The 274710-nt window shown below is 39.9% G+C and overlaps 4 protein-coding genes and 2 long non-coding RNA genes across 13 annotated transcripts; 2 read left to right on the top strand and 4 right to left on the bottom strand.

Annotated features, from left to right (window-relative positions):
- Window positions 1-4787: 4787 nt before the first annotated feature.
- Window positions 4788-5490, bottom strand: LOC127011533 (uncharacterized). 2 transcript variants are annotated; one of them, XR_007764553.1, is made up of 3 exons: window positions 5347-5490; window positions 5056-5292; window positions 4788-4990 (listed from the first exon to the last, which is right to left on the bottom strand). It is a non-coding gene; the product is annotated as an uncharacterized LOC127011533 (long non-coding RNA). The 2 variants fall into 2 exon arrangements; XR_007764554.1 differs by having other exon boundaries at window positions 5056-5306; window positions 5387-5444.
- Window positions 5491-37365: 31875 nt separating this feature from the next.
- Window positions 37366-266601, top strand: LOC108028903 (chaoptin). Its single transcript, XM_050884708.1, has 11 exons — window positions 37366-37621; window positions 70824-70888; window positions 103386-103464; window positions 132812-132849; window positions 159684-159710; window positions 200032-200065; window positions 241229-242070; window positions 244059-244321; window positions 257592-260514; window positions 261558-262003; window positions 263690-266601. The coding sequence occupies exons 7-11, from the start codon at window positions 241317-241319 to the stop codon at window positions 264728-264730; spliced, it is 5427 nt and encodes a 1808-aa protein (XP_050740665.1). The 5' UTR covers window positions 37366-37621; window positions 70824-70888; window positions 103386-103464; window positions 132812-132849; window positions 159684-159710; window positions 200032-200065; window positions 241229-241316; the 3' UTR covers window positions 264731-266601.
- LOC108028905 (uncharacterized) lies at window positions 179024-181451 on the bottom strand. Its single transcript, XM_017100926.3, has one exon. The coding sequence runs from the start codon at window positions 181323-181325 to the stop codon at window positions 179220-179222; it is 2106 nt and encodes a 701-aa protein (XP_016956415.1). The 5' UTR covers window positions 181326-181451; the 3' UTR covers window positions 179024-179219.
- Window positions 192073-225534, bottom strand: LOC108028904 (protein folded gastrulation). 6 transcript variants are annotated; one of them, XM_044093690.2, is made up of 4 exons: window positions 225469-225534; window positions 224377-224692; window positions 209757-209891; window positions 192073-195111 (listed from the first exon to the last, which is right to left on the bottom strand). In XM_044093690.2, exon 4 carries the CDS (start codon window positions 195071-195073, stop codon window positions 192923-192925), a length of 2151 nt encoding a protein of 716 aa, XP_043949625.1. In that variant the 5' UTR covers window positions 195074-195111; window positions 209757-209891; window positions 224377-224692; window positions 225469-225534; the 3' UTR covers window positions 192073-192922. The 6 variants fall into 6 exon arrangements, with proteins under 6 accessions (XP_043949625.1, XP_043949627.1, XP_043949624.1 ...); XM_044093692.2 differs by having other exon boundaries at window positions 225475-225501; XM_044093689.2 differs by lacking the exon at window positions 225469-225534 and adding an exon at window positions 224977-225458.
- On the bottom strand, window positions 226149-227234 carry LOC122818674 (uncharacterized). 2 transcript variants are annotated; one of them, XR_006368159.2, is made up of 5 exons: window positions 227172-227234; window positions 226956-227068; window positions 226740-226852; window positions 226524-226636; window positions 226163-226222 (listed from the first exon to the last, which is right to left on the bottom strand). It is a non-coding gene; the product is annotated as an uncharacterized LOC122818674 (long non-coding RNA). The 2 variants fall into 2 exon arrangements; XR_007763237.1 differs by lacking the exon at window positions 226524-226636 and having other exon boundaries at window positions 226149-226222.
- Window positions 251675-254173, top strand: LOC122818673 (serine/arginine repetitive matrix protein 2). The gene is made up of 2 exons (XM_044093693.1): window positions 251675-251772; window positions 251847-254173. The coding sequence occupies exon 2, from the start codon at window positions 251870-251872 to the stop codon at window positions 253958-253960; it is 2091 nt and encodes a 696-aa protein (XP_043949628.1). The 5' UTR covers window positions 251675-251772; window positions 251847-251869; the 3' UTR covers window positions 253961-254173.
- Window positions 266602-274710: the final 8109 nt, after the last annotated feature.

Below are 274710 nucleotides of genomic sequence, written 5' to 3'. Positions count from 1 at the left end.
GACTATCAACATCTATGTTCATGTCTAAAATTGTCCAAATCGGGCCATCCATTTAAAAATTGTAGAAATTAAAGTGTGGTTTCTGTAGCAAGTGCAGGCGAATTTGCAGCCCTGGTAAGCGGGTGCCCTTTAACGACGGATCATAGGCTCCATCGGCGCAGTAGGCAATCTCGGTTTCAAACTCAATTCACTTTCGTTTGGAATCGTCGTCGGATGATTCAACTCAACTCGGTCGAGCGGAATCGAGTGAGTTCGAAAACGAAACAAAAGCCGGTTTGGGGAGCAGAGAAGTCTGCGCATGCGTGCGCATTTCAATTAGGCCGTGGGCGAAACAATGTGTTTTTGGATGTGAGGATGTAGCGGTGACGGGGACTGACTTCAAATTATGCATATTGTCCATCCCATTATGCTGACCATCCATATGCATGACAGCCGTTCGAGCAACCTGCCCAACTGAACAACTTCTCGGTTGCCAGCCGCGCTCGCATACTAATCGACCTTAAGTCACAGAGTTCTGTTATAAGACAAGTGTTCGAAGCCCATCCGTTGATCAAAAATTCAAGGCACATCGGCGGGGTCGAAGGAATCTAATGTATACCAACATCGCGTTTCATCAAAGACTTTCAGGAACCATAAAATAAAAATCGTTTAAAATAAAACTGTCGAGTATTTGTGTTTAAACCGGGCATTGTTTTTGAGAAATTATTTGAAAAAGTATAAATTGAACTTATTTTAGAAAAATTAAAAATAAATCGATCACAAAACTCTTAAATTTCAAATTGGAATATAATTATTCTCATTGTTTTTGAGAAATTATTTGAAAAAGTATAAATTTAACTTATTTTAGGAAAATTAAAAATAAATCGATCACAAAACTCTTGGAATATAATTATTCTCATTATGAGATTCATATTACTCACGCCTAAATGAGTACACATACTCTCAATATTAGTAATAATTTCTTAAAAAATGAGTATTAATTTATTAATTATTTTCATTCTTTTTTTGAAAGCCTTTTTTTTTACATCTATGTATATGTTAGAGTAGTCTGATTTTTATTAAACCGAATTCGAAGTTCTTAAAAATATAAAAAATTATATTCCCAATATTATAAGATAATATGTAAAAAAGCCCCAAAGCTATAATTTGTTTCATATTATTTTCATACCTATTTTCCGATCGTTCCTATAACAGCTTTATGATATAGTAGTCTGATTTTTATAAAATTTAATCAAAAATTCAGAACTGATTTAAAAATGCTATTTCCAAGCTAAGAAGGTTATATGTCAAAAAGCACCAAAGCTATAATTTGTTTCAGTTTATTTTCCCACCAATTTTCCGATTGTTTCTATGACAGCTATATGATATAGTCGTCCGATTTTGATCAAATTTAATACAAAATTCAAAACCGTTCAAAAAAAGTTATTTCCAAGCGCAGGAGGTTATATGTTAAAAAACACCGAAGATATAATTTTTTAATATTATTTTACCACTAATTTTCCGATTGTTCCTATGGGAGCTATATGATATAGTCGTCCGATTTTGATGAAATTGAATTCGAAATTCAGAATTAATTTAAAAATGTTATATCCAAGCGTAGGAGTTTATATGCTTAGAAACACCGAAGATATACTTTTTTTTTACATTTTTTCCCCGATACTTTCTATGGGAGCTATAAGATATAGTTGTCCGAACGGCTGGTTCCGTCTTATATATTACCTGTAAAAGAAAGAAGACTTTTCGGAAAGTTTCAGACCGATAACTTTAAAACAACTATATCTTTTAGCTCCCATTGGAACTATCGGGGAAAAAATTAAAAAAAATTATATCTTCGGTGTTTTTTAACATATAACCTTCTATGCTTGGAAATACCCTTTTCTAATTAGTTTTGAACTTCGAAATAAATTTTTTAAAAATCGGATGATTATATCATATGGCTGCCATCGGAACAATCGGAAAATTAGTAGGAAAAAATGAAATAAAAAAAATTATATCTTTGTTGTTTTTTAACATATAACTGAAAGCTTGGAAATAACATTTTTTAATTAGTTCTGAATTTCAAATTAAATTTTATTAAAATTGGACGTCCTTATCATATAGCTGTCATAGGAACGATCGGATAATTGGTTGGAAATAATATGAAACAAATTATAGCTTTTGGGGCTTTTTGTCATAGTATCTTATAATATTGGGAATATAAATTTTTATACTTTTAAGAATTTCGAATTCAATTTAATAAAATTATTGATTATTTTTTACAACTGCAAGGGTATACAAACTTCGGCTTGCCGAAGTTAACTTCCTTTCTTGTTTAATATGTAACCTCCTACGTTGGGAATAAAATTTTTTAAATTGTTCTGAATTTTGAATTTCATTTTATCAAAATCGGACGACTATATCATATAGTTGCCATTCGAACGATCAGAAAATCTTCTGTGTTTTTTAACATATGACCTTCTTAGTTTCGAAATAACTTTTTTAATTAGTTCTAAATTTCGAGTTTAATTTTATTAAAATCGGACGACTATATCATAAAGCTGCTATAGGAACGATCGGAAAATGAATGGGAAAATAATATGAAGCAAGGAAGAACGCTATAGTCGAGTGCCTCGACTATCAGATACCCGTTACCCAGTTTAACATAAGATCTTGTTAGAAAAAATCGGTTTGAAGCCGCAACCACTGGCACTACAGAGAGACGCCTCTGCCAACTCGACTTCGCTCTTTTCTAAAAGAGAGCTAAAACAACAACAGCCAACACTCAGTTTAAAAACCAGAGGTCAAAAAACCAAAGGTCAAATAAACGGAAAACTGCTTATTTTTACAAAATGTTAAATGTTATCATGTTACAGTATTTAAATTATTTTAAAATATTAGCTAAAGGCACATAAACGAGGATATGTTGATGGGTGACTTAATTACTGTTACATATTTTCGACAAATGTCAACTTGGAGCTATTGTTTGGTTTATGAAATTAAAAATGTTTATTCTTTTAACAGTGGGTTCAAGAAATTTATACGTCCAGTTGTTGGAGAAATTGTCATGAAATCAATGACTTTTTTGCAAGAAATAAAACAAAGCAAAAATGCACTCATGATTGATTGGTAAAGCGGTAATACATTACTGATAATGGATTGTCATGTTTCTGTGGGCTCCCCAATATTAGGCGGTTTATGGGCGTTGCAGGAGCGCTTGTCCTGAACGAAGCTATCTAAATTCTAAATCTAAAATGAACTGTACAGTTTTACAGACGTTAAAATTGCCACTAAATTATTCTATACAGTGTTAAATATGTTTTTTAATGAATGCGTACCTGATAGGTTTCTTTCAAACCTAAACAGGCCTCCTTGGTTTACCAATGCGCTTCCAAGACATAAAAACCTTAAATCTAACACTTATAAAAAGTATAAAAAATGGGGTAGACCAGCAGATTTTTCGAAATATGTAGTGGCTTGAACGGATTTTAATGTTCTGTATTTAAATCGATGTAAATTTGAAATTTTGTTAATGCCAAGCGTAAGACACCGGCATTGCCTTCATCGGTAAGTCTAAACTCAATGGAGGTATCGACGGATTCTGAAATTGCTGATTTATTTGTAATATATATTGTATGCGGTTGGAGTCCACAATATCAAGTGCACATCGACCGTATTGAGTCGGTACAAAAATGATTTCTCTTATTTTCCCTGCGTAGTTTGAACTGGGATCAAAACGTAAGGCTACCTTCCTACCAGAGTAGACTACAATTGCTTAATTTTACTGCACTTGTAAATCGTAGAAGAATGCTTGGTACTATTTTTATACAAAATCTTATAAGAGGTGACATAATTCTGCAGATCTTTTAAACCGCCTAACATTTAATGTTCCTGTTAGACTAACACGAAATTATTATCTAAATTTTCCACTATGCCCTTTCGCGTTCTAAGTAATAACTATAACAACCTTTATCATTTAATTTGCATTTCAACTTCTATCCCGGTATTAAAAACTAATATTTTCACTCATTCGCTTCATTCTTAGTTGTGCCTTTTATTTTCATTTGTGTCCCGTCTCTATTGGTTTAATGTATCTTCCTCGCGAACTCGCATTTATTGGCCAAATTGATAAAAGGGCCCCGCGCGTAACAAGGACGTGCTGGGTGTCGTTGTGCCACTTGTTTGTACTGTTCGAAGTGCATCAACATCCATCAAATATGAAATTACCTACGATTATGTGAATTTTGTTGGCTTTGGAGTGGGCGGGGCAACCTTTTTTGAGCTCAAGCTGTAGGGTCCACAGTTCTTGGCGATTTGTGGCGTCAGAGTGGGGATGATCACAGCGATCACATCCTGGTCCAGAAATACTTTATTAGGTCAGAGACGCTCGCTTCCACTTGTTACATACTGTTTACCGAAAACAATATACCCCCTACTCCACGAGTAACAGGTACAACAAGGAGGGACGAAATAGTTGATGACCTCGAATATCACATACCCGTTATTCAGCTAAGCGGTGTGCGAGGGACACGTTCCCAAGACTGTACTCACCGCAACCACCGCACGTAGCATCAATTCCTTTATTTGGATATAACTTTTTAACGGTCAGTATATAAGGAATATATTTCAAATTGAGGGTTAGAAGTAGTTAGGAAAAAAAGGTAATAAAAATGATTACCCAACAGACATTTTTTTCGACAAAGTACAGTTCCGGGAATTTGAAGAACATAAAGTAAGAATTAAGTAAGATCTAACAAAAATATTTAATTTTCAATTAGCAAAAATAAATGCACATCTTATATTTGGCTTTACAGATCTTATATTTGGTTTTCTTTTTAAGTTCATATTTAAGATGAAACTTCAAGCTTTCTGGAGGATGGAAGCTCGGTAAGTTTCATAAATAAATGACAAAATTGGCAGGACGAACGGAACAAGTGTCACATTCTAGAGACCTCTTTCCTATACCAGACTCTTCTAGTGGTTTCTCAATCGGCTAAACAATAGGCCAAAATCACTGGAAAATTGAGAAAGTATTAATGTAAAATGTTTTGACCTCGGTCCCCGTGACTTTCACTCAACTTGTATTCCTGCGCAGCCAAGTGATTGCCATTTTAGTTAATTTTAATTTCCATGTCCACCCATCGCCTTTTGTTTGCAGCGATTGTTGGCATAAACAAAACTATGGAAGTTTATCCGCTTCTTCGTCGACTTCTTTGTCAGTCAAAATCGTTGAGTTCTCCGACAGTTCTCATTTATCATCGGCATCGTAAGGCCCCGAAAAAACTTTCGTAAATTTGCCGCAGACTCCGAGGTACACTGAAAGAAGTATACTGAAGAAATACACTGTTATTGGCGATGTTCTTGCTATACACTTTAGCTTATGATCCGATTTTAACATCTTTCGGCGTACCGGTAGATACATCTGCGCTGCTCAAAAATCTGCAGAATACACATGTTCGATTTCAATGCCAACTTTAATAATACCTATTATATCAGCGTTTATACGGACGTAAGAGGCGGGGCAACCTTGTTTTTGGTCAACTGATAGGTATTGTCCAAAACAAAGCATTTTAGCTAACATTTTTTTTTTCATTTTAAGAAAATTCCAGTTTTTGGCGGTTCGTGGGCTTGACACATTTGGATAACAAGCTGGCGCTACTTAGGAAGCTAATGGACCGTGATTGGAAATTGCAAATCTCTATCTCTTATAGTTTGGACAGACGGACATGGCCAGACCTAGAAGAATACTTAATAATGGGGTCGGAAAAGCTTCCTTCTACCAGTTAAATACTTTTCCCGAAATACATTACACCCCTTTACTTTCGAGTACCGGCATAACAGTATACTACTCTCTTATGTTGCTATTTCATGTTGAGCTTATTTTAATTTACCTGCTGTACAAATCTGTTTATAAAAAATTGTAAACCAGACTCATCTTATACAAAAACAGTTCTTCAGACAAAGGCTGCTTTTGGCTGAATAATTTCGTTGACTTTAGAGAGTGATAGTTTTACAGGCTAACGAGGAAATGACAGCGGATAATAGTTAATTGTATGATAATATTTGAAAATGCCATAAATAACACGCTTCTATAAATTTATGTTATGACATACCGGGGGCTACGTTTTTGTTTTTTGTATAACGTTCCTTGTGGCCTTATTTTTGCCAGTGCTGGGCAACATTCCAAAACTCATGCTCCGTCCTTCGGTTTATCCGACCGTCAAGCATCTGGCACCTGCAGACTCGGAACTCAAAATGCGAGATCCGCTCGACTCAACGACTGCGATAGATATTTGCATATATTTGCCAACTTTTGTTCTCTCGCATTCACCGAAACTACTCAGCCATGGATCTCCGCAAAAAACACTTTTCCATTTCTTTTCCTTTTCACTGATACTTTTTCCCTCCGCACGAGAAAGAGGTGGCGGCCACAACTTTCGCTGCAGTTAGCGGCGACTCAGCTCTTTGTGAGTGAATTAATTAAATTTATGAAAAATTTACATATTTATTGGTTTAAATGGCCAAAAATTGTTCGTGGCCCACACGCACAGTTTCGGACGAGACTCAATGGCGTAAGTTATGACAAATTATCGTATTTAAAAAAATTGTGGACTTAACTTTTCTGGGTGTTTTGGCACGAACCTAGCAAGAATTATAAAACAAAAATTATATAACATACAATGGGACCAGTCTTATAGTTATGAACCGTAGTGCATGTAAGGGCTGATAAGTGTTTGACTGAATATTCATAAAAAGGGAAATAAAACTTTCTGTCACAGTAGTGTGTGAATGCTGGAATGAAACCCCATTTATTCCCACTCTCAGGAAAGCTGTTGTTGGGAGCCAACGAAAAATGCACATAATTTGACCGAAAACGAAATGGAAATTCAATGATACCAAAAACATCCATGGGTGTATTTATTTAATATTCAGCGAAATTAAAGCTTGGTCGCATATTTAGATGTAATCTTGATTGCTTGTTCAGGGTCGCATCAAAAGTGGCACGCAGTTTGGGGACCCTCGGGAAAAATAGAAGAGTTAGTTAAAAACCCGTATGAGTTTTCTATTTTGCACCCGTTAAATTGAACATTTTAGTAACTGGAGATCTGTTTAAAACTATGGAAATTTAATACTAACAAAACTATCCATGGGTGTTTTTATTTATATTCAGAGTAACGAAAGCCTGTTCGCATTTTTAGATGTAATCTTTATTGATTGCATGTGGATTGAGGGTCATTCCGCACTAAACGTGATACGCAATTTAGGGTCACACCTGGGAAAAAAGGAAGTCAATGAATAAAGCCCGTATGAGTCTTTTTTCTACGTTTTTATGATAAAACAAGGAAGAACGCTATAGTCGAGTGCCGCGACTATCAGATACCCGTTACTCAGTTTAGGGGAGCAAAAGGATAATGAAGCAAAGCGATATTTTAGGGAGCCATCTACCGACTTTATCAGTAGATGGTTTGCGGGCGGCAGACAGATTTAAGCGTTTTGGCCATTTGTGGGCGTAAGAGTAGGCGCGGCACCTTTCTTTGGTGAGTCGATAGGTATTTATGAGACAAAAACATTACAATTAAAATTGTGTTTCTATCATAAAAACTGTAGGCGCTACAGATTTTCCCAGTTTTTGGGTGTTAAAGTGGGGTGGCACGGGCTTAATAACCTGTAGTTGCGTGCCTCGACTATATACAGTATTAGGCAAACTGTTTACAACAGTCGGTCTTTTAGCTATACCACTTGATTTTACTTTACTGTTGTAAAACCATTTAAAAAGAGAACTTTTGACCAAAATCTGGATATAAAAAATGATGAATTCCACCCTTACAAAAAATTCGATAATTTTATGAAAATCGCACAGTTAAACAAGTACAAGTATATTGAATATCAGCGTGGCGAATGTAAGCAAAATTTAGAAAATATAATTATTTAGCAGTTCGTATAATACATTTTCGTCACAAAAGTTAAAATTATATCGGTGAGGTGTCACTCGACGCGTATTTTTAATAAGAATAATACTAGGTTAATTTATCCGCACCGCCCCCAACGGATCTAATTTTCACTTTAACACCTTAACCCCTCTTTCTCCCAATCCAATAGTTCTGCAATACCCTTCGATTGATGGGAAACTGTTAACCAACGGACGATTACTGTAGGTTTTCATTTCTTGGTGTATAAATACAAAGTAGTCGCCTTTGCACACCCCCTGGTGCTCTTCGTCACTACGTGGACTGCCGTCCACAGTGATTTCTAAAAGCGCACAGGTACGTTCTAAATAAATGCCTTTATACATATAATGTATACGCGCATTTAAAATATATACATCGGCAAGCGTTTTTGGTGACCATTTTATTATGAAAGAACGGCTTCTGGAATGCAGTCATCTCCGACAGGGTACCGTCGTTATAAGTGAGAACTATGGAGAGGGATGGCGAAATAGTTAATAGTTAGTTTTTTATGTTTCTGAAAGGAACTAGAATTGTTTGTTTCTAAGAAGTAAATAGCCCACGTTCTGGGTATTAAAAGCAGACAAATACTCGTATATGTGAATTTACTTTGAAGAATTCTGTACCATTCGCATTTTAGGTATCTATGCATTCTAATGCAATTAATATTAGGTATAGTATCATATATATTTAACACAGAAATTGTGTACATGTCTTAGTTTGTATACGTTAAGGTTCTCATTTGAAGAAAATGTAATGCAAAATAGTTTCATTTTGCACTACGAAAAAATTTCCTAAATATATATAATGAAATTTGTTTTTGTTGTAGCCTTGCAAAGAGTGAAGGAGACTTTTCCGACCACACATCGGCACCATCGGCACAGCTCACCGACAAGGAGACTTTGTTGTCAAATAAACTGTAGAACTGGTGCAGCACGATTATATATCAAATAAAAATAGGAATAAAAACTGCATATATTTATATAAGAATAAACTGGTGAATTACTACCAAAACAATTACCTAACGACAGTCTTTCCCAGACTTGTTTGTACTATTTTCCTTAAAGTAATGAACAGACTAAACACATAGGTGTGATGCTGTTTGGCCTGATGATAGGCCGATGCTGTTTTTGTTGCGCTCAAAGGGGATGAAGGACGTCAGTGGTCAGAACTACAACAGACCAGGAGCAGACCAACAAATAATGAGCATGCACACGCATAGGACTGACGAATGACACGGTTCCGGGAATGGTTTCGGTTTCGGTGGCATCGCTGACGGAGCATCCAGGGGCAAACAGGACTGAGTTTTATCCGAAGCCAAAGTTGGAGTCGCATTCACGCTTTGAGCACCCATAGGGCATGCAACCGAGTGGGGAGATGCATGCAACCAAAGAACAAACGCCCATTAAAAAAGTAGGCTGACTCCTACAAAACAATCGCCCAACATTTTCGGCCGCCCGTTATTGAAAATGAAAAGTAGAAAATAAGAAAATATTTTTATCAAAACTTAGACATCCTTGCATCTTAAATGCATAAAGTTAAACAGTAAATGTGAAAATTAATTCCAAAGTTAAGAAAATCGACATGTTTTATCTTTAAGACAAGCTCTCCTTGGAGATAGATATTTTTTACATTTTTCATTCTTGACTTCAATATCTGTCAACTTTATGATTCCCATCTTTTTATTCAAGATGCACTCGATCTATAAATTTACAGTTTTAATACCCATGAGCGGCCACTCATGAGTTAACTTAAAATAATATTGTTATTTAGATATATCTCGTCTACTTAAGTTTCCAATACATATTTCTGTCTTCTAGCATATAATTAAAACCCAATTTAAATTTAAAATAATGTATATTGATTTTAAATCATGCCTGCAACTTGCTTACTTTATTAATATTTATTGTTTTTAGTAAAAATATGAGTATATTTAAGAATTATTTATACTTCATTGTAGACCGAAAAGTTCTGAACTCGCAAATTTTCAGTCTTGAAAACTCGTGCTTGAAAGCTGCACTTTGTTTTGTGCTTGACGAAGTTTTGACGCCGAAAGTACTTGATTCAAGCATGAAATATTTGTTCTTTTTTTGGGTGTAGATTCGCTGAGATCTCGGAAAAATAATGGAGCACATCAACAGGCCAAAAATGATTAAAATCAGACTATGCATTTAAAAGTTATAATAAAAAAATCAATATTAAATTAGCTGTTTATACCCATTACTCGTAGAGTAAAAGGGTATACTATATTAGTCGGAAAGTATGTAACAGGTAGAAGGAAGCATTTCCGTCCCCATAAAGTATATATATTCTTGATCAGGATCACTAGGCGAGTCGATCTAGCCATGTCCGTCTGTCCGTCTGTCTGTCTGTCTGTCTGTCCGTATGAACACTTAGGTCTCGGTAACTATAAAACCTAGAACCGTCAAGCTTGGCGTGCAGATTCCTGGGATTCCTGCGCAGCGCAAGTTTGTGTCAGCGAGGTGCCACGCCCACTTTAAGGCCCACAAACCGCCCAAAACTGTGGTGGCCACAGTTGTCATGTTAGAAAAATTTTTTGCTAAAATGTATTTGTCTCTTTAAAACCTTGCGATTGACCTAAAAAAACTATTGCCACGCCCACTCTAACGCCCACAAACTGCTAAAACGCTGGGAACAAGCTTTGCTGCAAGCATATCTCCGTCCTTCTTACACTCCGTTCAGCTGAGTAACGGGTATCCAATAGTGCGTATTACAATGCCTGGCGCACACAATTTTGAAACTAGAGTAAAAATTTGACATTCATTTTATTCTAGTGTCAATGAAGCGCATTGTATATTAAAAATACAAAAAAATATATATATATTTTAAAACAAATTTTTAAAAAATGATGGGACATCTAACTAGGATAAAACTACATGAACGTGTCGAACTTTTATTTGGGACTTTTTCGAGTACCTCGCCCCATCTATTTTGTCTGCAGTTTCGCTCCAATTTGACATAATTAATGTGTCTGATTTGAAGGCTTACATGGTGGCGTTTGCTGGTCCGCCAGATTCGGCAAGAGCCAGCTCTTCATTGAAATTCGTTATTTTGTTGTGCTGGCGGAAGAGATGAGTACGGGTCAATCAGTATTCCGGGGTAAAAGCTACCAATTGATTTCGATTTGTATGGCCGTGCGGACTTTGCTTTATTCTAATTTGCAATAAACTCGAATTTGTTTGTACAGTTTTCCACATCCCTACTGCCCGGCAATTCGATTCCCCTCTTCAGGCCCATTTACACAAAATTTCGCAACAGGCCCTTGGCTAATCACTATGCATTTCAATCATTTAGTAATGTTTTTGCAACTTCTGCCCCTGTCGTTAATTATATGAAGCTATATAAATGGAACTTTTTATACCTGTCCATCGTAGAGTAAAATTGTATATTGAATTCGGGAAAAGTATCGGACCTGTTCTACACGGAAGTGAGTTCGTCAACATTGTCGACTTCCTAATTTTCTTAAGGCAGTAAGCTTTTTGTGTAAAATAAAGCAGCTGATTGTCGCGACAGCCTGTTAAAAAACGGGTAACTTTGGCTGCATTTTTAGCCAAATGGCCGATTTAATTTTAACCCGCTGTTGCTTTTTATCTATGTGCAATAGTTACAACAATACATAGTTGGCATAACCAAAAATTACAATATATTTTTAATGATTAGTGTTTATGGCAGTGTTAAATAAATGTTACTCTAGTGTAACAATTCTGAAGAAAATAAGTTGCCATAGTCGGAAAAAAAACCTTCGCAAACCTTTTTCACAATTAAAAAATTAAATTAATTAGTATTTTAAACATACACATTCTTTTAGATATCTCGAATTAATAAACTTTCATACCAAGGTACAACGAGCCAAATAAAGAATGTGTAGATCTCATCAACAAAATAATTTTTTTTAATTTGCGTTCCATGACAACCCTTACCCATTATAGTCAAATCCGATCTGATTTCAGAAGAGGGGCAGTTTTTTTTTATAGGTTAGAATATTGTGGGTCTTAAATATATTTATTTAAATTCTGATGATGAAATTATGAACAATGAATATAATAAAAATATTGTTCGCATGTAAAGCAATCCTGAAGTATTGTTACATCCTTTACGCGTAGAGCAAATGGGTATACTATATTCGTCGGAAAATATGTAAAAGGTAAATGCCCACAAACGGCCATAGCACTAGAAACCGTCATCCTCCTAAATTTTTTGGAAGAATTAAAATTTAATTGTGTTTTTATTATCAATACCCATCTACATGCCAAAAACGATTGATTAATTTAAAAATTAGAGTCAAACGTAATCAATACTTTGCAAAGTCGATTGAGATTTCACACCACATGCGCCACTAGTTAATGTTTTATGAATGGTGGCGCTAAAGATTTGCTACTAAAATCCATTTGCTGGAAGCGTATCTCCATCCATCTCGCACTTCTTTTTAGCTAAGTAACGGGTGTATAATATTCGATTAAATCGACTATAGCGGCTTTATTTGTTTTCCATAATAGGGATGTTTATTCTAAAGTGAAATTCAAAGGAAGTGCTTTATTGTTTCGAGGACCAGTGCAACCTTGTGAGAAGAAAACAAGGCGTGGCACCATTTTTTGATGAGTCGACAGGTATTGATCCAAAATAAAAATCCAAAATTAAGGAAAGTCAACCAGGACTAGAACTGCAACCGAGTTAAAATGATTATATACGATTTTAAGGTAAGGGCTTTTATTTTCCCACCAATTTTTCAATCGTTCCTATGGCAACTATATGATATATTCATCCGATTTTGAAAAAATTTAATTCGAAATTCACAACTAATGACATGGCTAGATCGACTCGTCTAGTGACGCTAAACAAGAATATATATCATTTATGGGGTCTGAAACGTCTCCTTCACTGCGTTGCAAACTTCTGACTTCATTATACCCTCTGCAAGGGTATAAAAATGGTAAGATACACAGACACTTATTGAAATTGTATAATGTAAGTCCGGCCAGAGGAGAGCTTGCTAATAGGCAAATTAAATTCAATCTATATTACATTTTAAGGTTTGATCGTGTGATCTAGTGACGGAATCCACTGTGAACAAAAATCACAAGTGGCAGGCTCAAAGGAAGGAAATTGGCCATAAATTGCCAACGGTTTGGTACGTGACTCTACAAATCACTTTAACCAGATCGACCAGCTAATTGCGTATATAAGCGCTGATTGGTTGAATTTGCTTGAATAAGAGGCAAAAAGTTCTTAAAGTTCGCTTTAACGAAAGTAACAATTCAATGGCAAAATGCAAAGATGAAATCAATCAATTTACAAGAGCAAGGAATTTAAACATATACCGCAATAAAGTATAAAACTAGAGAGGCAAGACATTTTAACATCACTTTAAGTAGCTGATAAGCCGGAAGAAGCCAAAATGATTTGGAGTTCTCTACCATAAAGAGTGGGTGCTAAAATGGGCGTAACACCCTGCTAAAACAAACGCAGGCAGCCCAGGAATCTGAATGCCAAGTGCCACTCCTATAGATTTTATATTTTTCGAGATTTCAGCGTTTATACGGACAGACGGACGGACGGACAGACGGACATGTCTAGATCGACTGCGCTAGTGATCCTGATCAATAATATTTTGACGGAAATATATTTGACTCATCACATTACATTATCGCTTTGCTGCTTATACATCTCTATTTCCCTTTTGCTTTCTTAAGCTGAGTAATGGGTTTCAGATAGTCGAGCCACTCGACTATAGCGTTCATCTTTGTTGCATACTTGCGAAGGATAAAGCCACGGGTGTGCTTGGTGTTATAAAAGTGGTCCAGGAATTTAAAGACTCTATGTCACAAAAACGTTGTTCATTTCATTATTGCAACACATTTCTTCTGTACTGCAGCCCCCAATACAGGGTACATGTGAACTGGATTGAGTCAATATAAAAAATGCTCTGATATTTGCCTTACGGGGACTTAACTAAGGTGAGCTCAAACGGCAGGCGAACGTTAATCACCCAACGACTCTCGTGCCCAATCGCAGCAGTCTCATGATCAGCAAAAGCTTAACTTCTTCGCTTAGGAAGTGAAACAAGCAAGTTCCTTGATCTTTTTCACATCTTTTGCTTTCAAACGCGAAACATTGCTCTGCGGCGACCATTAATGGTAAGTACAGATTTCAAGGCCCACTTCAGAAATTTGGATGCCACGATGTGAAGCACCACATAGAAACCACAGGAAGTCTAATATCCCATTGCGCATCTGTTTGGTGAGAAACTAATCACCACAAAAGTAGTAATAAACTTATTTATTAATGAAGGCATTTGTCAGATTTTCCAGAGCCAATAAACTAGCCCCTCTATATGGTCAGCAAAAGGAGGCGTTCTTGTGGGGACTATGGCAAGCTGATTGTTATCCAATTGACCTCCACAACTTCTTGGATCAGCTTAACGAGAAACAATATTTTCTAAACTCGATCTGGTGAAGGCGTACTATTAGATTCCAATGGTGGAGTGTTATACCCCTACAACCGCCGAGTGCACTCCAATTGGCCTTATCCATTGCCCTACATGCCGGTCTAAAGAATGCTATGCAAATCTTCCAAAGATTCATCGACAATATTTTTCGTGGCGCCGATTTCGTTTGTAACGATGTCCTGATCATGTCTACAAAACTTTGCGAGTCCATTTACATTCTGCGAACCCGGACGTTTCCTCGGCATCATCAACCACAATCGAATGTGCTTCTCGTTCGTCACACATCCGGGCACCACTCCTGAGGATCGTCAGGAAAAACGACCAGGCCTGGTCGAATGGACTCCAGAACATATCGCCTCCTATGAGGAATGCAAGCAAAGGCTCATCCGAGTACAACTGGTCCTGGTATGTGCTGCTTATGATGACGCGATTGGTGCCGCCCTTGAACAGCTAATCGACGGCCATTAGCAAGCACTTGTTTTTTCTTAAAGAAACTCACGGACACTGAGAAAAACTAAAACACTTACAATCTGGAATCGCTCTCCATTTATGAAGCCATAACTTTAAGCATTGATTCAAGGGACGTGTATTTTGCATTTAAACGGACCATACGCTTTTATGCCAAGGAAACTCCGTCATCTGGGCTACGTACCGCGGCTTACGACCGAAATCGTTCACGTCAACGGAGCTGACAACACAGCCGCAGATGCTTTCGTTACGTTATGATGACAATGTTTCGCAGTATTGTGACGATTCAACGAACACCGTTCGGCGGTACATACCCAGTGCTTTGCCACAAAATGCTCACCTTCTTCCACAGCCTTTCGCAACCGAGCGGAAGACCGACGCTGCAACAAATAAAGCACAAATGTGTACAGACGACAATGCGAAAAAATATTAAAGAAAGCTTTAAAGATTTCGGATCCCAAAGAAGTATACATATGTAAATCAGGACCACAAGCCGAGTTGATCTAGCCATGTCCGTCTGTCCGTATGTTTGTCCGTCCGTATGTACACGCGGATCTCTGAAACTATTAAAGCTACCAAGTTTGAATTTGGCTCGTATAGTCTTGAGCTTCTTGCTTATTGTACAAGATTCCACGGATTTAAATAATTTTGAAACTTTTAAACCCGTTTTTGTGTTGATTATCAACGACCATCTTCGACAACTTCTTAAGCAAACAAAGTAAGCCTTCTTGGGAAGAGACTCTACTTACCTGACTACTGGATATCTGATAGTTGATGGCATCGACTCTAGCGTTCTCTTTTCACTTTCTTCCAAACGCTGTTTGGAGCGTCTAGAGTTTAATCGGTTGTTAACAGCACAGTAGACCTGTATACCGCAATATACCGGCGATCTATGTATGCTGACAACGGGGTTTTCCGTCGTGAATTTTAGAAAAAAGGATGTTGAAGGCTAAAATAACCATATAACAAAAAAAAAATGTATTTCTTAAGGAATATTATAAAATTAAATAGCAAATTGTTTTGAAATTAAATCGCAAATTTGAAAGTCATAATGAAAATAAAAAGACACCCTAAGAGGATCACTATGGTATTATTTTTTTCAAAAAACATATGAATAACCATTATTTTCTTCCCCTGCTTAAAAAAAAAATTGTGCCCCTATTTTCTTACCGAATCGCCATCGCCCCCGTTTTTGAACAACTTTTCTCGTTTTTAGGGCGATTTTACCCGAGCTTCTATTCGTTTCTCGATTTGTCCGTGCTCAAAATTGCAACAAAATATAATTTTCTTTTTCTAATTTTTTTAGTTTTATAACATGTTGAAGTGTCTCTCTCAACAAAGGATCAGAATTTCCATGCCAAGCGTATAGTTTAATATTTTTTATACTTCAAGCGTTTTACTGTAGACATTTCCTGTCGTGGAATTGCGGGGAAATTAAGCATTTAAATATACTTCTCTAACTTGATTATAATACAGCGCTACAGTTTTCGCGGACTGTGGGCGTTAGAGTGGGTGTGGCACCATGCCTGCGCAGGAAGCCCAGGCATCTGCATGCCAAGTCCGATTCCTGTTGCTTTCATAGTTTCCGAGATCTCAGCGTCCATCCGTCCGGACGGACACGGCTAGATCGACTTGGCTAGCGATCCTGATCAATAATATACATATGGGGACGGAAACGATTCCCTTTACCGTTTTACTCTACGAGTAACGGGTATAAAAAGTGTTGTTTTAAATTTTTTGTCGTTTTTTTTATTCTTTGTATTAATGGAAAACACTTAAAGAATGTTGTGCTGAAACTTCCTGCCAATCTGACGATCCAGACCGGTCTTCTAGCATCCAAAACTTTTAATCTAAAAACCTGCAAAGTGTGTTTTTTAAAGTCGGTGTACACACTGCTCCGAAAACTGATGTACCGATCGTTCTGAAATTTAGAACACTGCTTCTTTAGCTAAGTTCAATTTTTTTTTGGGATTATTTTTAATTTTATACTTTTTTTTAATTCAAAATGTGACCAAAAATTAAAATTTAAAAAAAACACGACGTAGTTAATATGCAATTAAAATAATTTCTCTGAAATTAGCCGTATCGTGTAATAAATTCTTGAAAATGTGCCTTTGTTGGCGAATTAACCATATCGCGAACTAACTGTTACGCCACTTTTCCCTAAACATGAATATCGACTTTAAAATACTACTGTTTTTTGTTTAAACCAATCCCCGTTTGTTTTGGATAACTTTAAATTCAGGCTCCCAATTTCAACATTACTCGTCTTTGTCTGACCCTCTTAAGGACAACAAAAGCGAAACGTTGGCAATCAACGTCACGGCAAAGCTTTCTCGTTTTTTTAACTTGTATAAGACCGCCTCTTAAATTTGCGCGAGATACATAAATTTATGCCCATGCACCTGCTGCGCAGACCAGAGGCCTTATGCCAAAGTATCTACCCTCACTCAGCCAAAGTGAATTATGTAGCCGTGCACAAAAGTTCACAGCAAAACACCAAAATAAATCGAAAAACTTTTTATTTCTATTAAATAATTTATTTTCAATTTCTTTTCATTTTTATGTTCTTATTCTTCGCTGCCATTCATCTAATTTATGCGCAGCGGCTGAGATTTCAGTTAATAAAGCTCATTTGAATTAATTTATGCCTTACAATGGGGATTTAAATAAATGGAGATATCGACATGTCATCAAAAATATATTTTTCAGAAATAGATTAAGAAGCTACATAATAAAATGATCCATTCAATGACTTGGGATTTATTTGGTTGCAAATAGACATTCACAGCTCAGTGAAAAGCTCGTTCAACTATTTGAAATTCCTCGAAGCTCAAATGACTCATTCATTGCGCTTACTGCAGCGTTTGCTTCTGGGTACTCATTAATCTCGGATGCATTCACATAACTCATTCACACATCATCTACTCTGACATTTGATTGACATTCTTGTCTCATTTGAAAGGTCCAGAAACTTGCCGAGGGAACTACTGGCGCCCAGCAGTATATCTGAATCCCAGCGAAGAGTACAAGCAGTACGGCCCACCAGCACATGCGAAATTATGCAAATTTCTTGTAAAGAGTCCGTCTAAATGAGTACCTTCTGAATCGTAAATCTTCCAGGTGTCTTTTCAATCTAATCTTTTATGTCTCTCGAAATCTTTGGATAGCTAAAGTATTAATAGGAATTTAAAAGTACAACTTGGTAGGCGCTTTGCAATCACTATAAAAGAGAAAATAAGCAACCTTCTGCCAGCCGAACTTTCTTTTCCATTACAGGAAGTTCCCATGGGAGCAGTCTATATATGAGGGATTCTTTGTGAAACGTATCGAGTATTTCTTTATGGTCTCCAATAGATTTTTTATTTTTATACCCTTGCAGAGGGTATAATGATTTCAGGCAGAAGTCTGCAACGCAGTGAAGAAAACGTTTCTGACCCCATAAAGTATATATATTCTTGATCAGCGTCAGTAAACGAGTCGATCTAGCTATGTCCGTCTGTCTGTCCGTTTCTACGCATACTAGTCTCTCAGTTTTGAAGCTATCGGGCTGAAACATTCCCAAAAGTCTTCTTCGCAGGTAGTATATAAGTCGGAATCAGCCGGATCGGACAGCTATATCTTATAGCTCCCACAGGAATTATCGGAAAAAAAAAATTTTTAAAAAAGTATATCTTCGGTATTTTTTAACATATAATCTTCTAATCTTGGAAATAACATTTTATAATTGGTTCTGAATTTCGAATTAAGTTTTTTCAAAATCGGTCGACTATATCATATAGCTGGCATAGGAACGATCGGACATTTAGTGGTAAAATAAAATGAAACAAGAAAGGAAGTTAACTTCGGCAAGCTAAAGTTTGTATACCCTTGCAGTTATAAGACATAATCAACTTTAGTAACACCATGTAAAATTTGTAAGGATTGTTGCTGACTTCAGTGATATTAAAAACAATTTTTTTCATTCTTTTTTAAGACCATATTTTTAAATCTATATGTTAGAGTGGTCCGATTTTTAGAAAAATTTAATTCAAAATTCAGAATTCATTTCCAAACTTAGAAGGTTATATGTCATAAAGCACCAAGGCTATAATTTGTTTCTTATTATTTTCGCACAAATTTTCCGTATGGCAGCTTTATGATTTAGTCATCCGATTTTGATAAAATTAAATTTGGAATTTATAACTAATTAAAAAGCCTAGGAGGTTGTATGTTAAAAAACACCAAAGATATACTTATTTCTTAAATTTTTTCCCGATAGTTCTTATGGGAGCTATAAGATATAGTTGTTGGGAGTGCGAACATTCCCAAACAAAAGTGACCACCTTGCTCAATCTTTTTTTTCCGCCCCTTTCTCGTGCTTACTTCAAGAGCACCCTTACTTTGAGTCAAAAAGCAACTTAATTTAATTTTCTTACATGACGAGAACAATACAATTCAGCTTAAATTTTTGTCTACCCTCTTAATATGCAGGAACCACAGTTTTTGGCGGTTTGTGGGCGTCAGAGTGAGCTTGGCATGCTCTTGTAAGAAACTAGAGCAGCATACGAAAATAAGGACTCTGAAATCTCAATCTCTTATAGTTTGCAAGATCACAGCGTACAGGCAGTCGACATGGCGAGATCGACTTCTCCATTTCAAAAGACAAACCGTGATTTGTCTTTGAAATTGGCATTGGACGTATTTTTGGCCATTGATTTTAAACTCGAATGACCACTGTTTGTTGCTTCAACTGGAAGCATTTACACCTGAAAATGATTTAGTTTTGGAAGTCAACGGCTCTTTGCTCACTTTTTGTGCGTCTGGACTAAAAATGTACTATAGGAAAAAGTTACAACAAATATTGTTACGTCTGTGCACTCGGCTCTTGGCCAGTAAAAGACACCCCGCTAATGCGCAGAAAATTGGCAGTAATTTCATTTTGCAGCCCAGACATTTTGCTCACCTTTTTCCCTTTTCGCCACCATTAGTATACCCTTTCGAGGGCTTAATAGGTGTAGTAAAAAGTTTGCAACGCAATACTAGAGACATTTTCAAGACCATCAAGTATGTTTATATATTCATGTTCAATATCAAAGCTTTGTTGTTTTTCATAATACAGTATTTTCCAATGTTTTACATTTTGAAATCTAATTAAAAGAAAAATCTGCCGGCAAATTGATTAAACAGTCTGCGGTCTAACAGTTGTGTAATACTTTAAAAATATAAATTAAGTTTCGTAAAAACTAGACAGCAATATTAAAAATCTGGCCCAAAAAGATTTAATATTTTAATTGCAAAAAAATAAATACCAAAAAAGTTTTACAAAATTTACAGTTTGTTGATAGGGCCTTTATGATTTGAAAGGATATATGAACTTCAGCTTTCCAAAGATGTCTTCATTTCTTGTTCAGCCTCTTTTTGTCCGTAACTAATGGAAGCGAAGCTTACTTTACTTGTAAGCAAATATTTGCAGGTGAAACCAAGCTTCTACCCCTACTCCTACGTCCCTGAAAACCCACCTTTAGCCATCCCAAAGATTCGTGTTCTAAGCTGTGTGCGGATTATCAAAGCAAACAAACAGTTGCGGGGGATTAAGAAGGGAAACCCCAAGGGGGGTGGAGTGCTGGAGTATAGGACCTGACAGTAAGGGGACAGCCTGGCGGAAAAATCGCGAACCGAAAACGGATTGAAAAGGGAAATTCTTTCTATGTGACAGTTGACATTTCGTGATCGAATTCCGCGCTTAACTTCAATTATATGGCAACCAATTCGATTCCAAAACAAAAGCAGAATAAAATGTCTATCCTCGGGGACAAGAACAATTTTAAATGGGAACTGAATTCACTGGTTAATATTTTTAGGGTTGTGTGGTGTACCCGGAATATATCATAACTAGCTGAAAGTATACCCAAAAAAATTATGGACTTTACACTTAAATAACGATAATATGAACTACATTTGTGGGACTAAGGAATCATTGTTATTTTCGATATTATTTCAACAGGAGTGAGTAGTAAATCCTGTCTAGCGCCGACATACTTAAAGAAATTATTTAAAATTTGTTTAAATTGTTTAAAAATTGTGATGTAAAAATAAAAACAAGGAAGAACGCTATAGTCGAGTGCCTCGACTATCAGATACCCGTTACCCAGCTTAAGGGAGCAAAAAGATAATGAAGATATATAAGCAGAAAATCTATATTTTAGGGCGCCACCTATTGGCTATTTCAGTAGATGTTATGTGGGCGGCTGACAGATTTAAGCTTTATGACCATTTGTGTCCACAAGTTAGAGTAGGCGCTGAAAAAAACTTGCGCTGCATAGGAAGCCCAGGAATCTGCATGCCAAGTATGAATATTCTAGCTCTTATAGTTCTCAGAGATCTCAGCATTCACACGGACGGACGGACAGACGGACATGGCTAGATCGACGCGGCTAGTGATTCTGATCAAGAATATTTATACTTTATGGAAACGCTTTATCGGAAACGCTTCCATTTGCCTGTTACATACTGTCCGACGAATTTAGTATACCCTTTTACTCTACGAGTAACGGGTATAATTAGGAAATGGACGCCAGGTGTCGCCGTCTTTTTTACAATTTTTACGATATCAACAGACGCCTTCACTACATTGCACACTGGGGCAGAAATTTCTTTTTTTTGTTCAAAAATCTGTAATTTATTCCCTAGGATGGTTAGAAAGTAGGATAGGTGGTTTTATGATATTAATCTTATTTATAAATTTAAACTACAGTTTTTTGATTTTTATCTAATGAAGATAATTGAGACCAATCGCATTTGGTAAAAGAGGAACACAGCTAAAAAAAATGTTATGTAGTTTAGAATTTATAAACTTTAAAAATCAGCTACTTGCGGAGGCTGCCGCAGTAACGTTTGAATAATAAACAACTTAACAAAGTTTTATATTTTTATCTTGTTATGTCTTCAATGTTGCATAGCCAAATTATTTTAAAATATGTTTGTAAATTAAAATTAAAAATTAATAAAAAATGTTTATAAAATTAAAATTTAGTTTTGCGACGTTTAGTGTGCATTTATCATATGATACATTCGAGAAAGTCCAGGAAATGCAGCAGACTTTTAGGCATACTGAAAGAGAATGACATAAACTCTTATGAACTCTTATTATATGAACTCTTATTCTCTTATTGATATATCGATAATAACTCGATTGCTTGAGATAGGAAATAAAATAAAATATGTAGTTGTTTGATCAAAGAGTAAAAATAACTAACAAATGGTTTCGGAACCGATTTTCTTAAGATACACTGGTTCGGTAAATATTTGATTATATGGCCTTTCTGTCAACTACAGAAAGGCATTTGCAACATTTGAGCCATTAATCTCAAAATCGTAGCTTAGTCCCCACAAGGCATAGAACCATATTCTACATATTTTGCATATTATCGACACATAATCCTTGCACATAAAGATGCATATAAAGGATAGATTATTCGGAAAGTATGTTACAGGTAAAGTGAAGCGTTTTTGCCCACATAAAGTATATATATACTTGATCAGCCTGACTAGCCGATTCGATCAGATCTCAGAAGCTTGAAGAATCGGGCTAGTCATGCACTTTCCTTGGCTTCCTGCGGATCGCAAGTTTTTTTCAGCAGAGTGCCTCTGAAATGTATTGGTCTCGTCGATATCTATCGGTAGATCACGCCCACTTTTACGCCTACAAATACTTAAATCTTTCCCCCGCCCACATAGCCACAAAAGGTGGCGCTTTACAATATTACTTTGCTCCTTATATATGTTCATCTCCCTTTAACTGAGTAACAGGTATCTGCTAGTTGAAACACTCGACTATAGCGTTCTTCCTTGTTTAACGCTAGATACATAAATTTCTTACTTAATTACTTACATAAATGTAAAGGATTGTGGACGGGACTCTCTTAACTTAAAAAAAAAAAAAAAAACACTTTAGTCGATTCCATCGTCTATGAAATATCGCATACCCAGCTAAAGGGAGTGTTTTGGAGATATACAGCGAAGCTACTGTTCAGAATTGCTCAGCCCACAATGGCGCCTTCTAGCGCCGATTTCTTTATTTGCTTTTTGCCATGAAGATTTTTATTGTAATCAAAACAAAAACCTTTACAAAATCGTCAAAAAAAGGTCTGCGCTAGACAGGTTTTAGTGTGGGCGTGGCACCTTGCTGGAATGAACTTGCACTGTCGTAGAACCTCCAAAAAATGCATGCCGAATCCGAACTTTCGGGCTGTTAAAGTTTTCTAGACTACAGGGTATATACGGACAGACATACGGACATGGCTATATCGAATCGGCTAGTGATGCTGATCAAGAATATATATACTTTACGCTTCCTTCTACCTGTTGCACACTTTCCGACGAATATAGTATACCCTTTTACTCTATTAGTAACGGGTATAATACTACCACAAAGAGTGGTCGTTCAGCCTGTTTTTAGTACAGTATGGAAAGTCAATAGTTTTAAAATGGGTTGTTTGCATTACACGTAACAAAATAAATTAATCTTCTGAATTTGTTCTACCTTAGCTGCTGGTTGTAACAACTCAAAACAAAGTTGTATTATAACGATTTTATGAAATGTCAATCAATTTTAATAAAAGAGACTTGGCCTCGATAACTGTATTACCAAAAACTATGGCTTCTGTATTATTTGGCTTACCGCTCGAGGGTATTCGAAATTTAGACAAACAAACTTTGGCCACTTCCCAGTCTTGATTGAAGTTGAGGTGGCGAAAAGCAGCACACTTCAGGGCGCTGTTGAGTCGATATACCTCGAGATCTCTCTAAGCCACCTCTTCCTGTACCCGTCCCTTTCTGCTGGTGGTACCAACAGTCTGTGGCTTTGTTTTGACTTTTATACTTAGTTTGTGTTTACTTCTTTGTTCGTTTTATTTATTTGCTTGTGTTGCCACAAGCGGTACTTAAGTGTGTTTACATTTGTGTGGGAGAGCTTGTGTGTTGGCCACAGTTTAACCTGAATATTAATGCTTGTCTAGATGCCTCAAATTAATCAAGTTGACCATTCATTCATTTGGGCCAACAGCATGGAGCCTTAATTAGACTTTAGTGCTGGCGCACACACTCGAACGCACGCTTTTCCACTTTCATTTTGGCTGGAAAAATGCTTCGTGTTAAGTACGATTACTCAATTCAATTCCGCTTCTCGTCCAACCTGTTAAATGACGTTATGAGCCCTGTTAACCGCCCTGATTGATGAAGGTCGCGCATTAATTCGTTTTGATTTATGTTCCGCCATTAGAAGGCTCTTCGATGACTTGCCATCCCCACACAATAAGCCTTTGTGTCTCGTCTGGAAAAATAAGGAGAGGGTTTTGTTTCTGACATCATCGTTTGACCTATGACAAATGCTTAATTAATGAGAGACATGGGATGTATGTTTATTCAACGCATCCTATTTTTGTAGTACATAGATCTGTTCATTTTGCTTAAACATACCAACAAGTATGGCTTTATGAGGTAGCAGGTAAGGGCACACGCCCTTGGGGTATGCAATTGTGAACAGTCGCTTCGATTTGTATCTCCATCACTTTCTTAGCTGATCAACGGGTATTTGATGGTTAATGGCATCGACTAGCGTGCGCTCTTGTTTGTATACCTTGGGGTAGTATGAAAAAGTGGTGGATTCCTTTTTGAAAAATCTCTAATACTGTATTCATACTGCTTTACGGCTGCTTTCACTTCATTAAATCTTATTAAATCTTCAACTTTCAGATTTATTATATAAATATCCGAAAAAAATTATATCTTTGGCATTAAATCTCAGGAAAGGAGATTTGCTTGGAAATAGCTTTTTTTTATTGAGTTATGAATTTCGAATTCAATTTATTACAAATCGGACTACTCTAACAACATATAGATGTCAAGCAAATGGTCTAAAAAATAGAATGAAGTAGTTTTAATCCTTAAAAGTGGCACATGGTGTTACTAGCGTTGATTATTTCTTATTACTGCAAGGATATACAAAGTTCGGCTTGCCAAAATTAACTATTTTTCTTGTTACATAAAGTTTTAGCAATATATACGCGATCAAAATATGCCTAATGGGGTCGAAGACGCTATATATATTCTGTCCGTATAAAGGCTGAGATCTCGGAAACAATAGGAGATAGAGAAGTCAGACTTGCCAAGCAGATTCCTGGGCTTCTTGCGCAGCGTATATTTTTGAGGAGGACTGAGGCGCCTACAGCTCTTATATTAAAAACAACAATTTTAAATGAAATGTATTAGTCTAGTCAATATCTATTCCTTGAGCCGAAAAACTTTTTACCACGCCCACTCTAACGCCCAAAAGGACTGTAGCGCTTGCATCTTTTATGCTAGAAACAAACTTTTAGGTGAAATGTATAGTTCTTGTCCATACCTACGCTGTTGGTGTGTGCCACTGCACCCATATCCTTCCTAAAGAGAAATATATCCGACTATTTATTGTTTACTCTTTGAGTAAAATCAATATAAACTTTTTAAAATGTATATATTGAAATGTTTTAAATATTTAATTAATTATAACGGACTAAATTTCTATACCTAGCTACATAATTACATTGTTATAGTAATGCAATACATAACAATACAAGAAAATTCAATTACTCTATTTTATGATGACCGAAGGTAGTCTCTCCGAGCTCCAAGTCCAGGCAGAAGGGAAATCTCTGAAGATCTGCCTCTCTTTGTTGCACAACCGCTTTCGTCGACAGTCTTCCACGCTGCGCCGACTTCTTTGCTGACGACGACAGCGGCACAAACAAGGAAGAAGTTACTCAGCTTAAGGGAGCAAAAGGGAAATCAAGATATATAAGCAACAAAGCGATGTTGTATAGCGCCACCTACCCGCTATTTCAATATATGGTATTGTGGGCGACAGAAAGATTTATGCGTTTTGGCTATTTGTGGGCGTTGGAGTGGGCGTGGCATTATTTTTTAAAGTCAATCGATAGGTCCAATATATAAGACCAATACATTTAAGTAAAAAAATTTCCAGCATGAAAACTGTGGGCTCCACGGATCAAGAATAAGTATACTTTTTGGGGTCGGAAACGCTCCTTCTACCTGTCACATACTTTCCGACGAATCTAGTATGCCCCTTTACTCTACGGGGCATAATTATAAATGAATTAAATCCTACATAAAAAATACATTTAAAAACGGGCCATAAATACGCAGTGCGTTAAGTTCATTGAACGTGTCCGCGTGATGTACGAGCGGTTAGCAACCACACAGCCTGCCCGTTGTGCACATCTCAGCCAGCCTACGCCCACCATTGCCTAGGGCTTTTCTATTTTCCTTTCGCTGGGAAAACGTTAGCGCGGCAGTGTGTGAGGTCAGGTTCATAAGTAAGTCAATAAGTCACTCGGTTAATGACAACAACGTGCAGCAACAGAATCTGCGGCACTTGTCAGCGTAGTTTGGGAAATTCTCTCATTTTAGTCTGTTCCGCTTGTCAGCGGATTTTTCCTCTGACCGCAGGCTTAGCAACATTTTGTTAGCAACATTGTTTAAGGAGCCATATACTTGTACCGAGAAGACCTTTTTTTATTAAAAACAAGGAAGAACGCTATAGTCGAGTGCCTCGACTATCAGATACCCGTTACTCAGCTTGAGGGAGCAAAATAAAAATGGAGATATGTAAGCAGCAAAGAAAGATTGGAAAGCTGTTTCGGAATAAGTTTCGTGGGCGTCAGACAGTTTTAAGCGTTGCAAATATTTTTGTAGGTCAATCAAATGGTTTTAATAAAATAAAAAAATTAATTTCTAGCATGACAACTGTGGCCACCACAGTTTTAGGCGGGGCAAATTTTTTTTGGTCAATCGATAGGTATGGATGAGACAAATAAATTTCAGTTAAAATTGTATGATAGAAATATCATAGAAACAGTAGGCGCTACAGATTTCGCGTTAGAGTGGGCGTGGCACCCCGCTGAAACAAACTTGCGCTGCGTAGGAAACCCAGGAATCTGCATGCCAAGTCTGACTGTTCTAGCTCCTATAGTTTCCGAGATCTTAGCGTACATACGGACGGACGGACAGACAGACAGACGGACATGGCTAGATCCACTCGGCTAGTGATCCTGATCAAGAATATTTATACTTTATGGGGTCAGAACGCTTGCTGTTACATACTTCCTGACGAATGTAGTATACTCTTTTCCTTTACGAGTAACGCGCAAAAAAAGTGTTGTTAAAAACATGTTTCCTATCTTAAACATAATCAAAGATAGCATTTTCAAGTGCCTTACGGACATGGAATAGAAAAACTGAAATAAAAAACAAGAAAGAAAGCTAATTTCGCAAGCCGAAGTTTGTATATCCTTGCAGTTATAAGAAATAATCAACTTTAGAAACACCATATGCAATTTTAAAGTATTGTTACTGACTTCAGTGATATAAAATTATTTCATTCTTTTTTTCAGATCATTGTTTTCACATCTATATGTTAGAGTAGTCCAATTTTTATTAAATTAAATTCGAAATTCTTAAAAATATAAAAAATTATTATCCCAATATTATAAGATAATAAGTCAAAACGCCCCAAAGCTATAATTTGTTTCATATTATTTTCCTACAAATTTTCCGATCCTACCTATGACAGCTATATGATATAGTCGTCCGATTCTGATAAAATTAAATTCGAAATTCACAACTAATTAAAAAATGTTATTTCCAAGCATAGGATATGTTAAAAAACACAAAAGTTATACTTTTTTTTAAATTTTTTTCCCGATAGTTTCTATGGGAGCTATAAGATATAGTTGTCCGACCTGTCTAGTTCCGACTTATATACTACCTGCAAAAGAAAGAAGACTTTTCGGAAAGATTCAGACCGATAGCTTTAAAACTGAGGGACTAGTTTACGTAGATATGGACGGACAGACGGACGGAAAGACGGACATTGCTATATTTTACGAAAACCTCTCCTTCACTGCGCTGCAAACTGTTGACTGAAATTATTATTCCCTCTGCAAGGGTATAAAAATGGCGACGGTTTAAAACTAATTTTTTTTTATTTTGAATATATGTTTTTGGCTCTAAGTAACCAACTGTGAAAAAATAGCAAATATATGTTTGAAATGAGTTGTACGGCCGCTGCTCGTAGAACAAAATGGTATACTCGATTCATGTATATTATTGAGCATCCGAGTCGATCTATCCATGTCCGTCCGTATGAACGCTGTGATCTCGGAAATTCTAAGAGCTAGACAGTTGATATTGCAGTAAAAGATTTATTATCATCGTAAGCAGATATAGTTTGATACTCTATTGGGCCGGATCCACACAAACTTCAAAAAATCATCCAATAGAACGCTAACATCTCGGACACTATTAAAGCTAGAGAGTTGGAAATCCAGATTTAGCTAGGTAACGGTTATCTGATAGTCGACGCAACAATAGTTAGAATGTTACCTAAATAATAAATAAATAATAAACACTGCATTTAAGACAAAGTAAACCCAAAAAAAATATTTTAATCCGGAAAAACCAAACCTTTTTGGCTTAACGATTTGCAAATTTGACCAGCTGAAAAAATAAAATGTATTTTTTCCTTAACAGTTCAGTCCTAATTACAAACTTAATGAATAAGTTCAGACAGTACTATATTTATCGAAAAATTATTGTTACTTTTGGTCAAAGTTAATTAATTAATGATTTCAAAATGTCCTTATATAAAGACCAAAGTCAATATGTGAATGAACTCATTTTACTTTTCCAGTCGCTGTCATTTTGTGATTGAGAAAATTTTGATTAAGAACAATAGCTTAAAAAAAGAACATAAGTACTTGCACGGCTTTTTAGGATCGAATGTGTTCAATTGAAGAAGAATTAATTTCGTTCTCTCTGTGTAGTTTTCTAGTTCTCATCGTATGAACGGCCATAGCTAGTTCTACACGGCTAATAAAGACGGAAACGCTTTCTTCAATCTGTTACACACTTTCCAACGTTTGTACACAATAAACCCTACTCTACGATCACCGGGTATTAATACTCTACGAGTAACAAGTACCAAGCATTACTTATTAGCAGTCCCCTAACAGCCCACAATAACATTTTTCCAAAAGAATAGAAAATCGATATCTAAACAAGAGGGGAAGTTGACTTCAGCAAGCCGAAGTTTGTACACCCTTGCAGTTATAAAAAAATCAATAAATTTATTAAATTGAATTCGAAGTTCTTAAAAATATAAAAATGTATATTCCCAATATTATGAGATAATATGTCAAAAAGCCCCAAAGCTATAATTTGTTTCATATTATTTCCCACCAATTATCCGATCGTTCCTACGACAGCTATATGATATAGTCGTCCGATTTTAATAAAATTTAATTCAAAATACAGATTTTAATAAAAATGTTATTTCCAAGCTTAGAAGGTTATATGTTAAAAATACCGAAGATATAATTTTTTCATATTATTTTACAACTAATTTTCCGATCGTTACTATGGCAGCTATATGACATAGTCGTCCGATTTTGATAAAATTTAATTCAAAATTCTGAACTAATTAAAAAATGTTATTTCCAAGCTTAGAAGGTTATATGTTAAAAAACACCGAAAATATATATATTTTTTAAAATTTTTTCCCCGATGGTTCCTATGGGAGCTATAAGATATAGTTGTCCGATCCGGCCGGTTCCGACTTATATACTACCTGCAATAAAAAGAAGACTTTTGGGAAAGTTGCAGCCTGATAGCTTTTAAATTGAGAGAATAGTTTGCGTAGAAACGGACGGACAGACGGACGGACAGACGGGCATCGACGGTAGATCGATTCGTCTTGTGACCCTGATCAAGAATATATATACTTTATGGGATCGGAAACGTCTCCTTCGCTGCGTTGCAAACTTCTGACTGAAATCATTATATCTTCTGCAAGGCTATAAAAACATGGGCGTTCTTTTGTTATTAATAGGGGGCCTTTTACAGTTTAACTTGAACATTAGGGTCAAAGTTAGTAATTACTAATTTGAGTAAGTACTTTGTGCGATGAAAGTTATGTTTCTTTTTACTGTGTAGTTTGGACAAGAGACAAGAAATTCTGTAAAGATAACGAATATTTCCGTTCAGACAACTCGTGTTATCTGATGGTATCAAAAACTTGTTGTACTTGTTTTTTTCAACAAAGATGTTCCCACAACGTATGTAATTAACCTCCTTCTTCAAGTTTTTATTTGCTTAGCCTCAACTTCAAGCCCAAACTCATGCTGCGGGGAATTTCTCTCGCTGAATTCGCCCTGGGTCCCGGCTGAATCTGCTGCCCGGGAAATTATCCCTTGGCTGGCTGTTCTTTTTGGGTGCAGACACTCGCTGGGAGTGTTCTGGGCATTACGCGAAAGTGCCGGCTAACTGGATTATCCGTGGTCACTTAAGGGATGGCGTTGGGTTGTGTGAGCTTGGGTGGCCGTGGTTCCTTGCTGGTCTGTTTTTCGTTTTCAATGAGGAAATGCGATGCAGTCAATTTGATGAATTTTTCACAAATTCCATCTTAACGTCAAATTGGACAAAATTTATTTTTGTTTTCCTTGGTCCTGCCCTTGCGTTCAGCCGTAAAAGAGCAGTGGGTTGGTTTGCCTTATCTTCGCATTATAGTACATACACATATAGATGTCATGTATTTTTTATCCACCTCTTTTGGCATTTTTTGCTATTTTCCCCTCTTCCAAGAGCCATTCCTGTGATTGATGCATTGCGCTTGTAAATTTGATGCTGGCTTGTGAGGGCGGCAGGCGGACGGCAAAAGGGGTGCCCTGCCTCCGTAAGCAGCCAGGGAATTTCCGCGGGTGGAAAATCGAGAGGGTGAGCGCCGGCATGCAAAGTGCGCGAAATTGACTTTGCTTTTGCGGGCGCTGACAGTGGCATTGCGGCTAAAACGGGTGGAAAAAAGGTGGAAAAGCGGGCGGGGGCGCGGCAAATGATGAATGGAAAATGTGTGGAAAATTGTTAAGGCAAAACAGTGGGGCAGCTGCAAAAGAAATTTTGAAATCTTAGTTGAAATTATTATAAATTAATGGCTATCCTTGTGACCTAGTTAAGCGAATGGTTTTCGGCTTGCAGGGGAACGGAGAGGAGTGGTGGGCGAAGGGTTCGGTTTGCCGGGGTAAAATGTGGACAACGGGGCGGATGAGTGACCTAGGAACGGAAGCAGTCTGTGGTCTTCTACTGCGTCGTTCATTGTGCACTGAGAATAAAGAAAGTTGCCCGCCCACACTCACACCCAGGGAAAATCCTTAAGAGCCGAAATGAAGGGATCACAAGGAGGTGGAACACGGGGAATGGGAGCTCGAGAAGGTGAAAAACGGGGTGGAGTTCCACCTCCTAATGTCTCCTCGGTTTGACAGTTGCATTTTTAATGCTCGACATAATTAAGTTTGGTTAGCAGAGCAGGGATTTATCGTTCGTGTGTGTGTATACTTAGGGAGCTTACCGTAGTACAGTGCACCCCCTTCGGTCACTGGCTAACCACTTTTGGGACTTTTTGCTTGAGTTTATGGAACAGAGCCAAACAAAGCGTACAATGTCAGTGGGCAAGTTTTGGCATCGATAAATGAACTAATAAGATTATAATTTCAATACACTGCGCAAACCCAAAACGGTGTTACAATAATCGAACAAAAGAATATGGGATGTCATAAGTTTGTATTCAATGAATGAGTTAAGGAAAACGAGTCTGAAGTTACTCTCTCTAAAGAGAGTACATTCCATACATAACTCATATGATAAAAAAAATAAATTTTAGCAATTTTTTTTTCAAAACTGTTGTATTCAATCGGTACACAGCAATAAACCATTTTAGAAACATATAAAGCAACTTATTTAATTAAAACGAAGAAAAAATTCTTAATTCGAGTGCGTCCACAATCATTCACGCCTTACTCAGCCTAACGCATAGCCTAATGCGATTATTTAATTAATATTCGGCAGCTCGATAGATATAGAAAACTATAAGAAATACAAATAAATAAATAATAATGACAACTAAATAGGAAAAAACGCTATAATCTATGTCATCGACATAGGATACCCTTTACTCACCTTAAATGAGCGCAAGAGGGATGAAAAGATGAAATTCCAGCAAATATGATTTTTGCGCTACCTCACTTATAAAGCGTATTGCATAAACTACACCCAGAAAAATATTTACCATATTTGAGATAAATTAAAATTTTGTAGTTTTTACCGCACTTTTTAGGTCCCCCACAGCCTAATATTTTCGTTATCGTGGGCCTTAAAACTAATAGATTTTACCTCAAAATAATTGGCAGCTAAAAACATTTTAAACTAAATGAGCCTTTTCCATATGGATGTTGGGCCTAACCGAATAATAATTGTATCGCCTTAATCAATTGTTTACGGTACTATTTTGAGGAAAACAAGAGAAAAGGCCATAGCCGTCGCCATCGAGTATCAAATGCCCGTTACTCAGTCAAGAAAGCGACGGGGATGCGCAGCGAGTGTTCACGATTGGACACCCCAAGGGTGCCACGCAGTGCCTTTTTCTTTATTTGCTGATAACATTTTAATAGATGGTCCGATTATATTATTATTATATTTACATAAGCCGTCATAATAATCGGAAAAAAACTTTTTAATTATATTTTTAGTATTTTTATACCCGTTACTCGACGAGTAGAACGGTATACTAGATGCATCGGAAAGTATGTAACAGGTAAAAGAAGCGCTTCCGACCGCATAAAATATATATATTCTTGATCAGGATCACTTGCAGAGTCGATCTAGGCATGTCCGTCTGTCCGACTTTTTTTATACCCTAGCAGAGGGTATAATGATTTCAGTCAGAAGCTTTCAACGCAGTGAAGGAGACGTTTCCGACCCCATAAAGTATATATATTCTTGATCAGCGTCACAAGACGAGTCGATCTAGCCATGTCCGTCTGTCCGTCCGTCTGTCCGTCCGTTTCTACGCAAACTAGTCTCTCAGTTTTAAAGCTATCGGGCTCAAACTTTCCCAAAAGTCTTCTTTCTGTTGCAGGTAGTATATAAGTCGGAACCAGCCGGAAATTATTGATTATTTTTTATAACTGCAAGGGTATACAAACTTCGCCATGCCGAAGTTAACTTTCTTTCTTGTTCTTTTCTTGAAAACTTTTTTTTGCTCGTAATTTTATTTATGCAAATAGTTTCTCCGAACTAAAATAATTGTAACTGCAAAAATAATTTTTCAAAAAGATTTTTTTTTATATTTTATATTTAATTTATTAAAAATTTTAATTTAAAATTTAATTTTTTTTGTATGTACATTTTTTTTGACATTGTCATCTTTCAAAAATCATTAAATAAAAAAAAGGTTTTTCAAAAATTATTTTTGCACTTACTATTATATTTGTTTAAAGAAATTTTTTGCATCAAACAATTTAAGTTTTCATGACTTCTTCGACAAAATTTTTCACAATCTAATGGGCTAAGAAAAGTATTTTAACATTCAAACGGTATTCAAATTAGCTTTCCATTGAAGACTGGTCAATCTAGCCATGTTCGTCCACGACCGCCTTTACGAGAACTTGTCTGTTAGTTTTAAGTCTAATACGTTGAGCTCCTTTCCAAAATCATATTTCTATTCCAGGTCGTATATAAGTGCCTCGAGTGCCTCGACTATCAGATATCCGTTACTAAGCTGAAAAGAGCAAAGGGGAAATGGAGATATATAAGCAGCAAAACTATATTGTAAGGCGCCACCTATCGGTTATTTTAGTATATGTTATGTGGGCGGCAGACAGATTAAAGCGTTGGTAAGCGTTAGAGTGGATCTTTCTATCTCTTATAGTTTTCAAGATCTCAGCGTTCGTACGGACGGACAGAAAGACATGGCTAGATCGACTCGGCTAGGGATCGTGTTCAAGAATATATACTCTATGGGGCTGGAACACTTTCTTTTACCTGATACATACTTTCCGACGAATCTAGTATACCCTTTTCTCTACGAGTAGCGGGTATAAAAAATCAACGTTAGCTATACCATGTTAAATTTTAAAAGATAGCTGCTAGCTATATATTATACATTTATTAAAATATATTTTTTTATTTCAACCGCCTACGCTTGGAAATAACATGTTTTAATTACTTATAAATCGGACGAATATATCATCTAGCTGTCATAGGAAATATACGAAAATGGGTGGGAAAATAATATGAAACAAATTATAGCTTCGGTGTTTTTTGGCATATTATTCTATAATATTGAGATCATATTATTTTATATTTTTGTAAATTTCGAATTAAAATTAATAAACATCGGACGACGGTTAATTAATTAAATTCAATATTCAGTTAACTAAAATCTTATTTCCAAGCGTAGGAGGTTATAAGTTAAAACAAGAAAGGAAGTTTACTTCGGCAAGCCGAAGTTTGTATACCCTTGCTGTTGAAGAAATAATAAACAAGTTTGTATACCCTTGCAGTAATAGAAATAAACAACTTTAGTAAATAATTTTTTTATATTATTTTCCGACTAATTTCCCTATTTTTCCTATGACAGCTATATGATATAGTCGTCCGACTTTGATAAAATTTAATTCAAAATTCAGAACTAATTAAAAAATGTTATTTCCAAGCTGAAAGGGTTATATGTCAAAAGCCACCAAAGCTATAATTTGTTATATATTATTTTCCCACCAATTTTCCGATCGTTCCTATGACAGCTATATGATATAGTCTTCCAATTTTGATAGAATTTAATGCGAAATTCAGAAATAATTTAATAATGTTATTTCCAAGCTTAGAAGATTATATGTTAAAAAACACCGAAGATATAATTTTTCATATTATTTTACAACTAATTTTCCGATCGTTACTATGGCAGCTATATGATGTAGTCACCCGATTTTGATAAAATTTAATTCAAAATTTAAAACTTATTAGAAAATTGTATTTCCAAGCTTAGAAGGTTATATGTAAAAAAACACCGAAGATATAATTTTCTTTTAGTTTTTTCCCCGATTGTTCCTATGGGAGCTGCAAGATATAGTCCGATCCGGCTGTTTCCGACTTATATACTACCTGCCATAGAAAGGAAACTTTTGGGAAAGTTTCAGCCCGATAGCTTTAAAACTGAGAGACTAGTTTGCGTAGAGACGGACGGACAAACGGATGGACAGACGGACATAGCTAGATCGACTCGCCTAGTGACGCTGATCAAGAATATATACTTTATTGCATTGCAAGCTAATGACTTAAATCATTATACCCTCTGCAAGGGTATAAATATAAAGATAACGTCCCATTTTAATTTACTCCGTATGTGTTTGACGAAATTGAATATTAACAGTCTTTGTGTATTTTTTAGTTTCTGAGGAAGCTATAGGATACAGTCGTCCGATGTTTAAGTTATATTTAAAATCCTGAAATATTAAATTAATGATATTTCCAATAGTAGAAGGTAATAAGTCAAAAAACTCCAAATTGATAATACTTTTACCTTTTTAAAAAAATATGTTTTTTATCATTCCTTTGGGAGCTATACGTCATACGTCATCCGATGGGTTCCGACTTATATAAAATAAGACATTTGGAAATGTTTTATCTCTATAGCTTTAAAACTGAGACACTAGTTTACGTTCAAACAGACAGACGGACATGGCTAAAGCGACTCGTCTAGTGCTTCTGATTAAGAATATGTATACTTATAAGGTTGGAAACGTCTCCCTCCCTTCTGACTGAAATCATAATATCCTCTGCAATAGTATAAAAATATACTTCTGACTGAAATCATAATATCCTCTGCAATAGTATAAAAATAAACCGAAAATACAGCGGTGTTTTATGACATATTAAATTCTATTCCTGAGAGTTTAATTTTTTATTTTTTATTTCAAAGTATTAAATAAATGAATAGAAAACAGACGACTAATCATAAATTAAAGAAATGAATTATCTTAAAATTTCTGTAATAAGTTTTTATAGTCGTTACTCTTAGAGTGAAAGGGTGTACTAGATTCGTCGGAAAGTATGTATCGGGGTAACTAGCCGAGTCGATCTAGACATACTCGTATCCGTAAATGGACATACGTCCATCTGTCCGTCCGTATAACCGCTGACATCTCGCAAACTATAAAAGCCAAAAAAGTTTGGATTCGTCATGCAGGTTTTTGAGGTTCTGGGACTGCGCAATTTTATTTTAGCAGGGTGCCAAACAAACAATTCTGGCGCTCAAACAGTGTAAATGCAATTTCAATTTGGTTATCAAAATAGACAGAATGGTCAGAATCGGACAATCCATTAAAGAGTTATAAGCAAATGGGAAAATTCCCGTTTTCTCTTGTTAGGTTTGTAAAAATCTGAAATCTGTGTATAGCACATACCATGCTCCCTTGGGAATGACCTGAAAGGGTGTAGAAACTTCGGCTTCGGCTAGCTTTCTTTCTCGTTCAATATCAGCGACCCTCGCCGCTCCTTGCGTTCATTTATTTTTTCATCGCCGCGGAAAAAGTCCGTGAAATATGGAAAATCCTGCTCAATAGAACCGCAGTGTCATCTGGTAGCAATAAATGCAAACCACAAGCTAAAAACAAAAATGGGAAAAATCAAAGGGAAACTGTTTATCAAACGAAACGGAAAGCACATCATTGGAACACGGTAATTGAATTGCTTTGAATGCCAACTTTTTTGTCGATGGCTCGTTATGTATTTGTTAATAGCGTTCTGATTTTAATGTGATTTGGCTTTAACTGAAAGCGCCCAATTTGTTTGCGGAGACTCGCGTTTTATAATGCCTTTTACTGGCTTTCTTCAATAGTTCAGGATGTACAATAGTACTCGGTAATCTAGCCAAGCTTACTTGTACTTTGAAGCAGCTAGTTGCCCAACTTATCCAGTTAGTACTGTTGTGACAGTAGTAGGCCAGCACCAATGTGAGTTCCAAAATTGTGCATCAGCCCCGAGCCCACCACAGGCTGTGGCCACTGGATTATCTAATGAAGCCATCGAGCCTGTTCAAGGCAAGCCCGTCTTGCCACTTCCGTACTTTCAGCTGTGACGGTGGGCCGAGATTTAATTCATCTAATTAGTTGAGTTGACAACGCTCAGGCCGGGCGGGCGCAGCGTGAAAATAAATTGAACATCCAGACGATGCCCTGCGAAGCGTCACTGACCTAACGCACACGTGAGCCACCGGCATCGGCGGCATTGGCGGCATTGGCGGCGTTAACAGAAATAGCACGCCGTGGAAAAGGAAAAGCGGCTGCCCCCGCGGCGGGAATTTCCTCGCGGCGGCAGCATCAGAAAACAACGCCGAGGAGCGCCGATGTCGACGACAGCGGCGCCGAGCACCGCCGATATGTTGCGGCAACAAGCCACTTCGGGGATGCTGCTGAGATGGTCGGCGAAAGTTCGGGGCCGCTCGTCCGCCTCGCCAGGGAAAGTCGGGGAAAGTCGGGGAAAGCCGAGCGAGGGATACAGTTGCCGGCAGCTGACGGGCTGTGCCGCTAGTCAGTCTTTGCGCGTTTCCCAGCTGCTGCGGTCCAGCGCACAGGCGACGCCCGACCCTCGCACCACAGACACTGTCGAGATTTGCGAGTGCCAGCCAACCATAGGCTTCAAGTTAGAAGAATATCACGAATGCATTGCTTTAAAACCGATTGTTCAGTTCGATCTGAGACCCTTCGCGAGTGTGATTAGTTTTTTGAGTGATTAGTGCGGGAGCAGAGCACCTTGGCGGCTTTGTTTGGCCGGGTTCGCAGTGTGAAAATTCCGAAACAGAAAGTGCAGCCCAAGTGAAAAGCACGTGCCAGTTGCTCGGGTGAGTGTCAAGATATACACCGTAACCCCAAAACTAAGCCGCAAAAGCCGCAGTTCGAGGCTCCCGGGAAAATCGGGCCAACTTTTCTGCTGATGCACAGTTATTATGACAGCGGCAAATTGATTGATTGACGATGACTGGGTGGAAAACGCTGAAACAAACGCCCGAAAAGAAGGCTTTTAACAAATAAAACAGGTTCAATAGAGCGCAAGTTGGGAAATCATATAACACTTACTTCCATTGTTAATGTAAATAGTTTTAAATGCCAGCTTTAATGAAAGAAACTGTTTGGAATTTATTTGAGAACACGGTGAAGCACGGAAAGTGTTACCACTGTTTGAAGACAGCTAACACAAAATTCTATACTCAAAAGTAATCTTTTATGAATCCTTTGTTTTGCATTTAAAATCCATTCGTACATACACACCTTCAAGAATCCTGTTGAAAAAATAGCAACATGCAAATCGGTCAAATCGCAAATGGAGTTTCAATCAGTATCTTCAGATCTTAAAAACCAAAATGCGGTTACAGGCCAATCACTTACTTAATCCAACCTAGGCCTAGAAATGCGATTTGTCTTCAAAGTTGTACATTTTTGAGCTTGTTTTTTTGTACATGCAAGATACGGCGTAGACAAACAGTAAGAAAATATAAAATATGCAAATTATTCATTAAGTAATGTTGTTTTTAAATTTAAAAAATAAGTTTCAAAGCAAGCGCATCAAATAATTGTTGTCAGTGCTCACAGTTTTCCGAAAAAATATGTAATTTTAGGAAAGAAAGGGAAACCCCTATTTAACCGTTAAAAGACTGCTTCTTTTTTGTTCAGATTGCTTGAAATGAAAATATAATTAAGTATAAAACAACAACAGCAGGTTGCATTTAAAATGGCTTTTCAAATGGTCCAGCATATTGTTGGGAATTTTTTGGTTTATCTTCCCGGTGCGTATTATTGTCGGAAGTTTAATTTTAAAAGGAAAAGATTGATCCGATCTTCTGTTTGATCTGTAGTCTAAGGGCTTTTGATCAGATTAGACGACTATATACAATGGACGCGGTAAAAGCATCGTTCAAAGCTTACATACGTAATCATATTTTTGCAAGCGAATGGAGTTCTTCATTAAAATCAATAATTTTAAAACAGATCCTGGCAACTTCTAAGCTAGTTACATTAGAAGAAGATGAGGGTTCAATTCTATCCACGTTTCACCCGAGAGGGCACCCCCAAGTTTGGACCTGACAACGATGCGAGGAGTAAGGAGTTTTCTTTGGAAGTTCTAAAATAATTTGGGTGAGACCTACAGCTTCAAGATTAATAAAGATGCATGTGGTTCGAGTTCCCGTGCCTCCTAAATATCCACACCAAGTTCGAGCTGGCAATCAGCGTGCCCGTGCATCATTTTGCGCTCTGAGGAGCTGCACAGTCGCCTGCCACTTCGATGCACGGCCATAGGTGGGCGGCTGCTGAGCCACGGAATTGATTTGGCCAGATGAGCCGTGGAGGACGCGGGCTGGGGCTGGGGCGGAGGACGGCGTACGGCGGAAGGCGGCACCTCCCGGCGGAATGCAAGTGAAAAACCAGCAAACAAAGCTCAAGCTGAATAAATAAGCACTCGGCACCCTGCCCAAGGAAAAATGACTGCAAATACAAATACAAATGGTAATACAAATGGAAATGTTGCCTAATGCATTTTCCAGCTGTAAGCCGGGCAGCAGAAATACCAGTGGCACATCAAAAGCCAGCGGAAATGGACAGTAAATAAGTGTTTACAATTTTTTGCATCCAGCGCGCCCTTGGTGCGTCTCCCGCCCGGCCTTGCAGATTGTTGCTGCTTTCTGGGGGCAGGCACATAAATTTTAGCGGAAATTGTGCAGACCCCCCTCGACACCCGGCGCCCTAAGCCACTGGAATTGAAATCTTAGTCGGAGGTGGGCGCAGGGGCGGATCACCAAAAGCGAAGGCGAATCACTTTAAAATATTACTGGCCAAAGTGTGAAGAGCAGTGTTGGCCAAACTCGAGAAACTAAATGATCTGGCAATGGCTGGTGCATATGACTTTGGTTTCTCAAGCAGATTTCCTTCTAGAGTGGTTCAATCCCCTGTTTACCCTATTTCGATATCCTCAACCATGCGGCTTAAATATTTTCCTTATTTTCTCTTGAAAGGTTCGTTAGCCTTAGCATAGTTCCTCAGAGGATAGCGGGCCATGCTTTGAGCATCAGCTTAAACCTAGGGACATAACTATACACACTCTTAAGTTGGCTGGGAGCAGGCTTGAAGAACTTTTCGCTGCCTGCGCACTTATTATTAATAATTACCACTGCCTGTTCTGTTCCCTGCAAAATGCACTTTTGTCCGAACTGCACATTCATCCATTGTCTTTGGGCCACTTCTGTGCGGAGGCTAGGGCCTGCCGGCGAGCAGATAACTTTATTTCATTTGCCATGATGAGATATATTTTTATATTTCGACTGCGCTTTTCATTAGCGAAAAAGAATCGCACTCGAGCGCGGCAGCAAAGCAGCGGCGGCAGCCGGGACAAGTACTGCAATTACTGCATAAAGTACTTGTAACGAGGCAACTGCCACTGGAGCTGCCTCTGAATCTGGATCTGAATCTGGATCTGAGTCTGAATCTGAATCTGATGCTGGTGCCGAGCTGATGTGGATGCCAGGCCACGTCCTCCTATCTGTCCGCCCAGCAGCCAGCAGTCCGCCGAATGCAGCGCTAATTCAAGGCAATTATTTGTGCCACCCGCCCCATTGCACAGTGGGGAAAAACGGAGCACAGGGCGCGGCGCAGGTCCTGTGTTCACGTGAGTGCCAGGACATCGACTTAGTGTCGTGGAATTGGTAATTGCATTGCCATGGATATGGCACTGCCTTTGAGAGCATTCCGCTCGACCAACCAGTTGCGCTGCGAAGGTGCCGCAATTAGTATGGTGTTGCCCCTTGGCCAAGCCGGCTCTTATTACCCCACTTTGTGTTTATGAAATAGGGGTGCATTTATTAAAGCTTGCCACTGTTGGGGCCTTCGGGAGGAAGTCCCCGACAAGCGCAATAACTCATTTGAAAATAATAGACAGCTGAGATTGGTCTGCATCTCAAATGGATTTTCACTTTTCGGGCAGCGATGGTACTTCAGGCAATACTGACTGCGATATATACCACGTTTCTTCGAGTAAGGTAGCTAAAGCCAGGGATCCAAACAGCGAGTTGGGTGCTTAAGAAGGTTGAAAAGTTTTAAAGATTTAGCTAAAGGTATAGTTTCTTTTTGTTATATTGATATTATAAATGGAATGTGTTGTGTAGGACACCTAACATCATTTTCAAGCCAAGGCTTTCTATCAAATGTATATTTTTTCCATGATTTTTTAAATTTAGAGGAGGAAATCTTTTATAAACCCAGCCATGGAACATAATCCGAGGCAGTACAACAAATGTATCTTATCGTACTGAGCAGAGCATTTTGTATTTTCGACCCAGTGTAGAACTGCTGGCTTATATGTATACATTTGTATTTTGCGGTTAAAAAGGATAGTTTGTAGGGGCAAAGACCATAGAATAGTTTATATTATCCCTGCTAGGGGTGTGGTGTGTACACAGGAATCACATCAGCGCTGTAAAAGTCTTATTAGCTGTTCACACAAAAAATGGAACTCCCAAAAAATTAGGATTCCTTAGGATTCGAAACTGTATGAAATTGGCCTTTCCTCCGCTTAGTATCTCCATTCACATTTAACTGCCTGCTCGACTCGGGCTATTTGTTATTATTGCACACACCTTTTTAAATATTTGACGACATGGTATAGCATCGTTTGGGACGCTGTGCAGCGGGCCACCCCAGGCTCTGGAGCTCATCGGGAGGCCTCACTTTAGCTCGCACTCATTCGTATTCCCCTGCGAGGTGGGGAGTGGGGCGAGTGTCTAAGGCACGGCAACCATTCAGTCATTCGCCATGCCCGCTTCCGCTCCTCAGGCTCCCCCTTGGCCATTTAATGCACTTATTCATTAAAATAAAGCACAAAAATAAATGAATAAGCGAAGTGGCGGGAGGCAAAAAATAGATGGCGAGAAGGCGCAACAAGAATGAAAATGAATGAAATAAAAAATGTAAACATACACAAGTGCAATGCAAATTAAAGCAGACAGCAAAGTGGTAGCACTGCGGGGCGGTGGGGGCGGTGGGCGGCGGGCGGTCGGCGATGGGTGGTGGGTGTGGTTTTTGTGGACGCAGCCGGGTGGGCTGGGCGGAGGTGGTGTTCGCTGCGAACAGGCAATTCATTAGCTTTAATTTAGGTAAATGTCCTTGGTCCTTGCGGCGCTGCCTCTTGCGGTGAGCGTCGCAAATGCAACTAAAATGTTGCGGTTACCATCATTTCCGCCCGTCGCCACGCCCCCTGAAGCCGGCACACTGCGAAAATATTACACATGAACACGTTTGTGGCACTTAATGTGATTAAAAGATTAGGTGCTAAATATAGGTTATTCCCCGCCAGCGGTGCGACGCAACTGGTTTCCTTTCCCGGAAAAATTGTATTTTCAGTAGAGCAGACAATTAGTGGAGCGCGAAGTGGCTTAAGCCCTTGAGCGAGTAAAAAAATCAACAATAATTATTATTATTATTGAATATGATCGTTGTTAAGCCCGTAACTCGTAGAGTGGGGATACAGTGGATTTGTGGCAAGGTTTGTAGCAGGTGGAAGGAACTGCTTTCGACCCTATAAGGTATCTATAGTGTAATCCAGGCATATCTTGACGTTCTTGGAAAACCCACTCGTTGTTCTTATAACCAGTACCCATTTTCATGCCAAACATACCCACTTTCCACACAAACATCATTGGAGTAGTGTCTTTTGGAATGTTTTCTAAACTGTTGAACTAATGGTTGACCTACGGGTTTCGCTGTCAGGCCCTCAATCCGAGCCCCTGTTTCTCCCAGTGCATGTGAGAGTGGTAACTTGCAACTTGCTTAATACTTAAGGTGGCCCTGCATGCGAGCGAGCAAGTGGGCCAAAAGGCAGCCATAGAGCTAACCACTCCTACACTGTCGCACAATATTGGGCTCTGCGGTGAATTTTGATTAGTAAGTCTGGCTACAACCGGTTTTGGTTTGGTAATTGATTAGTTCGGAGAACAGGACGATTTTGGCGCCTTGCTGCCAGCACATCTCCGTCTGCTCCACCGCCTTGATCCGCTTACAATGGAACGGACCTTGCCTAGTGTTTAGTAAAATGCACGCTTAGGCCCGAAAAATAATAATAACAACGCCTGGTGCTAAGTGTCCGCAGCGATAAGGCCGTTGGCAGGCTCGTACAACCGACGGTTTTTGGTAATTAGAAGCCCACGACAAAATATTTCGCACTACACATGTGTAGTGGTGGTTTAGGGGACGGAGGTCAGGGCCCGGCAGTATGTGCAACTGGCGAGTGCGCCACTCCCCACCAGGGGAGCATCTGCACCCGCTTGGCAGCCATGACATTGGCATTCGATGTCATCGGTCTGGGGCTCGGCGCGCTGGCAGGGGCATTGTGGGAGCCAAAATAAATCATTCCGAGTGCGGGCGATGGGGCGGCGACGGGCGGGGAGCCGCCTTCTGCCTAATTAGATAATGTCAGATGCAGCAGACATCATGGAGGACACGTCTGCAGCTGGCCGCCCTCGCACACTCGCAGGGGCTCTCTTGACCCCAATTAAATTTAAATTATTTGAGTGCTTTTAAGTAAAACTAATTGTATTGACCGACGCAACTTCCTTCGGTTTAAATCACTTGAACGCTCGGATGCCTCGCTCGCACACTGCCATTGTCTCAAGTGCCATTTGTTTAGCTTTATCATTATTTATTTTTGCGTCTGCTCCGGCCTTAATTCAATTTGTCAAAGCTTCTGTAGAAAAAACAGATAAACTTCAGCCGGTTGGCAAATTATTGCGTCTCTGGTCGCTCATTAATGCACTGCATAATGGACGTGGGGGCGTTTTGAGGGTTGGGGACGGCAATACGTGTTCCCGCATGCATTTCAAAAATTAAGCTGGACCCGAACTAATTCCCCGATCCACTTCTGAATGCAATTTATGTATCTGAAAGTGACAAGCCGACGGAAGTGAGCAGAAGGGCCCCACTGGCAGATAAGTCAAAAGAAGGTTGAGCGGAACGCTCTTTAAGGGCCCAAGAACAAAGTGCTTTAGTAATAAATTGTCTGAAAACTATTAATTGCTTTGCATTGTTTATAAAGGGCGATTTTCACCAAATTAGTCTGAGAGCGTAACAGGCGTCATTTGCTGCCACGAAAATCATCCCAGATAAGTTCCGTGGCGCGCTGGCCTGACCTTGGCCCAGCCAGTTAAGTTTTCCGGAAGGAAAATCTAGAAACAAATTTTCCAACTGGAAACAAATTGCGGCAACTGTTAAGGCCGTTCGAGGGCATCAAATTAGTGCTGCTAATTAATTATAAATGCCTCGGAGCAGCATATTTGCCAGTCGTCCTCAACGAATTTATAGTGGGTCTGACAATTAGTTGGTCCTGGAGATTGGTATGCATTCCGGAATGCTCCGAAAACTTTTCCCTTCCTGCCCCGAAACAGGGTATAATCCCGAGACTGGGCACAAAAGAGTGATAGAATGTGTCTCTGAACAAGGCAAACATTTGTTGCCTGATTACTTTTAAATTATTTTGTGGCATTATTTCAAGGGCTTTGGACTTTCCCGGCTTGCATAATAAATAAAAGACGTAAAAGCCCTTGTGGACACACACAGGGGAAAAAACGGGTGGGGAAGGCTGGGCTTGCTGCTGTCCAGTACAAAATCTGTATGTATAGCCACAAAGGTACATATATCTTCTTGCCCACTCGACCAAGATGGCTCTTTGAGGCTCGTCACATTATAATATGCTTCAGCAGCAGAAAACCGTTTCATAATTTATGTCTCCATCGGTTCAGTTTGTGGAGGGTATATGTGTCTAATTCGAACAGCTGCGTCCAGAACTACAGCAGTGGCCTAGAACGTAATTTTATAAATATAGGTACTGAGTATAAAATAAACTATATACAAGGAGTTTCCTAATGTTACTTTGTTATTTTACCTTTAATACGATTTTCAAATGTCCACAACAGCTCAAAGCCAATCGAGGTTTATAAATTTGTCGCAATCTATTTTGAAACAAAATGTGAAGTGTTTATGCTTTCCAATGAATTCTTCATTAGTTACTTAGCTTAGGAGAGGGCGATAGAGATAAAGATATTTTTATTTATTTATTTTTATTTGAAAATATTTTAAAATGTAGGGGCTATACGGATTTTAGCGTTATGGACAACTTGTTCCTAAGAATCTAAATTTAAGTGTTCATACGGACGGACAAACGGACATGCCTAAATCGCCTTTACTCGACGAAAAAAGGGTATTAAAAGAAACAAGCAAACAAATTCGTGTTTGGTTTCAAAAAAAAGCAGAATGAAAATAATTCACTGCTAATATCCCTAGATAAAAGCTTTCTGGGAATATAATACTTTATTGCTCGGCCATATGTGGCATAATAAAAGCCATAATTCTTCCCCCAATCGGTTGGCAAAGACAAAACCCCCTGTTTCTGAGCCAGACATATCTGATTTAGTGTTAACTTAATAAGGGGAAACATGTTAATATAGTTAAATATGCTTAAAGATAGAAAAATAGTTTCCAATCAAACTTAAAAGTATGTAGTTGGGCTGATGTAAAAGGTCCCATTCAAACCTAATGGATAAAAAGCTGCAACAGATCAAAAGATACCGAAAATAACATGAATAAATATGAATTTCCGAGGCTGAGAAACTCAGATATACATAAATAACCTCGCATAAAATAAACAAGGAACATGTTCAGATTAATCCTTTCCTTCCTTAGCAGGGCATATGCTCTTGGATGTCATTTATTTACCCTTCCCTGCTTAAAGATACATTTTTTACTGAATGGGAACGTACTCATGTCCCTCTTTTGGCCTGTTTATGTGTGGATATTAATGAGCTCTTTGTGGGACTTAAAATAATATAATAGCTACGATATAACAAACACCAACAATCTCCGTGTATAAAAATGCAGGAAAAGGGACAAGCGAAACACAAACAGATGCTTTGGACAAAAAATGGGTTTTGAAAGGACAAGACAAAGCAGCACACACTCGCACACATCCGAGGTGGCCGCAAAAAGGGACAGGAACATGTTGTATACGTCATATGCGCTAATCAGCGACCCAACCGAACCCAGCCCGGATGGGGATCCGGATGCGGATCAGGCCTCATCCGTACAGCCATTCTCACATCCTTCATTGGAGCCGACTGCAGAGTCTTTGGGACCCTGGCTAAGCCCACATGCTTTGTTATTAAATTAAGGCACAGTGGGCTTACCCGGTGAAAAGGGGTATCCTCAGTACAAAAGCAAGTTGGGAGAAAGAAGCTATCCGAGTTCAGCTGACTTCCTTTGGCACCTCTCGAGCGGATTGAAGTCCCCTTGCATTTGCAAACTTTCCCTGTAAGGTGGAAATGTAAATTAAAGTGCTTACTTATAGTCAATTCACAATCCAATCAATAAACCAAAAATACCTTTTCTAAGCGTATAAAGTATAAAGTATAATGTGAGCAAAATTAGAGTAAATTTGTTGTCACATTAAAAATCTTTCTTAATTTCATCTTCTTTAAAGTAATCTCCTGGCGAAAAGCACAAATAATCCATGCGATAGATACGATTTTAGTCCCGACAGCCTTAAAACTGAGAAACTAGGCGGAGTAGACGGACAGACGGACGGACATAGGGACTCGTCTAGTATCGATCAAGAATATATGTACTTTATATGGTCAGAAAGAGTATAGAGGTGCACCTCACATTTTCCTCAACCAAACAGACTAACGTGCAGACCCTTAAAAGTGTTTTTTAAATTAAATATATTTGTGGGCTGTGTGTACCTACAAGTAGTAAGCATACTTTATTGGACCAGAAGAAATATTTCAATCCAACAAAGCCCCTGAGAAAACTATAAGCTGTAATGGCATAACTATAAATAGCTTAAATTCACGAACAGTACGACTTCTGTGGGCCCACTGTTCCCGACCTAAAAGGACAATCCCGGATTCGGTCTCAACCCGTTTTCATCTGACGATGCGACTTCCCAGACGTCGCCGCTCAGGCTGCTGTTATTCCTCTTTTTTGCTCCATTTTACGAGAGCTCACATAAGAAGGATGTCAACATAATTTAAACATCAAAAAAGTTTCTTTTTGTTTTCCTCGAATTTTATATTTGATGTTTTGCTGCGTTTACGGCTTTTGGTTACGTTAACCCCTGCCCGGATCCACGCGGGGTTTCGGGGGTTGAATCCGGTAAAAGTGAAAGGAAATGAGGTATTCAGAGGTATGCACTCCAAAGGCCCCTGACGACAAAGTTTAGGACCCATCACAAATTGGGTGATCCCGCAACAAGTAGACCCGAGTGCACCATATTATTAGAGTAGTTGCGGGTGATTCAGTACTTACCATTTAATAATAATTATAGGTGGGCATTTGCCATATCTCGACAAGACAAGACATTGCTCTTCTGGATAAAATGTTAATATATGCGCAATTAAAGATAATTTGCTACTTCGAACTCGGAACGAATAAATATTAATATTCGCCTATTAAGATGATTTAAAATCCCACAGATTCCCCTGCGCTCCGAAGATAGCGACCAGGCACGTAGGCCCGGCAAGTTCTGTAGGACCGGAGGCGGAAGTCCGGGCGTACGGCTGCCTCCCACTTTCACGCCCACTTACGCAATTTCACAGTTGGCGCATCCACATATGTATGTGCGAGTGCGGGTTTATTTACTCTTTCATAATGCCGCCCCGAGGGTCAAACCATATTCGCCCTGGGGGACTGACGCGTCTGGGCCTGATTTCATTTTTTACATTCTGCATTGCCATATAGTTGCATTATGGCACCACTGTAATTATGTGCAACATCCGCCCACACATGCAAAAAGATAGACGCTAACAATTGAATGCCATTTTATCGCCTTTTCGGTTGAGTTGGCATTTGGCCACGAAAAACACTGAGCGCTCACACACTCTCGCTTTAATGGGGGCGTGAACTTGGCCAGGAGGGCAGGCCTCGTCGAACTCAGATAATTAACCGGTAATGTTTTGACCCAGTGAGCTAGCCGAAGGTTAAGTGCCAAAGGGCTTATATGTCTTGGGGCCGCATGACACAAGCTGCACTTAAAAATTAATACTTTCTTCCGTGATTTTTAACTTTCAAGCCTTTAATTAGGTTCTTGCGATTTTATACTTAAACAATTCATAAAGAGTGTCCTTACCTATCACAGTTTAAATTAACTTATTTTATTAACCTTATTTATTTATCGATTTATGTTAACTAAAACTTTGTGTTCAACATGCTATCGGATCAAAATGGTGAGAAGGGAAAAGTTAAGTTATGCCATTTAGACAGGTGTAAATCAATAAAATCAATTTTAACTTACACATTTAAACATTTTAAAAAGGTGGGCTCTACACAGGTTTTAGCGTTCAAAGGGACAAGTTAGCCTGCGGAAATAAACTCTAGAAACTACATCTTCATAAGCCCAACTACCTGAGATTTATAGAACCCGAGATCTGAGGGTTCAGACGGACGGACAGACAGACCTATATATTTTAGCGCTTTGGACCATGGTGGGCACAAAACTAAGCTTGTATTCCTGATCAAAAATATGTGTTGTGTATATTAATGTGAATATTTTATACTTTGGAGGATTGAAAATTGCCCAATTCATTTTATTATTCTATAAATAGTTATTCCAAGCTTCTTATATTTATGATAACGCCCAAATGCCCACTCTAAAACCTATCTAGCGCCCGATATTTTGTACTTCGATTATCGATATCTATTATCATGCCTAAAATTGCAATCTCCGTCGCAATCTTTGCTGAGTAAGGGGTATTGCATAGTCGACTAAGCCCTTTCTCTTGCATTGCGATATACATTTTCCACACAAAGTTAATTTTTGTTTTAATTCGGCTTTACAATTAAATTCGAATTTGGCAATTTGGCCCAAACACAAACCCCGAAACCCCGGAAAGCCACCCACTCAGAAATGGGTGGTGCGGTGGCAAACTGTAAATAATTAGCCGATAACGACGTTTAAGCCAACAATAGCTTGCAACAACAACGAGAAAGTAATACTATTATAAAAAAAACGGCGGCCAAAATATTTATATTATTTGTTATCTGAATGCGACAACTGCCTTTTGGATTATAATGGGCTGCGCCGGAGGGATCGGAACGGTCATCAAAAACTATTACAATTATGAACGCTACTGTAAATGCATTCGAGTACAGATTACAAGACCACTGAAGCTATCAAGTATTTTTAGATACAAGACCAGAAAGAAAAAAAACAGGAAAAAATTTCATGAATACGATGTGGTCTTTTCATCAGTTGAAAACTTGATCAGTAGCAAAAAAGCTTTTGATTTTTAAGTTTTTACTAAAGATTGGAAGCGCTATCGAAACAAACCCAAATATTTTTGATCGAAAAACGTTGTCAGCTGCAAATGTAATCACTAAATTGCAGCAGAAGGTGAAATCATATCACATATATCCACACTGAAAATAACTTTGATTTGTGTGACAGATTATTTTCTAACATTTTCTAAAATATGCATATGGATTTTTTAGTTTGTGACAATCGGTAAGAAAACAAGGAAAGTGAAGTTTAATTCGTGCGGAAAGCATTTTACCACCCTGTATTTTGAGTATTTTCCCTCAGTGAAGACGGCTTGCAAACACTTTGGGTAAAAGCAGGAACTTCCTGGCACTTTCTTAAATTATTTTTCATTCCGTTTCGCAAAGGATTGCAATGGCTAAATTTGATTTGAGGAAATTAACAAAGAGCCTGCCAGCAGAGCTGAGTGATTAAATTATTGAAAGCAGCCGGCGAGCACACTCCCATTGCACTTGTATGCCACGTGAGTGAGTGAATGTATCGATGATGCAAAACATTTCCGTCACAAAACGCTGAAATGACACGTTGAAATGATGCTTAAGTCGATGCTGACTCCTGATGACTGTCATTTCCCCAGACGGTTTTCAGCGCTTCTCAGAGGTGGGTGCCTCGTCCACAGGAAGAATTCTGGCTGCATTACATGTTATTCTGCATGGCACTCTAAAGTCGGATTTTATGGGATATTACTAGCCCTACATCAGATTTGTAGCGGCCCTTGGCTGAAACAAGTTTACTAGAGGGTCATAAAGCATTAAACTAATGATGATGAAACACACTATTCGATCTGTGCAGATTTAGCCACCCGAAAGTCCCTCAGACTAGGCCATCTTTTCGCTCAGTGAACACGGGGGTGTTGGACGATGATAGGTGATTGTGTGGAAGAGTGTTTGCCGTGTCATTGACTCGCATGACGATGTCCCCAAGTCGCTGGCATGGCAAATATGTGTGTCAACTGGCAGTCGATGCCACAAATGCATTTTCCTTTTGCCGTTCCCGGTCCCTTTGAGTCCTGTCTCTGTGCGCCTGCCTGCGCTCACATTTGTTTTTCCCAGCCAGCTCTGTCTGTGTGCTCTGCGAAATTCCTTGCATAATTTCTCCAAAGCATCGCCATTCGCCATCGAAGCTAAATGGGCGGTAAAGTGTGCAGCTTGTTCGGCAGCAAAATGCCAGCAATTTAAGGCAACTTCGACGAAAGTCACTCTGCACGCCAGGAAGCGTCTTTAGTTGCTCTGGCCACTTTCAGCCAGTTCAAGTACTTCTCCACAACAATTTTCCCCAATAAGTGTGAGACCTACACATGTGCCCCCATAAGTATGCTTATGTTCATGCCCTTACGGGGGGCATAACACATTTCGTGGTTTGTGGTAATAGATAATATTTTAGTTTGGGTTTTGCAAGGTGCTGATAATATACAGAAGGAAAAGTTGCTTAAAAACAATTCAGACTTGAGACATACTTCGGATAAATCTCTTATTTTGGCTTCGAACTAGTGTCCCACACTATCCCTACCGCACGGCTGTTTTTGGAATATCAAGTGAGAGTATTGGCTGCTCGGCTTGGCCTGCAGACCGATCTGCACTCCACGTCCTATTATTATATTTTTTAGCTTTTTACATAAAATGCGCCCGGCCGGCGCCCTGGCAAATGACAGTAAGTGGTTCAAATGTGTTGTTGGGCCAAAAATGCCAGCTAGAAAACTGTTATCCGAAGCCAAAGGAAATGAGGAAGTGAATTCTGGAGCCCTGCACGTTTCCTGGGGATTCTCCTTAGATTTTGCGCTTTCCCTCCACTTCCCCGGCCCGCCACTCGTATTGTTCCTCTTCGATTGTTTTATTTGCCCACCACGCTCCTTGCGCAGTTAATGACGTTGCCCGCGCCTTCCCTGCAGCTGTCTTGGCCACTTTTCAATGCATTTTCATTTATTATTCAAATTGACGTTTCCCCTGCTTGCTCCTCCGGACTTTCAGCTGACGGCCGGAGTGCTGATGTGCTAACAAAAATATTAGCCCAAGCAGTTTCCTCGACGCTCCTTTCGATGGTGCTGAGCTTCGTTTTGGCAAACTAATTTGGCATTGAAGTTATGTAAAAACTATAAAGTGGGTATATATTTTTCCACCTGTTTCGCCTTTTAGCACGGAAATTATGATAAAAAGATTCCGATGAAAGGCAATACGAGTATAATGGATCTGGGAAACAGGCCAAAGAAAATCCACAGATGCACTCCGAAAAACATTTCGTCTAGTTGACCAATATTATAGTTTTATTGGCCCCACCCGTCCAATTAGCGATTCGACCCATTAATTTTTTTTTAAATGCAGTAGCAAACTGTTTAACTGTTTAATACAACGTCGCTCTTACCTATGAATTTACAAGTAAAATAAAAATAAATTAGTTCTAAAATTTGTTTTTCATAAAGTGGTTTGAAGAAGAAAACAGAAACTTCATTTTTTAGAGCTGGCCGGGAAGAAGCTATTTATTATAGAATATCAACTCTTTGCTGCGGCAATAACAAAAAACTCACCTGCTAGACTCATAAATAGTAAGCCAAGTAAAAACAAATACATATACAACCGTCGTAAATAGTAAAAAACTATTTTATAGTTACACAGCCATCTGCATTGGTGAATTTGGGCAGGATAATTTTTTTGTGTGTAGGAGGAAAAACAATTCAGCGCAATGCGCGAATCTGTCAATTGCTGGGTGGCGACTAAGATAAATTGCTTGGTCACATTTTTAATCAATACTTTAAGTGTTATTAAACAACTTTGAGAGCGTTACAGCTGCTATTCCGAAAAAATTACAAAATTATTGAACCTTTGAGACTTGAATAAAATGAACTTTTCCTTTCAAATAGGCAAGAAATATTTGGCATGTAGATTAATTTGTTTCTTATTTTATTTCTTAAGCTTTTGGTAGGAGTACAAATAACATATTAACTTTAAATGCCTTTTAATGAAATGCGTTTTTCGAAAGCGGCAACCTTGGACCGCTCCGAATTAAGAAAATGAATGGTAACTTCTTAAAATCGGGCTACTTTAGAACTGTTGGCCAGGAATCCAACTCACTTACACCTTAATTTCATACGAAATTAAGAAAGGAAATAGTCGGCAATCCAAAGCTCATTTTATATTCACTTTTCGACAGCTGCCCCGCGCTGCCAGCTGTGCCCTCTAAAGTCGACATCATGTCAAACAATTTTTTGATTTATGGCCAAGTTGCCATTTGCCACGGCTCATGGCTTCTTTTAGCTTCCTGCGTCGCACTTTTCGTCAGGAAAATCAAATTTACAATGATTGGCCTCCAGGTCACGTGGCTGAGAAATGTTTATGATCTGCTATCAATTTAATGGCTGAAATCAATGAAGGAACAAATCCTAATAAAGGTTCGTGTAACCAGTGCAAGCCCATGGCTTTCCATCAGATCTATTTGTAAAACAAATCAAATTTGGACCCTATTTTCGTATTAAGATGGCTGCTTAAGGACTTATTGCATTTGTCAACTGGAAAATACAAAGACAGCTAACAATAGTTGTCACATTTCGGCAAAATAAAAATTTCAAAACTTTTGCTCCAATTGCTGACTCAGTTGACAAACGTCTGTGCTTATGATTCGTTGAAATATTTAAAGCGAAAAATGTATGTTTATCGTACGCATTTTTCACTTTCACAATTATATATACAATTAATAAAAGATTGAGCATAAAAACGAAATTTAAATAACATTAAAATTTTAAGCCTAGAATCCTGCCTTCCAGAAAGCGTACCAAGCAAATAACTTCAAGTAAACAAGAAAACGCTATAGTCGAGTACCTCGACTATCAGATACACGTTATTCAGTTTAAGGGAGAAAAGGATAAGATTTTATGTGGGCTGCTGACAGATTTAAGCGTTTTGGCCATTTGCGGGCGTTAAAGTGGGCGTGGCACCTTTTTTTGGTGAGCCGATAGGTTTCTATCAGAAAAACTGCAGGCGCTACAGATTTTCGCGGAATGCGGGCGTTAGAGTGGGCGTGGCACCCCGCTAAATCAAACTTGCGTTGCGTAGGAAGCCCAGGAATCTGCATGCCAATTATGAATATTCTATATATAGACTCTCTATTCTCTTATAGTTTCCGAGATCTCAGCGCTCATACGGACGGACGGACGGACAGACGGACATGGCTAGATCGACTAGACCAGTGATTCTGATCAAGAATATACTTTATGGTGTCGGAAACGCTTCAGTTTACCCGTTACATACTTTCTGACGAATCTAGTATACCCTTTTACTCTACGAGTAATGGGTATAAAAAATTAAGTCAATCGGATAACAACAGCTGAAGTTAAAGATATTCAAATAGAGTAACTTTTTGAAAATGTCCGTTTTTTTGTAAATTTCAAAATATACTATATTAATAATATACGTAAATAGAGCTTTAATAAAATCAAAAATGTGAAAAATGATTTCTTGTGATATCTTTCACGGTGACTGGTGGTCACTTGTCCATTCTTAAGTGAAGAGTCCACACCTCGGACATACTTTTTTTTTGGTTTCGGCTTTTTCTTGTTGAACTTCCTGGCCGTCTGTTTGTAAACCATATTTATTTATTTAGTTTTCACAATTGGTGTATATACATACGTGCCTACCTAATAAGTAACACATATTTACTTATATGCCCATAAGCAATTTAATTGATTAATTTAGTAATTAAAGATTATTTTTCATTCTAGCGCAATAAAAATTGTCCACTGAACTACTAATATAATGCATTCCATCAGATACAGTCAATTTTAATCATTTACACTGACCCTTCCTTAGTTTTGTAGAGTTGCAGTGTGTCCTTAAAGTGGAAAACTCTAATGAGCTTGCAAAAATTTAACATAGTACGCTATTTTGCTTTTCACATATACCATAGTTTTTCAGAAAATAAATGTTTTCTTATGGAACGATAATGTCGGTGGTGGGCCCAATGTCATCGATGTTAGCTACATTTTTCGACCATAGATAGTATCGATAGTACCATCGAATGTTTTACCAACCCTGGAAGAGAAGACTTCACTCTACACCGGCGGCTAGGATACTCGGTGAAACCTGGAGGATTGAGTCGTCATTCAGTCTTCGATACTCGCTACTTCTCCCTATTTACCTAAGGATTTTCTAAAACAGAGTTCAACTGTCTTCTGCCGACTGCTTTGGGATTTATATGTGTACAATGCTCGAATTTTAGTTTTTCCTATTCTCATCCGACCCAATTTAGATTGATCCAGCAACGCGCTGAGCAAACGTTTAAATACAATTTGCATAATGTCGTTAGCCCCGGCATATGTCTTGGCATGTCTCAAGGTTTTCACAATCAGTTCATGCAAATAACTATCTATCCACCCCATCCGGAGCTGCTATTTTTCAGCCCGACGCCGGAACATCCCTTCGCCCACTCAGCCATTCAACCATTCAGTCGGTCTAGCATACATTCAGTCAGTCGCTCATCGAATCAAATAAGACAATTCATTCATCTGAGATAATCGAATAAGGGCAATCTGTGTGCGCTGCCAATGCCTCGATGTTGTTTACAGTTGTCTCAGTCGAAACGTTTCTATACCAAACTTTTTAAAATAATGAACTCGTTCCGGGCAAAAAGGGTAAGGCGACGCAAGTGGGGAGCCGGGAGTGGAGAATGCGGACGATAACAGCGGATGGAAAACATTTTCATTAGCTGGATCCAGATCTGTACACTGGCAATAGGCAACAAATGAAACATAAATTATTTAATAAATTGGAATGAGATAGGAACAAATAAAGAAGAGGGCCCTTGTCGAGTGTCTCGACTATCGGCAGCCCAATGGTTTGCCAAGGCAAATTTTATTGACCCGGTAAAGTGATTTTCCATACTTTTGCTAAGGTAGTCGCTGGGCTTTCACGAAATCAATGCATTTGAATGAACACCAAAAGCTGTGCAGAACATAACATTATTTGCCCCTTTCCATGTTTGTCTAATTTGTAGAGCCTCCAAACAGCCTTAGAGTGAAGGCTGAACAAAATGCAAAAACCAAGCCATTGCCTTGGGAAAGAGGACTCGTAGTCAAGAGCCCTAGAAGAGGAGCTGCGTATCCTACCCGCTTCTAGCCCACTGCAATCGCTCACAGTCGAGTTATGAATGTCTTCATTAGCATTTCATTGCTGATTGTTGACTCGACACCACACTTCATATTTAATACCCCGTATTTTGCGCATTCCAAGCCATTTAACCCAGCGGACGGCATTCCCCCGGTTCACATCTGCTCTGCCGCCCATTCCGTACCCTCTGCCACTGCGCCACGTTTGCCATTAAATGCAAATCTCGAAATTACATGTGTATTTATTTGCCACAAAAATGCAGGGACACACAGTATTGGGGAGCCGCGGAGCTAGTCGACACATCGAATCAGAACCAGATGCAGTTGCACTTCTCCGGCTGAGGCGGCGGAAAAACGCATAAACAGAAAACTCAGACAGACGCCGTCGTCGACATTCTGGAATGTAATTTTAGCCAGGGGAATAAACTGCGAAACTTTCATATACGACAAGTGCAAAAATAGAAAATAAGCAGAAGGCTTTTCTTCAACAGCGAAGTTTGGCATACTCTTAAAAGGGCAGTTCACAGCGACCTCATGCAAATTTCCGATTTTTTCGCTTTCACAAAAAGTTTTCTTTTCATAACGAAAATGTTCTCTCCAAATTTGTGTATTTTTCTTTGAACAATTTTATTAAACTTAATATTTGGATAATAACTGAAAAAATCGAGCATCCTTTGCGGGTGATTCAAAGCTGTAAATGGTTTGGAAAGGAGGAAAAACTCCCCATGGCAGACGTTTCTTTTTTAGGTACGAATGCATGTACTCGTCAGGCGGCACATATAGATATATGCACGTATATATAGAATATATCTTGGGGGCGAAAATGCAACAGTTTAAACAGGCAAAAACAAATGCGTAAAGATGCCAAAAAACACCCACATGCAAGCGAATGCGAATGCGAATGTATTCATTCTATATGCATGAAGGCGCATGGAGCGTATCACTGGAATTCTAATTTGCAAGCGAAATTGAACGGAAATGGCAATTTTCAAAGTGAAATGGCAAACGACGACTTCGGCTGAGACGACAAATGCAACTGAAATTGCGACTTGTTGACAGGCTAAAACTTGAAAGGGGCGGATTTTCCCGAAGGGGTTGCTGCATGGGCTTGAATTTTCGCCGGGCGGCGGTGAAATGCGGCAATCTCGGTAAGCCACCTGGGCGTGGTCCCACACTCGTTATGTATCCTTCGCAGGAGCGCCGAAGACAAGTGCACCAAAGGATAACGACATTCCAGGAGTGCGCCCAGCAAACAACAAAATACTTATATTGTATTTTCCAAGTCACAAATCAACCAACGAATTAAAAATGTATTTTGGTTTGCTGAATTAGGCAATGCACTCGTTGTGCAATCCATATTTATGGGTCCCCAAATGCAGTGCTCGTAACAAGGGAATGAAAACAAAAATGTAGAATAGATGACAGAGGATTAGAAAATCTGGTAAAAGCTGATTAAGATGTTCAATGGAGTTTTGGACAAACAACACACATTCAAAACATTTTTGTGATGTTTCAAAGAATATTTTAAACTAGCATAAATATTAGGAGCGTGTTTTCTTAGTGGAAGTTTGCTGAGGCGAAATATTCAATTTTAGAACGATGAAGTCGAAGAGCAGACGGTTAAATCTAGTAGGTAAAAGAAAGCGTTTTCGACCCCATGAAGTACTACTTGTATATATATGTTCTACACCATGTTCTCTTGGGGTTCGATCTACCCCGTTTGTATTTGCGTTAACCCTGAAATTTCAAAAACTATACGAGCTACAGAGTTTTGATTTTTGATTTCGATTCCTTATCCTTGCACGTTTGTTATGCTAATGTGCCACGCCCACTAAACGCCCACCAACCGCATAAAAGTGCACTCAAAAAAACCCGTTTTCTGCGTTCTCGATTTCAGCAGCGAATTCTTCTCGGTTTGCGAACGGATTTAGGGAATAGTCGATCTCGATTTTGAGCCGAATCGTTCTCGGTTAAAATCGAATCGATCTCGCTCCATCCCCAACAATGATGCTACATTTTTATAAATAATACTTAATAATGGTGTGAAAACCGTAGACTAAATAAAACATAAATTTAGCGGCCGGACTTTGACAAGTTCTGAAATTTAATATTTCGGGACGACAGGTGCGATCGCCACGAACCCTTACATCGTAAAGAGGTTTTTTATATAATATCAGAAGTTTTTGTTTTAAGAGTTATGTATACAATTGGAGTTTTTTACTTATCCTGCAATACTACATTACTAATTACTTATATATTTATACAGTTTCGTTGGCAAGGCTAAGTTCATTGGTTACTGTCTCCCATACTTAAGTATAAAACATTTTCTAGACATCGAAAATAAAACCAAAAACATACTTTAGCTTTAAATAAATTATTCATTAAACAACAGGTTTATTCTTTAGTTTTTATAAACAAACCAATAGTTTTAAGCATTAAGTAAGCATGAAAAGTTTTTCATAGTGAACTGAAACGGCAAAAGGTGGTTCAAATTGATAGACATTACTTTAAATTTTTCTTATTTAGACAATAAATTAGCATATTGAATTATATCTTTAACGACATAAAGCATTACTTGTCAAGAAACTATAATCCTTTAAAATCATTTTTTTATACCCTTGCAGAGGGTATAGTGATGTCAGTCAGAAGCTTGCAACGCAGTGAAGGAAACTATTCCGACCCCATAGAGTATATGTAAATATTCTTGGTCAGCGTCACTAGACGAGTCGATCTAGCCATGTCCGTCTGTCCGTCTGTCCGCCTGTCTGTCCGTTTCTACGCAAACTATGCTTAATAAACTATGCTAAGTAAAGATGCAAGACCCCGAAACAACGACGCCATCGACTATCGAATACCCACTACTCAGCTAAGAGGAGTGCAATTGAAATGAGGATAAATGTAGGTTGGTACCCTGCTGAAAATAGTTCCAACTCTCTACCTTTTATAGTTTCTGGGATCTGAGCGGACGAACAGGCAGACAAACAGACTGATCGACTCCTGATTAATAATGTATATATAGTATATAGGGTCGGAAATTCTTCCTTACATACCATCCGACGAATCGAGATTTTAACAAGCATTCTTGACTTAGGAAAATTCCCTTAGCTTAAACTAACATTTCTTGTATTTAGAAGAAAATCTTAAAAGCCAATTTCAAAAATGTTAGGTTTATTTTACCTGACATTTAGAAGAGTCGATCTAGCCATGCCCATCCGTCAGTTTTAAAGCTGTAGTTATGAAACTCTTTCAACTATAGGTAGTAGTTCAAACCTATAGGTTCCATATGAATGGTTGCAAAAATAATGCAATTCCTTCATCAGACTGTCGGTATATAAACTAGTAAACTTCCATTGTTGCTTTTTTTAAGTTCCTTATAAAGTTCCTTGAAAGCTGGCTTTTTTGTCCTGTGCAATTTTGCGGCTAGAACCAAAGATGAAAGAACAGCCAATGGGCCATCAGGCATTTTTACAACTCATTTAACAAGGCGACGTTGGCTACTCCTCAGTGCTCAAAACCCATTAGCCGCAAGGACGACCATGATGACGACAATGAGACGTTTTCCAACCCGGGAAAACTCGCCCTAAAGATTGTATCTGTGCGATGCGACAACCACTTAATTGAAAGGAGGTCTCCAAGCTTTTTTCATTTTGGAAACAAATGTTATTTTGGACATATGCCTTTCCAGCAAATTTGTGTAAAGCAGGCTTTTATCTCTCTGGAAAACAAGTTCTTTATATAGTTTAAAAAAATTATTATGTTACATATGCAATAAACATTTGCACATGAAGATTATTTAGATTATTCTATTGCGATGTTGTTCTAACTACTCGATGCAGGCTTCTACCATTTGGAGTCTTAGGTTATATCGAATTAACATATTGACTGATGAAGTCATCTGGTCGCCTACAATTTGCATATTGAACTTGGCAACAGATTGAAATTTAATACTCATAAATCTGGTCATTCATTGGAACCTGCTCCTGGGTGTCGAGGACGCGTCGCTATGCAAACTATTCCCGCGAGTCGGCAGAGCATCACCTTTCCTCAGGAGGGAAGGGTGGATTGCAGGTGCGTGCCGCTACGCGCAGATGACAATCAAAATAACCGGCAAAATAAGGGAACCAGGGCAAAGGCTGTAGGGCACAGAACGTGCGACAATGCGCGTGGTTTCAGCACCGCCATGATAAAAAGGGTGACGAATATGGGCGGAATATTTTTAGAAGCATTTTTTGAGACCTTTTTAACCTTTTTTACTGTTTGTATTGTAATCCCAAACCATACACTTGCTTGCCTTATGTTGCTATTCTAAAAAACGTTTGTCAGTGGAAACATAAACAAGAAAGGAAGTTACCTTCGGCAAGCCAAAGATTGTATACCCTTGCAGTTATAAAAAATAAACTACTTTAGTAACACTCTGTGAAATTTTTAAGGATTGTTGCTCACCTCAGCGCTATTAAAAAAAATTATTTCATTCTTTTTTTTCAGACAATTTTTTTTACATCTATATGTTAGAGTAGTACGATTTTTATTAAATTGAATTCGAAATTCTTAAAAATATAAAAATTATATTCCCAATATTATAAGATAATAAGTCAAAGGGCCCCAAAGCTATAATTTGTTTCATATTATTTTCCCACCAATTTTCCGATTGTTCCTATGACAGCTATATGATATAGTCGTCCGATTTTGATAAAATTTTTTCCAAATTCAAAACAAATTAAAATATTAAATAAAATAAAATGTTATTTCCAAGCATAGAAGGTTATAAGTTAAGAAACACCAAAGATATAATTTTTTTTCTTTTTTTTCTTGAAAGTTCCTATGGGAGCTATAAGATATAGTTGTCCGCCCGGATGGTTCGGACTTATATACTACCTGCAATAGAAATAAGACTCCTCGGTAAGTTTCAGTCTGATAGCTCAAAAACTGAGAAACTAGTTTGCGTAGAAACGGACGGACAGACGGACATGGCTAGATCAACTCGTTTAGTGACGCTGATCAAGAATATATATACTTAATGCGGTCGGAAACGTCTCCTTTACTGCGCTCCAAACTTCTGAAGGAAATCATTATACCCTCTGCAAGGGTATAAAAATGACTCCGTAATTTTTTAAGTTTTTTGAAACATTATGAGCAGAGTCGTTGTATAAACACAATAATGCCGATAGTAAGGACGGATACAGACACTTATACACAGACACAGATAGAAATCTACAGGCAAAACACATTAAGAAAACGCATTTTATTACAACATAAAATTAAAACGGAAAACAGCACTTAAATTCACATAAACGCTTCGATTGTATGCGAACATTGGAACAGTCTGTGCCACAAGATTATGGTTTCCACCGACTTGAGTGTTAAGATGCGGAGTCAAGAAGGAGAAATGGGAGCCGAGTAAATATAAATTAGGTATAATTTATAGCCAATTATATTTATATTGTTGAAATAGAAAAACAACAGTTAAGTTGGCTTAAAAGCTTAAAATGTGATTAGGCTAATTTTGACCCTTTACTTGTATACTAGTACTATATAACAAGATAGATCAGAAAGAACATAGATATAAATATATAGATAGGTATTTTTAGTAGCAAAAATAATGACGATGACAAAATGCGTATTCCGTAACCTAGGGTTAAATAGTATATAAATGTATTTCAATATTTACTTACTTTGTTTTAAATATTGAATTTTTAAACTTGTTTAGACCAACCTAATTCGATTTTTTCGTCAAACTGTTCTTCTTACGTAATAAAAAAAGGTAAGGTTTACTACGAAAAATAGCTTTGTAACTATAAAAGCAGGGTAAAATGCATTAGTAAGCAATAAAGTAAGATAACTTTGGCAAGCCGATGTTTGTATACCCTTGCAGTTTTAAGAAGTGATCAATGTTAGTAGAACCATGTTAAAATTGTAAGGATTGTTGATAGTTTCAGTGATATTTCTTTTTTATTTAATTAATTTTCCGACTATTTCAGTGACAGCTATATTTTAGAGCCATCTGATTTAAAAAAACTTTTTTTCCGATTATTCCTATGGGGAGCTATCAGAGATAGTTGTCCGATCCGCCAATACCCTCTGCAAGGGTATAAAAATGTGGTTCTGTTTTAAGAACATTTCAAAGAGCTAAAACAAATACATATACAACCATTTTTAATAGCAGAGTACATTTTTTGTATTTAATAAACTAGCAATAACCTTTAGTTAATAACCAACAAAATTTATTTGTGTGTGCAATTATCTACATTCGAAGGTACTTGGAATCCAGTAGAATCCGCAGTTTGTGATTTAAAAAGCTCTTAAGTTCAGCGACCGGCCTGTGAATGTGCTCAAACTATTCAATCTCACTGTGGCCGCCAGTTATCCCGTCGGCTGTTGGCTCAAACAGTCAAATAAGACGGGCAGCGCTCTCAATATTTTTCATGACCCGCTTGTCGACTATTTTTAAGGACTAGTTGCTTCGACCTTATGTTATATTTTGTTCTGCGCTACATTCCTTTTTTAAGTTCTGTTCCAAGTTTTATGATATTTTTTGGCTCTGCCCTGTTTTGTAGTTCTTTATTCCTTGTGCACTCTGTGCGTTGTGTGCTAGCCTGCTAGTTTGCCAGTTTGCTAGTTTGCTCGCTGGTTTGCTTTGACTTTGTGTGCCGTTCGCCTAAAGTTCATGGGAATGTCAGAATGTTGGAAAGGCAAATGGCAAATGACACTAATACCAGGGCAATACCGGCCCGAGAGCTGTCAGTCAATGTACAAACAAAAAGACATGGTGTCTTTAGACGTGTATTTATGTACAGTGTACACATGTGCCTAAGTCCGCTTTGTCAGCCAACTTTAAAGGCCGCAAAAGACGATGCGTAATTTTTCATGCTGTCGCGGATGGGCCCTTAAGTACCATTATTACAAGGATTCTGAAACATTCTTTAAGAACACCCCTTATTTGTTTGCCCTATTTTTTTAGTCAGACGATCGAAACTCAATGATGCAGACGTACCCGACCCTATCTATCATTTACGAGACATCGATTTTTATCCAGAATAAATACTTTTTTGCATAACTTTCTTATTTTAACCTAAATGGTGGGCATGGCAAGATCGCCTTGGATAGTGATCCTGATCAAGAATATATATGTATACCTTATGGGGTCGGAAACGCTTCCTTCCTGTTACTTACTTTCCGGCAGTTAGATGTCATGTGTGTGTACCTGCTTGACTATTTTATTTTGTTGCTGAGAGCTAACACTGGAATAACAGGTAATTTTCGGGGCAGTTCCTTGTCATCCTATAATTCCATGAGCTATGACTTCAAAGCTACAGTCGAGCAATAAGGTGTGGCTCCGAGCTGAATTAATATATAGAGAGTAATAATTATTCATGGGTTGCTATTAGCAATGTGACGTGCCAGTGCCACTTACGCGCTAAGACTATTTAGAGCATACTCTATAGAACACTGGCAAAGAAGACAGAAATGTATTTGTAAACTGCCCATCAACACCAAGGTCACTTTCAAGTGTCGCAAAGCCCACAAAGCAGGCGAGATGGGGTGACAGGCTAGCAACTTAACATGGGTTGAATACGATTTCAGTAATGCAATCGATTTTGCGCCAGCCCCAAGCTTTATAAGTGTGCGGATGCATCCGATGCATATGGATGGTCATGTATGAATAGCGCAGTGCCGTAACATTGGCAGAGATGCGGATAATCCGAGCTGCGGGCGGGCGGCAAGGGCGTGGCTGGTGGGTAGGTTGGGTGTTGGCAGCCCACACAACTCATAAATATACAGATGTGTTTGCGCTCCTGTTTGATCAAACAAGATGGCGGGCGCATAAACAAATACGAGCAGGCATCCATATGCATGAGGGCGCAAGTCAATGTGGCTGTTGTTCCCCCAGGAGCGAGGGGTGCTTTCGCCACCACATGCATTTGCCACCGGTGGCCCGCAAGGCCGCCTTTGATTTGAATAATCTCGGTTTCGGCTTTTTTGTATTATTTCCCTGTCGCAGGACTCCATTTTCGACGCGGAAAAGTGACCGAAAGTGAATCGATTGCGTGAGATACTTGTGCCGACGTATTTCTGTACCTATTTGGGTCGCAATAAGTTTTCGGCTCTAATTGAGGTCTTAACTTGTCCTGTCACACCAGCGGTGGTGGTACCCTCTCTTACGTATGATAGCCCCAACTTGCTGGCTATTATCAGGAAATATGTAAGCACTAAAAATTCCCAACTGGGTCTGGCGTCTCAGCCGAACTCTAAAGGTTCGACTTTACCTAAAACATGCGGTCCCTAAGTCTTCAACATATTTCTTCACTAGCTGGAAGTATATTTTATGGGTTGGGTAACCTCAAAAATAGTTTTATAACTTCAATCCTTACGAGTTCGAATTACTTAGGAGTAACTATTTGGGGTGAAAAAATGGCTGTTCAATAGTTGGGGACCGTTTCACTATTATGCTGTTAAGTTTTACCAATCGATTTCTTCTTTATAACCCAACCATATTCGATTTCTAATATTTGTGTACCAGTATTTATATTTTCACATTGATATTTGGAAAAAAACGAACTTGAAACCTAAAAATGTTGGGCCCAATGACAGGTACTCGAGTTTCAAAAAGTAAAACGTTTTAAACAAATTTAAAGGCCCAATATTTCTGTGTGCAGCTGATATTGAGCACCTAAACCACGCCCAGAAAAAAAGCAGCCAAAGTTAGGAAACTTTTTCACAACTCAGAAGAAAATTCATTCAATAATTTTTCTTTTTTAAAACCGATGCAGGTTTTAGGTATGAACATTTTGCTGTAACGAAAGACCCATGATATATTTATTTACCGGCACCAGTCGGATTGCCATAAAGGCATAATCATATTTTCTCAATATGCACCTGTAGTGCACTCTAAATTTGTCGTCGATCTGTTGTCTTGTACCTGCACCGGTGGTTTTTTTCTGGGTGACACTGCGGTTGGCAATTAAAATGAAAATTCGAAGTGAAAAAGCGAAATGCAGAGAACCCAACCAACCACCCATCCACCCATCCACACATGACAATACAATTGAATTCGGCCTTGTCGAACTGCGATGACGGATCGAAGCGGAGTGGAATGGCAATGGAAATCGGAAATGAAATGAAATGGCTTAAGCCGGGACTTACAGAAGCCCCGGAGACATCTTGGCCGTCATCCCCATCGCGTCACTCCGCCGTCTCCCGCCGTCTCCCGCCGTCTCCTGCCGTCTCCCGCCGTCTCCCGCCGCCCGCGATGCATTTCATCTCCAGGACCCGGGACCCAGGCCTCCATCCCGGCCCCGGCCCCGGCCCCGGCTCAAGACTCCGTGTGCAACCGCTGGTGGCGGTCTGCCGGATTAAGCAAATTTCGCTGTAAAACTATGGAAATTTCCGTCAGCCATGCACAGCTTGCCAAAAAACTTACTCCCGGCAGTTGTGCATAGTGGAGCAGGGGCTCGGCGCCTGCACTCATGCGACGCATGTGCATACTACACTGCGTATAACCGCCCATGGGGCATATGGCAACTGTGCATACTTTAAAGTGGCGAAATTTGGAACTCCGCTGGATCTTTGGCAGTATTAAATCAGGAAAGTTTTCGCCTACGCTTACCTGTTGCTGGAGGCTTTGCTCCTCACCTAGAAGCAATGGAAGTAGCCAACAAACAAATAATTACATATACAACCATACTCTACTTAAGTTGATCTAGTCTAAGTTCTTTACCATTCAAGATCGATGTCAAAATAGGTATATGTTAATATAGTTCCAGGCACCCCAGCGAAAGCATCAAAGTCTGCAAATAATTTATACAGCCCTCAAATAATTCCAACCTACCAGACAGTGAGTGCTTCTTAACATGCATCAATCCGCCAAGAAGAGGTCGATTCGAGCACGGAACTTTCGCAGTGACCACCGCAATTAATAAACATTTGTCGTGCAATTGGTCAAAATACTAACCAAAAGTTATCCCCCATAAATTTGACTTAAGCACGAACATAAGCCAAGCACATTTGCATACAAAGTGGGAAAGCGGGCGCCTTGTAGGGCGTGGGGAAAACGAGGAAAAGCGGGGAAAGGCGAGGAAAAGCGTAGGAGCAGAGAGCCCGTAACAACAAGTTCAAGGGGGAAGCGCCAAAGTCATATTGCCATAATACGCAGCTGTAAACAGCCTAGACAGCCCGTCTGACTTTGGGCCTTCAGAGGTGCTGGCTTAGGTGGGCGGCGTTTGCCAGTAGGCGGGCTCGGTGTCTGTCAAAATATTACACATTAGCATGCATGAAAAATGAAGAAATGCGCGAGACACGGCCAAATTAGGTTGTAGCGGGCGAGCAGCGACACCGAGACACATAAGTATGCAAACAAAGGGTGTGTGTTCTCGCACAGACGCGGCCAGTGCGATAGCAGCTGGTGCGGGGATCCTATGTGTCGTTGATTCGGTACTTAGTACTTGTGTGCTGTTTCCCGTCTGGCGTTCGGCAGCCATCTAAGTATCTGTTATATCTTCTTGTTTACATAAAAGTAAAATTGTACATTTTGTGAAGTCATTGAGACTTCTCCTAGCGATTTTCTCAATAGCTTCCATCGGTTCAAAGCTCCTGCCAAAATAAGACGGTATCCCACCGCTTAATAACGATGCCCTAATTAAACATTTAAGCCCGCCATACTATTACCCTGATCTCCACTGTGCTTGGGTGAGCTGCTCCTACGGGGAATAAGTTCACCGCTGACACACAAACTTGCTTATACTTATTCACACAGCGCGCACAGACATTAGTCAGGGTCCTATATGCGGGCATATGATGGTGCCCTTGTCGAAGGAAATACGCGAAGTTCATATTATAAAGCATATAATGTGGGGCACATAGTGGGGCGTGTGCCACAGACACGCACACTCTTCAGAGCCCGAACACTCGGCATCACTTGCAACTACTGGTGTGTCTTTGAGTTAACTTGGCGCTCTGGAAATGAACTTGCCAAACACGTAACGAAGGTCATGTGGCACAACAGCGCCAAACATGCCACTGGAGCTGGAGAAGAGGGAAAACAAAGGCGTCTGGCAGAGTCCCCAGCAGCAGAGAATTGGAGAAACGACGAGGAGCAGCGCGCTGGAACAAGGTTGAAAAAAGGCTTGGGGATCGGAATTTTTTGTGCCCGTAGTACAACACGATGCCAGAATTCACTCGCTGAATTTTCTAAAACTCAAGCACTGTTTAATTAGACGGTGGGAAACATAACGCACGTTACGTACGTATGTTACGTATATTATTTTAATACATTTTTATGCCCGTTAATGGGTAAGGAATGTGACGAATGTTACGATTTGGGGCAAGGCAATGTGGCACATTCAAGTGCAGTTTCTCAACAGTGTTTTGACAATGGAAGTAAAGATCTAGCCATGTCCGTCTATCCGTTTGAACACTCGGAAACTATAACAACTACGATGTAGACAGAGTAGAGATAGGGCAGAATCTAGAGAATCCTGTGCACTCAGAACACTATTAAACCTGAAGTCGGGCAATCGCCATACATTATTCTTCAAGACGGCGAATAATGTGCTCAGGTATTTTCTAAATTTTTCTCATTATCGAAGTACGTATATCTAAACACAGGCTTACTGATGAGGTGTACTTAATATGAAGGGAGTATAATACATTTTTATCACACAAGTTGATACCAGAACTCTGGTTTGGGACAGTCACTCGACTTCTACCACGTAAAGAGGTTTTTTCTTGGATATTAGAAGATTTGTCACAACATTAACCATTCATTAAATTTATCTCAGACGTCGTAGATTTTAGGTTTCCTATGTGAAATTGCCTATTATAATTTAAATGATTCCGTCAGCCTAAGAAAGAGTATGGTAAACTTCAATGCTTAGGGAGTGTTAGATGTTATGAATAATAAATGCGGTCGTTTTTGTAGATTAATAACTTTAACATGTGAGTGATCAAAAGATAGGGAATTTTAAAGGCTATTTACTTAAAGGCATTACCCGAAATCGTTAGGGCCGTTTTTGAGAAATAAAAGAAAATCTAAGGCACTGAATGAAACTCCTTTATTTTTAAGGATATTCGGCCAGTAATTGAAAGTGTTGAAGCTGTAAGCAAATATAGACCTTCTTTGACTGTGAATTTCTTTCGCTTTGATCCTTCATTTCCGTCCAGTCATCAACTCGATATTGTCTTAGATTACTCGTATGTTGGGCTAACCTTCCACGCGGAGAAGTAATTGCTTCGTGAAATTGAGCGACACTGCGGGATTAAGTCCCGGTGAAATGTGCTCCTCTGCTCACATCCTAATTGCTGCACGAACTGTTTGTCCAGATATTGGTTTTCGCGTTCGCCGCTGGGCACTGCGTACTTGGTTGCACTGTACTACCGCCGGCTGCAGCACCAAACACATCTGCAATTTGCCGCATTCCCACGCGAGTTTTCCACCCGCGAGGACCTCGCCCTCCGGGCTCCCGGCTCGGACGACTCTTATGCAAAGCATATTGTTCCTCATTATCTTCACAAGGATTAACGTGTTATCCATAGCACGCGCGGCCGCTTCCCATTACGCTTAGTTCTGCTTTCCTCTGGCTCCTTTCTCCGCCTCTGCTTCTGCTCCCGTCCCCCTTTCTCCGCCCTTTCTCCGCCCCTTCTCCGCCTTTCTCCTGCACTCTCCCCAGCATTTTTGCGCCGCCCTTCGGCTTGCTTTGTTTTTTCAGCGCTGTTCCTGTTGATTTTTGCATGTCGCTGGCTTTGGTTTCCCTGGGCTTTCCCTCGCCCTCACTGCCCCCACGGCCCTCCTCCAGATTTTCCATTTTTTAGAGTTCTCCGTGTGTTTTTTGAACTCTCTCCGCGTGCTAAGTACAAGCCTCTTCTGGCAGCTTTTGGGCGCCTTGCGAGCGTCAAATGCGTAAGAAGAATTATTACCGCATTTTTCCTTTTTCCTCCTTGCGCTCCGGCAGATTTGCACGTTGCCTTTGGCTTGCCTAACCATCCGGTTATGTCGTGCACCTTCTCCGCCGTGGTCCCGATGCCGCGGATCCGGGTTCCCGCGGCCCTCGAGCCGGCGTATTGCTTACAAATTGTGCGTCTCCTCGCCAGCGGCGGTATTTTCCGATGCAATTTCTGCCTTTGATGTCGCTCATACGCCGTGTTGCACGTGGCCCCCGAGGATGTGGCTTGCTTTATTTTTGGGCGAAATATCATCATCTGGCAGGCAGACCACGGGCTTCCACATTATGTATCATCAACTTTCGCTTCTGTGACTTCGCGTATATTGATAATATAATTAAACCTTGACTAACAGTCGGTTCACGTGCCAAACAACGCGCATTTTAGGTATGGCATTGTGTTCTGAAATAGAGCGAATACAGCTGTCGACCTGTTTCCAGCTCTTTTCTGCGGGCTAGCCAGCCTTTGGCCTTTGGCTTAACGTGATTACCTTGCCATCCGAGACCCGCCTCGCATCCCTCATCGCACGGCTTTGTTTCTGACTTGGGCTCTGCGCTCCTCTTGTTTTGGCAGTGGATTCTTTTCACGATAAAAACACGGCGCTGATACAATTGCGGAGGTAACAACAAAATAATAAAACAGAGCACACAGAGCGCAGAGCAAGTAGGAGGAAAATAACACAAAGCGTTGGGATTGATTGAATTCCGAATTTTTAAGCATTTCGCCGCAGTCCGAAATTTCGTTAGGCAAACTGCGGAGCGAGTGAACGGAACCGTAAACTGCTACAAAAGAAGCAAGGCAGAAAGCCAATGCCAGATGAACACGAAGAAGGCCATAGTCGTGTGTCTCGGCTATCAGATACCCCCTACTCAGCTGAACGCAGCAAAGGGGAGATGGGAGAGACCTACCCGCTATTTCAATATATGGTAATGCGGGCGGCAGACAGATTTGTGGGTGTGGCAAACTTTTTGGGTGTTAATCGATACTCTTTGACGACACGATTATCACCTACCCATGCTAAATCAGATAGCCGTAACTCGGCCAACCGTCTTCAAAATACACTAGTCGACATAAGTGTTTTTTCATGTTTTGTCAAGGAAATAATCAATCAATCAGTGTGGCACTGCGTATGTGTATAAAAATGGTTCAACAGATGTGAACACAATTTTAAAAATATCAACATTTTAGAAAATCGCGGATTGATGGAACATGTGCCTCCGCGCCTCGATCTTTGAGTTATCGAGTGGGGACAAGCTAGAGCCCTTAGTTCTTGTTCGAATCAAAAGCAAATATTCCTTGCTGTTGTTATAGGTTCTTCTATTTGAAGCTCGAACCTCCGAATAAAAAAATGGCATTCAAATTAAACACGGTTTTGAACAACAAGTAGTTCAAAGGAAAGAAAATTTCATTTCCTACCCCATTAAAAGTAATGAAAAGGACTTTAATGCTGAAGGGAATGACTTCTACTCACACAGATATGTTGCATAGGTTTTGTGAATTGCGTCCATAAGAAATAAAAAACACAAAAATGAAAAGAGGAGAAGCAATTTAAAGTTGTTATTGCGAATGTGAGCCAGTTTTAGTTCCTCGCTTACATGCTCAATTATAGGTACTTGGAGTCCTACATTTTCACAGCTATTGTCCATGTGATAAACTATTTTTTAAAACAAAGAACATTTTTGGTCAAGAAATTTCCATCTACATGTAAATTAAATGCGTTAGCACATATGTATTAAGTGTTAAATTTAACCAGACAAAACTTATAGTCACTGCAAAAAGAATTCTTCAACCTTATTCCACTAATATGCATATCACATCTGCCCAAAACCTTGAAAACATTTTAAGTGAAATGTATTTGTCTCATGAATACCTATCCAGTGATTAAAAAAAACCTACTCTACTTTGGGAACTCTGATCTAAAAGTGTTTTTGACCTATAATTATCCAAGCTCAGTCATCTTTTATGTTAGGGAAGTAGGGTTAGATTAAAAAGTAATATTACATACCGAAACGTGATACTTGATCATGATAGATCTAAACGCACAACTTCTTGAATCATGATTAGTAAGGAAAAGTAGTACGCTACCTTTTCTTGACACATGATACATTGCTGCCATCGTGTAAGTTGGGGAATATATCGTTAAAAATTAACAGGAATAGTGTGGAAAAACCATGAAAGCAGTTAAATTCTTTACAACTGTTTGGGCCTTTTTGATTTTTATTTGTCCACGATTGCTGTTGCAGACGATATTTGTTAGAAACGTAATTTTGTTTGTGTGGTAATTGCCAAAAGCTTACTCTGAATAAAACTAAACCTAAAGTCACCGACATCGACCTATTTTTGTCGGCAAGCTTTAACGGCAAGCTTGCCAGTTTGGGACTAGATATTCTTTAATATCATGGCTAATTTTACTTCATTTTACGGTAATGTATATATTTTTTTTTATAAAAACGCTTTTTATAAGGTAGAAATATTTTCTAGAAGGAGGAGGGAAATATAGACAATTTTAATTAGACAATAATTTGCCTTTCTGAAAAAACATACATTTTTTAATTTCGATTCGAATACGATGAAGATATACTTCCACTAACACCAGCACTATGCTTTACTTTTCACAAGTAAAAATGTAAGAATGTGTATTTATTGTGTTTTATATTTTTTCCTCTTTTGTCAGTGTCGAAGTCAGAGAGTCCGAGGTAGAAGAACAAACGCTCTACAAGCACGAGTCATTGCGTTAAGGTAAGTAAACCACTCAAATTACGGCCATTTTACTTCAAGAGTAAAATCATAATAATAATTATATAATAATAAATATAAAATTAGAAAATCTTTTTAAGGGAAAGTATTTTACAAAAAGAGTTTACCACGCCAACTCCTACGCCCACACACGTCCAAAACGATTAAATATAACCACCTAGCCGTATGGTAACTATAAAATCCGTGAAGACAGGTCCAAGCACCTCTAGCAACACCAGGACCTCCACATCTCAACCACCCTAGAAATTCGTTATTTCCGATTGCATCTTTAGTTTCCATAGTTACAAGAACGACTTATTTTGAGAATTGTTGCATACAGTTTTCTGTGTGTAAATAAGAAATATTTCGAAATTTTCATTTGGATACACTACTCAATACTTACCAAGGAATAAGAGTAAGCGACGGGCAGGGCGGTCGAGAAATAGAAGAAAGTTCTGTGAAAATAAACAAAAGGCGGCGGGCCGAGAAAGCAAGAATGAAAAAGAGTGTGAAGAGGACTTGTGCATATTGAATTAAGCGACAAGTGCAAGCAAAGTTTGAGGGTTTTTAAACTGTTTACGTGTGTGTGAAGGGGCCCGAAGAGCGGTGTGGGTGCGTAAGTGAGTGCATGGGTGGCGAGGGCCATTATTTTGTTATAACAATGGCGAAAGTTTCGAGCAATGGCAACAAGCTGAAACTTCGGGGAGTCCCCTCACCCAGCCGCCGCCTCAAGTGCACCGAACACTTAACACAATCAATACACGCACACACACGCACATTGGAAAATGGAAAACGGGAGAGGAAAATGAGTTAATGGAAACTCTTAGCCAGTATTGTGATTTGACAGCTGCGTGTAAGCTTGCGAACAAAAGACGACTACCCCGAATTCTTAAAAACAAGAGGGAACGCCAGAGCACCGACTATCCGATACTCAGCGAGGGAGATGGAGAGATGGAAGCAGCAAAGCGACTGTCACCAAGATTACAACTTAATTGCCTACAACTTTTTAGAGAGTTAAAATGTTAAAACATTCTATCATGGGGTCGGAAACGCTTGCTACCTCTGCATACTTTACATACATCTACCTCCTACATACTTTTCTTCGAATATCGCATACCGACTCTACGAGTAAGCGGTATAAAAACGGAATATTTATACCCTTGCAGAGGGTATAATGATTTCAGTCAGAAGTCAGTCAACGCAGTGAAGGAGACGTTTCCGACCCCATAAAGTGTATATATTCTTGATCAGCGTCACAAGACGAGACGATCTAGCCATTTCCGTCTGTCCGTCTATCCGTCCGTCCGTCTATCCGTCCGTCTGTCCGTCCGTCTGTCCGTCCGTCTGTCCGTCCGTCTGTCCGTCCGTTTCTACGCAAGCTAGCTCCCATAGGAACAATCGAAAAATTAGTGGTAAAATAATATTGAAAAACTATATCTTCGGTGTTTTTTAACTTATAACCTCCTACGCTTGGAAATAACATTTTTTATTTGGCTTTGAATTCCGAATTTAATTTTATCAAAATCGGACGACTATATCATATAGCTGGCAAAGGAACGATCAGAAAATTAATAGGAAAACATGAAATAAAAATGATATCTTTCGTTTTTTTTTAACATATAACCTTATGAGCTTGAAAATAACATTTTATAATTAGTTCTGAATTTCGAATTAAATTTTATTAAAATCGGACGGCTATATCATACAGCTGTCATAGCAATGATCGGATAATTGGTGGGAAATAATGTGAAACAAATTATAGGATTGGGGCTTTTTGACATTTTATCTTATAATATTGGGAATTCAATTTAATAAAATTATTGATTATTTTTTATGGCTGCAAGGGTATACAAACTTCGGCTTGCCGAAGTTAACTTCTTTTCTTGTTTTTTCTAAAACCAAAATAAATCGCCTTTCAAAAGAGAACATTTTTTAGATTGTAAAAAAGAGAAAAAAAGTTCTGCGTTTTAGAATTTTGTGCGTCCTGAATTTGAAAAACCTCCATATCGTTAAAGAATTTCGAGAAAATAATATTTTTTGGAAATGTTTTTCCTTTTTATTTTTAAACATATTAAGTGTTATAATAATTTAATATTAATATTAGTTAAATAATATTTACAAACAATATCAAATGGCAAACAGGGAGAATAAGAAGAAAAGAGAGAAATCATTTTAAAAACATTTGATAAACCTAAAACCCAAGAGAATAAAATGTGAACTTCATGAAATGTGCTTCATGTAATGCTTCCGTGGCGCAGCAGACTCCGGGGGATTGAGATCAGTTTCTATATTCTATATAAAATTCAAGGCTAGCTCTAAAATATAGTATGCTTGTGTTCTGAGTATAGAAAAAACTTTGTAGATTAAAACATTTTTTTTATTAAAAAAAAAGGTAGTCATTCATTTTAAGAATATACTTTCCTTTATACATAAATTATACACATACATATCGCCATAAAACCAAAATATTATATAAATACAGTAGAGATTCCAAAAACAATGGCTATTTTCATGGTGTTTTTCCTTGAGTGTAAAAAAAGTTTGCCGTGCCAACTCTAACGTCCTCAACCGCCCATACCAATTTACCTACATTCAAACTATGCACCACAACTTGAGCTGAATGCTAAGGAATCTTAATATAAAACCTCGTTTACAAGGACAAAATAATAGTAAAAAGAGGAAAATCTTTATATTTATTATAAAAATGAGATTACCATCATCTACACAAAAAGGTTCATATAGATTATTTTTTGGCTAAGCTATGAAGATAATGATACTCATAATGATCAAAATGCAGTCGGTGAAACCAGGTCTAGCCATTCCTAAAGAACCCCCAACTGCACAACGGTCGGCCCAGAACTTACAGCTTGAGGAAAGTAGCCTCTGTTTGCAATTCAATCTCGCGAAGAAAAACCCTCGTCTAGTGCTTTTCCGGCGAAGAGAAAAAACTTCAGCTCAACTTGGAAAAGAGCAAGCTTGAGAGTGTAAGTTCTCCATCTCAACTTGGAAAATTCGGGCCATTCCCATGCGTACGGGGTCTGGTGTTTGTTTATCTAATAAAAGCGCTCCCAATACACAAACGCATCATTATCCATTTTCTATTTGTGCGTGCACAACCCATGGCCCCAGGACCATTCATTCATTGATTCATTCATTCAGCACATAACAATCCATTTAAGCCTGTTTTTTCGAGTTTCCCTTGGCCGATTGTGCTACACATTGATGAGGGCCAAAAACAAGGAAAAAAGTTAATAGGGATAGCCAGTAGAAATCCAAAGCCAACATATCAGGCAAGTATAGATACTCGTTAAAAAGGGGTTTGGCAAAAGCTATATATACACTGCACTCGTTACTTAAAGAGTAAAAGGTATATAGTATTCGGGAAAAGTTTGTAACAGGAAGAAGGAAGCGTCTCCGCTTGTACTTGGTTTTAGCATGGTGTTCTTCCCTGAGTGTAAGAAGTAGGCTTTCAAAACAGAAGGTGTCATATTTCAGAATTAGTTTTAAAAAATACGTAACAATTTTGCTCTGGAAACCCCCAACAACCCAATCCTAGATACACCACAGATGAGTAACGAATACCATTTTTATAGGGTTCCAAGCATTATTAGTACCGAATTGAGTAGATATTTATGAACATACCCGGTCCCAGTCCCCTGTTGAGTAATAAACCCAAAAAATACTCACCAACTTTTCGTGTTAAATTGCCGTGAGGTTTATTTTCCTGCACCGGCTGATTGATGCATTAAGCCATGTCGGTGCCTTTGTGTGACCGTCCATCTCACGAGTCCATCCCCGAGGAAATCCCATTCCGATCCAGTCTACCCCAATATCCACGCAGGTCTCCGTAGGCATTTAGCCTTTGATTAATGATACTACGACGATAGCCAGCGGTGTGCCATAAAAGTCGGCGGATAAACAGAATGAAACCTAGTTATGGCCAAAATGCAATGACACTTAATTAGACGCGTGCCAAATGAATTTATCTACATTATAGAGTTATCTGGCCCATTAAAATCCGACGCTGTTCTGGGCTTTTGCTTTTTAACGAGAAAATATAGCTGCATTGTTGTTCCCTACTTATTCTCATCGTTATTGTTAGTGTTATTGTTATTGGCGCTGTCCTTGTCACCAGAGGAGCGAAACTAAGGAGAGGAGGAAAATGCGCGTCTTTTATGACTTCCGTTTGGCTAAAATGCCGCAACGGTGCCGTGCTTGTGGTGCAAAATTCGAGGGGGTGGTGCGGCTGCAGCTGCAGTTGACTCCACGCTCGAGTGCAGGAGCCACCCCAAAGGCGCGCAGGAAGCCCATCCAAAAACTCCCGCCAAAGGCAGCTGTCATCGCCAAGTTTTGTTTGCAAAATAAAACTAACAAGCAAAATTGTAATGAAAAGCACAATAAACTGTCAGTTAAAATATGAAAGACCCTGCTATCCGTCTGACTCGTGGAGCACCTATCGCCACTCCTGGCTACGATCCCTAGGAACCACGACGCTTCGAAAAGGACCACTGTAATTACCAAATTTTGTAAATAAATTGAAAAGTTATATAAAGAATCACATTACTGGATTTGAGAGCGTTTTGTTCTTGGCTTCGCACAGTATTTGCTGAGCTTCTTTAAGGCACAAACATGCTGCGCGTTCTTGAATCAAGAATAAATCATTTTTAAGCCCCAAATCATCCGAAAATAAATCATCTCCTTAACATGCAGGATAAATCAAGTACGACTGCTACTTAACTTGAGAACAAATAAAATAACAAGAAAGGATGTTATAAGAAATAATCAACTTTAGTAAATAATTTTTTCATATTATTTTCCCACCCGATGACTGAAATCAGTATACCGTCAGTATACCGGCATAAAGATTTTTCTTGACAAGACCAAACATTCTTAATTAAGGTACTTAAATTCAATACAAAAATCTAATATTATAATTTTAAAACAAGTAGATTTTGTACTAACAACATAAATATTTCATGTTGACTTAATAATATTTAATATTTCACTTAAGATAACATATAACATAACATCGTTCTTATATGTCTCAAAAATTTCTTTTCAGTTCAAAACTTTATTTTTACATTTTTTAAAAATATTGTTTGTCCATATAATAATAATTATTGATTTTGCCCAGCTAAGGGGAGCGGAATGGAGATATTTTAAAGCGCCATATAAAGTGGGCATGGGCGGCATTAGTCTTGAGATTTCAAAAAAAAAAAGTAAAGATCCCCTCGAATTTGCCTTTAATTTAGTTCAGCTAAGATCGAAACAAGAAATTGCAAATTTTGTAGCGTAAAAATAGAGCGTAAGCTGTGTTTGTTTGCACACGGGTGTATTTTATTCGAATCCCATGATCATATTTAGCCGCATCCTAACAATCAGTTTTACGTACCGCAATCTTGCCTCTAAGTCTCTTTGATCTCTGCAATCGGAGTAAATAAAGGGGTTAATCCGATCCATGGGTGCCCTGGGTAAACTTCCTGGTAGGCTCGGCCCACTCTTGGGAAGATCATTATAATACCAGGGTAAAAAGTTTTGTATCTTGTAGATTTGAACTTCATAATGACAAGTAGGCCTCGTCATAAAAATACGCCAGGAACTGTGATCTTTCCAATTTTCCCGCTAAACTAGCAGAGCTTTAAAAAATTGTAGAATACATGTTCTTCAGTTATCCCAGCTCTAATTGTCTCCCATGTCAGGCCAGTGTATCGCCAGTGATGTTGATCACGCGCATATATACTGCATAAGGAGGGAAACACCTCGTAGCGTTACGGCTTTACTTACTTTTGCGCTACTTAGAGTAGTAACTCATAGAAAACTTATAAACGTACCTTGCGCCCATCAAATTTACCCTAGTTTTGTGGGAATATTTTGCATATTCATGTATCCTCTCAGCACATCTGCCTACAAGTGCTGTAAGTGACCCCATTAAATCAGTTCAAGCTGAACCCATTGCACTCGCTAACAGCCCTGCAGAGTGATGACAATTTGCGTTTATTCCGGGCCTGGACACGTTAACAATGCAGAGGAATCCTCCCATTTTGCCCGACCAGGACCTCGCCAACGTCTAAGAGCTATCCTAGCTGTGCAGTTTGCAGTCATCAGGGTAGCGGCGCAGCCTGTCGCATCCCTGCCGTAAAAGTAAAATAAAATACAATACACTAACAATAACTATAACAATAGCAGTAATAACAGGGTTCCAGGATGTGGGCGTGGTCCAGCCGACAATGTCTGAGTCGAAATAATTAAATAAAATCAACAAACAACAGGGAACAATGGTCGGCCAAAAGAGTAAATTGCTAAACAACATTCAGAAAATTAAAAGTTATGGAGTTGTCAGCGAACGCAACAACATTGTTGCAGAGTGTTTTGGGAACTGCTAAGGATTAATTATAAATACAAATAAATTCAGAAAATACATTCAAATCACTGCTGATATTATTGAAAGAGCTTTAAAATGCAATTAAAATTCACTCTAAATCGATGCATTGCAGCGCACTGTGAGAGAGAACTGGTGAAGCCTGTTTCTAATAAACAAGACTAGGACTTGTGCCACTTCCTTCACAGCCAAAAATGTCTTGGGATACTATTGAAATGTTGTATTTTTGTGAAGGTACATTCGGTGCGATTATGTATGAAGCTCGATTTATTAACGTTGATTATGTCTTATAACTGCAAGGGTATACAAACTTCGGCTTGCCGAAGCTAAGTTCCTTTCTTGTTTTTTCATATTTTCCGACAAATTTTCCGATTGTTTCTATGGCAGCTTTATAATATTAATAATAATAATAATTTTGATAAAATTTAATTCGAAACTCAGAACATATAAAAAAATGTTAGTTCCAAGCTTAGAAAGTTATATGATACAAACAGCGAAGATATTATTTTTATTAAATTGTTTCCCCGATAGTTCCTATGGGAGCTATAAGATCAGGCTGGTTTCAACTTATATACTACCAACAATAGAAGAAGTCTTTTGGGAAAATTTCAGCCCGATAGCTTTAAAACTGAGGGACTAGTTTGCGTTAAAACGGACGGACATACGGACATGGCTAGATCGACTCGTCTAGTGACGCTGATCAAGAATATATATACTTTATGGGGTCGGAAACGTCTCCTTCACTGCATATAAAAATAATACAAAACTTAACTACTTTGTTTGTTGCAATTTTTATGGATTGTTTAGAACGATAATACCGATTTGAGTAAGTAAATAATAACAAATATATTCGCCTAATAATAAAGTATGAAATACAAAAATAGTTCTTCTAGAGAATTGCATAAATTTATATCGCCCATTCTCGTACATATTAGATTTAACTTATTATAGAATTAATTTATGACTTACATTTTAAAAACACAGTTTTATATGGGTAAAATGAACGAATCATTCTTGTCATATTGATACTAAATTTTCGAAAATATCAAGCTGACACCAGGATAGTGTCAAGTTGATGTTCTTTGTATCATAGATTGTTTGACACTCAATAGGATTACATTGACACTTTGGTAGGGGCACAATAATGAACTTTCTTGTGCAGTGCGAAGACTTTTTCTGAGTTTTCGAGGTACTGGCTAAGTCGATTAGTTACTCGAATGTACGCGGTTTTCTACACTTCTATTGCTAAAGTGGGTTTTCTATGTATAATAGTTATTAAGTACTTAGCTTCTATCCCACTGCCTTTGAATCGGCAGGACATTCAGAGACAGTTCAAAAAGGCGTTCCGCGGCACTCCAAATTGCGCGAGAAGATCCTCCTCCTAACACTCCACCGTTTCCTCTGACTTGACCCTGCAGTTTAAGTGCTAGAAATGTAATGTATTAGTCTGCCAGACTGTGTTTTTGGCGACTTTGTTTGAAAATACATCAATGAAAGCGTAAAGAGTGTGTGTGGGCCATAAATCTCGACGCCTCAGCTCATTTGAAGCACTAAATGTTCGAGGAGCGACAGCAATTAAGAACGGCAAACACCGAAGGAGCATAAAAACTCCGCTGCAGCTTCCTTGCAAGACTACTTAACATCTCCTTCCCTAGGACCTGCCCCTGCACTCGCTCCTATTTTTCCTCGAGCAACTCTGTTGCGTAAATGACAGTCGTAAAATGTAGAAAATTTATGCTGCTTGGTCTAGAAAACGACATAATATCTTGTGGGGTTGGTTTTAAAGTGCTACAGGACACATGGAATACTATCCCCAAATTTATTAACAAGCCAAGGAATCCCTTCAAAATATTGGTCGAAGTGGCGGATAACGTTCTAAAATTAATTTAAAGTTTTGACAAACGGAAATTCCTAAGTAGCACATTTTAGATGAGAGGAAAAACTGCGTTTCCATTCACTTCGTTGTTTAAAGGCCTGCATTAAGCGGTTGACCGCTAGAAATTGTCTATCAAACTGGATACTCGTGGTGAAGGAATTCAAGTCTCTTAAAGCGGGCCTATCCTGCAGATAGAAGCATACCTTTGAGACTCAGTAAAAAGAGTGGGCTATGGTAAACCGAAGGGATTTCCGACGTTATAAAGTGGAGTTAAGCTTTTTAAATGAGGTTTGTGTCAATCGAGCGAAAATCAATCTCCTCTTCGAATCGCTTAACTTGCCCGCCATCATCTTTTCGAATGGCGTAAATAAGTTCACCCACCTTTTGAAGACAACAATAAAATATTCATTGCTTGTTTATTGAATGTAATTTAACAACACTTAACCCGCTCAAGGGCGTTCGGCCAATCACAGTAAAAAGTGGAGGAATCCAGGACCAGTCCAGGCGGCCATCAAAGGGTATTTAATCAGATTTTTTACGACCAACCAACAATAAAAATGTAAATAGACACGAAAGGATTGGCCCGGTCGCTCTGCCCGCCGCTTTCTGCGGAGGAAAAGCGACTGGGAAAGCCCTATCCCAGCCTCTGACCACCACTAAACTTTTCTGCTACGTTTAATATTTGCTGTTCTGTTAAATTCTGTCCGTTTTCCGTTTTCTGCGCCCTTAAGCATCTTCATTCTGGCGATTGGCTGACTTCGCCTTTTATGGCCATATGCCAACGCCGGGCCGTAAAAAAATATTGTTTTACGAGCGGCGGGGGGTTAAGTGAAAATGTCCATCGATAAACCCAATCAGTCGTCAAATTTACCACTGGCCTGTGTTCAATTAAATGTCCAACATTTTATTATGCAGAAGGCCTGGGATGGGCTTTAAAAGGGAACAAAAATGAATATGTACTGTCCAGGCAGGCGATATGTACGTATAATTAATTTCTAGAAGCTGGCAAAAACTTTTATTAGCTTGTTACTTATTTGAAGGCTGTCAGACCAGAGTACTATGGAAATTACCTTGCCAACCTGCCTTCCTAGAAATCTGCCAGCCATCCACTAGCTGTCGTATTACGTAGAATAATTAATTAATTTTGCAAAACAGCCGGGCGCATTTGACTGGCAAAAATTTTGCAATTACTGTAATTGTATTTGCTCAGCAATAGTATTAACGTTCCGAGTTTTGGCCGAAATTTTTATTATGCTCTCAGGCTTGGCTTTATCGGCTTCTCTCAGGTGTTCCGTTTTCAGTATCATGAGAGGTTTCCAAAGAACCTACTTTGGCTAAAAAAAATTGATTCAATAGAACATATTTCATGGCAGGGCACAAAACTCTTAGTTCTATTCAGGTAGTACATGAATAAGTCGGATGGGACAACCGTCTCCGTGGGATCGAATAATTTTTACAACAGTGTTTTCCATGCAATTTTTAAAAGTGAGAAAAGTCGCAAATAACATACGCACTCTCAGCGCTTTAAGTTTTATAATAAGAAAAGTAAATTAATGGGAAAGAACTATGATGGCTTTTGATTTCTTTTTATACCCTTGTAGAGGGTTGAAATAATTTATTTAGTTCTGAATTTCGAAACTAATTTTATCAAAATCGGACGACTATATCATAGTCATGTCATAGGAATAATCGGAAAATTGGTGGGAAAAAATATGAAACAATTTAAGCTTCGGTGTTTTTTGACGTATTATCTAATACTGCGAATATCAAAAATACAAAAAATTTGGAAGAGTTTCGAATTAGCTTTAATAAAATTCGTCAAAGAAACGGTCAGATAAATAATTATTTATTTTTTTAATACCACAGCAGCATACCTTAAAAATTTAACTCGGTGCTACTAACATTAATTATTTCTTATAACTACAAGAGTATACAATCTTCGGCTTGCCGAAGACAAGACATTTTTTTGTCCCATTATCATTTGTTAAAACACATGGAAAATTATCAATCAATTGCTTAAAAAAATTGCGTGATAGTACTATTTTGCGGATTAAGATCCCAAATTTCCGTTTTAAAATTAAATTTAGTATAACGATCTGCAACCATAATATGGTCAAGTTTACCCATAAAATACTTATTATTATGTAATAAGTAAACGTAACTTATTTTATTGAAAAACATACAGACGGCAACGCACCAGCACGCACATTTACCTTGTATAATTTTAATGCGTGTCGCTTTGTGTAATGAAGAACGCTATAGTCGAGTGCCTCGACTATCAGATACCCGTTACTCAGCTTAAGGGAGAAAAAAGGAAATGGAAATATATAAGCGGTAAAGCGATACCCACCTACCTACTATTTCAATATATGGTAATGTGGGCGGCAAACAGATATAAGCGTTTTTTAGGTCAATCGATAGGTACTACTGAAACCAATACATTTCAGTTAACACTTTTTTCTAGCATGAAAACAGTAGGCGCTATTGTTTTTTGGGGAATCTTCTAGCTTTATAGTTTCCGAGATCTCAGTGTTCATACGGACGGACGGAGAGACGGACAGACGTACTTGGCTATATCGACTCGGCCGACTTTAGGGGCCGAATGCTTTTCTGAACCTAGGAATGAGAATGCTCGGGTTTCTAAAGTCAGCACCGTATGTTTTTTTCCAATCTCCAATAGATCTCTCTGCTTTGACTAAATTTACTAATAAAAGGATGTTTTACTGAGGAACGCGCTCACAAAACTGCCACAAATTGTAGATTCGCAAGCCCCGATTGACTTGGCCGCCGGTGTAAGTGGGGTATTTTCCGTTTTCATTTCAGGTTGGCATACAGGTAAAACATTAACAGGGCTATACATAAGGATAATCTGGCTCTTGCTTTTAAAGCCATTGTTTGTCTCCATTGTGTGCTTGTGACTTTGTTTGTGCGAGCAAAAATGTGTGCGGGCGAAGTAAAATCCATAAATATTACTGTAACAGTCCCCGTTACATTTCCATGTCCGTGTTCCCTTGCCTTGTTTTCGCATTGATTGTTACGTGTTGCCGTGCCGTTCAAGTTTTCCTGGCTCCCGCCCGACCCGTCCGCATTTCCGCATTTCCGCATTTCCGCCCCCATTTCACAATACTTCCCCGCAGTATGCAGGCAAATTGGTTTTTTATGCATATTTGGTCACACGCGCCGAAAAGGCATCCTAGAAACGGATGGCGGAGATTGAGATTGAGAGAAGTCGATGGGAACACGGCCTGTCCACTAACATGGACAGCGTCCTGTTCAGAGGTGCCTGCTGTGGATGGGGCTCAGGGCAAAGAGTACCTTCGGTATTCGTACCTAGAATAAATTCGTACCTAAGAATAAAAGCCTTTGTACACTCAATACAATGTGCACTTTGAACAAATGATACTTCCTTCTATTTCCCAGTTTTTCACCAGATCGCACGATATGGTTTCATCCTATGAAGTTGAGCCTTGAATGGTTGGGCTGTGAAAAATGTGATTGCCTTTAAATTGAATGGCATAAGGTCAGTACAAAACATTTAAATATATTGTCACTCAAGAAGTACCCAGGGTCCCAGCTCTGGCACCGACTCCTATAAGGAATTTGAAAACTCCTTTAGCCTTCTGCTAAACGTTGTTAGGGCCCTATTCGCCTCGTCTTCGCCGTCTGTCCCCAGTCGAAGGTCCTCCCTCCGAGCTTGTATTTTATGTTCTCGTTCTGAGCTCGTTTGTGCGTTCGATTCGGTGTTGTTGTCTCCGCTTGCATAAATTTATTACGAAATAATTTGCATAATTCGTTATTACTCAGCATAAACAAAGTGAAATTAAGACGATTTCTTTTTATGCCTTCACAGCGCCTTCCTCCGACCCGCCCCCGCCACTTGACTCCACTTCGACTCCCGTGCCTCGTCCAATCCCCTTTCGCTTTTCTCGTTTCCCAACTGTTGTGCGCCTATTTTGTCAATGTCATTTGTTTAGTCAAAGGCTCAGCTCGACATTCGCCGGAATCATTAGGATGATGCTGCGTCCCAGGAATTTTCCGAGACACCTTTGGTCGCAGCTGCTCGAGTTTTCAAATCCTGGGCATTTGTTTTGCCAGAAAAATTGGGATGTACCCAGCGCAGCCCAAATCCTATGCCCGGATGGCTTAATATGCATGATTATTGTAAAGCTATTTGCATGATTTCCAAAAAGCAACTAAAGAGGCTACACAGCGGGGTTCGAGGGGATTTTGTTAGATTTGAATGTGATAATGGAGCTTTATAAAGGGAATGTTCCATAGAACCAAGCTAAAATCCTGTTATTTCTCGAATGGCTAATTGCGCTATTGTTTTTAGATGGGCGCTGCTGCATAGGCGCGTGGAAACCTATAGATTTGAAATCACTTAGAAAGTGTCCAAGCAGACGCAATAAATTATACTTGGATTCCAATATGTTGCGTACTTTGAGGTCATTTCTCTTGGGACTTACAATTTTCCATAGGTTTTTTTACCCCCTCTCCATATAGATACTCCCTATATATTGGAGCTTTCGGGGCCTGTTCACTTTGCCAAGTTCTCACACAACTGACCACTGCCAGAAATTTGACCCGACCGGCGCCATTTCACATAAATATCCACACGGATTCCCGTAAACACATTTAAATATGGCCACACATATGCAGACACCCGTAGGTGAAATACATTTTGTAGCTTTTGAATGCTAACTGAGTTTGCTTTTCAATTTGATTTGGTTGTCTAAGCAAATAACGTGCGCCAGCTCGCAAGTATAAACAAAGGATGTACTTGCAGAGCGTGTGTGGCTGTTTGTGATAGTGTATGTTTCCGAGAGGAAAAGGAAGACGGAGGGGCGGATCCTTGATACTTTAGACTTTGATGGCCACTCTGCGGAGGAAAGCGTCCTGCGCTCGTCCAATCTCCATACAAAAGCACTACTTATTATGCCAGTAAGTAAATATTATTCACGTTAACTTCTACAAATAGTTCCCACACACAGATACTCGCAGTGGATAGTGGGGCGTCTTACACTTATAAAAACCGAATAAATTATACAGGAAGTAACCACTTTGTATCGCCTTAGTAATTATTATACTTAAACCTGAAGTAAAACTCAAGTTTGTACACTTTTCTAATATACTAAATTCAAATCATTATTTATTTTAATATATTTTTTTGCGCCCAAAAGGATGACTATATATACTATACCTATTATGGTATATATAGGATGAAAAAGGCACAGTTTAATAAAAATGATATGATACACCATTTTTAATAATGGTACAAAAATGTGTTACAAATTGTACAGGTAGCTTTGATACCCACTTACACAGAGGTGAAATCAGATTGGATTACATGAAGGCCGCGAGGCTAATGAAGCTATCAGAATAAAACCTTTAAAAATATCGTAGGTATGTAGGTAGTATATAAGTTGGAACTAGCCGGATCGGACAGCTGTATCCTATTGCGCCCATAGAAGTAATCAACAAAATATTTCTAAAAAGACGTACAAAATATGTATATCTTCAGTGTTTTTGACATATGAATATTATTCATATAATATCTCAGAATTTCGAATAAAGATTTAAAACATATTAATATGAAAATATAACAATGAGTTCTATTCTGTTTTTCGGGAACATTTACGGAAGTAAATTAAAGTGGAACATTATACTAATGTTTCTGTAATCAGTGCGTTTAAACGACCGTTAAAAAACGACCTGTAACCTACCTTTTTTACTTTATTTGTATTTAAACTACGAGGGCCTAACATTACGGGTTAGTTCCTTCTGTCAGTTGGCAGTATAATCAAATTTTATGTCAAAGTCATTATCAAAGAAAAAAGGAAGTTAACTTCGGCAAGCCGAAGTCTTTATACCCTTGCAGTTATAAGAAATAAGCAACTTTAGTAACACCATGTGCAATTTTTAAGGATTGTTGCTGACTTCAGTGATATTAAAAAAAATGATTTCATTCTTATTTCTAGACCATTTTTTTGACATCTATATGTTAGAGCAGTCCGACTTTTATTAAATTGAATTCGAAATTCTTAAAAATATAAAAAATTATATTCTCAATATTATAAGATAATATGTCAAAAAGCCCCAAAGCTATAATATGTTTCATATTATTTTCCCACCAATTTTACGATCGTTCCTATGGCAGCTATATGATGAAAATTCAGAACTAATTAAAAAAAATTATTTCCAAGATTAGAAGATTATAAACTTGTTTTTAAAATTTTTTCCCCGATAGTTCCTTTGGGAGCTATAAGATATAGTTGTCCGATCCGGCTGGTTCCGACTTATATACTACATGCAACGGAGAGAAGACTTTTGGGAAAGTTTCAGCCAGATAGCTTCAGAACTGACAGACTAGTTGGCGTGGAAACGGACGGACGGACGGATATGGCTAGATCTACTCGTCTAGTCACGCTGATCAAGAATATTTATACTTTATGGGGTCTGAAACGTCTCCTTCACTGCGTTGCAAACATGTAGAAGGAAGCGTTTGCAACTCCGTTAAGTATATATATTCTTGATCAAGATCACTAGCCGAGTCGATCTTGCCATTTCTGTCCGTCCATCTGTCGGTCCGTACGTCCGTATGAGCGCTGAGATCTCGGAAGTTATAAGAGCTACTGCAGTCAGACGAGCCATGCAGATTACTGGACTTCCTGTGCAGCGGAAGCGGTTCAAAGCCCGTTCTAACGCCCACAATCCACAAAAATCTGTAGCGCCTACAGTTTTAAAATTTAACTGAAAAGTATTTGTCTCATCAATACCCATCGACTGATCTAAAATGTGCCACGCCCAATAACGCCCACATAACATATAATGAATTAGCCGATAGTTGGCGCTTTACAATATCCAATATATAAGTAGCAATATATATCTCCATTTTCCTCTTGCTCCTTTAGTCGAGGCACTAGACTATAGCGTTCTTTCTTGTCTTATTTTCGATTTCTTGAAGAAAAATCTTCGTTTTTCGTGACCATTTCGCCATAATTTTGAATGGCTATCCCCTAAGCTCAAGAGACAGCTTCGGGGATCGCGCTTCGAGTCGGTTGATTATATTTAAAAAATCAAGGACTGCGCTGATGTTGACATGTTGTCTTAAATAAATAGAATTTTCGGGAAATGATTACTTAAAACTAATTAATTGATTTAGAAGGATACAAAGTATTTTTTATTTGGCAAGCAAATTTAACTGCAGTGTTTTATAAATGAAGATGTCCTAAAACGTGCAAAACATTTTGTTCGAAATGATACGACTATTTTTCAAGTGCTTTATCCCAGGAACGAGCAACTTGGCTCTCGTTGATGCCGGGCAGGACCTTGTTGTCCTTCTTGTTCAGCCCTTCTTCCAGGCACACTTATATACACACTATTTTATTTATTGCCCTCACTGCTTACCTTTTGTTTGATGAAGGAAAAAGGCAAGGGCTCCAAAGAGAGAACTATTTTAAGTTCTTTTCAAGCTGCTTTAATGCAACCTTTTCTTCAAGAAATTACCAAAAACACGCTGTGTGTTCGATCCATCATTAAATTAAATTTATCGCCTTAACGTTCGATAAGCCGATTAGATGAGACTTCACTTCTGTACTCTTGCAATATTTTAAATTCAATTGCGGAGGAGTAGAAAGCCTAAATAACCATTTTAAAATAAGTGATACATTAAAAATAACACTTTAATTATACTTAGATATCATCCGTTATTCCACAATTCGTTACGGACAAAATTAGAATTTTCAATGATTGATTGACCCAAAAAATTTACCACGCGCACAAGACTAAAGTCGGTCTGACGCCCCCATTTAAAAAAAGTGTAAATGCGATTTTCGTTTGATTCAATTGGACCATTCATTAAAAAGTTAAAAGCTATTAAAGTTTTCCCTGCTATGTGGAACAGTTTGCGGAATCGGAAACAGTCCCTCTGGAGGCCACAGTCGCTCTGGCCCCGAACGCAAATGCCTGTGGCGCCCATATTTTAAAACACATTTTATTTTATACTATTTGTCAATATCTATCGCTGTAGCAAACGTTGTTAAATCGGGCCATTATTAAATAAATTAAATCGGTTAGCTGAGTAATGTATGATAGTCGAGGCACTATCGTGCTCTTACTTTTTTCTGTGTTGGTTTCAACGAAAGCGTGACCAAGGTATTAGAGTAAAAATGCTGATGAACAGAGCTTTTGGGGCGGTGGATTATGTATTATTATACAGAATATATGCTCTACTACATGTGACCAAAATTATAGTACTTTCTGAAGTTAGTAGAGTACAGCCGATAATAAATGTAGCGAGCTTAGGTGCCAATTTCCTTAATGGGCAAGTTGATTTTGGAAAGGCCTCTTCGTGGAATTCATGGTTAAAGAAAAATCTGAATTTGCTTTGCATATAAAAAGGCGACTGCAAAAAGCAGATTGTCCTGCGGTAGGTGCACTTTCTTTTTGTCGGCGGTAAGGTCGCGGTAATGGGACCACAGGAACACGTTAAAGCGGCTAATAAAATTGTGCTCATTAAAGCAAAGCCGACTTTTGCCCCGCAGATAAAACGTAAACAGGTTAGAGCAGAAAATGAAACCCAAATCGGGGTCCAACATCTCACCGTCAGCCGACGGCGGGTCAACAGAAGGAATGGAGGAAGGCTCGGAGAAATGGCAAAATGGAGAAAGCGCTGGAAATAAGAAAAGCAGAGGCAAGTGCAAGCCGCAGTTGCGACACAAAAGAAAAATCAGGAATCAAGAGTTTAGAAGTGAATACAGTATTGAGTGTGTTAGTGCACATATGTATGTGGGATTGCCCGTCTCGGAGTGTAGGCAAGTGCACTTAAAAAGGCTCAAATTGTGTTTGACACCTTTAATACTCCCTATTTATTTTGATAAGCTGTAGGTTGCTGATTTAAAGCTTCCATTATTGCATTTGATCCCAATGCAGTGTGCTTTGGTCATAAAATTCATTTTACAGTGTGAGTTTTTGTTGATAAGTTATAATTTGGGCCAACCGAAGGTGTCCTGAATATTTTCAGTGTCTTTGGCTTGCACCATGAGAGGTGGCGGAGCCGGAGTAAAAGTCCTTGCTGGGACTTTTGTGCTACCATGAATACGAATTGCATTTTTCGAGGCGACGATGGGCGAGTTACACTAGCAGAAATTAAAGTTGAAAGCCGAGGCCCAGCCAGTCTGAGGGTCAACTGCTGGTCAGCTCAAGACCACTTTCCCACCGCCGCTTCCTGCGGCGCCACTTGAGTGTGGGCCAGGAACAAGATTATTTAACTAGCGGCAACATGCACATGTGAAAGCCAAAAGAAAAGCCGGAGAGCAACATTCGGAAAACAGGGCCAAGCGAGTGTAGGCAAACAAGTGGGGAAGAAAGAAAATGTTAATGGCCCTCGGTCTCCGGCCATCTCGCTACCCACTTGTTATCCCTGTCTTTCAGTGGGTACGGCATATTTTCGCAGCACACAGAGAAATACATTAGTATTACTCTTAATTTGAAAATATTCACGTCAAAAGACAGCAAGTTGATATTATTTAGATTGATGTATTGGAAATGGAGCTATCAAAAACAAAAAAAAAATAAATAAATAATGTAATAAAAATAAAAACAATAGTTCTTACGTTTATGATAATTTTTATATTTTGCGTAAAATGAGAACTCTGAAGATGGAGTTCAAATTAAGTATGAGATAGGGTACAAGCTGTACTCACTTACAATAAAATCAGGGAGACTGCCTTAGTCGACGGTCTCGACTATCAGATACTCCTCACACAGCAAAGGGAGAAGGAGATTTTTGGAATATGGAAATAGGCAAGCAGCAAGCGACTGTTTACAACTCGCAACAGCGCCACCTAGCTTCGATTCCTCTATTTGCTTATAACTTTTTAATGGATGATCCGATTTTGACCATTTTTGGGTTTAAGATAGATGTTGATAATCGACCCAAAACTGCACTACACTTATACTTGTGCGCCCTTCACAGATTAAAATAAACTCGACAATCGAGTACGCGGCTTGTGCATTGCTGAATACGGATCTTAGATCTTTATCTCAATCGCTAATTGACTGAAATCAAAATACTGGGACCTTGGATTTTTTAAGTACAAAATCACTCGATGTGAGGGCAGTTTACTCGAACCATTTTCTCTGAGTGTATTTATCTATTTGCTTCTGCTCCAGGCAAAGTTTTAATAAAGACAAGGACAAAAGCTTTGAACAATTTTGGCGAAAAACAGAACCAACATTTCGTGCATATAAAAAATGAAAGCAACCGAGACAGAGCACACAAACACAAATACACGTGCTGAAACATTTGAGCTGAATTTTTGAAGTGCAAAGTGTAAGTCAAGTCAAACCCAGACGAAACCATGAAAGTAACAAACAGCTGTCTAATGAGAGCAGTCAAGTGTTTTCGCCTGCGAGGGTGCGAGTTCGTCTACGTGGTCTAATTTACCATGCTCTACCGCTCGTGGACATAAATAAATGTTTATATGTGTGTACGTATGGGCCAGAAATCACTGCTGAGACCACAGAAAAGACCACATTTTGTGAGCGACGAGGTTGGCAGAGGTTGTTAAAGCAGAAGTCATTTGTAATGTTTGAACTGATTAAGCTGACCACCAGGTAATTTCCTCAACCACGTCCTTCCTAGCAACTTGCAACGCCCACTCGCTAGGGGTAATACAAGGGTAATTTAATGAAAAAAACAAGAAGGGACGCCAAGTATAAAAGTCTTATTTCAATAGCAATCGAAGAATGTATCGGGAAGAAGGACCCGTTTCCCATAAACATCACTAGCCTTTTTGCTTTTAACCCTAAAACTGTAGTGTGAACTTTTATTTAAATATATTTAAAATAAATTGTACTTTATTTTTCTTGTGCATTCCAAAACTTGTTCAATTTGGACCGTTAATAAACAGTTTAAAGTATAAATCCTTTTCTTCTCCTCTTCTAGACGTTTATACATTTTTATGTTTGTTAGCTGCGTAACAGCTATCTGATAGTCTGGGCACTTGACCATTACGATCACTTTTCATTTTGAATTTGTTCTTTGTGCATCAATTGCTTATCGTTCTAAGCCTATCTTTTCTGCAAAAACCAAAACACAATAGGTTCGCGTAGATTTCAAAATCAGCCTGAGGCTACAATTTGCTTCGCTTAGTGAAATTTCGCTAACTAAATCCCCATAGTACTTTGGAGAGCTGATACGATGCATTACCTGATGAAAAAGTGACAAAAATAATTTGGATAAGTGCCTTTTAACTAAAGAAGCATAGGCTCCACAAACTGGGGTTGTTTAAAGTAAACTTTCAGCTATACCTCGGTTTTGAGCTACAAATAGCTTAGCTCATACTAAGCCGTAAAAAGTGCCTAGGAATCCCACAACGATTTTCTTTAAACTGTGTAAATTTAGGAACTAATCTACAGCTTATGGCCCTTAAGATTCTTTATCGTTAAGTCTTCGCCTGTTTTTACCGACCTGTGTAGTTGTACTTTGGATTGTAGCGGAATGTTAAGACGATAAATATTGATGTCATATACGTACGTACATAATATTAACATACAACATTTCCGATGCCCTGATAAATTAAATGATTTATCCTCTTATGTGGTATAAGATGGCGTGTCTTATTGCCCAAGATAATCCGCGCACACCACGATAATTATCGGGCTCGCCTCCATACCGCATTGGTTTTCTTTTTGCGGCTTCCAGCCGAAGATTAGAAGTCCTTCAAATATTCAAATCGATTTCTTGTTGTGGTCAGCGAACAATGTGCGGCTGTCAGGACCCCCGCTCCTGCGGTGACAAGCTCGCTGCAACATTTATGAGGGGCTTAATGGGAATGCCGCCCAAGGAGGCCGCAGTGGGATGCGGCAGAAAGGGGCGTAATGCATCAACTCATTTATAAATCATACTCCCACCCGTGCATCGCAAAGGATCAATTTATGACCCAGGATCAAACTCGTTGTTATGGGGTGGGCGGGCGAGGCAGAAAAGGACAAGGACACGCGCGAATGAATTTTCCGCTGGCGTGTGATATTTTTACGCAGGCTCACAGACAGAGTGTGCAGAGAAGAAAAAATGTGTCAACTAAAGTGTAATTCCCAATTTCATAATCAAATTTTTTCAAGCATTAACTTTTTTATTTTACAATAACGAATATTAACATGAGCTTGTAAGTCTTGCTGCCAGCAGTGAGCATGACAGAACATCTTAAAAGGCGGAACAGCAATGGGCAGCAATATTCAAATATGACAAACAAGGGAGAACGCTATAGTGGAGTGCCTAGACTATCAGATACCTGTTACTCAGCTTAAGGGAGCAAAATGAAAAGCAAAGAACAATATTGCTTAAACGCTGAAAACGGCGCCACCTACCGGCCACATCGGTATAATATATATGTGGGCGGCAGACAGTTTTCAGCGTTTAAGCAATATTGTTTAGTACTTATACTGACGGACAGGCCGACGTGGCAAAGCCGTGTGTATACTGTATGCAACGTACTCATAATAACAAACTAATAATTTTTATTGTTTTCATTTGCTATGTTTGTTATTCGTTATTGCTATCACTATTTTTCAAAGTACTGATCTACCGACTCATCAAACAACTTTACCGAGCTGCCAAATTTGACCAAATGTACTATAAGTTCTGCGAAGTTATAAAAAAGAAACACACTACATTCGCTAAAAAATTCATAACTATTATTTGACGTCACTGCCTTGCAAGGAATTATTTTTTGGTTTTACTATCACTCATAAGTGTTCACCCATTGTTCTCGCAAGCCGTATACGTACTCCCGGGTTTCTCGCAGTGCACCCCGATTTCTATATGTTTCTTTTGCGTGCCTACGTCAGCGCCAACCAGCACAACTAAGACGGAGCGAAGAACATAGGCTACAAGGCCCAGTCACTGAAAGTTAAAGTCAAAGGCAAAGTACAAAAAACCAATCCAATGGAAACATGCCGGCCTACGCAGGATAACCACGGTCAAAGCCCTGCCTAATTGTTATGTGCCGAATGTCTTCCTTCATCGGCCGAATTCCAAGCGCGTTTACGGCCAAGAAAAAGAACAGACAAAACTTCAAGGAAGGCGAAAGTAAGGCTGAGAAAATGTTTTGAATAAAACGAGCGAAATTAAAACGGAAATTAAGCGCAAAATGAGCAGAAGCAAGAGGAAAAAGCGAAATATCAAAAAAGCAAAACAAGTTGGAAACCTGAAGCTAAACCAAAAATGAGCCTCCATAAAGTTGTCCAACTCGGCAATGGGCCAATTTCGTGGAAACAAGAAAGCTCAAAAAATCTGTTCTCGTCGAATATGGAAATTCTCTTTCTAGATTTTTTCAAAAATTATAAGAATTTAAAATAAAGCAGATTGGTTTCATTTCACACCATTTTGTTTCAATAACAGAGGGTTTTCTAAGCGTAATTTACCACTTCACCTATAGTCCACCAGCTCTGGTACTTGCGATTTACAGCGCACTTTTATAAACACTTTAAAATAGCTCCGGAGCTTTCAAAAATTCTTTTTTAGAGTATCTTTTAAGAACGATTTTGGTGACCGGTAAGCACAATTTGAAAACCCCTTGTTAAGCGAGAGCAAATTAAAATGGCAAAAGCTTAGGCCTGGCTCTCAGAGGTGAAAGTAGAGGGCCGCAGGTGTCTGCGCTTAGCGAAGAACGAAAGTATCCCCAAGCCATCTTCCCCTGCCAGTGAGTTTTCAGCCCATTTTTGCGGGTTGCTCAGGCCATGGAAAATCACAAAAAGTTGTGCAAGGTAGGAAAAAAGGAAATCGCGCTTGGCAACTAATTCAAGAGCGTGATAAAGACGACGGCCCATTAATGAGCGGTGGGCGTGGTAGTTAACCTGTGACAAAGGAACCGCTAGGTGGAAAACGCGTACAAAATCTAAAGCGAGAATTATACTATAAAAAGTGGAAAATTAAAAACAAATTTCACCAAGGTCCAGCCACAAATGATGCTAATTGGCGACTTTGGGTCTGCGAACTGCACTCATACTGGCTAGAAAAAAATGGCAAGATGGGGTCAAAATCCCCTTTACGGTTTTTTCGTATAATATATACGCTTAATAGTAGTCGCCTATTTACTGAGTTTGTGGGAAGGGCAGCAAGTGAAAGTTAATGTGCTGACAAGGCGAAAATGTTTAATGCGCCTGAAAGTATGCATGAAATACGTGAATGACATGTAAGGCAAATGATACACTGAAAAATGGGTCTGCAAAAATCAATATCTGCATACTTAGTTCAGGGTTTCGTATTACAATCCTGCGATTTCGTATTACAATCCTGCGATTTCGTATTACAATCCTGCGATAATTGGAACAGTTCGACTACATAAATATACATTCTGAAGTGCTCTTTTTCGGCTTAGGATTTTAATTTATTAATATTTTGCTATCATTAAAGTCAACTAAGATGGGATTTCCTAATAAAGAACACAAAAAAAACCCCTGATTTCTACAGCTCAGTTCCGTGCTTGGCAGCACCCAGTAAATGCTTCTGGGTTATGTACATTTAAACAGCCGATAAAACTCAGTCCACTCTGTTCCTTTCAGGTCATTTGTACAGTCCTGAGCCGAGCTCCTGAATAGTTTAAATTCAGTGGGAAGCTAATTAGTGGAGTGCGTCAATGGTGAGGTAAAGCTGATTAGTTATGCGGAGCTCCAAATTGGGATAATTCGCTTTGAGCCCTATTTGCAAGAATGTACAACATTTGCCAGTTCGTGGGTGCGGCATTCGACTCCAAAGTTTTCCACACTTTCGACGGCGCCATCTCTCTCTCGCCACTTGACCCGTGCCGCAGATGTCGTCGCATCTCTCGCCCGTTTATACAGATTTTTGCCGCTTGTCAGCGTTTCTAAGCGACTGGGGACTAATGTGGCCACTGCAAACTAATCAGAAAATGTGTTTGACTTTGTTGTTGTTCCCGGGTTTGTTTCTTATCATTTAGCATAACGACTACACACACGAAGAACCCCACGTACACGGCGAGAAAACGCTACTGCATTTAAGGAAAGCGAGAACGGAAGCTTACTTGACTTGCAGATTTATGAGTTCAAATTGAGTGAATAAGACTAATTAAAAAATAAATGTTTAATAACAAAATAAGGGAAGTACCTTGAAAAACATAACCTTTGTACCAAGTTCACTCTATGGCACCTGTGGAAGGGATATAAGTAAAATGTAGGATTTTCAAAGTTTAATTTGTCTAGCTTTTAAGCTGTTCAAACTCAAACGTCGGAGACCCTTCTTCCACTTGTTGCGTATTTTTCGCCGAATACAATCTTGATTTTTCTTGGTAATGCATTTTTTAGTGACGAGTAGCTTTCTATTTTCTCCACTTAAGTCTTAGCCCAGTTTTCGCTCAGTGATCACAGTGACAAGTTTTGTGTGCATATGTAATTTAGTATGGTTATTGTTGCCCCTCGTGCGGATCTCGTTTTCCTTTTCATTTTGGTTCTCCATTCTTTTTCAATTCAATTCCATTTGCCAGCTGCCCCTTTTCATCCTCTACTCCCTCTTCGGTCCCTTCTCCCCCGAAGAGTCTGGCAAAATATTGACTGACATTGATTATACACTCAGGGGAGTGTTATGAGCCCCGGAAGCCCCGAAAATGTCGTGGACATGAAGCTTATAGCCCCAAGATGCTTTCAGACACAGTTTTTCTATTATGCCATGTTATGGCATTCGCTGTCCCCCTTGCTCCCCACACATGCGTCTCATTGGGGCGTGGGTGTGCTCGGTGCCCGGTGCCCGGTTGAGTTTAACAGTCAAGGACTTTGTTGTCGAATGTTGATTTTTGTTGATTTGGCTTAGTGGCTGCCACTCACATCACTTCACATCACGCCACGCACCCACGAGAGCACACAATCACGGGCACAAGGCGTCGATTACCACGCAGTCGTTGGACCCATGCGCGCATCCACGCGGAGGAAAATATTAAGGGACGAATCCCCCTGCCAGCGTGCTAGTAAGTGTCAAGAGGTATGCAACAACGAATGTTGTAATAAGAGACCTCAAAATGTACTGCAATACAGTTATTGATATAATTCATAATTGGTTTTCCGCACTGCAGTTAATCAGGGTAATGCTGATAAAGGGTATGTGATAGTCGACACTTGTCTTAACAAAAAATAATTTTTTTAGGTAGCTGCTGTAAATAAACGACACAAAGTAAGCAAATACGGAAAAAAAATTAAATATAAATACACTTTAAAGGGTTCGTCAAGATACCCTATAAATAATAGAATTTTGAAGTCGCAACCCTCTACTCCCTATATCACGCTGTAGTCCGAAATTTATTTAAAGTTCAGAACAACTTTTTCTCAATTAAACGAAGTTATTTTTGATTTTATGATAGTTTGAATTAAAAGTTGAGTTCTTGAATTTTCTTCAGTGCAGTTAATTAGTTTGATACTGTCTGAAGGGTATGTGACAGTCGGTACACTTGCCAAAAAAAAACTGTTTTTGTAGTTATTGGCTGTTAAAAAATGTATACTTTTATTTTTTAAAATTTTTATTTCCCGGGAAAATACTTCCTAGGGTAGTGAGAAATTTATTTAAAGTCAGAAAAACGTATTCCTAATTGAGTAAAGTGTTTTTTGATTTTATGAAATTTTCTCGTCCCTTTCAAGAACAGCTTGGAATGACAAAAGGTTGTTGAATTAAGGGTTCAGTTCTTAAAGTAAGTCTTTTCCTCGGGGCAGTTAATTGCTTTCATGCTGATTAAAGGGTATGTGATAGTCGACACACTTGCCTTAATCTTTTCCCCTTATTAATATTTTAAGATAGGCGGAGTTCAGAGTCTCCCAGCGCTTAATAAATAAATATTTCCTACAAACTCGAAGCATCCTATTACATAATTATTTTCCCACACAAAACTTGCCCAGGGCTGGCCAGAAAAAACACAATTATCGGCAGACCCCTCTCCTCCCCTTTTGTAAATCGCTGCGAAGGCAACTAAACTGCTGATGAAATGGATTGTCATGTGCGTTTCAATTTCCGCCAGTGACATTCCACACACACACTGGAGCGCACACGCACGCAGTGTGTTCCAGAAAAGTTTGCTCGAAGTTTAGCCATGTTTTGTGTGCGGCCATTAAGTGCCATTCCAGGGGCGCTAGAGCGTGTGTGTGACCGAAGGGGGCGTGGCTGAAGGCCTTTGTGCTCGCTTTGTGCTTCGCTAATGAAAAGGATAATCAACGGGTGGCCGCAATGATTCCCGAAATGATTGAATACAAATTTGAGTGCGGATCTGTTGGGGAAATGATTGATAAACATGGGAGCCGGGGGCTCCAGCGAGTGCTATGAAATCATAATTTTAAAGAGCCTTGAACAGCCATGACCGTTTGGCAACAAGTTGCAGTTGTGTTTTTAATGTGCCTCGATTTTATGTGACATCAGATTAGCACGAAAGAGATTTTAATTGTGACTTCAAATGTATTATATTATATATATTTTAAAGTACAATAAACAGTATACATAGTGCACAGTTTGTGCTTAGTATTCCCGCGAAAGTCCCCACAGACTTAAATTCTTTCGTAAAGCACGCATTAGCATTCTCTAGTAAACATAAATTGGTTTCTCAATAAGGCCTATATTTTGACAAGTCCAGTCTTTCTGGAGTTCGAGACTACGAAACCTCTGTAATAAACTTCCCAACTGGGAAACAAGGTGGAACGGCAATGCCATCGACTACGAAATACCCTTTACTAAACTAAAGAAAGTGCGAGGGAGGTGGAGATATGCAATCAGCAAAGCGACTGCTTACTAGATTGCATACTATATTTAAGTTAGCTTTTTAGCAAATGGTCCGACAACTTTTGGAATTTAAATCGGTATTGATATTTATCATTTATAATCAGAACATACTTTCTACTTTTTCCAACATTTTTTTTTTAAGTGTAGGCGTTAGATTCTTGTGTTGTAGGCGTGGCACCCTGCTAAAACAAACTTTTGCTGCGCAGAAAGCTCAAGAAACTACACTGAGAAAACAAGGAAGAACGCTGTATCGACTATCTTCTTGTAGTGGAATATTACAATTTTAACTGAAATTTAATTAACATTGCTCTAGTCAATACCTGTGAATTAACCTACTTAAAATAGTCAAGGCAAGCTGACCAAGATTCTTACGTAGTGTATGTGTTGGCAAGTAAAGTGTTAAGAAGTGCAAGGAGTGGCACATATGTCTTTGTCAATAGCCGAATATGAGTAACGTTTGTAATAAGGAGTATCTAATAGTGAAGGCACTGTACTTTATAGTTCTATCTTTCGTTGGAATAATTGTTGCTTATTATTCTAAGACTTCAACTCACGATTTCATCGTAAAAGGGAATTGAGTTTAACGAATCAAACACGAATACTTTAAAACCTATTCATTGTTTATAAAAAATACAGAAAGTACCTATTAAATAAATTGAAACTAAATCCACACATTAGCCATGGCAAGGTATATTTTTGTGTAAAAGTTATAAATTCCTTTGGTATATTAATATATATAATAATAATATAATAATAATGAACCCCCTCTCTAGGCGCTTTCCCCATCTCATTTAGGGAAAAGAAACGATCAAACTTTTGTTGTTTTGGCGTACTTTGCACTTAAAATGACCGAAAGGCAGGCAATGATGCCGCCGATGATGATTATTACTATAATGGGAGGAAGCCCCAAGGACATGCGACCATTAGACCACGACGCTTAACTATTTTGCTTATGAGTATTACACGGGAAAATGTTGGCCATTACCTCAAATTAAAGCAAAACCCTAACTTTAACTTGGGTTTCTACTTGGACTGCAACTTCGGCTTTGGCTTCCCCTTTCGTCGAGGATTGGGAAAATCGGAGTGGGAAATGGGATCTGAAATGAAAATGGAAATGACTCCTCTTGACTAACGGCAGTTTCAGTTTCCACAAAAAAGGAATACGTACTTGGACTTGTATAGAAAAGCGATAGACGCAAAGGCAAGAAAAGCGCCGAAAAATAAACGGCGAAACGAAAGCAAAAGGAGCCCGCAGGATGTAGGAGTACGGAGCTGAAAAGGATCCATTGGCAACTTTGGTCGCACATTCGCCGCCTTCTTCGATTTCTCCCCGTGTATGTGTGTGTTCTCACCGTCGGAAAAGAGCGCAAAAGTAAAGTTTTTGCTTTGCAAACAACAACCAATAAAACTTTAAGCAATCTTCCACAGCTTCAGTGGGTTAAGGGGTGCCCACACTGCCTGCAGCACAACTTTCGGGGCAAATGCCTGGCATAAGCTTTGGCTCTGTGCACTTTGGCTTGGTTCTTGCACTGATAATAATAATAATCATTTTTTCAATTGAATTCTCATAGAAAATATAAGACATTTTTTGTCCACGTAGATAAATGTTTCTTTGGCTTGGTGTGTTCCCAAGCTGTCTTAAAAATAAAAGTTTTGTAAAAATCGGTCTACTTAAAATAAATAAGAAGGAACGCTACAGTCTACGGCCTCGACTACCAGATACCCGTTACACAGCTAAGAAAGATGGAGACGCGAGGAATATGGGAATATCCAAGCTCTAAAGCGACTGTTCACAATATGGCACACTTCGCCCCAGCGCCACCTAGCGTCGATTTATTTATTTGCTTTTTCTTATAAGTTTTAGTGGGTGATCCGATTTGGAAAATTTTGGTTTTATTAAAAATTTAATTTTTTTAAGCTACTTATATTTTACCTTTTAGCATTTAGGTCACACTTTAATTCATAAAATATTTAAGGCTTTTTAATTCAACTGCCAAATGGCCTTGTTGCTTAAGTCTATTTAAGGTCCAATTCCAATAAGCAGGTGTTATAACAATAAAGAAATAGTTTTTGAAGATAATAAATTAAGCATCATCAATAATTTATAAACTGTTTCTAATATAAACATACATTTTAAAGACATTCGTGTAAAGTAACATAATTCAACAATTTTTATGTTTTTTAAGAAAACACTGTAATAGGTTTTTATGTTACTGTTTTAGGAATTTTGGCAAAAAGGTCAAATGTAATGTTTTTTTTAAAGAGGTGCTTATATATTTTAAGCCGTTCTAATGACCGTATTTATATGAAACAAATCTCTTATTTATTGGTTGAAAGGAAAAAATATCTCGCATTTACTCGGATTTGTTTTAAAAGAACTAAAAACATTTATTTATAAATTTTCTTAAATCAAGAAATGTGCTAAAAACGAATTTTCTGAACTGGACTTTTTTAAACGGATGTTTTTTGAACTCCGATATTCTAGTTAAGAATACATGATATTGAATTTAGAAATTGTTGTCCTAAATTTAACTCAATCTCTTTTTGCTAAATCTCTATTATTACACTGCGTAACATCAAAAATGCACCCCGATGGATTCTAGAAAAATGTATTCGATTGAATCGCCATTTTGCCAAAAAGCTCCCCTGCGCAGGATACTATGAAAAATAGCCTCAACAGTTGAAAGATTAAGTTTTCAATTGTTTTACCTCAATTACAGGCGGACGGATTATTGGTTTGATAGTTCGCCAACACATTAAGAAATTGCCACTCCTTATCTTTCACACCCTATACTCAAAATAATTGTAGGGTTTTCTAATAAAGGGCAGTCGCGCAAATATTGTCGTTACATGACTTTGTCTTCTTTCGTTAACAACTCCTTTTAAAAAATCCTAAAATTATTTTGAGTATGCGCGCACTCAGGTGGGCACACACATCTTCGTGTAGTGTGTGGAAAAAGTTTACATAACCATCTTTCTTTTGAAATCTATTTTTATTTTTATTGGCCGAAGAAAAGTTTTCAAGGAGTGTCAACACGCCGACAAAAACGAAAAAACACAATCATTCCCATGTGTTGTTATAATAAAGCAAAGTTGCTCTACATTTATGACGCTTTTGAATATACATACATTCACATATTATAGCACACTTTTTCGCCTGTTTGATTGCTGGCATATTTCTGATCCCCATAGCACGTTCGCTCTTCTATTTAAGTCGCCATTACGTTTTCACAACCCTTTTCGTTTACTTTCGGCCCTGCTTTTCAACGTTTTTCCTGTGGCTTTTCCCGTTTTTCTTTGTTGCCTTTTCTTTTCGTTTTTCGTGTTGACAAAGCGCAAAGGCAAACAACGCGATAAACTTGGTTGGCGCTGGGAAAGTGGGAAAAGCGGGAAAAGCGGGAAGGGTGGCAGTGGGCGGTCATCTTTGAGTAGGCGCAGAGGTGGAACTTACTTCAGTCGGCGACAGTTTGTTCAAAAATGAGCAAATGAGTCAATCATCAGATGAAATCTCGGAGCTTGCACGTAATCACAGCGGATTTTCCCTGAGGGAACGATGGGAAAACTATAGTACAAGTTGGGTATGCGCTCTAGGAATGCGTATAGATACGAGCTTATAAGATATTATCAGGAGTCCACTCGAAGTACGTTAGTTGGTCATGTTCAATATTGTAAAGCAATAAATATAAATGTGTGCGATTTCTTTTTGTCACCTAAAGAAAACCATTATTGTAGCTCTTATTGGGCAGGCGAAGATGTCTAGATCGACTAAATATACTTCATAGGGTTGCAAACGTAACGCAATATAAAATTGATTCTCTCGAAAAATACAAAATTGAAATTTAATTTGAAATTTATCATTAAATTTAAATGAAAAAGGGCAGCAATTTCCACAAATTCTATTTGTGTGTGAAAAGTTGGGAGGAATGATAGTCTGAGTAAGCGGAAATGGCATTTTCCCAGAGCACGACAAGCCAGTGTAGCACACATGTGTATGTATGAAATGGGAAATCGTGGGGTGGGTATATTAGTGATAGGACACTCCTTGGGCTTTGCACATTGACGCCATTTATTTAACTTGATTTGCTGCAATCTGTTTCAAGTGCCGTCGTTTATTTAAACATACGACACACACTGGTGAACCCAAAAAAGCGCTGCTCAACGCGTTCACCTATGCACTGTAAAATAGCTTGTTGAATAACGATTTTAATGTTAGGTCGATTTCTTAAAGAGGGGTTTTGATTTTGTGGTTTTTTGTCCTTATTTCGAAAGAATGATAAGAGTAGTGACGGCCCGGAGCGGACACTGTAGTCGGCAATTGACGTGCGCAGACAAAAACGACTCAGGATTAGTTTGATATGCTCATGGTAAATTTGCGTTTTTAAGCTCATATAGTTATAACATCAATTTGACTTCATTTCGTGGTAAAAATGTGTAGATTTTCCTTCTTTTCGTAAAAATTTAAAAAAATTGTTGGGGATACCAGTTTATTAGTCTAGTATTTTCCGTTAAAAATTACCCCAAAATTCCATAACTTCAATAAAAAGCTAAAAGTGAATTTTTCTTTTCAAGACTGAAGTACATTAACGACAGCGACTTCCTTCTTATTTTTTTAAATAAGAAAAACATGAGAAATTAATTATAAAATGTTGTCATTCGACACGCTTAATAAAATATTCCTTGGTTGCGATAAGCTGAAATATTTGTCTGAAGCGGGCACAATGAGAACATTTTAGAAAGTATAGTTATTCGGTCAAATTTACGAAACGCTTCCTTTACCTATTATATAATTTTCGATTTATCTATACTCATCGAATTATTGCTGTAAAAACTGAGCAAGTACTGGTCTTACATTTTGAAAAGTTTTTTTATAAATCCTTAATTTTTATTTCCTTTGCATTTTTATACCCTTACAGACAGTATAATTTTAGCCAGAAGTTTGCAACGCAGTGAAGGAGACGTTTCCGACCATATAAAGTATATATATTCTTGATCAGCGTGACTAGACGAGTCGGTCTAGCCATGTCCGTCTGTCCGTCTGCCCGTCTGGCCGTTTGTCTGTCCGTTTCTAAGCAAACTAGTCTCCCAGTTTTAAAGCTATCGGATTGAAACTTTCCCAATAGTCTTCTTTCATCGGATCGGACAACTATATCTTATAGCTCCCATGGGAACTATCGGGGAAAAAATTAAAAGAAAACTATATCTTCGGTGTTTTTTAACATAGGAGGTTACGCTTGGAAATAACATTTTTTTTATTAATTTTGAATTTCGAATTAAATTTGATCAAAATCGGACGACCATATCATATACCTGCCATAGAAACGGTCGGAAAATTAGTCGGAATATATGAAAAAATTGTATCTGCGGTGCTTTTTAACATATAATCTTCTTAGTATGAAAATAACATTTTTTAATTGGTTCTGAATTTCGAATTAAATTTTATTAAAATCGGACGACTATATCATATAGCTGTCATAGGAACAATCTAAAAATTGGTGGGAAAATAATATGAAACAAATTATATTATACTCTAATATATAGATGTGAAAAAATGGTCTAAAAATAAGAATGAAATAATTTTTTTTAATATCACTGAAGTCAGCAACAATCTATAAAAATGTCACATGGTGTTACTGAAGTTTATGGTTTCTTATAACTGCAAGGGTATACAAACTTTGCCTTGCCGAAGTAAACTTCCTTTCATGTTTTATAAAAATTTAAAGTTGTTTTAATTTTTTTTTTCATATACACACAAAATTGTTTAAATATCCAGGGCTAAAACCTTGCGCAAAACAAAAATTAGTTGTTGACTCTTCGTGGGCTCAAACTCACGCCATTCAGGTAATTTTGAAAGTTTCAAGGCATTTTTCTAGTTTCAAGGGCGGTTTTACCTGAGGTTTGGCTCTACGAGTATGGCGATTTCACCCAAAAACTGGGAAAGTTAAAGCCTTTCACCCACAAACAGCAGCTTGTTTATGTATCTCCAGATTCCTCTCATTGCCTTCAGCTGCTTATAGGCGAGGCTCTCGAGCGTTCTGCCTTGTTTTTTGATGCTGTCCAGTGTGGGCACGATGTCGGTGTCTGTTCTATGCTCTCCGGCCAAACACTCTCAAGTGTTTATTATTTTCCGTTGCAAATGGCGCTTATTTGCTTTATTGACAGCCATTTCCGCATCGCCCTTCTGAACTTTCCCAGCTTTCCTCCCCTATTAGCCGTCCTTCGGCGGACCTTTGCAAATTAGTTGATTTTGTGCGAGCGCCGTTTGAACTTGATGTGGACGTATTTGTTTTATTTTACTTTCCAGCCGTGTTTAACTCCGGCTGAAGGGAAATACGGGCCTTATTAAAGTAGCCACGCACCGGAATGCAAAAGATATACCATAAAATAAATTTCAGGCAACTGGCACACGGTGTGGCAATGTTGCTTGCTAGGCCATAATTAATTTTGCTTAACTTTTCCCTTCTCGTTTTTCCAGGCAGACTCTTCAGCGACTGTGAAGGAGAGTAATTGATAATATTGAATGCTGGCAGGACATTGCCCAGAGAAATCCATTTGTGAGTATAAATTAATCCTTGTATAAATCATTAACAACAGGCGGGAAAAATCTGGCGTATGCGTCCCCGTATGCACAGAAAAAAGTCAAAGCCGCCTTTACGAAGAAGTTCTTAATAGTGGAGGAGGCACTATTCTGTCTCCGCAAAATTAATACAAGAATCCAAAATATTTTTAAAAGTGTTACATTTTGTGTATAATTTCGTCGATTGAACACTAAAAAATATTGCCTCTTTTCCTCGTTATTTCTTCGCCACTTTTCACCGTAAACTCGTTGCACCTTTGTGTCTTACCCCTTTCACCAATTGCCTTTACTGCTTTACAGTAACACCACTTTATCCCCTTGTCCAATTCGCCATGATCTTCTGATAGTCATTGTTAAACGAGTTAAATAATATTATTGATGAAGAGGTCTAAGAAATTTCTTGAGTTACGTATACATTTTATGTTAATTTCAAAATTTTGAACGTCATTTCTTTTCCGTTATAAGAATAAAAGGTTCTTATTGGTTTAAAATACAACGTGTTTTGTTAAATAAAAGTAAAAGTTGAAATAAAATTAAACCATGTTTAGTTAAAATAAAAATCGCACAAATGCACACTCATAAAATAGGTGGCAACGCCAATCCCAAAAGTAAATAAATCTGCCTTGCCCTTAACAGGATGTTTCATTACTAGGGGTAGTATAAATTAGTCGTTATTTTTATTTATTTATTTATTAAGTTTTCTTATGGAATTTTAAAGGCAATAAAGAAAGATGTCGAAAAAAAATTTTTTTCTGTCCGTCTGGCATCTCTACAGTTGAGATAAATAAATGCATGAATTGGATTTCGCATTCTCATTCAAGATATCATACTATTTTTGTTCAGGTTGTTTCTCCACTTACCGGCAATCCAATTAAGCTGTCGTATTTTATTTTAACGATTGCCATTTATGAAGTGCTCAAAGCAAAAGACCCAGACGCTTATTACGCACTTATGGCCGTCTGATATTCAATAAGCTGAGAAAAATGAATGAATGAATTCGGCTGTCGCATAAACACGGCCAATTTTTACTTCACTCATTCTATGCATTTTTTTTTTTTTGATAAATTTTCGGATTTTTTTAAAGGAATATTTTAATTATTTTCACATATGAAACATACACTAACAACATACAGTTTGTCAAGTAATTCTTTGAAGGAGTGAAAATTATATAGAAATTTTTTTCAAACTGGAAATGTACAGGAGATGCGAATTAAAATACAATATACTGATATTAAAAATGTAGTGACTAAGGGGCTGTTGATATCGCAAAAACTCAAAAAAAATCAGATCCCTGATCCAGACGAATTTCAGTAATGACCAACGAAAGGGGTTGTGTTATTTCCTTAGCCAGTGCTGTGAGCACTTCGTTAGTTATAATTTGACATTTAGACTCTACCAGTGGCTTCTAAGCTTCTAATAAACTAAAAAATCATGCAAGTGAGAACGTCAGAAATTAAAGATACGAAGTAAAGCACCACATTTTCTACTTTCCTTGCTGAGCTCAGGCTGTGGGACTCTTAGGGTGTTACATTATTATAATTTACGGCTTCTTGACAAATTATCGGCACTGCTTCGCCGGATAAGGGGACATAAATAAAAGTTTTGTTAGAACGGCAATAAGCGTAAATTTAAATAAATTAATCATTTCCTGGCATTGTAGGCAGCCACAAAGAGGTAGGAACCAGGGGGCGGGCTTGGGTGTTATTTGTGGGCGCGGCATGCAACAGGCTGAGAAGTGGAATCGATTGCTCTGAAGTTGGCCGAGCACTTCCCATCCCCAGCCCCTAAATTCAAATATTTGCGCACGAAAAGCCGAGCCGGGGAAGCGGGCGTGGAAAAGCTTTGTTGAGCCGTGTAGCAACAGCTGATGTTGGCCATGTCGGGCACTTAATGGCCATCGAATCGGGGAATCGGGGAATCGGGAGTGCGAAATTTCATCAATTCATAATTCATTCCGCTGTGTAATTAAATTTTCCTGTGGCCACACCTAACAGCCCCGCCCCGGGGATCCTTTGGAGGTGGTTGGGCGCTTGCGAGCCGGAGCATCAGCCACCCGACACATGGCTACAAATGATTGTGTCCTTATCCATTTCCGTTCCATTTGATGCTGCAAGAGATTGTCAGAAGCTTCTTCCTCGTCGCCTACTAATTTTTTGCCATTTTATTGCGCTGCTTTCATATGGGCTGCGGCTGTGTGTTCTGTAATCTCAAACTAATCTCCGACCGCATCCACCGATGCCAAAACATTCTTGGGGCCAAAAATAAATATCAGAAAATGTTCGGTTTGCTTTGGTTTGGTTTTTCATTTTCCATTTCCCATTTCTCGGTCGGCCTGCCTTTTTTGTTTTCATTTCTCTCCGTGGTTTTTTGGGGCTTTCGGTGCTCTTGGCAAGTGCAACCAAATTGAAAGCAAAGCCAAGTCATCAAGCCGGGTGCCAGGGCAAGTGTAATTGTTGCGCCATGGAACGGGAGGGGGAAGCGACGAGGACCTGGCCAGGAGTTAGGCAATACTCTGGCCCGGTGGCGAAGCCATAACTTGGTGGAGAGACTCAGAAAAAATGTGGTGCAGCACCTTTTTCATCACAATGTTTTCCATGCACTCAAAAAAATCCTAAGTGCGGCGAAACATGTGCTGCATTGCCTTAGAGCTAAGCTTGTGGATTTGCGAAATCAACAGTCCGAAGTCCACTTACTTGGAAAGTGGCGCCCCAAAGGGCTTCAATATGTTCCCGTTTAGGATCACTTTCCCACTTAGAAAACGAGTTATAACTGTGGCATGGCTCAGAATGGTAGCGCAGCGTATCGTTGTGATGCACAGGCCTGAGGGTCAGCGGTTTTATTTCCGCTCATGACAAATATATTTTTGTGCCTGTTTCTTGCAGAGTAAAAGGGTATACTAGACTCGTCGAAAAGTTTTCAAATGTTTTATTTGAAACCTGAAAACTTTTTATACACATCTTTGTAATTTCAATTTATGAGGAACTTTTAGATACTATTCCTAAAACTGTTTCCCGCGGGTATTAAGTTCAGCTGCCATGAAAGAACATACTTGAGCAAAGTTCAAAACTCTATCAAGTTTTTACTTTTGACACTTATTTACGATCAAGGACAGGGGTTAAAAAATATTTTTTTTTTCGATATATTCCTCCCATCTTCAGGGGGATTACAAATATTTAAAGAACTGAACAAAATAAAGTTAACGATCCCGAGAAAATTACCATCTTAATCGCAAATTCATCAGCTGAGTAACGGGTATCTGATTGCCGATGGCATCGACTATACCGTCCCTTCTTGTTCTTAAACCACCAATTTCTTTATTGGAATAAACAAAATGACAGAAAGAATCTCTTCTTATTTAAGGTCTCTATAAAATAAGACTCTGTACGAAACTTTGAATTTTGGTTATATCACAAACCATATTTATTATGCGTGTGCAGAGGGTGGACCATTCACGCTGATACAATTTTTAATTACCTTCCAAGCTGTCAAAGGAACTTCATATATAAATTTTATATAATTGTGTTTTTTCCCCGGGAGCTTTCCACCTCAATTTTGTTTCGTGTCTGAGACTCAAACTAAAAACTGTAATATATTATGTCAACGGCATCAGATAAGCGACTTGACTTCTTGAAAACACCGCATTTCTCCCATGTTATCCGAAAAAGAGCCAGAGATTGGATCGGTTGCAAAATTGGTTTCCTTCGCAAATTCGATTACAACTTTATGAGCCACCCAACAAAAAACTATGAGAAAAATAACCCAACCAGAAGCAGAGAATAGGGAAACGGAAAATGCCCGCAGGCAGCCTGAGAACGCTCCCACGGATTAAGTACAGACAGCCGAAAATTACACACAACTGACCCGAAAATGAGCTCTTTTTTAATAAAAGGAGAAGAGCATATTATCAAAGGTATAAATGTGATATCCAGGATTTATTTTGAATCCAATAAAATACAATTTTTCAAGTAAAATTAACGCGGAGTAGAAATTGTAACACTGGCGCCCTTCGGCACACATATTTTCTAGTCGCCCAGGACATCAAGGATGCGGCCCGGGAAGTTTGAGTTGAAGTGGCCAGCCCACTGAAGGGTGCCTCACTTAATGCCAGGAATAATTTCTAATTAGAAGAGGACGCACACAGGGAAAAATATCTAGCGAAATTATAAATGTACACAGGACTCATTTCAGCTCCGAAAGTAGGCAACATTTTGCCACTTGCTGCACTTTTCCCATCTCGCCGGCTCTCCAGCTCGGGTCCTCAACGCAGCGCACAAACAATTAAAAACCGTAAATGTCCCCACATGACAAAGTGTGAACTTAATTTCATTTTTGTAATTCACAAATGCTAGAGGGAAGGGGACTTTGATAATGGCCCAGCAAAATCGTCGGGCGAGGAACTAAGTATAAATAAAAATGCTTGCCCGAAAGCCACAAAAACGGAGCGGAGGAGTGGTGGAGTGGGGTGGTGTGCGGATCGGCAGGACCTAAGCCAGTTGCCAGGCTACTCCTTGGACAATAACAAGCCAAACGAAGCACACACAAATGAAAGTAACTTCACAAATACTTATGTGTGCAGCAGTGGCACTGTGTGACCCCGTGCAGTCATTTTTCAAAGCTTAATTTCTACAAACAAGAGAAAACGACTGGAAAATACTTAAAAAGAAATGCAGACAATAAAAACCAACTGGAGGCAGTGGCGGGGCAAAACAAAACCCCAATGTAATGAAGCCGAAAACAAAAGCAAAACACGCTAAAGTTACCTCACAAAGGGAAAGGCGAAAGCAGACGTGGGAAACATGGCAGCATTGAGTAGTTTTCCCTCGGCGAAACAGCCGGAAAAGCTTCCCCGAATGCAATGAATATTTACAGAATGTGCAAACAATGATTGAAGGACTCCAAATTAAATGCAAGTAATGGCAAAAATGCGCCAAAAATTCTGAATTCATAGTTGAATGGAATGCCACTTTGTCGAGCAACCAGCAGCAACAAGGGGAGAATAGACTAATATGGCTATGTGATTTTCAATTCCTGATAAGGAATTAAGGCACGCAATGAGCAATAATATCAAATATAGTCAAGCCAGATTAAACTGATTGAATTTTAACTAGTGGCTATGGATTTCATGATTTCCTAAACGCTTGATTTGCAATTGGCCCCTGTTTATGCGACACGTCCGAATTCATGTTTTTATTATATCTCAGTTGACAGAGATGACGGACCGATGGAAGAAAGTGTGACCCAATATTTTATTCCATTTGCATGTAATAAACTGGCTTTTATTAAAGAAAAAGTGTGTCCAATCCAGTATTACATAATCGACAAATAAAACATGCAAACTAGTTTAAGATTAAGTTCTTAAAAGCGAGACTTTTCCGCGTATTTCTATCGAACTGGCAACTGCGCAAATTTAGAGTTACCAAAGCTTAATTGTCACCAAATCACGCTTTGAAGTTGACACACTTTCGTGTATTGCCGAATTCACGAAATGGCGTTTATGCACAAACGAACCGGCTAAAATCGCGAAATGAAAGCGTGATTTCGGTTTCGCATAAACACAGTATATGAAGAGTAAGAGTTATTGAGGAGCTTGAGGAACGGGTATTAGCTATAGGTGCTTAATTGTTTAGTCCTAGCTTGTTCTTGGATTGTAATGAAATTAATATTTGATATTATGTGAGGCAAAATATATAGACGAATCGAACTATTGTAAAGGTAGAGAAAAAAGTTATTCATACAATCTTTTTAAAAGAAGCACCTCGCACCACCTCGCTGGATTGTAGCAAGAGTGGAAATAAAGTAATATAATAGATCGGCGCTACAATTCCGAGGTCAAATTTCTTTATCAAGGAGATTCCAGGGATGTGGTAAAACCATCAAGTGAACTGCTGAAGTTTAGGGATTAATTTTACCGAGGTCTCGGGAGCCACACTACGCCTAAGCAAATCAGAACAAGTTGTAAAAATCTAGCAATGAGACAAATCAATGTGACATCTGGTGAATTTGGCTGTGCGTTGAGTCCTAGTTGCTTGGGGCTAGCTCTATTTTGGAGGTAGAAGAAAGATGAGTACCACTTGTAGTATGTCAAGGAATTGTAGAACAAAGTTACAGAGAAGTAAAATTAAAATAAGAAGGAGTTTAAGGAAAATGTCAACCAGTACACGTAAGCCCTGCGAGCAGAGGACTGTCTGCATCCTTGTGCTGAGTATCTTTCAAATAATTTCCGAATCGCTATAAGCTTTCCTCAAATGCATAAGCCGATCCAAGCCAATCCAAAGCAAACCAAATACTTGGCGAAGGCAACTCAAGTCCGGGCCCGGGCCCGGGCCCTCGCCTGGAGCACGCCACACACTTAAGCTTATCCGGGATTTAGCTTCCTAATTCATTCATTTACCGCATATCCCTTCAACTCAGACTGAACTGCGCTCGATCCTGCCAAACAAAGGGACTGCAGCTGCATCAAGAGTTTGCTACAAATTGCCGAAGCACTCGACTTCCGCCCAACTAAACGCATCGCAGTCAAAGTCGCATTCAGAGCCCCCCGGCCCGAGCCCAATCCCCACTTCAGCGCATTTCCCTGCTGTTTGTTTAGACGCGGGACTGCGCTTCCTGGGAGCCGGCATTACGCATACGACGCGTTGCCGCGCGCAAATGAAGTTAGCGCAGCACTTAGGCGGGCGTCTGGTGCACGGCGAGAAACCGGACCCTATATGGGTCAGCCTTTAGTCAGGCAAATTAAAAATGAAATAGTGTGTGCTTAGATGTCATGCCTTAGCCCGCACACCAAGGTCAAAAATGTGAAAATGGTTGAATGCTGATTCCTAAGTGCCTTTGCAGTTTCATATCTTTATTATTGCTGGTATTTTTGCGCCGTGCCCGCTCTCCAGGAAGTTCATAAAACATTCGTTAAGAACCTTGGGGATGTGCTTTTTCGATTCCGCCCCTCCCTCAGACGTTTTTTCAAGTCACTAGTGTGCACATCCCCTGCAAAAGTTTCATTTAAATGCCGGTCTGATGACGGGAAGGACCTCTCGCACCACAGGACGTATGAGCAATATTCAAAGTTGGGCCAGAGTTGCAGTTAATGGCGAGCGAAAACTTGCAGCTATCTTGGGCAATAAAAGTGAACTGCAGCTGAACATGCCGCTCTCCGCACTCCGGCAACTTGCTTATCAGCGACGGGAAAACTAGTGCAATGTCAGCCGAAATAATTAGAGACACCGAAAATTTGGTCAGCCCGACATGATGACTACATTTCGGGTGACCAAAGGTGAGGACTTGGTCGGAAACTTTGGAGGCGACGAGCAAAAAGCCAGGCGAGAGTGTACGGGGTAAAACATAAATGAAATTCGAAAATCATCAAGTGGCAAGACACACTCGCCCCGAGGCAAAGTTTGTCCTCGACGTGTGGTCGGGAGGTGGAGAAGGGGGCGAAAAGTTGGCGAACATTTGGCAAAAAGTCTCTCAAACGAGGAACCGGGTAATTTCATTGTTGTTCGGCATTTCTTAGCCACTTTTGTCCTGCACTTATTTATTATTTGGCTAATTCGCGCATTGCCGGAGTGGATTCTTTTGCCTTTGCTTATCTTAAGGAGAAAAGTAATGAAAGTGCAAGGGAAAACTTTTTCGGTGGCCAAGTGGCGCTCGGCTGCTTGTCCAAATCCATTTCACATTTGCACAGAACTTTAAACAAAGCCCACGGAACCGATAAAGAGTGGCGCGAGGGGACTCTGCAAACTTTGCCGCAAGGAGACAGCCCCGCTTGCAACTTGCAACTTGCAACTAATTTGTCTTCCCCCGGCTGGAAAATTCCATCTGAAATCCCCTCCAGAGCTGAAGGCTGGCCTTTGTTTACGGCTGATTGTATTTGGCCTTTGTTCTCGGTCATTGCGAAAGTTGCCCAGCGTCGGGCGGCGGCATAATGAATTGAAAGTTAAGCCAACACCAAAATCTGAAGTCCTGTCCGCCACATCTAATGTAGCTGAAAATTTCCATTGCCCCAAACTCGAAAACTCTGTCAACGAGTATCAATGGGTTTTTCTTATTTTTCAAATTTGGAAGTTGTTCAGAATATGGATTCTTCTGCATGGTTTTGATTAGAATTGTTCAGTTTTTAAGGGGACTTCAAAGAACACTTAATTCTATTGTATTTTTTAAGAAACCCTTCGTTAACATCAAGTTGGTTGTTCATTTTTGTGAAACAGGAAGCGTAAGGGACCCCCATAATCAAGATCACCAGTTGAGTCGATCTAGTATGTCCGTCGTGAGATATAGGAAACTGCAAGAGCTGCATTTTGGGGACGGGAGTCCGGGAGTGTGCATCGTTTTTGAAAAATTCACAATCAGCGATGGTGATAGTAGGGGAAGCGTATAGTAACCATTTTGCAACCTATGGAACTGAATGCTAAGTTTTTCTGACCAACGGGAGTGGTTTGCTGATAACTTGAAAATGAGCTAAGGCATTTTGAAGATACTTTGAAAGTGCAGACAACAGACCTTTCCCGCAAACTGTTGGTTGGGTTACTCTGGGTACTTTACTGCCCCTTTCGAACCAACATTAAGGGGGTCTCTTTCCGGGGAAGTTCTTTAAAGTTATGGCGGCGAAACCACCGAAGCAGTGGATGTGAGCGCATAAAATCAGATATCAAAAATTGTTTACAAATAATTTAATAGCCCGGCGCACGCACGTCACGCAGTCGAATGGCCGGCAAAACAGGGATTCACGCACACACACCCGAGCGCTGGCAGGACAATCCATAAATCGGCTTTGTTGACCGGGCCAGGACAATGCATTGGTATTGGGTACGAGAGATTTGTCGGGCTGCCCTGCCCTTTCGCCATTTACCCCTTACCATTTGGCTTATGCCATTGACTGTGGTCGGAACGACAAAGGACCCTCTCGCATGTCATAAATAAAATGTTAGTCCGAAAACAGCGCAGCCTGGACAGTGGGGGCTTCCTTGCTGGTCGGATGCGACTACACGGCATTAGGCCGAATTAATGCGCGCTAGGACTTAAGTCGCAAATTTATTTCTATTCAACATACGAGACAACACGACGAGCCGCAAAACCAGCCCCAGCCTCCTGGCCCTCAGATGCACTCGGAAAAATGCCAGGCCTAGAAAAATATTGTATCAGACGAAAACATTAGCCCGGAAACCATTACAGTCCTTTCCTGATGTGACCACAGGAGCAAGAGTTCCTCTTCTTCAGAATTCGCAAATTATTTGGGCGTCATCCTCGTTTTTAAAATTCAAAGCCAAACTGATTGATTGACTCACAACTGCGGTCCAAGTGCAGGGAACTATGTCTCTATCTTTTAACAAAACGAAGGACACACTTTTTATACGGAATTATTTAATGTTTAGCCTTAAATGAATTTAAAATGAAATAATTCAGGCTTAATACGGTTGGAAAAACACAATGAAAAACATAATAAATACACCGAAAAATAACAAGCAAATGCAAAATATCCAACCAATACTTTATGTTTACCCACCTCTTTGTTTTATTAATTCATACGACTGCAGAGGAACCCAAGAAGTGCATTTCGAGTTGTTTTGGATAATTTTTATTATAAATATGTGCTGCAGCGCCGATTACAATGCTATTTGCGAAATATAAACTGGTCAAAGACACTCTGAGCATATTAATCATTATTAACATTCTTTTGTCTGCATTCATTGATTTTTGCATTCAAAGTATATTTGCAAAACTTGTTTGGTTATTGCTAGAGCAAATACAATTTTTAACATTATTCTGGACTATTTTTACTAAATGTCGCTCTTTTCGTTGCTTCGTGCTGCTTTGGTTTTGATACAAAAGCCTGTCCGTATAATTTAACAGCCAGCTTTCTGGTCAATAGTGCTCAGGATTGTTCGGCATACCAAACGGTTTTGTTTTTTTTTTTCAATACAATTATACAAATTTTAAAACATTCGTTGGTTGCAACATATACAACCAATAAAAAATAGGCATCGCGGTATTAAAAAGTTGAGCCTAATTTTTTTCAGTGCCGCCTGCACATACGAGTATGTGTGTGCAACTGTGTGTTTTGTTGAACATTTCGGCACGACAGTGGAAATCCGGCGATAAATGTTACCAGCAAATGTGCGAGTGCCTACCAAACCGGGCGGTGGGAGTGCTCCTGGGGAAGGGGTCTAGATGCTAACTGGTACAATTTAGGTGCTCCATGGAACTGTTCATGGCGGTGGGCGGTGGGCGGCGGTAGACGGGCGACGGGAGACGGCAAATGGGCGCTGGGAAATGGAAATCGGACAACGGCTGGGGGTCCTCTCCGCACGCTTTGTGTTAATTTGTGGACAAATTTGTGCGCCACAACGGATGTGAATGTTTCAGGGGCAACCGGCAGGGGCTTTCGAAGAAGGGAGTCCATTGCCTGCCTGTGTCCATCTAATCCCATGGATCAGCAATCGATAATGAAGTTGCCGAAAAACACACGCGCCAGTGTCATAAGTTAGATGGAATGGAGCCGTAAGATCGAAAAGAGGAAAGCAGAAGGCGGAAAATGGGTGGCAAATGGGTAGCATACCGATTTGTTTGCCTCAAATCCAGTTATCGATGGGGCTGTGGGAAAACGGCAAGGGAAAGCCCACCCACTGCTCTAATTTATGTTAAGCACAGAGCAACGAAAGGAACTAGACTGAGGCACAGAGGGAAAAACGCATCTGAAATCTAAAAATTGAGTTCTGAGTGATTTTTGCACCTTGAAAGTAACCTTAACAAGAAAGGAAGTTAGCTTCGGCAAGCCGAAGTTTGTATACCCTTGCAGTTATAAGAAATAATCAACTTTAGTAACACCATGTGGATTTTAAAAGATTGTTGCTGACTTCAGTGATATTAAAAAAAAAATTATTTCATTTTTTTATATATATTCATATATTTTTTTATATATATATTCAGAAGTTTGCAACGCAGTGAAGGAGACGTTTCCGACCCCATAAAGTATATATATTCTTGAGCAGCAACGAGTCGATCTAGCCATGTCCGTCTGTCCGTCCGTCTGTCTGTCCGTTTCTACGGCAACTTGTCTCTCAGTTTTGAAGCTATCGGGCTGAAACTTTCCCAAAAGTCTTCTTTCTATTGCAGGTAGTATAGTATGTATGTCGGAACCAGCCGAATCGGACAACTATATCTAATAGCTCCCATAGGAACTATCGGGGAAAAAATTCGGTCTTCGGTCTTTTTTATCATATAACCTTCTAAGCTTGGAAATAACATTTTTAAATTATTTCTGAATTTTTAATTAAATTTTATCAAAATCGGACAACTATATCATATAGCTGTCGTAGGAGCGATCGTAAAATTGGTGGGAAAATAGTATGAAACAAATTATAGCGTTGAGGCTTTTGACATATTATCTCATAATATTCGGAATATCATTTTTGTTATATTTTTAAGAATTTCAAATTTAATTTAATAAAAATCGGACTACTCTAACATATAAATGTCAAAAAAATGTCTTAAAAACGAGCGAAATAATTTTTTTTAATATCACTTAAGTCAGCAACAATCCTTAAAAATTTCACATGGTGTTACTAAAGTTGATTATTTCTTATAACTGCAAGGGTATACAAACTTCGGCTTGCTGAAGTTATCTTCCTTTCTTGTTTTGACTATTAATTAGGATCTAGGATCTAGGAAGAGGTGTATGGTTGGACAATGTCGATATACAGGTCGCCCGATGTTGGATGCTTCATTTTTACACTTTTTTGCGATTTGTTGTTTTGCATCATCATAAATACTACTTTAGGCTGTCTACTTTCGGGGATAAGATTTTATAGGCATACATCGAAACTTGTTTTGACAAAGGCAGAATATGGATGGCAAGCCAGTTTGCATGGAAACTGCATTTTGGTGTATTCCGGGGATGTGTACAAATCCGCGTAATAAGAAATCGTTAACGGCTGTCGATTTCATCGAAATGTTTGATTCACCATATCTGGAGGGACTAGCACGTTATTAATCCGGTTATAGCGCTTACCAGAACATAATTACCATGTAATAACCGTTCTTACATTCCTTGGCCTTTCCCAATCATAGGTCATTAAATTCATGTTGTTAGACAGACAGACTAACACCTATGTAATCAATCCCATGAAACATCATAAATGTATTGGCAAATGCAACACCAAACACGACGGCTACTATTTGGTTTGAGTTAGCGACTTTGGCCGAGTGCATCGACTATGAGATACCCGTTACTCAGCTCAAAAAAGCAAAATAAAGAATGATATATATAGGCAGCAAAGCAATACTGTACAGCGCCACCTACCCGCTGTTTCAATATGTGGTTGTAAAAAAAAAGACTTGATCGTTTTGGCCGTTTATGGGCCTTCGAGTGGGCGCGGAAAACTTATTTAGATCAATCGATAGGTATCCATGAGATAAAAACATTTCAGTTACATTTTTTTTTTCTTCTTCTTCGTTTTCGTCTTTGTTTTCCGCGGTTTGTGGGTGTTAAAGTGGATGAAGCACTGGGTCACAGGACAGGTATTATAAGCTATACAACTGTACACGCCACAGTTTTCTGGGCTTGCTGAAACAAAAATGCACAGGAACCACAGAACTCTGTATGCGAAATACTTCTGTAGCTCTTAGAGTTTCCAAGATCTCAGCGGACGGATGGACATGGCTAGATCGACTAGGCTTTTGATCCTGATCAATTATACATATACTTTTAGGGATCGGAAACGCTTTCTTCCACCAGTTACTTACTTTCCCACGATGCTAGTATTCCCTATTAATTATTTTATCCTCTGGACCGGAAATTACGTTCCTAGCTACTTTTCCTGGAAATTTGTATTATGTTGTCGGAAATCCCCTAAGAGCACTGTGATGTAATTATAATGTGATCAAAATAATACCAAAAGCGAACAAGAGAGAACGCCGAGTGACTCGACTATCAGATACCCGTTATTCAGCTAGAGGGAGACCATGGAAAATGGAAACATGCCAACAGCTAAGCGCCTTTTTTCGAGATTGCAGGACGCAAGATTGCATTATTCTATCAAAACATGTTAATAAATAGTACGGTTTGAAAAAGCGAAAATATATAAATTATAACAAGTATCTGATAGTCGAAGCAGACCGCTTGCTATAAAAAAAATACTTCATTCTACTCGTTAGATTCCTAGTGACGAACACAATATACCCTTTCACTCTTCAAGTAACGGCTATAAATATCAAAACACTGGAAAAACCGATTGCACCACTTGGTATGGGGATGAGCCAGACTCTCCGAATCACTCTGCCCTATTCCGGGCCGTCACGTGCGCACTAAAACATCGGCGTGATGATATTTTGTCCAACGAAGCGCACAGATAATACATATGTACACACGTGTATCCACAAAAATTTGGGCTCACATGTGGCGATGTGTGAGGGTTCACCGGGCATCCATCACAGTTGGTTCAGAATCAATAAAATATAACTTTGCGTGCTGATTTCAGTAAGAGCCGCAGGCCACAAGAAGGCACAAGCCTCTCAAGGTAACCAGACGCAAGCCCCTCGCTCCCAACCACCGATTCAGCAAAGGGTACTCCCACCGCCCAGGGTCACCCGCCGATTCCACCCATTATTTTGCCAAATGTATTCATAAACATGGCCAGACAACAGCGCAGCCAACAAGCGAGTGACATGAGCACGTGCATCTGTCTGTCACTGTGTCCTGACACACGGGGAAAAATAAGTATGTGTTTTGGAATAATATTTTTTTTCTCGAAATAAATCGGAACTATTGATAATAAGTATTTGCTGCTAGCTTTTGTTAATCTCACTCCCACTCCCACTTAACTGATTAATTTGTAATACTTGAGAAATAAACGGATTTGATAAAAAGGTTTTACGTAGTGTTTTTTGTTTGTTTTTGGGTCTCCAAGATACTAATTGTTCGGACCTATGAATAGATAAAACACGATCTACAGGACCAATAAAAAAACAATTAAAATTCGAAATTGGCTGTCCATCTATATCGTAAATAGATTTTCGATGACTTTTGCAAGATCTTAAAGCAGTTTGCAAGGCTAGACCTCAAACTTACAAATAAATAAAAAATAATAAAATAAACACCACTCGAGTCGAGATTGGCTCCAGTGTACCGTTTCTGCGGTTTGAATGCTCTCTGAGGGGCTTGGAGGCGTTTTGTCCCTGTTTAGGGATTTCCGGTCGAATGCGAATTTGATATGCGCAATAAAATATTAAAAAACCTAAAACACCCAACAACACGCGGAGAATCGACAAAATTGTTTTTAAAGCGCGTAATTCAGCTGACAAGGATTTGGGACTCGGCATCCAGCATCCAGGATCCAGGATTTCAGTCAGTTGGCCACTCGTGCACATATGCAAATGAATGTGTGTTCGAGTGTTGTGGTATAAACCAAATGAAAACCCGAAACCATTTGCCAGGGTTTTCCGCCCATTCAGAACGCGATACGAATGGAAAATGAACTCTTTAAATGGGATTTAATGGCATGGCAGCTTCCGTTCTCCACGCTCCAGCCAACTCAATATATGCCCAGAGATACATATATCCGTATGGGAGCCCACTCGTGTGCTCGTTTGGCGTCTTGAATTGCATACCGATATGTGCTGTCGCTCAAATGACAGCGGGTCTAAACTGATTTTGAGTTGCCAGCACAAAGTTCTGGCTCTGCTATTGGGGCCATCAGAACGAGTCAAGATTGCCATCGACTGCCTGACTTCTGCGAATTCACCAAACGAAAAATAATATATAATTCAATTGCCAGCTAGACATAAAAATTGCCATGGTTGTAATACACAAACATACTAGACCTCTTGGTTTGCTTAAAGGGAAAGGAAGATTGTAGTTTTCAATTCTAATATGACCTTGACTTTCTGGTACCCTTTACTCAGCTAACAAAAAGCGCCACCTATCGATCATTCCGTTCGGCTGTTAACCCATTTGCTTAGTGAATTTATCTCCATTCCTACTATATATACTATATACTATACTATTCGTTGATTATTTATTATTGCTTGAAATATATTTTTTCTATTAAAGGTCCGACATAAACAATGTTTGGCATAATGAGAACAAAATCGCATTCAATTTTTTTTAATATTAAAAAATGTAAGCCCTGCTGAAACAACTTATGCTCAGAAAGCTCAAAAATCTGCATGTTTAGTGCCAACACAACTCTTATGGTTAATGCTAGATCGACTCATCAAGAAATCCTGATAGAAAAGTATATACTTTATAAGCTTGGAAACGCTTCCTTTCACCTGTTACGTACTTTACGGTGAATATAGTATACCCTTTTACTTTAGGAGCAACGGTTGTAAAAAAACCGAAATCTTTGAAAATTTTTCCAATTTTCATTTTTTCAAGAATGTTGTGTTAAATGTTCATGTCAATCGGATGACACCGAGTATTATTTTCTGGTTTTTACAATTTTTAAATAACTAATATATCACATTTTAGGGCTAAAAAATCAAAAAACAAAAACTCGACGTAGTTATCTATGGAAACATTTTAACTAATATATTTTCTTGGAAACGCCTACGGAGCTTCGCGTCTGAAAACTTACTAAAAATAGGTCCTTTTTTTCCCGATGCTTAGCTTAATTTCAAAAATTACTTCAATAAAATCAACAAAAAAGTAAAAACAATAAACTGCAAACTGACTGTGAAATGCGTTCGCAAACTTGGCACAAAAATTGCGGGAAATTGATAGGAAAATGGCGGAAATTGCAGAATGCAAATGCAAATCAGTCCGGTAGGCTTATAGTGGTCGTGACGGTTTATAGCTGACATAATTGTCATTCAAGTTAGTTTTAAATGCGCCACTTGGCGAAACTTTTGACGAGTGCAAATTGATTTTTGTTGATGTAGGCTTCCCCCTCCGTCTTTCATCTCTCACTCACTCTTTTTCTTGATCTTTCCCCCCTATTTTCCACTTATTTTTCCGTCACTTTTCTGCTATTTTCCCTTCATTGATTTGCGCTCCTCCTGCAATGAGCTGCTTCTGATGATGATGTCATTTCAATGCTCAGCTGAAAAGTTTGCACAAATTGCGGTGCAAATTTGCAACTTTCGCACAAAGTTTGATTCAAATTACCTAAGCGACGGGCGTTGGTGGCACAACTTAAGCGGAAGGCCGTGGCCATACCAATAGCTGTTGGAAAATGAAAACTGTCACAGTAATAAAGATTGCCGAAAAAAGCCGGAGCCGCTGTCCATATGAATGCGGAGATCTCCGAAACTATAATAAGATGCAGATGCATGCAGATTCCTAAAATTAAAAATTGAGAGCAATACATTTGGTGTTGTAAGAGTCGCAGAAGTAACTTGTGGAAATCACTCAGACTTTAAAAAAATCAATTGGCTTGGGAGAAAGTGCGTTGAAAAGGCTACAGTGAAAATTCAGAAAATTTGATTAACCTTGTTGTATTCTCACTTAAAATATGCGTCGAATAACACATAACATAACATTTTTTAATTAGTTCTGAATTTTGAATTAAATTTTCATCAAAATCGGACAACTATATCATATAGCTGTCATAGTTCTAAAAATGGATTCACCCTAAATAGAGGCAATGTCATGGTCATGGAAAATATTTCCTAAAATGCCAAGTTTTTCTATTATTTATGGAGAATTTTCTCGAGCTTATGCTTTTAATATTTTCTTATACTTACGTAAAATCGAATTTTTTCATAAAACAAAAAAAAAATCACACTTGAAACCAGAAAATCTGCCTTGAAGTTAGAAATTCGGTGGCCTATCCTCATTCGACAATGCGTTGAACTTTCAAATCATCTAATTGGCGTGAGCTGGAGCCCACGAAGAGTGAAAATATATTTTTCTGCTTTGTGAAAGTTTTTAGAATTGCGATACGAACCGTTTTTGCGCGTCGCCTAATTCGATTCTGTTTAATGACTATTTGTTCTTATGATTCTAATAAGCCGTTAACAACATGCGTTGGCGATCAAATTATGATTACTACCTTTACACGCTCTCAAATTATAGTAAAACAAGAAAGGAAGTTATGCCGAAGTTTGTATACCCTTGCAGTTATAAGAAATAATCAACTTTAATAAATAGTTTGTTTCCCGATCGTGGAATAGTCGTCGGATTTTAATAAAATTTAATTTGAAATTCAGAACTAATTAAAAAATGTTATTTACAAGCTAAGCAGGTTAGGTCAAAAAGCACCAAAGCTATAATTTGTTCGTCCAATGTTGATAACATTTAATTCGAAATTCTAATCCAATTAAAAAATGTTATATTCAAGCGTAGGAGGTTATATGTTAAAAAACAACGAATATATAATTTTTTAATATTATTTTACCACTCATTTTTCGATCCTATGGCAGCCATATGAAACAGTCGTCCGATTTTGATAAAATTTAATTCGAAATTCAGAACTAATTAAAAAATGTTATTTCCAAGCTTAGAAGGTTATATGCTAAAAAAACACCGAACATATCATTTTTTTTTTTTTAAATTTTTCCCCGATAGTTCCTATGGGAGCTATAAGATATAGTTGTCTGATCCGGCTGGTTCCGACTTATATACTACCTGCAATAGAAAAAAGGCTTTTGGGAGAGTGTAAGAGACAAGTTTGCGTAGAAACGGACAGAGAGACGGACGGACTTACAGACGGACGGACAGGGCTAGATCAACCCGTCTAGTTCTGATCAAGAATATATCAAGAATATATATACTTTACTGTAGCACTGTGTTGCAAACTTCTGACTGAAATCATTATACCCTCTGCAAGGGTATAAAAAGGGACAATTTCACGAAATATAGCCATTGATTTCTAACACTTTTTTATATTTTTAGGATAACTTTAAAACAGTAAAAAAGACCAAGAAAAGGTTGCCCATGTTTTGTTAGTGATACTGCGTTTATGCGATAGCCATATTATGCTTTCATTTCAAAACCCGTTTCGTGATTTCGACAAAACACGAAAGTTGACTATGATTTCGACTTTAAAGCATAATATCGTGACAATTAAACTCTGGACTCTTTATATAATTATCGGAGCTACCAGACGGGTAGAAATACATGACAACGTCTTAACTTTGAAAAGTTAATTTTTCATTTTCATGACAATTAAACTCTGGACTCTTTATATAATTATCGGAGCTACCAGACGGGTAGAAATACATGACAACGTCTTAACTTTGAAAAGTTAATTTTTCATTTAATGGAAAGGAATTTAATTGAGGCAGCTATAATAAATAGTTGGCCGATCCGGCTGGATTCGACTTATAGTACATACATGCAAAAGGAAGCCCATTAGAGCCCTGTAGAAATGGACGGACAGACGGACATGGCTAGATCGACTCGTCTAGTGATGCTGATCAAGAATATTTTTACTGCGTTGCAAACTTCTGACTGAAATCATAATACCCTCAGCGGGGGTATAAAAATCACAAGAACTCCATTATGTTTAAGCAACAGGTCGGTCTTCGCTTCAACAAAGAGGAATAGCTGAAGTGTTCCTTCCACATGGCCAAAGTGTTGACAGCTCGTACACATTCGAACTCAAGAGAACCACGAAACATAACCCATCGAAAAGTTTATATTTCTCCTTGACATTTGCCTAAAACAAATGCTGCCTGAAAAGAAGAAGAGCAGACCGAAAGTCAGATCTGAAAGAGCTCCATCATGCTTATGCGGGGAACACGATAGCATACAAAACAATGCTTGACTATGAGGTCCAGATCGAAATGAGGAACAGAAAAGAGCAAGGCCGCAAACCACTCGTTTATTTTTGCAAGCACCACAATAACGCACAAGCTCAAAAAAAGAACAAAAATTAAAAACACAAACTAAAGTTCCACATAAAAAATCAGAACAATTTCGTGGCGGGCTCGCTCTTTATTTATTTTCGCTGGGCGCCCTTAGCCTCCGAGAAGGCTAATGTCGTTGTTGTGGGCAAAATTCAATTTACTGCATGACTCCATACAGCCCTACACACATCCACACGAGGGTAGCACACCCGCACACACAAGGCAAGAACAAAAACAGGGGAAACGCGTTTCAGCCAGTGAAGCGTGTAGGCCTGCGTGTGCTGGCAGCTCTGTGGAGCATATAATCGACAAAACACACACAACACCATGTCCGCCCACCCCGCCGCCACGCACTTTGCGTACACGCCGGGCATATTGCGTATACGCAACCAACACAATAACTTCGGCAGGCATCCAATGCCAACCCGCTTAAAGCCAACGAAAATTGCCAGTGACAACATCATAAACTCAATATTCAATCCATTTGACTTTTTCCCTTTTCGAGCTCCTAAAATCCCACGCCTCTTATTTCCGGAAGAACAAGGGCGACAATTGGCGACGGCGCTCGGCATTGGCAACAGACTGTTCTGCTTTTTGATTTTCCTTATTTTATATTTTCGCATAACATTGCCTCGTGAGTTAGTCAAACAAGGTAGGCAAATAGGCAATATTTGTATGTTTATACCCCTACTCGAACAGTAAAATAAAAGTTTGAGAGCTGAAGCTGGGCACTTTAGGCTTGGATTCCTATTCTTTTTACGCAGCGCAAGTGTGCATGTCCAAAACTGTGTCTGCAATAGTTAAAATGATGAAAAATTTAAATTAAATATACTTTTCTCGTCAGTAATTATCGAATGGCGAAAAAAACACGCCCACCGTGCGAAAAACAAGTTAAACGGCCTTGATCTATGAACGATTTCAGGCTTACCATTTAAGAACGTTTTGGCAACATTTTTGTTATGTCAAATAAGGAATCTAAATCTGAAATCTCAACTCTCTAGTTCGTATAGTTCCCGAGATCACAGCGATCACACGGAAGACGTTGTTTGAGCCACTCGGACGGTGAGCCTGATCATGAATATACATACTTTAAGGGGTCGGGAACATCTATTAATAATGTAATGAAACCAAATTTAAACCTAATTTAGTATTCAAAGCATGTGCATATTTAATGCAGCAAATATAATTGTTCTATCGTTCTTAGATCAGTCTGTAAAAACTTTAACTTTACTAAATCTTACGCAAGTATGAATATGCAACTAAGCCAAATCATTCACCCATTGTGTTACGTACGCTGTGTTAGGTACTTTTTTATCCTCCTGAATGTGGAAAACGATCGTTTTGGTGCTGCTGTATATGAGCGTAGTACAGTCAAAACTCCGAAAACATCATAGATTTATTTAAATATCTCACAGATCATCAATAAATTTAAAGAGTGACTGTCGTTGATCAAACTTACATGAAATAAGTTTTCAGGATTCACTTATAGAGAATCCTGAGCGTCTTAAATATTGCGCCCCAAAATAGGTTGTTAGGATATCGATGAATAATTGATGAATATTTTGCGAAAGTTTTCAAAAACGAATTTAAGATTTGAAAGCGTGTCGCAAGGTTGCCCAAAGAGGGAACGTAAAACAATTTTTTATACAAATCCTCAACATTTTCTGCAGTACTGCCACGAGGTAGTTTATAGAGATCTGCTATTCGGGACAACTTAATAGATAACACATAATAAAGCCGGCTTTCCCTCTGCGATGGCGATTGCCACCGAGTACTTCATCAGGTAATTAAACAGCTATGGCTTAATTCAAGTTCTTCAGCTGTTTTATTTAAAGGCAGTACCACACAGTTAGCAAATTCTAAAATGTGGCCAACATGTAACTCAAACCTAACATTGAGGATAAGAGAAGTGTTGCAAATTGATGAAGGTTTTGACACAAATTCCTTAAATAAGTCAGTAAAGATTTATTTAAAGTTATAAGCAAATAATGTGTCCAATCTGGGAATCAGACGCTTTGCTACTGGTATATCCCTTAGCTGACTAAAGGGTATCTGATAGTCGATGGCATCGAATATGGCGTGCTCTCCGGTTCTTTTTTATTAGTGCCACAAAAGTGGTCATCAATGCCCTGCCGTTGATATACAGACATTGATTGTGTGTGCGGCGCGCCCAATAGACCGATGTGTGCTTCAAACTCCGACTGTGTGTGTAATGCAATGACATTTGGCATAGACATCGGTTGGGCTTGACCAGGGACCAGGGGCGATTTTCAATAGATCAACAAACTCACGATGGATGCAGTCTGCGGCCAAATGATAGATTCCATGGCCGATGGCTGAATGGCCGACTGACTGACTGACTGACTGGCTGACTGGCCGACTGACTAGCTGATTGACAACGCCTTAGTGCATCGCATTTTATGCAAATGACGCACGACAATCAGGTTTTTAGTTTTGTGTCTGGACTGCGGCACTTGCATTTGCATTCCCATACCATTTGGCATTCAGATATTCGCATTTGAAATTTGCATTGGCCATCGGGCATTCGTAATAAGCCAGAAATGCATTTCCATCGACTGCGGCGACAATGATCTCCATGTGTTCTAGCCCATATATACCCACTTCCAATGTTGTGAAGTGGAACTGCGTGCGTGCGTTGGGTCCACTATTATGATTTCCGTTTAAATGTTTACTTTTTCAATCGCATCGCCCACGAAAAGTTGACCATGCAACTGACAGCTTGCTGAATTACAAAGCTGTCCATCAGGCCTAAAAAAGCGAGTTTCGAGAGACTAGATATATGGTCTGATGGGCTTTGTGGAAAAATTGCTTTAAGGTAATGCAGACGAATTAGGATTTATTTCAGTCGCATTATGATAGATGCCTAGAGTGTGTTTTGGCAATGTTTTATTTAAAACCTTCTTGAAATAATTACCATTTAATAAAGAGCGAGGCATTTTTTATTTATTGTTTTTTTTTTTTGTAAAATTGATGGGTATCGATGAGGCCAATACATTTAAGTTAAAATTGTGTTTCTAAGAAATACAAATAGTTATTTTCCGGAAAAACTGTATGCAAAAAATGAGATCGATTCTACATTACTTGCTCGTAGAGTGATGATTATGTGAACGCTTTAATCTCGGTAACTTTGCTGGTTGTATATCTCCGTCTCCTTTTTACTCTCCTAGCTGAGTTACGGGTATCTGATAGTCGAGGCACTAGACTAAGCGATCTTCCTTATTTTACTCGAAAAACTGGCGGACTAAATGGAGTTTTAGTGCCCCAGGGTAATTACCCCCAACCCTACCCACATTCCCAATGTCTCCCAAAGCCCGTTACCTGATTGCCTAAATCTGACGGGAGTAGTCCTTTCCTTTTTTAAGAGCTCATTGGAAAACTGTTTGCCATTGATTTGTGTGTGATGTTTTTTGGGGTGTGTGTGTTTTGCGGCGGCCCATTTCGCTTGATTGCCCATTTCGGGCAGCGAAAACATTTTCCGGGCATGGAAAATCACACACACTTGCAGAAATACTCAAAATGTTCCCTTCCCAAGTCAATATAACATGAAAGCAATCAGTTGAGCTAACCACTTCCAACCAATGTAAGACACTGAAACAAATCACGTTATATTAGTAGTAGCAGCGTGCCGAATGTAAAAAGGTATAATTAAACAAATGTATTTAGACAAATCGTGTTTGAATGTAGTAAAAGCAGCTTTCTAACGACATATAGCACAAGCCTGTAGCTTTAGTAGTTCAGATGTTACGGGTGTACAAAACTTAGCTAACATCGTCGTGGTTTTATGGTTTTTTTATGGTTTTGCGTATTACCTTTGAATATTCGACGCGTATTTTAAGTGAGAATACAACTATGTTAATAGCGGGGGTAGTTATCCCACCGGCCCCAACAGATCAAATTTTCCAAATTTTCACCTTTACACTTTTACCGCTCTTTCTCCCAAGCCAATTAACTTTCTTTCGATTACTGTAGATTTTCATTTCTTCGTTTATATAGTAGTCGCCATCGCACACCCTCCTAGTGCGCTTCGTCACTACTTGGACTGCCATCCACAATGATAAAAAGAAGGGAAAACGCGAGCATTGTACAATTTTTCTTTTTCAAGAAGGTCTTGCTATAAATGTAGGGAAAAACGCCTTAAAAAATATCTTTATGGGTTAATTTGTTTCATAATGTCAAATTTGTGAACTATTTCCGAGCATTTGCTATTAATATATTCTCATGCTTAGGGCAAAATCGCCATATTTCGTATGACAAAGGTTTTTATTCTTCCCGCTTCACCAAAATATCTAATATTTTCGCATACTAAGGCATATTATATTGGAGCGTTCAAATTTAATTTTTTCAAAAGTGTTAGATCTGAAGTGAAGACCACCATCTGAAATTTTCAGGACGACCAATAACGTGTAGACGAAAAACCACACAAAGTGACAAACAGAAAATTAATTTCATTAAAAAAAAAACCCTTGTTTTTAAAGGAACTTTTGAGCTGAGATTTCCGTTAATGAAATGTCATTGGAACGGTTTCTCTTTCTGCACAACCAATTACTTGGGATGGAATTCCTTAAGTCCTTACGACACCGTTTGACCAGTGTATCCCTCGCTGGTATCGGACCATCACATCAGATTTTCAATTGTATGGCTATTCATGGCAGTGTCTTTGGACACACTCCTGGTGCGCTTCGTCACTATTTCGACTGTCGATCATAACTGTGATACACAAATCAAATAGTGAAAATTCAATACTTTCAATTCTATAGCTAAAAGTTGTTCACACTTTTGGCTACTTTCTCAAAAGTGCTTTAATTGATTTCTTTTTCACTTTCAATCTTTGTTTCCCTGGAGATTCCTTATTTTTGATTATTCCGTGGAATAATATCATCCGATACCACTATCACCTATCACCAAAAATATGGTCACAGTCGTCTCCTTCATCGTTGGCGTCGTACTCGAGCATAAAACGTGGTGGCATAAGTTTATCAAGTCTTTAAGAGTTTTCAGCGCACCTCCCACTTTTCCGAGACCTACAACGCTACTTCAACACCACCCACCCCTTCAACCACATCGATTTTCGAACTACATGTTCCCTGCTAATAAAAACATTGACAATGCCCCTACATGTGATGAGAGTCAGCGGAGTTGGGCAGCAAACTTTTGTCATAAATAAATATTTTCTCGGCCAACATTTTGAGCAGATTCGGGGGACGCCTTTAAGGTTAAGGCTTTTGCCCAAAGAGCGACGCGTGCCAATTTGTTAATATACAAAAGTTGCTTGGTTGTAATTTGAAACTGTTTACATACCCCCCTTTTGGGAATTCAAGTCCACTGGTCTATTTGTGTAACTTTTGAAATGTTCGCAAGATAACAAAGCAAAAGTTTTTGGGCGAAGCGGCTCCCCAACTCCTACACTGAAAAATGATTTGACCGTTGTCGGAAAAGCAAGAAAAGATTTTTTATCATATTTAAACTGCAACAAGGTTAATAGAATGTGTATTTGTACATTCTAAATTGTTAAGTATTTATATTAGCTATATTATTTCACAAGACATGTCTCTTCTTTGTTTACAAAAGAGTTCTATTTAAGTAAAGTTTGCTTTATTTTTGTACAGAAACTATTCTTGTTCTAGCGCCATAATAGCATGATAATAAAAAGTCACCTCTAAAACTGTTGATCAAGAAGGGCCCTTATCTTTAATCGACTGCATTTTCTTTCCCTGTTTTGAATTTCCCCATCTTAAACTGACAATTTGAAAGATTGACTAACTGAGTGGGTCATGGGCCAACTGCTTGATTGGCTGATTGACTTGCCAACGAGCCGCGACCTGCGGATGGTGACCCACTTATTTGTTGGGCACTCTTAAAACTATTGCCCCCTCCGCATATTGCAAGTTTGCCAGCAAACTACTCGAAATTCACGCCATGCCAAGTGCGATAACCGATAACCATGCTGGCTAAAAGAGAGAAAGGGGTGAAAGATACTTTTCCAAGACTTTTCCTCCGTAGCAGATACAATTTACAATCTGGTCGGATAACCCTGCTGTTGATGTTGGACTTGGGTCAATGTTTTTCGAGGCTTCAAGTTCTCCATCGGGCCACATTAAATCGATTAAATCAGCATGCTTTTTGGGAAAGCAAAGGCATGGAAAGTTATATATAACAAGAAAGTAAGTTAGCTTCGGCAAGCCGAAGTTTGTATACCCTTGCAGTTATAAGAAATAATCAACTTTAGTAACACCATGTGACATTTTTAAGGATTGTTGCTGACTTCATTGATATTAAAAAAATATTATTTCATTCTCTTTTTTTACCATTTTTTTTTACATCTATATGATACAGTAATCCGATTTTTATTAAATTGAATTCGAAATTCTTAAAAATGTTATTTCCAAGCTTAGAAGGTTATTTGGTTAAAAGCACAAAAATATAATTTTTCATATTATTTTACCACTAATTTTCCGATCGTTCCTATGGGAGCTATATGATATAGTCGTCCGATTTTGATAAAATGTAATTCAAAATTCAAAACTATTTAAAAATGTTACTCCAAGCGTAGAAGGTTATATGTTTAAAAACACCGAAGATATAACATTTTTCATATTATTTTACCACTAATTTTCCGATCATTCCTATGGCAGCAACATGATATAGTCGAAATTCAGAACTAAATTTAAATTTAAAAATTTTATTTACAAGCTTAGAAGGTTATATGTTAAAAAACACCGAAGATATAACTTTTTAAAATTTTTTTCCCCGATAGTTCCTATGGAAGCAATAAGATATAGTTGTCCGATCCGTCTGGTTCCGACTTATATACTACCTGCAATAGAAAGAAGACCTTTAGGAAAGTTTAAGCCCGATAGCTGACATATTAGTGTGCGTAGAAACGGACAGACAGACAAAGGTATAAAAACAGAGAAAATAGTAACAAACAAGGAAGAACGCTATAGTCGAGTGACTCGACTATCAGATACCCGTTACTCAGCAAAGCGATATTTTAGGGCGTCCCCTACCGGCTATTTCGGTAGATGCTATGTAGGCAAGAGACAGATTTTAGCGTTTAAGCCGTTTGTGGGCGTTAGAGTGGGCGTGGCCATTTTAGTTCAATCGACAGTTATTGATGAGACGAATTTCAGTTAAAATTTTGATCTTATCATAATAACTTTAGGCGCTACCGATTTTCGCGTATTGTGGGCGTGACACCCCGCTTCGCAGGAAGCCCAGGAATCTGCATGCCAAATCTGCCTCTCTTAACTCTTATAGTCTCCGGGTCTCAGCGTTCATACGGATAGACGGACATGGCTAGATCGACTCGGCTAGTGATCCTGATCAAAATATATATACTTTCTGGGGTCGGAAACGCTTCCTTCTACCTGTTACACACTTTCCGACGAATCTAGTGAACGATTTTTATATACAACAAGATTTTGCCAAGCCAAATCTAACTCTCAAATCTGTGGCGCCCACAGTTTTCATGCTAAATTAAAAAAATGATTACTGAAATGTATTAGTCCTATTAATACCTATCGATTGACTTAAAAAAGCTTGCCGCGCCCACTCTAACGACCACAAATAGCCAAAACGCTTAAATCTGTCTGTCGCCAATATTACCATACACTGAAATTGTGGGTAGGTGGCGCTATACAATATCGCTTTTCTGCTTAAAATCTCCATCTTCCTTTTTCTCTCGTAAGGTGAATAACGGATATCTGATAGTCGAGGCCTTCGACAATAGCGTTCTTCCTTGTTTTAACATGAAAATTGTGTGTACCGCATTTTTGTGAACGTAAAAGGGGGCGTGGCAAACTTTTAAAAATTTGTTTTGTGGTTTTTCTGTCATGACACCTTAAATTTTAGGTAATTCTTACACTTTTTAGGTTACTTTTTTCCGAGTGTATATATCGATTTAGTGTATTGAAGTCATATATTTAACAACACCAGATTACCATTCATTTCCGTTATCTAGTGTGTATAATTTGTGCTCATTCTTCATTGCAAACGGTACCAAATCAATCTCAAAGATGAATAATTAGTTTAAAAGAGCTTTAAATATTTCTGTCTGTTGACCTATTTTGATTTATTTTGACATTATCAGAGTATCAGCTAAATGAAGGAGTGCTTTTTTTAATTTTATTTAAATTTCAATCTCTGGTACATAAATATACTTTATGGGGTCGGAAACGTCTCCCTCACTAAACCCTCTGCATGGGTATACATTAATTTAAATGTAATTTAAAAGCAAATGAACAAAACATGAGATTTTCTAGCCATTACAAGCATTTCATCTGGAAATCAATCACTTTACATCCCTGCCCATTACATAGGTCCATTTCACTCAATTTGCTGCCAAACAGCTTTTGATTTTAATCCTTCCATCTGTAAGAATTCTGGATAGCTAAATCACCGGAATCCTGAGCGTTTGTCGATGCAACTAACTTGTTTAGCCAACTTAAAATGTACCCAAGAAATTAAGGGCCCTCGGGCAAATTGTATCTGCATAAGTGCAGGCACCATCCAATCCTAAAAAGTAGAATACTCGAAGAGGGGAAGAGCAGGCATGGCATGTTGCATGCCTCAGTGCGCAATAAGTTCGACAAACCCATTTCATTAAGCTCGGCGCTGCATAAAAAAGGATGGGAAACGAGGACGAGCTAATGCGCTTCCTTAAACCCCTTTTTTCCGCCATCTTCCCCGACTTTCCCGCTGCCTAGCCGTCGTCATCGATGCCTCATCATTTATTGGCAAGTGCTTTTCAACGGATTGGCATCGCTTCGCATGCATCGCTTTAAGTGGATAACAGGGAAGGCGGTGGCAGACACTGGGTCCGGGATCCTTAAAACCAGAGGCAGCCCGTCTGTTGCTATTTATTGCCAGCTTGCAGCGTCGCACTCCGAAGCCATCAATTTTTTATTAGATTATATAAAATTTACCAACGATTTATCCATGCCCAGCGCCGCTGGCGTGTCACAATCTAACCCAATCCACCCTACTCCCATGTACCAGCGCTTCTAGAAGCCCCACTCAGCGCCCTTTCATCCGATTGCAGCAATCGGAAATCTGACGACAACGACATCGGGATATATGGCTTGCATTTAATGTAACTAATTTAATAATCAAAGTGCGGCAAAGAGAATGAGACAAGCTGGATGTCTTATTGCGAAATACTCGTTTTATTCTGATCGCGGTTGTCGGACAGAGTTCGCAAGTCTCTCAACGACAGAATTTTTAGGAGTTGATATAAAATTTGACCCTGTTTATGCGACACGGCCGAATTCATGCTTTTATTCAATCTCAGCTGACAGAGATAAAGGACCGATGGTACAGGGTGTGAGCGATTACTAAACCAATTATTTTATCCTAATTTTTTTTATTTCTTGTGTGGAAAAACAGTTTATCCAAGCCAGTATTAATTATTTTCTTGCCATTGGTAAAACTAAGACATTTATATGTATTTCTATCGGCTTGGCAGCTCCGATATTTATTTAGAGTTGCCATAGTTTGATTGTCACCATATCACGGACCGATGGTAAAGGGTGTGCGCGATTACTAAACCGATTATTTTATTCCATTTGAAGGTAATAAACTTGCTTGTGTAAAAAAAAAGTTCAAGGCAGTATTTATTTATTTTCTTACCATTGAAGAGAAAATAACATTTTAAAACTAAGACGTTTTCATGTATTTCAATCGGTTTGGCAACTCCGGTATTTATAAAGGTTGTTCAAAGTTTATCACGCTTTGAGTGTTATCACGAAATCACGAAACGGTGTTTATCTTAAAGCGTGATATGGCCATCGCATGAACGCAGTAAAAGTCGATGCAACCGACTATCGTATACCCGTTACAAAGCTAAGGTATGTGAGCAGGAAAGCGACTAAAACCAAGATTGCACACACAGCTAGATCTACTCGGATAGTGCGCCGATCAAGAATATATATACTTTATTAGAGGAGGAGCTTCCTTCTGCCTGTAACATACTTTCCGGCGTATCTAGTACACCCTCTTCTTTACGATTAAAATAAAATTCCCTCACGTCCTACCCATACATTTAATGATTGCAATTTTCTTTCCTCATTTGCAATTGTATCGCACAGCGCAGGTGCGTTTGAGGCCAACACCTTCTGTTTAAATGGGAAAACTCTCAAGCTCGCCTTGATGTGGCTGCTGTGACTGCTACTCTGCCCCGCCCATCGTTGCCTGCCACGCCCGACCAACGATACAGTTACTTTGAGCTGTCTTTCTGCAAATACATTAAAATGCAGCTGAACCTGCAATTGCTGGCGGGCCACGCCCCGTTTTCCCACTTCTCGACGCCCACCTGTCAGTCTGATTATCAGTTTTCCGTACCCGTTTTTGCCTGGCAGGCATTCATCAGGGTTATCCTGTCTCCTTAGCCTGCGCTTAGCACGCTCTACATGCAGTACCTGCGCTTTGCATTTCTTTGCTACTTTCGCGCTGGAATTAACATTAGTTCAACCAAAATGAAAAGCAGCTGGCAAATTGATTTGCTTTTGTTTTCTCCGTCTTTGCAGATTAACTGGCAATCACCTTTGAGCCGGAAAGTCAATAAGTAAGTCTTTGAAAGCATAAATACTATTAGTTCTAGTGTAAGCTAAGTATGTACTGCATTTTATTTAACCTTAACGTTGAATTTTAAAATGAAGTCCAAGAACCCAGTGGCTAATACCACATCAGAAGTTTGTAAACGCGTGTCTCCGTTCTTTAAGCAGAACATTTGCATATATAAACAGTGTTCCAAGCATTGGTACCCGGCCCACCCCAACCACTCCTATTTCTTAAGCACCTTACCTTCTTGGGAAGCACCGCAGAAATTAGTACGTTTTGAAATTATTTTTGTTTGGCCACACGCCATGTAATTGGAAACTGCCGATGGCCCCGAATCCGAAAAGAATCCTCTCTCCTAATGGCCCGGCACTAGTACTGCTGCCGGTTTCCTCTGATTTTCTCCCTGCAATCCACTCCCTTGGATCCTTTGGCGCTGGGCTTGACTTTGGCTTAACGCCGCTGTCGTTAAATGCGCCAAACGGGCGAAAAGAAATTGCCACTAAATGTTATTGAAATCGAATACGTTGGCCCGCCCGCCTCCTTCGGTGTGGGCAGTGACACGTCCCCCTGTCACTTGCCAGTGGCCCCAGTGCGTTGCGGTTGCTTTTAATATCCTTAATGTCCTTGTATCTGCGAAACCGTGTTTTCCCACCGCCGCCACCGTCTTCGTCATCATCCTTCTTGGCTTCCCTGCGGCTGTTCAGCGAAGCATCCTGTGTTTATCCTTTTTAATCAGAAATTGATGCGCTGCTTTTTCACAGCCACCGAGGGCGATACAGCGAGTTTCGGATAAAGATAATACCACGCATTCCAATACGGAGTGCTATCCCTGCCTTTTGCGAGCTCACCGCTTTGACCTATTGTCCTCAATTAATTCCTAATTACAATTTCAATTAAATATTTATTTTAATTAAAAAGTCAACTTCACAAACACATCTCATTCACATCCGACGGTAAGTTGCCGCTATACTGAGCGAAATTTTGTGGGAATTCGGGGGTCAGTGTAGGTGGTTTTACACCTCTTACAAAATATATATTCCTTGAAGGTCCGATCCTTACGAGTGATAAGCCAATGAAATATGTTGCATAGCCTAAATAAATTACTGCTGCGGGCCAAATATTTTTTTAAACCTTGGGAAATGTACCAATTTATTAATGTGAATTAGTAATCTCCTTTCCTTACAAATTTTGAGAATCCTTGTATGTTTCATGTCCGATCATCACGACATTTCACCTCGCTTAAAGCTCTTTTTGTATATGTTATAACTGACCCAGGAAGGATCGAAAATTTACTTTTATTCCTGAGATATTGATTTTTTAGGGGATTCGAAAATTTGAAGTCAATTGTTTATTGATCAGCGACGATTGTGCACAAGGGTTTGATCAATTTTCGAATTCAAGCTTCATTTGCAGTACTTGAGCTTAACTGGAAACGTTTGTATTGGAATACATCCAGTTTTTAGACTGTGATTTGACCAAAATTTTACCACGATACCCCAAGGTCTATTTAATGCGGCCTAAATAAAATAGCTCCGCTTAAAAAATAAAAAAATTTTCTGACAGCTAGCATCCTTCCTGGTTTTTTCCCGTGTAGCGGCGCGAACGAGGCAGACACGAATCTCGTGATAATCTCAAACCCTTCGGGTCGCCGAGCAGTAGAAGCCCTGCTCCACGCCCTGCTTCATTAAATTTTATGAATCGCCCGCAGTGCTGTGCCATATCCTGTGCATGTTGTTGATGGCTCTGCCCACAGAGTGCCGTGGGGCTCCGGCACGGAGAGGGCTACGGGCTATCATCTACCATTGTTGTCTGCTCAAACATAACTCTCCTCGACCAGCGCCAAAGCCATACACGCCCGTATCCGTATCCGTATCCGTATCTTGACCATCCTATAACCCGAACCACCCGGCCACCCGGCCGCCCGCCGCCCTCCCTCCGCACTGTTGTTTCAGCGCAAGCCACAAAAACTGCTGGGGCTTTTATTTATTTGCTATTGATTTCCACTGTCCCAGGACGCAATTTGTTTGCAATAAACTTCATAACAATAATTCATGTCCGTACAAATAAATAATTCATGGCCCCGATCCGAAAGCGAAAACACACATATGTATGTATTTACGCCAAGATTTGCACGGCTTTGATAGATAATTTCTTGACCCCCAGCCCCTGCCTGCCCTTCCCCCTCCGCCTCCATAATTGTGGGGGCAGTCCCTCGAAGGACACCACAAGTTAATAAATCTAGCACCCGCCATGGTAATAAAAGCCGGCGTTAAATTAAAAGGTGTTTCAGCGCAGCCAAGCATGTAAGCGAGCCCGATTCAATACGTTTGATTAGGAATTGCTATCAACCGAGGATGAGTCGGGGCTCATGAATGATGGTCCGATGAATGATTCAGTAGGTGGCTCAGCACTACGACTGCACGGAGGCACAGTCCGCCAAAAGGCGGGAAACAGTGTTTAACATGGCGGGGCCATGGTACAGTTGAACTTTATTGTGAAAGTGATTTGGCGAACAGCTTAGTCTACGCAGTTTCCAGTGTTTTTTGGGAACCAAACGCTTCTAGAGTAGTTCTAGTCAAAACACTTTTTAACGCAGTTCTTCAAGCAGGCAGTTCTTTAAAAGTAAAATGTGCCTGTGACTTTCTATTTCTTCTCGGAAACCTCAAGAACTATATGACAGGTACTGTTAAGACAGCTTGAGGCGGCCATATTTTTAGGGAGTGCTCGTCAATACTTATCGGGTGGAAGAAATGACTCATATCGGACCAATAGTTAATAAGGTAGATGATAGTCGAGGCACTTGAATGTAGCTTTCCATAAAAAAGAAGAGCTGACGGAGTCCAAAAACACCAGTATCGCCACTCCTCTTTTCGCAGTACCGTGCCATTTTCACATCCGCATCCTCATTTCAATTCGCATTTGAATTGCGACCCAGCGGGGTACGGATTAACAATTAGCATTTCCATCGCCACGGTCAACCCACGCCCACCACCGCGTTTTGTGTGCGAATTGCGGTGGCCATTCCACGGCAGAAGTGGAGTGGCATGGGGCCGTGGGAAATTGAATTCGCCATTATCGTTTTAACGAATATTCGTGCACGCGGCAGCATTTAAGGGCTGCAACACTTCACTTGCTCCTCTTCTTAGCAGATTCGATGCAGGCCACGCAGGGTATGGTTTATGAGCTTGGTCGAGGCATTTGTCATTCGCCACGTGTGACGCTTTGATTTCTCGCAATAAAACACAAAGCACAGAGGGTGTGGTGGCCGATGGGAGGCGGTCAGGGGGAATTGCCTTTCTGCAGGCCGGACAGAGCCGGACAAATATAATAAAAATCAAGGGAAAATTAAATATTTACACATGCATACAAATAAACACAAAAAATATTGCCCAGGACGACGAAGGATCGAACCTCCAGCGACAGCGACATTGGCAAGAGGCAATTGAGAAAATGAATTTACTGTGTACGAAATGGTTAAGTAAAAGTTTGTGTATCGAAGCCAGAGGAGGGCAGACAGACAAGGTGGCTGAAAGCCGAACGAAAACAGTGGTTTAAATGGATAAAACACATGCGATGGGAAGTTACAAAATGTGAAGTCGTTGCTTCGCTAAGATTGTTTCTTAGAAGGGAAAAGTAGAATATAAGGCTATTCTATTGCAGATATACATTTTCTACAAGACAAATCATCCAAGATCCAGGGGGGAAAATAAGGGGACCTCCTCTGGATCTTGGCCTAAATTTATGTCTTCGACAGCCCAGCGTTATAAGTACACACCTATAAATATGTCGCTGGTGAATTTGGGGTACGAATTACAACAGTAATTCTTTTTTTCATTATTCTTTTATTTCTTTATTTAATTTTTAGTTTGGTTTTTTATGTTTTTAAAGTTTTAAGTTTTACAATTTTAGTTTTGGGTTATAGCCCTACCTAAAAATATCAAAATATGGCATACTTTCTTTTAGTAGGCTAGATGTGTATGCCAATGATAACATTAAAAGAGATTCATATTTCTTAAAAGCCTGAATGATTCCGTAGTGAAACAGAGTTTTCCGATGGGACTCTCGAGCGGAAGACGGGTTTAAACTGCCACACCCACTCTAACGCTACGCTCAAAGTGTTGGTTTGTAAAAACCCATCCAAATGACCCAGAAAAAGTGTTACCATGCCCGCTCTACGATAATGGGACCATTCATTGAGAACACTTCCGGTCCACAGTGACAAATAAAATACAACGACTATTCAAATAATAAAATAACAAGATTTCCTGAAAAGGTTTATCTTGTGGGAATATTTTTTTAGACTAAACAGTAGGCTAGAAATGACTAAAGAATTACATGATTTTGATTTGAATTGCAGTGTAATTTGATATATTTGTTTTCCGGGTGTGAAGTATTTCAAGTTCACACTCCCAAATAACTCGACCACTGTACGAACAAAGTATGTCCCAATTTCGGGAACTGGGCGTCGTCCTAGCCCTTTTCCTGGTCCCGGTCCCTGTCCCGGAACTCAAAAAAACTCCTTTTTGGCCCGCGCCTGTTTCCCTTTGGCCGGGTTTGTTTAACTGTTTGCTGATGCTGGACGGCTGACGAGCTGATTGAGGAAATGCGCACCAGGCGCACTGAGCCACTGCCAATAAAGGATGTGTCTGCTTCCTCAGGTTCCACTTTATATATGCACACTTATGTACAGATATATAGCTGAGTGTGTGCATTGATCTCGAGAAGAGCAGGCGAAATCCTATAAATATGCCATTTGAAAGATAATGCAGCAATAACAAAGTGGAGGCAGCAGGAGAGGCTGGAAAATGGCAGTTGGCTGGGAAAGCTCGAGGGAAACCCTAAGGCAAATGCAGGCTGGAGAAAAGATAAATAGGCAGCAGTAGGCAAACACTATGATGTTTGCTCCCACGCGCAAGTGGGAGCCGGAAGGGCATATTGTATTCGTTGGAAGGTATGTAGCATTTTTATTTCACAGAACTACCAAGTATATCTTCCTGAGCGATACTATCGATACTGCATCCAAACCATCGATGTTTTCCAAATGTTACAGCCATCGATAGCGCTATCGATTGTTTCACCAACCCTAATAAACGATAAGAGTGATGTCCGCAAGGTGGCGCCAACGTTTTTAAAGCAAGTTTGATTTTGAAATGGTAATTAAAATATCTACTGCCTATTAAGCCAACGATTGCGTCAATTTAGTGACACACAAAGCCCACAAATCGCAAAAGTTTGTGGCATCCAAAAAATTTGTCCCCTGCAAATCGTAAACTTTTTTACTTTCAATATCTAAGGGCCCGTTAAAAATGATTTAAGACGAACAATTAGTTAGTAAGTTAGGTTGGGTAGGTAAATAACGGGTAACGATAGTCAGGGCACTCGATCATATCGATCTCTTTCGTTCTGAATTAATTTGTTATTAAATGTAAGTCTCGCAAAATAAAACACAATAAATCATAATAAATAAATAAAATAATATGAGTGTGGAATGGAGTTAATTGTTAATCTTTTGTAATTAATACAACATTTTAAAGCATCTTTTGTTCATAGCAACAAACAGGAATAATACCTCTTTCCCTATACCCATTGTATTCCACCATTTGGGGTTCTGAAAATATGCGTTACTTAGAAGATGTTTTTCGGTACGACACATAATTATTCTCTTTGAAAGAAAAAAGGAAAACATTCATTACAAAAGGACAAGGTATGTTTTGATTAGCCACAGCTGTTCAAATCAGCTCTAATCGAATGTTAGTTGGTTGATGTACTCTGTGGTAATCGCAGTCATTTGTCAAACATCCCAACCGTTTCACACTTTACGGAAAAGGGCTATTTGAGGGCTTTTACAAATATCTATAAAAGTTCGTTGATGAAAAAAAAAAAATATGTTTTTTACTTTTTGGTCAGCACTTTTAGGGAAATTTATCTCATAAACTAATTATATTCATTGTCTGCAGAAGAGATATCAACTAAAATTATTTAAAATTTTTGACGTGGCCTGCTTTCTTTTCCACGCATACAGCATACCCTTTTCTCTACGAATAACAGTTATACAAATTGGAGATTTCGGTAGCAAAACCAATTAATTTTTTGCGAGATAGAATTTAATTTTCTTAAAGAAATTATTTTTGGAGTCGATTTATAATTCGATCGATTTTTTTCTATGTTCTGGCTTTCGACTTTAATGGGTAAACAAGACAGCATACACATACTCTGAAAGGGTGATAGCCGGCAAAACGCATTTGGAAAGCACAATGAGAAAAAGTCAGGGGGACACTCGCCAATCCAATAACATAGCGACAGAGTGCAGACAGGAGGTAGTCGCATAAAAATGCCAACTGTCCGCTTGTGTGACTGAGCCTGTCAGCAGGACATGGGCAGGAGAACAAGCCCCATACACGGCAAAATAGATAGATTTCGAAGCTGGAAGCTCCATCGGGGATTCAGCACACATACATACTGCAAGAGAACAAATTTAAAAGCCAATGCGCGGCTTAATGCACTCAAAAGAAAATATGGTTAAAATCGCCATTTTGTGCTTAAAAATTTGTAGGTTTTGCTGATTTGTTTTTGGGCCATTTAGTATTATTATTACTTAAAATAGAAAAGAATCATCATAATTCAAAAAGCCGAAGTTGGTATAATAAAAATACCAAGAAACGTTATTGCTGAGGGCTTCGACTATCAGATACCCCTTCCTCTGTTTTAAATTTCAAATAGTGCTGTGGGCAAGTGCAAGATGCATTTTTTTAATCAATTTAAAGTTCCAGTGCCTAACATTTCGGGTTGGACTTTTTCCAAAACTGTTAATGACGTATTTGCCAATTTTCATCCAAATGGCATTATCAGATATTCATATATGTGTATGTTTTATGTATCGGGAGATGATTACTTTATAGTTAATGAAATTGATTTAGAAGAATAAATAAAGATTTTTTATTTTAAAACCTTACTTTCCCACAGTGTAAATTAACATTCAAAGGATTCCATTAGCGCTTCTCCACGTAGCGGAAGGTAGTGCTACCACAGATCATGTTAAAGACACGGCCCCTAGCAGACGATAGGCGTATAACTGACTATGTCAAAGCCTGGTTAACTAAAGTTACAAAACGTTTTTATTATTTTAAAATATTTCGTATGGCTTATCCCGTTACAATTTCTAAAATGAAAGCTGTGTAATAAACACGTACAAAAGTAATTGTTTTAATCAAAAATTCCTTCTAAGCGTGTCTATATTTTGTCGCAGTGTACATATACAGTAAATTGTTGGCCTGCTCCAGAAGTTGAAGCGTGTTTTATATGTGTCCTCGGGTCAAGGGGAGGCCAAGGCAATATTGGGAATTTCACAAACAGAAAGCAGAACGCGACGGTTGTTTGCTAGATTAAATTTACTACATTTCAAATTGAATAACTAAAGCTCCCTGAGGATCATCTTCATTTTGTATTTATCCAGAATGAATGGTAAACGACAGTTGAAATAACACTCACACGCAGAGCCAGGGATTGATGACGAGCAGAGAAAATATTGCAGAGTTACGACTGAAAGTCGAAGGAGTAGTGCGATGGGGCAGGATGCCAGTACACAGATACGAAAACAATCAGTAATGTAATAGAGAAGACGACAAGGACAACAACGCCTGCAAATGCCGAGCTTTTACTGAGAATACAGGTCTAGGGACACTACCCTCCTCCGGACGGAGGACTGCGGAATCCTGAGGAAGAATGGGGAGCCCGGACGAACGAAGCCATTACAGTTGCCAGCGGCATTGCAGAAAACAGCTTGTCAAGCCGTTGAAATTTATATTGAAAGATGTTACTTAGCCAGCTCTGGTAGGATTAGGTAGCAACAGACCCCACGAAACCCCTGCCGCTGAAGGTTTGCCCTGTTCTTGTTGCGTTGCATAATTCACACTAAATTTATTTCGTTGCATAAGCATGGGAAAAACTATTGCGATGTCTCTCTAAGCTTCCAGATTCTGGTAGGGGTGTCGTTAAAAAGCCACACGAAAATGCCCCAGAATATCATTTATTGTTTTTCAAATTTTTCTTTTGCCATTTCCCGGCAACAAAATACACTATTGGAAGGTATTTCTTTATTTACCCATCTTACAACACTGGTAATGGTTGCTTTTTATCTTAAAATATGTATTAAAAGAAAAATGCAAAGATGCCAGGTAAAATTGGCATGAGCCTGGAGCTAAGTCCAACTATGGCCTAAAATGGTGGATTCCAAGGCCCAAAATGTTAGGTCACTAATAGCCTTAAGTGTGGGTACTATTTCGGCCCAGGGGAACCAGTGGTACTATTTTGTTCTCGGGGCTCGAACTTCGAGCCCTGCCCAAAACACATTAAAATTATTTAAATTATTTATATATACTATACTTATATTAGGCACATTTGTGCCCTCTTTTGAACATTTTTCTTGTTTTTGTTTGCAGCCTGTTGCATATTTCATAGGCGGTTTGTTTTGTGTTTGCATGAATACTTTTGTTAATTAAAAGTGCGACTGTTGACAATGCCAACGGCCAACCTTTTTTGGGGCTTATTATGTGGCCTCAAGGACTGCGATTGAGATGGAGCGTGAGTGGACTTCGGCAATGGGTTAACCGATGCGCCAGCTGCTTTTAAACTTAGTGTTGAAGATGTGTCCTGAATTGGGTGTGGTTTTTTGGGACAACGCTTGTCCTGGTTTCCGATTCGCTGGTTCGCCTTACACATGTTAAGTGTTCAACCAGGTCACCTGGCACAAGCTGGGGAAGTATCCCCTCCATTTTTGCCGGTCAAGTGACCCACGTTAAGTGTCAAACACATTTTGCTGGGCAATTTCTTGGGTCGTTCGTTGTGGTCTTCCCCACACGCTTTTTCCGAGGCCCCTAATGCTCTTGTGTCTCAAGTCGTAGGCGTTGCCAACTCTAATGAAATGATTCATTTCCGCTTTCCGCTCTGGCTCTTTGCGGGGGAGTCTTCCGCTTGACACTTTCGTTCCGGTCTGGTTGTGTGTTTGTACGTGCAGCCGGGTTCTTGGCGGACTCGCGTCGTTGGCATTCAGTTGACCACGTTGATAAATTTGTGTAAATTCGTTTTAGCCAATTTCCACACACACGCGAGGGAGCTAATGTCCTTTGGGAGTTGCTTGCCACCTTTTTGTACGCTCAACGGTGTGCGGTTGGCTTATCACGTCTTTTTCTCCATCAAACGATCGGGGATAAATTTGAAGATAAGTTCCCTGGTTTCACGGTGGTATTTGTCAATGAGGCAGTGGCTGTAAATATTTTATTGGTAGCTCCTTAGCCGGATGTTTTGCAAGTTGCGGCTTAAGTCTTCACGAATAAGTTGTTGAACAGATAAATAAATAAACGGCAGGTAAGAGACTATTTAAAGAGAGAACTCGGACAATAATTGGGCTACATTTATACAACTTTTTGTGCTTTGAACTTAGAACTAGAGCTAAGCGCCAAAGAGACTGTTTCGTCATCAATAAAAATGCTTCATTACCTTGCGCTAAAGTCATATGTGTAAAACATATTCAACTATACATATTGAAATCAAGACAAAGAACTACTCATTAAATTGCATCAAAATATTAGTTGTGTACAAATCGAACGGTACACAATTTCACTCCTCGTGGGGAAGACCCTAGTTCAATTGTCACCGACGAAAAGATAAAAATGTAAGCTTGTTTCAAAGACAAACACTATTTTCTATATAGCCCATTCCTCTCCCCCGCAACTCTCAGTTACAACGGCAGATACTTGTGCGCAGACACAGTCCCGAATACCTAATTCAACTTATGAAATCGAACATGTGATTTCTACCTTGTCTCCAACAGAGTAATGACTTAAAGTAGTCACCAATGTGTCACCCCGACTTTGGTCTTGGCCATGTATAGCCTTTTTAAGTCTATAATTCCTTAAATAAAAGTCAGTGTTCTAAAATCAAGGAAATATTTTCTTGGTTCATGGACCTAAATTTAGAAGCTGTTCTGAGTGTATTATTCCTGATTTCCGCAGCTGAGATTTCCAGTTAATCGAAATTTGTAATTAAAAATTAATAAAAGAAAAATAAATATGCTACCTTGCCATCTTTGGTTTCCCTTTTTTGGCCCACATATTGGGAGAGGGCTAGTATTTTTTTTCTTGTTTCCTTCCACTTTTATTTTGGCTTTAAATTTTTGCAGAAAACTTACTGCGGTACTTCAGATCTCCCCTCTCCTACGTTTTCGCGTTTTCAGCTAACGGCCTGGCAAGAAAAAGTTTTGTTTTGGAATTTCGGCTCTTCTGCGCCTTGAAGAAGGCTACAGTTGCAGTTGCACTTCGGAGACGCCTCACAATCGCCACAGAAGTAGCAGCTGCTCCTGCTCAGCCTCCTCCACCTCTCCCTCCTCAAATCCTGATCTGGCGCTTAAGTTTCGCCCGAAAACAGTAACAACGAAACACCGTAAGAAAAACTAGGTAACACGGCTCAGATGTCATTTAAACAGTTAGGGATTTACAAAAACTTGAAGCTCAGTATTCGGGGTAACCTTGTATCCTTTCAAAGGTATAATGATTTTAGTCAGAAGACGAGTCCCAATGGCCTCCTTTCTTTTGCAGGTAGTAAAAGATGGGAAGGACCCAGGCCCATAGGTATGATCAAAAAACATTTTTTAACGTGCAACTTCGGTGTTTTTTGACATTTTAAGTTCTAATCTTGGTAATATAGTTCTCTCAATCTATTAGAATTTCGAATAAACTAAAATATAATCAAAAGACTTTGCCATAAGCTCAGGCGTATCATAGGAGCGATCAATTAATTAATCTAAATATAATACAAAACCCGTTTTATGTTGTTTTCCGAAACCTATAAGGTTGTAAATTGATATGAATCTCCGGTGGGAACAGCCTGCATGGGTATAGAAACTTCAGCTTAAAATTAAAATCCTTTTAATGAAACGTTTTATTTAGTGGTACAGCGAGTAAACTGAGCCTCAAGAAGAGGTAGAAATGCTTTACTGATTTCAGGCAACCGACTTTCATCTATTTTTAAATATTTCGTAAAGGTGTAAATGGGTTTTTGTTTTGATTGTGAATACCCATCTACTTGTCAGAAATGATTCAAACCATTCATTAAAGAGTCATAAGCAAATAAGAAATCATCGCTTGGTGGCGCGGTGTACAATCTGGGGAACAGTAGCTTTACTGCTTGCGTCAAGCCCTTGCTTAATCCTAATTTCTGATAAATCAATTTCGGGGCTCTACGACTCCTTTCGCTATATAGAGTTCTAAACGTTAATTTAGGTGCCAGCTGGCTGTCAGATGTGAGGTCCCGCGAAGGATAAGTGCTATATAAACCATTTAGAGGCGATTAAGGACCCAAAGCACAAGCCAAATTGAGTTGATGGTGTGGATTCCGGGGTGGCCAAATAAAGTGTTCTTCCGCCAATGAAGCGCAGTGTTGGAACCCTTAAAAAATATATTTGACAAATTTTCCACTTTCTAAGTAGGTTTTCCGCAGTGTAAAAAGGCTGAAGTGCGCACCGCCGGAAAGTGCCAGCAAAGGTGCAAAAGTTGTCCTCCCAAAGTGGCCTGGGTCTGTTCTGGGTTCCTATCGTTGCGATTCCTCCCTTCCCATTGGACATACGCCAAGTTGACTGGGGTGGAGAGGAGTGGGTGTGTTACCACAGCAGCTCGGCGCTGAGCGTTTTAATTTAATACACGAACTTCGATGGGCGGCGGCCAGGCTCATGGTGGCTCCAGTTGCGACTCCTGGCAACTCGAGCTCGTTCAGCTGGATTGGCGGGGCATTTACTTAAAGTCGGGCTTGGTGATTTGTTGCACTGACAACCACTATTAGGGACTCCACATTCCCCAGCGATGGGCTGTGACTTCGTACTCGTTTTCTTTTTTTGACAATTAATGCAGGCATTTGACACAAAAGCGGGCCAAAAAGGGGGTGCGGTGGAGGTGGGAGAGGGAGGGCCACGGGCGGGAATATTTCTTGACAGCTCCCAGGTGTCATTCAGGCGGGCGACGTCTGAACTCCCCGCACTTCGCCTGGTCCTTTGCCTTCCTTTGGGGAGTTCGCTTTGTGACCAACTCAAAGTCCTGCCAAAGGAAAATTAACAATGGCCAGGACAACGAGAGTTCACAGCCACCTGCCACCGATAGTCGGAGCTTGTCCCCAAGAAGGAATACAAAAAGTTCGGCAAACAAAAAGCACACGACTCGCAAAAAGAAAGCAATCATTCCTCCTATTTTAGACTTTAGCCGCGCCTGATTGGGCTGGGCGTATGAAAAGTGCAGGAACTTTAATCAGCAAAGTGGGACACAGATCGGCTGGCTGGGCCCGAATCGAATGAAAGCCGAAATACATAATCTCCGACGTTTCTGGTTAGGATTAAATTAAAGCAGAAGTATTCCTCGATTCGGGTTTAAAGTCCCAATCCTCGTGCGGCCATTATATCAAAAGCATACATCAAGTTAGCTCAAATCGATGGCCTCCACCCACAAGTTGGCTTTGCCGTTGTCTGACGCATTTTTCCTTATAATTTGTCATTCTCTTTGAATCTATCAATCCGTATTACGATGTCTCCGGCTTGCCTCGACTAAATTCTCGCAATGAGCCCAGATGGATGAATTGATGCCTAGCATTGACTTACTGATAAGCCCAGGGCTGGAGAAGAAACTGAAACTGAAACTGAAACTAAAAAGAAACAGGTGCCCGGACACCAGAGCAGATGGGCGGAGACGCAGGGACGCGGGAAGCGATAAAAAGGACAAAACCCAGGAATAAAATTCGTGTCCGGTCTTTTACGACTGGCTGACAAATGAATGCGTAGACAAATTTAATGAGAGGCGGAAATGTCATTTCGGTTTCGGATTTCGGTTTAGAGCAAATTTATGGACCTTGGGTCCGGACCTTTCCTCCGTCTTTAGGCAATAACGCCCCATAAAACGGCCGGGTCCGTTGCAAAGTCTCCGTCTGCTCGTCGACTGAAGCGAGCCCGATAAAAACAATGCACGCTCACGGGAAGCGGAAAGCGAATATAAATAATAACAGTGAAATATAAATAAATAAATAAAATTAACTCATAACCACTTAGACCGCCGCAAGGCACGTCCCGTGCGTTGTAGCGCCCTCTTCCGGTCCCCGGGAGCCCCTCTCGTGCGCACTCGGACCGCAGATGAAGTGGAGCCACCAACAACATTATTAAGTGCGGCAATGGACTTGGGACTTCCGCACAAAAAGGGACCGTCTTAATTTTCCTTGCTGACCAGCGGATCCCACACGGGTGTGTGCCCTGGCATGCCCTGGTGGGCCTGTGTGTGCGGCTGCATGTGTGTGCGTCAACTTTCGCCAGCGAGGATGGGATGCGGACACAACTTCAAAAATGCCGCCACGAAACCTTCATTTATCAAGTTGACATTTTAATTTATTAAAACAAAATGGAACCGAATGAAATGAGACGTAGGCGGTGGCGCTGGTGGGGGTGCGCTGAGGAAGGGTCGGTCTAAGCCCGGGATGGGAGTAGGCTCGCTGTCCATTCCTCAAGTTGGGCGTCCGCGCCCCGTATTCGGTTACCAACAGGGCACATTCAAGCAGGGTCTGTTGAATTGCGTTGAAATTGCACTGAACCAGCCAATGCCCTTGAAAGAAACGGTGAAACATCATCACATAAATCTCCTACTACTAATTTACGATTTCGATTTATTTTTTGGGTCATTGCATAGTAGTCAGCCGTTGAAATAGTAAAAAACTATTAGCGGCGTGGGAAACATTTTGTGACGATGTGTTATAATATCTACTAAATAAATTCACTTTCCACATTTTCTCATTCGGCACGCTTCGTCAAAATCGTGCAGCTAAATTCAAGCGAACTGAATGACAGCTTGGCGAATGTAAAACATGTTTTCTTTAAATCAGAAGTTTTTGTTCCAATTTATCTTTTTTTCAAAGATCGTAATATATATATTTAAACCAATTTTAATGATTGCAAGGCCCTAAAATAGAGTATAGATACGCACAAAAAAGTTTAATGCTCAGACAGGGTTAGATGTTTTGAACTAGAAAATATGACTTTTTTTGTTGACTGTCTTCACTACAATGTGTAGATTCCTATACTAAGCTGTTTCACAGCTGTCTAGCTGTGCTGTATTTTCCGGACCCTAAAATAACATTTTGGGCAAACTGACAGACAGTACTCTTTCCTGATGCGCTTCGTCACAACGTGGACTGCTGTTCACAGCGATGAAATAAAGTTATTCTTAATGCATGACTCCAAACTATTCGTGTGCCAATGCTGAGTACTTGTTACTATTTGCTAAACTAGATTTGCTAACCTAGCTCCGTCGGACCCACTCTATCGCCCACACACTTCTCAAAAAGAATACCTTATACCTTATACATTTTCTCATTCGGCACGCTCTCTCAAAATCACAGAGCTAAACAGCAGGCATATTAAATAAATATAAGCTTATAAATAATTTATGTATTATGTATACTGTGGGCAAAAAACAAGGTAATAATTAAAAAACTTTTTTATTTTGCTAAATCCATTTCTTCCCCTTCAAAGTAAATCCTCCCAATAAAATACTCTTATCCCAACGTCTCATTTTTCGGTATAGCCATCAGCACCTTCTTCTGTTCAATGAAATGGGCCCGGTGCATTATCGTGATACAAAATCAATAGATTTTGGGGCAAAGTTCTGTTGTTTTTAGGCGAAACTGAAACACTGAAAATTTTCCTATTAACAGCTTATTTTAATGCATTAACCCCCCAATTAAGGATGAAAAGTTTATCGTACACATGTTTGGTGCAGGATTGATGCATTCTGTTCTGGGCTCTTCCAGAAAGGGACAAAGGCGATTCCACAAAATCAGTAATCGCGAGACAATCCCTTTGGGCAAACCATGACCATCCGAGGAGGACGATTGTTAAGGCGTTCATTTAAAATGAATATTTGCAGGTCGCCTCATTCCCGCTTTTCTAATGATTTTATTCACAAATTTCCCGCTTTCCGCATCCCCACGAAGGTACCTCAACTTAAATGCTTTCTCATGGTAAAAATGCCAAAAACGTGTCACTGTTGCTCTGGTTATTTCCGCCTTCCGTAAACCTCTTTTGCCGAAGGAAAAGGGGAAGTTTGCGCAGAACAGGAGAAGCGTAATATTGTATATTAAAATGGCAGCGGTGAAATGTGAAATAAAATAAAATATAAATTCCGGACTAGGCCAACAAAGGTGCGCAGCCGAGTCCCTTTCCTTAACCCACTCCCCACTGCCCACTTAAAAGAAAGACGTACTGGCCTCGCCGAGTGTGGCGGGAAAGTTTTTCAACTGGCTGAAATGCGCTAAGAATGTTCTTATTTACGGCCGAGCCAGGGGGCCACGACCACACCCCATGCCCCCGCAACCTTTTCGTGCCACCGCCGCTGTCGCTCAGCGAATCCTCATTTTAATGTTCAAAAATGTTGATTTCGCCGTCCATTAAAGCAACTTAGGGCGTTGTAAACAACAACAGCGACAGTCGGAAAATGAAAATCAGGGTGCCCGGTGGCAAGGGTTAACAGCCAGTGATCGGGGGTCGGCGGGGCATCTGGTGTTGGACATTCGCATGAATGGCGGTTGCTGAATGCTTTTGAGCGATTTCTGTACCTTGATTCACTTGGCCATCGCCATCGCCATCGCCATCGTCATCGCCATCGCCTCTTGCCATTTTCCCGCTTTTGCCGCTTTTCCCGTTCCGCACGGGTAGCATCTTGCGGCGCCCTCCCCGGGCTTTTCCTGCCCTCGTCCTATCATACCTTTGGCGGCGTAAATTGCTTTCCATTTGTTCAAAGTAGGAAAGGAGGAAAGCGGGCCAGGAAGCGGGGCGAGCTGGAAAAGTGCGGACTGCGGAGCGGAGTGGGAATGGCAATGGGGAGGCTGTCCGGCAACAGCTGCCGTTCCGTCGAGCAGGGCCACAGTTTCGACTGGCCCTAAAAAATATGAAATTTAACCACTGCGGCGACACCGCCCTCACGAAAAAGTTTTACAAATTGAAACAGCATTTTCTCGTGCAAAGTACAAGAAAGCGAGTGAGCAGCGCGCAGTGAAATGTGGTGGTCGGGTACATAGTGGTCGGGGAAAAGTGCAGGAAATGGCATCATCATAATGGCATAATCTTAGCCACCAATTTGCTGGCGGTTATTGGCTTCTGGCTAAGTACTGCCCAACTGGAAGCAGACCTTTCAATGCTGTTGAAATGATCCAGAATTCGATGCGGTCTAAGGTAAATTGAATCATCGTTTTTTTTGTGCCGACGCTAATTATAAAGCCGTACTAACTGTCAATTTCCCAATATTTGCGATCCCAAGAGACCGCTGAAAGTTGCTAAGCAGAGAGTAGGAAACAACTTCGACTAAAATTTAGTTTGAATGTCCATCAGTCTGTAATTGAAGCATGAAATTAAAGCAAATCAGCCAAAGGAAAACCTAACGAAATGCTGATTGATTTGAAACAAAGTTGCACTGAAAAAATTATGCCGTCAATTGGTATGGAGCACTTTACTTTTTAGAACGCATCTAAAGCCTGTGGTAGTTTTCTCTGCGTACGGAAAAGGTTCATTAATTTAACGTAATGAACCCGCTGTAAACTCCTCATATGTTGAATGCGAATTAAATTGTGTCTGCACGAGGAAATAAAGCTGTAAATGATTTAATTTGCGCATTCACGTTAAATAGCGTGAAACAATGAATAGGGTTTAAATAAGCTCACACATAAATGGGTTAATTCGCACAATTTATTTCCGCCGCGACATTCACCCATTAACCGCTCGCCGACCCCTTCGCCCTCCCCACCAGAGGCGCCCACTCCACCTTACCGATACCCTTTCGAAGCCGCGTGTTTCGGGTTTGACGGCTCTATGGTGCTTTTACCTCGGGACAACCAATCTCCATTTATGTCCACCTGATCCGCTGCGGCCACCGCCGCGTGTCCATTCAAAATGAATGTCCGTGGGCTGTCCGCGGGTTCTGGACTGTTGGGTTTTCACCGTTCCGCGCTTTTTCCGAGGTGGGCGGCGGTGGCGGTGCATTCACCGTGTGCCAGGCCGAACATTAAGCAAAGTGGCCAGCGTTCCATTTGCAAATGGCGCTGCCTGCTTTTGATTTTAATGGTCTTGCTACTTATCATGTCCTACAACGAACTGCAGTGAGCGCAGTACCGATACAAATGGAAAGTATGCAAAAAATTGGGGCAGTCGAGTATGGGGGCCGGCTGTCCGCAACGGTAGCGCGAAAAAAAGCACGAAAAAAGCACGAAAAAGTACCAAAAAGCGAGGGCGAAAAGGGGATCTTTAGACTATTGGATACCCAATGTGGCGGAGACCAGCTTGGCCACAAACCAACTTAAAACAGTATTTTTATTTTAAGTCAACGTTCCACAAGGCTTTACACGGAAAAACGATAAAGAACGCGATAGTCGAGTATCTTGACTAACATATGTCCGTTCAGCAATTATTCTTAGCACAATGATAGATATAGATAATGGCAGTCATAAGCCTCGACTATCAGATACCTGATACACAGCTCAAGGGAGCAAAAGGAAATGGAGATATGTAAGCAGCAAAGCGATAATGTAAGGCGCCACCTACCCGCTATTTCAATATATGATATGTGGCCGGTATCTGCTATCTGGTATCTGTCTGATTGTGGGCGTGGAAAACTTTTTTAAGCTGGAACGATAGGTATTGAGACAAAAACATTTCAGAAAACATTTTCTTCCAGCATGAACACAGACAGCCGTCACAGTTTTGGCGTCAGCATCAATACCCGAGTCGATCTTGCCATGGCCGCCTGTCCGTCCGTCTGTTCGTCCGTTTCTACGCAAACTAGTCTGTCAGTATTACAGCTATCGGGCTGAAACTTTCCCAAAATTCTTCTTTCATTTGAGGCAGTGTATGAGTCGGATCCATCCGGATCGGACAACTATAGAAAATAAATGTTTTAAAATTATATCTTTGGTGTCTTTTAACATATTACTGTGGACGGCAGTCCACGTAGTGACGAAGCACACCAAGAAGGTGTGCGAAGGCGACTACTATATATACACAAAGTAATGAAAATCTACAGCCATTGTCCGATTGTTTCGAGGCTTACATCACAATGTTTCTTATGCCAAATGTCATAGATTTAATGTCTTATACTAAACTATATAGTTGAGATATTTGTATTATGTTTATTAAAGCCAAAACAAAAATAAAATAAATAAAATTTTGAGGCTTGTAGCCCTTGAAATTTCTCAACTTTTCGCATACGACGCATTCTTGTAAAAAGCCCGTTTCAAAATTCTTAATTAACAGAAATGGACACATTTACCAGTTCAGAGCAAATTACACTGCCTGATCGTTGATCTTTCTTTGTGAGTATCCAAACTCTATTCGAAAATCTTGGAAATTTAAGATGAAAACAGCTTAATAAAAGAAACTTCGAAACTTGTAAAGTACTGAAGCTAAAGGCTTCTGCTATGTCGTTAGAAAGACATGTTTTTTGTATCGATATTTTTTAAATTTTGTTCCTATTTTTAGAAAGCAGCTTTAACAAGTCTTCAAGTTTACATGCCACACATTGTTGTATAAAGTCAAGTTTTAAATTTTTTTTCAACAAAAAAGGCTGCATGTACTAATTTAGAACCTATAACACCGCGTTAGCGTTAAACTTCTTTTGCGTATCCATACGCTTTATTTTGTGAAAGTAGATGAATTATATAATTTATTTTTAACACAAAAACGAGGAAAAAATCTAGAGACGATCGCACCTACAGCAAACAAAAGTTCTGATATCAACTTTTGTGACGAAAATTTTCACATTCGGCACGTTGCTATTCAATATGCTTGTGTTTAGCTGTACTACATAATTTTCATAAAGCATGCCAGTGTAAAAAAAATATGAACACATATTTCTTTAGTAGATCGTGTAATACAATTCGATAATTTGAGACTAGTTACAAAACGGAATATTGATACAACTGGTCACTAACAAAGTTCTATGAAGAATTCAGGAAATCGGCCTTAAGGGACCGTATTACCTCTTGAATCTCACCTTCCGCCTTGGTGAGGGCGAATTCTGCAACATGCATTTGGTTGCTGTGGAATCACCTTGTGACTGGTATACAATTCCCTTTTGGCCGATAAGAGGTAAGCTCGTAACAGTTGACCAAAAATAAATTTGATTTCGCGGCCTTAAGTTTTTCGCAACGCTGGCAGCTGTGTTCGAGCGAAAGTGGGTGTGATGGTTTTCCCAACCAGCTCAAAAGTGTAGGTTACATTTTTCCATGGTTTTTCCATGGCCGGAAGGGAGGGGATGGAAGCCGACGGCGGAGAGGAATGTGACCCAAATGTGTTTGCACAAATGAGTTTGGCGGGCATTAAATGATTTGTTTGCACGGCACGAAATCGAATTAAAGACGGAAAAAGGGGCGACTGAGCTGGCGAGCTGGCGAGCTGGCGAGCTGCCCACCGTTCACCAGGTGGGCGTGCCACGTATGCAATTTGTCGTCTGCGGCGGAAATTTACATGGAAGCCAATCCAAAAAAATCGGCCAGGAGAACGGACGAACAGTGGGAAAAACAAGAAGCTTATTTTATCGTCCCCTCGCATTCTGTCTATAAATAAATTAGCATGGCAAACAAGTTGGCAGAGTGTTGGTGTGCGGCTTGTTACGGCTAAAAAGCTGTTTCCGCAATGAGCTTGTTTCCTGTCCGCAAGGACATGGTTCCTGCTGGTGGGACGCTGCTGTCGCTGCTGCCGCTGCTGCTCCTGTCATTGACAAGTTGACTATAAAAACTAAATGCGCTGCCCAACACTGGACACATTGCCCAGCGCCGCCGAAACGAGAGGCGTGGCAGCAGCAGACAAAAAGGCGAAGGGAAAAAATCTAATTTCCTGTGAACAACATAAAGTAAATGTTTCAGAACTGACGCCCCAGGACGGTGCAGCCAGCAAGGGGAATGGTGACAGTGAGGAGGGGCTAGGAGCGGGAATCGGAGGAATCGGAGGAACCGGAGGAACCGGAGGAACCGGAGGACCCGGGGGCTAGGAGGCCCCCGGGCCATGTGTGTGCGCCAGTGGGTGTGTGTTTGACAACATGGCCGTAGAAACAAATGCGCTACTTCGGCCCGCCATTTGCCATTTTTTGGTAACGAAGCGCAGGGTGGGCACGGGCCTCTGGCATAAGTTATGAGTTCCTCCGTTCGCTGAGCGGGGCTCGCCCACCCCCACCCAGTGCACGCGGAGAAAAATTAATCCCACATTTCAGCACTGCGCGGGCGGGCCCAGCGATGTCCCAATCAAAATACTGTCGGCCATATACCATCGACTCGATTATCCCCGTATATTTTGCCCGCACACGCTCAGAAAAATGTATCTACGAGTATATCTTAAACACCTTTCGAATACTGCACGTTGTGCTTTTATGTTTTTGCAAGTGTACTGCTGTCCCTGCCTCCGCTGCAGCACCCTGACCACCCTGCCCACCCGCTGGAACTGGCATGAAACATGTGACCGAGGCGAAAAATGGGAGGGCTGACCAAGGGCGCCCGTGTCGGCTGCAGATGAAACCGCAGCAACGATCTACCACCCCACACCACCCCCAAAAATGAAAAATCGAGTGGGGAAAAAGGGAAGAGATCAACCCCGCACAGCCAAAGAATCAAAAATGGCGTGCGGCGCGCTTAGGAAAAAGTGGCGCAGAAATTATTTTAGCACGAGACAATTTTGGTATTTTGCCATCGCTTCCCGCCCGAGCTGAAGCCGCGGCCACAGGGACATCAATAAAGGCGCAACGGCTGAGATATGTTCGATATATTTGCGTTGGATTCCCGCGGTGTTTCCCCAACAAATGCAACAACGAGAAAGAAAGCCAGCTCGGGCAAACTTGCAGGTGAAATGGTCAATGTTAGTAAAAAATGTGCAGTTTTCTAGGCTTGTTGCCAGCTTCACCAGTTTTTGTTCGTCGCTCATTAGGGCTTGCGAATTTGAACCCCTACCTTGCCTCCTCTGATTTCACACCGATTCCCTTCTGCGCAGGAAGCACAAAACCCTGCGTGCCCACAACTCTAGCCTTATAGTTTTCGAGATCTCAGTGCTAGTAACACCACGTTCAATTTTCAAGGATTGTTGCTGGCTTCAGAGATTAAAAAAATAATTTCATTACTTATCTCACCGTATCTTTGACAGCTATATGCTGGAGTCGTGCAATTTTGATTAAATTTATTTCAAAATTCTTGAAAATATAAAAAATTATATTTTTAATTTTTGTCGCTTTCGATTTATTTTAAAAAATGATGACATGAAATTATCTAGCACTCCTCTTATAGTTCCTAGGAAAACTGTTCACTATTGCTTTATGCTATTGTCTTACGATCTTTGTGATTTTAAAATTCCAAAAACCATTCTGGTTGAATTGGTAGAAACATAAATAATGAAGCAAATTTACTTGAAGTTGACATCCGCTTTTATTGTATTGACCAGCCTGAGTTAACTATACTTTGTGCAGGCCGACAAGCCCTGTTAATTTTATTTTTTTACCAGCTAATTGTCATTGAATTTGGAACCACATTTAGTTCGGTTCAAACTTGCTTTGCTTTCGTGCAACACAGTATTTAATTAATTATTTATGTTCGGACAGGCATCTCTCATGTCGGACAAATGTAAAAAACACAGAGCAACATGAAAGGCCAACAAAATATCAATTTTATGAAAATCAAACACACAAAAATAACGCAATTAGCGTCTTGGATGGGGCAATCATAAATTGTTCCCGCCATGTGTGCGGGTGTTTGTGTGTGCGGGCTGCTTTATGAGTTTTTCGTTTTAATTTCCTCTTGTTAATGGGAAAAGCTCACTCACATAATAAATATGAATTTGATACGAAAAATGCAATTAAAATGTATGAAAAAGCGCCGAGGAAAAGCCAAGACCAAGAACGCACACACACAGTGACACGGAACAGTGTGTTTGTGGGTACGAAAGCCATTCATGCAAAACATCAAAAGCCTGCGCTCCCCGCGCATTTGCAATATTTCATAGCATATTTTTCCGGGCTCGCCGGCCTAAGAAAGTTGCAAAAATTTTTCAATCGAAATACAAATGAAATTATACCTACGCGTGTGTGGGGCTGGTGGTCGAGGGGCGGCTGAGAGTGCTTTAAATGAGTTTTCGTTCATTAGCAGCCACCCACTGGGCGGGAAAAGCCAGCGAAGTGACAGCAGCAGAAGGAGAATACATGGCGAGTGGGCGGAAGAGCTGAGGAGTGGCGGACAGGAGAAAGACCAAGAAAAATTGTTTCCACTTCAAAAGCAATGAAAAAACTGCCGACGGGTCCGGTGGAGCACGGCAGCATCAGCCACAGGAAAACAAGTTTGCAAGGGGACCAACGAAGTTGGGAAGACCCTACAATACAAGAAGTTCGGACAACAAAATTGGCCACTCAAATTTTGAATTCGCCCTGGAAAAATAACATTTCTTTCTATCGACCATCAAAGTTACTTGAATTTCTATCTTTTCATCAAGCACGTATAAGTGACAGCCTATTTAATCTGGAAGGGTGGGCAGATGTAGAACTTCACGTTTGAAGAGAGCGATACATATACTTCGCAGACCTCAAGACATAAGCAAAATCGCATTACCCATAAGTAGGGCATAAAAAGTACACAGGAAGAATATGAAGTTGTTGAGGAATTTGAGCTTGACTTTGACTTCAACTCAACGCCTTCGAAATTGCTCGGCGAAATGCGGCAGTCTGCCCTGCCAAACATCCTTTGTCATTTTTCCCGCGATTTCCTCGCTTTCCCCGTCTTTCACCTCTTCCGTTCGCCTGCCCATTGCAAGGCTGTGTAGCGCGACTCACTGTTCATAAACATTTGACGACATCGAAACAGCAGGCAAGCCGGGAGCTTTCCACCCAGAGTTCTACCCCACATTTCGCATTTCCACACCCATTTCTCCACTCTCGGCCCTTTCTTCAATCTAGATGCCTGCGGCCTTTGCACATGCGATTTCCTTATTGTTGCCATTATGTGATCTGCTGATGGCGGCAACTGCAGCTTTCTCAAGCCACCCTCAGCTCTCTGAAGACACCCCCAATTTTTCCCAGCGATGGCCCCGCTCCTGGAAATTCCCCTGAGCTTCCGACAGGAAGGCATCGAAGAAAGCCACTTCCGACTCTTTCGCAGCCGCTCTCTTTTCGCCCCTTCACTGGATTGGGCCAAAGTGCAAACGGAAGTGGGAGGGGCTAAGGAGCGGGGTCTGAAAAAAAAAAGGGAGTGGAGGGTTATGCAAGAGGAGGCACTACATGCCATGCAACATTAAAGGCCCGACCGCATTGTAAAGCTCCGTTGTTGCTACCATTTTTATTAGCCACAATCAATCCGCTTAAGCCGAACGAAAGAAAATGATAGAGAGCAGCGAAGAAAAATAATTTTTAAAAATACAAAAAACCCATTGAAGTGGAATGCCTCGACTATCAGATACCCAGGCAAAAGATCATTGCTTACTAACTAATGATCCGATTTTAACAGCTTTTCGTAATTAAGACATGAATTGGCAAGCGGTTTGAAACACAAACAGTTTTTAAGCGGTTAGTCGGCGTTAGGGTGGGCGTGGCACCCTGCTGAAGTACATTGCACTGCGAACGAATCTCTAGAATCTCCTAGCTTGGGCGGCTTCTAGGCGGGGGTATAAAAATAAGAAGTACAAAAGAGGACATCAAGAGAAAGGATAAATGATGAAAGGGTACTGGGTAAAGAAAGTGGTAAAAAGGACACATTTTGCAGAGCTGATGTCTGCTTTCAGCGGTTCCTGTCGATTACAATGTCGCCACACAAAACAGAACCGATCTTTTTTCTGCTCACTCCTTACGAAGTCACAACAATGAACTGGAGGAAATTTAAGGCGAAAATGAGTGGAAAAGGGTGTCCAAACGGTGGAAATGTGTAGCCCGCATACAGTGATGTTTATCGGTAATCGGTTATTTGTAATCAGCACACAATGAAGTGCTAAGAAAAGTCAATAAAAATGAAGCTTCCCGGCCTCGAAGTACGTTTTTTTTGCTTATGAAACCTTTTCCCACTAAACATTTTTGTACACAAAATGGTAGGAGAAGATGAATTTTTGTACACGTACATCAGATATTTATTTGATATTTAGAGGATAGTTTCTGTATGTCCCGAATGGCGGCAAGCTTGGACAGCTAACACTTCACTTTGCCCTAACCCGATTGCAAATTCTTTAAGCCGCCTTTCGTCCCTCCCTAATTCAGCACTCTAGCTCCCTTTCACTCTTTCCATTTTCTATTGAAAATGTTGAGGGCGGAGCTGGCGAGGCCGCATTGAAAGCTAAATGGCCATTATGTGCTGCGCTGGACCGTTTGATTTGTGCGGTCTGGCTCGGTTCCTGTTCAGGGGAAAAGTGATTCGTGATTTACATTGAAGCGAATACTCACCAATGACTCATGGCACCATTGACTCGTGGCACCTTTGACTCATGGCCCCGCAAATGTCTGCGAGGGCACAATTAGCTCTGCCAAACCCTCATCGGAATGTATAAGAAAGCATGGAGTAAATAAGCCCTCCATCAGTGTTTATATCCTTGTAAAGAGTATTGCGATTTCAGTCACACTTTTCTATATTTATTCTTGATCAGTATTAAGAACTGCCTGCCTCCACATTTCAACGTAAACTTCGCGATATAAAACTATCTGTGCAAAAATGGAACAAAAATGATTTATTGTAAGCCCTTTATTCTTATAGAAAACGAATTTAGTTACTCTTCAACTAAAAGGGTATACTATATTCGTCGGAAAGAGTGTAGCAGGTGAAAGGAAGCGTTTCTGACCTCATAGAGTATATTTATCTGTCGGATCCGGGCAATATATTTAAAAGTTATATCGCCCTCAAGTTATATTTGCCGCTGGCATAACTCCATCTTCTTCGCACTCCCCTTAGCTGAGTAACAGGTATCAGGTAGTCGAATGCAGCGCTCTCCCGTGCTTTAAAGGCTACCGCAGTGCAAAGGGTACACGGTGTCGAAAAAATCCCCTTTATTTAAACGTTGGGTGGCACTCTTAAGCGGCAAAGCCTTCCAATTTAAAAAAGTTTGCAGAATTAAAGAATGTGTAGTACAGACAGGCGTTGTCTTATGTGTACATGGTACAATGTACAACATATGGCAATGTTTATATAAAATATTTTTACATGTGATTCTCGTTATTAAAAAAAAACAAAAACTCAGAGAATTTCACGATTGATTTGAGTCAATGGCGATATTTTTAAAGGTTTATAAAAAAAATTACTTTCTATAATAGATTCTAATGTAACAAAACTCGCTTTCTAAAGAACTTCTCGGAATCTATAAGGAGTAAAATAAAACAAGAAGGAAGTATACTTCGCAAGCCGAAGTTTGTATACCCTTGCAGTTATAAAAAATGCCATGTGAAATTTTTAAGGATTGTTGATGACTTCACTGATATTAAAAAAATTATTTCATTCTTTTTTCAGACCATTTTTTGGACATCTATATGCCCCAAAGCTATAATTTGTTTCATTTTATTTTCCCACAATTTTTCCGTCCAATTCCGTCCGATAGTCGTCCGATTTTGATAAAATTTATTTTCAAATTCAGAACTAATTAAAAAATGGTATTTCCAAGCTTAGAACTATATATGTTAAAATACACCAAGGATATAATTTTTTTCATATTCTCTGACTAATTTTCCGAGAGTTTCTATGGCAGCTATATGATATGATCGTCCGATTTTGATAAAATTTAATTTAATTTTAATTCAAAATTCCAAACGAATTTAAAAATATTATTTCCAATAGTAGTAACCAAAGTTATCATTTTTTTACATTTTTTCCCCGATAGTTCCTATGGGAGCTATAAGATATAGTTGTCTTATCCGACTTTCGGGAAAGTTTCAGCCCGATAGCTTTAAAACTGAGAGACTAGTTTATATACTTTGTGGTCGGAAACATCTACTTCACTGCGTTGCAAACTTCTGACTGAAACCATTACGCCCTCTGCAAGGGTATAATATGTGCTTCTGGATTCTGATAAAAGAAATTAGTTTATTTTATTCATTATTCAATATTTGCGGCGTAGTAACTTTATTTGATTGCTGTTTGTTTTTTGCTCTCATCCTGGTCTTGATTATTATCGTTATAATGCGTCTGCCGGATTCGCACAGATTTCGCAGCCCCGCGTGGGCTCCTTGGAAAGCCCCACCTGGATACCCGATCCGGCTGTGTGCCCCGGGAAGTCCCCATCGGCGCAGTACTTGGCCTTGCGGCTCTTATTTGGCCGCATGCTGTTTTGCCATGGGCTCCGTCTAATAAGCTAAGAGGCATGGCTATGCCCTTAAGTCGATAATTAGTGGCATTGTTGTGGTTGACTGGCCAATCCGTTAACCAATGTTATCGCAGTGGGACTGACCGGAGTTGTCGGTGCCTCCTTTCGGTTCATGAACTTTCCGGGGCGATAAATTATGACGACTAGGAAATAGCTTCGCATAAGTGGCTAGAGCTCCAGTGTTTTGCTCGCTTGTGGGCGTTAAGAAGTCAATACAAACTTTGGTTTTAAGCGGTTGAAACTTAAACTTAACCACCTGACAGCCCAATTCGCGAACTTTCGCATTGACAGCCCAATTCATTAGAGCTCACAGTTATGATTTAAGTATAAATAAGTAAAAACTCGTTTAGGCGTCAGGGTCTTAGCTAATCAACATGTCGATTACTTGAGTTTCAGATAATTTAAATTTTATTGATACTGTGTACGTTATTCATATCATTCACTATTGGCATTTGCCTTCTTTCTCTCTCTTGCAGCTCGGAGGATGCCACGTGCCCGTTGAGGTGAGTTGAAAGCATTGCAAATATGCTGCACCCAACTAGGGAATTGCCCGACAGCTAGGATATAGATACGTATGCCCGGCTAGAGATACAAGTTGAAATACCGGGCCAAGATACTCATCCGAGACAGCTGTCTTGGCATTTTAAGTGACCGGACTCCACTTCCCCCGATGTTTCTTGGCCCTTTCTTTTAGCCGCCTTGCGATAACATAAGCAATCGACCCAAAAACTTGGTCAACTGGCAATAAAATCAAAAGCGAAAAAAGTTAAAGACCAACGACAGCTTCTGCGGAAAATCTGGGGGATGAAACGAACGGTGGCCCGGCGCGGGCTGGAAAAGTTCCCCGACAAAGTTCAAGCGTGACTGGCATCGGAAAACCTACGCGGTCGAAAGTCCGAGTTGGTTTATAAAACGCTTTGTACGCTCAAACAGACACAGTAATTGGCGATACACACACAGCGTACAGCTCTGTGATATACCCCTACTTTGTTTCACGTGGCAGTCGGCAGTAGGCAACACAATTCTATATGTGCATGGGGTCTAAGTAGCCGACAGCTGGGTGTTCTTTCAGGGAATAATTGCTTTATTTTCGACGAGAAGATTATTGCAATGTCTTTAAATTATGTTGAAATATTATGACAAAATTATCATTTTGTGTAAGTTTGGTCGACTTAATCAAATAGGTTTGCAAAATAAAGTTCAAATCATAAAAACAAGAGAGCTCGCTATAGTCGATTTCATCGTAACTCATCTAAAAGGAGTGCGAGAGGGACGGAGGTATGCTTGCAGCAAATCTGTTTTTCTAGCAGCACTCCTATAGCGCCACCTATCGGCATCTGTTCATTCTTGTCCCACCTGGCGCCTGAGCATAAACCACCACCTTGATGCGCTGTATGTGGCGTGCAGTACCAATAGACTTTGAAAAATATTGATCATTACGTGGCTCTAACTCGAAGATGAATCGCCCTCTTTCAATCATTTATGGCATGTAGGAGGGTATTGACAATAAGAACACAGCCTCATTTAAATTTTTTCAAAATATTCAAATAAATGTGTGCGCTAGACGGTTTCTAGCGTTAAGGTCGTGGTTTGTGGGCGTTAGAGAGGGCGTGGCACCCTGATGCAACAAACATGCGCTGCGCAAAAAGCTCAAGAATCTGTATGCCAATTTTGAAGTTCATACGAACAAACAGACGGACAGGCGAACACAGCTAGATCGACTCGGCTAATGATCCCGATTAAAAATATATAACATTTATAGGTTCGAAAACGCTCCCTTCTACCTGTAACATACTTCAAGTCAAGTATACCCTTTATCTATCGGATACCCGTTGCTCAGCCAACCTACTCCAAAGTAAATAAGCCTTCGCGAAGTCGCGAAGAAACTTCATATTCCATTTTTATCTACTGGTTGTGTCGCCATTGATGATTTTCTTGCTAGAAACATATTAAAAACTGGTCTGGGCGGCACAGTTTTGGCCGTTTTGTGGACGTGGCACGCAGCTGAAATAAAGATGCGCAGCGCAAGAACATGGCAAGATCAACTCTCTAGTAATTAAGCGTATATAAACTTTATGGCATTGGAAACGCTTCCTTCCACCTGTACAGATTCTTTCCCGATTACATGTACTCTACTTGTAACGGGTGTCAAATTTAATTTGTATCTCTAATTTTGACGGTTACTCGTCCGTATAAACGCTGAGATCTCGGAATTGAATATCAATATGTATTCTCATGCCAAAAATGCTGCAAATCATTCATTAAAAAGTTATAAGACAGCAATGAAATCGTTACTAGGTTGCGCCATTGCGGGTATGCAATTAAGAACACATCTCCGTCGCTCTATTAGCTGAGTATCCGGTATTTGATAGTCGATGCCATCAGCTAACGCGATCGAAGGGAGATTGAGATATTCAAGCAGCAGGCGGCTTGTGGGCGTCCGAGTGGGCGTGGCATATTCGCGTCACAAACTTGCGCTGCGTACCAGGAAAGGATTTAATATCTGAAATCTCTCTTGTAGTTTTCGTTATCACAGCGCTCACACGGACAGAAGCACATGGCTAGATCTACCCGATCCCGAATAAGAATATACAAACTTTATGGGGAACAATAATATGTAAACTTTCTTCAGACAAATGTAATATACGGTCTTACTCGACGAGTAATGGGAATGAACATCGTATTTGAGCAGGTTCTCCCAAGACGTTCGCTGTTTTGACTTAGCACCACCGCGAACTGTATCCCTTTAGGCTTGGCTTCATGTAGGGTATTGGGAAAACTTTGGCGCCGACAGCAACGCGCCTTTCATAAAGTTTGAGTGTTTCTGTAGCTGGCATGCACTTACTACATTCCCCTATCGCTTCTTATTTTCCCCTTTTTTCCCCACTCGCATATATTTGTATTGCGCTCAGCTTTGTTCGCTCCTTTGCTTCTGCTGGAGCTTGTCGAGCGCTTTTCCTGCCCCTCTCGTGTCCTGTTTTTCATTGAGTGGCTATCCTCTGTCTGTGCACTGGAATTTTAGTGAAAAGTTATTTATTATAGAACCCAACGAAATTATGAGGCAGTTTCCGATCTTTTTGCTGCTGCTGTGCGAAGATGCATCTCGCATTCGCTGCCCAACACTGTGCAGTCAATGCAGCTCATGAATGTAGCAAGTTGGAATTGCATTTCAAAGCAATAAGCAAGATTGCTCCTTTGCCGGCAAGTGGAGGGCAAATGGGTTAGATAGAGTACAACGGGCCAGAGCATACTTGAAATTCGGCTTCGTTGGCAGCTGACCATATCCTTCGCTTTGAGTTCGAATTTCGGCCTGCGAAAAGAGCCTCGGCCCCAAATTGCATTTCCCTGTCAAAATTCGAGGCAGGCATGCAAAGTGCCGAATACCTGCATTTTTGAAAGAGTCGTATTACAAGCCATCTAATGGTTGTTGTGGGTGGATTCTGTGATTTAGCTAGGCTTCTGAATGCCGCAGCACAACGTTTTTACATTCGGCACGCTGCGATTAAGTATGCCATTGCTTAGTTGTTTGATTTTAATGAAGCGTGCCGAATGTAAAAAACATAGAAAGTGTATTTAATTAGTAGATCATATATTGCATTTTCGTCACAGAAGTTGATATCAGAACATTTGATTGTTGAAGGGCGGTCGTCACTATATTTCTACCTCGTTAAGAGGTGTTTTTGTTTGATTTTGGAATATCACCATTAAAATTTGTTTCCCATAATACAGGAATATTCTTTCTTCTCTTTAAAGGTAATTTTTCTTTACTGAAAAAAATGTCTTTTTAAGTTCAAAAAGGGGTACATACTGATTCTTACTCTAAAAAGCAGAAATATTGTAAGGGGTCTGGTTTTCACTTTCATATTTTTTTGTTGTAGTTTTCAAAACTCAAAAAATTGGTGCTCAATGCCCCACTGATCAAACTTTCTAAATTTAAATTTTGAACTTCACCTCTTTTTCTTCCAAGCCAATGGATTTTAAAATGTATTTTTTTGGCAACAAATCGTATACCAGAACTTTTGAATAACAAATTATGGACACTCGCTTTTCTGCCTGCCTAAATCCATCTTCCCTTAGCTAATAAGAGATATTCGATAGTCGAGACACTTGACAATGACTTTCTTTGTTGTATTTTTATGATTTTTTCCATTTTGAGCATAATGATAAATCATCCAGAACGTACGCTTCTAGCTTTAGGTTTTATTTCATAAAGACATATATACATTTACTAACTTTAAGCACTCTTTAAACACTAAACACAAACTCCAAACATTATAACTTTAAAGTGGGAATCTCCCGACGAAAGTGCACCATGTGCAAACGACATGATCGAACCCATTTTTGTCAAAGGCATTCAGCCTAAATGCATTTGAATGGACATAGGAGTGTTAGGCATGAAGCGAAAAACATGTTTGTAGCTGTGACAAATGCACCTGATGGACAGAGTTTTTTGACATCTGACGAGGCCAAATCAAATTTAATTTTACATCAAGCCAACGAAGAGCGTGAAGAGTGATTTAATTTGATTTTATAAACGCTGCTGCATATTGATTAATTGTAAAAACGCAATTGGAATCTGAAGGACTGGGTGCATCAGCTTAATGAATTTTCACTTTATCGAGAGTCACAAAGAAGTAATTACCTAATGTAAAGGAGGCGACGGAGAAGGATGGGCATGTCACATTCTGCAACCGCAAAATCAAAGCTCCTTCAGCGTCCTCTACTCCCAAACAGACGCCCAGGGTACACAAGCAAAATGCCGGACAGAAGGATCACAGGTTGAGTGACTGGATGACTGGCTGACTGGATGACTGGATGACTGAATGTCTGGATGACTGGATGATGGCTTCAGCCATTTTCGTCCTCGTGGCCAGCACTTGTAGCCATTCTCCTGCTAAGCAGGCCGACACCAAAGCCAAATGAGTTCAGTGTCCGCAGGCGGAGATAAAAGGGGGCAATGGCAGGGGAAGTGGGACGGGGAAGTAGGAGAAAATGGGGAACGTTTGGGAAAACCAGGGAGGGTTAGCTACAAGCCACAGACTTGCAGGCTATGCAGACCGATTTAATACCCAGTGGAAGCACATATAAATGGCTTGCAAAGTTTTGCCATTTAATTATATTCTTCACAGAAATGCCTTCCAAATAATGCTTTCTTGCTCAGAAACCTCATAAACGATTTAAAACGGATGTGATTTTTCTGTAGAGGTTCGAATGTAATGTAACCTTATTTTGATGCTTCTGAGAATGCTTTTCATTTTCTAAAAATAGGAAAGCCCTGTATATACATTGGTCTCACAGGAACGACCAGCAAGGGTATAAAAACGTATTTCAAATTATAAATAGAATGCTCAGAAATATAGGAAATAATAAAGAATGAACTAAGTCATACCATACAATTTATAATGCTTTGACAACGCATAGGTACATTTTAAGGTTAAATGTTTTGAAACACGCGACTTTTTCCGTCCATGATTCCAAAGTCACAAAAAGCAAATCAAAAATAGAACTGGACTATCCGATACCAAAGCGAGATTGTAGAGCGCCACCTACCCGCAGGCAGGACAAAGCTAGATGGACTCGGTAAGTGATCCTGATGAAGAATGTATCGGAAACGCTTTCTTCTAGCTCCTTACTCTTAAAGCAAAGGGTTTAATTATATACTAAAGTAAAGGTAGGTATAGAGGTAATTGCGTCTAACTTTTGATGTTCCCTGCATAGGCAGCCATAATTTCCTAAAGCTATCACCTTCCTTCAAATGCCAGGCAAATGCAGCTCGAATCAGAGTAAAGAAAGGCCGGACGCTCTTCGCTGAGGTCGTTCGGAAAACGACCACTAGCTCCGCACCCGCCCACGGCTTTCCAACAGTTTCATCCCGCTTTTCCCACTCTGCCGGCGGCTCTTAACGAGCGGCGAGTCGAGCAATGATTGCGGTTACTTGCTGGTTTTCATTTCATTTTTCATGCCACTTCTTGCTGGCTGCAGTTTCTCGGAGGCGGGTCAAGCGGCCGGGCCTGGGGGCGGACGGCCCTTGGAAGGTGTTGGCTCCGACGGAGCTGTGGTGTCTGCCCGTCGTATTTGTGATCCTGCCGCTTGTTAAGCACTTTAAACAATGTGGCAGCCCTGGCGCTCGTCTTGTTAAATTTAATTTTGCCACTTGCCCAACCAATGACAGGGCACAAAACGAATTACGACAGCAGTCCGAGGAGTGGAATGAGGGACTGCCCTCCACTCCTGCCACTCCTGCCCACTCCTGCCCACTCCCGCCCACTCCTCCTCTGGACAGACAATTTGTCAAATGAATTCCGAGTCATTTTGGAAAATTGCATAAGTAGAAAATGTGGAGGAAAGCGCAGGGAACTAAGGACACTTGACATGACACTCGGAGTGGTCCGGGGAATCCCCGGAATGCAGCAAGCAAAATGTTTTAAATGCATTTCGCTCTAGATAATACCTGGCAGACGGAAAACACGAGGTGGGCGGAAAATCAGGCGAAGGTGAGAAGGAGTGCTCCCGCAGTGTCCGTGCTGCAGCAGCGTAAAATTTAATTTTCCAATTAAATGGCGCAAGTTTTTTTTCCGTTCCCCCCTTGTTGTTTGTTGCTGCGGAAAGTTCGCATTGTTGGCCATCAAACTGACATTGGGGAATATTACAAAACCCCCAAACGCAGCGGGCGAAATAAAACATTTAGCTGCAGCAAAAAATAGAGAACCCCTGACCTCTCCAGCGATTGTTTTCGGTATCGAATGCACGGACGTTCTTGGTTCCGCAAAAAATGCTTTAAAAATATGTACGCGGGCGCGAATTTTGGGGAAAAATATTTGAGCATTCGGGTAGACCGACAGATAGCCTGGAAAAGGAGGAATTAACAAGCTGGGTCAACCGATCGCGCGCCCATTGGAGCAACGAGTATGGGTCATCCCATAATCGGTTCTACACCTATCTCGGTGCCCTAAATATTTTCTTCGTTTTCAATGTGCTCTTTTGGGCGATATTTTGTCAAACTACCCTACTCGAAACCTTCATGGTTTTTCAGAATTATCTTGGTGTATGTTGTCCAGCAACGATCATATTTGCTCGAACTAATATGCCCAGCACATTCGACGGTATTTACATGGCTGGCAGAGCGTTGCAAATGTGAGTGTGGAAAGTTGGTAACGCACACATGGTATCGATTGATTAACTATTGTGAAATTGTTTAGCCAGGCGAGCTGAATGAAACTTGAGAGATTCGCGAAAATATTTAAAAAGCGCTGGAATTCGTGTGGTTGGTGGAGCCACAAAAAGGAAGCACCAACCTCCAACGGACTTAAGCTGGTTCCGTGGCCGTCATTTGGCCGAGTAACCGTGAAAAAGTTTTCGACACTTCAGCAGTAACCGTGAAATTTGTATAAATTGCACTTGACATTTTCTCCGCGCATTTTTCAGCTTAACTTTCGCCATAAACTAGCTGGAGGAGGGCCAAGGGTTCGCGACTTGTCCCACATTTGCCGAGAGCAATTGAAATTAGTGCGGTAATCGGAGGGCGACTTCACTTTGGGGAATGGATGGTGGCAAAGTTTCAAGTTTTCGCGAATAACTTTAGCTGCAATGTGGCGGCAAATTGGATGCTTGGCAAAGACAGCAAATTAGGCGCCCACCCGCAAGTCATCCTCCTTCTCCCGCATTCGTTTGCTTTTTCAACACTGTGGAATACTTGACCAGTTCTCGGCATAAATACGTGCGTAGCAAATATGATACGTCCTAAAATGTATATGTAAAAGTGTTAGGTAAATTTAAAAATCCGATGTTTTGTGAGGCCCTTTTTAAAATAAAACCAAAGAGAGATCGCTGGGACCATAAAGGTAAAAAAAGTTTGGTTGGACCTATGCTTGTTATTTAGCTAAACCCTTCTCCTACACAATTTTGAAGATAATAGCAAAGCCTACGAGAAGTGTTACTAAATATTAAAATCCCTTTTACCTATCCTTGCCCCAGTTTTGTGGCAAAAATAATTATCTTTATAATTTTTTGTCTCAAATTGAATAGATTTTTTGTTTGAAAAAAGTCTTCATAAAATAAAATGGCTCTTAAAGCATGACGCGGATGACCGGATATATGACAATCAAACTTGTTTCTTTATTGAACTACAGAGTACCATTATCCCCTACAAATTCGGCGGTGTCAACTTTTTCGACGTACCCGATTGAACTGCTTCATTGGGTATTACTACGTCTTGGGCTAAAATTAAGTATTAATACAAAATGTGTATTCGCAAATATTATCTCAACTATCCTGGCCCCGCAGGCATCGTTTTGAGTTTTTGGAAATTACACCAAGAAGGAAGGTCGCAAATAAAAATGCAAAACGGGGTCGCGTTCAGCACGAATATTCGCTTTACCAAATACTTACATTAATAAATCTCGTTGGCCAAGGCCCAAAAAATTGTCGCAAACAGATATAACTATTTTCTCGAATCGGACATTAGGAGAACCTACTTATAACTTATTAACTGATGGCGTTTAAAACTTGAAGTTTTAGTGGCTCTCTCTAGGGTTCTAATGAAGCTACATTAGAATCCTTTTCCCTAACTATACTTTCTCCTGTGTTGATCGCTACACATCTACACGCCGAAAATGATTGAATCGTCAAATCAATAATAGACTTCCTGGAAGCATTCCTGCATCCCTCCCGTCTCCTTTTAGCTAAGTAACGGGCAGGCGATAGCACCTTCCCTTGTTATATCTAAATTCACACCAAAAATTGGACGATTTACTAAAAAGTTATAGGCAAATAAAGGAATCGGTATCTCAATCCCCCTCCCACCATTCTTAGCTGAGAAGGGTTCACTCCAGTTTTTAAGCCCATGATGAGATGAGAGCTGGCTCAAGGTCGAGCGTGGGAAGTGGGTTACCATGTGCACAACGCACTATGGTGAGTTCAATCACTTTTTGTGGCATTAGTAAATATCTTAAGATTGAGGCAACGTTTAAAAGTTTAGTTTTTTGAAATAGTATACTCATAAAACTTTAAAAATTTATTAAAAAGCCCTTAATTTTTTTAATATTTGACCCAACTTATTTAAAACATTTATACTAATTTGTAATCATACTAATAGGTATTTTTGTTTCTATCACCGTCAACGCGTTGGCACCATTTATCGGCTGTCTAGATGTTCAACTGGGGTTGAGGACGAACTGTTAGCTTTCAATGCAGCCTTCTCCAGAAAAGTACCAAATTTCTCTGAAGTCTTGCCTAGTTTTCTCCCGATTTGAGCGGTAAAACAGGCAAATGTAATAAATTCCTCATTTTTACGTGTAATTAAAGGACACTGTATTGTTCTAATAATAATAAACTATTTCACATTCAACTTCAATTTAAATTTCTTGCGAATCCAGAAAACATAATCCTGTGCTGTTAAATTAGCCGGTCCCCAAGCCCATGCTGGAATCGCCGCTTCGTTCCGTTTCGGTGAGTCCAAACAATTAATTATGCAGGTTCCCGAGAACTATGCAACAGATATTGCTCTGAAGCTGGTCGCTTGACGTTTCGCCGTCCAAAAAAGTTTAATGAGTTTTTATGCTCCCCCTGGAAGCACTCCCTGAAGCCACCCTCTGAATGTCCATCCCCCGGGCCCCTTCACTCCGACCTCTAATTGGAAAAAGGCAAACGTTCAAAATGACAATACAAAACTTTGCAGCTTGGCGAAAATTGAAATAAATTTTCGGCAATAACAACAACACACAATAAATAACAATGAACGAGTTGGCAGCACCTTGAGGGGCTGGGAAAACCGGGAAAAGCGGGGAGGAGGCGGTTGTGGGGGCTGTGGGGGCTGTGGCCATTTAAAACTTGATTAAGGCCCTGAACGATGACGTTAGTTGATGAGAAACCGAGAAGGAGCGTGGAAAATACCCATTAAGGGGGACACTGACTGTCCTCCCCGAAATACTTATGTTTGCCTCGGCTTTTGGGGCATTGTCAGAGCCCGCATTCATGTGGGCCGTTAAATCGCTTTAATTGCCAATTTCCGGTTAAGTAATAAAAAGCGTTTTGCGCCCGCTCTGCACGAAATTGGTAAGAGAGCAATTAAACGGGAAAAATATTTCTCGTAGCGATTCCGCTAAAATGAATAAATTAATGTGCGCTTGAGCGATTGCCTGATTGATTGATTGACGCGCAGCAGCAATCGGGCCAATGTGCTCGGAAAATTGGAAAAGTTTCCATTGTCTGTGCAGGCGAAAACATTTCATGTTGGCCTTTCATTTCTGCGGCCGGCCACGAATGAGTTTAACAAGTTAATTCGGGTTAACGGTCGCCTGGTTCTTGGCCTTCCCTCAGTTGAACTCCGCGGGTCAGGTCCAGATTGTCATTGCTTACCACTGTTTGCAAAGCCATTTTTTGAAAATGCCCCAACAATGCTTACCGAGGTGCCTAATAGATTTGGACCCATAAACTAAAGAAATGTATTTTTCATTGAATAATAATGGTTGGTTTGTCTGTGTACTCTGTTCGAACTATCTGTTCACTATTTTATTTTTCTTTTATTTAACAATTTGATAATACATAATAATAATACAAGCAATAAAGTCAACACACAAAAATACGTCAAAATTATAATTTTATTTACAATTTTTAAATAAATTTTTAGTAATTATTATGGGAGCTCCTTCACTGCATTGCAAACTGAGTGAAATCGAGTGCCTCGACTATCGGATACCCTTTTTTGTTTTTTGTGGTTTTTAGGCGGTCTGAGCGCTTTAGAGTTAAATGTAAAGTTTAACTATCATAATTAATCATAAAAAGGGTCCGGCTTGGCTTGTTCTTGCTCGACCTCACTGATGCCCATTGTATATAATCACTAGATAATTCGCGTGCCACGACTAGCTATACCGAAGAAAGAGAGACACATACAAAAGTTTTACTGGGCAAAAAGATACCTCTCATAATTTCCAGAGGAACTAGAGCTAAGGAATCTTAATCTGAACTCACTAGCTGTTACAGTTTCCGAGCGATTACAGCGTTCGCAGGGTCAGCTCCGGAATGTGTATACTAATACAACATTTCCTTTTACTCTACAAGTGCAAACATATTAGGGAAAATGCACAGTTCTTACATGCATGATTTGCAGTTTGCTCCACGTATTTTCCTCCATTTCCCGCAGCCTTTTCGCCATTAAGCCCCTCTCTAATTAAGCCTGCCGTCAAAAAGGAAAACCCCAAAGGTTCTAATGTGTTTCGCCCGACTGCTCCTTACTTAACGTTTAATAGCGCGTGCTTCCACGTTTGCTCATTCGCATATTTTGGCGTTGCAATAAATACAAAAAATAATTAACTCATTAAATAAGCATTTGGCGCTGCAATTTGTGGGGCGCTGCCTGTCATAAATACAGCTTAATGTCTTGGCCAGGAACGGGGACCCCGGGTCAGGTAATTTTTGGCCACTAGGCCGCAATTAGTGCCAAATGCCGGCACATGGCCAGGACATCGTTATTACCGTGCTGAACAACTTGCGGCAATAATAAAAGCATAATTTACAATATTCGTTTTGGCCGGACAGACTATTGCCTTTGCCAACCACTTAATAATTTAGTTAATTAATTTTCACACTGGCCAGGCCGAAACTTCTGTCCGCCTGGGAAACCCTTGCACTCAATTAACATTCGGAATTATTTATCTAAATGATCGCCGAGCAGGTATACATGTGAGCTGTGTTTCAAATGAGGAATGTGCAAGCCAGGAGCCCCAGGACCCTCGTAGGCACAAGGACCAAGCAACGACAGCCGACAGCCGACAACCACAACGACAAATGCCGCCCATTGTTGGCATTTGCAATTATTCATATGCCACGTAGACAAATGTGCTGACAGCCCCCCCACAATCGCCGTGCACACAGGACATTCCTGCTTAGATTCGTTGCCTGCTTATAATTGTCTCGGATAATTAAGTTGCTAGTACTCGTAAGTCAGTGCGAGTCGCCTCCGGTCCACGGCCCTGCCCATTAAAAGACCATCCTGGACAAGGCAAAGGGCTGGCATAGGGCAGCTGGCTGAACTACTCCTACCAACTTTCTGCCCCTTTTCACCCGAACGCAAAAATTTGAAGTAGCAGAGCGCAGAATGCTGATTTCCTCCAGGTGGGCCCGAGCTGTACTCATTATTTGTGTTTAGTGCAAGTTAATTTAATCCATCTAAAAGTGGATTAAGGCCCTGCCCAATCAAGTGCGAGTCCGGCACTTAACAAGTCCTGGGGTCACCAGGGGACTACGCGCAGAGGAGAGAGCGTTGTGCTGCTCCTGCGACATTCTTCAAGAAACTCTTCCCCGACTACAAATAGGCAGCCCTACACACAAAAAAATGTTCTGGTCACTGCAGATAGATTTGTAACAAAGCGTCCTGCATTGCATGGTCAATAGAAACAAGAACCTATCCTTGTTTGTACGGAGTTTTGGCGAATATATGTATATATATACTTTTAGAGCTCCTGCCACACACTTCATTTGTTGGGCTTTTAATGCCCAAGACGGGAAAGGCCGCTGCAAAAACGGGCATAAGCTTGTGGCCAAAGCGCCTCGTTTTTGAGTCTTTGCAAAATACTAAATCACATAATTTACAATGCTGAGCTACAGGAAAGGGAAAACGCAGGGTCCCAGGGACGAAGAACAATGGACAGATTAAAACGCATCCCAAAGACAATTCCGTGTAATTTGTTTCCAAGGCAAAGTTCGTCCCAGAGTTCCAAGTTCACAAAAAAGGGATTCGACGAGAAGCTGAGTCAAGAAGCTTAGGATATTTTAAAGGCAAATTGGCGTAAGGAAGAACTCTGAGCACTTCGCAATAGTAAATAGTTATTTTCGGCGGCACTGTATCCATTAGAAGAATTTTAAAAGTGGCGTTTGATAAGTGTTACAATAAGAACAATTTTTTAAATCCAAAAACGCTGTTTGTGGCAAGAAACAATTTAGGACTGCAGAGTGGACTAGTGAGTGGAAGGGATCGTTGAAATCAGGGACTGTTAGTAATCAGTATTCTTGTATTTCTTAAATGAGAAAGAATAAGAAAAGAAACTGGATTCGGCAAGCCGAAGTTTGTATACCCTTGCAGTTTTAAGAAATAATCAAAGTTAGCACCATGTGAAATTATAAAGGATTGTTGCCAGCTTCAGTGATAGCTGTATGTTTAAGTCAGCCGATTTTTTTTAAATTCAATTTGGAATTAATAAAAACATAAAAAATTTTATTCCCAATATATGATATGTCCCAGCCATTTCCAATCTTTCCTATGACAGCTATATCATACAGTCGTCCGATTTTGAAAAAATTAAATTCGAAATTAAGAGCTAATCAAAAATGTTATTTCCAAGCGTAGGAGATTATATGTTAAAGAAACACCGAAGATATAATTTTTTCATATTATTTCCCACCAATTTTTATCAGATTTTGGTAAAATTAAATTTGAAATTCAGAACTAAGCAAAAAATGTTATTTCCAAACATATAGCTGTCAAAGAAACGGTCAGATAAATAATGAAATAATTTTTTTCAATATTATTGAAGCTAGCAACAATCCTTAAAAATTTTACAGGGCGTTACTGACGTTGAATATTTCTTATACTGCAAGGGTATACAAGCAACGGCTTGACGAATTTAACTTCCGTTCTTGTTTAGTTTTAAAATCGAAAATCTATTTGTGAAATAAATTTTACGAATTGTTCTTTCTTGACAACTATAAGTAACATACTTTTTATTTATAATATATTTTTATATTGTTTTAAAATTATATTAAAACGGTTTTTTCAAATTTTTTTAGCAATGATCTCTAACAATTTTAAGTTGTTCTGATCATTCTTAGACATATGATACAGTTGTCCGTTTCCCAAAATTCTTCTACAACATTTGCGATGTGATCAAACACAGCGATTGCTTAATTTTTACTTTGAAATCTTAAGTTATTAATTTAAATTTATTAGTTAGTTATAATTTTTGGCCAAAAACACTTATAAGTTACTAAAACTATATCAGTACATTTGCAGTAGATAGTTACAGCTGAGTTACCAGTTACAGTAACAAGTTAATCACTAACAACTTTAAGACCGTGCTACAATTGTTTACCGGCTTATTCAAAAATTAAGTAACAACCAAACAGAATACTCCGTCTAAAATTAAGAAAGGATTGTCATATTAACTCGACCAGAAGGAAGCTGCACAACACCTTGCCGCCGGACCGAATCCGACGCAGTCCGGCTGTTTGGTGGCCGTGCTTTGGTGAGGGACGTGTTTTCAGCCGAGTAGAGGAGCCGGACAAAGGACGCAGGACAAAGAGCCCGGGATTCAATTGACCATGCTGTGGCGATGGCTTCTTGTGGCGGCCACTGCAGATGCTGCAGTTTCGAGGACCCATAAACAATAGGCACTAAGCATGTGCTCCGTAGTCCGCCAGCTGTGTCTAAAATATAAGAAAAATAGAAATAAGCCAGAGAACAGCACAACAATCCAGTCCACTCCACTCCACCCACATCCACTCTTCTTGACTGTACTCCAGCCTTCCCACTTGCCCACTACTCTCGATTTATTTTGGCTTAGAGTGGCCTAAGGTGCAACTATTTAAGGCACTAAGACTGCCACAAGGCAAGCGGATTAAGTACACTCAAGAAAAATAAATGCCAAACAATTTTCTTTGGGAAATCGCTAATGGAGCTTGTGGCTATTTAAGTATTAGCCAACCCATAATTCAAAGGGGGAAATAATTTGCAAAGAGAAGCATATTCTTAAAACTATAAAATATTTAAAAATTTGAATGTGTCTTAAGCCGTTTCCTCGACCGTAAGTTAAACTAAAAGGGCGTTTTAAACTCCGCATTTCCATATGTTTTTGGCCTGAAACCTACGTTGTGTTTAACATGCGGACGAGGAATCGTCCCTTAGAGAGCTAAACAGCCTCGCCGTTTGATTCCGGTGGAGCACATCAGAGTGCCGCACACAACAGGATCAAAGTTGGCCCTGCTCCTGGCCCTATTTAATATTAAACGAATTGCCTTGCCCAGCTGCCAGAGACTCCCGACCTTAACCCCAAGTACCCACCGCTCCTCAGCGGGTTTTTGGTTACTTTTTCTAGCCTAGTAAACTTTTTCTTTTCTGGTGGTCTTTGGGCAGTGTTGTGTGGCTGGCGACGAAAGCGACCGTTAAAACTTGCCGAGAGTGATAATACAAATTTTAAGAATTATGCTTAATAATGAATTGCACACAGGACGCCGAGTCTCGACAATGCATCCGACAAAAAAGTTATTGGGCTGGATTACTCAACGACAAGAAGCAGACCTACAGAATAATCGACGGGATAATAAATCCCTTGCCCGATTAAGTTGTTTATTCCTTAACATAGAAAACGAAAAAAGCTAAAAGTTTTCAACAGTCTCTAATTTGAAACATTAAATCTTAATTAAAAATTGCTTTGCAAATGTATACAATGCTGACAAAAATGTATTTTAGTTATACTAATTACAAGATTAAGGTTCTGATATTACATTTTGCGAAGAAAATGCTAAATAACAAGAGAGAACGCTATACTATATTGAATACCCGTTACATAGCTTTTAAAAATTAAACTGATAAAAGCTAAGTAAAAATGTACAGATGGACGCTTTTAAATTAAAACGCTCTTAAAAATTTGCAAAAGAAAGCTACGTCCCAGGGAAATCCCATCGGACTTTCACCTGCAAGGGAGACGTCCCAGGGAAATCCCTTCGGAAATTGCCGATTTTTCCATGGAGTTTTCACATTTCCAAATATTGATTTTAAAATACATACATATTCATTTACTTTTCACTATATTTTATTTAAATTATATAATTTAAATCTGTTTTTTTTTTAGATAATTTTATTTTAAATGTTTTTCATAGCTTTTCTTAATCATTTGTCCGGCTCCTCCAAGTCCCTGGCCGAAAATTTCAAACCCCGTTCTTTAAACGTGGATCGACGCACAAAATCTTCAACCTAAAGAAACCCTTACCTGACTTGATATTTTTCAAAAATTATCACTTTTATCAATAAATTAAAATGAGTCGCAGCGCACAATTTAAACAGCCGCTGAACATAACGGAGAGACGCAAAAAAAGGAACGGCCCAAGGTTGCTCTCTGAGAGCCGCGGGCAGGCAGATTATAAGACACAGAGAGAGAGGGTAATATTCGAAGATCTGCCTCTCTTTTTTGCCGAACTGCTTTCGTCGGAAGTCTTCTACGCTGCTCCGAATTCTCTGCTGACGTCGACAGCAGCATACAGTTTTATGCAGAAAAAAAAAAAGCTTTTTGCGCTCGGACATGTCCGGCGACAGGACTGCGGAACTGAAAGTAGTATAAGACAATTTTCTAATAAAATAAATGTTGCATAGTTGTGCGCGTTTAAATTATAATTCAATGTTTTTTCTACGGAACTGAAAAAGGATTGCACTTGTTATCGCTCAATATATTTTAAATTTTTATGACGAATGATGCAGTTTATCATCTACAATCGGTATACATATGTATTCTTGATCAGGGTCACTAGCCAAGTCGATCTATTCAAGTCTGTCTGACCATCCGTTCCTTTGAATGCATAGGTGGAAACTATAAGAGTTAGAGGAGTGGGACTTGACGTGCAGATTCATTGTCTTCCGTGACGTCCACTCTAACGCGCATAATTCGGGCAAAACTGTAGCGCTTACAGCTTTTATGCTTGAAAAAATTTAACAAAATGTATTAGTCTTGTCAATACCTTTAGATTGACCTAAAAAAATTTGCAACACCCTCTCTAACACCCTACAAACGTCCAAATAGAAATAGCGGGTAGGTGGCGCTACACAATATCGCTTTGCTGCTCCATTTTCATTTAAGCTGAGTAACGGGTATCTGATAGTCGAGGCACTCAACTATAGTGTTCATCCTTGACTTTTATAAGTTGAAGATATTATTTATTTAAGATATTAAATAGATTTTAGATTTAGTGTTACACGTTTGTACTTATTTACACTACAATAATACACTGATCGAAAAGTATTGTTTTTTTCGGTAGTAAATTCTTTAAAAAGTGAATTAATTCAGAAGAAACTGCGGTAAAAGAAGAAAACAGTTAAACTGTCAGAGATTTAAGCAAGTGAGAAAGACAATCAGAAATGTTTCCTTTATTCTAAAATAGGCGAATCTAAGATTGAAACAAAAAGTTGTTCTCTTGTAGGCTAACCCTATTTTTGCAGCTTAGCTAAAAGCTGGAAATGGTTGAAATTAATTTTTTTCATAAAATTTTTACCTAAACTCGGCACATCCCTAAATTGAGAATACAAACATTAAGTAGTAGGTCTTGAAAACCACATTCAGCATTTAAAGAACGCTTATCTTTTTTTAAAAAACTTTCTTGTTTTAAAAAAATTACCTAGGTTTAAGGAACAAATTTAATTTGCTAAGATAGAATACATGTTAATGGCGATACATTTATTTGTAGCTGTACGAAAAATGCTATAAATTCGTCCTTAGAAGAAAAAACTGATGCTACAAACTAAAATTTTTAAAATGCATAATGTAAAATCCCAAGCCAGTACGTATATTTTGAAGGTGTACTTTGGCTTTGGCTTGGCCTCGTCCGCTCCTCGATGACCAGACAAATATGGCTCGTTAGTGGCCAGGTCGGTAAAAACGAGTTAATCGAGGGCCGTAAGGACGAGTGGAAGGCAAGAGAAATGGGTGAGGGGCACGGAATATGGACTGCCGAAAGCGGGCCGGACAAGGGCGCTAATTGCGTGGACATGCCAAATGTCGCACCTGTCCTGGCCAAACAGGACAAACGGCAAACTGAAGAGCAGGATGCACGCGCAGCAAAGAGCCTGGCGAAAAAGGACCAAGGATAGGTGGCACGGCAAACAGCAGGCGCTGAAATGGCAAATAAACATTAGAGATAATACAACAGCAGGGGCACATCAGGGCAATCACATGTGGCGTATCCATTTTCGAACTCGTCCCGGCCCTTTTTGTTCCAGGATGCATACCGAAGGAGAGGGTAAGAAAACAAACCAGCTGGTCGCAATAAAAGCGCAACACGTAATTGTTGTCGCCTTTTAATGGTCGTGCGAGTGAAGGGATACACGGCCAGGATAATAGCACTTGCAGTGGCAAACAAAGGGTAATAAACGACTCAACAATCAATCTGAGAACGCTCGAACTCGAAAACAGAGCATGAAGAAGACAATGAATAATATGGATTTCCAAGAAACCTCGACCTTAGACATTTAGGAATTCAATTAGAAAATGTCAAGCCATAAGCTGATCATACATGTTTCAAAAAGGGATAAAGTGCAGTCAATTCAAATGAAAACTTTAAAGGATTGCCGAGTCCTTAATTATGGTATATATCGTTAATTAGGCCAAAAAAGGGATATTTTCATGCATTTTTTCAAGCGATACGGTTTATATTAAATCAATTATTTCATTAGTACATCAGAGTACAGCATTTAATTTTTTTATGTAGACACATTGGTTTTGTTTGATGTAGAAGCACGAAGCAGGGCGATTATTTAGCCACAATAGGGCTGGAACGTGTACAAACCTAAAGAGGGCCTCGACCGCCTAACTATGTTTTCTGCAATTTTTATTAAATAAAAAAATTAAGCCGTATGCAGCCAATTCCAGCAGACGCCCCAAAGAAACGAGGTTTGCGGTGAATAGGATAACTCGTTACTGAAATTTAAGAAAAGAACCAAAATTGTTTATAATTAGTTTAGTTTATTGTCGATATTTTTCTTACATTTTTTTAATTTTGGTAACACTTTGAAGTCAAAAACGAGATTTAAGCCTTGAAATTCGATATATTTGTTATTGTAAAATTAAACAAAATCAGTATAAAAACTAGACGTCGGTACCTGTGGGATTCTTTCATTCTTGAAATGTACTTTTATAAAAAAAAAATTTTAAATAAACAAAAATAAATTAAGACGGCCAAAATCAACTAGAAATGAAACGAAATCAACTTATTTTACTTTTTTGTTTCTACAATTTTCTTCTATTCAGCTTAAGAACATTCGTACTTGCACGGTTTTTAAGAACGAGTGTTCTCAAGCAAAGTACATTGCTCTTGGTTTTTTCTCTCTGTGTAGACAATTGACTCGGGACTTTCTTGGCCCTCGGCTGCTCTTAAGACATGATCCTTTTTTTCAGAACTTCTCAGTACGCACACGCATAGGCTGAAGTGTAAATGGACGTAAAAATTGGAATAATTTTCATATTACTTTTGTGGAACAGGTTGGAAAAAGCGTTTCCGAACTCAAAAAGGATCATTGTCCTTGATCAGGATCACATGTCGAGTCGAACTAGCAATGACCGCCTATTCCTCCGTCCGTGGAATACGCGATGATCACGTAAGCATAAGAGCTAGAAGGTTGGAAGTAAGCATTTCTTTAAGGTGCCACGCCCACTCTAACGCACAGTGCCCACTCAACATTTTCAAAGATTAAAGGTTAAGTACAATTTTAACTTGTTCCTAAGTCAACATAACCACAGCATTGATGTTTCTTTGCTTCTATCATGGCTATTCGACGGCATTTTGCCGTGGGCTAGCTGAGTAACGGTTATCTGATATATATCAGATACATTTGATGAATAAGCTTAAATGCTATCCTAAAGTGTCCCTAAACCTTAAACATATGGTAGGTACTGTGGTTCCGGGCTCTGCCCCTTATCGCACAGCTCTGTTCTTTTTTGTGTTGGTTTTTCTGAAAAAAACGAATGGAAATGCCAGAACATGTGCCAATCGAAACCTGCTAATGCAGAAATTTCGAGCTATAAAGTTTGACCTTTTTAGACTTTTTTGTCTTTTCTCTGTCAACTGCTTCTTTTTATCAATAGCTATAGTATTTTTTATCTTAAATTTGACCAGTTTAAATACGTTTTCATGTTTTACGACCGCCAATGCTCGCGGCTGAAAGTGGCAGGGGATCCTGAAGTCCTGGATGTTGCTTCTGTTAAGGGGCTAGCCGCCGATGGTGGAGGGACTTAGGGGTCGCTTGGGCAGCTCTCACGCTAAGCGTGGAACTCGTTCTGCTCCTCCTCGTGGGTCGCGACCCGCGGCCTGCCGTAGGGCAGCAGCTCAAGGGGTCGATCTGCCGAGACAGCGAGGCTGGGCAGGGGTATCAGTGCCTGGCCTGTTCTTCTGAGCGGACTGCTTTCCCTGCTGCACAGGATCTGCTTTCCCAGTACGAGCTCCCTCTCCATCTCGCTGCCCAAAGCCCGTTCGCGCTGCTCCTCCTCCCAGTGGACATTTCGCTTCCCGCCGTCCCTGCCAGTGGGATCGAAGTGCCCGGCACAGTCGTCCCTGTTGGGACTTAGGCCCAGACTTTGGATACTGATCCCTCTGGAGGGTCTGAGGGGACGGAGTCGGGAATGGCTGTTGATATCCGGCAGGCTTCGACAGCTGCTGAAACAGCTGCCCCCGCTGTTGGTGGTCGTGTTGGTGGTGGTCTGGGCGGAACTCGGCTCCGGCCGGGCAAACAGCTCCATTACACTGAGCGGCTGGGCTCTCTTGGGCTCCGACCTCAGGCGGTGCAGCGTGATGCAGAACTCCTGGAATCCGTGCACCGTGTGATAGCTATTCGGCAGATCCTTGGGGCTTGCAAGGGCCATGTCGGAGCCCCCGGTGGCAGAGGGCGAGCCGGCGTGGCAACCCATTCCCGGCGACCAAGTTCGCTGGTAGTGCGGGGCCTCGACGTCCAGTTGCGACTCGTCCAGTCGGTCTATGGCGCTCTGCAGGGCAGGATCCATTAGTGCCACCTCGCGGGCAGTGCGTACGTCATGGCGCCAAAACTGCTGGTGCCGCTGGACCGCCGGAGCCACCTCCTTGATCCTCAGAACCACCACGCCCATTAGCCAGACGCAAACTATGTTTAGGAGCGTCAAGGCCATGCTGACAACCGCACAAATCAGCAGTTCCACGGAGAGCAGTGAGGAGTACGATCTGTGCTTAAGCAGACTGGCCAGCAGCTCGTGGTCGGCTGGCAGTAGGTGTGATCCAATGGCCAGGGCCCAGAGCAATCCGGCGTTCACGGCGGGCGGCAGCAGGGAAGCCGAGATGGCCACGCCCACCAGGGACCCCGTGTTGCCTCCCAAGACCGCAATGGCGCCGGCTGCCCCCGAAGCCAAGGCAGTGCAGACTCCGATGGCCAGGGAGTGGGTGTCACAACGGGAGACGATCTCCTCGGTGAGCCCCGATGAAATGGCGAAGAAGTGGCCGAAGCCGCAGACAATGGCCCCGAAGAAGAATCCTATGCCCACCGACACGGCTATGCCCAGGAGCTCGTTCTTCAGGCCCAGCCACTGCAGCTCCCGGTCCCCAATCACCGAGCCGAATATGGCCGCAATGATGGGACCCATCAGCGGGGAAATCAGCATGGAGCTGGAGAGGAACAGGAAGCTATTCTCAACGAGACCGACGCAGGAGAGCAGGGCGGCCGCCATCAGCAGCACAACGAAGTCAAAGGTCAACGTGGCGTCGCGACGCACCTGTCGCACCACCTGGTTAACGTTCAGTCTGCATCTCACCGAGTCCATAAAGCTCTGCCATCCCTGGCCCTGCTCCTGACCCTGGTCCTCCAAGCCGCCTTGTCCTTGGCCTGGGTTGTGGGGCCTGGGCTTGGCCCGGGTCTCCAAGCATGTGAGGGCGGACACATGCGTGCCAGGTCGCTCCCCCACGCCCCAGTCCTGCAGAGTGCACAGCAGCCTTTCGTAGCGCTCGTCCTGCAGGAGGTCGAACCGGGCCTGCAGCTGCTTTCCCATGACGTCGTGCGACCAGAACACATCCTCCAGTCGCAGCTCCTCGGCTATGGCCCTCAGTAGCTGCTCCATGGAGGCGTCCTCCTTCAGGTCGCGCAGCTGCAGGGCCCGGCTGTGGTACCGTGGAGCAGACGTTGCGTCGCTCGCAGGCGGCGCGGCCTCGCAGCAGTTGCTCCCGGCTATCTGGCCCAATCGCCAACAGCGCTCGCACACCCCAGAGCCGGTCGCTGCCCAGCCCTTGCTCCTCAAGTAGCCTCCGCAACTGGAGCAGGGTTGGGTGCCGACCAGTGGCTTGGGGTTAGTCCTCAGCTCCTCCGCTTCGGTGGGGACCGTGACCACCACGCAGACGGCGGCGCTCATGTGGGCAGGTTCCGCTTCCCTTCGAGTTCTGGCCGCAATCCCAGACCGCGAGTCTAGAGTCCGAAGTCTGACTGAAGTGTGGGTGTGTGAACAGGAACGAAAACGAAGGAGATCGGTTTCGACGGATCTCTCATGGGCTACTGCCTCTGTCCACCTTTCCGCTGGTACATAGCATTTAGTTAGTTATATTAGATTAACACATGTGGGAAATCGATGTGCTTAAATATTTACTTTAACTTATAAGCCCGACATAAAATAAATGGCAGGAAACAAAGACATCAGGTAGAGGGCCCCTCCACCACTTGGTATAGAAACTTCGGCCTGCCGAGGTGCGCTTCCGTTCTCGCTTTTAAAACGCAATTCAATGGCCGTGGATGGCTACCCGCAAAGTAGTTCTTCAGCAGGATGCCCGCGAAACCCCGCGCCACCGCCTGCCCTCCGACTAAGCCAAAACTCACATCGAAACAACGGACACGTCCGTTGCAACATCCTGGTGATGAGGACGCTCCGCGATGATGGAGACGATGGTGAAGGACACTGCGACAGATGCATGTTTTATCTGTTTGCTCGCGACTGTGGACGCCGGCTCCTGGACCCACTGCTCCTGTCGGCGCGCCAAACTCCCACCCCGTGTCAACATATTCCTGGCGCTTCTGGCTGCGTTTGTTTGCACACGCTGCAGCGGCTGCTTTGTGAAGGACCCGCTCCTCTAAGCCGCCCATTGCCGCATAATCGAAACAACTACAGTAACTCTGGATTACAAAAATTAAAAGGGGCGCAGCCTGGAGGTGCAAGGCAGCCAAAATGTCAACAATCTGCACCAGCTATGAAATATTATGATGCCCTGTGGGTGGGGAGAGTGCGGAAGCGGTGCCTCATCACCACCCGAAAGTCGCACGGGAAACGCGTGAAAACGCGCCAAAAAGCTGCAAAACCTCAAAATAAACATGCAGGATTCCCGGATACCAACACACGGGTGCACTAAACCACACATAAGTGGTCAGGCATACTTCCGCCTCCTCGGGTGTACCCTACCAGAGGCAGGAGGTGTATATTATAGCTACCTTCTTATGGGTTTTAAGCCCCTTCCACGATGTATATATCTGTCTAGTTGTAACTCTTTATACCGTGTCGGTCCAACTATTTAGCTTAGCCAGTCCGTTTTGCATGCCTTCTAAATAATATTTCTGACTAAGACCAGCTAGTTAGCTGAGCAACAAACATATACTGATTTGTTCAATCCCAAATCGTTTACCACTTTCAGATGGCAGTGGACGCCTTTAATGCGTATTTAACGCGTTAATACTCTTCGTTTTTAAAATACGCACTTTTTTTGTGAATTGCGGGCACCGAATTCCGCGGTGTCCATTATCTGCGAACTTTTTTATACTGCTCTGTGAACGAACGAGTTTTCCATCTGCCATTTTGCAGTTGCTTCTCATACGAAGTACACCGCGATAACTAACTGGGGGCATCCAAACAAACGAATCAAAATAATATCGTTCTCGAAGTCAATTTGAATTTGCTTCAATATACGAGGTAAAACAAAAAAACGAAATGAGAAACGGACAGGTACTTCAACTAGGCAGATAATATTCCAAGTTATGTGAACTTTATCAATGTGCATTGTTGAAACAAGAGAAAACGCCATAGGCGTTGCCACCGACTATCAGATACCCATTACTCTGCCGAGGTTTGCGCTAGTGAAATATATGTATACAAGAAGCAAGGCGTCTGTTTCAAGATTGCTCACTTTATTTAAAAAATTAAAAAAAAAAATATTAATCTATACGGATTTTAGCATCATGAGCCTTAGAGTGGGCGTGGCAAACTTGCGCTGCGCAAGAAGCTCAAAAATCGATATGCCAATTCTGAGTTTTATAGTTTCCGAGATCTCAGCGTCCATACGGACGAACAGACAGACGGACATGGAGAAATATACACTTTATAGGGTCGAAACCTCACCAGGCGCCATTTTTTCTGACGAATCTAGTACACCCTCATACGCTACGAGTAACGTTTACAATAAAGATATTATATATAATAAGATATATTAATTTTATTACTTGGGAAAAAGTGTCGTATAAATGATTTGAAATAAAATGTGCCCTGGCCCGCCGGGCTTTGAGATATTTTCTCGGTGTGTAGCGATGCATGTGTGCCCGCCGAGATCAAGCGTCAAAATTACATTGTTGGCATACGCTGCCTTTTCCGGCCCCAACTTTTTATGCCTTTGCAGCCCAGCCCTGCCACACCTCCGTCCCCTACCACCCCCCCTATCTGCCACACACACCCCCCGTGCCACACCCCTGCCAGCATTCTCAGGCTAGTTTTGTTTGTTGTTGCTGCGGCTCCTCCCCTGTTGCTTGAAATCCTTGCCATTGTATGAACAGTTGTGTTTTTGCGTGTGTTGATTTTCTGGCCATTTTTTTATTCCCCACCCGACGACTTTCCGCAGAATGTGTGGTCGGCGGGACGAGCAGGGCCTGGAAAATCCAAGTGGGCGGGAGGAAAAACCGTGTTGGGGGGGAAGGCGACACAGGCGCAGGAGGAGCGTTGATTGTTGCAATTTCTCGTTAAATTGAATTCGCTCGTTCAATGCGAGAGCCCAGGGATTCGAAGTGCGAGCAGAATTGCGGATGGGAAATTGGCGGTGGAAGGCGGCGAGTAAAATTGGGTGGCGAGCAGGGTTCTGCAAGCTGCACTGCTTATTTATGACAAGTGGCCAGATACAAGGGGCGCGCGGCTTTTTCGACCAAAAACGGAAAACGAATGAATGCGACGACGCATTATGAGATTCCTGAGCTTTGGTTTTCCCCGAAATGACACAAAGCTCTGCGGGCTCAACACGCTTGTTTCCCCCTGCCGCCCATTTTCCAGCCACCTCTCGCACTTTTCCCCGGACACTGCCCGGACAGCTTTTATCCTCAATTAAAATACCGAGCCTCGAATGTAATGACTGCAAACAATCCAAATGACCGCGGACAAAAGAATATGCAAAGTGTCAGTCTGCACACAGGGAAATTGCTCCTTTTGAATTCCAAATTAAAGTAATTGAAACTCGAAAACATCAATCATTTTAATATCCATCGCTAGTAGGCATACTGTGATAACACATGTGCATTTTGAAGAACAAATTATCCTCGTTGCTCAATCAAATAAATATCCTGCACTGTTCTAAAAAATGCATACTGAGTGAGGAATAAAATACAGAAAAGGTGTGCAATGATATACATTACTTGGCATGCTATTTTTTGCAACATAAAGTGTCAAAAATGGGCTATCAAAGGGCAGCAGGAAAGCAGTTTCCACAACAAGTATTCAGAATTAATTATGCCAGTCACTTTTGGAGTAAATAGAATACCAGATGCTTCGGAAAAGAAGTAACAGGTGAAGGAAGCTTTCCGCCCCAATAGAGTAAATATATTCTTAGTCGTGAGCCGTACAGGCCTAGTCTATCGAGACAAACCCGTCTGTAAAAGCCAAAAACTCGGAATTAGACCTACGAGAGTTTATCTTGCCCAAAGATAGTTTGGTGCACCGTCCACTATCCGTCTAGCACCCACCTTTTTATATTTGCAAACCAAAAATATTCGCACTGCCCTTAGCTAAGTAACAGGTATCCGATAGTCGACTTAGGCGTTCTCTCTTGTTTTGCAGTGGAAATATAAGCTGGATAGGCGGGGGTACATGGGCAGTGTCATCTTGATTTGAGAGCTGAGATGATTTATGACTCGTCAATGCAGTGGCCTAGTTGGTGAAAAGTGTCTGTCAAGCCCGCCCTCCGCCTACGAAAACCTGCAGTTGGCAATTGTAAATTGCGATTGTTGGTCCCCCGAATTTACCAATTTCCCGAATGGCAGACAAAGCTGCAGAAGCCAATAATGGGCTTGGAATGGCAAGGCAACCGAACGGTACAGCCAAGGTTAATGCAACTTACATTTGTTGCCACTAATTAAAATGCAGTGCGAAGGCGAGAATATGGCTCGAACGATCAGTGAGCGTTTGGGTAATGGGCTGACAAGAGGCTTAGGCAGCGGCGTATGTGCAGACTGTCCTTGGTAAATTACGAAGAGTGGCATCTGGCTCTAAGGCCAATTTTAGCCGTTCCAATTACTTAGGTGGAATGCCGAGCAAGTGGTGCAAGCCAATGGAATTGGAGGCAAATAAATACGGCGCAAACACGTGTTGGAGGCGGTAAAAGGACCGGGGCTGGAGCCACAGGAGCAGGTAACTGAATGCCCGAAGTTATCCTTATCATTGTTATACTTAAGTTAACAGCAGCTTAAGTAAGCAAACGCACTCAAGCTTACGACAGTAATCAAGCACACACTCACTCCTCCCAAACGCTCCAAATATTGGCATTATAGCCGCACAGTGGGACAACATTCACAATGGCTGTGAAGCTGATTCGAAGTATTTGAAGTGAAAATCGAATGCTTTTAAAATGTATAGATTATCTATTTGCCACTCTTTTTCGCTAAATTAATTTTTAGCCACACGATATTAAGTTATTATTAAAATATTAGTATGTAAGAACATTTATGCATTGGGGAGTGTTAGGTAAGGTGACGAACTCATCAAATCTCATACGTGAAATGTCATTTTAAAATATGTTTAAAAAAGTAAACAAAAATTATAACTTTGGTGCTTACAAACTTAATAACTTTTACCCTTAAGTATATTATTATTTTAATATTTCAGAAATTCGAAAAAAGCTAAAATCAAGATCTGATATGTAGGGTTTTTAATTAATTTTCAACAAACATTTACGGTAGTAACTGTAGTTTTAAGTTTACTAAAAATCGGAAAGATTCGTTCTTACAATAATCCCACGGGAGCGACATGCAAGGGTATTAAAAGCTAGCTTCCCTTTTGGTCTTATCCAAAGGAACACTATATATAACAAAAGTCAAAGTTCATGTGGGATATGGACCGATTGACCAAGGGAACAGTGAAACTGACCCACTGTCCCCAAAGGCTGCAAAGTTGCAGAACGTATTCTCCCGCTCGCAGAGCTTCTGGTTCGGGGCCATGTGAAACACTGGGGAAAGTTGGGCCTACACTTGTCTCATTTTGTGGCAGGCGCAAAGTCCCGTAATCAGAAAGCTTTTGCACTTTATTTGTGTTAGTTTCAATTATATAAACAACGGCAGAGACGAGCAGTTGGCAATGGAAATGGCAGACGAGGAACCAATTACCGCCTGATTTAGCACACACGAACACGAATGCAAAGCAAACACAGATACGCACTCATACTCGCATCCGCACAGTAGCACTCACTCGCTCATGCATTAGCCATAGAGCCATGACAAACTTATTGAGATTCATTGAGCAGACTGTAAAGCTTCAGTTCAGTGGCCATGGGTGGGTTAAAAGGGGCGTCTGGAAAGGTGGAAGGGAGTCGAGCGAACGCCAAAGGGGGTGGATGACAATGCCCAATAGTTAAACAGGTAACAAATTAAATTTTGTACATTAAAGTTTTATTGTTTTTCTTATTTGCTTTTACTTTATATGTATATTCTTTCATCCATAAAGAGATAAATTCCTTCTATAATAGCTGCCTAATAGGTATATACGATTACAAGAAATGTACTACTCCACTTTATTTTAAAGAGTAATACGTTGTACAACTGGAAATAAGCCAGTTAGAGTTCATCTAAAAAATTCAAATTACCCATAATATTACAAGCAAACAAAACACCTCTTAGAGAGGTAAAAATTAGTGACGATCGCACCTTCAGTAAAAATAAGTTCTGATATCAACTTTTGAGACGAAAATGTATTATACGATCTACTAAATAAATACATTTCCTTATTTTTTACTTTCAGCAAGCTGTCATTGTGTCAATATGTCAATAGGTCTGGAATTAGCTTAGCTTTTATATCAGAAGTTTGAAACTTCATAGAGCCGCTTTTGAAAAATCAGCGTTGTTTTCCAAAAGTAGTAGAGCTACAATTTTTTTTATATTAAGCTAAATAAAACTAGTTTAAAAACCTGGGCCATTATCCCCAACGGCCCCAACAGATTAAAATTTCGCTCTTTTTTCTCCCAAACCAATGGGTTTTTTAAGTCTTGGCTAGCAATCCTCTTGGTTTCTGCAATAGCTTCCGATTTATGTATAACAGTAGACTTCTAGTTCTTCGAGTATACATATATAATACACTCTCCTTGTGCGCTTCGTCACTACGAGGACTGCCGTCCACAGTGATTGCTCATAACTTCTAAGTTAATGGTCCAATGAGGATGGCTCTTGGTATACGAAACATTTATATTTTTACAAAATCTTTAAAAATGTGGACGCCAAGAATGGATTTGGCCGGTTGGAGATTATGGGTGTAAAATGGCCTAACAGGGCCTAGGAATCGATATCTGAGATCCAGAGTGCTTTAAATGAGTATAAATTTACTCAGAATCAGTACTTCTCCTTGGGTTGCACATAAATTGGGTACATTTCACTGAAAGTAAGTATTATGTTCATTGTTTTTATGGGAACATAAAATTACCCAAATTGCGTGAAATTTACGCGTTAATTATCGCTGTGTGCGACTGGTTTGTTTACTTTGCATAAAAGCTGAGGTATTAAAAACTAAAATACAAAAAAACTAAATAAAAACTAAAATAAAAACACATTGAAACTTTGCTTTGCAAAGCATTAGGCGCCTTTTCATTTATATTTTATGCACACTCAGTTGCGAGCACACACAGTTTCCAATCCTTTAAGTGTCTGTGTGATTGTGTGTGCACTTCTCCTTAATATTTTAATAAACGGAATTTTCCTTTTATCATCGTACATTGAAACAACATTTTTTACGAAAACTTCGCATTTAACCACTTAAAAGTTAAAAACATACATAACTAAACAAATTAATAAGCATGTCAAACTTTTTAATAAAATTTTATCTAGTTGTATTAGTTTTTGTGCGAAATGTATAATAGTAGTCAAAAATCTAAATATTTAAATCAAATAAATTTTAATCAAATCAAGTAATTTTGTACTAAAATTATTATTAATAATTAATTTTAGTAATTCGGTTTCAGTACTGATAAAAAAAAATAAGGGAAAACGCTATATTCGAGTGCCTCGATTATCAGATACCCGTTACCCAGTTTAAGGGAGCAAAAGGATAATGAAGATATATAGTCAGAAAAGCGACACCTTACGGCTATTTCAGTAGATGTTAAGTGGGCGGCAGACAGATTAAAGTTTTGGCTATATGTGGGTGTTAGAGTAAGCTAGGCACCTTTTTTTTGGTGAGTCAGTAGGTATTGATGTGACAAATACATTTCAGTTAAAATCTTGTTTCTATCATAAAAACTGTAGGCGCTACATATTTTTTCGGATTGTGGGCGTTAGAGTGGGCGTGGCACCCCGCTGAATACTTTCTGAAGAATCTAGTATACCCTTTTACTCTAATAACGGGAATAACGGGAATAACAAAAGTTGAGCAATTGTGTATTGTTTGTATACATTTCTAATGTTTTTCCTAATAGAACACCTTTTTTATAAAGGTGGTGTGAATAACTTTAACCCTCACATGGTTTTTTTATAGTAAAAGTATTGCTTTAGGCATCCATTATTGCTTTACAAAATTTATGAATGCTTTGTTTATCTGTCCAAAAACCATTTTCTTTTTGACAGAATTCCTAAAATGTTTTCATTAAAAAGTGACTTTTTACATAATATAACATTGATAATTATTTAAACAAGCTGAAAGATTTTTTTTAGCATGGTGCTGAAAAGCAATGTGCAGCCCAGTGTGCATCGGCAGGCCAAAGGGAGACTCAGGCAAGAGCTTTTAAGTCAAGTTTTACATCCTCAGTTGTATGGAAAGCATTTTAATGTTACTACGATATTACAGAAGGTGCACGGTTTCCGTTCAAATGACATATTTTCTTTTTTTGCAGAATCAGATAACACAAATTTTTAAAATGAATCAACAATGTCGATCACAGGCAATAAAACACATATTTAAAGAAGAATGAAAGTTAAGGAAATAATCAATTAAAGAAATAATCAATGTATGTTACACCATGTAAAATTTGTACGGATTATTGCTAGCTTCAGTTATATTAAAATACTAATTATTTCTTTATTTCTCTGACCGTTTCTTTGACAGATATATGTTAGAGTCATCCAATTTTTATTAATTTTAATTCAAAATTCTTAAAAATATAAAATATTTATATTCCCAGGATAATATGTCAAAAAACTCCGAAGCCATATTATTTTCACTCCAATTTTACAAAAAAATGTTTAAAAATTTTAACTAAACTTGTTTTTGTTCGGCCAAATCTTAATACACGTGCTTACTTATTTTCCGAAAAGTACGAGTATACCTAAAAAAATTTCTGGCAATTCAAAATGTGAAAATATTTTTTGGGATAGGAGATGCTTCCTTCTACATTTTACATATTAATCTTCGAATACAATATATCCTTTTATAAATTAACTTTTTTTTGTAAGAAACTTTTTGAAATTCTACTTATTTTTGCCAATTGACCGAATAGTATTCGTAAAAAAGAGTTTTAGGAAAATCAGAAATGCGAACAAGTATTTTTTGCGAAATAAGAGCGGTTGGTAAACGGATTTGTCATATCTAGAAACCAACTTGACTCTATTCAACACAATAACACATTTTTGAAATTAGAAAACATTTCTATACTTTTGAGAACATGAGAACGACAGAATTCTTTCTCTGTAGGTGTGCGGGGCTCGTCTGCTGCCGAAAGAAATGTCATTAGGAAAATATAGCTTTTCCATTCCCCCGAAAACCCCAGGCCTTGGTAAACATATGCAGGCGGCATGTTAACATGGCGAATAAAATCATGGGTGCCTGCGTCTGTGTGTGTTGCCTAACGAGCTGCATTAGTCGCTGATTGCAGCTGAGTTGTGCTGACTGTGGGCGCAGATAGAAATGAAAATGCAGTGGCGTCCGGGAAACACGCATATTTTTTCGCTCCCCGATCACCTGGCTTCTGTTGCCAGCAGTTGCTTAAAATTTAAGTTGCAGATTGCCGTGTGCCACAAAACACCCCATCTGTTGGAGAGCTGCGGAACGCCTTCTGGAGTTGTGCTTTTGTGTTGCATACTTTTGGGACGAGAGTATGTAATGCGGTTTCGGTTCCTGATAAAGACACACTATTTTAATGGTTTCCGCATGTTTATTTTGGGACAATTTATGTAACTCAACGGATTTGCTTTTGGGAGAAAATTTGCTTGAAAAACATTTCTGTGATAGCCCCTGTTGACACAATTACTTAAACATTAATATTTAAGCCCTTAACTAAAGGAGTAAACGCGTATAGTGTATTCGGGGGAAACAATGTCATAGATACGAGGAAGTGGCTCTGCGAAAGAAGACTACTTGAGCAATGGATATTCACCCTACCTATACATTTAGCTCTGTCAAATCATGCAACACATTTTTTAAGTTTTAAATTACTCAAGAAACTTTATTAAAACTCAAACTTTAAACTTTGGATTTAGGTCTGAAGACTGCGGAAGCCACTCCATAACGTTCACAAAGTTGTCCCCAAGCCATTTCTTTGCCTTCTTGCTGGTATGTTGGGGTTATTACCTTGTTGAAAGAGCCACACGAGCGGTATATCATACTCTGCGAAAGGTAGCGCAATGGTCTCCTTGACTCCACGTATGTTGCCTACTCCGTTATAGGAAAAAATAGGCTCATACGTATAGTTTTTTGGCGATCTGGATCCTTTTCCACCAAACATAATCACCTTGGTCTCATCTGACCACAAAATATTCCTCCACTGTTCGGGTGGAGGATACATTTCTGGCATTTAAAAGTGGTACGTTTCTCGGGCTGCTGGGTTTTAGGTTGTTGCCTGAGATATGAACGCACAGTTTCCTCCGTCTCATTTATTTTAAGATCCTTTTTAAGCTCAGTAGCGAAAAAATTGAAAAATATCGAAATGATATACTACAAATCTAATTAACACGGGCTTTGTTTTAAGGCTATGCGGCAAAATATGGGGTATTTGCTAATAAATGTGGTGGTGGTGCTTTTTTATCGCCATTTTTGGGATTTTTAAATTAAATACTTTAAAATACATATATAGGTAGGATTTAAAAATATGGTAACGCACTCTTTGCTTAGAAAGAATACTAAAAAATGTTGTGTTGAAAAAAACAAACATTTAAAAATGCAAAACTATATCTCTAGCTCCCATGGCTGATTAATGGGTATCTGATAGTCGAGACACTCGACTGCAACTTCTTCCTTGTTGTTGTACTCCAAGCTTTTGGGCCGCCTAAAAATAAATGCTGCGAGGTCAAAAACAGACGACTACGAATAATTATATTTCGCTCCTCGGGGAAAAAAAACTTTTCTGAGTCTGAATCCCAATTTTATTCGTCAGGCCACCTATATTAACATATTGTCAGCATTAATTCATTCGCATTATGTATAGTTTTTAGAACTAATATAATCTTAAGGCCAGTTGCAACTCCAAGCCCGAATGTTAACTATCTTTTTCTCCGCCTGTCGGCCAGTTTGAAGTGCAACCAACTTACGACCAGACTTTTGAGGCAAACATCCAGGGATACTTTCTTAGCTTCTTCCTTACGGTTGAATGCGTTCTGCCGGGGCTGCGTTCCAAAGTGGTTGCCTATCCCCGCCTAATCGATACTTACCGCAGGTTTGGCCAGCTATGAAATCATGGGGAAGCCCCCAGCCGCACAACTGCCACTGCCATTGCCACTGCCCCAATAAAAACACACTGTTTTTGCATTTCCGTATTTGTTTTTCTGCAGAACTTTGGTTGTTGGTTAAATTTCATTTGAAAGAACATATTGCCTGCCTGATTCGGTTGGTTTCTTCTGAGTGATGGTTCGAAACGCACTTTATAACTATATAAATGCATTACACTACAATAAGGCTTTAGTTTTGATTCCACGTTACAAATGTTAGCACAACTATTATATATATATAAGGTATAGGTATAGGTATAGAAACACACTTTTATTGAATGCGTTTAAAAATGCCTAGATTGAATAGCTTTTGCACTACGGTCTACACACAGAGACATCTACAACAAGTGCTCCGGTAATGCGCATACATATATGTTGGGTATTTGTGATAATAGTATTTAAAAAAAGATTCAGAGTATACATTTACCTAAGCCTAACAATCAATTCATAAGCCTAAGTAATCACAAGTAAATATTGCTACGGCTCGCAACAACGACAGCAGTACGCACATAAGTATAAAACTATTGTAATATAAAAAAAAGTCCCCCTAAAATTAAATCAACAACTTAAAAAAAATCAGTTTAAATACCACAAAATAACGCCAGGGCAAAAAAAATGCAAAAGTTGTTGCTAAGAAGTGTGCTTCGGATATACTATGTACAATTTGGCATTCGATTAAAACATAAAAAGATAATAAATATTTACTCAGACAAGTTATGAGTGTAAGGGTGAGACAACTATTAACAAACTTCAACACGCAATTGAAACGCTGTTGCTGACAAGACACTATCTTACACTAGACTACACGGCTCCCAGCGACATCCTGAGGCTCTAGCGCGGAGCCAGAGCCAGGAGATACTAGTGCTGCCCTCGATGTTGTGGTTAGCGGGTGGTTGCTGCCGGGCCGCTGCCGCGAAATGTGCTGAAGAACCGAAGCAAAAGCGAGTGATCCTCGCCATTGCCGTCTACCTGGCGCTCCAGACGCCATCCAATACTCGGGAGCCACCAGAAGGGCGTGTAGCCGTCCGGGTTGCTGCTGCTGCTTGGAGATGTTGGGGATGCTGGTGATGTTGGAGATTCTGCTGTCGCCGCTGTTGCTGCTGGCTCTTCAGCCACCTGTCCTACCCTAATTATTTTGCTATTTCTATTGCTACGATTGGTAATACTTAATTGTTCTGCTGCTGCTGATTTCGCTGTCGAGCTGCTCTCATTAGCCTGGGTCGATGTGGCTGCTTCACTTGTGCCCTGACCTAATTGTGGTATCACCTTTGACCAATTTGCTGCTGTTGTGACGGTTGCCTCCTCAGTTGGTGTAGAAGTTCCTTCTGTGCTGGTGGGTTCAAGCTGCTGCTGCTGCTGCTGTTGCTGCTCCCGCTGCTTACCCCTCACCAGCTCGTTGATGAGCCGCAGTTCCTGTTGGGCATCCATTTCACCGGTGGCTTTATGGCCCCCATCATCATCTACTCCGGCGTGGCCGGCAATTGTATTTGTCATTAAATTGTCATTGTCACTCGTCGCCGGCATATCGTTCTGGTCAATCAGTTCGCCGACAGTGCTGCTGCTGGGCTCTGCTGTGGCTGTCGTGCTGCTAGCGGCAAGGTATTCTACGAAATGCTGATAATGAAACCGGTCGGTGGATGAGCTCAAGTCAGCAACATCAGCGGCAGTGGTTGCTGTTGATGCTGCCGTCGCCGATGTTGTTGTCGTTGACTGAACCGGTTGCACTTTCGATTTTATCAAGACCAGGCGATTTTCACCTTCATCCAACTCGGGTTCTTCTGGCGGATGTGGTGCAGTTAGGCCTAAGATGGAGGGGGCCGGAGCTGAATCCATTGACACCTCCGTCGACACCGTTGTGCCGCCTGCAGTTGTTTCTGTCTCAGTAGTATACTCCTCCTCCTCACCTGTCACTGGGTCCGTGGTGGTCCCTTCCTCCTCCGTTAGCTCTGTGCCCACCCCCTCTGGCTCAGTAGTTTCATCTGTCTGCTCGATCTTTGCATCCTGGTCTGCGCTCAACGGCGGCGACACCTTGCGATGGCTAGCAAGCGGCGGCAACAGCTCAATGCCGCCATCGTGGGCTGGCAGAAAGGCGTCCGCCTTGAGAAGCTGGTCCAAGTCCGCCCCCGCATTAAATGTATGCGCTGCTGTGGAGGAATTCTCGCTGTCGATAAGGGAACTGGTGACTAGGTGAACATCGCCATCCTGTGCCTGTCCAGCTGGCAACACAATGGCTTCCACCTGGCCAATGTCCCCGTTGGCGGTGCTGGTGCTGGTGCTCGAGTTGCCGCTGGGCAGGTTGAATGTTGCCGATGTGGACAGGGCATCGCTGGGAGCCGCCAGCAAATCGCCACCACCGATGCGGTTGCTAGCATCCCCCGAAGGTGCAGCTGGTGTGCTCACAGTCGTCGTTGACGTCGCCGCTGTGCTGGCTGACGTTGCTGCTGTGAAACTGCTGTTGCCGGCAGATATTGATGCCAACACGTCCGGCGGCATTGGCGGCTCCTCGGGCTCGCCCGTGCCCGTGGGGAATTTCTTCTCGAAAATATTGAATTTCAGCGGTGCATCCTCGCTGGGCAGGGCTTGACCTTCGACACCATCGCGGGGCGGCAAACTATCCTGCATGGCAGTTGGTATGACCGATAGATCGTACACGATCTCTTCGCTCTCTGCGTCATCTCCATAGTCGTAGTCTGCAATGGGCGGAGGCGGGGAGTTGCCATTGGTGCCGCCGGCCAGTATGAGTTCTTGCTTGATTAGATCCGTGGGGTCGATGTTGGATTGGGGGATGCAGAGTTCATTGTACAGCGTGTGGCCCTGCGGACAGTGGCGGAAGGGTAGCGTAAATATCGACTTGGCGGTCACTTTCTTCTCCTTGGTCAGGCTCCGTTGCTCCGGGTCCAGGTTGACCCAATCGTCCCACACCATCCGCTGGACATTGCCCTCGATGGGTCGCGAGGTGATCGGCAGGCCGTTGCTGGCGCCTAGGAAAATCGCTAGCGCCAGGACCGCCAGCAGGCAGTTGGGCGGGGCCATCTCTTCTGGATCGATCGCTCGCTTGCTCCTGGATAGCGCTGGAAAGAAGCGAAGAAGGGCGATTGGATTAATAAAATGCAGTGATGGGGAAGGGCCTAGTACGAAGAACAAGGAAATCGAAGAGACACTGCGCTCTTTGTGGCCCGCAGAACAACGCGGAACACTGGGTTAGTGACCGCACACAGAGTGTCGATGCACATTGGAACAAGTGGGTGAATGGGACTCCACGTTTCGGAGAAATTTCTCGGATCACTGAATAGACAGATAAACATATTTGTAAGTTGTTGTGCTTTTTTAGTACAGAAATTCGGGGTGACCATTGTTTCCAAAACGTGAGTTTAAGCAAGTCCAGGAAAATTGAACTAATTGCCTCCGGCTTAAATTGGTTGAACTAAGACTTTTGGCAAGTTTTGGTAAAAGCAAAAGCCGAAGCTTTGACATTAACAACTGGATTATGCCTAACATATTAAGAAATACGTTGATTTCAATTATATATTTGTTTATTTAAGTTAATAAAGGAAAACGCTGAAAGCCCTTTAATCGTTTTTCCAAAATGTCAAGAAACGGGCTCAGCGCCTGTGCAGGTGATTTGGGCTGTTTTCAACTGTAAATAAGCTAAATAAGCTAATAGTAAAAATAAGCCAACCATTATTGGACATTATAAAAAGGGTAGTAGCCCTACGCCATAACATTACCAAAACCAAGAATTTCCTTAGAAGAAGACCTTTAATTGGCATTTCATGTTCTCCGTCTTTTAATATTATGCTGAAGTAAATAATTTTTTAATGTTTAGGATACGAGTTAATGTCTCACTTTTGGTGTATACATGCCATGGCTGGAAAGTGTGATTTCCATTCATACTTTCAAATTAGTTAAATATATTTATTGGACGACAATCAATCAATCTTGAGAAAGAAAACAAAATTAATTTCAATTCAAACCATAGAGATTCACAAACATATAGCTAAGCGTCTGTTCCCAAGATGCCACACGTTAATTGTTTACGAATGGAACAATTTGGGTCTGCAGATATAAGACAATGAAAACAAAATCACCTTTGAACTTGTTCTAATATATTATACCAACATAATCCAGCTCTTATAGTGCCTTTTGGGGGCATTATTTTTTAAGAGTACTAATTGTTGGTCCCTATTATTTTAGGTAAACGCTTTGGTGTCCTATATGTAACGCAGATCGCATTCTCAGGGGCACCTCCTAGAGCCCACGTTGCACTTTTACAGACCTCCCCAGTTTTGTCACCACCACAACCACTGTGCTTTGGAAGCAATTGGATTCAGAGATAAAGAAGAAGTAGCTGGCGGCGTCGCACAGTTGTAAGCTTGGCATCGCATTAATGGTTATGTCAACGGTTCCACTCGACACACAAAGACATGTCCAGGCCGCATTGCACATCAGTCATTGCTGTTGCCGTCGTCATCAACTGCGGGACGACAACAACACCCTCGGCGCGGCATAGAAGCAACTGCGTGTTGCTGCTGCCTCCCACTGCTGCACTTGTAGGTGCTGCTGTTCAGCTCGTCGGAGATACGGTTGCTGCTGTGCGAACTTTCGTATCCGCTGCTTGCAGCTGCGATTCTGTGGATGTTGTCGCTATTTCGCGGATGTTTCTGCGGAAGCCCGTGGTGTCGCCGCCGCTGTTGCTCCTTCCGCGGCTACTGCTTCTGCTGCGCAGATCGTCCGTGCCGCTGATGCACTCGGCCCAAGGCGGCTCGAAGTCCTGGGCACGCGCAAGTGTTGTTTCCACAGGGCGGCGGAAGAAAGCGAGACGGAACCACCGAGGGCGGAACAGTGACGGGAGGCACATGGTGCGGACTGCACGCATATGAATATGTAGGTTATCCACGGTTCTTGGAATTCATGAGTTCAAGTGTGAGAGCTGCGACCGCGACTCTCCTAACTGCGGCACTCAGGGGCACGGTTCTGGCTGCCGCTTCTGTGCTGCTGCTGTCAATGTCGTTATTATTTGTTAATTGCCATGTGGAATCGGGAAGTGCGTGAGTGCCGCTGTCTTTGGGTCGCGTATCGGTCGTAAAAGTCGCACACGGCTAGAGTCCCACCTCCCTTTTCGGGTCCCGTGTCTGAATGTCAAGTACCTAGTAGATAGTGGTCGTGCGGGTTGCTGGGTTGCTGGGTTGCTGGGTTGCTGGGCCTGCCCGATAAGGTTAAGTCACCAGTGTAACGGCATTAAGTAATACAATGACTTTGACACCCGCAGCAGATGAGGTAGATTGCACGAGAGACCGCAGCTGGCGCGGTTCTGGCTATAAAGTAATATCAGAACTCTTGTTTGTTGCAGGTGCGATCGTCACCGGATTTATACCTCGCTAAGAGGTGTTTTTGTAGATATCAGAAGTTTTTGTTTTAATATTTAATCCTATTACATATTTACCTTCCCCCAACTCACTTCTAGTTTCTTCTGTGAAACTATTAATATCAGTTTAAATGATTCCAAAACCGTACGATAGAGTATGGTTACGCAAAAAAGTCCAGTACTCAAGAAGAGTTAGATGTTCTGAACTAGTAAATATGGCCACTTTTGCTGATTAAAACCGTAATAGTCCAAATGTTGAGGAATCTCAAGAGCTACTCACTCTTACTTTGAACCCGAAATTGTTGGAGCCGTTTTTAAGAAACCAAGCTAAGCAAAATCGAATCAAAAAAACTAGCGCCCTTAATTACTACAGGATGGTTTTAGACAATTCATGTTAGAAGGTCGTACAAAGTGTTTTAAAATACCTTCGCAAGTTACGGGTGTTCGCAATTTAGCTGTTAACAGCTGTTTTTCAGCCAGACTAGCGATTTTTTTTTAAAGTAATAGAGCCAATAATTCTTATATTAAGGTGATTAACATCGTCTAAAATTTTTAGGACCCCAAGAGAACGTTTTGGGAAAAACTGACGAACAAAATAATCTTGTTTTGCGTATTACTTTTGAACGGAGCATCTGATTCGAACGAATGATGTCATTCGACGCGTATTTTAAGTGAGAATACAAATAGATTAATGAAATTGAGCATTTATCTTTAACGGCACAAACAGATAGAATGTGTGTAGAATACACTTGCACTTTTATACTTTCACCCTTTTTTCCTATACCAATTCATTTTTTAAAATTTTTGGTATAAAATTTTTTAAGCTTCTGCGATACCTTTCAATTAATTTATCACTCGTAACGATCGGACTATCACTGTAGATTTTCATTTCTTCGTATATATATAGTCGGATCATATGCATGCTCTCCTGGTGCGCTTCGTCACCACGTAAACTGCCCTACTGCGCCACCCCAGATATACAAACTGCACGCCTCCGTGCTTTTATAGTTTCCGAGATCTCATGATGCTCAGGGACAAGGAGCGTGGCGACAAATATACCGGGACATCTAACTTTGGATAGCTGAAGGGGTTCTGGGTACAAAACAGTCAATCCAGGTTTTTTTTAAATAATATTGTTCCTACAAGGCATTGCTTAAAGCTAATTATTTGAAATTTGGCAAGAACCAACTCAAATCTGTACAAAATGCACCACTTAAAATTGGGGAAACCAGTTTTCGATTACTACAACCTACTGAGTGAAACAGGTTGTATCTAGAATCATATATTAAGAGTTTATAAAAATACTATTCCTTTTTTAAGGAGGTAGTTCACCGATTTTATCTTTAACTGCCACCTTTTTAGGGGCTGCCATCAATAATCATGTCAGATTCCCTTGAAAGTGCGTGCTTGCTTGGCTTACCTCATCACTCCCTACCGCCCAATAATGCGACGCTCTATTTCCTGTTTTGATTTGCTAATCTATATTTATGAAGCCCCGGTACAACGAGCAAAGTAACCATATGGATCCCATGGAATCCTAGCATTTGGCAGGACATGTGATGGCCGCTGTTCCAGGCTGTCACCAAGCATCAACTGTTATTTCAGCCACGAGAGTCCCCTGAAAAGCTCCCTAAAACTCCATCCCGTGCTTTTTGTACATAGGGAATAGGGGAAGCCCCAAAAATGCTCCCTAAATTCTCGCAGAAGCCCTCTGTGTGCCGCTTCCATTGTGGTCAATAAACGGACGTGAAGGGTCGGACAGTCTATCTTCCATGTCCTAAACATCGGAACATGCGGGCTGCTGCGCATCACCGCCCAGTTGAGCTTGCTATATCAGTTCATCTGTCAGTTTGGTGAGGCCCAAATTGAAATCAACTTCACACGTCGCACATTTTTAATTAAAAATCAGCAACTGATGTCAATTTTGAGGAGCTCTCTTTCTGTTCTTCCTGTGCTTTGCTCTTTTTCCGCTTTTTGTTGATTCGGACAACATTTGATGCCTTTAACGCGGACATGGAGATAGAGATAAAAGAGGGCATTTCGACATGTGGATATGGATGTGTCGGCTGTTTGTACATAACTCCGCAAACATACATTGACATCTTGCTAATACAAAACAGCAACACGTAGGATTCGGCGTTGGGTGCTTCGTGCCGGCACGTATTCAATTCGATTCAATGATTTAATCCCGCATTCTGTCCTGCGATTCGTAGTGCGTATTCCGAGTCCTAGCGTACTGGCAAACACGCACAGTCATCCTGGATTTCCCGCAGCTACGTATCTGAACGAGTGCGTGCACATGATCCCTTGGGTTTTGACTTTCGAGGGCTGCGCGTCGTGTCCCCTCAATCATTTCCCTGACTGCTGCCGCCATTTATTTCCACGTATTTTCATATATTACTTGCCCCAGCCTAACAAGACTCGGCTTACAGAACCAGCTTATACTATACTTAGGGGATCAAAATCAAGCATCGATCAATCGAATCCACAGTAAAAACGGACCAAAAATCTAATCCAGAAAGTACATTTTTTGATCGACTACAAAAATAGTTCAGAGCCTAAAAAAATAGTTTTCCCTTTCTTTTCTGAACTAATACATTTCTCGTGTCTTTTCCTATTTTTGCAGGACCAATTGTTAGCATACCGGCCCCAATCTAAAAGTGAGTAAAGTTTAAAATAGTTGAATATAGTTTTAGTTCACCTAACTAACAATTTCCGTGATTAGGATTCACGATCTAGAATGTTCTAGACGTGATATCCGTCAATGCACTTTTTTATAGAACCATTAAATGATGAACCCACTATGTGGGCATTTAAGGGAAAGTCACCGATTAGTAAAATCGGTATACCGCTTTTTGAGGCACAGAGAAGCATAATTTCTTCCCGATTAATAGTTAAAGAAAAACGAAAATTGCATGTTACTATTTGAAATATAATGGGTATACGACAAAAATGATTAAGAAAATTGTTTAATTATTAGGTAGAACTGTAAATCATTAGGATGTATCCTTTTGTGAACTTATCGAAAATAAAATTCTATTATCCGCATTCAAAAGTTCCAATATACGAGTAATTTGTTATCCGACTAATAGTACCTTTCAGGAGGCCATCATCCAAAGGAAAGAAAGATGTTACTTGCGACAAATAAGTACACTATCTAAAATTCAGCAAAATATTTAAGCTTCTACCAACATGAGCATTTTCTTTTGTGTCTTGGCAAATAAATATATATTTTGATTTTAACAAATTAACGGACATTTTGAAGATAGTATTTTCAATAGGACTGAAACTACTGGTAACTGATAGTAAAGGCGCTATGTCCTGCTGCCGTCCACAGTGACAACGGTTAAATATATTTTTCCTTATTAATAAATTGACATGGCATTCGGAATGTTTTGAATCACTGGCCTCTTCAGTAGAGAAAAATCTGCATTCTGACATCATCTTCTGCGGTCAGTTCCAGCGCATTCCTCGGTTCCATGTTTGTATCCCTCCCTTCCCGCCGCTCGGAAATGAAAAGCCCATTACAGTCTCATCATCGCCTCGTTCTTACGTGCTCAAACACTTCACACGCCAATTTCCCGAATGTGTTTTTCCTTCCCATCATAAACTATTCAAACCGTAAATTGATTTCCAAACAATCCGAAATGCGTCTGAAAATCGGGCGTGAGAAACGCAATTAGTTTTCAATTACCACGCGGCGAGTGGGAAAACGAATCGAATCGAATTGAATAAACGCAGCAGGTGGCCGCAGAGGGCGGGATAAGTTCGCAGTTGCCAAACCTCGGGCTGAAGAGAACCGTACCGATACTACATAGGTAAGGCAGTTTTAGGGGGCTGGGAGCCCGAGGAAACCAAAGGAAAACGATCTAATTGGGGACACACGCTCGTGGATCGCACAACTGTTTTCGTCTTTATTTTGGTCTGTGTCGTGGGTGTGACTGCGGTCTTCAAAACGTGGCAGAGTCGGCGGTGCAAATGGGGTCTACGCCTCGGTGTGGCACAGGCCGCCAGCGGCGGATGACTGAAATGCGCACGCAGACGCGTGCCAAAATCATGAAAACGCATTCGCACTCGAATCGATTTACATTTTGGTAGCACCTCGGCATGGGCGCGACACGAACCCCCAGAACGTCGTGACAAGCACGAAAGTTGGTCCCAATAAAGTGAAAAGCCTATAAAAGCTTAAACAACAAGCCAAATAAACAAACTACCAGCGGAACAAAAGAATCGGAATTAACTGAACAAATCGACGAACGAAATACCCCGGTTACAAATTGCTGAAAATGTAATTTAGTTTTCCAAAATTCCTAAAAGAAAAAGTGACGAAAACGGCACTTATCATATCCTAGGTTTTCTTATAAATTCCGGTTACTAAGATGACATCAATAAGGTTAATCTTATGATTTTCTAAGATTAGTTTTAATCCGTTTTCGAACGCCTTTGCTTTGCAACTCAGACAGGAACTGAAAACATAGTATTGTTATTACCAGCCTTTGGTGCTCTAGGCTTAAGTCTATACTTAAAACTTAAGGTATTTTCCTAAAAAGAATAAAGGCAGCTTTTGAGACTTCTTATTAATAATCTGACGGGGGAGCTCTCCGGGATTTCCGAAAATATTTTCAAAGCATGCAGTTTCGCCCCAGTGTCTTAAAATTTTCCTGCGACACTATCTGCTTCCCCCACACAAACGCAACCTCCGTCAAAAATTCAGGCAGGCCATTAGCTTCAGTACTAAAGATCGTGGACGAGTCTAATTTGTTGCCCTCGCCTAAGTCTGATTTACGAATCGCCTTACCACAGATTTTTCGGGGGGCGGGGCTATGCAGATGTCAGATGTAGGCCCAATCTTTTAATGAGTTTTGGTAGGGGATTCTGTCCAGGGAACTAAGCCGTTATTGATAATCACGTGTACTTACAAGCCCACGCAAACAAGTAAAGGAACACAGGGCGATCTATGAACTAAAGACGATCTAAGTTGCTCCGCACATTTTCCACTTTACTCACGTTGTATTATGTTATTTTTAAATTGAAGGAAAACGCTTCATTAGATTCCGATCAAAATTGGTTTCGCTTACTTTTTAAACAGTCCACTTAGTTGTAATTGAATTGTTGGTCATTCCACTCACGACACTTCACTTAAAAATAATGCACAAAAACCAGATTCTAGCTCTAGATTTAAAAATTGTATTTTTAAGCGACTTGTCTAGTTGAAGATCTGAATACAGACTGAGTGGAAAATACAAGAAAAATCACAGAGAAACCAAAACAAATTCTTGGCCGAGAGCAGCGCGCACACACAGCAGATACAAAGATACGTAGATACAGCGATGCTCGTGAGTGAGAGATACAAAGAGAACGCTGAAGGTAAACTTACGCAATACACAGAACTAAGAGCCCAGAATCCGCTATGGGAAAGTGTCTGAATGTGAATCTGTGACCTGTGGTTGTGGCTGTGGCTGTGTCTGCAGCAGTGTCTGTGTCCGAATGAGTATCTGTAGCTCTGTGCTCTGGCGATTTGGCGGTAAATCTTCGCCACACTTGTTTGTTTTGATCCTCGGGACAGGTAGAACACCTTATCTGGTATCTTTCCTCTGTACCTACCTGCCGAGCAGCCTAGGAATACTATTGTTACAGAGGGAGACAGCGCGAGCCCATGGTTAATAAGAGCGATAAGAGCGTCCTTGCGAAACGAGCGCCAGCATACGTATCTGCACTGCATCCTCTGCTGATAGCAGCGAACAAGCAAAGAGAAACCATCTCGGCCATGAAGCTGCACTACATCTTATTTGTCCGCTACTTTTCTTCGCTGGCTAGGTCGAACTTCTGGAAACGGAACCAGTGATATGACGCAACGTGGAAAGCGACTTGGTAATGCAATCGTTATTGGACGAATCGAAGAACCAATGTGACCACACGATCAATGAGGCTCCCGGTTCCCAATACTCTGATTTCATAGAGCTTGATCTATAGGTGAACATGTTCAGCATAGATTCCATTTGGCCGCCTATTCAACGATGTACTCCAGCTAATAAATTGACGTAACATATGTGTTTACCATACATGTAAAATACAATTTTAATGTTCTATAATGTTTGGTGTCAGCATTGATTTACTAATCCAAATGGGATTGATGATTTCATTTCAATCATTAGTATGATCAATGAACACAAATATTATGTAAAAAACTGATTGTCCATACAATAACACTCACGAACATTTTAATGCTTGCCTATTAGATTCGCAATGAATCTGGAAGATGGTTTAAAATATTTTAGTGTTAAAATAGAAAACACTATTTAAAAGTTAATTTAAGTTAATTAATTTAAAAGCAATTTATGTAACTATATCACCTTTTTATTTTTATTTCGATGTATCATTAAGTCTATAAACAGGGCAAAAACTGGAAAAATAAAATCGTATAACGAAAATTGAATGAACTGATAAATAATGCAGCAGGTTTGACTTTAGTAGTCGCTATAAAATGAGTAAGATGGGGAAGCTGAATACATGCTTTCAAAAAATCGGAATTCTTCACTAGCGTACCTATAGCGCCACCTGTCGTATATTTATGACAATACATCAATTGACTTTGCAAAATACGAATTATATATGGCTTTAGATTTAAACAAAAAATCAATTATTGTTCGCATGTAGATGGGTAATAATTGGAATGCAATCTAAGCTTTTCAAAATAATACGTGGGCTGTGTCGTGGCCGTTCGTGGGCGTTAGAGTGGGCGTGGCGCCTTTTTGCCCAAGAATCTGCATGCCGAATTCGAAAATTCTAGAACAGAACGAACATGGCTAGATCGACCAGGATTGTATGCAGTCTTAAACGCTCGCTGGTACCTGTTACATACTTTCCGACGAATCTAGTAAACCCTTTTACTCTGCGAGTAACGGGTATAATTACAAAGCTTGAAAAACGTTTGGTTTTCCGTGGGTGCTAGGGGTTATAGTGATGATTTGACTTATGTATTAACTGCAGCACAAAAAAGTTTTTGGGCAATAATGACAGCTTTAAAAAACTTTTGCGCTGAACCGGACATAAAGACACTCGGAAGGCCTTAAGGACGGACATGGCTAGGTTACTTGGTCGGCACAAAAAAAGGATTGCGTGAAATTTGCCTTATATTGGTTAAGTGGTCGCTACTCTCCGACTTGTCAATTCGACCTTTCAAATTGTAACTCTCCCAACAACAAACTAAAACCTACCATTTAATGGTAGCTTCACTATAAATAAACAACATTCAAAAAATCATAAAACACAGTACAGATCGAGTATGTAGATACTGTCGCCTCCTTTACTGCCTTGCAAGCTTTGTGTGAGATATTTTACCCCTACAATGGTGAACGGAAACATATACACAATCGTTGTCCGTATCTGAATTCCTAATCACATGCGATCATCTTAGAAGGATGAGTGTTTTCTGAGTGTCGCCGTCTGCACTTGATTCTCTGATATACATCTACCTCCTGTGAAATCTCGATCCTTGCACATAGTGTCCTGGCAGCAGTTGGATTCCTTTTGCCACTCGTCGAACGGGAAAATGTACTTGCCTTTTGAAGACTTCTTTGGCAATATACAAAGGGGAATGAAAGAAGAAAAAACCGTGTTTGCAATTCAATTAACACCGCCAATGTCGACATCGTCTGCGCGGCAACCGATGGTTATCATTTCAAGATCATTGGTGATCGTTGGGAGACTCACCGACCACGTGCCTGTATCTCTGTATCTATGGCTGCAAATCTAGTCACATTACCAGCAGCACTTTTACGTTTTTAGATGGACACACGGACATGGCTAGGTTAACTCTCAACTGTTGCTCGTTTTGAAGCAAAAATCAAAGCCTTACGGACGGACAAAACTTTGAGTTATTTTTTAACTACCAGCTCAAAAAACGGAAGGAAATGTTTTGGTGCAGTTAGTTAAGTTAGTTGTTATAATTAAAACTATTACTATAACTATGAAACTCCGATCGTAACGAGTAATAAATTAATAAAAAAATATCCCAAAAATGAAAGGGTCTGCATACCAAGAATAACACAAATTGAATAGTTTAAGAGAAAGAGTAAAAGCGTACATTTTTAATATTTTATCTTTTGAGACCGCAGGGGACAAATGCACAAGTTTGTTAGTCTAGTTGACCGAAGAACGCTTTCACTTCATTTGTGAAAATCCGAGCCTTTGATCAAAAGGATTACGCAAAACCAGATTTTGTGGGACTTTTTAAAACAAAAATATTGTTGTGTTTTGTTTGCCCGAAAAGTTGTTTTAGGGTGCTAGACGATGTTAAACAGCTCATAAGCAATAAATAGCTAGATTAACTTATCCCGATTAAGAACACATAGTACACTACACTATTTTCCACGGAATAATATTATACTAAAATTAATGGCTCAAAACATAATAAACGGTCTTTGCTTTTTCTGAGTGTACGAAGAGCGGATTTAATAGCAAGGGAGAGAGAAAACAATTGTTTATTATTTATTTATGTACTCGTAGTCGTTGATTTGTATTTCATTTCGCGTATGTGGTGCACAATTCAAGGCCAAACATTATGTATGCCATTTTTCATTGTTCGAGTTTTCAGCTTTTGCCTTTTTTGCCTTCGTGGGCAACGTCGTGTAAACACAGAAAAATTGCCAAATTAACTGGCCATGTGAGCTGAATAGAGAAAAACATTTTGAAACGGCACTTGGCCCGTTTGTTTAGATATTTCCAATTGCGCACCGCCTGAAAGAGTGATGATGGCGCAACGCGACCAGTTCGCCCGTCGATTTTTTATAATGAATGCAAATCACAGTAGCACCTTGCATAACGATCCCGCAGGTTATCACTTTCAACCGGTATGGAGGGCGCAGTCGTATCGAAGCTGATTTGATTTTTTATCCGCACTTCTGGGGTGGAAGGGTATATTGTATTCGGAGAGAAGTGTGTAAAGGGAGGCAGAAGCGTTTCCGACCCTATGAAGTGTAGCCTAGCCGATCTAGACTTGTCCGTCTGTCTGTCCGTCCGCATGAACGCTGGCAGCCCGGCAGCTATAAAAGCTGGATACTCGGGACATAGCTATGCGAATAGAGGTCTGATCCGGCTCGTCCCGACTTATATACTGCAATAGAAAGCAGAATTTTGGGAAGGGTTTTTCTCGGTAGCTTCAAAACTAGTTTGCGTAGCACTATGGGAAATTTTACCACTTTTTTGGCCAAAACCCATTTTTCAAAAACGGTTTGAAATTGATTTTAACTATCAGAATGGATTAAGATAACATTAATCTCCAATGTTACTAACAGAAAAGATTGACAGATTGCACCACTGTTAAGTTATCAGCTGTTAAAGTCTGGTTTTATTTCAACGAGGTGGCAGCTCTAGTAAATCACCAATTATTCTTAAAAAATGGTTAAAAAGTGTAAAACTAAGCAAAGAACTGCCGTTTTTGAAATGTCATTTAATCAGAGAGGCTTTTAATTGTGTATTTGACCTTAATATTGTATTTATCGATTGTGGTGCTCGTATAATCCTGGGTAAGTTCTAACCTAAAAAAAACGAAGTCTTTAAATTAATTTTTATTTTTAAATAGAGCTAAAAAGTGAGTCGAGCTCGCTCCACCTCTAAAACCTTTTTTATCTTGAAGAGCATTTAATTCTCGCTAGGCTCAGTTAGCATAAAAGTGCCGTTTTGCGCACTTTCTCTAAAATTTGGCTTCCAAGACCCCTACCTAATACTGCATATTTCCTGCATTTTTGTCTGGTAAGTTTCACTTGCACCGTTAGCTTAGAAAAAACAGTACAGTAGTCATCTTTGTTACTAAATATTAAATATTTTAAAAATATTTTACAACATAATTTCACTTAATTAACGTAGATATAATTTCCTAAAAAATGGGAGAAGAAATACCAATATATTTTTTTTATTTAAAGTTTGCTTTTTTTATTTCTTAAGTTAAAAGAAAAAAAGTTTTCTTAAAAAAAGGGCGGGACCACGTCCATATTTATTTTTTCATTTCCTTTAAATTTTATATACTTAATTCAAAAAACAAATCTTTTAAATATTGCTTTGTTTTTAAGTTATTACTTAATGCCACAAAAGTGGTCAAATTTCCCAAAGTGCGTAGGAACGGACAGAAGGGAGGGACGGACAAAGCTACATATTGCTGTTGGTCAAGAATAACATAGGATTTTACTGTTTCCCTTCACCTTGCGAGCAAGGAAAATCATTTTCTGAGGGCAATAAATATTGATGTTCACAGCAAGGTGGTTTTTATTGAACAGTTTCTTAGAAGCACGGAAAACTAATTAGGTAATTAGCAAAAAGCTCCGTGGTCAGCTTGTAACCTTTTCAATTGGCCAGCAACTTTTTGCTCTGCTGAAAACATTTTTGCATTTTCCTCAAATTTTTTCCATTTTGGTTCGATTCAGTTCGTTATTCTGTTCTGTTTTGTGTTTTGTGGGCTGCAGCTTTGCGGCTTATGCAACGTATTTTCAAATGAATTGTTCGGCAAATCAATTTGCATATTGCGCGGCACATTTGCGGTAACCACAGGCGCGGCCAACAACTACATTGGGAGCCGCCCCAAGAGGTCACAAAACGTTGCTAGCCTCCCGAATGCCCCGGCAATTTACAAAAATATTTGTGTGTTCACACTCAATTAATGCCAATTGACTGCAAAATTGCCAACACCTTTGACACGATTCGCATGGAAATCGATGGGGATGTAAAAACAATCTCACAGCGCGCATCAATGTATAGCAATGCCCCAGACAATTCACAGAATGGGCAGATCTCGCTCATTCCCTCCGCTGCTGAATGCAAAGTAAATCAATGAATACAAAATTGTCACACTCCACATTTATGGGAAAATGTCTTTAAAAACAGCCGTCGCGTTGATAACGGGCAGCAAGAACAATAACCTCGAATTATACACATTTTGAACGCAATTGAACTTATCGCATAAATTTCCGTGTAAAACCTCCGTGACTTGTGCTGTTTTTACGGGAAATTATATGAACAGTACTGAATTGAATTATATTTAATGCAACAGCTTAATTGATAAATAATGTTTATTGTTATTTCATTTAATCGACTGAACTCGAGACAAATCGCGCGAGTATTATCCGAACTGAAATTGATGATGCAGCTGAAATATATTTTATATTCTTCAAGATACATTTGTATTTATACATTAAGAGGTTTAAGTATTCAATATTAATAGATTTATGTATTAATGAGGCACCCATATTAATACAAAAAAAGTATGGAACACCTGAGCCCTACAGCTTGGAGCCTCGACTATCAGATACCATTGTGGACGTTAGAGTGGGCGTGTCAATCGATAGGTATTGATAAGACTAAAACATTTCAGTTCATGGGCGTGGCAAAATGTTGTTGAGCTCAAACGATAGGTTTTGGCAAGACCAATACATTAAAGTTTAAATGTTGTTTTTTAGCATTAAAGCTAACGCTACAGTCTTTTAGGAAATGTGGGCGTCAAAAATAAATATACTTTATGGAGTCGGAAACACTTACTTCTACCTATTACATACTTTCCGACGAATCTAGTATACCCTTTTAGTCTACGAGTAACGGGTATAATTACTCCTTTTAGCTGACTAACTGGTATCTGATAGTCGGGGCACTCGATTAACGCTTAAGGAAAACTAGAGTGTGTGTTTGTAAAATGAGAAATCTTTGCTTACTATTTTAAATGCATTTTTATTTAAGGAAATAACTTGAACTTTCGTTCGTTGGTAGTAACTGAAATTCAAATTTCAGGCGCAAATCTGTTATCGGCCTACCAAAACCTCAAGAATTCGCATACGTTCCGACTAATCTATTATACTCTTTAACTTTACGGGTAAGGGGCACAAGGGCATATAACCCCTTCGAATTGAGAGACCAGATTTTTTTTTATGGGCTCCGAAATCTGTTCGCCTCTGATTACAATTTAAAATGCTCACTGCAAGGGTTACAATTTAAAGTAATCTATCTAACATAGTTAGAAACGACTTTTAAGCAATACTATAGTGTAATAAATGTTCATTTAATTTGTAAGTAACAGGAACATGCTTTCACACAAAAAACCAATGTAAGCACGGTTCTTAAAAAGTAAACTTTTCTTTGAAAGAAAATTTGATGAAAAAACCCATGTAAAATGGAACTGTCTATATCTGTTGCCATTCGTTTATATATCGCCATGTTTATATAAGTAACATTTGAAAATTTGTTCCTAATAAAAAGTTGGTGCCATTGTTCTCAAGAAACCAAAATTTGTAGGCGCTTGTTGGGATTAAATAAGGGAATGTATTTATATGATTATGGCTGTATCTCTGCATTAAAACGAATACTCACCCCAAAGAAGTTCACATAAATTCCAATGATGTATGAGTTGGCAAGAGGCAATGGAAAAAGTCCTTTCCAATCTGGCAGAAAATCTTTTCACAGGATGCACAATACTTCTTATGGTTGCTGCGAGTTGGGGTAGTTCTGCAATTAAAGGAGGGAAGTAAAGCCAAGTTAAAGAGTGTTGAATAAGCTTTAATGACGCGCCTTTTATATTATTTTCAATACCCGACTACATTCAACGGAATGTTCATTAAGCTTTCCCAATTCTGTTACATATATTTGCTCCTCTCCAGCTGGAAAGACAGTGGGTGGTATTTGAATTCTTTTTCTCAAGTTCAGTACTATTTTCGAACTAAGTTGTTAGGTCCAGCTGGACCACGTTATTTTGGGACAAAATTAATAAACTAAAAGTTAAGTTAAAGATAAAAAGCCTTATTTAATATTTTTTTACTAGATCGTAAATTTATTTTCGTCGCTGAAGCTGTGCATGCTGGGGGTGCGATCGTCACTAGTTTAAATCATCCTAAGGGGTGTTTTTGTTTAATTAAAAGGCACCAGACGTATCTCTTAGTATGCTTTCCCGATATTTGAAATCCAAACCAACTATTTTTAGGTTGACATTTTGTCCCAAAGAGGTTGTCCAAAGATATTGAAGTAATGATGAAGTACTAACTACAAAGCCCCTCGCTTAGTCGGCTCGATAAATGAACAGAAATTTGCAAGGGGCACGAAACTTCATGTTTCTCCTGCTAACATTTAAGTTCGTGTTTTCTAATGGCGATTTGAGGCACCCGGCACCCGGCAGTCGGGTTTGGGTGGTTAGGGCCCAGCGGTGAAACTTGTCCAGAAATCAAGCGAGTAATCAAGAAAGCCGGCGAAGAGCAAATCAAAAAGATAATAAAAATAAAACCAGTGAGAAACGACGCCAGTGCCAAAAACAAGTTTAAATGTAACTGCCAGGCGGTAACGAAAAAAATAAATATGCGAAATAAAACCCAGAGAGGCAAAAACAATTGCTGCAATATTGCAAGTTGCTGGGCCGCCGTAACAGCAACAAAAATCAAATTAGCGCCTGTTGCAATCGCCAGACGTTGTTATTAATTTTTGTGTTTTTTGGCTTGTTTTTACTGCCGTTCGTAATTCGCGCGTATGCAAAAAATGCTTAAATTAAACGCAATTCTGTTATTTGCTTGCTTTTGGCATCAAAACGGGGATCCACTGCAATAACAACAAGCACAACGAGTTGGCGACGAAGACTTTTAAATGGTAATGATTATAAGTCCGTTAAAATTTACGGACAATGAAAACTTCAACGACTACGAAAACACCACGGGAAGTGAGAAGAAGAAGGCGGCCAGTGAATTCGCATTCAGATACTTAACGGGCTGTTTTACTCGGACCAGCACCATTTTTTGTTTAAGTTAGTCAGCCTACTCACTCGTGCTAGCCGTAATCAATTCGCATGGACTTGTTCCGGTTAAGTCTCACTCTTTCTCCGTTAAAAAACTCACATACAGGTGTCGAACTCGCTTTAAGTAAGTCCCAAGCGTACAAATTAGCATGGTTAGTTGATCAAGAAAACTCATTAAAGGTTGATAAATTGAGCTATATTACGCCTAGATTCGACTTTTCGGTTTTCCGGCCAAGCTGTTATTGAGAAATACCATACAAAACCCAGAGTAGTAAAACACAGTACCAGTCTTTTATTCTAAGGCTCAACAGAATTCTGCTAAATTCCACCTTTAATATTTCACAATTCGTGTCATCCCAGAGCTCAGGTCATGAACGCCTCCGATTGCAAGAGGAGAGCCGCGACCAAGACACGGTTAAAGCTCAATTAATTGTTCTTGATAATGCCAAGCAGACATCTTCGTCATCATCGTCTATAATCTATGGTCTATGGCCGATGGAACAACCAGCTCCGATGTCAGGGGAAGCCAAAAACACGAGTCGATCGAGGGGTTTCTGCGCGCCAGGAGGGAGAGGAGTGGGGAGTGCTAGAAAGCATACCCTAGTAGGGCTCCTTGGAAATCTACAGGTGCCTTTACTTAATCATTGATGAAAATGCAATTTTTGCAGTGTAAAAACTGGGTAATGCTCTGATATTATTTATTGGACCTTCTCCCTTCGGATACACAAAAGTTCTGTGCCCGTTTCTACCTATTCCGGCCCTTGACTTCCCCAAACTGTTTGTGTTTCCCTTTCGATTAGACCAAGAAGAGGTCGTACTGCCTTGCTTAGTTCACTGGAGTCATTCAACTCGCTATGCTCGCGCTTATCACTTGTCTGGAGCCGGGACGCAGCGACTCCAGTTCGCCCGCTCCCGTCCGCGGAGGGCTGGTCGGGATCCACTGGCCGGCTGCCATTGGACAGTGGCCATGGGACATTGCACGACAATGAACTCCAGTCTCTGTTCGAGGTACACCTCGATTATTCGGCAGCATCGTTTTGGGGCTCAGCACCACAGAACCATAGACCGTTTCAAAGTTCACACTCCCAATGCTGGCAACTGTTCCTTTTACTACCTTATTTGACGCGGGAATTCAGAAAACTGTCAACTATTACAAAGAGAATCAAGAACGTTCGGTTGTAGAAATGAGTCAACATGGGACATTGGTTTGCTTCTACCCAGTAGATGAAGGTGAAAAGTGTTAGGTGTAAGATCAAATGTAGCAAGTACTTTTATCTTGAAGGGGTTAGCTGAGTAGCGGGCATCTGATTATCTTCAAATATTAATATTTGAAAAAGGTTTTTGCACGGGCTGTGCCCTGAGCCAACCCGTAGCCCAAGATTAGCCAGTTTTCTAGACCACAAAGCCAAAGTGTTTACTGTTTAAAGTCGGTCAGCTCCAACATTTTTAGGGTGTCAATCAAAAGTAACTCCTAGTTTTCCCACTACACATCTGCACCAGCGGCCTGTCAGCATTCGTGGTCAAACCATCTCCACTTCGCCTCTCGCTGAAGGCGCTATCAGTCTATGGGAGTCCGCTACGGAAAACTAGACACACACCAAGAGGCGTCGGGTGCAGCAAGTGCAACACCAGCTCCAACTGGTGCAGCTGCAGCAGTTGACCGCGCCGCACTCACAAGCACTTGCGTGACGTCCAAGGGGAGTTGCAGAAAGGGTGTATCTCAAGGGCTACTGTCAAATGGCTTGCTTGCATTTCGCTGTCGCAAGCGTTTCAACACATTTCTCCCACGATTTCGCAGTGTGTATACTCGAACAATAGAATGTGAGGAGCGGGTGTTGCTTCCAGTTTTAGGTATAATTGCTTGCAGACCTGGTATTCCGTAAATCGGCCATGTCCCAGTTGAACGTGGAATCGTTCTAACACACATTCTTCCTTTCTTTGTCGACTTCAAATTTATTTCAATTTATTGTATTTAGAAAAAATACTTTTTATTTCCTGTTTTTCTAAGACTTACAGTATACCCTTCACTCGTGAGAATAGGGTATATAGGGTTTTGATTTGCTGCATCTGGTGTACGTTCTTAATTGATTTTGCAAAATGTTGATCAAATTTGGCTCTCATTTTGTGCGATTTCAATCATCACATGACAATATAATGTCATTTAAATTAATGTGGGCGCCAAATCCCAAATCTACCCGGTCATACGGACGGGCAGACGAACAGGCGGACAGACAAACGGACAGATGGACATGGCTAGATCGATATATTTATATTTCATGGGGTCAGAAACGCTCCTTCTATCAGTTCGTATGTACTTTCCGACGAAACTAGTTACCCTTCACTCTACGCGTAACGGGTATAAGTATTTAAAATGTTTCCATTTTTTTGTACTTTTATAACTGTGCTTGTATTTAGAAAACATTGCACAGACAACAATTTTAAATGTGTTTATTTTAGGCGTTTAATAAGTCATGTTTTACGTTTGGCTTTCAAGGCGCATGAACACGTAAATAAATTGTTGTGCGCAGGAATTAAGCTTTGTTATACAGAAATAAATATGAGTTTGCCATTATGTTTTTAATGACGAACACTCTCCTTCAAGGCGTCACGGCTTATCTACGTAGACAAGCGACTTTACATAACCCCACAAATAGTCCAGCGGGAGGTTCACAACGCGAGATAAGGCGCTCACCAAAAGCTTCTTCAATAATTGATTTGCCTGTACGGCATGCAGTGCCGTCTCGATGGAAGCAAAGGTCACCCACATTATCATTTTCAAATGTCATTATCCACGGTTCTGTGGCGATCCCTGCACTCAGAAAAAACAAGAAAGGAAGTTAGCATCGGCAAGCCGAAGTTTGTATACCCTTGCAGTTATAAGAAACAATCAACTATAGCAACACCATGTGAAATTTTTAAGGATTGTTGCTGACTTCAGTGATATAAAAAAAAATTTTTTCATTCTTTTTTTCAGACCATTTTTTTGACATTTATAAGTTTGAGTAGTCCGATTTTTATTTAACTGAATTTGAAATTCTTAAAAAACACCGAAGCCATAATTTGTTTCATATTATTTTACCACTAATTTTCAGATCGTTTTTATGGCAGCTGTATGATATAGTCGTCCGATTTTGATAAAATTAAATTCGAAATTCAAAACCAATTAAAAATGTTATTTCCAAGCGTAGGAGGTTAATTTATAAAATATATAATTTTTTTTAAATTTTTTCCCCGATAGTTCCTATCAGAGCTATAAGATAAAGTTGTCCAATCCGGCTGGTTCCGACTTATACACTACCTGGAATAGAAAGAACACTTTTAAGAAAGTTTCAGCCCGATACCTTCAAAACTGAGAGACTAGTTTGCGGAGAAACGGACGGACAGACGGACAGACGGACAGACGGACAGACGGACATGCGGACATGGCTAGATCGACTCGTCTAGTGACGCTGATCAAGAATAGATATACTTTATGGGGTCGGAAACGTCTCCTTCACTGCGTAGTAATCTTCTGACTCAAATCATTATACCCTCTGCAAGGGTATAATGACTACTGCTAGTTAAAAGTGGTTAGAGTCAAACTATACTCCTGTAAAATGGATAAAATATTGTGCACTTAAATGTAACACTCCCGTTAATCACTTTATTGGCTTATCGTGTTCATTCGCTTAAAGTGCTGTTTTTGCTGTCATAAAACGAGACCCCAGGGAAAAGTAACGTATTGCATAATAAACTACAGGAGCTGCAGAAACAACTGAAACCTTAACAACGCTGCGGTAACATGCTAACATAAACAAGAAATAACGAAAAAAGTACCAAAAATATGAAAATAAATAAAGCAAGAGGTGCGGAGGAAAAATTCCAAAAGCTAAATGAGAATGTTCCGCCGAAACATCGCCTGGCCACCGCAAACAGCTGTAACGGACGCCAGCAATTACAGCAGCTGCATCTCCGACACGGCAGCAACAACAGGCGAAGCTGCAGCAGCCACAGCACCAGCAGGAGCAGCAACACCACAGTATCAGCAACACGGAGTCGCTGCCAAACACGCGTTTTCAGTTTGCGCGGATGCCAAAACTTGCAGTGAAAAAGCTTTGCATTCCCCCCACGCACGCCCACTGTCCGCCGCCCACCGGCTGAGCCCCCGCCTCCCTCTGCGACCACACCTCCGATGCATCATTCAACATCCGCCGCAAAAAACCCTAGGGCTAAATGTTAGGCTTTGGGCCTGGGACACAATGATAGCATTGTGAAAACATATGCTTTCACACTTGCTATTCTCAAACAACATCGGGAAGCTGGTGGGAACAAAGAGGGAGTGAAAAAATCCAGGTAAAGCCTACACACGAAGAAACTCTTTGGTCGAATCGACCAGTGTAACAGTTACACGGGCACAAGCCATTTGGGTTTACCCCTTGAGCACTCACTCTTACGTTACCTATTCCATTTATTTTTACCTTTCGAAAAATAGCTTTGTACTATGGCATATAACTATGGCAAAACGTAATTTATTTTTTAAATTAAATATGTATTTTAATTACAAGAATAAAAGTACAAAATACATATTTAAGGTCAAAAATATATGTTGAAGATATGATATGATAAATTTATATGAAAGATAAGATCAATATATGTTTATAACTTTCAGAGTTTAACTTGGGAATCAAGGTGCACAGCACGGAAGACTCAGCTAGCTTTAAAATATAATAATAATAAAAATAATAGTAATAATAATAATAATAATAATAGTAATAATAATAATAATAAAAATAATAATAATAATAATAATAATAATACTAATAATAATAATAATAATAATAATAATAATAATAATAATATTAATAATAATAATAATAATAATAATAATAATAATAATGATAATAATAATAATAATAATAATAATAATAATAATATTAATAATATTAATAATAATAATAATAATAATAATAATAATAATAATAATAATAATAATATTTAAAAAATACTAGTTCTAGTACGCGTACAACTGTTTATCAAAGAAAATATTATTTTTGCAACTATATTGCGTTACTATCTGTATAGGTCAATTTGCACATGGAAATATTGTGAAATTGTCAGAAATTCCACAAGTTCAAATTACAAATTTTGGGGAATAATATACGCATATTTCTTAAAATTACCTAATAATAATAATAATAATAATAATAATAATAATAATAATAATAATAATAATAAGAATAATAATAATAAGAATAATAATAATAATAATAATAATAATAATAATAATAATAATAATAATAATAATAATAATAATAATAATAATAATAATAATAATAATAATAATAATAATAATAATAATAATAATAATAATAATAATAATAATAATAATAATAATAATAATAATAATAATAATAATAATAATAATAATAATAATAATAATAATAATAAGAATAATAATAATAAGAATAATAATAATAATAATAATAATAATAATAATAATAATAATAATAATAATAATATTTAAAAAGTATTTAAAAAGTACTAGTTCTAGTACGCGTACAACTGTTTATCAAATAAAATAATATTTTTGCAACTATATTGCGTTACTATCTATATAGGTCAATTTGCACATGGTAATATTGTGAAATTCTCAGAAATTCCACAAGCTCAAATTACAAATTTTGGGGAATAATATACGCATATTTCTTAAAATTACCTAATCTCATGAATAACTTATACTGCGTTTATGCGATGGCCGTATCATGCATTTATTTCATGATTTCGGACGATTCGTGTGTGCATAAATGCTATTTCGTGATTTCGACAATACAAGAAAGTTAATTGCATACAAACGGAATAAAATAATCGGTTTAATACTCGGTCACACTTTTTCCCATCGGTCCGTCATCTCTGTCAGCTAAGAATTAGGATGTGTAGCTTAAACAGTGGCCAATTTGAAATCATAGTATTAGATAGCAAACAACAAATAATTAATAAAAAGGGGTATTGATTTTATGGAAATTAATTTTCTTTTATTTATATTTAAAGAAATCTGTGGGTAACGGCAGTTCACGTAGTGATGAAGCGCACCAGTAGAGTTTGTGAAGGCAACTACTGTATACACGAGGTGTGGCAAACATTAGTCCAGTTGTATTTTTACAAACAAAAGTTCTGATATGAAGAAAATGTATTATAGTAGATCTATTAAATAAATAAAAACTTTTTACATTCGATACGCCGCAATTCAATATGCCTGTATTAGGATGTACGATTATATTGAAGCGTACCAACAAGAAAAAAGTTAATAACAAAAAAAACTGATTTTTGTCGCTACACCCTACATAAAAAATATGTTTGTAATAAATAACCGAATTAAAACTATACATTTAAAGTCCTGTTGTGGCTGTTTTTCTAATGCTTTCTCCTCTTTTCGCTTATTTTAAAAAGAAAATGGTGTGCTTGTTACCTTTTTCGTTTCCAATGTGTAGCTTCCGTCTCTTTGTAAGCCTATTGCCCTTATTCTGCCTTTCATATGGCATAATTTAACGCAAAACAAAGCAGAGAAAGAGTGGAAATATAAATGAAAAGGAGTATAAAATGATTAATAAAGTCAAAGAAAAACAACAAAGAAAGTTAACCTTAGCAAGCGGAAATTTGTACACCTTTGCTTGTTATAAGATTTATTCAATGTCAGTCAAATTTTTAAGGATTGTTGCTAACTTTAGTAATATTAAAAAAAAATGTTTGATAATTATTTTATTACTTCGCTGACCGTTTCTTTGACATCTATATGTAAAAGTAGTCGCGCTTATATGATATAGTCGTCCGATTTTGATAAAATAAAATTGATAAAAGTACAATAATTGGAAGTTAATGTTAAAAAAACCCAACTTGTAATAAACAGAATTTTTTCCCGAATATTCCTCTGCGAGCTGTAAGATCCTACTGGTTCCGACTTACATACTGCCTGCAATAGAAAGAAGACTTTTTGGAAAGTTTCAGCCCGATAGAGACTAGTTTGCGTAGAAACGGACGGACAGACGGACGGACGGACGGACATGGCTAGATCGACTCGTCTAGTGATTCTGATCATGAATATATATACTTTACGGGGACGGAAACGTCTTCATCACTGCGTTGCAAACTTCTGACTGAAATCATAATGCCCTCTGCAAGGGTATAAAGAACTGCAACGGAAGTGGAAGAGACGCATTCAGCTGAAACTGACGCGGAAGAAACAGTCGCCAGTATCGGCGTCATAAAGAAAAGAGAATATCCGTGTCGAGTAATAGAAATTACGAGCGGTGTCTACGAACAAGAACAATAAAAAATTTTATTGTAATAGCAGCAAGAGCAACACATTGCTGGGGGCACTGCACCTGCGTGTATATACATATGTAGGTATAGCGCTACAATTTTGATGGAGCAGCGATTAGGCGGGCAGCGTTTTCTACTTCCGCTTGCCACCGTCAGCGACGGCAACGCCAAGAGCTGCGGCAATATCTATATTAGCAACGTGCACCACACTCACAAAAAAGTTATCGCAATTGGACATTTTTATACCCGTTACACGTAGAGCAAAAGGGTATATTGTATTTGAGGAGAAGTATTTAAAGAGTAGAGGGAAGCGTTTCCAACCCAGTACAGTTCATATGTACATATATTCTTGATCAACATAACTAGCTTAGTCCATCTAGATATGTCCGTCTGTTTGTCCGTTTTTTTGGTCCGCTTGTCCGTGTGAACTCTTTGATCTCTGAAACTATAAAAGCCAAGGAATTGGGTTTTCAGATTTATATTCCTTAGCTTCCTAATCAGCGCAAGTTTGTTAAAGTTTCTTTCTTGTTTTTTTTTTAAAGCGAGAATTAGATTTTGTTTCGATTATTATTATCCACCGTAATTATAATTATCTGCAAAACTTTTAAATCGGCCCACTCATTTAAAATTTATAGGCACTTAAAAATTTTACCGCGAGGTGGCGCCAGCTTGAGAAATTAAAATGTATCGCTCAGACGTGCACAATTTTAAGACTAGAGTGTTAAAATGTCGCATGAGCTTTTAGTAGTGGCTTGAAGCCCATGTTTGCTAGTGGTGGTCACATGTATGAATATTTTTCGTGTAAATTTTGTTACTTTATCCGTTATTCGTAGAGTAAAGGTAGGTAACAGGGTGAAGGAAGCGTTTGAGACCCTATAAAGTATCGGGAAATCGGGATTTGACATGTAGATTCTTCAGCTTCTTGCGCAGCGCAAGTAGCCTGTAAAGCGCCCATAAAACCTGTCATCTCCATGCCAAAATTGTTCAAATCGAGACATTAAATAAAGTCATAAGCAAACAAAGTGTGCGTTCTGAGAAACAAACGCTGCTTACATATCTCCCTCGCTAAGTAATAGGTATTTCGTAGTCGTTGGCAGCGAAACGGACTATAAGGTAATAAGTTAGCTAAATAATGTGTGATATGATAGTGGAAACCTCGACTAAGCTTTCTCTCTTCTTTAAAACATCAACGGTCCGACGGTCAACGTTTTTGTTGATTGATATTAAATATCAAGTAACTATTAAACTAAACTTCACAGTTTCAGAAGGAAAATACTTGTACGATGTTGTGGAAACACGGGGAATCATAGAACCGCCGCTGATTCCGCGCCCCATTCATCCCGGCAGTCACATATTCGACCATCCCTGGAGCTAGGGCACCTGTTCGTCGACACTTTGACGGTTGGATGATTTTAGGCAAAAGCAGTGCGTGCTACACTCTTGACTTTGTGATGACTCAGCGAACGTACTCATCGTACAAGCTCCCCACCTGTTCCCCACAATCCCAAATTCATCCGCCTTCATGGTTAAATAACCATGGCGGGAAAGCAAGAGGCAGGGAAAGAGGGAAACGCTACGCTGCACATGGGGCTCAGAGTTGGTAAGGGGGCGGGAGTGGTAAAAGCGGGCTAAAATTGTGGGTGAGTAAGGTGAAAAGGAGGGTTAAGGCGGGTGAAAACTCTTCGCTCTAACGGCAAATATGTATTACCTTATTAACATTTGCGCCCAGACGTGTTCAACAGGTGAACAAATTTATGAATTCTGTGAATGGGGAAATGATCCAAAATAGGATAAGCAGAAAAATATCGCATTAAGAAATTCATTGCCATGCCTTCTGGACCAGAGAGAATACGCATTAAAAAATTTTTTAAGTTTAAAATAGCTTGCTTATAAAGCATAATGAAGCAATAGTTCGTTCTTACACATTTTTTAAATAAAAAAAGTTTTGTTTTTTTAATTTTAATTTTCGAATGCTTAAACACTGCAGATTTGATGACATATTATTGGCGTCAAAGTACTCCTGTTCATAAGACACTATAGGCTATTCTTGATGATACACTCGGTTGCCTCGACTATTATATACTCAGCTATTAAATTTTATTTACCAGTTCTTTAGTACTTGATGATTAGTGCAATAGCTTTCTTTTGACTGTTGACTACTTTTCAATAAAATTCTATAACGCATTTTGTCGGTTGATCACTTTGGGCGGCAGTTCACGTAGTGACGAAGCGCATTAGGAGAGTGTGTGAAGGCGACCACTATTTATAATCAAAGAAATAAAAATCTACTGTGATCGTCCGATTGTTACGATTGCTGTATCAATCTATGGGTATTGCGGAATCCAAAGGGACTGCATACCAAGATTTTATGAATCAATTGGTTTGGGAGAAAAGGCGGTGCATGTGTGAAAGTGAGAATGTAGAAAATTTGATCTGTTGGGGCCAGAGGGGATAAATACTCACAGCTATTAACCTAGTTCTTACTAAAAATACGCGTCGAATGACACCTCATTTGTTAAATCGTTTGTTAAAGTCGGGCGCTCCGTTCAGAAGTAATCCGCTAAATATTTGGGAAGTCTCAAACTGAAAATTTTATTTTTTTTGTTAATTTGTTTGAACTTTTTTAGTGCGTATCCATACCCTATTCTAGGGTCTTGGAATCATGGTTCTGAAAAATACAGTTACTTAAGTAACTTTAATTTTATCACTTTTGTAAAAGAAAATGAATTATACGATTGGCGTTTAAAACAAAAACTTCTGATATCAAACAGTAACACGTCTTTACGAGATATAAATATAGTGACGATCGCATCTTCTGCAAACCGAGGTTTTGATATCAACTTTTGTGACGAAAATGTAATAATTTCTTCTAATATTTGGAATATAATTTTTTATATTTTTAAGAATGTCGAATTCAATTTAATAAAAATCGGACTACTCTGACATATAAATGTCAAAAAAATGGTCTGAAAAAAGAATGAAATAATTATTTTTTAATATCACTGAAGTCAACAACAAACCTTAAAAATTTCACATGTTGTTACAAAAGTTGCTTATTTCTTATAGCTGCAAGGGTATACAAACTTCGGCTTCCCGAAGTTAACTGCCTTTCTTGTGTTTAATATCGTATTTCTATTTTCTGTTTTCAAATAGCCAAAAGACAGAAAAGTAATATAGTTAAAAATTATTTATTGAAGGAAATTACAGAATACCCCGATTTTTTGACGTTGGTCTTTCTAGAAGTTTCCCCTAGATACACATATGCTCAGTTTGAATTGCCATTTCTTTATAATACATGTGTTTGTGAAATTGGACTTTCGCCGTGTACTTTTTAAGTATACAAAATAACATTATTAAAGCGTTTCAAGAAGTTGTAGTGATATAAATTCAAAGACAGGTGGTGTATACTAAGTGTTTGTGTGTTTAAACGGTTGAAATTTATTTAATTTAAATAGAGCGTCTAAGTGAGTCCAGCGGAGAACACTTCTGGAACTTATTAAAATTTGTAGAGTATTTATTCAAATGTATGTTGTCAGAATCGCCGAAGAAGGCAAGTTCAGATTTAGCTGCATCTGAGGGCGGCAACTTTATATACATTTGCTACGCAGATTTGTGGAACGAACTACCTTCCAGCTTGTAATGTAAAGTCTTTTATTCAAAAAATATTAATTTAAATCTTATTAAAACTGTTTAAAGAAAAAGTATTTTACCTTTAAACGTATGTATTTTCTCCGTTTAGAGTCAACAAACTATATATACTGATGTAAAATAGAAATAAATCCTACCTTGAACTTCATTTTTTTTTATTAATAAATAGTATTCGTTTAAAGTACAAAAATCACTATATTTGAGCAAAATGTATGTTTTTAGACTAAAAATGCATACTAGAGAGCTGTATTTTATTCTTGACACCGGGGTTTTTGTTTCTTTGCGAAGTTTTAACACCGAAAGGCTTGATTCAAGCATGTTTTTATACCCTTGCAGAGGGTATAATGATTTCAGTCAGAAGTTTGCAACGCAGTGTATTTCCCAAAAGTCTTCTTTCTATTGCAGGTAGTATATAAGTCGGAACCTTATAGCTCCCATAGGAACTATCCGGGAAAAATGTTAAAACAAAATGATATCTTTGGTGTTCCTGAACATATAACCTCCTTCGCTTGAAAATAACATCTTTTAATTGGTTTTGAATTTCTAATTTAATTTTATCAAAATCGGACGACTGTATCGACTGTATAGCTACCATAGTAACGACCGGAAAAGTAGTCGGATAATATGAAAAATGATATGTTTGGTGTTTTTAAACATATAGCCTTCTAATCTAACGTTTTTTAACTAGTTCTGAATTTCGAATTAAATTTTATCAAAATCGGAAAACTATATCATATACATAGCTTTCATAAGAACGATCGGAAAATTGGTAGAAAAATAATAAGAAACATATTATAGCTTTGGTGCTTTTTGACATATAACTTTCTACAAGGCTATACAAACTTCGGCTTGTCGAAGTTAACTTCCCTTCTTGTTTAAATAAAAAATAACAGTTTGTGTGTCTTGAAACGTATAAACACGTTATGATAGAAGCTTTTATTTTATATACAGAAATCATAAATCCATTAAATAAAAATCCAACTTGCCCAAAATGCTTTTCGAGTGCAGCATCCACAAAATTTTACCCCGAAGAAAAGAAATAAAAATACCAGAACAAACATTCTCCAAGTTGGAGAGTACCGAAGGTCGGATATCAGCTTCGGTATTTGGTTTTCGGTTTTTAGGCCCTCAGGCACGTACTGTCCTACGGATCGCTCATCCGACGCTGTTTGCCCCGATGCAGTTGAATCAATTTAAACACGGCTGCATCGGCATGGGCACAAGTGACTCAAAGGCCTCGAAATAACTTCGTTGTAGATTCTCCTATGAAGCGGGTGAGGAGTCGGGAAAGTCTGGCAGTCTGGGCCCGCACGGATCCCCATCAACTCTATTTAGCTATGTAGGTCCGATTCCATCTCCGGAATTTCTGATGCCGATAATGACGTTGAGAGCACTTTACGGGCGTCATTATTCTGCACCGAAAACATTTTGGGTGTACACAAGGGGTTTAATTATTCGCTATATCAAAGGCTTAGTAAATCGTTTTATGTATGCTTCAAGAATCTCCTACATATATGAAAAACAAAGTGGGTATTTACTTTAATTTGTAAATGTAACAGATATGTTTCTGAAATTCGTTAAGCATGAACCACCTACCTAATAAATAGTTCAATGGGATAGATATAGCAATTTCCAAGCCCCTTAAGTACCACCTTACCCATCTGGGAGTTACTGGTAGACAGTCGGTTAAACTTGGTTACAATTTAATGCGGTCGATCTATAGCTTCCGTTTTGAACTTATTCATTTAAAGTTAGCGGAAGTGATCACTTTGTCATACCAATATCACTAAAGCACGGGTTCTTCTTGGTTAGGATATGTTGAAGTAAACAACTTAAATTAAAAACTTAGTTGGATTTTATGGGAATCAATGTTGCGATTAGGACTTTCAACGACTCTGGTTACTATCTGAAATACTGCATTTTTGAAATGCATTTTTGCGATTTTCATTCCCAACAATTGGACAAGGAACTATTGATTGCAAAAACAATACAATATATAAAGTTGAGTCGCGCCCTATTTCCAAACATTTTATTGTACCTTTCGCATCGGTAGTGATCAGTTTTCCCGCACCCGCGAAGTCACGAGGTCAGCATCGGCTGGGAACCCGGAAAACCCGTGGATAGGCCCGCGAAAATGAAACAGCCCGATGGCCAAGGGCAGGAAAAATCACAAGGACGCGCATTTTGGTCTGAAACTGCATTCGCAAGGGCCTAAGAAGGTGCTAGACTATTTGCTTGCAGAACGATAGAAGTTTAAAGTAGTCCACTCACATTCATGTTTCGTATCCCAAAGCGAGGCGCTAGAGAAGATCCGTTTTTGTATCTTTCACCCGCTGCGGTGCTTGTTATTGTAATGATGAATGGGGCTTGGGGGCATCGAACATCACAAATTGAACCGCTCAAAAGTCGTTGTTGACTCCGTTCCTTTGCAGAACGCTGTTTGTTTTGAAGGTTCGGCTGGATGGATGTGCAGTTTCCTTATGTTTCGGTGGTGTTTCGCGCTGTTTTCGAACTAAATGCTGCGTTTTTTGATTCACTGATCCGGAATCGTTCGTTCACAAAGAAGAATGCACACATACAAAAAACACTGCAAAAAATAGTTGAGTTAGTCCAGTGCCGAGGAGCATGGGCCCCATGAACGCCGAACCCAAGACTGCAGTTCCTGCTCTTAAAAATTGGGCAATAGTGTATTTCTTATTTAAGTAATTCTGTGGCATATACTGTGGCAAGTACACTGTGAAATTTAGGGGTTACCAGATCGCTCCCTATGGCCAGCACTATAAAAGCAGGAACCACAGCCCCATGAAGATCGGAGGAATCCCTCGGATAGCCTACAGCGAGAGTCTTTGTTTCGGTGCTCATGGGGCGTACCGTATTTACAGGCAAGTGTATTTTTGAGATTACGAATTATCGGGTGCCGTTGCTGCAAAGCCAGCCGCAGCAGCTACAGAATCCGTTTCACAACACCCTGTTCTCCCTCATCCCTATTTTCCGGCTTCCCCTGCAGATATCGTTTTCGGGTTCCGTCCAGTGTCGCACTGAAACCGGGTCAGGTTATGAGCAAATGAAGCCGCGCGGAAAATAGGCGAATTAAACTAAAAGCACACGAAAGGGCGTTCGACTGTTTTTAATTGGGCGATTTTGCGGGAAACAGAACACACACATGTACGGCCACTGCACATGCCCCCGAAATCGTATTTACACACGACACATGTACATATGCACGCCGCAAACGAAAACGAAACACTGCGAATTTCTGCTGTTCTGCGATCTGCTTTTCTGGCTGCTTTTCATTTTCTTTATCTCCTCGGCTTTCGTCGGGTATTTTCGCAGAGCGGGGCGGCAGGGGAAGAGAGCTCGTACCGTTACCGTTCACGTTCACAGTTGTTTTTGGAATGAGGAGCGCTGCCGCGCGCGCTGTGTAGTGTGCTGGGGCGAGGAAGAGAGCCCGCGAGAGAGGGTCGGCTCGGCGGCGATCATGCATGCTCGCACACATTTCTCCGTACGTAGGCATGCACGAATGTACTCACCCGATCGGGCTGCCGGTAAGAGAGCGACAAGCTGCGGAGCGCGGCTCGGAAGAACTCTCTTCGCAGAGCGCACTTCAGCGGAGCTTAGCTTTCGGCGCTCTTCGGCGTAACTGCACCGAGAGGTCGTTTGTTGTTGCTGGCGTCTCGAACTGAATTATTTATTTACTTGGACTCAGCGCCCATGTACACACGTATGTAAATCCAGTGCGAACGGGGTCACTACCTCGCCGAGTTCCATATTACCTAATAGGCGCACAAGTACATGTACTTATGTACGTTCATACGAATATTCGCGCTTTGATGCATACCTGGGTGTGTACGGGGGTCACAGAAATCTTCTCCAGGAAAATCCGTTCTTTCTTGCGTACATCAATTCACCGTGATTGGCTGGAAGAGTTTGGAATTCGTAGTTCTTGTCAAAGCAGCTCTTTGTATTACTTACTTACATTTTACATCTTTGCACTTTACATTTACCTCGTTTCGATGTAACGTACTCATTTCGATGTAACGGGTATCTGATAGTCGATGGCATCAAATATAGCGTTCAGTCGGGTTCATTTTGGGAGTGAACAAACATGGACATAAGCCTATAGATTGAAGAGAGAAATTACTCAAAATATTTACATATTTTTTTAAAAACTATGATTTCTGAAAGCATTTACATTTTACATCTTTGCACTTTACACTTACCTCGTTTCGATGTAACGTACTCATTTCAATGTGACGGCATCAAATATAGCGTTCAGTCGGGTTCATTTTGGGAGTGAACAAACATGGACATAAGCCTATAGATTGAAGAGAGAAATTACTCAAAATATTTACATATTTTTTTAAAAACTATGATTTCTGAAAGCATTTACATTTTACATCTTTGCACTTTACACTTACCTCGTTTCGATGTAACGTACTCATTTTAATGTGACGGGTATCTGATAGTCGATGGCATCAAATATAGCGTTCAGTCGGGTTCATTTTGGGAGTGAAAAAACATGAACACAAGACTATAGATTGAAGAGAGAAATTACTCAAAATATTTACATATTTTTTTAAAAACTATGATTTCTGAAAGCATTTACATTTTACATCTTTGCACTTTACACTTACCTCGTTTCGATGTAACGTACTCATTTCAATGTGACGGGTATCTGATAGTCGATGGCATCAAATATAGCGTTCAGTCGGGTTCATTTTGGGAGTGAACAAACATGGACATAAGCCTATAGATTGAAGAGAGAAATTACTCAAAATATTTACATATTTTTTTAAAAACTATGATTTCTGAAAGCATTTACATTTTACATCTTTGCACTTTACACTTACCTCGTTTCGATGTAACGTACTCATTTCAATGTGACGGGTATCTGATAGTCGATGGCATCAAATATAGCGTTCAGTCGGGTTCATTTTGGGAGTGAACAAACATGGACATAAGCCTATAGATTGAAGAGAGAAATTACTCAAAATATTTACATATTTTTTTAAAAACTATGATTTCTGAAAGCATTTACATTTTACATCTTTGCACTTTACACTTACCTCGTTTCGATGTAACGTACTCATTTCAATGTGACGGGTATCTGATAGTCGATGGCATCAAATATAGCGTTCAGTCGGGTTCATTTTGGGAGTGAACAAACATGAACACAAGACTATAGATTGAAGAGAGAAATTACTCAACATATTTACATATTTTTTTAAAAACTTTGATTTTTGAAAGCATTTAATGTGACAATTTCAGGCCGCTTCTGTTGATCCATTCATAAAAGAACACATTTCTGTGGAAAGTTTGGTTCTATTTATTTAAGTGTACAAATCTAGAGTGCTCTTTTTCTCTCTTTTTGTCTTCCTCCGTCCCTTTCGCTTTTCTGCTGATTTTTCAATGGTCAAGTTTGTGAGTGGTCTTGTGGCCTATCACCAAAAAAGAAAAGCAACAAAAACGTTTAAGAAATAAAAAACAACAAAAATTAAGTTGGCATTGGCAAGCTGAAGCTGGGATACCCTTTCAGGGAATGGTCGCAATCCGTTAGGGGGAAATAAGAGTATTTATTTAATAGCACTAGTTACGAAACTGAATTTGTAATTCCCAGGGTGTAGAGAGTATGATTGAAATCAACGAAGATACAAATTCTTCTTTTATTCATCATCTATTCATCTATTTGACAGCCAGAAGATGTAGTCATACTATTTTGTACAAATTTAGTTTGCACTTCCAAATATAAAATATGCTTCCAAAAGAAGAAGAGTATATTCCAAAAACACGTACGAAAATTTGTCTTCATTCGATTTTCCACTTTTTTATTATTATTCCTATATTATATTCAATATTCCTATAAGAGGTATAAAGTTCTCCGTCAAGTTCCGCCTATATACTACGATTCTTGAAATAGTTCCATTCCGGCAGCTTTAAGTCTAAAAGACTACTTCGCGTACAGGCCAACTAATGGACATGACTAAATGGAATTTTCTGGTAAAGCCACCAAGAATATACAAACACTTTACAAGGTCGAAAAGAGCTTCTTCCCTGCGATGCAAACTTGGGACTGAAGTCATAGTACCCTCTGCGTATGTATAGCAATATCGAATCGTCAGTTTCTTAGGCACTTTCCTTCTTCTTGCCCAGATGCCGCGTTGTTTTGGTGCTTTAAGTGAAATCAATTAAAAAATTTCGTTGTCTTTCGAATGATTGCTGTCTGCCTCCGCTTCTTCCTTTCCATCTTCCCTTTTTTCGAGTGGCATTTGGAATTTTCAATGGAAATTCACTTCTTTTTACATGTCATACATACAATTTGTCATACCCTGAGCTAATCATTTTCACATTTATTCATTACCCTTGAGATCATAAAAAAGCCAACCCTATATAACGTACATCAGTACATGACCGTGAAAGAATATATTCCTTATAAGCTTCCCAAGCTAGTGCCTAAGTTTTAAGGTTGTGTGCTTGATATTTTTCCATAGGTCTTATTTATCAATAGGTTGGATCGAGCTGAATCGGACAACTATGTATATCAAATGGGAATGAATAAAAAAATTAAAAAAATACATAGAATAAAAGTAGAAACACAAATAATACAAAATACAATGTAAATTCTAGACTAGAAACATAAATGGAAATTAGATACACTTTCGAATATCTACGCTTTCTTCATAGCCATCAAAGTTCAAAGTTCGCACACTAGTGCTGCCACCTTTGAGCTTAAGAAAACAGGATAGACCTGCAAAAAAGCAGCGGAAAAAAGCAAACAACTTCAAAAATGCCATAGAGCCACAACTACTCCACGTTTTTCCACCACGAAAATGCACCACCCGACATTCCGTCGTTTTCCGTGAGGTTTCGCGAATAATTCGGAGCAGATCGATCCGCAACCGCCGGATTTTGCTCCGTGTGACTTCTGTCTATTCCCGGAAAAAAGGAGGTAGCCATCGCTGATGGGTACACCGGAAAGGGACTATTTGGCATGTCTCGCGGACTGGGAAAACGGTGTCATGAGTGTATTTTGTTGGGAGGAGATTGCTCGAAGGAGAGGAAATTGGTTTAGAAGAATAAGAAAATGATTTGATTGTTACTATTTGACCACAGCAGTGCTTTCTTGATCAGCATCACTAAGCGAGTCGGTATAGCCTTGTCCGTCGGTCATGATGTGTACACATTCTCGCAGTTTTTTAACTACAACTTTTATTTTAAATTAAATGAAATGAAATGCAAATGTACATAATTAGTTGTAAAAACTCGTGCATACTAACCAACATTTAAATATCATTATAATGGTTTTGATACGGACTGTGTTTTGGTAAAAAATAAGAATACAAACTGGTACATTCTGTTTCACAGGTTTAGTTTTATAAACATAACATTTATTTGTTGGCTACCCAGATAAAAAATATTAAATCGAATACGCGCATACTTTGTTCACTAACCGAAGGTTAGGGCTTTATAGATAGAGTAATTAGAAAAGACTTAAACTCAAGCAAGCTAAGAATAAAGCTTAGTAAAATTGTGAGCGTCGGAGAGTATGTCACAGGTAAAAAATGCATTTCCGAGCAAGTAAACTATATACATATATAATCTGAATCACTAGCCACAACAACGATGCTATGTCCGTTTTTCCGTCTGTCCGTTTGTCTGTTTATCTGTCCGTTTGTCCGTTTGTCCGTCTGTCCGGCTGTGAATTTTTGCCCAGCGCGCAGAGTGCAACGTTCACTCCAAAGCCCACAAACGCCCTTACCGCTAAATCCTGTCAGCGCCCCCATTTAAAGTGTGAGTGGGATTTGTGTAAATCAGCTTACAGAAAATATGTCCTGGCGATGACAACGGACGCCTTGTAGTCAATAAATCGTTAAAAAGTGCGCATTTTCGAAGTTTGCCGAGTTGCAGCTCACAATATGATCAATGTACGATATTTACATTTCATTTGTGGATGCAACTCAAGGTATAATTAAAAGAACATAAGAAACTTTTGCTCAAAATATTTAAAAAACGTACCCTAAAACAATTTCTTTGCGATCAGGGGAACAACTACCAAAAACTACCACCATTCTAAAGTATTCCCAAAATATTATTTATTAAACTAAAATTATTAATATTTATCTACACGTTAAAAATAGTTAATCCACCGAAAAGTAAAAGGCCAGACTTATTGTGCAACCATGGTTACAGTCGATTAGCCGAGTTTTCTCTTGTTAGCTTACCATTTCCTAAGCAGGCAGGGCATATTACCGCCTTTTGATACAGTTAACATTTTAACGGAAAAACAACACAGCGGCAGCCCTCGGGGGCACACAAAAATCCGAAGCCGCACTGCCATAAATCGCCCCCACTCCATTGTCTACTTTCTAGGCGATTTCCCCGGTTTCTTCCCCTTTTCATATTCGAAATGAATGTCAGCGCTGATTCCGATTCGACATTGACATTCAAATCTAAGCATAAATAATAACAATGATAAACATATCAACACGCCGGAGCGGCGTGGGGAAGGGGCGAAGTGGCATGCATGCTAAAGATATCAAAAGACCCGAAAAAATTGGAAAACACGAGGAAAAAATATATCGATGTCGAGAGCTGGGCTGACATGAATCAAGTTTAAAGCGAGAAAACCCAAAAAGGGCAGCCAACATTTTTGGGATTCATTTGCTTGCGAGCCCCCAAAAGAAAACATCAACACAATCCTACGGCGAGAGATAGCCACATGGGGAGTGGACAAGCGGCGGAGCGACTGGGAAAGGGAAATCCATCGGAAAATAGAGACATGGCTGGAAAAAAGGGCTCCCATGGCTGGGACAACATGAAAAGTGGACACCAATTTGCAAGTTTGCCAAAGCATAAGCCATTTACATATCACTATTCCGTTTTTCTGCCCTTCCCCGGACGTCTTTGGGCAGTCTTCGGCGATAAACAGAGCAAGGGTTCAATGCTGCCCAATCATACTTAGCTCTGTTTAGGGAGGCCAGGAGAGTGGCCAACTGCCTTATTCTACTTTGAATCAAGTTTGAACCATCTAGCTGCCTTGGGCGATCCGAAATGAATGTACTCTCGAACACACAACCGTATACTTGGAAGATGTTTAATAAATTTAACAATTGTATCGTTGTTCTATTGTAATGAACAGGCAGACGAGAACATGATCAGCACGAACGAAGCTATTCTATTATATTATCTATTAGTCTACCTTTTAATTTCTGATCGTTTTTGGGACAGTTCAATTAGAAAAAATGTATTTAGGATTCTGAAATCTTAAGTGAGATAAGCTGCAGGGTTGAAGGTATCTAGGGAAGTCCCAGCTGATTACTAGTAGACTGCGTTTTTCAGCAAAAAATTAAAATTAAAGTCGAAAAAACCAACAATAGTTGGAATAAACACAAATTTCAATATTCTTGTAAAAATATTTGCTGTTGTATTTCCAGTCTAGTGCTGCCAATCGGACTCGTTCCGACTTCGTCATCTTGACAGCTTTAAGAGTGGGAGATTAGTTTGTTACAACCAAACGGACAGACCGTCATTGCTTGACCGACTTGCATAACTAAATAAACTATATGAAATCAATAAAAAATATACTATGTGGGGTCTGATATGTTTTTACTCTATGCAAGGGTATGCAAATAAATTGACAAAAGTAACTTAACAAAAATTATGGCTGCCACAGAAACCGCTTGGTGCTGAATTCTGGTGAGATTCTTGTTATATCCATCAAACATAATTTTTATGGAAAAACAATAGCCAAATTCTACCCGAGCTCGGCACTGAGCCATTTCTGTGGTATTTTTACTAACGACTAATTCGAGCCATTGGAGAAAATATAAAATTCAATTTTATCGGGGATACGCCAGCTATAGGTTAGCGCTGAATTGGGTTGTTTTTCTGAGTGCGTCAATGGAGTAGTCAACCCGGTCTCTTTTTTAAGTGTTCCACACTCCTATGACTTCGACCTGATATGGAAATTCGGATGTCTGGGTCAGGGCACCTCTCTACCCGACCAAAGTAAGTTTTTATTATCTGTGGTCTTTTTTTCGAATTGGGAGTCCCTCGCCACCACCAGGGCTTCCCCTTGACCGAAGGCGACGACAGCCAATGAAATATATCCCTAAAAGAAAATACACACAAAAATCGGGAGCATATCTTTGGCTAGCAGTTGGGTAATGTTCGGCCTCCGATAAGGCGATTACGGCTTACCGAGAACCCGAAACGCAAGAACGGAAAACCAACCACGCCAACCCGAAAACCCAGAGCCCGAATCTCAGGTCCCAGCCCAAGGTTCTCGCGGCACTTAAACTTGGTAGTAATGAGTCATCAGCAGCCAAATACCATTTCTCCATTGACTCTCCTGTAGGGGAAAATTAGAAAACACCTCCAAAGAATCCAGAAGCAGCGCCCATCTGTGCTTTATCAATAAGTAGCCACTTGAAATCCACGAGCATTTGCTTTTTTCTATAGGTAGGCGACTGCTATATATAGCCAATTTTCATTCTTACCAGGAATCGCGTTATTGCAAAAACAAGGTTTTGGGGGACTGTCCAACATGAAAGTAGTTGTCTCTTTGATTGTGGGTTTGTATAAATCCCTTTTCGGTTTTGGGGTCTTGGTTACATTGTGGGTGTATTAGGAGGCTGGAGATAGAAAACTTAGAAGAACAAATACTAACGATGCTGATCACGCTGCCCTAAGTGCTCTAAATACAATAGATTCAAAGTTTGGCGAACACTTTTATTAATCACTTTTTGCCCATTTTCTAAAATTGGTTCGATCGATGGGAACGATTTCAGTTCGAGTTTCGGCCCGATTCAGTTCAATAGGAAGTCATTTTGGATGCTCAAAACAGTGGATTGGTGAGACAACATTTTTATATGACATTTTTAAGTACAAAAAAACATGTACAAGTTTGTCATCGACTAAGCTTTGTATGGTAAATAAATTAGTAAACTCCCAAGAAAAATGTATCTAGAATGAAGTACGGGATAGAGTAACTATGTGGACTTCGCCTTGCCAACGGAAATATTCATATAGATTACAATGCTATTGCGATATCTCTTATATGGGTTCTACAGCAGAAGTGAATAGAGCGCCATTTGATAAATTATTTTCAAGACAAAAACTTCTTTATAAATGATGAACATCGTGTATTTAAGTATTCTATCTACAAGATATCATCGCGCTCGATAAGGACTTTCAAATACCCTCCCTCGAAAACAAAATAGCATTTTACTCTACGAGTAACCGATTTTAAAATACCCGATCGATGACCAGTTTCGGTATTTATTCATATAGCTTACTCTCTTGTTTCAATGGTTCTCTTCCTCTTCGGGGCTATCAAAATGGACCTTCTCCGACTCCAACAGGAAATTTTAAATGGGGTAAAATCTTAAAAAATAGAAGCGTCATGTTCAGGGATATAACCCAATCTACGATTTATTTTAATAAAGAATAAGATAAGATGTAAGCATGTTATATTTGTTCGATCTTTTTTACTCTTTCTTTATAAAATTGTGTAGAAGTTTCAAAACGCAAAAGTTGGTGCTTCGGCTTACGCAAAACGCAAATTTTCTTTAGTTTTGAACACGACAATTTTTTCTTTGTCTTGAATATTTGTATACCCGTTACTCGTAGAGTAAAAGGGTATACTAGATTCGTCGGAAAGTATGTAACAGATAGAAGGAAGCGTTTCCCACTCCATAAAGTATATATATTCTTCATCAGGATCACTAGCCGAGTCGATCCAGCCAAGTTTGTCTGTCCGTATGAACACTAAGATCTCGGAAGCTATAGAAGCTAGAATATTCATACCTGGCATGCAGATACCTGGGCTTCTTGCGCAGCGCAAATGGGTGCCACGCCCACTCTTACGCCCTCAATCCGCAAACAGTTTTTTTTTATAGAAAAGCAATTTTAACTGAAATGTATTTGTTTCATCAATACCTATCGATTGACCTAAAAAAAATTGGCCACGCCCACTCTAACGCCCACAAATGCATTAAACGCTTAAATTTGTCTGCCGCCCACACAACATATAGTGGGTAGGTGGCGTTTTACAATCACGCTTTGCTGCTAATACATCTCCACTTCCCTTTAACACCCTTAGGCTGAGTAACGGGTATCTGATAGTCGAGGCACTCGACTATAGCGTTCTTCCTTGTTCTACGTAAAATGGGTCCTAGTTGCCCAACCAAGAAGTAGGGACTACTCATTGGAAGATTTACTCTAATGTTTACCACTACAGTTGCCAGTGGTGGTATATTTTGTTTATAACTACATACCTTCTGACCCCAACTCAAATTTTACTCGTAAATATGTCCCCCAGCAACAACAAGCTACTGTCTGAGTAGGAGGGAACGGTGCTAGGAATGAAACATTCCTATGAAACATAGCTTTCCGAAAATGAGAGCACTTTTTTGAAAACGCAGAAGCGAAAGAAAACCGGAGCCCGCATGTAAATGGAATTTAACTGAACCAAACAGATCGCTTAGTGAATTTGGCATTTGTCAGAAAAATTGAGTCCGTCATTGTGGCGTTTGCAGACCAAACGCTGTCAGCTAGCTCTTCTCAAGACGAGGTGGGATCGGCATCCAAAAAGGAACAGGACTGTAACCACTAACAAGACAATCCACTTAGAGACCCGCTCCAACAGCCCCGCTTCGTGACAAATTGACATTTTCTAATGTTTGTTCTTGCTTAGGAGCCGTAGTAACCGCAAGATTGTTTGTCTCAACACCGCCACCCGAAAATTTCGCGGCTGTCAATCACGGCTGGAGCGTTGACCTTTCATTGATATTCCCTCGTTGGAACTTCATTTTCCGTGGTATTTCCCGCATTTTCCTCCGCAGCTAGGCGTTTTCCAGGGCGGCCAATTACCCCACCTCTGGAATCGCACAAAAATGGGCCACTTGGGGCGAAGGAAGGCGGCTTTTGATGAATGGCCTGTCAGTCTAAGCTGAGAAAAACATGCATGTATGTATATATTTCGCAGAGCCGTAAATTTGAAAAAAGCAAAGTCAAGTGTTTTGGGTAAATTAAGAGTGGCTAGTTAGGAAATGTTTGAAATAATTTAAACATAGCTACACCCATTCTAAACTAATTTCAGCGCACAACAGTTCTCGTATAAATTCTTGTGACGAAATTTTATTATACAGTTGACTAAACCAAACGCTACCTTGTTTAGGCCACTGGTACCACTGACCATGCGGAGCCTTTTTAACTTAGTTCGTTATAAATTTAAATTCATTTATTTCTACGTACACTAAAACTACATTTTCAAGAACTTTTGCCTACTGGGCGTTTGCACACATGCCATCGGCATAACAAGCTACATTGCGCAGGAATCCATTTATCTGAATGCCTTTCCTATATTATCATGAGATCACAGCGCTCACACGGGTGCAAAGATGGACATGGAGGGACTCGTAATCCAGATCTAGAATATTTCATAGGACCTACATTATGGGTACTGACGAATCCAATATACGAGTTGTGTTCAAAAAGTAAGGTGACTTTGTATTTTCAAGAAAAACTATTAATTTATTTATTAATATTCATGTTGTCCCCTTCAAATTAATCCCCCTCAGATACAATACACTTATGCCAATGGTTTTTCCAATCCTCAAAGCCCTTCCCATAAGCACTTTTCGGTATAGCCTTGAGCTCTTCCAGCGATGCAGTCTGTATCTCTTCAATCGATGCAAATCTCCGTCCTTTCATAGGTCTCTTTAGTTTTGGGAACAAGAAAAAGTCACATGGAGCCAAATCCGGTGAACAGTATTCCAGATAATACTGTTTATTGACCGTACGACCATATGGTAAGAACTCCTGATGCACCACGCCATGGTAATCGAAGAATACAGTGATCAAAACTTTGACATTTGATCGAACTTGGCGTGCTTTTTTCGGTCTTGGCTCACCTGGGCTCTCCCGTTGTGACGATTGGGCTTTGGTTTCGATATCATAACCATATACCCATGATTCGTCACCAGTTATGACCCTTTTGAGTAAATCTGGGTCGTCGTTGACGTCATCCAACAGCTCTTGAGCGATGCTCATGCGACGGTTCTTTTGGTCAAAATTCAGCAATTTTGGAACAAACTTCGCTGACACACGACTCATGCCCAAAACGTTTGAAAAAATTTCATGGCACGAGCCAAGCGATATACCGACATCTTCAGCAACTTCTCTGATAGTGATTCGACGATTTTCCAAAACAATTTTCTTCACTGCTTGAACGTTTTCATCAGCTGTTGACGTGCTTGGGCGTCCAGAGCGAGGCTCGTCATTGGCATCTTCCCGGCCATCTTGGAAGAGTTTGTACCACTTGTAAACATTTTGTTTACTCAGAACAGTTTGACCGTATGCCACTGTCAACATTTCCAGTGTTTCGGAGCACTAAATTTTATTTTTTACACAAAATTTGATGCAAATCCTTTGATCCATATTTTTTGATAGCAAAAAATCGCTGAGCACGCAAAACAACTTGTTACCTTTACGCCTCACACAACTAAACAAAAAAGGGGATTCAATTGAAACTTGGTACAGATGTTAGGGAAGAGTGTACCAACATAACAAAACAAAAAAATCGATAATCGAAAATATGTTGCCCGCGAAATTTGAAAAGTCAACTTTATTTTTTGAATACACCTCGTATATCAGTTACAATTTTATAGCACCAAAACTGTAGGAGCCATTGCTTTGTGCGGCTTGTGTTTATCAAAGCGAATAAGTTTCCTTCTATAAAAAGATGAATACCAAATAGATAAAATTGCAGTTATAAGAAATAATCAACTTCATGGTAACACCATGTGAAATTTTTAAGGATTGTTGCTGACTCAAGTAATATTAACAAAAATTATTACATTCTTTTTTTATACCATTTTTTTGACATCTATACGTTAGAGTAGTCCGATTTTTGGATTGGAAATTCTTAAAAATATTTAAATTTTCCAATTTTATAAGATAATATGTCAAAAAGCCCCAAAGCTATAATTTGTTTCATATTATTTTCCCACCAATTTTCAGATCGTTCCTATGACAGCTATATGATGTAGTCATCCGATTTTGATAAAATTTAATTCAAAACTCAGAAAGCGTAGGAGGTTATATGTTAAAAACATCAAAGATATAATTTTTTTTAATTTTTTCCCCGATAGTTCCTATGGGAGCTATAAGATATGGTTGTCCGATCCGGCTGCTTCCGACTTACCTGCAATAGATAGTTTCAGCCCGATAGCTTTAAAATTGAGAGACTAGCTTCCGTAGAAACGGACGGACAGAAAGACAGATGGACAGACGGACATGGCTAGATCGACTCGTCTTGTGACGCTGATCAAGAAATATATACTTTATGGGGCGGAAACGTCTCCTTCACTGCGTTGCAAACTTTTGACTGAAATCATAAATTATAAAAAATGAGACAAATTCATTTTAGTAAAAACTGTAGGCGTAATAGTTTGTCGGATTCTGGGTTTAATCTAAATTTAATTTTTTTACAATTAATAGTTTTCGAGATATCTGCGTTAAAACTTAAAACTAAACTAAACTATATAATATATATACATATATAAACAAGTATTTGTTTACAAGATCGTATACGACAATTTCGTCAAAAGAGTTGATATCTGAACTTTTGTTGCTTGAGGTCGGTCGTCAATACACCTCGTTAAGAGGTATTTTTGTTTGATTAGGTATTTTTAACAAGTGGTTAGTGCTTAGCCATGCTAGTAAGAACTTATTTTTTAATATAGTGCATTCTGATAAGTAAATGTTCTATCTTTCTAAAAAAACGTCTAACATTTCCTAGAAATTTTAAATGTTTCAATGCAAAATATATCAGATTTACTTATTAGAAAAGAAATACAAGTAAATGCGTTTTCGGCACTTGTTCCCATCACCCAAGCATAAAGCCATTTGTCTTACATTTTATGTTTTGTCTTCGGGTGTACACTCCAGCTTTTAATGTACATAGATGAAAGTCAAAGAAGGACCTTGGTCGGACTGTCTAATCAACCAACATAAGCCTGTAGTCTTTTAAACAAAATATCAAATGAAATCTCACCCCCAAATCAATGTAGTTTGACAATCCTCATGAAAAGATTTGACATGATTAAGCTAATTATCTGAATGTTTTGAATACGACCACCTCATTCCTAGCTAACCCCCCGTTTAATATTGAAATTAGCTAAGAACCCATCCTCTTCTGCGCCTATACACATCTCCGCCTGCTTAGTTCTCTGCCTGTTTTGTCATAGCATGTTAGCTGTATGACTTTTATTATTATGATTATACTTAGCCCCATCTTCAACTACCATGGACAATGCTGCTGCTGGTGTGGGTGCTGCTAATGTAGCCCCCGTACTCTATGTTGCTATATTATGACTGCCGGGGTTCCTAAGAAATACCAAGTCTATGTAGAAGCATGATGAAAGGAAAATGGAAGGCGATTATGTCGCTGCTGAGGCCGTTGGATTTGCTTTTGATTAGGGTAAAGTTGCTCTCCTGCACTGGCACAGAATTTGTCCTCTAAGGAGGCGAACGCAGCTTTGCAGGGTCCATTTGCTCATATGCGTCTTAAAAGGGAAGCCAAGGACTGGCACAAATAGAAATACTTTCACCGAAAAACAAATTTTTCACAGGTTAGTGGCGCAAAGGCTCCACATATGGTAGATTTCTTTATTTGCTTATTACTTTTCAATGGATGATCCGATTTCTACCATTTTTGGCATAAAGATAGATATTGATCACCAAAATAAAAATGGCATCTGCATTCAACCAAGTACAAAACAAACTGGTTGGGGAGAAAGAGAGGTTGTAAAAGTGCAAATTTCGTTATCACATAGAATCCTTGGCTGAAAAGTAAAACGCAAAACAAGACTTTAGGGGACTTCTCAAAATAAATAATTATTTTGTTTGTCATTTTGTCCAGTTGTTCCAAAGTTAGTTTAGGATCCCGAAAATGTTTGGTATTCTTGAACAGCTTAGTAAGAAAAACTTTAGTGTTACCACTCTGTGATAACTCGGTAGGTCAAAATAGCTGTACACTGGTCGGCACAAGTATTTTGACGAAACAAAAGTTAAATATACTTACAATTTGAACTTACTGTTCTTTACTTTTGGCACCAATGGAAAGGTAATCGAAATACCGTTTGAATGATACAACAATTTTCTTGACCCATTCAGTACTTATTGAAAAGGACGAATTTGCGTCAAAATCTACTTTTTAACCTTTTCCTCGTCCCGCTACCATCCGCTAGGTGGCGCAGCTTGCCCTGCGCTCTCCAAAGGAAATACCCGCTCTAACTATGAAGCGTTTGTTCTGGTTTTAGGAACCTTTTACTTTTTTTAATAGCGAAATGTATGAAATAAACGATCCTAGATCAATATTTTTTTTTAAATTTAGGCTGGATTTTTAGGTTTACTTACACAAATGCTAAGAATCTTGCAAATTGCAATGGTATTTTAAAAGTTATGACTAACCGATCTAAGCGGACTTTGCCATGGTGGGCAGTGCAAGTACGGGGTATCTGACAGTCGAGTATTTCTTACGGCTTTAATGCTGGCAGAGGCAGAGCCTTCCTTTAATGGGACGCCACCGACCACCGAGCAAGAACCTTTAGGCTCGCATCCACCGCCAACGCGTCTTTGGCAGCTTTTACTGAACTCACTCTCAATGCTTAATGCAAACCACATTTTGCTTTAACTTATTCATTTGGCGATTTATTGATTTGGCCGCGTTAAATAAATTGCCACTGCAGGTTTGATTTCAGCGCCTCGTCATGGCCATAATTTCAATTTCGTTTGTCAATTGGGAAAGCAATTGCATTACGAGCCTTTGTTGTTACTCAATTAACATTTAATTATTCGCAAACGCGAGTCGGGCTCAAACACACAACCGCCCGACCGAGAAGCGGAATGACTGGCCAACCAACTGACCGCCGCAGCGCCTGAGAAACCCAACTGAAATAAGTGTTCGCAACGCAGCCGAGTGATGGGAAAAAGTAGGACTGCCGCAGTGAAAACTTCAGTTGTCATGGCTGCTAATTGAAAAGGCCGTGAGCAAGGGGTGGAAATGCGCGGCGGTCACCGGCGGTGCTCGGAATCCTTACGGGACATCCATAGCTGAGAGCGACAGCGAAGGCGATCGCTGGAGGGTTGGGAAGCACAGGTGTCGCGCTGGGCCGGATGTCGAGGCGCAAGCTCATCGCAGGAACAAGGGTTCCGGCTCAAGCCATCTCTCAAAGTCCTGTTCGTATTATTTTAATTTAATATTCCAATGCAAACATATAAGCTGGCCTTTGAAAAGGTCACAAATTCCATGAGGAGGCGTTAGCACTTCAGTTAGCCAGTTTCTCACTTTCTATAGTCCATCTGGGCATACCTAGTTCAGTCGTGTGTTATTGTCATTTTGCTGGCCAGAATAAAAAATATTTGTCTGCTGCTCGCGCCATTTTTATTTATTTTTGTCAACAAAAAGGTCCGCTTTAAGTGATGGGCAGCCGGCATGAGTCATTTGGCGCATTAGCTGCCATTATTTTAATGGAATTTAATGGCCCTGAAATGGGGTATAATAGGAAAAGTGAAAAACGTTTAATTAGAAAACGAGTGGGCAACAACGACTAAGTAATAAAATAATAATAATAAAGCATGCTGACGTGACCGTCTCCCAGGAGAGGACAAAGCAGTAAATTGGGACCAGAAAAGCCCGGAAAAATGCCACGCACTTGACACAAATTCCTTTCGGGTGGGCGAGTATTGAAATTTAAATTAAAAAGCGAAATTAGGTTCCCAAGTGAGAATAAGTGGGCGAAGCTGCGGAGAAGGCACGCCAGAAATTAACTTATATTACAAACTATGGCGGCGAGACAAAAAGTTGCCCAGTGTTGTTAGCATAACAAGGCAAGGGACCCCCGAAGGACAAATAAAACTGAGTTCTTTGACTAGTTCCTTCTCTGACGGACTTTGACTTTTGTTTTAGTACTTGCGAATTTTTAAACTGGAAACACATTGAGTGCTATGTCTGAAACATGCTCCTAGGTTACCATATGCGAAACTCTGACGAAAGCTTTATGTTAACCCACATGTTTACCCTTTGTTAATTGCGGTTCTCCCTTTCTCCACCTTGCAGCGATATGGAGACTGGTTGAAGGCGACGGGGACACGTAAACAGAAAAATACCAGTCACAAAATCGACACGGGAGCTGCGGACAGGGAAAATGTGCAAAGGCGGCCGTTCAGTATCGACAGCAGCGCTGGCAAACTTATTAGCGAAGTGCGCGGAGGCACCAAATGGCCAGGCGGCAGTCCTCGGAAGTGAGAAGGAATCGGAAAAGTGGGGCAGTCTTGTGCCGCAAAAGCAACGAGCTAAGCGCCAAAACAACCAACATCCCGAGCTGCAGCATCAGCATCAACAGCAGCAGCAGCAGCAGCAGCAGCAGCAGCAGCAGCAGCAGCAGCAGCAGCAGGAGCATAATCAGCGCCGGCAACAAGGACGTCAAATAGAGCAAATGGCAGTGGTGACAAATGAAGAGGCGGCGGCTGCCAAGGAGCACGAACAGAAGACCGCACCGACGGACTCCGAATGCAAAGGCAAACACAAACACCGACGAAATCGCAATAATGTTGCCGGCGTGCAGCAGCATGTCCTGCGGTCGGAGCTGGTCCTGCCCGCCCTACTCCCGGTCGCTCTGCTGTTGGTGCTGTTGGTGCTGCTGCCGCCGGACACCGCAGCCTCGATAACACCGTCGGCCAGGATCTCCAGTGCCAAGGGACCGGCACGTGAACTCCTCTTCACGGAGCTGGGTGGCGCGGGCGGAGGCAGGGGCGACGGCTCCCCCAGCGGAGCAGCCTCGGGGGACCGTGGTCTGGGCCTGGCACTCGGGGGCGGCGGCGGCGGCGGCGGAGGAGCGGCTGGCATCGAGTGCCCCAGCTTCGAGAACACCGCCTGTCCCTGCTACAAGTTTGAGGATGGTAAGTGCGAACGGTCGAGCGAACTAATTAAACGCATCAGGCCAGACACCAAGGCAAAGTTTACTGCACCCGGGACGTGCGGATGAGTCCCGACCGGCCGACGACTGCAAGATGCCCAGTAGCCAGTGCCAGTACTTCGACTAGTGTCGAAGCTTTTATAGGGAAGCTGTAATACAAAAAGCATGGAATACACTAGATTGAGTCCTAAATGTGCTGCAACTCGTTTTCCAAACAAATGTACTTCTAGTTCTAGTTCACACAAGCTGCCCGAATCGAGTACTCCCTAGACTTGAGGGTCTACCTTAACAAATCACAGTGCCTTGGGGGGATCAAAATCCTTGCTCGGTTGCCCGGAACAAGAGCTGCTTACCCTAACCCAGCCGGGGAATCACAATTTCATCAGCTGCCAGGCAACAAAATACACTGGCTGATTGACGAAGATCAAAGAAATTTGTTGACAGCGTCGTAGCGACATCAGTTTGCAAGTCGAATTCTTAAATATATAAGGAGTGCATTTAGTTTTCCTGTAAGGTTAAGGTTCCCAATTCCCGAAAAAACTCTTCAAATTTGCTGTGTGGCATTAGGTTTAGGAAAACTAGTTTGCCTTGTTTGGGTCTTCCAAGGAAAACGTAACACGAATTATAGAATCCAATCTCATAAAAACAAGAAATGTTTTTTTGTCCGACAGAGAAGCGAAACATAACTTCACGTACGTATCCATACTTTAATCAATGATATAAAGAGGGCCTAATAAAAATACATATAACTTCAGTCTCGTTTGACTAATCTGGAAGAATCTTGAAGAATACAGATAAATTTTTAGGAGAATTCATGGACACACGTGCCGGAGAGCACTCGTACTCCCCAACCTAATCATACTCATAATCATTTATTGGGTCTACTCAAAGATTAAACCTGAAAAGTAAAAGTTACTTCTTTATTTAAACTAGTGCAAGCTTGAAACAAAATGCAAAGTAAATTTTCATGTAAGAATCTATTTTATTCATTTTGAATTGATTTTGATTTTTGCTTTCCTCAAGCGACCAGGAACGCGATCCCAGGGGTCTTTTAGGTTTTCAATCGGAGCCAAATAAGGCAAATGCGGTGGTTGGGGAACGAAATGCGTTGAACAATCAAGAAAAACGAGTAAAAGCGTTTCGGCGCATTATCGTGATGCAAAGACCAGGGTTGTTGCTGTCCTAAATTCTGGCTAACTAAAAAGTTCAACGAGCGCATCACTCTAAAGATATCGTTTTTATAGAGCAATAATTAGTACGCCCACAGCCCACAACTTACTCAACGTTTCATAGGAAACCTAGGTGGCTCCAAATAACTAAAAAAAAATAGAACTTAAAAAAACATTTTCAATGACAGCAAGAGAAAATGCTGTAGACGATTTCACCGTTACTTTACTTACTTTAATCTTCGAAGGCCCAACATTTTTGACTAGTTTATTTTTTCTTGAGCTGACAAGCCTGCTAACGACACCTTGTCAAAATTGTCGTCGATCTTTAGGACCATTTGCACAAAAATTCGAAGTATACCGTTCAACAACCACCGTGTCGAGGGGAATTAAGAAGAATAAATAAAGATTTTTTTTTACAAACAAAGACGCTTACTTATTTTCCCACAGTAGTAGCTCAGCGCTGTTCTAGAACCAATTGGACATTTGTCGGAAACATTGAAAAGTAAATGAGGCGGTCATAAAACTAATCTAGTCGTTGTGCCTTACATTATTAATTAAAATCATTTTAATACCATAACGTTATATAATATAACATTTAGCTGTGTTAAACTTTTGTCTGTTTTGTGTCTTTTTTTTTTGGTTTTTTTAAACTGAGTGACAACACTAACTTTTTGTTTGACCTTAAATTATTACGTTACTTTTGGTCGGTAGTGCCCTTGAGGGTGAAAGCCAATTAGTTAAAGTTCTCAAAGTGCCTTAGCATGCCGGCGACAGTCAAGTGATAATTTCGTCCAATTCGCAGGACTATTCCTCGAGTGCCCCGGAACGACGGCGGTATCTCTGCGCTCGACCCTCGAGCGAATATCGGCGCCGATCCACTCGCTGTCCATCTACGACTTCGACCGCTCAGTGACGTCACTCTCGCAGGACGTCTTCCTTGCGGGCGTCCACATCCGCCACCTGCAGTTTTCGCACTCGCACCTGGAAGCCCTCAAGGACAATAGTCTGCGCAACGTTCGCTCGAGCCTGGAGTCACTCAGCATAGTTAATGGCAAACTAACGCAGGTGAGTTGATACACATTCACCAAATCGGAAAAAACGTCCGTTTGGATTACATCAATAAACACCTCTTCACGCTTTTGCAAAGCAAGTCAAGCAACTTTTCGGACGAAAGTGAAAGATACATGTACATTTTTAATAGTTTCCGAAAGAAAACTAAATATTCTGGAACGGAGATTAAAGTTTAAACGTATTGGAATATCTCACAGAAATTATGGAGCAAACATTTTTTATGTATATCTGAAACAATTCGTTGGTTTGTCTTAATAGAAACAATAACTTCGGCCAAATTTTGCAACGCAGCCTTGTCCGTCCGTCCGTCCGTAAGTTTCGTCGCCATCTCTCGGCCTTTAAGCTATTGGGATGAAGCCATCCAAAGAGTCTTATTTCTCTTTAAAATCCTTTTATTCTTATTTCTCTTAAAATTCTTTTAAAAATGTAAAAGAAATTGTAGCTTCCGTGTTCTTTGACATATTAACTTCAACTCGTATAGTTATCTTAATATTTCATCAAAGCGGCTGTTCGGTATTGATAATCTCAACTAACTCCAATTGTCACATTTATAAAATATAAATAAAAAATCGAAGGGATAGGTCCGCCCCGATAGCTATTTTTTAATTCTTGCACATCAAGAGAAAAAGTGGTCAAAAATTTTCGTAGACAGAAGATGCTGTTGAAGGGTTCATGAACCCATATTTTGGATGTGGAAAAACAGATTCGAAAATTGGTTTGAGCGCATGCAAAACGTTATATTTCTTGGTGATAAATATTGTAATAAATATTTGCCTATACATAAACACACATAAGCCGCCCACAAGTGGCGAAACTTCTGAGTCTAGAATAAGAAATTAAGCTTTTATGTATCGGTCTCGTCAATAACTATGAATTGACCTAATTAAAAAAGTGTGGCACGCATACTCCTACGCCCACAAACGCCTGCAACGCTTAATATGTCTGCCATGCCATAAATAACAAAGCAGAACGCTATAGTCGAGTCTAGTTTTGTTCTTAAATATTAGAAGCCACAGTTTAGTTGGAGTGCTTGGAGCCTCCGACGGCCCAGAAGGCAATGACGTATGCCTGTTTTCTGCTTAAAATAACGCTCAAAGATGCTTAGAAAGTGCTCAATGTCTGCCAGTTTTTAAGCAGTGATGAATTGTAGAAAATGTATATGTAAAGTGCTAGGCTACTTTATACAAATTCAGTGGAAGTCTGATGGGTGATGATCTTTGTGCAATGATTCAGTGCTTAAAATGCGATGAATGGTATAGCAAAGAACGGACACCTCCAAAACCAAGTACTCGCAGAGTTTTGCCTCAGTTTGTTGCCTATTTTTGCGCGGCACAGGGTTTGAGTCAAAGCTAAGTCGTGAGACTCGACTACTTGTCGTTAATTTCATTTTTCAAGTGAACTCTGGGAACTAGGACCAGTTTATGTCGATATAACTGATAATTTCAAAAAGAAGCTTCTTTTCACACCCGTTACTCGTAGATCAAAATTGTATATTAGGATGTAGCAGAGGCGTGGCTGATTCTGTTAAGTGGGAATATTCTTGATCAGGATTACTATCCGAATCCATATAGCCATATAGTGAAGGGGACGACCCCATAAAGTACATAGATAGATATATAAATAGCTATGCTGCTCCAGAACTAGACGATATATTCATGTCCGCCCACAGACAAATATAAAATAAGCCTCAAAACCGTGAAATCCAACATAAAACCTTGCGATGGCCGACTTTCACAGCTGTTATTTTAACATGGGGCTATTAGCACTTTAAGGTGTGTTTCTATAAGTCTCCACCCATTTTTCAGAATTTGAATCTTGTAAATGCCGCATTAATGACAACAGGTTAAAGTGCTGTGGCACAGCCAAAGCTAATTAGTCTACCGAAAGCTGATCCTGATCGGGCACTGGGACTTCGCACCATGTACAGCCGGAACATACGGCGTCGAATAATGCTAAGCAAAGTTGAGAAACCAAAAAATGCAAATGGGTTTCTAAGCCATTAAATTCGGAGAGCAGCCGCCGCAACGGCAACGACAGCGCCAGCACCAAAATCTAGGCCCTGGACCCGCGAATCACAGAATTTAGCGCTTCTCATTCAACAGGAGGGAGTGCCAAATGGAAAATAGGCAGGGAAAATGGGAAGTGAGAAGCCACCGCCAGCCATAAAAAGTAATTTGCCGCCTCTGCCGAATAACAAACGAGCCAAAGCCAAAAACAATTGCGTTCAATAAAATAATTTGCAGGCGAGGGCAACTGGCGAAATCGGCCAGTCGGAAACTCACAGAATGAGAAAGCACCATATAAACAGACAGAGAGGGCCATACGTATGTGAGGGGGAGGAGGAGCTTAAAGCTGTCGGGCTAGTGGCTAGTCCAAAATTCCAGAAAATTGATTAAAAAATACAGACAGACAGGCCACAGTTATGACTTCGGTCAACCGAGGTTAAAAACTTGAAGCGTAACTAAAAATATTGCTGTATGAGTTTGCAATGAATTTGTTTCTGATCAGATATATTCTTAACTAAGCTAACCAATTTGCATATTTGCAAGAATCTGCATGCCAAATTCCAACTCTCCATGTTTTATAGTTTCCGAGATTTTAGCGTTCATACGGACGGACAGAGAGACGGACATACGGACATGGCTAGATCGGCTCGGCTAAAGTTACATACTGTTAACGTAACGGGCTATTATAGGGGTTTTTGTTCTAATCGCTCTATAGTGTGCCGCTGCTGGGCAGACTGTTGATTTTTCTGTTAAATATTAGGCCCATTTCTTACAGTTTACGTTAAAGTCTTACCGCTTTGGTTATTTTGGTTTTCCCTAATTTTCTTCGAGCAAAAACTGGGCATCCTTTAACTAATTCTTATTACTTGTAAATTGAGCCGTCAAAGTGGAAATTAAGGTAGTAACCGCTAGATGGACCAAACGTATTCCTTTGATTTCCACGGTTATGGAGTTTATTTGAAAGATATGCACGAGCCAGTGTAGGGATTCCCACACAGAGAGAATTCTGACGTTCTCATCTGAGTTGAAAGTGTTCTTAAAATGAGAACGACATTTTTGAGATCAAAATGTTCTCATCGAAACTGTTCTCAAAATAAGAACGTGGTTCTCAAATTAAATTTAATTTGTTCTCAGAAACCCAATAATATAAAAATAAACGGTGGTATCTTGTGTATTTTTTATACCGCGTTACCTTTCGGTTTTAATGGCATAAGAACTGAACGCCCGCGAAAAACGATGTGTGATAGACCAGCTGGTAAGGTGTCTGTCTCTGATTCTAAAAGTGCCGGTACGGTAAAAAATGTTATTTCCAAGCTTAGAAGGTGATATGTAAAAAACACCAAAGATATCATTTTTTTCATATTTTCGGAATAATTTTCCGATCGTTTCTATGGCATCTATATGATATAATCGTCCGATTTTGATAAAATTTAATTCGAAATTCAGAACTAATTAAAAAATGTTGGTTTCACGCTTAGAAAGTCATATGATAAAAAAAAGCGAAGATATAATTTTTTAAAATTGTTTCCCCGAGAGTTCCTATGCGAGCTATAAGATATAGTTGTCCGATCCTGCTGGGTCTGACTTACATATATACTACCTGCAATAGAGAGAAGATTTGGGAAAGTTTCAACCCGATAGCTATAAAACTGAGGGATAAAATTTAATTTGAAATTCAGAAGTAATTTAAAAATTTTATTTCCAAGCTTAGATTGTTATATGTTAAAAAACACCAAAGATATAATTTTTTCATATTATTTTATATGTTAAGAAACACCAAAGATATTATTTTTAAACATTTATTTTCCAAATTATTCCTATGGAAGCTATAAGATATTAATGTCCGATACGGCTGCTTCCGACTTATATACTACCTGCGAAAGAAATAAGACTTTTGGGAGAGTTTCAGCCCGATAGCTTTAAAACTGAGAAACTAGTTTGCGAAGAAACAGACGGACGGACGGACATGGCTAGATTGACTCGTCTAGTGACGCTGATCAAGAATATATATACTTTTTGGGGTCAGAAACGTCTCCTTTACTGCGTTGCAAACTTCTGACTAAAATCATTATATCAATGGTATAAAAATAAATTTGTCCCGGGGAGGACTCGAACCACTAACCCTCAAGCCCGTGCATCAAACACGAAGCGCTAGCCCTCTGAGCCAAGCAAACATTTTCGTTCCCGAGGGCAAATGCTTGATTGTGTTTTGATCCCAAATTCAGATCAAATCAATACCAAAACGTTACGTACAAATATGTTCTTATATTAAATCGAAAATCGGCTCAAGATAAGAACATTTGTGCTTACACGGTTTTTAAGAACGAATGTTCTCAATTCAAGCACGATGTTCTTTGTTTTTTCTCTCTGTGTAGAGACACTGACATCAGTGGACTTCATGGAAGAGAGAAACGACCCACGATTAGGGATTAGAGCGTGGTCACTCGTGAACCTTCTCCTGCCTTGTCTTTGGAATTCAAAATTCCCATAAATATTTCATAATGGTAAGCAATAAAAATAAATATCATTTTATGGTAGACCGTTTTTTCACTGGCCATAAATTTCAGTTGAATTGAAGCCGAGTCGCATGTCCTGGGTGTTCTCGGTGTCCTGTTCGCGTTCGCAAGGCGCCAACCGGTAGCGCGAAGGTTCAATAAATTAAAATCGACTGCCATAAATTTCCATGTCAGTACATTAATTAAAAGGCCGTAATTCGCTTTGTTCATGTCAGGTGACACTGCATCCTTTCGAGCCTTTGGCATTCGCACACACCAATGACCACCCACACGTGGCCAGCGTGGTGGAAAGTCTGCTCAATCAATGCAATTAAAAGTTCTCCACTCGGGTAATCGTTCAAAGAATTTACGAGAAATATTTTCAATTGCTTGACTGCATTGCTGTTGGCAGCTGCCGAAATATCCTTTCAAAACATAACATTTGTACTACTATTTGTTTAAAAGCTAGTGAAATTAAGCAGCTAGTGATAATACATGCGTACGTTTTTACGAAATATTTTTTTGACGTTTCGGAATTCGTTCGACTGGTTTTCAGTTGTCGAGGGAAGGGTGGTCATTTTTTACAGGATAATCATCACTGTTCACGGTAGTTTTAGTAGTAACGGAGTTTGTACAATGAAAAATCTTTACTTATTTTATCTTATTTGAACTTACACCCTTGCAGAGGGCTGAAACTCTCCCAAAAGTCTTATTTCTTTTGCAGGTAGTATATAAGTCGGAAGCAGCCGTATCGGACATTTATATCTTATAGCTTCCATAGGAATAATCGGAAAATAAATGTTTAAAAATGATATCTTTGGTGTTTCTTAACATACAAAATAATATGAAAAAATTATATCTTTGGTGTTTTTTAACATATAACCTTCTAAGCTTGGAAATAAAATTTTTAAATTACTTCTGAATTTCAAAATAAATTTTATCAAATTCGGACGACTATATCATAAGCTATCATTTGAAAAAAAAGGAAAATTGGTGGGAAAATAATATGAAACACAATAGCTTCAGAGTTTTTTGGCATATTATCTTATGATATTGGGAATATCATATTTTATATTATTTGGACTTTCGAATTAATTTTTAGAAATAGTTTTTGTAATATCATTAAAGATAGCAACAATTCTTAAAAATATAAAATGGTTTCACTAATGTTGATTATTTCTCATAACTGGAAGGCTTGACGAAATTGATTTCTTTGCTTGTTGTAAATCAATTTCGTCTCCTTTAAAGTAATCTCCTCCCGATAGAACGCTCTTATGCCATCGTTCTTTCTAATCCCCGACACACGTCAAAGAGTCTCTTTTCGATAAATCTACCCGCGCCTTCTTCCTTTTTTTATTATCTCAATCGAATCAAAACGCGTTTCCCGGAGAGTTATTTTGCGTTTTTGAGATAGCCTGAAGTGCGAATACGGTGGTTGCGGATATGCGGCCAGGAGGGTATATACATATATACTTAATGGTGTATACCCTTGCAGAAAGAATTATGATTTTAGTCAGAAGCTTGCAACGCAGTGAAGGAGACGTTTCCCAATTTTCAATTCCCAATAAACTTTATGTTTAGCTGATCAAAAATTTTTTAAGGACATGTCTCCCATGTCAATAACCAATGCGGTGGACTATATTAATCTCTCTGGTTAATATTTCTCCTGAAGCACATTTTATTAAATAATAGTTCTGGCTCGGTTCCGGTTCTTTTTTGAAAATCAGATGGCTCTTTTCGGAACAAAGTGCTTCACAGTCCTGATTTTTAGTTATATTTCGTGTTTAAGGTCTAGTACCCACCAAAAACTTTACATAAAAAAAAGCTACATTTTGTGGCAACAAAAGCAATAAAGACTATGTAATATTGTCGGAATTTTGTAAACCCCTTGACATTGGGCAAGGAAAAACCGAAACAATATATTTATAATGTAGACTATTTTTGTTTTTGCATATACATATACTCGCGTATCTGGTGTAAGACGTCCTTTGGTCCAAATACGGATAACCCAGGAAGATCTAGTTCGCTTCTTATGGTCTTCGGCCATGATAAGTAATGCTGTAACAACAGTAGCTATTACAGCATTTTTTTCTATTCTTCATAGAAGTGCAATATCCATTTAACTCGTTTTTTAGAATTTGTTTACAATTTTTCGTTGCTATTCAAGCCAGTGTGACCGTAAACTTATACGCAGATATAACCACGTTAATCAACACTGGATCTCAAGAAATAATGGTCTGAAAATAGTATTTTTGGGCTGAGGCCTCTCGTGTCTAAGAGTACCTCCCCATTACTTTGTGATTAATCGATAAGGGTAACGCCTAACCGATACAACGATAAGCTTTCGTGCGATGTATCGTGCATAATCACGCATGTGGCTTAAAACAAAAATTTTAAATATTTTCTTTTATTATACATGCAGTTATTATATTTTCATCAAGAAAATATTTCACAGTAGTTTCGCGTTTTTAGAAAACCTTTTGACTTACGTAAACGTCACTTTTTTCAAAATAAGTATAATTATTTAATTATATACAAAATGTGGCATTATTTCCTCTCGTAATAGCGACAAGTTAATGTTACTGACTATGAGTACTCCTTGTTTTTTTCCATGGCTAATAAGAACGTTTTTGGCTTTTGAGAAGTAAGACAAAAAAGGGCAAATAATATAGAAAATATTTATGTTAGTATATATTAGCCCTTCATATTTTTCGAACGGAAACACCAAGCTAGGCCAAGTTTTGAATTTTTTAATGTGGATTTTTGGTGGGGTTGTTGCTTTGAGATTTTGTTTCTAAATATTTATTTTGACGACAACCCAAAAGCAAGTCCCCTTTGAGCTCCGATCAAGTAGCCTTTGCCTGTTTCCTTGGGATTTTGAATGACAGTTGTCTGCCCATTTTTTCGACATTTGCACAGTTCATTTGGCAGCAGTCGTCGACGTGTAAGTAACCCCACCAGCCCCACAAATCCGAAAAAGCCTTGGGAAAGCCAATGCAAAAAGGTCTTTTTTCGCAGTGACTAAGAACTACGTGAAGAAAATGACCAAGGTGCAGGCTAACAAGCCAAAGGATGAAGGTGAGCCAGCTGTCAAGCGTGAGCGCCGGGAGGCGCATTCGCACAAGAGGGATCGCAGGGAGCGCAGGATCCGCAGGAACCGCAAGGATTCGGCTACCGCAAGTTCCTCCTACTTGAGGAACCGCTCGCCAACGCCTTCGAATGCCTCAATGAGCAGCGAGGAGGGAAGCAGCGACTCCAGCTACTCGGATTCGAGCTACAGCTCCACCGGATCCTCTAGCTACACCAGCTACTCTAGCTCCACCAGCAGCAGCTCCTCGTCCAGCGACAGCGGAGAGAAGCCGGAGGGCGTAGGTAAGAAATCGGAGCGCTCCAAGCATTCCTGTTGCCGGCGCCGGCACCATCGTCACCATCGGCGCCACCATCATCCGCGTCACTCTCATCGTCACCGACGCGGCCACCGCCGCCATCATTCCGACCATGGACGCTCCTCGAAGCGTTTGGCCAGGAAGAGTCGTCGCGGAGTGTCCTGCGCCAAGGCAGCAAGAGTAGTCAAGGAGGAGGGTGCTGCCGCTGCCTCCGGGGTTATACAAATACCGACCCCCATTCCCCTACCCGTGCCGGCACCCATTCCGGCAGTGCTGCCCGGTCCGGAGCACCAACACCAGCAGTGCTCCCACTCTCATAACCATCCTCGTCGTCGCGGAGAGTCCTCCGCCAAGGCAGCAAAAGTAGTCAAGGAGGAGGGTGCTGCCGCTGCCTCCGGGGTTATACAAATACCGACCCACACTCCCCTCCCCGTGCCGGCACCCATTCCGGCAGTGCTGCCCGGTCCGGAGCACCAAGACCAGCAGAGCTCCCACTCTCATATCCATCCTCGTTCGCATCCTCAGCCCGTGCCGGCTCCGATTCCGGCTCCTGCTCCGCGCATGCGCTGCTCCGGCTCGCACACCGCCTCGGGCACCCGCGGCCACAACCAGGCCATAACCCAGTCCGGCACAGCAACCGTCACCAAGACCATTGCTAACATCACTGCCCCGGCCGCCAGCCACTCAAGTGGCAATGCGAACACCTCTAGTGCCAAAGGCAAGGTTGGCGGCTCACGAATCTCCCGCACCTCCAGCAGTGCCTACCAGCCCACGAAGGTGGCCATCGACACTCCCGCTGCCGCCAAGCCGGCCCATCAAGCCAAGACGTCAGTGGCTGCCGCAACCCCGAAAGCCCCAATGAGGACTAGCCACAACGCCAGTTCGAGCCACTCCAGCATCTCCCATTCCACCTCGTCCAACGCCAAGCCCCCGTCAAGCAAGGAGCAAGCCAAAAATCCTCAGCCGCGTCGCTCGCACTCCAAAGGCAAGTCGCCAAACGAAGATCGACCACGTCCAGGTTCTGCCACGCCCACAAGTGGGGAGCCCAGCCGCCATGGCAGAAATGGTCGGAGTGACAACTTTCAGTGGAACCAGCGCCGCAACAACAACTCAGGAGGAAGACGTTCACATGGAGGAACGGACGGCGAGGCCAACCGAATGAGCTTCCGTAACGGAAAGGACGGCTTCAAGTTCCGCCAACCTGTGCGCATTGTGCGTTTGCACATCAAGGGACTGACGCGACAAGTGACCAAGGAGCACATAACCGAGATCTTCGGCCACTTCGGCGCCCTCACCGCAGTCGACTTCCCATTGGACCGCTACCTGGGGCGCCAGGGGCGTGGCTACGCCTTCGTGGAGTACGCTCGTCCGGAGGACTGCGCCTGTGCCATCAAGCACATGAACGGCGGCCAGATCGACGGCAAGCGGATCACGGTGTCCGCCTTCCAGGAGAGCATGCTGAAGGCCCCGTGGCGCCACTACCGCCGCTACTCGCCGGTCAATCGGCGCCAGCGCACGGTGTCCTGTTCCCGCTCGCGCTCTAAGTCAGGATGTCAGTCCGCCCGCGGCTCGCGTTCCACCTCCGGCTCGCGTTCTCGTTTCCGCTCCAAATCGCGATCGCGCTACAACCGTCGGTATCGCACCCGCTCGCGCTCCAGCTCCCGCGGGCGCGGGCGCGGCCGCTCCCGCTCCCGCTCCTCGCCGCGATACGGGAAGTACAACCGCCCCGGCTCGCGTTCGCCTTAGGCAAGTACTGAATAAATCGCCATACTGCGTGGAAACAGACCACGGCGAGTCAGTATGTCCAGGAATCGGGCGATGCTTTTCTGTAATTCCCCTAATAAAATTGGAGTGCAACGGACATATCTTTGCTCAAAGCAAGCTTGCGTACTTGGTTTGGGACTAACAAGGGATTGTAAAATGCACTTGAATCTATTCCAATAAATCGTAGTTCGTTGATATGGGATATTTTCTTGGGAAGGTATGGGCAAAATCAGTTTTCCCTAAGGGAATATTTTACCCGTTGCTCGAAAAGTTAAGAATATAATTATGTATCCCGTAGAAGGAAGCGTTTCCGACCCCATAGAGTGTATATCACGCGTTCTCCGGTTTTCATTTCATTTTTGCATTGTGCAATTTGAAAAAACTTGGTTTTTACGTGCCCTCAATTCCAGAAATTTGTTGCTTGGGAACATATTAGGGGTCAAATTTGAGGTGGGGTCAGATTCTGAACTTTTTAAAGAATGATATTTCCAAGAGAAGGTTAATGTGCTAAAAAACACAAAAATTATAGTTTCTTATCATTTTTTATACCCTTGCAGAGGGTTTTTCTTGTGCTAATATTTATTTAAGCGTTGATCAGCCAACTTAATGGCTATAAAACGCATGGAAATAACAAAAGGAAAAATAACATGAAACATAAATGAATTATCGGAAAAAAATTTTTAAAAAAGTTATCTTTGGTGTTTGTTAACATATATATTTTAATTAGTTATAAATTTCGAATTTAATTTTATCAAAATCGGACGACTATATGATACAGCTGCCATAGCAAAGATCGGAAAATGGGTGGGAAAATAATATGAAACAAATTATAGATTCCGTTTTTTTTTGACATATTCTATAATATTGGGAATATAATTTGTATATACTCGTATTTTTAAAAATTTTGAATTAAAATTTATACAAATCGGATTACAATTGTCATTCTAGACATTTTTTTTGGTAAACTAAACCAAACGGTTAAAACGCTTAAAACTGTCTGCCGCCCACATAACATATACCAATGTAGCCAGTAGGTGGCGCTTTACAATATTTCTTTGCTGTTTAGATATCTGAATTTAAATTTTGCTCCCTTAAGCTGAGTAACGGGTATCTGATAGTCGAGGCACTCGACTATAGCGTTCTTCCTATTTTTTTTTTATCATCACTGAAGCTACTGATGCTGCCAAATTTTTCTTTACGTGTTTTTTAGATTTAGATTCCTTAGCCTCGCAAGTTTGATATGCAAAAATCTTCCAAAGCTGTGCCGCTTTCAGTTCTGATAGTAAAAATTACATTTTAACTGAAATTTATAGAGAGTTGAGATTTCACATTTTGATTTCTTAGCTTCGTACGCAGTGCAAAGGCTAATATTCCACGCCCACTCGAACGCTCACCAACCTCTTAAGGTAAAAATCATTTCTAAGCGTATTCCAATTTTAAAGTGGTCATCTTTACATTTTAGCTTAACTTGTATAACATTTTAACTGGCTTGAGGGTTAGTAAATCGATTCAAGCTCGTGACATATTTGTTCCTTTCTTATTTGAAATCTAAAAACTCTTTAAAAACAAAATTCATTTTACAATTGATTCCAGATATTATTCTTAACAGCGTCCTTAACCGGGGACCTTTCGCATCACAGACAGACACCTTACCAGCTGGTCTGTCCCACATCGTTTCCTGCGGGACAATTGAAAAAAGCTTTTATCGGTATCAAATTTAATCCTAGAAGAAGTGTTATTCACCCACACTTTTTAATGTGGGATAATACAAATTACGTTTATTTTGGGAATAGTTGCAGAATTTTCCCTTAAAACTTTAATGAATGAATTGTTTGTTGATTTAATGTATAATCTTTGAAACTTCTTTAGACTTCTTTGTGGAACCACGCACTGGACGAATTCTTCTCTTTACGAATTTCTGAACTCTTACTCAATAGAGTGTTTTTTTTATACTCGTTGCTTTTTAAAGAAAGGCTTTATTTTTTTAATGTACTCGATTAATATTATTGGGTAACAAAATAATAAAGGAGAATAATTCAAATTGAAAACAAGGAAGAGTGCTATAGTCGAGTGCTTCGACTATCAGATACCCTTAAGTCAGCTAAAAGGGAAATGCAGCAGCAAAGCTATATTTTACGGCGCCACCTATCTTATAAAAATGTGCCACGCGGCAGACAGATTTAAGCCTTTAGTCCGTTTGTGGAGGTTAGGGTGGGCATGGCACACTTTTTTTTAGGTCAGTCGATAGGTATTGATGAGACTAACACATTTCAGCTTTCTATCATGAAAACTGTAGGCGCTATAGATTTTCGGAATCTGCATGCCAAGTTTGGCTGTTCTAGCTTTTATAGTTTTCAAGATCTCAGCGTTCATACGGACATACAAACTTTGCTGGATCGACTCGGCTAGTGATCGTGATCGAGTATATATATATGCTTTATGGGGTCGGAAACGATCCTTTTGCCTGTTACATACTTTCCGACGAATCTAGTATACCCTTTTACTGTACGAGTAATGGGTATAATAAGGTACATGGCCTAAACCGGTGAAGTCGCTGTTACTCTTACGCTGCTAGGGTGGTACACTAATACTAAATTCCCAAATCCTAAATTAATTGGCACTCAACGGCGCACAGTGGCAGCGGCAATTATGACAAAAAACATCTTCAATGCCATGCTAAATACATTAAATGAATAAAAAACAAATATACAGTCTTCGTTTTTTTTCGAGCACTTTTCGATGTTACGTTTGATATAACAAGAAAGGAAGTTAGCTTCGGCAAGCCGAAGTTTGTATACCCTTGCAATTATAAGAAATAATCAACTTTAGTATATAATTTGTTTCCCGATCGTTCCTATGACAGCTATATGATATAGTCGACCGATTTTGATAAAATTTAATTCTAAATTCAGAACTCATTAAAAAATGTTATTTTCAAGCTAAGAAGGTTATATGTTAAAACACACCAAAGATATTTTTTTACATTTTTTCCCCGATAGTTCCTATAGCTATAAGATATAGTTGTCCGATCCGGCTGGTTCCGACTTATATACTACCTGCAATAAAAAGAAAACTTTTGGAAAAGTTTCAGACCGATAGCTTTAACACTGACAGACTAGTTTGCGTAGAAATGGACGGACAGACGGACATGGCTAGATCGACTCGTCTAGTGACGCTGATCAAGAATATATATACTTTATGGGGTCGGAAACGTCTCCTTAACTGCGTCGCAAACTCCTGACTGAAATCATTATACCCTTTGCAAGGGTATAAAAAAACATAAAAATTATGATTTATGATTCATGTTAACATTCGTAATTGATATAATTTTGTGTCATCAATGTGACATGGTGAGCTCGTATAATTTTGATGTGGCAATATGTAGGAAAGAGTCCCTCCAACTCCCTCCTACTTCCTTTTGCTAAGAAACGGGAATCTGATAGGTGAGGCCGTTGCCTCTTGTTTTTCCATTCATCCCGTTGGGAGCTGGAGTGTCCAAAGAAGACTTTTGGGGAAATTTAATGGAGGTTGTTCTTTCTGTTTAAAACAATTCCGCATTTGATAACAAAAGCCTTAAGACTATGCAATACATCAAAGCCTTTTTTAATTGCAGATGCCATCCCGGGCCTTGAGCTCGATGCAGAAGTTGACGGCTCTGGATTTTGACTACAACGAGATCGTGCGAGTTGAAGACTACAGCTTTTATGGTCTGCGTCTGTCCAAACTAAACCTTAAGGGCAACAGGCTGCAGGGAATGCCGGAGCACGCGTTCGCTGGACTGGAGGAGTGCATGCAGGAGATAGACGTATCGGAGAACGGACTGCGCACCTTTCCATTAATGGCTCTCCGCAAGTTGGACCACTTACGAATTTTGAGGCTCTCGAACAACAGGATTCCCACCTTCTATGGTGACATCCAGTTGGCCACCAATAATGCATCGGCGGCGGCGGCTGCCGCAGGTGCGTTTCAGCTGCCGTCCTTGATTTTCCTTGACTTGAGCTCGAATCTGTTTGCCGAAATCGGAGACGACTGCTTCAGGGCCTTTCCCCAGCTGAAAACCCTATCCTTTTATGCCAATCAGATAGAGTTGGTCCAGCCAGAGGCCTTCAAGAGCCTGCGGGAGCTTATGTCGCTGGACATGTCACACAACAGGATTATATCACTCGATCCCAAAGTTTTCGAGAGGAATAAGAGACTGCAAACAGTGGACTTTAGCCATAATCACATACACGCTATAGGAGGGGTGTTTTCGGACCTACCCCAGTTGAGGGAGGTCTTTCTAAGTGAAAACAACATACTGGAGCTGCCGGCAGATGCGTTCACAAACTCCACAAACGTGGATGTCATTTACCTGGAGTCCAATGCCATTGGTCACATAGACCCCAACGTCTTTAGCACATTGGTTAATCTGGATCACCTGTATCTAAGGTCAAACTTTATACCTCTTCTTCCCGTTACTCTGTTCGACAAGAGTACTAAGCTGACGTCCTTATCTTTGGACAATAATGAGATCCAGGATCTGGAGATAGGCATGTTTAGGAAGCTGGAACACTTGCGGGAGGTAAGGCTGCACAACAACCGCATTCGGCGGATTAGGAAGGGCGTGTTTGAACCGCTACCTGCCCTTCAGGAGCTGCATATTCAAAAGAACAGCATTGAAGACATAGAGCCGCAAGCTTTCTACACCCTGAAAAACATGCAGCACATCAATCTGCAGGATAATCAACTAACCGTGCTGGAAGACATATTTTCAGACAATAACTCCTCGCTTCTCTCCGTGCAGCTGGAGGCCAATTACCTGCACAAAGTTCATCCCCGCACATTCAGTCGCCAGCAAAAGGTGCAAATCATGTGGTTGAAGGACAACCAATTGGCCCGAGTGGAAAGATCTTTCTTTGCCGATACTACTCAATTGGGCAGGCTGTATCTGAGCGATAACAGAATCAGAGATATAGAAAAGGACACGTTTGCGAACCTGCTACTCTTGCAATTCCTCGACTTGAGTGGCAACCAACTGAAACAGCTTAGAAGGGATTACTTTGCGCCACTTCAAGGCCTCGAGGAACTAAGTCTAGCCCGCAATCACATAGAGGCCATAGAAGGATATGCCTTTGCCAAGTTGAAGAATCTTAAGTCCCTGGATCTTTCTCACAACCCGTTGGTGCAACTGACGCGAGATGTTTTCCTGGATGAGTTACCCTTGAACTCTCTGAGCCTGGCCAACTGTTCCCTACGAAAACTGGAGCAACATTCCTTTAAATCCCTTACCAATCTCAACGAATTGAATCTGGAAAGAAATCAATTGAATCCAGCGGATATTCAAAAACTAGATATACCAAATCTCAGGAGACTGCTTTTGAGCCACAACAACTTCAGTCACGTGGGGTCTGGCGGAATAATGGCGGGAATGTTTGATAGATTGCGATCTTTGCAGCAGCTGGCAATGTCAAATTGTAGTTTGGGTCAGATACCGGACTTGCTATTTGCAAAAAACACAAATTTGGTGAGACTAGACCTGTGTGACAACAGGCTCTCGCAGATGAATCGAAATATCTTTAGTGGCCTCAATGTCTTTAAGGAGCTGAGGCTCTGTAAGAATCAGCTCTCCGAGTTCCCGCACATAGCTCTATATAATTTGAGCACACTTGAAAGCCTGGACTTGGCCCGAAACCAATTGGCCTCGATAGATTTTTTCAAGCTAAGCGGCACCCTGAATCTCAGGCAACTTGTCCTGAGGGATAATAAGATCACCGCCTTGAGCGGCTTCAATGCCGTTAACCTCACCCAGTTGGACAGTGTGGATCTCAGTGGTAACCTGCTGCTCTCCTTGCCAGCAAATTTCCTGCGCCATTCGATCAATTTGCAAAAGGTTGACCTGTCCAGCAACCGCTTCTTGCAAATACCCTCTTCAGCCTTGTCGGACGTTTCTATACCACGTTTATCCTGGCTAAACTTGACCGGCAATCCCATCAATAGGATTTACACTGTAAAAGAGGAAAGGTATCCATACCTCAAGGAGCTCTACATCTGCCAAACGAACCTTTCCATACTTACTTCAAAGGATTTCGAGGCCTTTCAAGCTCTACAGCACCTCCATTTGGTCAATAATAGGATTACTAGAATTTCCCCGGGTGCCTTTAAGTCCCTAACGAACCTTCTTACCCTGGACTTGAGCATCAATGAGCTGGAAATGCTGCCTAAGGAGCGACTGCAAGGTCTTCGGCTGCTACGCTTCCTCAACATCTCGCATAACACCCTCAAGGATCTGGAGGAGTTTAGTGCCGATCTCTCGGAGATGCAAACCCTGGACCTGAGCTTTAACCAGCTGGATCGTATTTCCAAGAAGACCTTTAGGAATCTCCATGGTCTGTTGGAACTCCTACTCATGGGCAATCGGATGACGGTTCTATCGAACGACGCCTTTCGGTTCTTAAGGAAACTGCATGTGTTGGATCTGCGCAAAAATTACTTTGAGCTGGTGCCGCTGGATCCACTGAAGCCACTGGAAACCAACCTGAGAACACTTAAACTAGAGGGTAAATAATATGTAATTATTATATTAGGTTTAAATATGTTTTTTTTTAAGTTTTAGCCTTAATTGGTCATCACAAATTTTAACTGTATTTTTTATTATATTGTAATACACACATATAGATCAAAAATAACTTCTTAAAAAATGTTTTTAACCGAACGCTTAGCGAACTCAAATTAGTCTCAAACACGAATAAACGCAATAATCAAGAAATTGACTATTATATACCCGTTTTCGACTAACCAAGTTATCTTATCAACATACCGTCCGAACAATTTTGGCACGCCGATTGGTATTTATAAGTGAAGTAAATAAATCTATTTTACAAGAAATTTCATGAACCCCTATCATGCGAATTGCTTAAGCTTTGGATTTTGCAAAGAGACTGCCCATGCAATCAGCTGTTCTTTTTCACAGCTTACTTTACAATTAAAATCCGTTTGTCTTAGTATACCAAGGGAAATATTTTGAGTTATTTGTCCTTTGACATAATACTCATATGCAAATAAATACCATTTAAAACTCCAATACTACCTAGGGTACCAATATAGATAATAAAGTTGTTTTATAAACTCTAATTCATATTTGTGAAATACGAACTCATTCAATACTTACGTATTGACCTATAATATTTGGCCAAGGAAATATTTACAGCAGATTCTAGAGACTCTTGCGCAGAGCACGTTTGTTCCAGCAAAATGCACCGAAAATCACCATCTCCCTGGCGCTTAATTAGTTGAGTAACGGGTATTTAATAGTAGACTATAGAGTCCTTCTTTTTATTTTACCATTACATTTTTGTAGGTTTCTGAGTGAAACACTGTCTTTTAACCGAATTCAGAGACTAGAGATTTTCCACTATCTAAAGTATCACTAGTTAACTCTCCGTTTTGCAGTTTTAAAAAAGGTCCATTTTAGGCGCAGCTCAAATTACTAATCATCCTTTTTTTATCACCCTGAAGCGAAACTTTGGTTAGCCATGGTATTAAAATCCTTAGTGTCACCCCGTTGTCACGGCCAATTTGTATCTTTTGGTGCTCGTTTCAGAGAATCCACTGCATTGCAGCTGCGACGCCCAGAAACTGTGGGAATGGCTGCGGGATCATCGCAAATGGTCTCTTTCGACGGGCTCCGGCACAGGAGGAGCTATCGGCGGACTAGGCGCCGATTCCATTAATTACCTAAGGTGCGAGCACCCAACAGAGCTGCGGGGCAAAGTGTTCGGACGGATGGAGCCGCAGCAGTTCTGCGATGCCCCGCTGATACCTAAAATGGCCATCCAAGACATCCAGCCCTACTCGGTGGTTGTGTCCTGGCAGAGCCGCGACCATTTGGGCCTCAATGGCTTTGAAATCGTTTACCACGCCACCGGCGACGGCTTGGTTCCGGACCGCGAGAGGGACAGTCACAGGAACAGGGAACGGGGTCATGAGCCCGACAAGCAGAAAAGCCGGGAACGGGATAGGGAGCGATTCCCACTCGACACGGATGAGGTGAGCGCCAGTCTGCTGGGAAATATATTATATTATTCCAAAGACATTCGATTCGAACAACACGACTTTTTTGCGAACTCACGGTTTTATTTTGAAAAGTTAAACTAGAGATAGAATGGTATACAGCTAACTTGCAGTTCGTTAATTTATTTGGGGCGGTACTGAAATTTCCGATGGATTCAAGGACTATTGGTTTAACAACCAACCAAAAAGCGACGGAATTTATTTGATCTGACCTCGAGGACTTTTAATCCAAAGCTCACTATTTCGTTGAATTAAATCACCTGTCTGGTTTTGAAGCAAATTCGGTAACAGCCCTGCTTATATTTTACCATATTAAGTTGCCAAGACTTTCGTTTTCCTTTTAAATGTGATACCAGTTTATTGTAGCCGAACAAGTTTAGATTTTAAGCGCATGCAGATATAAGATGCACTAGGATTTGTAAGACCGGCAGATAAATTAAGTTGGGTTTTAATGTCATTGTACAAAAACAAAAATCTTCAGATACACCAGTAGATTTGAATTCAAATTTGTTGTAGGCTGATGTTACACCCTCCTAGAATCTGACAAAATCTGCAGATACAAATAAACACAAATGAAAAGGATTTAACTTTTTGTTAACACAACATAAAATAATTTAAACCTTTCAACATTATTGGACTTCAAATGTTAAAATAATAAAATATATCACTAAAAATCCTAAAAATTCATGCTTATACTTTTTTATCTTAGTTTCTTTATTTATTCAAGTAGAAAAGGAATTGCCTACTTGCGTATATATAGCCCACAAGTTTTACATAATAGTTGTTGAAATTGCAAAAACACTTATTTTAAAAAAGAAAATCGAATATTGAAGATCTAAATTTGGCGCTCCGTCTGCGGTCCATCTGATACCCTCGTAATCTCTATTAGTGACCGTGTTTGTTGAGCTCGTCCGGAGTCTATCAGTTCGGCCCACCAGATTGACGATTAAGTTCCCAGGCGGCTGCAGTCCAAAATTTAATTGTGTCATTTTAAGAGCAAAGGCTCAGTGCCTGAATATAATGAATACATGGACAAAATCTCGCTAATATAATGTCTTTTAATTTTAATAAACATTTAACTTTATTGAAGTTGTAGCCTTTATAGCGTATAGCTTAGATAATTATTACGTATAATTTAGTATAACGAATTGTTTTCTTTTCTTTCTTGTCTAAAAAATTAATTTATTTATTTATAAACAGTTTAAATTATATAGGAATTATATGTGCAAAGCTCTTTAAATACATTGGTTGAACTTGACTTCACTGTTGCTATAAATTTTTCTTAAATCGTTGTACCCTTACATGGGGTTATATAGCTTTGCACCTATGCGCACTCCCTAACCTTTTTTGTCCGTATGTCCGTTTACGACCACTTGTCCTTTTTGTCCGTGTGTCCCAGGTCAGCTTATAACTACTTGCTCTGCCAATTAGCCACTAATCGGCCCACAAATCCTCGCTTATTACAACATGTTCCTATCGCTAGAGACCCCCATGGAGTGCTGGTGCCCCATCGATAAACCGCGAAGAGGCAGGGCACTGTGGCCGCAGGGAAACAGTTTAATAAGCGACATGGGCGATGCTGATGAGAATGAGAATGAAAATGACAATGGCTCTGTGGGGACGACAATAACCGTCTTGCAACCTGCTTAATTTATTCCTCAGATCCACGGCAAGCGGCTAAATGGGACGGCCAGCTCGACCAAGCTAACCAAGCTGAGTCCGAATACGCGCTATCACATCTGTGTCATCGGCAGCGGTAATTGGCTTTCGGAGCCCCTGGCGAACGCTCTGCAGCGACTGCACACCAACGAGTCCCTGCGCGAGGAGGAGGCAGTGATTGTGACGGCCCCCTTGCCGGAGTCGTTCTCGCCCTATCAGCACCAGCATCAGCGCAACCGGAGCCCCCATGGCAGTGGAGGCAGTCAGGACCAAGGCCAGAGTCAGGGCCAGGACTTGGACAACGCGATCGTCCTGGATCACGTCCTGATGGAGGTGCTCAAGAACTCGCACATCTCTGCCTGCACGGATGTGCAGACACTGGACTCCACGCCCAGCCTGGTGACCGACGAGAACGGGCTCTCCAGCAATGGCTTTATTCACTCCATCCTGACCAGGAGACTGGGTCTCATCGTGGGCTGCTGCCTGGGCATAATAGTGTTCATCGTCATGATCTCGGTTCTGAGCTATGTCAAGCTGAAGAAGCAGCGCATAGAGAACGCCAAGCGACAGGCCGCCCTGCCGCCGGAGTACATATCCTACAGGCACTTCTCCATCCCCAACGAAGAGCTGACCAGGACTGCTGCGAACGCGGGAGCCGCAGCGGCGGCCGCGGCGGCGGCTGCGAAAAATGCATGCAATGCGCCCGACGCCGGCAGTCCGCCGCACATGACCAGTGTGCCCAGCGGCATCAGTGCACACATTAGTGGAACCAGCCTGAGCACGGGGGGCACGGGCACCGGCACCACCACCACAACGGCCACCACGCCGGTCGGAGGCGTGCCGGCTATAGGCGTGCCGCTGGGCAAGGCGGGCAGTCCCCTCGCAGGCGTCGGCATGGCAGTGGCCGACTCCTCCGTGGAAGGCGTTCACGCCCACGCCCACGCCCACAACCACGGCCACGTCCATGGCCATGCCCACCGACAGAACAACGGGTACATGGCTGCAGGGGTTGTGCTCAATACAAACCACTTGAGCGTGTGTTAGTCGCCAAAAGGTTTGGTAATTAAACATAGTAAGGGTCGAGGTACCGGGTTGGAGGGTGTTGAAGTTCTGCACAATATTCTGGCAATACAGGAAACATACGTTGCAATCATTTCCGCACTCAGCCCGAGCTTATCTAGTTAAAAATATTTTTTTTATTCACCTTGGTCAGCACCTGGCCATACATTACCCACAACTAAGTATAATAAGCTTTCAGTTGAAAGGATCCGGGAAGACGCATATTATGAGCAAACGTTTATTTAAAATTTGCCTGCCTTTTTAACTACAGTGCTCGTGTCCAAAAGTAATCGCTGACTCATTCGAGAAAAATAAGTTTTAGGAGGTTGTACCGCATGCTCCGCTGCAAATAATTAAATGGATGGCGCGATTTATTGAAAATTCAAGTGAATTCGAGCACTTCAGCACCCCCCTTAAATCTGATCCACAGTCCCAGAAAAACGAAACAGGCAAAATATCTCATATTTCATACTTCAAATGGTGTCAAAAAAAGTTGCCAATCAAAGCGAATGCAAAATCATTTTTCATGTTATGCAATGTGCCCAAAATGCATTTAATTTACGATAAAAACGAAAAATCCAAAAAAATAACGGTGCAAATAAAAAGGAGAGAAAATCTAGGTTAGTGATAATCACGATGATGCGTTCAACGTTCGTTTAGTTATGACAATTGAAGTAGAACTTTATGAAAATCGGACTGCGTCGCGGCATTTTCAATGTAAATAAAGTGGAATCACAGCGAAATCTCAGCCGTAAATGTTGCATCTAAATCAAATTAAGCTCCGTATAAAGCTATCTATAAGAACCCACACACACATGGCCATATACGAGTATATACAAATAAATATATATACCTGAAATGGAAGCACACACACAGACAATTTTTTTGCGCTAGACTTAGTGAATAGATAATGAATGAGTGTATTTTTTGTTTTTTTTTAAGCCGAGCGCTGAGAAATCAATGATAAAGTAGCTATATAAAGCTATATGACAGCGGCGAAACATATAACCAAAACAACTTACTATTATATAAAGATACACAATAAAAGAACCTAGATTAAGTGCAGACCCCCGAAGAATGCATAATTGTTAGAAGAACTCAAAGAGTTTCATATACATATATTAACATACATTTTTTTTCTCGTAGTTAACTATATCGTTTTCCTATTTTTCGATTCGAAAACATATTAAGCTTTATTGGGGGAACGGAAGTACAGCTATTTGCTTACTTTCACAAATATGCATTACAAAAAGTACTACGGCTAAAGAATTTCTAGAAAACTAAGCGAATTGAAATCAAATCAAACCCCCCAAAAACACATTCACACACGAAACTCTCAGCCAAGGCGACGGGTTATAGGAGATTTCTAACCTTCCGGCCCCTTGTTCATCCTGCGTCCGTCACTGTGTGCCAGTGCTTCTCACATATTTTAAGATTGTTATATGCAAAACACAACAACTATAGTATGCATGCGGGCAAACTTAAGAAACAAACAATAACAATGGCCAGAGGAATAGGAACGGATAATGCAAATCGGAATCAAAAAATCTAACTTAAGACGACATGAAATAAACAAAAACAAGACAAAGAAAAATCAGTATAAATTAAACAAAGCTTTGTTATGCTACACAAAGAAGGTAACAAGAATTGACGGATTCGCTGCCATGCCAGAAACCTTCTTTTTAATTCTAGTTGAATTGTAGGGCATAAAGGGCGAAACACAATATACACATACCTACACAATGCAGAGGTAAATTTAAACAAACATACAACAAATGTAATAAATTTAAACCAAAATATTGTATGGCAAGCAACACAAAGTAAAATATTAATAAATGACAAAAACTTTCAAGTAAGCGCAGACATCTTCTTTTTGGTTGCGATTGGTATTCGTCCAAGGTATTGTATTTCCTTAGGCCTAGTATTCAACCAAGCAAAAACTGGCAAAAAATACTATTTTCAGGCCATTATATCTGCGGTCACACTGGCTTGAATACAAACAAGCAAGGAAGTTGAATCGGCAAGCCGAAGTTTGCATACCCCTGCATTTATAAGAAAAAATAAACGTCACGTAAACACCACGTTACATTTTTAAGGATTGGTGTTGACTTCAGTGATGTTAAAAAAAAAAAACAAGGAAGAACGCTGTAGTCGAGTGCCTCGACTATCAGATACCCGTTACTCAGCTTGAGGGAGCAAAATAGAAATGGAATATATCTCTATAGCAGCAAAGAAATATTGTAAAGCGCCACCTACCGGATACTTTGGCATATGTTATGTGGGCGGCAGGCAGTTTTAAGCGTTTTGGCGTTTGGGGGCGTTGGAGTGGGCGTGGCAGACACTTTTTTAGGCCAATCAAAAGGCTTTAATGAGACATTAAATTTACCAAAAAAAATATCTAGGATAACAACTATGGCCACCGCATTTTTGGGAGGTTTGTGGGCGTTAGAGTGGACGTGGCAAACTTTTTTTGGGGTCAATCGATAAGTAGGTAGGATTTTCGCGGATCGTGGGCGTAAGAGTGGGCGCAGGAACCCCAAGAATCTGCATGCCAAGTCCCACGGTACTAGCTGTTAAATTTTCTGAGATCTCAGGGTTCATACGGACAGACGAACATGCCTAGATCGACTCGGCTAGTGATCCTGATCAAGAATTCTTTATGGGGTCAGAAACGCTTCCTTTTACCTGTTACATACTTTCCGACGAATATAGTATACCTTTTACTCTACAAGTAACCTGTTTAATTATTTTATTATTTCTCTAACCGTTTTTTTGACAGCTATATGTATAAGTCGTCCGATTTTGATTAAATTTAATTCCAAATTTTAAAAATATAAAAAATGTTATTCCCATAATAAAATAATATGTCAAAAAACACTGAAGCTATACAACATTTGTTTCATATTATTTTTCCACAAATTTTCCGATCTTTCGTATGGCAGCTTTATGATATAGTCGTCCGATTTTGATAAAATTTAATTCGAAATTTAGACCTAACTAAAAATAACAGTTTTAAGCGTATTATATTTTTTTTATTATTATTATTATATTAATGGTTGCTTTCAGCAGAATGATCACTCATGGAATTTTTACGAGAGATTTGCTGAACGCGCGTGATGCAAAAATGTATGTATCATGATCAGTTAAAATTGAGCGTACGAATAGTACGTCGCCCGCGTTTGAGCGCTGCAAGCCTTCAATAAATGGAAAGAGGTGCCAGATGATGACAATGGATCCTCGTCAAGGATTGCCCTATTCCTTTTTTACTTGATGCTTTGGTGCAGTCCTGCGATATACTATACACAAAAATATAGTTTACTGGCTGATATGAGCGGCCAACGTTAGGGGGCGTTAGGTCGACGTCCGGATGAGGAGGTACCGGTTCTGGAGGTAAAGCAGTATCGTAGTGCCTACCAAAAAGTTGACATTCCAAAAATATCAATATATTTGCGCCCTACGACAAGAAATCCTCAGATACTATAAAAAAAACTTTCAAAGCCATCCCTACCTTGGCCATCCCATACCTAAATTTAAATCTTAAAGGGCCCCTTTGGGACTGATAGTTTCTGACAGGGGAATCATTCTAGTCATAGGCAAACAAACTCGTTCTTGGTTCTTAATTAACAGAAAATAAAACCAAATTGTTGTTCACCCTAAACGTTTCGATAACCATTATTGGAATTGCATTGATTTGTAATGAAAGCTTGCTAGTACTATAATTATATGGAAATATGGAAATGGAATGGCCAAAATTTGACGTTAAGCCCGTTACTCAGCTTATAAGAGCAAAAAGGGAACAGAGTGCAAAAGGAATGGGAATGTTTCATCCCGAAAGTTTAAAATGGATACACGCGTATATGGTATATTAAACGCTTATAACAGCAACACACTATGTCTGCCTGCTGCATCAAACCCGGCCTTTAATCACCTCTCGAAAGCCCACAATTTGTTGCTGGCTATGTGCCAACCTTGCGCACCCCAAATGTACTGACCTTGGCACGGCGCTGACTAAATGCAGACCGTACCAAATCAAATATGGACCTGGACCGGTCATGCCCAAGCTGCCATCATCAGTCAATAAGGCAACCCGTTCTGGAACAGCAGTCCTTCTCGGCCGAATTCAAGGATGTATCTGATCGGTTTTTAAAGGCTGAATCTAACTTTAAAGGCGAATCCTGGTGCCAGAGGCAGCTGTCGACTCAGTGTTGACGCTACATTGGAACCACTTTCTGTCGCTGCCAATTCTACGCCGTATGCTACTGCTCTTGGCTCCGGCTATGATCCATATGAGTCATATTTTTTAACTAGCAGTAAGCCCTCTTTGGTTGAAGCAGACGACCGCAGTGCAGCATTTTCCTCCGGATCCAGTTTAAGCAGACACGTGAAAGATTTTCGTTTCAAATTGGACTTCTCGAGGCTCATCTTGATAAGGCCCTTGATGCCTCTACCTGGCCTGAGCAGGTCACTGTTCGGACTACGTTAACCAGCTAAATAAGTTGGGTTCACGGGCCTCAGATTCCTTCAACCAACGTTTCAGGAAACTGAACAATAACTTTTCCCTACACTAGCACTAAATGTACGAAGTGTATTGGAAAAACTTAGTAAGCAGCACGTCAACAAAGTCTCCTTTGATGCCAATGTATTTTACTGAAATGTGGCTTATTTCCTCTGTGGCCTTGCGAAATTCTTGCGGGAAACTATGTTATCTATAGAAGTGACCGCCTTGGCGGCCGTGTTCTGATAGCCGTCAAGGCTGGTCTTGCCTCTCAACGTATTCCGATGATCGGAATGCTGCTCAGACTTAGGTTTACGATTATTATGTTTTATATCTTGCTCGAAAATTCCCCCTCGGTCTGATACTAGTCCCTCCCCTCAGCATTTGGCTCAAATACAGAGTATTTATTCAACCGTTGGCAATAACGATTCTTGGATGCCCTGAACTAATCAAAAGGTTCTTGTTTCCACAACAGCCCATGGGTTAGTCTACGGTCTTATTGATATCTCTTTTGAACAACTGAACTCAGTCTTGAACTGCTCTGGTAAAGTTTTGGAATGCATATGTTACTCGAACTGGTCCTACTCTTGAGGTAACCTTAGAAGCATCAGCTTCGTAAGCCCCCCTGGTTCCCTTGTCAACTCTCTTTCCTAAAAAATGACATGTCTAGGCTTTTTAAGAAATTCCAGATCTTGTACCAAACTGAGTTATAAAATTGTGCTGATGCTTTGTTCAAACCATTATATAAAATTTTCAGATATTCTCCACTCTTATTTCATCAGAAACGCTTTTAAAACAATTATCAAACTGATCTAATTTTTACAGACTTCAGTAAGGCTTTCGATTTCGTGAACCATCGGTTATTATTCAAATAACTTAATCTAATAGGATTCCGATCACGTCGATTAAAAGGATTTCAACGTATTTATCGAACCGGGCTCAGTAGCTTTTAAAAGCCCAATCTCCAACCTTGTCCACGTGACCTTTGGTGTTCCGCTAGGAAGGCGCCTAGGACCTCTTCTTTTTGGAATTTTCATTAATGACTTGCCCCAAGTAGTTCGCTTCTCTCATGTTCTGATGTGCGCTGACGATGTGAAGCTTTGCTTGCCGTTAACGAATTACCAATTCCCATGCCCTTTTGCAAGCCGACCTGAACAATTTGCCTTATTGTGCATCCAAAATTTGCTGTTCTTAAGCAACTGTAAGTGTAATGTCCATTTATCGCAAGAATATCTTTCTCACAAGATTTTTATCGTGTCAAGTGATCTTGAACGCATAAACTCCGCTACAGACCTTGGAGTTTATCCAATCACAACTTAAACTTCATGGTTCACATAAGCATCATAGTTAGTATGTGTGTTTCGTCACCTCAATATGTTGGCAGATATTTCGTTTATGTTGGCAGATTTTTCCTGACTTCAATGAAACAAATAAATAAATAATATATTTATGTTGGTTTTCCCGAAACAATAAAGAATTATTTCAGTCAGAAGTTTGCAACGCAGTCAGAAGTTATGCAAACCATTCTCTCATTTTTAAAGCTATCGGTCTGAAAAGTCTTCTTTCCTTTGCAGGTAGAATATAAGTCGGAACAAGCCGTATCGGACAACTATATCTTATAGCTCCCATATAACTTCCTACGCTTGGAAATAACATGTTTTAATTAGTTCTGTATTTCGAATTTAATTGTTTCTAAATCGGACGACTATATCATATAGCAGTCATAGGAAAGATGGGAAAATGGGTGGGAAAATAATATGAAACAAATTATAGCTTCGGTTTTTTTTTATATATTATTTTATAATAATGGGAATATAATTTTTATATTTTTTAGAAAATTGAATTAAAATCTGACGACTGTAACATATAGCTGTAAAAGAAACGTTTAGAAAAATACGGAAATAATTTTTTTTGAATAACACTGAAGCTAGCAACAATCCTTAAAAATTTCAAATGGTGTTACTAACGTTTTGTATCCTTATAAGGTTATACAAAATTCGGCTTGCCGAAGTTAACTTCCTTTCTTGTTTAGTGATCATTTCGCTAAAAATTCGACGCATGTCGTTCCTCAACCATTGAATTGGGATAAATTAAGGAGATTAAATAAAGATTTTTAATTTTAAAAACAAGTCCACTTAACTGTTTGCCCATAGTAGAAGGTCAGCTCAGTTTAATTGAACCAATTGTATATCTGTTGGAAATATGAAAAAGTAATTCAGTCGGCAATCAAACTTATCTAGTTTCTGCGCTTTAAATTAATAACTAAAAATATTTTTAATACCCTAACATAATAAAATATTAAATTTAGTATTGATAAACTTTTCCCCTTTTTTTGTTTGTTATTTTCTAGCTTTGATAGTTTCCGAAATATCATCGTTTATATGGAATAATTTCTGGGCGTAGCAACATTTTCGAGTCAATTGATGGCATTAAAGAGAGCTAAATATTTAAATTAAATGTTTTATTTAAACTGTTGGCTTCGTAGTTGTGGGCAGCGCAAGTTTATTTCAGCAGGGTGCTACGCCGTCTTTAACGCCCATAAAGCAAAACACTGAATAGAGGGAAAAGTCTTGAAAGTTTTGTAAACAAAAATTAAATGAGACTTTAATCTTATTATTATACTCATCTACAGCCAAATATTGATTAAACTAGTTTTAAATCATTAAAAAGTTATAAGGAAGTAAAGTGTGAGTTCTTCGAAACAGTGCCTCGCACCCCCTTAGGGACGTACTGGGTATTTGATAGTCGATGGCATCGACTATACCGTTCTCTCTTGCTTTCCTCCGTGAAGTAAAATATTTTATGCTGGCCACAGAAGTGACCAGTGCCTTTCGATTTATGGGCGGCGGTTTGTTGGCATATGTATATGTACAACGTACATATGTTCATTTTGATATATGTGTAAACATATAAGTATAGACTTCGCCAGCAACAGCAAGGAAAACAAACTAGTAAGAATACGAAGCAAAAGTTTTTCCATTAAATCAATGAAGTGCACAAAATATTCGCACCAAGCAGCGACTACAGAAATCAAGTCGAAAATTGGCCAACTTTTTGATTTGAATGGATTTGCAACCCAAATTTTGGAAGCATCGAATTTATATATTGATAAATAGTTTCAGAAAGTTGTTCGAATAGAAAAAACAAATGACATGAATTGCCTTTGGGTCTATCCGTATGAACGCTGATATCACGGAAGCTTATTTTTATGATAAATACCCTTCTACGTGCCAAAAATTAATCAAATTATTCATTCAAAAGTTATAACCTAATAATTACACTAGTTTTCATCCAAAATGGAGAAGGATGATAATAGTTCCTGGTAGAGTTGGATCCCTTGATCGGGAAAAAGAAGTCAATATTATTATAAGTGGATATGTTTTTTTTTAAGGTTTTTCAACAAATTTGGTGCTATAGGTTGGTGCTATAGGCTTGGTGGCACTGGCGGCGCAGGCATGAGTTGGTGTGAAAAAGAATCGATTTTATAAAAAAACATATTTTCATCCCTCTAGCACTTCTAAGAAAGGGGTTAGAGTGGGCGTTTTTAGGTCAGTCGATTGATATTGATGAGGCAAACACATTTCCGTTAAAATTGTGTTTCTATCGGGTATAAAAACCCCAGTAAAAAATTTGAAAAATATTGAAAAACAAGAAAGGAATTTAACTTCTGCAAGCCGAAGTTTGTATACCCTTGCAGTTATAATAAATAATCAACGTTAGTAACACCATATTACATTTTTAAGGAACTAACTAGCTTCCGTGATATTACAAATTATTATCATCATCCGATTTTTGCTAAATTTAATTTGAGATTCTTAAAATTATAAAAATTATATTCCCAATATTATAAGATAATATGTCAAAAAACAAACCTATCATTTGTTTCATATTATTTTTCAACCAGTTTTCCGATTGATCCCAAAATCAAAAAATTTGATTTCCTAGCGTAGTAGGTTGTATGTTAAAAAAACACCAAAGATATAATTTTTTAAAAATTTGTTATCAGATTATATCTATAGTAGCTATTGCTATAATTGTGCCATACGGCTGGTTCCGACTTATATAACCTCTGCAAGGGTATAATGACCGAGCATTGAGCATTGCGTATCCATATCCTATTTTAGAGTCTTGGAATCATTATTAACAGTTTTACATAAGAAACTTGAATTTTATGATTTTTGGGAAAGTATAGGGATTTTATGATTGATGTTTAAGGTTAACACTTTTGATTTAAAACAAAGACACCTCTTAACGAGATTATTATGTACAGACAATCGCACCTTTAGTAAACAAAAGTTCAACATATACAGAAAAAAGTGAAAACCGGAGCATGCTTGATAATTTGAGCCGCCCAAACTTTAAAATAAAACTATTTTGTTTTCGCATGCAAGGACACCCTGGTGTAAAATTGAAATGACCTTTCCAATAATTCAGACATGTACATGAAGTAAGTTCAAATTATGAGTTTTGACAAAAGATTGCTTTGAGATGAGGCATAGCATAGCTGATCGCTAATAAATTTCCCCCAACAAGTCGGCAAGCAACGATCACTCTACGTTGTAAATAGAAGTCTGTATTTGTTAATAGTCTCCAGTTTACTGATTTATTTTACACATACTTTTATCTAGCTTAAGGAAATAAATATGTTTTTGTAAACAACAGTTATTAGAACACATAACCGATTTAGTTTTCGTAAAAATTACAAAATTTCAACTTAAGTCTAGTAGCAAGTCTTCCTATTCATTATAACTTTCTACGTCGTCCATAGACGTAACCGCCATGTTTCACCAAGTTCGAAAATGTGAAAGCGCATAGTTAGAGTATAGTTTGTAGTTTTATATGTGAAAGCAAGCTACGTACGGTCTGTCCGACCGCATGGACGCTGAGATCTTGAAAACTATATAAGCTAAGTAGTTCGGATTAAGGATGCAGATACGCAAGTATTGTGAAAACTAAAGCCTGTGTTATTCTTTGAGGTGAATTTTTTGATTATTGGTACTCTGCCACACACTTAACAAATTTAAATCGTCCACTATTTAGTAGCAAGTCCCCTCACGTGTCCTGTAAAACCTCTGGCTTCTTGGGCTCATTTGTACTCAAGCGGCAGACATCTTAATGTGGCCCATGATGTCTCCGTCGGCTTGCTTTTGTGTCATTCGGGATTTTTCTTAAAAAAGGGGGCATTTTAGAGTTTTGGAGGTTTTCAATAAAATTGAGAGTGGTGCCCTTACGTTCGCACAGGAGAGGTATAATACTGTTTTAGAAAGGAGATAGACTTTGTTGCACTCTTTAAAATTTTGTAGTAATCAATCGCTGTAATCATCAATTTATTTCGTTCAGTTTGGATGTCGTTTTGTAGGTATTTATTATTTTTTTGTCTAGGCTCTTAATCGAATGTCCTTGTCATATAGTTTTTTTGAAGCGACCACCGCTCGGACGTGATTTGGGACCGGGTGAATTGTAAGCAGAC

Source organism: Drosophila biarmipes, chromosome X (assembly GCF_025231255.1).
Source record: "Drosophila biarmipes strain raj3 chromosome X, RU_DBia_V1.1, whole genome shotgun sequence".
In the NCBI taxonomy this organism is placed as follows: Eukaryota; Metazoa; Arthropoda; class Insecta; order Diptera; family Drosophilidae; genus Drosophila; species Drosophila biarmipes.
This window is presented reverse-complemented; position numbering and strand designations above follow the sequence as displayed.

Coding starts and splice junctions, on each gene's coding strand:
- LOC108028903 (XM_050884708.1), top strand. CDS start 241,317: ATGTGCAAAGGCGGCCGTTCAGTATCGACAGCAGCGCTGGCAAACTTA. Junction 242,071..244,058: donor CTGCTACAAGTTTGAGGATG/GTAAGTGCGAAC, acceptor TCCAATTCGCAG/GACTATTCCTCGAGTGCCCC. Junction 262,004..263,689: donor TCCCACTCGACACGGATGAG/GTGAGCGCCAGT, acceptor TTTATTCCTCAG/ATCCACGGCAAGCGGCTAAA.
- LOC122818673 (XM_044093693.1), top strand. CDS start 251,870: ATGACCAAGGTGCAGGCTAACAAGCCAAAGGATGAAGGTGAGCCAGCT.
- LOC108028904 (XM_044093690.2), bottom strand. CDS start 195,073: ATGGCCCCGCCCAACTGCCTGCTGGCGGTCCTGGCGCTAGCGATTTTC.
- LOC108028905 (XM_017100926.3), bottom strand. CDS start 181,325: ATGAGCGCCGCCGTCTGCGTGGTGGTCACGGTCCCCACCGAAGCGGAG.